The 268057-nt window shown below is 38.2% G+C and overlaps 9 protein-coding genes across 25 annotated transcripts in view; 6 read left to right on the top strand and 3 right to left on the bottom strand.

Annotated features, from left to right (window-relative positions):
• Positions 1–12301: 12301 nt before the first annotated feature.
• cox4i2 (cytochrome c oxidase subunit 4I2) lies at positions 12302–22389 on the bottom strand. Of its 2 annotated transcripts, XM_028453489.1 has the most exons (6): positions 22371–22389; positions 22131–22267; positions 18493–18607; positions 12818–12982; positions 12597–12728; positions 12302–12509 (listed from the first exon to the last, which is right to left on the bottom strand). In XM_028453489.1, the coding sequence occupies exons 3-6, from the start codon at positions 18605–18607 to the stop codon at positions 12376–12378; spliced, it is 546 nt and encodes a 181-aa protein (XP_028309290.1). In that variant the 5' UTR covers positions 22131–22267; positions 22371–22389; the 3' UTR covers positions 12302–12375. The 2 variants fall into 2 exon arrangements, with proteins under 2 accessions (XP_028309290.1, XP_028309291.1); XM_028453490.1 differs by lacking the exon at positions 22371–22389 and having other exon boundaries at positions 18517–18607.
• Positions 22390–39684: 17295 nt separating this feature from the next.
• Positions 39685–55628, top strand: LOC114467135 (protein FAM110A). Of its 3 annotated transcripts, none has more exons than XM_028453211.1 (3): positions 39685–39815; positions 51622–51980; positions 53268–55628. In XM_028453211.1, exon 3 carries the CDS (start codon positions 53269–53271, stop codon positions 54601–54603), a length of 1335 nt encoding a protein of 444 aa, XP_028309012.1. In that variant the 5' UTR covers positions 39685–39815; positions 51622–51980; position 53268; the 3' UTR covers positions 54604–55628. The 3 variants fall into 3 exon arrangements, with proteins under 3 accessions (XP_028309012.1, XP_028309010.1, XP_028309011.1); XM_028453209.1 differs by lacking the exon at positions 39685–39815 and adding an exon at positions 47491–47613; XM_028453210.1 differs by lacking the exon at positions 39685–39815 and adding an exon at positions 48075–48119.
• Positions 55629–60478: 4850 nt separating this feature from the next.
• On the top strand, positions 60479–74298 carry nsfl1c (NSFL1 (p97) cofactor (p47)). Its single transcript, XM_028453905.1, has 9 exons — positions 60479–60663; positions 61883–61983; positions 62049–62126; positions 65202–65367; positions 65436–65531; positions 68120–68229; positions 68303–68440; positions 72013–72180; positions 73872–74298. Exons 1-9 carry the CDS (start codon positions 60562–60564, stop codon positions 74032–74034), a joined length of 1122 nt encoding a protein of 373 aa, XP_028309706.1. The 5' UTR covers positions 60479–60561; the 3' UTR covers positions 74035–74298.
• Positions 74299–78642: 4344 nt separating this feature from the next.
• On the top strand, positions 78643–96012 carry sdcbp2 (syndecan binding protein (syntenin) 2). Its single transcript, XM_028453385.1, has 9 exons — positions 78643–78798; positions 83389–83440; positions 84012–84120; positions 87222–87331; positions 88266–88430; positions 88824–88999; positions 90476–90647; positions 92802–92893; positions 94770–96012. The coding sequence occupies exons 2-9, from the start codon at positions 83390–83392 to the stop codon at positions 94822–94824; spliced, it is 930 nt and encodes a 309-aa protein (XP_028309186.1). The 5' UTR covers positions 78643–78798; position 83389; the 3' UTR covers positions 94825–96012.
• Positions 96013–102217: 6205 nt separating this feature from the next.
• On the bottom strand, positions 102218–125495 carry snphb (syntaphilin b). 5 transcript variants are annotated; one of them, XM_028453287.1, is made up of 7 exons: positions 125391–125490; positions 119955–120077; positions 119413–119595; positions 110987–111169; positions 110623–110739; positions 105019–105168; positions 102218–104958 (listed from the first exon to the last, which is right to left on the bottom strand). In XM_028453287.1, exons 2-7 carry the CDS (start codon positions 120002–120004, stop codon positions 103044–103046), a joined length of 2598 nt encoding a protein of 865 aa, XP_028309088.1. In that variant the 5' UTR covers positions 120005–120077; positions 125391–125490; the 3' UTR covers positions 102218–103043. The 5 variants fall into 5 exon arrangements, with proteins under 5 accessions (XP_028309088.1, XP_028309089.1, XP_028309090.1 ...); XM_028453288.1 differs by having other exon boundaries at positions 125365–125479; XM_028453289.1 differs by lacking the exon at positions 119413–119595.
• A 2492-nt stretch (positions 125496–127987) lies between these two features.
• On the top strand, positions 127988–134730 carry pex10 (peroxisomal biogenesis factor 10). Its single transcript, XM_028453082.1, has 6 exons — positions 127988–128282; positions 129467–129547; positions 129624–129994; positions 133019–133179; positions 133303–133438; positions 134457–134730. The coding sequence occupies exons 1-6, from the start codon at positions 128168–128170 to the stop codon at positions 134523–134525; spliced, it is 933 nt and encodes a 310-aa protein (XP_028308883.1). The 5' UTR covers positions 127988–128167; the 3' UTR covers positions 134526–134730.
• Positions 134731–141450: 6720 nt separating this feature from the next.
• plch2a (phospholipase C, eta 2a) lies at positions 141451–209228 on the top strand. 9 transcript variants are annotated; one of them, XM_028452439.1, is made up of 24 exons: positions 154698–154872; positions 159348–159494; positions 166298–166541; positions 168295–168424; positions 170352–170522; positions 170822–170915; positions 171924–172127; positions 172815–172935; positions 173064–173235; positions 174389–174496; positions 175686–175841; positions 177074–177172; positions 185452–185549; positions 186020–186108; positions 188545–188727; positions 192118–192225; positions 194256–194380; positions 195537–195621; positions 196144–196290; positions 197493–197572; positions 202675–203059; positions 204184–204195; positions 205882–205911; positions 207818–207953. In XM_028452439.1, exons 1-23 carry the CDS (start codon positions 154728–154730, stop codon positions 205890–205892), a joined length of 3114 nt encoding a protein of 1037 aa, XP_028308240.1. In that variant the 5' UTR covers positions 154698–154727; the 3' UTR covers positions 205893–205911; positions 207818–207953. The 9 variants fall into 9 exon arrangements, 6 of the variants coding, with proteins under 6 accessions (XP_028308240.1, XP_028308239.1, XP_028308242.1 ...); XM_028452438.1 differs by having other exon boundaries at positions 202675–203065; XR_003674464.1 differs by lacking the exon at positions 154698–154872 and adding an exon at positions 141451–141796 and having other exon boundaries at positions 202675–204195.
• A 3486-nt stretch (positions 209229–212714) lies between these two features.
• On the top strand, positions 212715–237841 carry LOC114466740 (probable glutamate receptor). 2 transcript variants are annotated; one of them, XM_028452442.1, is made up of 10 exons: positions 212715–212831; positions 212930–213005; positions 219815–219846; positions 220512–220691; positions 222374–222600; positions 233071–233168; positions 235041–235255; positions 235615–235834; positions 236885–237135; positions 237214–237841. In XM_028452442.1, the coding sequence occupies exons 2-10, from the start codon at positions 212942–212944 to the stop codon at positions 237310–237312; spliced, it is 1386 nt and encodes a 461-aa protein (XP_028308243.1). In that variant the 5' UTR covers positions 212715–212831; positions 212930–212941; the 3' UTR covers positions 237313–237841. The 2 variants fall into 2 exon arrangements, with proteins under 2 accessions (XP_028308243.1, XP_028308244.1); XM_028452443.1 differs by lacking the exon at positions 212715–212831 and having other exon boundaries at positions 212908–213005.
• A 22942-nt stretch (positions 237842–260783) lies between these two features.
• Positions 260784–268057, bottom strand: part of skia (v-ski avian sarcoma viral oncogene homolog a) — a 94006-nt gene continuing 86732 nt past the window's right edge. Inside the window, exons 6-7 of the mRNA XM_028453519.1 lie at positions 266549–266779; positions 260784–265914 (exon numbers count right to left, since the gene is read on the bottom strand). Coding sequence (XP_028309320.1) covers positions 265729–265914; positions 266549–266779 — 417 coding nt within the window. The 3' untranslated portion in view covers positions 260784–265728. The remainder of the gene's footprint in view (positions 265915–266548; positions 266780–268057) is intronic.

Genomic DNA, 268057 nt, shown 5'->3' with positions numbered 1-268057 from the left:
GAATAAGAAAACTCAACACTTTATGGTGAGTGGAATCTGGATATGACAGAGAATGACGATGCAAGTCACTATTACATTTAATAATTATAATTTATTTAGATGTGTTGGTGATTTGATAAATAGTTTCTCAATGTTCATCACTTTAATGTGACCTCAGGAAGATTTTAATGCTTTGCTAATCATGGAGGAAGTTAATTTTCATTTAATTTAATTGTTCTGCAAACATCTGGGCAGCCTGAACACTGGGCTTCACTTCAACATCAGAACTATGATATATTTGGTGAATAAAGCTGGGACAACATCTGGTGCTACACGGTATCTAGTGTTCATTTTTTAGACTAAACATTTTCCTAATAGTTTTTGTGGACTACTTGTTTTTATGTGACACTAGACTAAGACAAATTTTTAAAAAAAGATAAAAACCCAGAACTAGCTAGGCTTTCTTTTTGAAAAGTCCAATCAAAGCTAATTGTGTGGAAGGCAGAAGAAGCCTTAATACCATTCCATATCAGGTTAATACATAATAATTGAAGCTTTAGTTCACTTCATTTAGTTGACTAAAACTAGACTATAACTGAAATTGTCCTGATGACTACATTGCCTCAATATGGATTTTAGTCAAATAACTACAACTAAAACTAAATTAAAAATTGCTGTCAAAATAACATATCTTGATAATGAAATGACACAATTTGTAACGCTGTGGGTAAATGTGGTATTATGAGCTTATTGTCATATTGTATCATGCTGTGAACTCAGTTTATCGTCCAAACACTAATATTTAGTGAATATCCCGTGTATTATTTAAAGATCAATCAATACTTACAATGCGGGCCGTAGGGAAATATTCCAATGTGTATTTAAATGCCATCAAAGTGTCAGTTGTTGTTAAAATTCTATTTTCACAAAATTTATTTAAAAATTAATTTAAAAAAAATCCCTTTAGTAGTATGGTTTAATAAGTTGGACAAAAACACAAAATATTGCTCCTTGTTTGGATCATCACTGTAAAGGGCTTCTTACACAACAATGCGTTTCCATTAAAATTATTGAAAGTGCTGCAGTATGAGTAGCAGGATAAGCAAAGCCAGTGGTTCCCAATCACTGGGCCACAGATTGGTACCGGTCTGTAGATCGTTTAGTACATGGTGCAGCAAAGAAAAATGAAATGTAAGTAATTTGTGCATGTTCTGGTCCTATATTTTGAAAAATTGTCAAGAACCTTATTCACTTGGCTGCACTTAGACAGACTGTGTAGGGCAGCAAGTGGGAATAAAAGTGACAATTAATGACAGACCTTCATGAAAAATGTCATCAGGAACAATCTCCCTTAAAGGAAGTTCAGAGAGAGATTTGATGGTGAATGAGTCATGGGATGAGGAACTGAAAGGGAAAAAAGTGAAGGTAGGAGATGTTCCAATTTCTGGATGAATTAATGTTCTGCTTTTCTCTTCTTAGTCTATACATTATATACATTCATTTATGTGTAAATGGATGCTTGTTGTACAGGTTTTTAATCACAGCAGGGCCACAGAAATGTGTTTGTCTGATCCGAGGGCCACTTTTACAACATGTCAGTTTTTAGAATAATGACCAATCTGCAGCAGCAAGGCAAATTTATTAGTATAGCGCCTTTCATACACAAGGCAACTCAATGTGCTTTACATGATCAAAAAGTGCAACAGAAAACATTCAACAGCTTAAAATCAATAAGAACATTAAAATCAGCAGTAAAAAAAAAAAACATTTAAAATCATCAACAAACACATTACATCAACAACATGACCAAAATATTCCCTAAAGAGTACCTTTAACTTTGATTTAAAAATGTTCACATTAGATGCTGACTTCAGCTCTGCTGGTAGTTTGTTCCACATCTTTGCAGCATAACAACTAAACACAGCATCACCATGTTTACTGTGAGCTCTGGGCTCTACTATCTGACCTGTGTCCATAGATCTGAAAGACCTGCTGGGTTCATACCTGACTAACATCTCACTGATGTATTCTGGACCAAACCCATTCACGGATTTATACACCAGCAGCAGAACTTTAAAGTCTATTCTGAGGCTGACTGGGAGCCAGTGTAAAGACTTTAAAACTGGAGTAATGTGTTCTGACCTCTTTGTTCTGGTTAAGACCCGAGCTGCAGCGTTCTGAACCATCTGTAGCTATTTGATGCTCTTTTGGGGGATTCCTGTCAGAAGACCATTACAATAGTCCAGTCTGCTGGAGATAAAAGCATGGACCAGTTTCTCCTGATTTTTCTGAGTCATTAAACCTTTCACTCTGGAGATGTTCTTTAGGTGGTAGAAGCTGTTTTTGTGATTGATTTGATCTGACTGCTGAATGTAAGATCTGAGTCAATCAGAACACCAAGGTTTTTGATTTGGTCTTTATCTTTTAAAGATCGAGACTTAAGATACTCACTGACAGTAGTTTTTTTTCCTTGTTACCAAAGACAGTCACCTCCATCTTGTCATGATTTAGTTGAAGGAAGTTTTCACTCGTCCAGAAAGTTTATTTTGCTAAGCAGTCACACACACCTCATTGGGACTATAGTCATCTGGGTTCAGTGATAGATATACTGTAGTTGTCATCTGGTTGGCTCTGATAATCAACCATACAGTGCTGTGAAATTTGTCCTAAAGGAAGCATATAAAGGCTAAACAGAAGGGGTTCAAGAACAGAGCCCTGAGGAACACCACAGGTCATTGGTAATCTGTCAGATTCAAAGTTTCCAATGCTTACAAAATAACTTCACTCCAGACACTCACATAATGCAAATATGACGATGGGTGGCAATAATCAGCATAAGCAAATAGCAAAAGAAATAACATAAATCAGAAAATAAACCTCTTCAATGCATGCTGACAGCAATGTAAATAAGGAGAGCATAGCTAGCTTAACCAGTATGCATGAGTTAGCAAGGAACACAAATATCCTCCAGGATGCATTAACATGAGTTATAATATGAATCAGCCACTACTTACATTTCTCATGTACGCACATCTTCCGTGGAACAGGAGAGAACACACACACACAGCTCTGCAGCTGATCAACATGCAACACACTCAAGCATGCAGCAGGAAGAACTCTGCTAAAATACGTTCCTCATAAAGGGCGAGTAACAACATAACTGAAAGTAAAACTATACACTTATATAAAAGGGCTTTCCAACACAACTGCCCCCAAAAGTCTACTTTAGACCTTTTAAACAGAAACAGGAAAGCTTACCTCCGTATCTGGGAGATTTGGGAGTAGCACCAGCCCAGACACAGGGCGGAGGTATGTTCTGTCCTTCACCTGCACAGCCGCAGTGCAGATATGTTTGTCAGCTCCAGGATACATCTGTGTGACCTTCCCAACTGGCCAAAGTGCTTGTGGAAGCTGTGGGTCGACGATGAGGACTACCTGACCGACCAAAAGTTCTTCGCCATCCTTTCTCTACTTCTGTCTCTCTTGTAGACCTGGCAAGTAGTGGCGGATGAAGGTGGACCAAAAGTGATCTGCCAGCACCTGACTATGTTTTCAGCGACGTGTATCGAGGAGGTCAGTAGAGTCATAAACAGCTTGTGGTAGAGATGAGTCCCGGCATCCCATTAGGAGTAAATTTGGAGTAATGGGATCTGGATCTGCCACGTCTGAGCAGAGGTAACCCAGTGGTTTTGCGTTCATGATGCCTTCGACTTTCGATGACGACTGTCTGATCTTTACGAATGAACTTGAGGGTAGTCTTAACGGACTTATCTTCTCTCTCTCAAGTACCTCCAAAATGAGGTGCTGCTGGTGGGTTAAAGAGGACGGTAATCCTTTGCTTAGCCAACAGCTCCTTCAGTTGTGGGGCCATCTCAGCAAAGGCATCCTGCAATTCTCAATCTCTGCAGATGAAGTTGGTGCTACTGTCACAAAGGAGCTCGAATGGTGAGCCACGGCCAATAGGTTTAGCTCGCCACAGCTGACATTCTCTGCAAGAGTATTGATTCTTGCGGATCGCTTCCCTTCCTCTCAGAACCCAGAACTTATGTAGTAAATCCGCCAGTACTTGCTCTGGTCCAGGGTGTAGAAGAGTACAGTCATAGTCTTGAATGCGCAGTTTTGTAAGGGAGTGGTGCGGATCCAGGACGATTGGATGAATCACATCAATTTCCAGGTTTTCAGCTCTGCAAAGTCGACTGCCCACCCTGAGAAGACCTGTAACTTCACCATACTCCAGAGACAGAGAACCTAAGCGACTGTCAAATGGAAGTAGTTGGTTGGACTGGAGAGCCTTGATCTCATAAGGAAATTAGTTTAGCTAAACCTGGCTCAGTGCTGCCTCACCGGCAAGGTAGTCAGATGCTTCACAAGGGTGGTTTGCAGGTTGGCTGCCCTGTGAAGGATCCTAGGTTTGGCTTCTATGCGCTTTTTCCATGAAGAAAAATCTTCGACCGCAGGGAGCTGGGTACCAGGGAGGATAAACACTGCCAACCATAATGGATTTTTTTAGCTCACTGTCATTCAACTCAGGATCAGCAGAAGGTATGGTGGGTAAATGGTCCTCCGGCAATTGGAGAAATTCTGGACCTTGATGCCATCGATGCGGATTTGCCAGCTCATGCAGGATTAAACCTTGAGTGATGTCATCTGCCGGGTCGGTGGCAGAGCTTACATATCTCAGGGTCAGTCAGGTTCTGGATCTCTGCGACTTGTGTGCCCACAAAGACCTTGAACCTGCAGGACTCGGACTTGATCCAGTAAAGTACTGTGTTGGAGTCGGACCATAGGACGATCCGTTGGATGGGTACAGTGAGCTCAGTTTGGAGAACATCTACAAGCTGAGCACCTGTTAGAGCAGCACTCAACTCAAGGCGAGGCATTGACAACTGCTTCTTGGGGGCTACTCGAGACCTGGCAAGTCCAAAGGAGACGCGAACTTGTTGCTGGTCACCCAAGGTCCGCATGTAGGCAACAGAGCCATATGCTTGCTCTGACGCATCACGAAAGATGTGGAGCTCCCTGGTTACTGTGAAGTTGTCCATATGAATGGACACTTTTAAAAACCTGTTGAAGACTTCACTTTTCAGAAAATCTTTTAGTTAACTGGATTTTAAAAATGTTTTATCCTTTAATGTTGCTGCTCTTAAGATGTTCTTGCACCCATGTTTTATTATTCTATTATGATGTTGCATTTGTATGTTTACCACAACTCTGTAGAGCACTTTGTGATTTTATCTGCCAAAAACACTTTATAAATAAATTACTTACTAAAAAATTACTTACATACTCACTGCCACTGGAGGGCGTAGATGGCACAGCAGGGGACTACATGTCATCCCAGATAGAAGAACCTGCCACCCATAAGTACTAGGCTCCTGCTCTTTCTCCATATTCCTCCAAATGAAGCGTAACACTGGTTTGTCAGTGGGCAACAGGTGGATCTGGTGGAGCATGCTCTTTATATCTCCACTCATTGCCACGACATGTTGGTGGAACCTGATGAGGACACCAAGCAGAGTAGGTCCAAGTGCAGGCCCAGGGAGAAGAAGTTTGTTTAAGGACCGACCTTGGTGCTGAAAGGAACAGTTGAAGACAATCCTGTCTTTACCATTATGGTTCACCATATGGTGGGGAATGTACCACGACTCAGCAGTCTGATCGGCTTCTTCTGGAGGTACCTTTGCCCATACCTGTCAAGTTTTGGATTTGAAAATAAGGGAAATTTTCTGGCGCCCATTACGAGCCGTCTCACCCGCCCAACCAAACCCCTTTATTAACATTGAAATGCTGTGAACATTCATACTAGGGCTGGGTGATATTGACCAAACTCATGTCTCAATATATTTTCTCAAAATGGTGATATACGGTATAAATCTGGATAATTTTAACAAATAAAGTCTGACCAGAAAAACAATTCTGGGTTAAATTTTTGGTTGCAAAATGCCACACAGGGACATTTATTAACAAACAGCTGATCAATATGTGCCACTCAGAAATAACTGAGCTTTACATGTTGTTCTGAGAAGTAAAAGCAGTGACTCCTAAAACTAGTATTTTTATACATAATAAGCTATAATAAATGTATATATATGAAATATTATAGTTTTCTATATCCACCAGTCAAATCGTGAAATGGATTAAAGATGGAAACCAGTGCTTCAAGAAAACTCGATACATCTTGAATCTCGATATATCACTCAGCCTTAATTCCTAAATTATAAAACAGCCTAAATAAAAACATAGATGTGTATATGAAGCACATGTGTTTATTTAATATACTTACAGTTTATATACAAGTCAACACGTTAATTTCACATTGTTTGTCTTTAAGTTAGACATTAACATTTTATTTTCATTACATATTTTCTTATAATTTTTCATGCTCACTCATGTGGTTCTCTGGTATTCACTAATGACTTATTAGACACATTTATTACAGACTTTACATCATTTAACACTTTTTAAAGCAGTTTATATTTGTGGAGCTTGTGATTGGCTGATTTTTCATGGTGACTTACATCGTTCCTTCTGCTGTGGTAAACGTTAAAATCTCAGTTATTAATGTAACAGAACGTGTAACTGTGTCCCATCCTGCTGCTCTTTAGGAACGCAAACTCTGTGTCACATTTCACTACATATTTACACCAGTTCTTTGGTTTTTTTCGCCAGAACGTCTTCATTTATCATCTCTTTTCTGAGTTGTTTCCGGGTTTGTTAAGGCTGTCGTTACTAATCTCGCGAGAGCTGCCACTCAGGCTATTTCAGGTGGCAGTTCTCACAAGGGTAGTGGCGGTGTTCAGTTTAGTAAGGCATCTTTTAATTATTACTACATTAAAATACGGGATATTTACGGGAAAATACTTATACGGGAAGATGGTGGGAAAGAGGGGTAAAATACGGGAGTTTCAAAACAGGATACTTGACAGGTATGCCTTTGCCAAGTAACCAGTTTTCTCCAGTTTCCATATCTCGTTGCAGTAAACTTCTGCTCTTCTCAGGTCCTTGTCAAGTCTTTGCTCTATGATACGAAGACAAGGTAGCACAGCTTCTTTTGTCATGTGAAGAAGTGTAGCATTAGCTCGCCTAAGCAAGGAGATTGCATATTGCTTTACTTCATCCACCTCGATTCTGCTGGTGGATGATTGGAGCATGGGTTTCTGATCCTGCTTGGAGCGGGTGACTGCTTTCTCGCTACTGTAGGGAATGTGTCATCTTGCCAGAGGCACTCATCATTCATGAAGAGCTAGGTAGCAGGAAATACTGTGGAGATGCAGAAACATTAACACCAATAGCACCACCTGGTGGACCTGCACAGACTGGCTGAATGGGGACTAAGAGGTGTGGCATATCTGAACTTATCAGGAGCAGTGGGTGAATGCAGTCAATTGGCTTTAGGGGCATGTACCTTTGCTGTAGTGCAGCCACTGGGTAGGAGTGTTCGGCAAGGTTCAGACCTTCAGCAGTGAAGGCCTGGTAGATCTGGTACTTCTGGGAAGGTATACACATTGGAAAAAGGTCAAAGGAGACAGAACTGCCCTGGAGGTTTTTGACATTCTGATGGATTCTCTCTAAGCAGTGTCTCTGGTCATCCACAGAGGTTTAGTTCCCGCACTGCTTGTAGAAGATGATACTTCTTCTGAGTCGTCGTCTAGGACAGCATAGGTCTCTAAAGCTAGGTCACCATTCCTTAGGATAACTTTGACAACTTTTAACATAACGTGTTGTGATCGGTTGTGTCGATTGAGGTAGATCCTTGCTCTTGGTGTGGTTAACATGTTGACGTTGGTTTGGGTCTGCTGGATGGAGTCATGCAGAATGGTGAGGTGCCAATCTTTGCACGTTTTGCAGGGTCACTTCAAATTGCAGTCTTGTGCAGCAAGATTACAATCACACTTGAAGCACTGGTTTCCATCTTTAATCCATTTCACGATTTGACTGATGGTAGCTTCTTGAAATTCTCACAGTTACTATGGCTTGGACTTGAAGCTGGCTTTCGAACGCGCAGTTTCTGATACAATAGGGGGCTTTCCAGCATTAAAAAAGATAGCCGTGGTCTTCTCCTTATAGTGGGGGTTCTTAATGACGGGCTTTGGTGCCTGGTGCTGGTAGAGTGCTGCAGCTCAACTGGAGTGACTTAAAGTTCAGAAAAGGTCCATCAACATCAGCGGTCATACCCATAGTCCCAGGGGGCTATGACTAGGTTTAACGTATTTCTAGACACTTTCTTTAATTTAATATTAATAGTAATGTCATTATTCAAGATAAATATTGCAAGATTTATTTTTTTAATTTTATGTTTTAAATTTAATATAAGGAACATTTGCCTTTGGTTTCTTTATAACAAGTCAATATTTTTATTTATTTATTTTGTTTATGTACGTAGTTATATAACAGTGACTTCTGTTTTTATGGATATTTGAATGTAGATTGGCTCTATATTAAGTTTTTAGATGAAATAAAATGTATAAAACACATTTAATGGAACAAAATCTTTAAATCTGATAAATAAAAAACAATTACCCAAACCTTGATCACGTGTGTTCCTTTGTGGAAGACAATAATTATTTATGTGTTTATTACTGTCCTGTAAACTATTCTAGTCCTCATATGACCTGCAACTTTCGTTGTAACCACTAGAGGGAACCATTATAAACTTTATATCCTGAGATCGAAGCCTAATGAACAAAGTTTTAGTTTAGCTTTTTTGTGTGAATTCCTCTCTCTTTTAAGCTATAACAACAACTCGACTCAGAACATATAATAATTATGTACGGATTTACTGAGAAATATTAGCCACACTTTAATAAATTAATAATTATATGATACGTATTATATTAAAAACCAAATCATATTAAATTAAATATATAATTTCTTTGAGAGGTGCAACCTAGGGAACATTAATGTTAGAATTGCTTGTTTTCCCTCCTAAAATCTACAGCCTACTTTAGATCGAACTGGTTTATTATTGGCCCCTGAACTGACATGAGTCGGAGACCCTTTATTTATAGAATAGTAACAAATGTAATGGTTGTAATGTCAGGTAATAGCATACTTATTTTTTTTGAATTGGATGTATCAACGGCAATAAAAAATAAATAAATCGTTTTTTAATGTGTGATAGGGGTTACATGGAAATCTTTTTAACTTCTGTGCAGTAGTCATTAGGGATTATCAAGTGTGTAGCAGTGTTAATTTTGTGGACTAAAATTTTTGCCAGTCTTTGTTGACTACATTTTTAAAAGTGACATTAATTAGACTATGACTTTTTTTTTTTTTAATATATGTTGATAAATACTCTATCAAAATACATGTTAAGGTTTCATTTATTCAGACAAGAACATTTACTTACTTACTTAATTTACTGACATTTACTTTGAAATTTACTTTAATTTCCTGACATGTTTTGACTGCCAACTGTCAGTCTTCCTCAGAGGCAGCTGCTGAATGCTTTTGACAAAAAGTTGTCTGAATAATTGAACACCTTAACATATTGTTCAAAAAAGAAGCCAAAATAAACTTTCTGGAATCATATCAAAATATATTACTATTTTTTGTCGACTAATAAAAACAAAACTTTAATTTCGTCACATGGGATGAAAACCAATCAGAACTCATGTCCTTTACTTACCTGTCACCACAGGAATTAAAGAAGCTGCACTAACTCCATAAGGCCCTGACCTTTTCTGGTTGTTCCTACAAATAGAGGTATTGCAGTTTGGACTCAGCACACATCAGACAGATGTCGCTCTAAGTTGAACACAACTGGCTGTTTGGAGAAAAGGGATCCTGGACCTGATATCATCAAGTAGGAATGGGTGGTGCTGATTGGTTATTGTTCGGCCCAAAGTCCCAGCACAAAATAAGCAGGTCCAAGAACGTTAATAACTCATAATGTTGATTATTAATCCAAGTTAAAATGGAAAGAACTGATGTTGACGGGTAGAACCAAACTCAAGGGTTAGGGTTAAGGTTAGGGTTAGTCTTGTGCCAGTAAGAACCAGCTTGTTTATCTGGGCAGTTAAATCCAAGAAGGCAGGGGTACGAGAGAAGCTGGATGTGGTGGAAGTATGTGAATTTTGGAGTGAAGCAGTTGGGTCCTAAGATGTTGTTCTTTTGTTCTGAGATGGTACATGTTTTCCTTTGTCTTTATCAGGACTGATAGCAGTGTGACTGAAGTAAAATAAGTTGGATGTGAAGTTTCACTCCTGCCTTGTTTAGACAGTCCATTTGCTCTTAAAAGATGGAGACGTTACAAAAAAATCAGAAAATTTTCTATAAAGTTTTGTGAAAGGGCAGCACAAACTGAAGACAAAAAAATATTCAGAGTAAATCTTTGAGAATTAGATAACTTTCACATTGTTGCTAAACATCTTTTGAGCATCTTTAACAGAAACGTCTCCCACTATCAGTGTGTGAGGTCATTGCTTTGGCTTACCATGTAGCTTTTGGTTTCCTGAAGCACTTTTAGTCCTTACAGTTCTAGAACATTGTGTGTTGCCCTCATTAAAGCAGGATCCTAGGTCATTCAGCAGTGGGGCAAATTGATTGTCCAGTTCTACATGAAACTGGGTTTGTGATTTGGTGATACTTCTGCTTTTAACAGATGTCCACTTTTGTGTTTGGGCAGACAAGGGAGTTGATGTCGAGGCTGTGGTTTGGGACGGGAGTGCAGGCCAGTCCGTCTCATTACTGATATCAGGGTGCTTTGCTTGGCCCGTTAGCCTTTGAAGCGGATATGACTTTTCCAGGGAGGACTCGCACCTGTTGGCTTATCAACAGTAACAGGATCTTCCTTAGATCTGATAGCTTTGTCTGCATCGGCTGGTAGCGAGTTAGCTTTATCCTCTCCGCTGTTTTGAAACAGCAGTGCTTAAATGAGGTTCGTTTAATACTTAATTTTCACTCCACAAATCCACACACTCAGATCAGTGTACACATGGTCAGACCTGACGTGAGATCTGATTGTAGCGTACAATCACGTCAGAATTGATAAATACCGAAGCTTGCGTGAGTATGGTTGAACACAAGTCGTACGCTCAGATCTGAACGTACGAACAGTTGATAATTGAGGGCCTTTGAGCGTTACTTTAGGGGCAGCACAAAATTGGACCGAGAGTTGCCATGTCTGAACTTGACCCTCATTCATTGCAGGAGTCATATCAGTGCTGTGAGGTCTAACCTTGAAATCAAACCTCCAACCTCTCATGTAGAAAACGACCCCAACCTCTACCACCTGATCAACAGTCGCTCAGGACTCCACTTCATTCAACACTTCAACTATGGCCCATTTTGAGGAGGAAACCATGATAGTATTTCACTCTCCGGCTGTAACGCTGCACGACTAAACTCTATCACACTGAGAACATCGTTAAATGTTCATTATCTGAGTCATCTTTGTCTTTGTTTCTGGAAGTGTCATATTTTCTTTGATCCTGTCATCATGGATCAATACTGTCCCCTAGAGGCCAAATACTGCAGGAGGACTAGAACATGTGGAGCTTGAAAGCCATTCTCTTTTGACTAAAAGTCAACAAGACTATTTCAGTTATTGTCTAGTTTTAGTCAAATAAATGACATTGAGATTTTATTCGACTAAATCTATTCCAAATATAGTCGACTAAAATCTAAAGCATTAACGTTTATGCCTTTAAAAAAAAAAAGACTCAATTAGCATTGATCAACCATATGGGATGGTATTAATGTGTTTAAATACAGACACATTTAATGTGATGAGTGATCGTGATCAGCTTACCATTGGATCACTTACCGGCTTGTCCTGCCTTCCATGCAACTAAAGTAATTTTGATATATTGTAAAAAGAAGAAACTTAGTTCTAATTGATTTTTAGTTTTCCTTCACATGTATTTATTTAATTAGTCATAGTCTAGTTATTGTCACTTATAGTCAATGGAATCTATGATGAAAAGTATTAATCGCAATGAAATGCACAATCTGTGTCTGAACCAGATGAAACTCAGTGAAGTAAATGAGGAACCAAACTAACATAACTGAGTCAAATTTCATAAAGATCATTCAATTACGAACCAAGGTATGGATGTTGCCAATAATGACAGATTTTCGATTTTTTTAAACTGATCCGGATATTGATCCGGATTCCTTCCAAAATTTGCTGTAGTCTTCAATGGCCTCAGGTCTATCTTTGGTTAAGATTTTGTCAAAATCTGTTTAATACTTGATGACATTAACCTGCTAACAAATAAACACAGGTGAAAAAGTCACTGCTGTTATGTAACATTTTTCAGTGAGACTCAAAGATGTGTTTAGTGTCAAACAGTGTGTGTCCACACAGTGAAGGCAGTGCTTTCACACACAGCTTTATGACTTTATTAGGAGACAGATGTTTACAGATGTATTAGTGAGCCAATAGGATCTTCATTACTTCCACTGGCCCTTCTCATAGTCCCACTTGCTAGAGATCCCCTCCACTGGGCTGATCCTCATGTCCAGCATCCTCTGAAGCTGTTTTTCCTGCCACTCAGGGTCAAAGGTGTGAGGCCGCTGTGGGTAGACTGAGAAAACACAGAAGACACGCGTTGATAGGACACACAGGCTGGCTGCTGTCAGCCCTCAGAGGGAAGAACAGATGCTTCACCGACCGTGGATCCTCTGCCACCACACCAACAGGCCAGTGAACCCCAGGAAGATGAAGATGCCCCCCATCACTGTCTTCCACTCATCTGAGCGCTGCTTCATTTCTGGGAAGGTCTGGAGGAAGGACATGCGATACACTGCAGGAACAGGGAGGAGCTTTAACCTGTTTGACTCAAACATGGACTGGAGTCTAGCGTGTAAGAGAGAGGTCAGATTAGAGACTTACAGGCAATTTTCTCCTCTTTGCTGAGCTGAGCCCACGGTCCTTTCTCCTTCTGTTTCAGGCTCTTCTCAGAGTCAGTCAGGATGTCCTTGTAGCGCCTGTCTGGGAGTGGGGTGTCCACTCGGTCCCAGTACATTGGCTGGGACATGTCCACTGTCTGTGACACCTCTGAGGGTGGAAACCAGCAGACAACATCGAGACAACTTTATAGTGTGTCTAAATGTAGTGAAACACATTGTCTATCATATATCGTATACATTAGAGGTGGGACAATATGATGAACGATAATGGGCTTGCAATACTATACAATACTATACGGTATTTTTGGAAAAGAAATCTGACCAAAAAGATTCCATATGTTTCATTTATTCAGAAAACTTTTTTTCTGGAAGTTTACTTTGAGCTCCTGAGATGTTTCGGCTGCTGAACTGCAGTCTTCCTCAAAGGTGTCTGCTCTCCGAGTGGAGTTTGAGGAAAACTGCTGTTCAGCAGCCGAAACATGTCAGGAAATCACTCTCCAACACCTGGGACTGTCTTCTCCAGAGACCATCGGGCGACAGTAACAAAACAAAACAAAATGTTGAGTCAGCTAAAACTTCATCTTTTTCTTTGTTCATCACAAAGGAAGACTGCAGTTCAGCATGTCAGGAGATCTAAGTAAACTTTGTGAAAAAAGTTGTCAGAATAAATGAAACCTTAACATATTATTTAAAAACAAGAAAAAATGAACTTGCTAGAATTAAAAAGGAAAAATAACTATGCTTTTATTTTACTTGAAAAAATAACTAAACCCTAGTTTAGGCTGGAAACTAAAAAAAATTCTTGATTATGGGCGTGGCCCCTGGAGCAGTAAAATAGCCCAGTCACTCTAACAGCAGCCCCCATCAGTCAGTCGACAGCCGCTAGTTTTTATAGAAGGGGCGGGGCCAACAGTGACGTCACATACTACCATTCTCAGCCAATAGCAAAATTTGACAGTAATAGTAAGGATTCAACCCAAGGAGGGTACTCACTCACATTTTTACAACAAATTACGGCAAAATAAAAAAACTTTGAATAAATGTCATGAGTTGGACGAGGATCGATCAACAACACTACTTCATACCCAAATAGATTTGTTTTTTCAACAAAAAAAGTATTATGTTTTATGCTTTAGATACTAAAATCAAACCATAGCCATCACCTTTAGTGTATATGGGCAAAATTTTCCTTAGGGGCAGATTTGGAAAAAAAAAAATGTCTGGGCCCGATACTTGTTAACATTTGTTTTCAGGAAAAAATGTACCAACTGTAATACCAAGTGTGTATTGCTTAATAAAGCAGAAAAATCCTCGTTTTCTTGTTCCGCTAGTTTTTTTAAAAAATTTTTTAATGCAGGTTCGATTGAAGATTTTCAGCATGTTTCTTTTTCCTTTCCACTCTGTTATCATCAACCGTATCCATGGAAACTCCAAAGGCAATGAAGGACATTAGGTATTAGAACAGGAATCACCGAGTTGTACCTCAGTGTGTGATGGTTGTGCGGCTGCCTGTGACCAATTGTCATGTTGTCTATTCCACTTCGTTACCACAAAAAGGTAACGGAGTGGAAAGACCTTCATCATTCAACCCCATGTTAAACACAAATTAGGAAGAATTCAGCACTGCTGTTATGCTGCTCATACAGCACAGCTAACATAGAACATTAAGTGAGCTACTGCAACCTTTAAATTCCATGATTTTCAACATTCCAAATGTGCCCCTAATGAAAATTGTGGGTATAAAAATAAGACATAGAGTCATTGATGAAAGCATTGACTCCTCTGGATTTTATCCAGAAAATAAACCATTTCTCCAAGAAATTGTTGCAATTCCTAATGTTTTTGGTTTAAATGTGTTTATTTCCTTTATGTGCATTGAAAAAAGCAGAAGAAAAAAGACACATTTTACATATTACTATTTTATTGTTGGCACCCTTTTAAAACTCTGGATAAATCATTTTATTTCAAGCATGTGATGCTTGTTTAAACTCACCTGAATTTTAGAAATCACACCTGAAGCCTTTTTTACTGTGTATAAAAGTTGACGTGTGTGTGTGTGCGAAATTAATCTTAAGGTTCTCCAGAGATCTCTGTCTACTGTGTACAATGTAGCAATACTTTCGTCTATAACCGTATCATCTTTACAATTATGTTTTCATTTGTAAAGCAAAGGGCAGGATTTAGGTGGAGTAATTAGTGAAGCTGGGACGATACGTCGTCACTATAGTTAATAAAACATCGATGGTATGAGTGGTATTGTGACGAGGGGGGTGAAGTTCCATCTCTGCTACGTCTGTCCCAAGTGAGCGCGTCTCTTCAATTGTAGGAGACATAGTGTCCAAAGGTCTCAATAGCTGCTATAAAATGTTAACACGCAAATAAAAAAAAGAACATGTTCATGTCTATAATCTGACCTGGGTAGACTGATATAGTTTGATGTTTAAATAACAAAAAAACACGTTGTACAAAGTTAATGCACAAAGAGGAATATTTTTTAAAGAAAGTCATGATGTAATGATTTGGTTTTAATTTTAGACTGGGATGAATAGTCAGTTTTTGTTGGGTTCTATTAGCAGAGTGGAACTTTTTGCACTTTAAATACGACAATTATTGAATTAGTTAAAGTCAAATAAAAGCATGGTTATTTTTCCAACTGCATTTTATTTATTTATTTTTTCTTGGTTTTTCTCCCCTCTCTAAAATGTACAGTGGGTAGGGAAAGTATTCAGACCCCTTTAAAATTTTCACTCTTTTTTTCATTGCAGTCATTTGCTAAAATATTTTTTTTAAAAAAACCCTTCATTTTATTTCTCATTAATGTACACTCAGCACCCCATCTTGACAGAAAAAACAGAAATGTAGAAATATTTGCAAATGTATTAAAAAAGAAAAACTGAAATATCACATGGTCATAAGTGTTCAGACCCTTTGCTGTGACACTCATATCATCTCCTGTGCAATACAATTCCAACAGTGAAACATGGTGGTGGCAGCATCATGCTATGGGGGTGTTTTTCAGCTGCAGGGACAGGACGACTGGATACAATTGAAGGAAAGATGAATAAGGCCAAGTACAGAGATATCCTGGAAGAAAACCTCTTCCAGAGTGCTCAGGACCTCAGACTGGGCCGAAGGTTCACCTTCCAACAAGACAATGACCCTAAGCACACAGCTAAAACAACAAAGGAGTGACTTCAGAACAACTCTGTGACCATTCTTGACTGGTGCAACCAGAGCCCTGACCTAAACCCAATTGAGCATCTCTGGAAAGACCTGAAAATGGCTGTCCACCAACGTTCACCATCCAACCTGACAGAACTGGAGAAGATCTGCAAGGAAGAATGGCAGAGGCTCTGTGTATCATTCGTTCATTCATTTTTCATTATGTAACAAAAACACGAAAAATGAAAAAAAACACTCATTATTTCATGTTTGTTTCCAAAACCAAAATGAAAAAATGGAAAACGCCTTGTTTTTCAAATTCAAGCTCTTTTGCTTCGGTACAGAAAACAAAAAATGGAAAACAAACAACCTTATTCGTTTTCTCCATTACCGATTGGCCAAAGTACGTGACCCGGAAGTGAAGCGTTACCCGTGTCAATTACTTGTCCGATAACACAAGCTGTGTCATGGCTGGACTGGAGGGATGTACGGAACACATTCTGAGATATCTTTAGCTCTGCAACACTTATGAGTCTCTAAATCCTCTGAAATGTCTGTGAGGAGGTTCTGTGCCCAACACCAGCTAAAGTGAAAAGGACACGTTTCAGATGCACAGTTGGAAGCAGCATCTTATCATCAATAATTATGGCTCGTCCACTCTATTGATTTTTACAACCTAACAGTGTTTGTAATTTTATTCCAGCAATCGTTAGTGTTTTAATAGTGTTCATATTATATAACACAAATTCAGACAAGAGGAGGTGTCCAGGGTTTTCCGCTGATGTCACTTTCGGCCGATCCGAGCACTTTTAAAAACCGGTGAGAGCAGCTCAGCAGCAGAATGGAAGCAAGGTAGTCCCCTCACCTCCACCCCTGGTGAATGAAATGGACTCTACCTGGGATTGATGCACATATCTGAGCACTTTTGTAAAACCGATTGAAGAAGCAGTATTAAAGAGACAAACCACCTCTGCTTCCACACTCCTCTCCCAAGCTTTCAACTTTCAATTGTTATGTATTTACTTTATTGTTGTTGGTTTCTTTTTCTGACTTGTGTAGTTGTTTTAACAACTGTAAAGTGTTTTTGAAAAGCGCTTATAAATAAATAGTATTATTATTAATATTGAAGGGACAAGCGATATTTCCGAGTGTGAAAAGGACAGTATGAGTTCTGACTTTGAAAAGATAAATTTACGAGGTCCACCATTCACTAACCAGGTCCTTGATTATTTTTATTAGGCTATTATTTTAATTCAATTTACAAATTTGAAGGAAGTGCACAAGATGGACAGGTGGATAAGAGAACTGGAATAACGCCATCAGCTGAAACAGTTTGAAAAGTCAAGAAAAAATCTAAATATTTTGCTTGTGTGCAGCGTTAGCTTTGACAGCTAACTCGGTCTTTCTGCCTCAGAGACCGATACTACGTTTATGCAAAAAATCTTTCAAGGAATCAACGCTACAACGGGAAAAATAATCTAAATCTCCGTCAGACTCACTTCCTACACCGTCAGTCATGGCGAGTTTATCCCTCTTGACCTTTGACCTAATGTGGAAGAACTAAACCAGTGCGAGTTAGCCGTTAGCCATTAGCGTCGGATGAGAGTACACTTCCGGGTCACGTACTTTGGCCAATCGGTAATGGAGAAAACGAATAAAGGTGTTAGTTTTCCGTTTTTTGTATTCTGTACTGAAGCAAAAGAGCTTGAATTTGAAAAACAAGGCGTTTTTCATTTTTGTTTTGGAATCAAATATCAAATAATGAGTGTTTTTTTTGTTTTTTCATGTTTTTGTTACATAATGAAAAATGAATGAACGAATGATACACGGATTGCAGAGGATCCCCGAATCCAGGTGTGAAAAAGTTGTTGCATCATTCCCAAGAAGACTCATGGCTGTACTAGCTGGTGTTTCTACTCAATAGTGAGCAAAGGGTCTGAATACTTATGACCATGTGATATTTCAGTTTTTCTTTTTTAATAAATTTGCAAAAAATTCTACATTTCTGGTTTTTTCTGTCAAGATGGGGTGCTGAGTGTACATTAATGAGAAATAAAATGAACTTTTTTATTTTAGCAAATGGCTGCAATGAAACAAAGAGTGAAAAATTTAAAGGGGTCTGAATACTTTCCGTACCCACTGTAATACAGATTTTATATGAATTATGTCATTAACCCTTAGACTAGAATAATGTTAGGTAACAGTTTGTAATTGTCACCTCTTCTGCCTCACTGCACAGCTTGAGTTTGTTTCCCAGGCAGGAAACCTTCCCTGGTCCTTTCTGTGTGCAGTTTGCATGTTCTCCCTATTATGACATGGGTTTTTCTCTGTGCAATCCAAGCTTCCTCCCACAATCCAAAAACCAGTATGTTAGGTTTAATGGAGTTTCTGGAGTTGCGTGTGCAGAAATAAGTAGTTACAGAACATGGATGGAAATAAGATTTCATGTGGAAACATGGATACAGTTGCTAATGATTCTTTGAACTGCTCCTCCACCTGAGTGTGACAGAGAGACGTTACCATGGCTGGCCATCCGTACTGGGCTGCTCAGAGCTGCACTGGCACGCCTGACCACGAGGCCTCCCAGACGCACTGAAGGCAAACGCAGCATCTGAGACAAAGCAAGTGATCAGATGATGATCAGATGTAACACAATGTGTTCTCCTCCTCACATGTGCAACAGTTCTTCTTTCCTAAGGAGATAAACCTCATCCTTAAGCAGGACAAAAGCGCTTAACCATGTCTGTCAGTAGATAAAGAGCCTCAGAGGAGCCACAGATCAGAGCTACAGTTCATTACCTGTGAAAACACACTCCTCAGCACTTTCTGACCTTTTCCCTGCTCTCTCTCTCTCTGTGTGTGTTAAACATGTTATTCATCTAAGCTTTTAATTGGCCATTGATTCGTTTTTTATAGCTGAGATTCCAGCTCTGAGCCACTCCACCCCATTAAAGGCTTCAGACACTTCCCGGTCCTGATGAACATGTCTGACCTCCTCCTCACTGTCTGCTACCTGCACACAGTCTGCAGTTATAGCAGTCACACACATCTATCACATTATGAGTCAAATACACACATTTATAGTCAATAATTTATTTATTTACGTTGGAAACACTGAAATGTTACAGAATGAAAAACACAAATACTGAGGAAATCTGCAGCAGGTCTGACTTCCATATTTATACTAAATATGGCTTTTTATTCATAACATTTACTTCAGTGATGGGCAACACAGCGGGGTCACAAAAATGTGATCGTCTGATTCTAGCATCATATGATTAACATTCATGTCAGCGTTCAAAATAATGACCAATCTGAGCATTAACACAGAAACAACAGATGTTTTGGGGATTTTTAGGTTCATTTTGAGAAGGTTTTTGTTGTATATTAATGTTTTATTTTGTATGTTTTTCTTTTATTTTGTGGGAGTTTTTAGTTGTTATTTTATGTGTATTTTTTCCTCCACAAAGGAAGTTATGCTTTTGCCAGTATTTATTTATTTATCTGTTTATCTTTAAGGAGTCTGAATTGTAAACTTATGGGTGGAATTTGTTGAAATGTTCAGTAAATCTCCAAAACTAGCTTGTAAAGTTATGGTGGCACAGTGCATTATGTCACCACTCTTGAAAGCAAAGGGTTATGAGATCACAATCTGCTTTAGTCTTCTTTTATGACATATTTTTTGGACGTCAACATGACTCTGGCGACAATATTACATTAAAAATCAATATAAATGATATAAATGATGCCCGTCACGTCACTGAAGCGATAAAGTGATGAAGCGACCAAAAAGCGTGACTAATCACGGGTGATTAAAGCCACTATAGTCACTGAAATGGCGTTCAGTGTGAACGCACCTTTAGAACAGGCTCATATTCCTCAAACGCCGGCTTATTTCACCCATCAGGGTGAATAAATCACTCACTTCCGGGTAGTTACCATGGTAGTTCGCGTAACCTTCGATCCATTGATGATAGCTTTTTATCGCGCATGTGCACGACCCAAGGTTTACATACTCAGGGTTGATTGACCCACTTCATACCAGCTGTAATGGAATCCGATACCCAGAGTTTCCCATCGCGGGGTATGTTGACCCAGAGTTTATGAATAGACTCAAGAGTTTGTTAACCCTCCTTTATGGAATACCCCTCTGTACTGCGACACTGGCAAACGTCTTACCAGGCCAAATCACCGTTGTAACTTAGGCTGAACACCTAACCTGGTGGGGACTAGGTAATAAAGTGGAGAAGATCTGAGTGAGTACAAAGTTCCCGCCTCATGACCAATCAGTTCTCTTGGAAAATTACTTGCCCATTTTTCAAAGATTCTGGTTGGTGCAGATCCTACAGCTGCGTTTAGGAAAGAAAGATTATTTACTGATGACATCCTTCAGGAAAGGTATAGATTTACATCTGATGGAATAATTTACAGTCAGCTGTAGACGAATGAATGAAACAGGCAGATCATTCATTCTTTCATTCATACATACACATGGCTATAGTGACACTAACGGCATCAGCAGGAACGTTCTACAGTGAAACAATACGCTCTCATCCCAGAGTGCGTGTGGGATAAATTGAGGAGAACTACGTGAATAGAAGCACTACTATTACTATTACTGTGATGTAATAAAGTGAAACTGGCTGATCAGAGCGCTGTCTGTTTATCATCTCATGGATTAATATTGTATAATCTCACGCTTTTACGCATTAACCTGTATCCGGAGTTTTCTGCCTGTGTTTCGTTCTTCCTGCTTTTTCTGCATCAACAGTGTTGTTTTTGGTCTGAATCATGAATTTAAATTCTTAAATTTTTTCTCAATTGTGACGCAAATTGCTCTACACAATTTCTCCATGATTGTGATTGGTCTGAGGCTGCAATCTCCATCCCTGTCACAGCAGTGCGCTCGTAGGCTGTCTGAAATCAACTTGTTTAAGTGAACGAGTTCATATTACGGTTCGTAGGACAGCTGTTCTCTGGTTGAAGAATGTTTGTTAACAGAGATAAATTCAGGATATACTCATCCAGCTTCGTAGTACGGGCCCTTAGTGCATTTTTTTCCTTGTCATTTTGTGTTTTTGGAGTCATTTTGTTGCTTTTGTTTTGTGCTTTTGGAACCCCTTTTGCTTGTGGCCTCTGGGGTGACAGTTGCCCATGTCTGAATTACTTTGATAGTAGTTCAGTTTGGTATACATTTAACCATTTGTGCTCTGGTGTCTCTGTGAAAACATGCTCAGCTGACATGTAATTGAATCTAAAGACGAAGTAATTCAGGTGTTCCAAATGTCTGTGTTAAATGTTGCTTAAATGTTCCTACAAGGTCAAAACTTGACAAAATGTTGACAGAGTCAACACAACATCAGTTTTTTTCTTGAGGTTTATGCTTCTTTTATTTGAGTGGTTTTGCACAGACGTTACAGCAAATACTGTTCTATACTACCTGTTGTAGTTAAAAAAGCAGGACTTGTAACATCAAAGTTTTATGTTTAAACCTACTGTAAGATCAAAGTCCTGTACTTCCTATTGCTCCTCAGACATTACACCGTGTCTGCCCTTCCTTAGGTAATGGTGAAGGGCATTTATCTCTAGAATCTGTAGAAATGTAACAGTCTTCTTTTTCTAGCTTTCTAAATTATTCAAAAAAAGCAATTTTTTTTCCTAGATCCTGCTTTCTGATAACCTTGATAGTTTTAAACGTGTGATCAGTTATTAATACTCTATAGACAAACCAGAAATATACACATACACGTGTAAAAATGGCAGAAGTTGGCAAACAGTCAATTTTGGAATCCGGTCTGACCTTGTGAGCAGGGCAGAGATAAGCTACACCCATAAAAGGATCTGATCATGTCTGACTGCAGAGTACGTGTAGAACTGCCAGATCTCCTGGATCTGAATCTGTTCTTCTTGTTGATCTTCATTTGTTTTGCACGTCGGGTTTGACACAAAGATCACACCTTGCATATAAATGCCTGTAGTTCTGACGCACTTACTGCAGATTGACACGATTCCAGATATCTATCCTGTATGTCGGGCCTGCTCCTTAGCTTTGTTATGTTAATTGTTGGCAGAATGCTCCCTATATATCTTGCCCTGCTGTCTGTTGTTTTCATGGAGCAAAGACAGATACTCACTGTAGCTTAGTGGATCGGAGACGCAGCAAGAAATGGACCGTTCCTCAGAGAAAAGGACAGATCTGGACTTCTTTCCTGCTATGGGCTCAGTTGTTGTGGCTCTGAACAGGAACCAAGTGGTGGGCGGGTGAGACAGCCTGGGTAGAAGGGAGGGAGGGTGAGGGAGGGAGCTGAGAGGAGACTAACCTAACTAGTACAGGTAAACATGGGAGGGAAGCGTGTATTAGGGCTAAACACTACCTGGACCTGGACCAGGTTTAGCTTTAAAACACGTCTTTCTTCATCCATTCTTCTGTTTTCATTCAGCACTCCCTCAGATGAGGTTTCTGCTGCTGAGGTTAAATGAGGACATCCTGCCTCACAGCAACAGGAGGCGGGACATGTTTGAGCAGTGTGTGCATGCGCATGTGCAGCAGGGGAAGAGACGCAGTGAGAGTGAGAGAGAAGAGAGTGGCTCAAACGTTCTGCTCTACGCCTGTAGGTTGGCACCGGGCCCTGATGGCTGCTGCTGGGTGGAGCAAAGTAGGGCAAAGGATCAACTCAGAGCAGTTTAGAGACAGAGTAGCGACAAAGGAAGTTTGAAATGCTTGACCGTCACGTGATTCATGTAGACTCAATTTGTTCCCAGAAGAGGGGTGTTTAAAAATTCATACTAGTTTATTTTCACCCATTTGAGTAATCCCATGGTAATTAAGGGCCTATGTAATCTTAATTATTTAATGTCATTTTTGACTTTCAGATAGGACAGATCAAAGCCCTTGAAAGAGCTCTGGTCAGGTGACTATCAATGATCGTCAACTGACAGCACAACGGGTCAGGGGAAGATTAGCATCAGCAGCATGATGCTGTTGCGTTGTCCAGATAATCCATTGCAAATACATTGAATTAAATCTTTCTGTTTACAATTTGTATGCAACCCTGCCCTTCATCATGAATACATAATATTTACAAATTCAGAATAACTTACAGAAAAATATCTTTGGCTTCCATGTGCAGAAACCTGAAAAAAGAGGTAATTAAAAAACAAACCACATCCAGACAGGACACATTGAAAACATATTTATTATGTTTATACATAGCTAATCATAGATTTTTACTATGCACTTATGTACCAAGATTAATTCATTAAATACATGTCTAACAAAGTCAGAAACATTAATAACTTGTCACGCAGTTTGTCTGTGTTTTTCATACATGGTGTCCTTGCATGTAGTCTCCATCATGGTTTGCTGTGCTGCGTGGGGATGCTCCAATCGCTCTAAAAAGGAGTGAAAATGTATGGCTTCCCAACCGAACCACAAAGGAGAAAGAAATGGTTAGCCAAAGCCAGCAGGAGCAATCTCAAATAAATCAGGATTATAACAATTAAAAAAATCTGTGAGGTAATCATATTCAAACACTTCATTTGCACGTTTTATGTCCTAAAACTACATTTAATTCATTAATCTAATTTACTACAGCTAAATAAATCATGTTTAAATTAATTTCTCTAATTCCTCATTGTTCCAAATGGCATTAATAAAATTGAACCTTTATCCAGTAATGTTAACATATCCTAGACTCAACTGTTATCTGCTAATGATCCCTTAATCTACTAGTTTAGCGTGGGATAAATCACTAACATGCTTTAATGCACACGTTAATGGGTTTAGATACGTTGATAGTAATAACAATAATATCCAATATGATTATTTGAACGTCTTACTGTTCAAAAGTGCATCACAAACTGTCTAATCCGCTCTAGCTTCGTTGCGCTGCAATAGTCAACTGCTCACTTCTGGGAATGATTGTGTGGCTCCACAAAAAAAACGAACCATTGGAGTGAACGGAGTTGCTGCAACTCTCTCTCTAAACAGCTCTGGGTCAACCATGAGACACGGAGCAGGAGGGCACCTCAGGTCACGCTTGTTGACGGAAACTTTACACTGCCTTAACACTTTCAAACTACAAAGCTGTGCTTTTAAAAGGTAGCTGCAGTGGAAACAAACTCAACATAAAATTGGTTTTTGGGCACACATGAGACCATTCAATTTTAGTGAAGGTAGGTTCAAGATCAAAGTCATGAAAAAAAAATCAAAAATTCTCTGTAGCATAGGATAAAATTTCTAAAAGTCATACCTCCGTCAGATCTTCATCAATTCGTTCACAATTTTGCAGGATGATGTAAGGCTATGACATGCAACATCTGACCAAACAGGATTCGGATCAGATCCAGATTGTTGACTCAGCAATTTTGACAAATTTTTGTCAGTGATGGAAACAGCTAAGAACAAAATTAAGCATTTTCGAAAGCCTGCGCCGCACGAGCGCTTTCATTTGTCTGTTTGTTGGCAGGATTGGTTCAAAAGCACTTAACAAATTTTGACCATATTTTAACTAAAGATAGACCTTACACCATGGAAGCTTCCAATAAATTTTGGATGGGATCAAGATCATATACTGATTCTAGATCAGTTTAAAAAATTGAAAAATCACAATCTCATTGGTGAAATTTAAAAAAATGAATATCTCAGTTTGTAAGTGACCAATCTTTATGAAACTTGACAGTTATGTTGGATTGGTTCTTTATTTCACCAAGTTTCATCTGGAGATCTGAATTGCACATTTCATTGCACTTTTTCTAAAAATGGAGGTGACCTTTATTCTTATTTAATTGGGATATTAATTTCTTCCAAACCTTTAAAGTGTGAATGATCTTGGTACAATGATCAGGATCACTGATCCAGATAAATGAGATTTGGATCCTGGAGGAGGTGTTTGCTCTCTGAGTGCTCTTGTTTCTGTGTATTATTTTGTCATTAACACGAGAAACAACAGAGGGTTTTTGTGTTGTTCTCATTTAGTGTATTTTTTAAACCTCTTTTTGTGTGTTTTTGTAATCTTTTTTTTTTTTTTTAATTTTGCAGTCTGTATTTTTTTTTCTTGTAATTTTGTGTTTTTTGTTTTAATGTACTTTCCTATTCAATTCAACTTTATTTATATAGCGCACATTACAAAAACAGTCATCTCGTAGCACTCAACATTTGTTTAATGTTGTGCGTTTTGTTCTATTTTGTGTCATTTTAGTGTCTGTATTTTTTTGGTCACTGTTTTTTTTTTAATTTATTTTGGAGTCTTTTTAAAAAAATATTTTTTCTGTAATTTTTTGTATAATTTTAATCTATCTTATGTTTTTTCTATTATTATTATTATTATTATTTTAGTAATGTTGTGTGTTTGTTCTGCCTTGTGTGTTTTTCGGGTCATTTTGTGCTGACGTTGGGAGCTGCACGTAGCTGTGATCATGGCTGTGAGTGTTGTAATACTACTGATATCCACTTGGTGGCAGCACGGAACAAAAGTTACAAGACGCCACAGCAAAAAACTCCCACAAATGAATGAATTATTGTCCATTTGTGGTGCTAGCTTTTAGATGCACTGTTTTTGATAAGCTGGGCCTTTATGTTGGTAATCTTGGTCAGTAAATAGTAAATAGCTGACCTTTTCTAGGGTACAGCCTGCCTTGCTCACTGGGTCCAGGGCACTGCTGCCCGGCAAAGGATACTTGAGATTTGAAAATGTATCATATGTTTGTTTTGTTTTTTGAATCTGCCAAAGCATCGCATGTTGGAATGAAGATTGGATTTGTTTCTATCTGTCAAAGGTGGACAAAGTCCTCCCCTTCATTACTTCAGTGAAAGGAAAGCACAGATACTCCTTGTCAAAAACTACATAATACAACTACAAGTAGCTCAGTCAAAATATTACGTATGTGAAAGTACTAAAGCATTTGGATTTAAAAAAAAAACACAAAAATACTTAAGTAATGTAGGTAATTAAAAATCTAAGTATAAGTGCAACTAGAATATTTACATTTCCTGAAGAAAATGAGGATTCAGGTGCTGGCCCATGTCGCACTGCATTAGCTTAGCATTAGCATTAACATTAGTATTAGCTAGCATTAGCATTAACATTAGTATTTGCTTGCATTAACATTAACATTAGCATTAGCCTAATGTTAACATTAGCCTAGCATTAACGCTAACCGAGCATGGGCATCAGCCTAGGAACATCATTAATGTAGCATTAGCATTAGCCAAACAATAAAAACTAGAATTAAATTAACCAAACAATAACATTAAACTAACATTAGCGCTAACCTAGCATTAGCAAAGGAGAAGGGTCTAGCTGCAGCCACGGCTGTTACAAACCACACTCCTTACAAACTTCTTCTTCTTCTTCTTCTTCTTCTTCTTCTTCTTCTTCTATTGGATTTCCGGCAGGCTGTACATTGTAGAATGTAATGCTGCCCTCCACAGTCATTCTTTTTCTTAGTTGAGGTTTTAAGGCAGTTGGCAAACTACGATTTAGTGCAGGGGTGGCCAATCCTGGTCCTCAAGAGCCCCTTTTCACCATGTTTTAGATGTTTTCCCTGTGTTGGAAGTGGGAAACATCTAAAACATGCTGGATAGTGGCTCTTGAGTAGTGCATTACTGTCACCCACTGGAGGACCAACTACCGCTTCCACTCCACTGTTCTTTGCAATATTTACCTTCCTTTTTCCCTAACCCTAATCTCAACTGCTACCGCCTCCACTTTCTGGCTATACTTACCTTTCTTTTTCGCTAACCCTAACCGTTACTTTGGTTGTGTGTTCTGTATTCTGTTTTCATTTTTATCCATTTAATCTATTTTATTTAAAATTTTTACCTTTGGCGGCCACCATTCCACATGTGGCCGTGGTTTGTAGGGGGCGTCACGTGTAATTAGTTGTAACTAGTACACGGCTGCAGTTGGGTACTATTGAAAGCATTAGCCTAATATTAGCATTAACCTAGCATTAGCCTAGCATCAGCATAAACCTAGGATTAGCACTAACCTTGCATTAGCATTCGCCTAGCATTAGTATCAACCTAGCATTAGCTAAGCATTAGCAATAAAGTTGAAACAGGTTGAAATGTGTAGAATGTATAAGCCTTTTCACACTATGGAACTGCGCATGCGTGACCTGGGGGGTCATTGGGCGAGAGTGATTTAAACGTAAACAAGCTCGTTCACTCTATTGATATTTCCAACCTAAAAGCGTTTGTAATTTTGTTCCAGAGATCTTTAATGTTTTAATAGTGTTTATATTATTAATATTACACATATTCTGACTCGAGGGAGGGTCAGGGCTTTCCGCTGAAGCCACTTTTGGCCAATTCAAGCACTTTTAAAAACTGATGAAAGCAGCTCAGCAGTATAGTATCAAAGCTCGGGCAGTCCCCTCGCTTCCTCACAGATTACACCTCGTGTACGAAAATACCGACTACCTACTCTCAAGCTTTTAACTTGTGATTAAGGGTGTGACGAGATCTCGTGCCACAAGATCTCGAGCTTAAACTCGACGAGATTTCTCATTGCGCTACAAATCTGTCTCGCGAGATTTTTGATTTTTTTTTGTGAGCTATCCAAACTTCTATTTGTGACCTGTGGGGGCAGTAAACCACTTTTGCTTCATCGAGCCTGCCAGAACCTAAAGCAGGAGAAGGAAAAGAAGAAGAGGAGGCGTAAATTTTAGTTCTAGTTTCAATTTGTGGAAGAAGTTTTTTAACAGTTAAAAAAAAAACATGGTTGTGTAGTTGCAGCATGTTGTTAATGACATACTTGGTCAGGCTGTTTGCACTATTTGCACTCTGTATTGACAGAGTAGTAGTAGTAGTTTGATTTGGTTTTGCACATAATATTGTTTGCACTTGAAAAAAAGAAATTTTTTTAGTTTTATTTTATTTTAACTAAATTTTATTTTTAGTTTCAATTTGTGGGAGAAGAAGTTTTTAAAAAAAGCTCGTGCTTACATCATGAAAATCACTTATAAATAAAATCATCATTATTGATGAGACAAGCAAGATTTCTGAGTGTGAAAAGGACAGTATGAGTTCTTACTTTGAAAAGGTAAATTTACGAGGTCCACCATTCACTAACCAGGTCCATCATTTTTTTTTATTTATACAATAGTGCACTAATTAAGAAAACACTGATGCACAATGTGTTACATGTTTATAGTACTGTAGTACAACGTAATAAGACTGTAATGGGTCATAAACTACCATAACATTACGGTTTGTTTAATAAAACCAACCAAATCACCATTAGTTACATGATGAACAAATAGTTGTTCAGTAGAACATTATTCAAATAAAGGTAAGGCCATTTATTTTTATAATTGTTGGTTTTACGAACCCGTCGATGTTGATTTTGTAAACATTGAAATAAAAATAAAATAATTTTAATTTCAATGAAATAAATTTTTTTATTTATATAGCACAGAATTTTTTAATTCTGTGCTAAAAAATTTGAAGAAAAAAAATGTTTTACCTGTTAAAAGATCGTGTGATATTAATTTTCAACATCTTTAATGTTAACTTGTGATTCTTCGACACCGATCCACGTGAGTACATTTTTGTCAAGATTGTCAATACCATGGCAGGCCTGATGAGAAGAAGACAGTGCCTTTGACATATTAATGACGTCACAACGATTGTATTCTCGTCTTCCTCAGGAGAGGTAAAATTTTAAATTTTATAATTTTTCAAATGAAATTGATTGTCTGAAATAATAATAAAAAAATTTCTTCAACTCTGTGATGCTTAAATCTAGATCTGTATACAATGATTGAGAAGAATTTAAGCTAAAATGTTCTAAATTGCAGATTCTCATCAGAAATCTCAGTGTAAAACTCAATCTGTTTATGTACCATCTTTGTACATAAACAGATTCTCCTTGTTTATCCATCTCATCCTCTGTTGGACATCTTGCATCGCTTGTCATATCGTGTAATGTGCCTTTTGGGGGTTTGAACATCTTTTCAATTTCTATATTTGTTCTGTTTCCATGGCAACAATTTTGACTTTGTCTTTTTGAAGGGTAGGGATTGTTTCCTGTGCAATGGTGCGTTATGGAAATATTGTTTTGTGATTTTGAGAATTTGGGGAAGGGGGAGACATCTGTTTTTACGAGTAAATACACTTTCTTGTTTGAATAAATTCAAGTTGAATGTATGTCAGTGTTTGTTCTGTTTGTTAAATGAGAAGGGAACGTGCTTGTAAGTTCATGTGTAAGACTTTTTTTATTTTTTAAATACCTGCCGAACCTGCACAAGGAGCAAAAACAATTAAAAAAAAATCACAAACACTAATTTTATTTTATTTCGACCACCGACATGGGATTTTCATCTTAAAATTTTGTAAACCAACTAAAATAAAAAAAAAAAATGGCCTAAGAAGTCTGAGTTTAATAACTCATCTCCAATCATCAATACAACTGTTTTATTTAACAAAAAACACATTTTGGTTACTTACGGTACTTATATTAACATTTGAGCTTCACTGGGTAAATTTAACAAAAACTAAAGAGCTGATGATGTTAAGTTCAGTGCCTGCTTTGTTTAGCTAACCAGATGTCATGTCGCTTACAATAAATTGAAGTTTTTTATGATAAGAATCAGTTTTTGTTTTAAAATTCTCAAATACAAATCCCATCAGGATTCCTCTCTACCTTGTTTGTTCTTGCATTGACGAGCAGGACTTCCTAAATGAATGCTATAACTGAATACTTTACTTACTTAATTAGTGTCCACACACACTGTGGTTAAAACGGATTGGTGTGTGCGAACACGTGACATCACGTGTTTAATTGTAGACAGCAGCTGCTTCAGCTCAGCTGGACACGCGTCTCTGATTCATTTATGGAAATCCAGTTAGACCATGACAGGTGAAAGACTCCTCCTTCGTTTTGTCCTCCTCTGTACGCACATTCATCTTTCTCTCCTGTGGGGCATCACCCCAACCTGACCCCAAGCCACCCTCACCAGTCTTATTGGAATGGGAGATGTTTCTCTGTTCTCAAGGGAGAACTGGGTCTATCTGTCACTTCTTTGTTCGCCACTACCCAATCATCCCTGTTTTACTCGCACAAAGCAGCAGAAATGAGGGAAGACAGAGATTCAGCTTTGAGTCAATCTGCCAACAAGAATCATTTCTTAAAGTGACAGCTTGACAAAAGACTGTGTGAGGCTGCCGTTATCACGCAGTGATGCTACGGCCTTCTGCTGCTGATGGAGAGTGACACCCAAACACGCTAAGCCTCTATTTCATCCAAAAGTTAGTTCTCATTCTCTCCTGATGTCAGTGTGACCCTAAAAACTCTGTCAACAGGACATTTCTGCTGTTTCAAGCATTGAAAGTTGTTGACAAATTAATGGTGGATGTGGATTTTGTGGCTTTCCACAAAAACACCCGAAATTAGCCGAAATGTAATGTCTTGCAGAGTGACGACATATCAAGGAGAAAACAATAACATAACGTGAACAGAAGTGTCAAGTGAATCACTGTTTTCCTAATTTGGCAAAAAAAAAAAAAAAAAAAAAACCTAAGAAATCTTATTAACAATTAAGTAAAAACTATTTTTAAAGAAACTTTTAAATTTTAACGTAATTGTTTTAAATATCTTTCTTGTCTGATTTGTTTTTGAAGGTATGTTAGTTGTGACATTGTGTCATTTTCCATATTTTTTCCAGTAATTTTGATATTTTTGTCTTTGTTTTATGTGTTTTTTAAATTTCATTATTCTATTTTGGTTGTCATGTCCTTGTGGAATCATTTTGTGTCATTTTGCTGTATTTGTTGTCGTTTTGTGTATTTCTATTTATTTATTTAGTTTTTTTGTTATTTTATGTTTTTGGAATCTGTATTTTGATTGTTGTCATTTTGTGTATTTTTCTGTGGTTTTGTGTATTTAATTCCGCGTGTGTGTGTGTGTGTGTGTGTTTTTGAAGTGATTGTATTTTTCTATTATCTTTTTGTGAGTTGTTGGAGTCATTTAGTGTTTTATTGTTGTAATTGTGTATGTCTGAAGTCATTTTATAATTTTGTTGTTGTTGTTGTTGTTTAATGTATCTTTTTATTATCGTTATTATTAATTTCACATGTCATTTTGTATTTTGGGAGTCATTTTGTGGGTTTTTGTGTGTTGTTTTTTTGTCAGTTTGTGTTTTTTGTTGTCATTTTGTATGTTTGGGGTAATTCTATGCATTTTTCTATCATTTTGTGTGTGTTTTTGTTTTGTGTGTTTCTGGAGTCATTTTGAACTCTTATTGTGATGATCATTGTGTCTCTTCGTGGCGTTGTGTGCAGACCTTACAGTTGTACTTGAGTCCATCTGTCTCTGTCCAGCCTCAGCATATCTTGACTTATCGGAGTTGTCCTTGTCAAACATGTCTGAACCTTGGCAGAACGTGACATTGTGTGTGTGTGTGTGTGTGTTTGTGTGTCAAATTTGGCAAAGGGATTTTTGCAGTTGTGCGCGAGGCATTGTTGATAACTGGGTCACCCTCCTATTGCTACAGTACCAACAGAGCTTCTCTTTTCTTCCTGAAGCTTCTTTCCCAAACCGCTCAGATCTCAGTCTGCTCTGTGTTTCTAACGTTACTTTAAATGGAGAACACTAAAGAATGACCTGGAAGAAACAGGAAGTCTGAAGATGATGATTATGTACGAGCTACGTGTGCAAACCAGACACTCTAACAAACGTTAATGTTTTATTCATGAACATGTTTGATGGTCTTTTAGGAGAGATGAGCTAAATCCTCACTGAAACAACCTTACTCAGATGTATGAAACATCATCTGTCTAGTACTATTGGAACATCCATCCATCCATCCATACATACATCCATCCATACATCCATCATCCTACTAATGTGTGAGCAAATTCTAGGCAGCAAAATAAGTAATTTCAAGATGAATGGGCCCTAGTTTGCACGTCATGTATCAATAATATGTAAAGTTTGTGAGGCACCAACAATATCCAAGCAATAAATTACAGATATCAATCAGCCCCAACAGGATCTTCTTTTTTTGTGGCCAATTTTTATTCAATTTGGAGAAATATTGTGGAATAATTTGAGAAAAATTGCTGGATGTTTGTGAATTTTTTTTTTTTAGATTTCTTTTACCAATTTGAATTTTAAAATGACTGCCGTCCATTTGAAATGTCATAGAATTTGTTGGCTACGATATCTGCAATTGGATTAACAGGTCATTTAAACTTCATCCATGTTTTCTGTCATTTTGACTTTCTCTAGGGGCCAAATTGGATGCTTTAAAGCAGTAATTCTCAACTGGTGGGTCGGGACCCAAAGGTGGGTCGTGGACCTGGACTGGGTGGGTCGCAGACAGCTGGTCAAAACCAAATTAATACTTAATGTTTATTGTGTTGGGCTTGTCTTTGATCTTGAAATAAACTTTTCTTTTGACAGGTATGCTGTGAAATGCATGTTGCACAATATAACATATAGATTTATAATTAAAAAATGATTATATATGTGTGTTTTCAACAGCTATTTTTGAAAAACAAACTTTGGTTGGTTGAATTCTGAACAAAAGTGGATTTAAGACCGATTTAATGACCGTGGCAAAGTATGGGCCCCAGGGTGAGACCAGTTGAGAACCACTGCTTTAAAGGGTCGGATTTGGCTCCTGGGCCTTGAGTTTGACATATGTGCTCTAAAGAGTCGGACAATACAGAATATCACAGAAGAACAACAGAAAATTCAGGATAGTAACACTATCACAACAGTCAACACTCAACAAGTTGTGACAGAGAACAATACATTTTTTAAATTTGCATTTTTGTTGTCTTTTGTTTAGTATTTTTATGTAAATTGTTGTGTTTTTGTGGTTAATTTGTGCATCTACTCTGGGGGCTTCACAAAATTAGATTGGGGCCACATGACTGTTGTAGCCTATAGGTTTCAGGATAGAATAAATTACTTACTCTATCTTAGAAACAGGCAAAAAAGGGATAAAGGTGTGCATGCATGGATCCTTACAGACTGTCACTAGCACTTGCTAAATGATCCACGACACGGTAAACCCTCAGAAGCACATCTGTGTCAGCTTTTAAATTAACATTAAGAATTAAAAAGCTTGCTTTGATTCAGAAGTGATAGCATAATTACTGTGGCAACACCTAAATACTTAGATTCAGCAAACAGAATGAGACAAAGTTAGCTAAAACCGCAAGTTTAGAAATGATCAAACCGCAAAAATTCACATGAAACATTATGATGAATATCAATGGACGTATAGATAATGTTTCTAATTGCCTACACTTTCTGAAAACCAGGATCTAATCATGTTGCGTCTAACCCACTTATGGGCAACTTGTGGTTGCCCTCATTCTCACCCAAAATGATTAAAAATCCACAAAATGACTGAAAATTTCACAAAACAACAGCAGAAACAAGCAAATCCACTCCAAAAACACACTACAAATATATGGTAAAATGGTAAATGGACTTGATTTATATAGTGCTTTACAATATCAGCTCAATCACCCATTCACACACCAATGGGACTAAACTGCCATGCAAGGTGCTAGTCAACCACTGGAAGCAACTTAGGGTTCAGTCATGTCTTGCCCAAGGACACTATGTTGCATAGACAGGCATAGACTGGGATTGAACCCCCAACCTTTTGATCAGAAGACAACCCCTCTACCACCTGAGCCAAACTACACAAAATGACTCAAAAAATAACAACTCAATTAAAGATAAATTTACAAAAACACACAAAGCAAAACTCTTTGTTCTGTATTGATGCTCAGATTGGTCGTTGAGCGCTCGGAAACAATGAATCAGGGAGGCCTTGTCGCTTTACACATATACAGTGAGACATTATCCTTTCTTTCCACCTTAAATCTTTTTTACAGTATTCATCAAAATCCATCCAATCATTTTAAGACCCACTTTGTCCTATTTCATGGTCACGGGGGTCTGGCAAATGATGGAAACTGTTAAAAGGACTACAAAACCAGTAGCTCAGCAGCAGTGGTGTTAAGTAACAAAACAAATAACTGTACAAATGTTCTACTTTAACATCACAATTCTTCATGTATATATTTTTATTGTTTTTCATAAACCACAACTTGAGTGGTGTGAATACATGCTTTTTTGCCTGAAGAAAATAGTGTATTTTGCCTTATTGTACTCTTCAGTGTTCAAGATTGCTTAAAATCAAAAGATTCTGGAGGTGAGGATCACCTTTTTAATGCTTTTGGTGTTTGCATGTCTGTTTCAAAGAAAGACAAAATGTAATAATTTGAATTTCATGAGTTGTCAAGATAAAGAATAAACCCTGTTCTTTGCTAAACCTCGTGTCATGCTTGAGCTACAGGTACATCTGAAGGGAGCTACAGTTGGGCCCATAAATATTTGGACAGAGACTTTTTTTTTCCTAATTTTGGTTCTGTACAGTACTGAAATGAATTTATACGAAACCATTCAGATGCAGTTGAAGTGCAGACTTTCTGCTTTAAATCATGGAGTTGAACAAAACGATTGCATAACAATCTGAGGAACGAAAGCCATTTTTAAGAACATATGCTTTTTTTTCAGGGACTCAAAAGTAACTGGACAAACTAAATAACTGAAGACAAAACATTTTTTTGCTAATGACTGTCTGAAGTCTTGAACTCATGGACATCACCAGACACTGGGTTTCCTCCATTTTAATGCTCTCATTTTTAACAGGCAAAATGCATGCTCATTTGGGTTGAGATCAGGTGACTGACTTGGTCATTCTAGAACATTCCTGGGTTGCTTTGGCTGTATGTTTTGGGTCATTGTCCATTTGTTTTATGAAATGCCGCCCAATCAATTTGGCTGTATTTGAGCCAACAGTTTATCCCTGAACACCTCAGAATTCATTCATTGTTTCTGTCCTGTGTTCCTAGAGGGGGTCATAACAACATCATCAATAAACACCAGTGACCCAGTGCCACTAGCAGCCATGCAGGCCCAACCATCACACTGCCTCCACCATGTTTTACAGATGTTGTGGTATGCTGTACCACACCTTCTCCATACTTTTTTTCTTGCCATCATTCTGGTAGAGGTTGATCTTTGTTTCATCTGTCCAAATAATGTTGTTTCAGAACTGTGCTGGCTTAGATGTTTTTTTTTTTTTTTTTTTTTAAGAAAAGTCCAATCGAGCCTTTCTATTCTTGAAGCTTATGAGTGGCTTGCACCGTGCAGTGAACCCTGGGTATTAACTCTCATGCAGTCTCTCTTTACGGTAGGGTTAGACAATTAAAAGCCTGCCTCCTGTAGAGGCTTTTTAACTTGGTTGGCTGTTGTGAAGGGAGTTCTCTTTACCATGGAAATGATTCAGCGATCATCCACCACTGTTGTCTTCCGTGGACGAAGTCACCAGTGCTTTCTTTCTTTCTCAGGATGTATCAAATGTAGATTTTGCCTCTCCAAAAATTGTAGCAATTTAACGGATGTTTTGTTTTTGTTTCCGTAGCTTGGCTTGATTCACCTGCATGGAGAGCTCCTTTGACCGCATGTTGTTTTCAGAGCAAAATCTTCCAAATGCAAGCAACACACCTCGAATCAATTCCAGGCCTTTTATAGGTTTCCTTGGAAATGACATAACAAATTAATTGCCCACACCTACCCATGCAATGGCTTTTGAGTCAACTGTCCAATTACTTTTAGTGTCTTTTAAAACAGGGTAGCACATGTTAAGGAGCTGAAACTCCTAAACCCTTCATTTAATCTGAATATGGATACCCTCAAATGAAAGCTGAGAGTCTACACTTTATGTCCATGTCCATTATATAACTATAATTGGAATTTGTTTCATCAAACAAGTAAAAAGAAAATATTTGTGTCAGTTTACAAATATATATGGACCTAACTGTACATACGTCATTGTGTAATCAGACATTAATAATCTAATATTATAAATTATTTAATTCATATTTAATTCATTCATTTATATGATTTTATTATTATACTGCATTTTCAAAACCACATACAGTACATTCTAATAAAACTACATCTTTGAAATTTACAAAAAAAAAAACAAAAACTCTGAACATCAAGGGTCCTTATTGGCTCTCACGTGCCCATTTGGCCCATGCGGCAATCCGTCTATTGATTCGTCTGGTGAATCTGATTCTTACTCAATGAAGTTGCTTCATACACTCTCCCTGTACATCAGATTTTTTTTCATTATTCATACATTCCATAATTAATGCTTTGTGAAGTGCCTCTGCATGTGTACAGCTTTGGGTCTACAGGGGCTTCAGTGGAATATTCTGCATCATGTGGCCTAGATTATGTGAGGAGCAAACAGTTGAGGGAGGGGAGGGGGCTGAGCTCAGAGGAGGGTGAGCATTGGTTGATTATTTTAATGATGTCTTAAAAGAACATTTGACCTGAAAGTAGTGCAGTTTTCTCACTGTTTTTGTCTTGACCTGTGCCTGCCTGACAATTTTCCTAAAGGCAATGAAAACCTACCTGTTTTCCCACCAGATCTGATTTTGTGGCCAGTTTTGTTTCCATAAAGCCATCTTCATGGCATTATAAAGAATTGGACTACTTCTGGGATCACTCGTTCAACATCTTTAACATCTCATAGAAAGCAACCAGGCCTAAATTATGCACATTTCCAGACTAGCTTGGCAGGTTTCCTATTAAACTCCATAGATCTCTCCTTACCTCAGGTTACCCAACCCAAAGGAAGTCCACCACCGATCCTGGGACATTTTCCTGGTAGAATTATTTTTTATGGTTTCCCCCTTCTGTTTCATTTGGATCAATCAGTATGTTTAGTTATGAACCCTTTGAGTGGTAGAGCATTAGCCTGGGTGGGGCAGTTTTTTCTCATGTAATAGCCAGATTTGAACACATAGAAGGCAGTCACTCTTACAGTTTTGCAACAAAATATGCCAAACTGAAATCCTTTGACTATAATGTCAAGAGGTGGACAAGAACCAATTAAGAGCACTACTTTATACCAAACACACATGTTTTCAGCAGGAAGAAAAATGTCTTTGGGCTTTAGTTACACTTAAAATCATGTAAAATGAACCCACAGACACCAAGGTCACAAGACTGTTTAAAATAAATTTTACTAACTAAAATACATACATAATCAAATTAAAGTAATCAAATTAAAAAATAAGTAAAATTCTAATTCTCCTTTAGGTCTAATGTTTAGCTCTGGGAACATATTCACACTTTTTTTGCAGATTACAACACAACATCAAAAGCAGAGGAAAAAACCAAGTGCAGGTTTAACAGGAAACAGTTTGTGTACATACAGATGTTGGATGGGATTTTGTTCATATGATCAAATCTTCAACCTTTCTGGTAAGTTCAGGTGACGATGGAACCTCTGTTCTGAGGAAGATTTGTTAAGCATTAATGAGTGTGACAGAGTTCATACTTAGAAATAAAACTTAGACGCTATCATCTGCTGTTTCTTTGACTTGATTATGTTTAATTAAAACTACATCCTGCAGATTTTTAATCATTTTGATTCTGCTACCCTTGACATGCTCTCACTGTATATATAATAATAATGTATACTTTATTCATCATTGTAGTTACATTTTTTTGATGCATTTTTCCCGAGGGGTAGCGGTGGGCTGCCAATTACAGGCACCCGAGGAGCAGTTGGATTGGGGTTAAGGGACTTGCTCAACATCCCACATGGCCTGGGTGAGATTCAAACCGGTGACTTTCCGATTACAAGCTCACTTCCTTAACTACTAGGCCACCACTCCCTAGCTAAAACTGTGGTTTACTATGACTGTCAGGAAACAGAGAGCATTTTCTTCTGGGAAAACAAAGGAAATGAAGGCTGAGCTGAGTACTTGACAATATTACTGGATGAATAAAGCTTTGCTGTTGTATCTTCTTGGCTTTCCTGCCTCCACTGGAACTAGCCGATGATGTTCTGTCTCCAGGGGCCTCTGAATGTGAATGATTTCCTTCCCTCTGAAGTCCCGTAGGTCAGCCGGTGGTCAGAGTCTAAACTCTTGTCTGCTTCCTACCGCTTGACTGGAAGTTGAAGAATAAACACTTATCCAGAACAAACACTCGCACAATGGGACTGCGGCATTATTGACTCGCTCCTACTGCGTGTCCTTCCATTTTGAAGGCTTTGTTGAAGACAGACAAAGTCAGAGAGTCAGACACCAAGGAATGTACCTGAAGTGTAGTTTACTCGTAAAAGGTACTTTTTTTAATCTCTTCAATACTGTCTAGGAAAAGACATGAACTTTGGATGAAAGGTGAAAATGTTTGACCAAACCAATCCAGAATCTAATTGAAGATATTCACACAATTTTGCATTGCATTATTTTAAGCGCAGAAAACAACCACATAACAAATTCATATTTAACTGTAGCAGTTATAATGATCTTTTCCACAAAATGACATTTTTCCTTCAAAATTTGGATTCAGTATGTATTTTTCTCAACAAACCGTGCTGATCATTACAGAGTGAAAGAAACTGAGATCTAACGGCAAACTCCTTTGTATAGTCTCAAATTAAAGAGGACTTGATTAACTTAATTTTCAGAGGTATCTAAAGCCATGTAGGTGCTCACGTTAACATCAGCTACTTATAGTTATATCAAAGTGTGAAACAAAACACAGAGTTCACGATACACAGTTTTATAGTACCATGACTTTGATGCAATGCAAACGTTTTAAAAAGGAAAAAAGACGAATTATTATTGTTTTTAAATGTATTTGATTCTGAACTCTGTATGAGGTTTTCAAGTTTTATACTGAATTTAAAGAAAGAAAGTAAACAACAAAATATAAAGGACTACTGCTAGAATGACGGAAAGTAGAACCCCACAGCTAATATAGGCTCGTCATCATCAGGACATCACATCCTTAAAAAAATAATAAAAATCATAATCCACACATTGCACATACTGAAGATGGGGATTTTTTTTTTTATCACAGCAGGGCCACAAAACTGTAATTGTCTGATCTCAGAGTCACATTATCAACATTCATGTCAATATTTAGAATAATGACCAATCTGAGCATTAATACAGGAAAATACAAAGGGTTTGCATCTATTTATGTTGTGTTTTTTTGTGTGCAGTTTTTGTTGACTCATTTTCTGTTTTTCGACTCAGTTTTGTGTATTTGCAATGTTATTTTGAGTAATATTCTCGCGTTTTGTGTATTTTTCCAGCTCTTTGTGTATTTTTTGGCTTTTTTGTGTATTTTTTTGGCTTTTTTTGTGTATTTTTTTGGCTTTTTTGTGAATTTTTATGTATTTATGAGAATATTTTGTGTATTGGATTGTGTATTGCACAAACAATAAGGATGAAAATATGTATGTGTCGACAATTGAGAGACTTATGAACACTTTCATCGTGTAAACACATAATTTCTCTGTAAACCGTTGAGTGCTGGAGGAGTGAGCGACTCTGCCCTAAGATGGCCGCCGCCAAGGCACGTAGGCTGTAATCGGCAGCAGCAGCCAACGGAGCCAACTCGCTCATCTTTAAAAACTCCAGAACTGCCCGGGCTGACCAATGAGGAGGGGGCTCCCCGACCGTACCAAAGTGAGGTTCAGGGGAGGGCGAGCATTCAGTCTCCAACATGTAATTTTGGCATTTTAAAAACTACCTAACCTACAGCAGAATATTCACCCGAGTTTAAAGGTAATAGATAAGTGCTATTAAGTTCGTGGTGTGTTTGTTTATGATAATTTAGTGTTATTGTGCGGTTTAAATGGTATGGCCCGCGCGAACATTGAAAGTAGTTAGAGTGTTTGAGATTGGAACGCCTTTACTAATGCTAGCTAGCTAGCTTCATACATACTTCACTCCGCGTGTTTTAAAGGTACGTTCACTTTCTCTTGTTATGATGTGATGCATGGCTCTAAACAACATTTGTTACTTAGGAACAACTGGACTCCATTCAACTCTGACTGAAATATCAGTAATGTTGACTAATGTCCAACAAATCAATAAACTAATTAAACTGCAATGCTGCTTTTTTAAAGGGAATTACTGTATCATAATTAGGTTTTAGACGATATTAGAGATGAAGAAACAGCTGTAATCTATTGTGTGTTGGTCAGCTAATCAAAAAGGTTTGCTAAATATATGGTAGACATTTAAAAGCAGGAAGCAAAGAAGGAAATTTACCTTGGAACACTGGCAGTCATTTCTTTGTTGTTGTCACATAATAATGAAAATAATGATATTTACTATTATTATTATTATTTCTTTTATTGGGTTCCAGGCAGCAAAAGCTCCCCAGATCCTTGATACATTGTTATCCTGCACGTGCTTCTTTCTTTATCATTCTTCTTCTGAAATCCTATTTCCAATGCACCAGAAATCACCAAATAGTGCATAAATAGTGCATAAAGGTTGAGTCCCATTCCTGATTGACTCAGCTCAAAAACAGGCCTATCATCCTAAAGGTGGCATAAGCCTCTAATGTTCAACATTTTGAAAATGTACAACAAATCAACCATATGTGCTGCAAATTTGCAACTTTAACCAAAATCTAGCCCCGTTACTATAAAAACTTTTGTACACTTAAACCCATTGCAAATTAAGAAATCCATCACTCTGTAGTTTTTTCTTCAAATACTGTAAAACGGTCCGTCCGTATGGATAGCCACGTCTGAAATACAGAATTCACTTTCTGAAACCGAAATGCTAGCATTGTTTTTTTTTTTTTTTTTTTTAATTATGTGTATGATGTATGATTACTTTTTAAACAAAATCAAGCTAAAATTGCAATATGACACTGAAAATACCCTCACAGGGTTATTTTGGGAAAATATCATGCATTTACACGCAATTTGTTTTTGTCAACAAGTACTCAGAAAGACAGAAATTATTGCGCATAATCTGACATATGTAGTGATATGATGGACTTAAGCTTCTAAAATAGAATTATCGCTATGACACGGACAAACCCCTCACCGACATGTCTTGGGAAAATATCACACATTCCCACCATTTGTTTTGGGTGGTCTAATCTGAAGCTTTAGCAAGTGGAGCAAATGGCTGGACGTCAAATCTCATATGATCTCTCTGACTCTGTGTTTTCCTGCTATGCATGAACTAAAGGTGTCCCTATTCAATATAAGCTAAAAAAAGAGTATTATTTTTTGTTATTATTATTTTTATTTATTTATTTTTATTTTTCAGGATTTTCTAAAATATATATTTTATTTACTTCATTGATTTGTAAAATATTCTTCTATTTAGGGTTTAAATGTATGTAATCCATTGGTTGATAATAAATGAGTCACTTATTCTCATCATTACTGTTGCTGACTATTGTTCTCTAACATTCAACACTAAAAAAAAGGTAGTAAAAGTTTGAAGGATCTGTGCTGATATTGGCATTGCCTCAAGACTGCAGTATCGTTAGCTATAAGGTAAAAAGGCATCAGGACTAGAGGTAGGACTCAATTAAAAAAGAAAATGTCACTAATTAGAGACTTTGTAATGAATTAATATTGATTTATCTCAGTTAATATGACTGAGTCAATGAAAACAATAAATGGTCTTAAACAACAAATTGTGTTCAATATTTTCATCACTGAGTGCTAGCATAATGTGCAATATGAATAAAGAATATTATGATTGCATTGTTCACAATGAATGTCTGCCCACGAAGCATGGCAACGACTTTTCCTCGGGTTGTGGGTGTTTTGTCTGGGTGTCAGTATTATTGGCATACTGGGAACTCGTGAAATAAAAAAACAGAGTTGTTGTTTTTTTTTTTTAGTGCGTTATTTTTCTGTAACTAATTAATCAATCGAAAATTAATGCAATAAAGTCCCAACACTAATCAGGACACCTTTAGTATAAATATGAATTAAAGACAGCTGTTCACTCCATTAACTCTATATACTGTATTAAGCATGTTTTGAATGCTATAAACATTGGATTAGGGAAAGCTGATGAAAGGAAAAATTTAAGCTGACAGAGATGAGTAACCTGAAACTGAATTGGGGAAATATGTTAAATGAATATTGGAGGCTCTGATAATGTAGTATAAACCTTGAAGTGTTCCGTCCTTTCAGAATAAAGGAAACATCAATGCTTTAAAGGTATTAGTTGGTGATGTGTGGAAAGATTTGACTGCGGCAACTGCGAGCGTCCCAGGAGATTTGTGTTTAGCGTTATTGAAGCAGGAGATGTGATGTACTTTCAAGATGTTGGCTGTTGATACTTCATTCTTAGTGCAGTCTGTGTTTTTAATCATGAGCTCACTGTGCAGCTAACAATAGATTAATGCCTTGCCACTTCCACGTTTGAACTGGCAGCTCAAATACAGAGAGAGAGAGTCTCATTTCAATTCAAGTTGATTCAGTCTGATGTTTTGTTATAATTCCAACATCGGCAGCATCTGCATGGTATGCTGTGCCTCTCTTTGTATTATATTTAGACTAGACGTTACTTTACCAGCTACTTATTTTAGGGATGTGGAGCACATTGTGTACAATAGAGATTTAATGACATTTACATTAAATCACTCAGGCTGGAAAGTTCAAGTGTTATTTTGCACAGTGTGTGAAAGACAGTTTGTGTTATTTTGCACAGTGTGTATTCTTTATCTTATATTGAATTTATAAAATGCTTGTGTGTGCACGTGCATGTGCAAATGCATGGAAACATTTTTGTGCAACATCTACGTCCAGTTATTGAAATTTGTTTTAAACCTGATGATTGTGAGCTGTACAAGGGAATCCATTCCATCAGGTTGTTGGTAGATTTCCTAAAACAACTGCCACCCATGAGTATTTATCCTGTAACATCCAGACGCTTTATGAACTGCTTATACAGCAGAAAACTGCAATTAGCTGCAAAATATCCTGTTTTTCTTCGGATACTACAAACCCTTTATCATGAAGAAACACCGTTGTCTCAAGTTGTGGCTTGAGCTAAATGGTGCCTGTCCAACTGTACAGCCTGTAATAATATCACAGTTGGACTACACAGCAGAATGGTATTTCCCTTTGCCTTGTAGGTTTTCAAAGGCCCAGATTCAGGACGGTGTGTATTGAGTCGTGTTATTAGAGACTTGGAGGTTTCCATGGATTCTCTCAGAAATAGGAGTTATTCACCGTCTCACTGCTCCACACTCATTCAGCAGAGGCCACAGTGTTGCTCTGATCATGTGATGGTCCGATCTGTTCAGAACAGCTGAATTAGGTTTACAATTGGTGTAAGATCTGAGGGGACGTCGTCCTCAAGTGCTGTCAGTTAAATGAGATGAAGCGAGTGATTGAGTCCCTGACATGATTTACCTTCACTCTGTTCTTACTTTCTGTTTTTCATCCCTGAGATTCATATCCACGCTGTACGATCTGAGTTATAGTGAAGCAAAAACAAGCAGTTCTGTAACAGACAGAGTTCTCCCGTCACTGGGAACCCGACTGATACAGGAATTATGGGGCCAATAGCGAAATTTGGGATTTTTAAAAAGGTGATTGACAGCAAATATACACACAATGACTCTATAAAGATAGTGGGGGAGTACAAATACTCACAGAATAAGAGAAAATTATACAAAAATACACCAAATGAATACAAACAACAAAAACCTTTGTTCATTCCTTTATTTATGATCAGATTGGTCATTATTCTAAATGCTGACATTAATATTGATAATCACACAGTCACATTTTTTGGCCCCCACTGTGATAACTAGGGGTGAGTATTGGCAAGGACGTATCGCGATACTTGGATCACAATACGATATTATCGTGATATTCTACACAGTTATTATCGCAATTAAACGTAGAGATGAAAAATCAAGTTGCTGTATATGTTCATCAGAAGATATTGATCATTCAGAGGACAAATTAAGTCAAAACTATTTGCTTCAAAACATCCTATTTATTTTTTATTATTAGTGTTTTTGCACATTTTCACAAAAAAAAAAAAAGGAAATGCAGTGTCACTGTGTAGAAGTCTCAAAGTAACCATGACAACATAATGACAGCATTGAAACAACTGTAAGTGAGAACATTAAGGATAAATCACCCTGAGTTACTGATAATGCACAAAAATAAGAAATATATATATGGGTGAAATTTCCATTAGGGGTAACATTTGGGATAAATATGTCCGGGCCTGATACTTTTTTAGCATTTTGTTTTACCCTCTGAAATATCAATTGTGTATTGCTTAATATGCTTTACACGATCAGGATTTTTGGGCCGATCACCAATCAGTGAGTTTAAAAAAAAAAAATCATCATATGAATTCAGGTTGTTTTATTTAGGTACCGAGTCTCGACCAAATTCCTTTGCTACTACCTGATACAGTGTAGATTCACGGAAAATCAAACGGTACCATGTTTCAGGACCTAAACGCAGCCTTGTGACTGTGAGTGAGTGAGTGAGTGGAATAATTGAAGAATTTCCATGCAGGACCTGAACAAAACATTTGTTGTCAGAGTGTGGGTGTGTGGCCCTTTAACTGGCCGCTCGACCAGTGTGCGGAGTGAGGGAGCGTGTGTGACCAGAGCAGATCGATTATAAGCTGTATGCAGTTTTTGAGTGATTGGCAAAATAAACGTTTCAGCCTTTGAATTAAACCGGAGTCCCGTGTCATACTCAATGACTGCTGTGAAGCAGGGGAGGGAGTTAACCCCAAAGCTGAGGATAGCTTTCCCACATATTCATAAATGAAGTTGCTTAAATAGGCAAAATCTAACTGAAAACAATGAACTAGTGACTTCTCCCAGTGTTGTCATTTTGTAATCATTACTGTTGATTTAAAAGTGGCAGCTCAGAAAGCAGAGCCAAAGAATCTCTATGCAGCTAAAAAGCTAATCCATCAGTTACATATTAGATATTGACCCATGTCAATTAATCAGTGATAGCTAAAATGCGCCCAGTTAATGAGTCGAGGTTCAGCACTCACACAAACTATCAGCTGTTCTCCATCTATTCGTCCTGAGACTGGGACTACACCGTGGGAAAGCAGCTTTTTTTTTTAACTACAAACTCAAACCAGTGTTAGTTTTAACAAAGCCTGCAGCATCAAGTGCCAAAACAAAAACCCTTGCAACAGTAGACGCTTGTTACTTCCATTGTTTTCTTTAGTCCTTACTGAGTATATAACAGATTGGCAGCAGGCTTTAGTAACTTCCAGACTAATCTTGTTCTGCTTCTGAGTAGGGCTGGGCGATATGGACCAAAACTCATATTTCAATATTTTTTCTCAAAATGGTAATATACAATATAAATCTTGATCATTTTAATTCAAATTGTCTGAGCAGAAAGACAATTCTGTTTAATTTGCTGATGCAAAATGTCACACATGCTTATTTATTAACAAACAGCTGCACAATATGTGGTACTTTTGGCTTTTTCTCCTTTAAGGGACAGCACGTGTGAGTGAGTTCTGTAGTGTGGCTTGTTTAGGGGAAGGTCTGGGTTAAGAAGCACTCAGAAATCCATCTAACTGTGCTTTTCATGTTTTTCTGAGAAGTAGCAAAAGCAGCCACTCCTAAAACCAGTATTTTTATACAAAATGAGCTATAATATATATATATATATACTGTATATATATATTGATATAGGCGATATTGATATTTTCTATATCTCCAAAATAGAAAACTCGATATATCTTGAATCTCTATATACTGTATCTCCCAGCACTACTTCTGAGACACACAGTCTCTGGGCTGACTTGTGTTTCGTTGTTGAGTTCGTCCCCTTTTTGTGAGTTTTTTCAGTGAAAGAATGAGGTAAGCGTGACTTCTAGTTACACGTGTGTCTGTGTCTGTCTGTCTGTCGGAAGTTAGCAACTCACGCTCAGCGCTCACATGCAGATTCCTGGCATGCACAAAGCTCTTGGTGGGAGTTGACGTGTTTCTGTTTGTGTAACGTCTCTGTTTTCCGTGCCCTCTTTTCCTGAGCTCCATGAAGAGGAATCTGTGTGTGTGCGTATGTGTGTGTGTGGGCGATTCATGCACTGCTGACACACTCTCACCCATTCCTCGTAACTGGGTCACCGGCTGGGGGCCGGAGCACCAAGTGTAAATAAATGGTGACTACACAAAGCCAAATATCTGCTTTGAGGAATTAGACTTCAGTGTTTTCTCTGAGTATTGCTGTGCACACACACACACACACACACACACACACACACACACACAAACTGTCAGTTTACATGATTAGTTTGCTTGCTTGTGTATGTTTTCAGGGTCTGTTTTTATCCATACACGTGCTTTACCCCCTCCCCGATGGAAAATTGCAGTCTCTGACTGTTTGCCTTCATGTCATCAGTCCCTCCTTTTTATTTACTAAGAAGGCCGAGCTGTGCGACTGCACGTGAGAGAGATCCACTGACTGCCCTTTGCTCAGCGCCTCTTGCTGTTTCTCCAAACTCATTATTGAGAAACAAGCCTTGGGTTCACCATTATTTGCCCTGCCCCCCACCCGTCCTCGTTGTACCCACTGACCTACAAAGCGGGAGATCTTTTACAATGTCTGTTGTGTTGCACATCCCTGCAGCAGTGTAGGGATCACTTTACTGACTAAGAGGTCAAGTGAGATGTGTTGGTCTTTTCGTAGGCTCAACAACAGATTAAAAATACCCTTAAACAGTGGTTAAATAAAAAAAATGTGAGGGTCACCCTCAGGGGTTTAACTCCAATGTCCAGACGCTTCTCCTTCATACATGATCTGATGACTGTCAGTAGCAAAGAACCTAAGAACTCAATATCATTACATTCATGTGTACTGCACATACAGATACCTGGGAATTAATATCGGTGTCAATTTTTCAATGTTTACTGTTACGAATGGTTGAAAGTAATATTTGTTCTAGTAAATCAATCATGTATTAGTTAATTTGTAAATCTGTTAGTTAATAACTAAAATATTTTAATTAAATGTGATGTTATTTGCTACATTTTTGGAAATGTGCTAAATTTTACAAACATACTGTGAAAATGTACTGAATTAGATATTCTAAAAAATGTAACTTTGATTTTAACATGAAGAAGAAATGGCAAACATTCACACAAAAACTAATCAAACCATGTCACTAGAAAAATTATTAATGCAAATTGAAATTGTAAGAATTGCTGTGCATCAGCTGGAATGAGATGATTCTTTATTTCCTTATTGGCCACTATCAGAAATAGGGCTGATTAACCATCCCTACTCAGTTATTTGAAAGTGTGCATGTTTCACACACACAAATGAAGAAAATTACCGTTTACATGCCCAAAAACAAGGATTTTCAAATGGCCTGGAATGTAAATATGTTTTTGGGAATAAATTAAAATCTGTCCTTTTCTAGAAGTGTTTCTATTTCAAAGCACTGGGCGTTCTGTTATTCTGCTCAATGTTATTATCATATTCCTGCTGACTGTTGAGGTGGAATAAGAAAGTGTCAGGAAGATCACATCTTTGAGGAAAAGTTCCCACTTCCTGATGCTCCAGCTCCCATCCTGCTTCACCACAGAGTGGGCGGAGCCTTTCTTACCCCAGCTGCAGTAAAACATTTGAGCACGAGCAGCCGTCACAGATGTTGGCTTGAGTTCTACACAGTGTGAGACAGCTGAGCAGATGCAGAGCTGCCACCTGCTTTTCTGTAGGAAACCAAACACCACAAACTGACTGAAAGCAGGATTGTTCTGTCATGTAAGTAACTCTCTTTGTCCTCCAGCTCACAGTGAGCGCTGTTGGGAAGCAGTTTTCTCTGAGTTAAGGTTGTGTATGTGTGGACAGGAGAATGCTGCTTGTCTCCAGCACATTATACCTGCCAACTTGTTTCTTGGTCAGTCTGTAAACAATCAAATTCTCAGGCCTCTGATGCATCATTGCAGGGCAACCAAGTTCTTTGTTTTGATTAATTAATTTATTTTTCTAAAGTAAGAGCCACTTCTAAATGTTCGTCCTCAGGACTTGAACATTTGGCAGCGTCATTCTCAAACTATTTTCATGTTCTCCTCTGTAGTAGAAATGGCTGAGGACTCATTTCCACTAGGGATATAATTGTCTTGGTGGTGATACTTCAACTAAATATAGTTGAAATGTAAGACAAATTATAGGGGATGTCCAACCTGACTGTTGGCCAGGGTAATAAGTCGCTCACAGCACATCTGTGTTTCAGACTAACAGAACAGGAGTGCAAGTGTCGAGTTTGAGTGAGTTTTTACCTTTTCTATTCTATGTTACAATCTGACAGTAAATGTGTCCAGTCACGACAACTTGACCAAAAATCATCATATGTTTTAAAGATTTGATTCTGTCATAAATGTCTAATAAATGAAATACACACTCCTCTTTGTCCCTCTAATCCACCTTTTCGTTTCGTGTAATGTGTGGGTGGGGCTTACAGTATTTAGTTTTTCCCACTGTCCGGATCAATGTCTACTGGGACCAAGGCCACAGCGATACGACGAGACGACTAACGTGACACACACACACACTTTAGTGTTCAGGGGCCTCGTTTATAAAAGTTTCTGTAGAATCCATACTAAAAGTTTCTTTATTTTTTTCTACATATTTTGTCAATTAGTCTCTTGCTGAAAAATATGCACTAATGTAATAGATTGTAAGTTTTTTAACTTTCTTCCATTACTTCTGGGACTTTTTTTCCTTTGGTCCAACAGTAAACACTACAGTGGAAGTTACCTAAATGACCATACTTTCAGAAGAATGAAAACCTGTGGTTTGTAGCTGGCAGCGACAGCAGTAAAGACACTGCTGGTTATTCTTTGACAAACCCTGATCTCGAGTGATGTAATAAGAAATGTCTGAAGTATAAAAGATTTTGTTATGTACCGGTGGCAGTTTGAAGAGGGATAACTCTGTTTATTCTCTAGTGTTGGTGCTGGGTGTGTGACGTTACCAAAGGAGGTGTGTTTGTTTACAGTGTGTGTTGTAACAGAGTGGTCAAGTTGGTAGTGAGAGTACACTAACCATGTACAAAAGATCCAAATGCAGGGAAGTGTTGAAGCATGAAACCTTTTCTGAACTTAAGTGATGTTTTTCCCTTTATATAATCCCAAACAGCAACATTTTGTTCATGTCTATATTTTCTTTTTCTGAACAAAGGGAAGGTTTGAATGTCCTCTGGAGCTTCATTTCTGTAGTTCAAACATGTTGATTTCAGCAGATCTATTTTAAGCCTTGGTTTGATCCGTTGGGATGAAAGTGAATGTGTCTCTTACACTATGTTCGTGTGCAGGTATAAGAAAAAGAAGAACATTCACACATCTTATTAGGATGAAGGTAGCAAGAAAAAGGCTCAACAAAGAGGTGTGGTCTCTTGTCTGGCCTTGTTTGTCAAAACAAATAAATATGTAATAAGCACATCCTTGCTTTCTGGTAGAGTATTGTTGTTGAATAAAATAAGCAGCAAAATAAAATTAGTTAGTTTAAAAAAAAAAAAATGTATATATATTTATATTTACTTACTCTGGATTTACTTACCCAGAGTAAGTCCAGAGTAAAAGTAAAAAAAAAAAATTGCAGTTGGATAAATAACCATGCTTTTTATTGTCCTTTTTCACCTTTCCGTAATATCGTATCGTTTTCTTGAGCCCATTATTGTCTATCGTATCGTTCCACCCTTATTAAAGTTTGGAGTTCAGCTGTCTTTAGAGTTACACAAGCTATTTTTTTTTCACTCAGAAAAAGCTTCATGAATAATTTGAAAGAATGTTTAATGGTTAAAGATAAACAGCCGGTTGACCTAATCTTTTAAAAACAGGTTCTTATGAGGAAAGGGCACAAAATGAGATTTGTGGAGGCAGATAGAGCAAAAGGAATAATGATGATCCAAAGTAGGGCTGGGCGATATGGCCTTTTATAAATACCGCGATATTTTTAGGCCATGTCACGATACACGATATATATCTCGATATTTTGCATTACCCTTGAATTAACACTTTGATGCACAAAATCACACCAGTATGATGATTCTATATGTCTACATTAAAACATTCTTGATCATACTGCATTAATATATGCCAATTTTAAACTTTCATGCAAAAAAGGGGATATCACAACTAAGTCAAAGTTGACATAACTGTATTTATTAAACAGTGAGTGGCTCAAACATAAAATTGTCAACAGAAAGTGCACGTTCTGTGCAAAATTGTCACAGAGACATTTCAAAACAAGACATTAGTGCAGGATGCAACTCACATGGCATTTCAAAACACAAAATTAAAGTGCACTTTTTGTACATAATGCCACTACAATATTTTAAAACAAATAGTGCCCTTTTGTGCATGTTGTCATTAAGATGACATTTCAAAACAACACTAAATTTAAGTGCACCTTTTGTGCATAATGCCACTAAGATATTTAAAAAAATCAAAAAAAAAAAAAAAAAAGTCCGCGAGTTTAACGGTATGGTCATTTTCAACACCGCACAGACTACAAGCTGCGATATATCGAGTATATTCGATATATCGCCCAGCTCAATCCAAAGATTTCCTGAACACCTCTTTTACTACTTCATCAGTGTCAGCATGACAGTAAGGGATTTAGTCAAACCTTGATATTTCCATCCACCTCTAAATTCTCCTCTTGGTGGAATAAAAACACTATTTAAAACAGAAAAATATAACTTAAGTTCAGAAAATTTCACTATTTCTGGTGTTTTCATCTATTATTTTTATACATATAATTTTTTTGTTATACATGTTTTTTTGTTGTGTATTTTATTGCAATTTTGTATGTTTTTTTATAGAGTATTTTATGTGTTTTCTATATTACTGTATATATTTGTCTGTGTTTTGGGAGTAATTTATTTTTGTTTCTTTTTGTCATTTAGTTTTTATTCGGGGGTACACAAAATTAGACTTAGGGCTGCATGCTTCCCCTGGGCCGTCAGTTTCCCAAGAACCAATTCCCATATAATCCAGTTTTGGAGACGCAGAGATGCTTTGTGGTCTCTGGGTCTGAAATCTGAAGGTTCGAGAAAATGCAATGTTTTTCAAAAAATGGTTCTTCTTGTGTCAGATTTGGGGATCGGTCGAGGAGATCCCTGATTGGTGTTAAATCCAGCAACAATTGGACCTCTGTTGGTTTGAACTGGCTCCACTCCCACTGTTTATAGTTTCTGATAGACTTCAGCTCATCCATGGTTCAATGATTTTCAAATGAATCATAACTTTTCACAAAACTGCCTTTATTTTCATCTGATGAAGTTTTAATTGATTGACAGACATAAAAGTTTTTCTCTTTAACAACCCGCCCGTCTGTGTAAAACTGGCTTTTATTTGTTTCGTGATCTTTGCCCCCCTCCTTCCTTTCCCCTTTTCAAAGGATTTTGGTTTGAATAAAGCCCTGCCTCAGTGTTTTGTTGTGCCCTGATGGGGGAGGGGTCCAATTGGTCAGATTCCCCTTTTTGTTCAGCCAATGTAAGACTTAGTCCCGCCCCAAATGCACAGCTGATTCATTCAGTCTGGCCTATGATTGGCCAGCCGGGAGGAGCCAGACGTGGGTTTACAGCCTGTCACGTCTGCTCTGCTTGAGTTTTTAGAGAAGGTCCTCTGTCGTCTGTCAGCTGGAGAAGTGTGTGTGTGTTTGTGAGAGAGCGTATGGGATGCTTTGTGTCCGTCTGATGGAGATCAGGCCAGCAGAAGAACACTCTCACTTGGACTTTCATCAGTTTTTCTGCCTTTTTTTCAGGATCTCATGGACCTCCGACTGATCTCCTTCCTGCCTGTTTTTGTCACTTGGTCACATCTGGGCCAACCAGGACTGTAAAGAGGATCATAAAGGCTTGTTGTGTCGGCAGTGTCACTGCCTGTGTCTGAATGAGCAGCTTCCATTAGCTGAGGCTGGCTGGTGACCCCAATCTGCACCCTGACCAACAGGGGGGTGGGGGGGTCACCACTCAACCAGTAGAAGTCCTCTGGCCTTGGCCTGATGTGGAATCTGACCTCAACAGATCCTGTCCCACACGAAGTGTGCCACTGGGACCTGGACTGTGAATAAGGAGGAATAAAAGACCGGAGAGAGATCAGAGAAGAAGGGAGCAGAAGTATGTAAGTATGAAGAAGAAGAGGGTGGGGGCGGGGGGTTGTTGGGGGATGACGGAGTGTGTGGGAGCTCTGAAAAGATGATTGTTAACGACTGCAGCTTCCATGTTTCTTTTCTGCTGGTTTTTCCTGCCGCTTCTCTTCTCCATATCATTAAGGGGGCGTGTCCTCTTTCTGTACTGTACACCTCCTCCACTATTTGGGGTCAGTGACTTGTGTAACATTATGACTAAATATTTTCTGTGTTGCTACAGCAATATTGACAAAGAGGATATGAATGAAACTCTGTGGGGCAATTAAAGAACCAAACCGACATAACTGAGTCTATTTTCATTAAGATTGGGTAATTACAAATCGAGAAATTAATTTTTGAAATTTCGCCAATGATGAGAGGGATTCTTTAAATTTTTTTAAACTGATACAGATTGAGAATCAGTATATTGATCGGGATCTTCTTCAAAAATGTATTGGAATCTTCAATGGCCTAAGGCACGTGTCAAACTCAAGGTCCGGGAGCCAATTCCAGCCCTTTAGAGCATCTGATTTGGCCCTCAGGAGAAAGTATATAAAAAAAAAATATGACTTGAAGAATCAATGTGTAAATTACAACTAATTTAATTGATATTGCAGTCCCATCAAATACACAGATTTAATGAAAGGTAACAATAAGTTTTCCTAAATTCTTCAATTTTCCAACTTAGATTAAAAAATCAATCACAAAATCAAGTATATTTAGATGAAGTTCCTCCTGCAGGGACTGAAATCCGTCACTTATTGTTTGGATATCGTCGGTGCCTTACATACTTTACTTAGAAGAATAAAGTAGGGCATATTATTGTTGAAATTTCTTGTTTTCCCACCTATAAACTGCGGCCCACTCGAGATCAAACTGTTCCGTATTTGGCTCCTGACCTAAAAGGAGTTTGACAACCCTGGCCTTATGTCTATCTTTGGTTAAAATATTGGCAAAATCCGGTAATTACTTTGGGCGTAATCCTGCAAACAGACAAATAAATTAATAAACACTGGTAAAAATATGACCTCTGTGTAAGTAATGATTATCCCAAATGTTGTCGCTGCAAAAAAAAACTTTACTGACAAGAACATGGCAAAAATATAGTCAAAATTTAGGAAAGATGTGTATGCAATAATTGTAAAATAAAAAATTCAAATTGTTTGGACTTGGAAGCCCCTGATGAAAAATCCTGGCCAGCGTTTGTTCCTCCTTTGATTCCTCTGACAACTTTGTGACTTATGGGAAACCTCTGTTTTTTTTTCTGTCCGCTCTCTCAGCATGCCTGTTGAGACCCTGCGGCCGTCAGATGGTCGTCAGGCCGGAGTGCCATTCACCTCGGCCATGCCCTTCAGGATTCTGAACAAGGGGCCGGACTACTTCCGCCGTCAGGCAGAACCGGGGACCCGGAAATTAAGTGCAGTTGAACGCTTGGAGGCTGACAAGTCAAAGTATGTGAAGAGTCAGCAAGTGGCTCTGACCCGTCAGGCCCCCATCAAACCTCCGATCATTCGAAAGCCCCTCCTTCCTCCAGGATTATTGCACCAGTATCAGATCAGCACTCCTCCTCGGAAAACTTCTCAGTGCCCTCCTGAGAAGGAGAGTCGAGGGAGAAGACCTGTGTTCGACTTGGATATTCTGAACAACTTGATTAATGATGTATGTGACGGACCGCTGCCCCACTCCGAGTTCTCTTCCTCCACGTCTCCTTCCTCTTCATCTCCGTCTTCAGGAGCAAAGAGCATCAGCAGCAGCCTCGGCGCCGAGTCGGAGAAGATAAACCGGCTCCTTAATAACCTCAAACCTCAGAATCTGACCACCACAAACTCCTGCTCCCCCTCCTCCTGCTTGTCCTCTCCTTTCAGTTCCAACTTACGGACCCCGTCCACAGCAGAACCTTTCCATCGTATGGCTCCCGTCCCGGTTCGGGCCCCCTGCTTTGGGGCGCCGGCACCCTACAGCAATCCCAACACGGTTACGGTACGGAGGGTGGATGTTCGGCCTCAAGCTGATTTAAGGAACCCACAGAAAGTCAACGTGCAGCGCCAGCAGAGGCCCAGACAGACTGCCCAGGGTCAGGCCCCACCCCCTCCTCTGGCCCCAAAACCCAAAAACCTGCCCCCCCCTCCAGCTTACCTGCAAACCAGTTCTATGATGGCCCAAGCCATTCCCCCAGCCTCCCCCGCCTTCACGCGCTTATCCAACGCTAGCTCCAAGGGCTCTGCTCGCAAACACCCATCACTGCACCGTTCTAAATCTGACCTGAGTGACCGATACTCCCGTGCCACCGCCGACTTGGAGCGTTTCTTCAACTACTGCGGGCTGGACCCTGAGGAGGTGGACGGACTGGGCGGAGTGGAACGCTTTACCAGGGCGAACTCGGACATAGTTTCCCTCTCCAAGATGCGCAGCGTCAGCACGGTCAGCTCCGGCTGTGGAGACGAGGCCGGACAGATGAGAGAGGACAGCGCCGAAGACGACAGGGACGGGCCCTCGAGGGTCACCGAGCGAATCCCTTATGGCATCTCTGTCATCGAGAGAAACGCCCGCGTCATCAAGTGGCTTTATGGCATCCGACAGGCGAGGGATGCCGGCGGTGCCATCTCCAACGTCTGACCAGCTGTGAGAGGACGGCGTGAGTCCGGCCTCACCGCCTCACACCTCCTGCAGTGGTTTCCTGTAAAGACGTCTCTGTGTTTTTGATATTACACATCACTTTTTTCTATAACTTGTGACTTTATTTTCTACACAAATGATACATCTTCCTTTTCTCTCATGTGATTATCTATTGCAATATCAGTGTACGAAAGCAATAATAAGTGTAAATGATGGAGAGGATGAAGACTTTTAATCAGTGAGGTACAGTTTTTTTGCGTGTGTGTTGATGTAGTCACTTTGTTTACTTATCAGAGTCAGGAGAACCATCAATGATACTGTGAAAGCCTCTTCCTCATCATGTGTGCATTTAAATAGGAACTGGAACACTGACGTTCTACAGATTTGTTTGCACGAAGCTTTGTTTTTGTCCCACTCCCACATCTCCAATGGACACGCACACACAGACACACACACAAACCAGCGAATGGTTGAGCAACTGTTGTGTAATGATATTATCTTTGCTGAGATAAAAACAAAAACCAAAGGACAGAAATCTTAATCGTTAAACTCAAAGATGAGGAGTTTTTATGTAGTTTCACTTTCAGGAAGTTGGCCTGCACACACAAACCACTAATAATAAATCACTTGATGCATTTTCTGAAATGTTTTTACACCAATGTGTACAGATTTACCCCCCACTTGCCCCCTCCCTTGTCTCTGACATCTAAGTCATACAATCCAGATGTAGGATTATATGGAGGCCTGCCATTGGACGTGCACTAAGTGTGTGCACTGTAGGTTGTTCTAATCTAAACAAAGGATGGATGTTGTGTATTTATTTGGCCTGTTTGTCACATTGAGGGGAGGGAATCGTATGTAGCCCCTCCCTCTTCCTCTGCACTTCGCTCCCCCGTATGCTGGTTTTTAACTTTCAGGATGAGCACAGAGGTTATTTTTTTACAGGCTGTTGAATTCTGCCCAAAGAGTCCCCTGATGAACCATTTCAAATGCTTTACCATGGTGTAATAAAACCTGTTCAAATATCTCCCTCAGCAGTGTCCTACTGGTCTATGGTTGGAGTTGGTGTAGAGACTTTCATTTTCTGCTTCAAAAGTTTTACCCATTTTTGTTTTATTTCCATTCCATCCATCGTCTTTCCCTGTTTTGATGACTTTTCTGGCACTTAAATTTCTCGAAATCATGCTAAAGCTTCAAACCAGCATTAATAACCAGCTACTCTTATTGATTTATATTTGTATGCTTTAGGTGACTCTAAAGAAGCTAAGATGTCACAAAAATGCCTGTAAGCTACAGTTGCTCTGCACTCAGCCACTTGTTTTACAGGAAAAATATATACATTCAATGAACATGTAAGTGAAGGTTTAGTCCATCTCATATAGTTAATTTTATTTCATTTTTGCTGAAATTGAAATTCCATGCAACAGTGATTATGAAGTGTAAGTATTTGACATAATTATTAATTCATTTGCTACACTTGCTAGACATTCATTCATGTCTGGGGAAAATGGCGATTAAATGCATATTGACCCAAATGTGATGTTTCCGAATCATACTGGGGCCTAATTTTAAATACTGTAAATATTTTTTTTTTTTTTAAAAAAAAACAGTTCAGATTGCTTTTTCCATTATAGAATAGGTGTTTTTTTTTGTCTCAAATAGGTCCAAAGGAAGGTGGGAAAAGATTGATTCCAACAAGGACTTGTCACGTCTAGAGTTACATGTTCTCCCCAGGCTTCTATGCTTTTTTTAATTACAAACATGTCAGCATTAGATTGACAAATTTGAGCAGAAACATCTTGCTTTGTGTCTTTGGATTCATTGTATGTCTTTTTGTTGTTTTATATATTATTTCTCATTTTGTCTTTTTTTGTTGTTTTATGTGTTTGGATTAATTTTGAGTGTTTTTGGAGTAGATCTGATCATTTTAGTTTTCTTGAGTATTTTTAAGTCATTTTGTGTACTTTCCACACAAAATTAGTCTGAGGGACATGGGGCCGCCAGTTGCCCATGTCTGATTTAACCTATTAACTATCTAAATATAGATTAGATCTGATTGGCTCAATTTACACTAACTTGTTCTTACCTCAGTGTTTGTTGCTTATTGAACGAAAGGTATAATGATTGCTGAAAAATAAAGCATGGCTGAAATTATTAAATGAACACGCAAACAAGATACATCAGAACTAGATCTATGATCTTGTTACATCATAGAATAATTTCCTGACCTGACCTGCTTCACACTTGAATTACACTTTCCCTACTGCTTTTAAAGCTCTTTACCATGATTTAATTCTATACGTTATACAGCATAGTACATAAGTCAATATGTTCATATTTTGCTTTTTACAGTAAAAATATAAGTTTCATCAGAAAAGCACAATAAACTGAGCCCACAATTGGTAGTTAACTATCAATTCTTAAAGTGTTATTTAGAAAATTATGCTGTTTTAATATTTAACATACAGGCAGTAGAACACAAACATATGCTGAACTATGTAGGAGTAAAATAAATCATTCAAAAAAAAAAAAAAAAACTGAAATATTGAGTGCTGTATTCACACCACTGGGTCTGATCAGAGGTAGCACGCTCCCGATTCATATGTAAACCATTTTCATTAATTACATGCATAATGCCAGGTAGGAATGATTCTAATTTTTAAGTGACTTATTTTGTTAATATTTTCAAACATTTCAAAAACCAGAATTTACAATCGGATCATTTCTGTTCCGACACATTCCGCTTATCCAGGCCTGGGTTGAAGAGCAAAAATCCTCAGCAGAGAAGCCCAGACAGTCTCCCAGCCACTTTCACCAAGCCAGCCCAGTGGCTATGGCGGTGTGGTCAATGTCATACTAACGTACTACTCATACTAAGTTTGATGTCAAAAGTAGTACATATGTAGTGTGTTCACATTAAATAGTATGAAAAGAGTGAGTATGTGAGAAATACCCAGATTTATACTATATAGGGACATTTTTAAGTGTGCATGGTGGGCACACTAGTCATACTCAACCACCCCATGATGCATTGTGAGCGATCACATCCCCTTTTCAAAACAAACACTATTCCTGTCTTCCATGAGTTTTTACCATTTTTTTAAATAGGGCTCTTGTTTTGAAGTTTACAGGAAGTTTAGTCCGTAGCATAATAGTGGGAAATATGGAATGAAATGTGTTTCTGCAAATTTTATTTATCAAATGACCACATGTTTATATTCTACTTTGTCACTTTCTCGCATAAAATGCTTTCAGAACTTTCAAAGGTGGAGAATCAAACAGAATCAGAATTACTTTATTAATCCCAGGGGGAAATTGATTTTGTTACAGCCATTTAAGAAAAATTAAATCACAAATAAAAAAATAAAAATGTTTAACAAAGATGAAAGAGAGAATAAACGTTAAAGAAGTGTATGGTTAGGTAAAATACTGTTAAAAAATAGGGATCAGATACACACACATTACAGTAGTAAAAAAATGAAGTAGGATAGATAATAATAATTACACAAATATGATACAGATATTTACAGAAACTATATAAATATACAAATTTGATACAGATATTTACAACAATCAAGCTGTGAGGTTACAGTGATGTATTAACGGAGATATTTAGCCTTTTTTGGTTCTAAATACATCTTGGGAAACTTGGAAGTTCCTAATATATATATATATATATATATATATTTGCAACAACACATCATCAGTAGGGTAAAACTAACCTGTCTCACGACAGTCTATTCAATGAGTGTGTGTCCTTGGTATCCTACAGAGCCTAAATACCTCACCCGGGAGGCATCTTAATCATTTTATTTAGTTTTAATACGTATACAGCTTTATTTCTTTGACTTTTTTGTTCAATTCAAGACACTTTGAATGTAAAATAAATAAATACTTGATAGACTGTGTGCATCTGGAATAAAAAAAAAAAACTGTGTTATTTGCATTTCAAAACATGCAAACTTGTTTCCCAAGCACAGATGTCTGAATAAAAGACACATATTGACACAAACCATATTATATGCACCAAAAAACACAGACATACACATAGACTTAATGGCCACCTCCTGAGGTTCTCCATTAAAAATGAATGTTATGTTGTTCTGAGCTCTTGGCTGTATCCTCTGAATATTTAACAAATTGTCTGCCTTTTTTCCTGCTTCCATTGGCTCAGTCCTCCGGGCTCTGGGTATATAGGACAGGAAGCCACTCTCTGCTCCAATCATCTGATAACAGGAGGAAACCATGCATACATTTTGTGTATTTTTGGGTAATTTTGAAAAATTGAAGGTTGGGGATTGACTTAAAATCTGATTTTGGAAAACCTAGCCAAGCATAGAATTGCATTACATTTTTATTCTACAATAGTGTCCAAACGTGATCATATTTCAGAAGATATGACCCAGAAATTAAAAGACATTGTTTTTAACCCATCTAACCAAAATGATTGCATTTTCGTGCATGAGATGAATGTGTTCTGTTGTAAACGTTCAGTCACAGTTTCACAGACAAGTACTACTGCACTCTAGTGTTCAAACTGTGAACTACACACAATACAAAAATCATTGTGAACTAGAGATGTGTAACTGTTATCACTGCTGGTCCAGGAATTATTATTTTTTATTGTGTTTTGTGTATTTATCTTGGCAATGTTTGCATTTTGTCTGTATTTTACTATTTTTGTCGTTGTTTTGTGTGCTTTGTCATCAATTTGTGTATTTTGTTTTTTATTTTATATATTTTCCTGTAATTGTGTGTACTTTTGTTGATGTTTTGTGTATTTACTTTAAGAGCTGCACTAAATTAGACTGACGGCCGCCAATTTGAGTACATTGATTAAATCTTATTAAAATTGCATACATCCTCGTAAAAAATGTTTGATATCTTCCATGGATCAGATCAAATAACAAGGAAAATGCAGACAAAAAAGATGAAGAATAAAACGATAATATAAGTTTTTTTTTTAATTTTCTTAATTCTAAATTGGATTTGAAGATTTAAAAACCTGTATATGTATTTATTTACTCAATATTCAATATTTATGTACCTTTTTATACACACTAACACACACAGTATTAAATATATTTTACCACACTAGTAAAATAACACTCTTGTTCTTTTTACAGACTATATGCCATAGAGTATATATGCCATAGACTGTAAAAAGAATAGAGGGGACCAGAGTCGTTTAGAGAGAGAGTTGCGACAACGGAAGTCCAAAACGCTTGACCGTCACGTGATTCATTGTTCCCCGGAAGTTAGTGGCGGGTAATTCAAATCCATTGATTCTGAGTGACATAACTGGGATTATCGGTAATTTGTCATCAATAACTGCATTGATTTATAATATCTATATAGTACATCGTCATATGTCTGTGCATATACAATATATGTTTATGTAGTTCCATAAAAAAATGTCCTAACGTAAACTTGTTTTAAAGATTAGTGTGAACAGCTACCTTACCTGCTTTTTTGACGTAGTTAAGGCCAACATTAAGGCTGTGTGTTGCTAACTTTATCCAGTAACGTTAACATATCCTATCTTCATCTGTTATCTGCTTGTGATCTCTTAATCTATAATATATAGGGATAATCCACTAACATGCTTTAATAATGCACACGTTAATGGGTTTAGATACGTTGATAATAATAATAATAATAATAATAATAATAATAATAATAATAATAATAATATCCAAAATGATTATTTAAACGTCGTACCGTTCAAAAGTGCATCATTTCCGGGAACGATTGAGGCTCCATGAGCCGCCATTGCTGTAAAAAAAACGAACCAATGGAGTGAACGGAGTTGTCGCAACTCTCTCTCTCTGGTTGAGTGGGAACAGCTACAGTGCACGCCCACTGGTATGTTATAGAGCAGCCTTCAGGTCGGAACCATGTTTATCGTTCTTGTTTCCGTTTGTTAAGCCGGACCGCTGGTAAACGGAGCAAACCAAGATGGCGAGCCAGGATGAGTCTGTGAGGGAGTTCGTTGCAGTGACTGATGTGGAAGACGAACGGGCTCGTTTTTTCCTGGAGTCCGCTGGCTGGAACCTGCAGGTGCTGTTCTCCTTGGTGTTGGTCCGGGGCTGAGGTGTGACACGGAGCGGACACTCCGAGCCCGGAACGAGCAGCTGCTGCGGCTAATGCTAACCTGGTGCCGGGTATTTGTGCAAGTCACTGTTTGACAATGGCCCGGCTTCTGTGGCACAGCTGAGCCTGCCGGACTAGCTTCTTTAGTCCGGTTCCTGTGACACTGTTCGGAACCTGGTTTAAATTTTAAAACTCTCGGTAAAATCCCTTAACAACATTAAAGCTAGCAGTGTTTCCAGTGTGGTGGTTCTCCAGCCAAATTATGACTGACTTCTATTGTTGTTAAATACAATTTGTGGAGGTCAACGAGTTTAAAACTCTTCTCGGATATTTTTCTTTACAAAAAAAAAAAAAAAAAAACAAATCCGTACTGAAAGTAGAAAACAATATTTCGGTTCGTTTTTCACGGTTCTACAATAACAGCGTTATTTATTTAGTGTTAATGATTTGATACATTGCAGATAAATAGCTTTGACTCGTTAGGATTTATTTCTACGATTCACAAACTGTTTATTTCGAAGTAATACAAATGGAAAACAAAACAAACCATTGAAACAAAAATAGGTTGAATTCATATTCGAAAAGCAGCGAGACGATGTATAACTTATGAACTCCCACATCTGATCTAATGAATTATAATAGTAGTCTTCCTTGTAACACACTAAATGTGCATGCCAGATACTTATTTATAAATACAACTTATTTATTAGTTTTTGTTGTTTTGTTTACAAAGTAATTATGTTTGTTTCACAAATAAGAAATGTACCTGTCAAACAAATACAGCATGGTTTACAGAGTAACATGCATTCAATTACGAAAATAGTACAAAAAGAAATTCTCCAACAATGAAAAACTGTCATGTGACTTTTGGCATTAATTTTCCTGCTTGTAGATTCACGCAAAAATGCTAGTACATTTTATAATACATTTCCTGTTTTGTACCTGAAATATTATGTGTAAAACATTCTCTGTTTCTTGGTACGTTTCCTTTTTGCAAAACGAAATGCATTCTGTGATGTTTGTGAGTGTTTTGTATTTGCTAACAATCCTGAGTTTGTTTGTAAATCGTTGGGCGTGAGTAAAACGTGTTTCGTGTGTCTGTGAAGATTTGGCATGATTTTACCTCCATAGTCCACAGTCTCTCTCATCTTGTTTCTCAGCTTTGAATTCTCTAATTTCTCCTCAGCTTGCACTGGCCAGCTTTTTTGAGGATGGAGCTGATGACGACATTGTGACACTCCCCACACCTGAGGGAGGTTCCTCTGTGTCTCGCTCAGCAGGGCCCAGGTATGCCTTTGATCACGTAACATTACAGCAGGAAATGTAATCATTGTGGGTTGTTCTATCTGCAGCAGTCAGCCCAGAGTGACGTCCTTTAGAGATCTGATGAACGAGGCCGACGATGAAAGTGATGAAGAGGAAGGCCAGAGGTAAATCAGACTTTCTGTTTTAACTTTGTTTAGCTTTCATTCTGTTGTATCATTGGCCACGGTTACATGATGTTTTTTTAATTCAGAATTAGTTTCTCCGAATTAAATCATTTAGAATGAAAGTCTTCTGCTTCGTGTTTACATGGAAATAGTAATTCCTGAATTGAAGTTTACATGGAAAACCGGTTTATTCGGCTTTAATCAATTTCGCTTTAGATCTGGGGGTTGGGAAGGCTCTGATTGGACAGGGGGCGAACGTGATGTATCACGTCTATCAGGAAAAACACACAACAATCCTTTTATTGTTGGCTATAACACAGAAGACCACACGAGAACTGTTTTCACTTTTATTTTGATTGTAGTTTTAAGCAGCAGCTGCACAATAACACACAGTTTCAGTTTGGACCGCAGAGTGGAACGGTTATAGGAATCACGGGTAAATGAAGTCCAGTAAAACTCCAGAAAACAATAACCAGGAATAAATATTTGCTCCCTGGTAGAGATAGTAGTTCTAACAACTGGTACAATGATAAACTTGGTGATATTACAGCCTGTGAATTTTGCGTCGACATAGATGACGTTGACGCAAAATATGCGCGCAGATGCGTCGTCTGACCAAAACAAAGGTGGCGGCGCAGGGAAATAACTAACGCGAGTGGCTCCTCCGAGTTTTAAAAGCGCAAGGCAATGAAGACACGCAGTCGTTTGTTGAAAGTAGCTGTTCCCCGTAACCCTCGTCCTTTATCCCGGGTGTGACCGGACGATAGCACGTTGACGGGACAAGCAACAAACAACGGCCGTGACATCAGCAGCAGCAGCAACAACAACACTACACACACTGTGAGCTGCAGGCTCCCGCTGCCTTTTTAATTTTTTTATTGAATGCTACTTCTGACTCTGAATGCATTATTTTGTACTTTTGTATTCTTACTTGAACTTTTTTTTGGAATTTTGAGTTGAAGAGCAATAAACATATATTGCAATGTTAAGGAATTCATGTTTTTTTTTTTTCATTTTAGATATATAAATCAACATGTATAAATTACTTTTAGTCAATTAATGGGGAGATAATCGAATAGTCTAATCAAACTGGAAAAATGAGTCGTTAAATTAATCGATGCATTGAAAGAATAGTCATTAGATTAATCGTTTAAAAAAAACAATCGTTTATCCCAGCCCTACTGTGAATGCAGTACGGGGCCGCATTTACTCTGCCTCCGGGTTTCTAGTGCAGCCGTCTGGTAAAGCCTGTCCCATTTACCGCATTTACCGTGGTTCATGTATGTTTAATAAGGCTGTGTGAAAGTCTATATATTTATGCTTTAGTCCATCCACTCTTTTCATCATATCCTTGTTAAACAGTCTCGGCTGGAGTCCGGATAGCCATCCTGGATTATGTTGTCATTGTGGTAAATCGTGCATGCGCAGAACAACCGAAATTAACTTAAAGGGGAATTAAGTGTTTACAAGGGAGAAGAATTATCTAATTCAGAATAAATCATCCACCTAATTCAGATTTAAGTTTAATTCGGAATTAAATTAGCATTAGGAATTAAGTGTTTACAAGGTCAATTTAAAGAGGAATTAACTTTTATTCTGCTTTAAGGGAATTAAAGCTCCCATGTAAACTTGGCCACCAGGAAACCATGAGTGGTTGGAACCTGTTGACTCTACCTATGCATGGTATTAAAAGAAAGCCCATTCATAACACATTGATGAGCCTAGCACCTACAGTTAAATTGAGGACCACATTGCCCATCTTTGTATGTTCGTAGACTTTCTCACTGGTTGACTTTTGTTTAGTAATCTATTCTTGGACTTCTACCTACACATTTGTGTTTACACATGTAGAAAGATCATCAGTATGGCCTGCACTCTCAAGACACCATACAGATGCAGGTCCAGAGAGTCAGAACTGAATTGGGTAAAAGGGCCTTCAAATTTTCTGCCCTGACAAGCTGGAATGATGAACAAAAGGACTTAAAATTGACATATCTTTATACAAAAAAGAGAAATAAGCTCAATGGGATCTTGTGACTTAGTTATCCAAATGTATACCTCACTCTTGCTCTCCTCCAGTGTGTGACCACATTTTATTTGTGTGTGTTTGCTGTAACCGTCCTGTTTTTTGGTGCTGCCGTCCAGGTCACTCTTGTTAAAAAAAAAAAAAAGCTTTAAAATCTCAATGAGTTTTTTTACCTGGTTCAATAAAGGATATTTATTGATTTACATTGTGATGATGAGAGCATCTTAAAATAGCAGCTGTTGTTCAGCGTTTCTGATCCACAATGGCGGTGAACAAGCACTAACGGACTCATGGAAGAACAAAGCATAAAGGTGTGAGTGTAGTTCAGTCTGCTGGAGATCATACATTTTAACATTTTGATCTCCACTGTATATACTCTCATTGAAATGAAAGTATGGTGTATTGCATTGTGGGACGTGGAGTTCTGTAGACAGATGCATTGAAGTGTTTTTACTTCATTCTTACTGGAATTTCTTGTGTTTCTTTTCCAAACAAGGAGGTAGGTGATTGGTTTGACACCATTTTTGTTCTAGTTTGTTCCCATTTTTTCCCTTGATATCACCTCAGTTTGTGTAGCATCCAATTTGAAATGGATTTGGAACTTTTTGTATAAACCCCAAATAAACAATTGCGATTGGTTTTGCCTAAACTTTCAGTGAAAACATTAGATATGTGTTGGGAAGTCACTTTGGCAGAGTTTTTTTGCGGAAAATACAATAAATGACCGTAAGAATTAAGTGCTCAAGTCTAGTTTACATCTACCTAACAGGCCAAACCTCTGTGTTTTTTAACTGTGGTCATATATCTGAGTCATCTGATCCTGCACAGGCTAACCCTCTCTGTGTGTGACTGCTGTGGCTAGCACAGGCTAACCCTCTCTGTGTGTGACTGCTGTGGCTAGCACAGGCTAACCCTCTCTGTGTGTGACTGCTGTGGCTAGCACAGGCTAACCCTCTCTGTGTGTGACTGCTGTGGCTAGTACAGGCTAACCCTCTCTGTGTGTGACTGCTGTGGCTAGCACAGGCTAATCCTCTTTGTGGTTCTGTCAGGTTCTTTGCAGGCGGCTCAGAGCGAAGCGGGCAGCAGATCGTTGGGCCTCCAAAGAAGAAGAGCTCCAATGAGGTGGTGGAGGATCTGTTTAAAGGGGCCAAGGAACATGGAGCTGTGCCTTTGGACCGGAGCGGGAGAGGTCCTGGAGAGCCCAGCAGAGCTCAGGTGCAGTGGAGGCTGACCTCAGTCTTCTTCCTCTTGTTCCCCCCTTCATTGTCGTGTTGTCATTCCAGGCCTTCATCGGCGGAGGTTACAGACTAGGAGCCGCCCCTGAGGAGCAATCCACCTATGTGGCCGGAGCGAGGCGAGTCTCCAACAGCCTGCAGGATGTGAGTTTTAGTTGTTTCTCTCTGATTCACTGTCTCCTTTGTCCCAAGATGAGTCAAATCTGAAACGGGTCAGTGCCGGCAATCAAAAACATCTTCAATATTAACAACCAAAACACCGACCAAATGTCTGAACCCTGCTTTATTCAAACAGAACACATTAAGATAACTGGATCCCTTGTCATCATCTAAAGAGACATCTTAGAGACTGTTTAGACCAGGAGAGACTTTAATCAATTCGGATTAGCTTTGCTTGGCAGCGCTGCTGCACGAGGAATCCAGGAATTTACACCTCCATTGGTCTGCTGTTTATCATTTAAAAGTGCTTTGCTGGAACTACAGAATCAGGCCTGAGAGGAGGCAGTGTGAGGCTAACAGCAGACAGATTTTCATAATCTTTGTGGTGCTGAGAGAGCAGCAGGGTCAGGCCTGCAGGTCATACCTGCTTCTTCTCAGAAGCTTGGAGGAGCGAAGCCGTGATGCAGGACAAGGCAAACATTCGCAGAAGCTTCTTATACCTTGACGTGAAGCATTTCATCAGATTTGATATCAGCTTTAGAAACCTTAATTAGGGGGCCAAGCCCGCGGGGCCAGGGAACCGCATATGTAAGCATACGCGGTTCCTAGGACCAGCGGTGCTAGGAACCCTATTGTAATCGTAAGTATTATTATTATTGTTACCTTTTATAGTTCTGTTGGTAAAAGTGGTGCTGCAGAATAAACCGTGCAAGGTAGGGTGATGCCCTTTGGTGGTTGGGTCCAAAGCCCCCAGGGGACCTTGGAAGCAAAAATTCACATATGTCCGCCAACAGGTGGCGCTATAACAAAGGTCAACACGTTTTGGTCAATACCTCTCACACCGTTTGTTGCAAATTTAAAACCTTCATATCCCCAGATTCCTTGAATAGCACTGAATCACCTGGGCTAGGCCACGCCCATTTCCGCCATAACTTTTCTTGGAGCAAAATCGCAAAATTTTGAAAACATACTTTTTCGGACTCCTCCTTGGGGTTTGGTCCAATCAGCGTGAAACTTGGCACGTAGAGTCTTCAGTTGGACGTAATCTCCAGTTAACCCTATGAGTTTGTTTGAGTAAATTATGCGCAAATTATTAACGAGTAAAGTTTTCTAGCTAGCAATAAAAATGCGAACTGGCACATATCTTGGTCAAAATAAATGCTAACAACACCAAATCTGAGATCCTTAGTTGGCACGTGACTGTGAGGGTATGCGCCAAATTTGAATGATGTAGACCACTAGGGGGCGCTACAAGTAATGAATATTTATATCTCTTAAATGGCAAGACCAATTTTTACCAAATTTGGAGGGTATGATCTTGGGTCCCTCCTGAGGCGATATCTCAAAGATATTCACAATTGGTCAAAGTGGGCGTGGCTAATGACAATAACACATAAATAAACAAACATTTATTTCTGCTGAATTATTATGTTGAGGGCAGTGAAATTTACAGGGTAGATATAAAAGACCACACAAACCACCCATACCAAAAATTGCGCCACTAGGTGGCACTATAATTGCAAAAACATTTTGGCATCTAACTTTCACAATTTAATTCACATCTTCAAAAAATTCATATCCACATGTTCCCTACATAAAGTCGCATCTTCTGACAGGCCACGCCCACTCCCACAGCACATTGCTCTTTGTAAGTCACGACATATCAAAAACCTACTTCTTCAAATTCCTCCTTGGGGTTTTGTCTAATCGGCATGAAACTTGGCAAGTAGAGTCTTCAGTTGGACTTGATCTAAAGCTGATAACATAATTTTGTTGGCTCAAAATATGCGCGAATAATTACTTAGTAAATTTTTCTAGCTAGCCATAAAAATGCATAACTGTTGCATATCTCGGTCAAAATAAATGCTAACAACACCAAATCTGAGATCATTGGTTGGCATGTGACTGTAAGGGTGTAAGCAAAATTTTACTAATTTACGCCACTAGGGGGCACTGCAAATATGGGAAATGTATATCTCATAAATGGCAAGACCGATTTTTACCAAATTTTGTGGGTATGACCTTGGGTCGTTCCTGGGACCGTATTTCAAAGTGAATCGCGATTGGGTAAAGTGGGCGTGTCTTATTACTACATAACATAAATAAACAAACCTTTATTTCAGCTGAAGTATTATGTTGAGGGATGTGAAATTTACAGCGTAACCATAGAAGAGCACACAGATCACCCATACCAAAAAGTGCACCACTAGGTGGCGCTAAAATGGGTGCAAACGCATTTTGGCCTGAAATTTTCACACTTTAAATCACATCTTCCAAAACTTCATATCCACCTGTTCACAGCAAATGGCACGTTGGCCTGTGTCCTGATGCTCGCCACGAGCCCGTCATCCTTCGTGACGTACTTCCACGGGCTCCACGAAACCTGGGGGCCGAGTCGCGCGGGAAGGCTTGGCCCCCTTTCATAACTGCTTGCAGTTCTAGTTATTTTATATAATTACATATTTTATTGGCCTCACACAGAATGTCTTGCTAGAGAATCAAGTTTTATTTTTTATGCTGCAAATGCAGCATAGTTTGGTTTACAGTGCAAAAGACTATCGTGTGTGTGTTAGGTCCATGTGGTTCTCAAGCTGTGGCGGACGGGCTTCAGTCTGGGTGATGGAGAACTCAGAAACTATAATGACCCTGGAAATGCAAACTTCCTGGAGGCGATCAGACGGGGGTGAGAGGAGCAACTCGTATTTTGTATCTCGTTCAATCACAGGACTTCAACCATGTGTCTGTTGTCATTTCAGAGAGATTCCTCTGGAGCTACGGCAACAGTCCAAAGGGGGGCAGGTCAACCTCGACATGGAAGACCACAGGGATGAAGACTTCTCCAAACCCAAGCTGGCCTTTAAAGCTTTTGAAGGTGAAGGACAAAAACTGGGAAGGTGAGTTTAAACAAGAAGCAATGGTCCTTTTGTTGTGACGTCAGAAACAACTACATTGGTTAATTCCACTCTGGATGTCACTGACGAGGGTTGGGCACTATATACCTGGGTTGGGGTCTATTACAATTGTAATGGTTGAATTGATTATTCATTACAATTATGACCTAATTGTAATTGAAATAATTTGTTGCTGTTGTAATCATAATTACCAAATATTAATATCAATCAATCAATCAATCTTTTATTTGTATAGCGCCAAATCATAACCAATGGTATCTCAAGACACTTTACAGTAGAGCAGTCTTAAGGACGGACTCATCATTTTATGGATACACACATATGCATATATACGTATATGCACATACATACTGTATGTATCCCACACCCAACATGAATTCATCATGGCGGCAAGGAAAACCTTCTGTTAAGCAGCAGGAACCTTGTGTGGATCCCATTCCTATGATGAACAGCCATCCACGTTATGCTGTGTTGGGTGTGTGCAGAGGAAAGGGTGGAGACAGAGTTGTTGAGACTCTGTAACTCCACACTAAGGATCCCACGGACCTGCAAGACAAAAGCCAGAAGGAGTACAGGAGCAAACACACAAGGGAAGAAGCAGACATAGAGGGAGTGTTTGAGAGAGGAATGGGACCCTCTCCGGTCCCTCTCTAACCTAAATGACCTCTCTCTTAACGCCCTCTCCAACCTCTCTCCAACCGAGCATGGCAGACCCCCCCACCGGCAGTCTATGCCTATTGCATCTTAACTATGAGCTATGAGCTGGTACCTAACTAAAAGCTTTACCAAAGAGGAATGTTTTGAGCCTAACCTTAAAGGTAGAGAGGGTGTCTGCTCCCCGAACCGTGGTTGGTAGATGTTCCAGAGAAGTGGGGCCTGATAACTGAAAGCTCTTCCTCCTATACTACTTTTAGAGACAAATGGAACAATGAGTAGTCCAGCATTTTGAGAGCGTAGTGTTCTGGGGGGGATTGTATGGCACTACAAGCTCCTTGAGATAGACTGGTGCCTGTCCATTTAGGGCTTTATAAGTGAGAAGAAGAATCTTGAATTCTATTCTATATTTTATGGGAAGCCAATGCAGAGAGGCTAATACAGGAGTAATGTGATCTCTTCTCCTAGTTTTAGTCAGTACACGTGCTGCAGCATTTTGAACCAGCTGAAGTGTCTTAAGCGACTTGCTCGGGCAGCCTGCTAAAAGAGAATTACAATAATCCAGTCTAGAGGTAACAAAAGCATGGACCAGCTTTTTGGCGTCGCCCTGAGACAGGATAGATCTGATTTTAGCAATGTTACGGAGATGAAAGAAGGCAGTTCTTGAAGTTTGTTTTATGTGAGAGTTGAAGGATAAATCCTGATCAAATAGAACCCCAAGGTTTCCAACAGTTGTGCTTCGTGCCAGAGTAATGCCATCTAGGGCAGTTAGGCTAGCATAGGTTTCTCTAAGGTATATTGTAGTTAACAATTATTAAAATAGGTTTCAGATAAAGTTTACCTGTCAGTTTTCTTGGGGATCATTTTACTATTAAAAAAAAATAAATCAAGTGGTATTCTGACAGAAAAAAAGGCTCAGAAACCACACCAAAAATGTAAATACCAATATTTTAATCAATTAGGAAGCCTAACACGGTAACAAAGAGATGAGAAACAAATTCGATAGATATTTTTTAAGACATGGGTCTTAAGAAGTATTAAAAGTTGGGGTGGTGTTTAGCTCAGTGGGTTGAGCGCCCGCCCCATGAACGGAGGCTGTAGTTCCTCACCTGCAGCCGGTCCAGGTTTGATTCCCGGCCTGGGACCCTTTGCTGCATGTCATTCCCTGCTCTCTCTGATCCCTTTCCTGTCAAGCAACTGTCATATAAAGGCCACTAGAGCCCAAAAAATCCTTTAAAAAAAAAAAAAAAAAAAAAAAGAAGTATTAAAAGTTGATAAATCAATTGTGGGAAAATTAAGGCCCCTAAAAAGTATTAGGAAAGTCTTAATCGCGAGTTCATGTGGTATTAAATTTTATTGGTGTTCAAGCTTTGACTCGGTTGCGTACTCGGAGCAAGATCGCCTTGGGGCCTCGTGTATACGGGTGCGGCTTCACGTAACAGCGAATGTCCGGCGCGAAAACAGACACACATAAAAATAAAATGGGAAAGTGCACGTTCTCTGACTCCTGGTTCAAGATGCCTGAATTCAGGTGAGAATAACAACCTGGAAACCTGTTGCACACTTTGTAAGAAAAAGATAAGTGTAGCATCGATGGGCATAAATGCAGTTAAAGTCGAAGAGCTGAAGAAAAGGATCAAAATCCTACATGAAGTGTGCAACACACTTCAAATTGATGTAGACCATCTTGCTGAGCAGGCAGAAGGAAAATCTGAGTCATTAATGGCCCAACTTCTCACCAAGTCCAACACCATATGCCGAAGGCACAAAGAAAAGCTCAAAGAGCTGATGGACACAGAGGCTACATTCACTTCACACTGCAAGCCTTAATGCTTGCAAACTGCAACTGTAAAGCTGTGTTGCTAACAACATCTTAAAGTGGCGATGGGGTCTTACATTTTTTTGAAAGGTTTTTTGAAAAGTCTTAAAAAGGTATTGAAATTAACCTCGGGACTCCTGCATATACCTTGATTTTGTCTTCAAAAACGTGAGGACGGCAGTTTAATCCACCATTGCTGTGTGTCGCTCTGCACCTCCTATTGTGTCCCACGTAACTTTACATTCAAGTTGAAAATAATATGACACGGAAGTGTATGATTCACCCCATAATCATGTTGAGCCAGCTGTTAAATTGACCGTTTAGTGTCTTTAAATAGGTTTATATTGTTTTATTTTCCAGGCTACCTTTGAGCAGCTGTAAATTGTAGGATGTTGCAACTGTCAGAAGTGGGTCACCAGTTATTGAAGAAATAATGCTCCGTTCAGTTGAAAAAAAAAATTATTTTATCGCCTCATCGCCAATACATATATATAATTTTTTTATGTATGTTAGGTTTCATCACTTTTTACACATAAAAACACATAGAATTAAAGAAGCTTGAGATACGTAGCTTCCTGTTTACAACAGCCACGGTGAGTCCACTTTGCACCAACAAGTTGCAAACACAATCACATATTAACACTTTAAACAGATGTACAACGTAAATAAAAGCTACCCGGCATCGACAAGGGCAGCTTAGCACCCTGGTCCTCTTTGACCACGTCTGCCGTTGCTGCAGCAGCAACTTTAACTAACACGGGTACTTCTGCATTCAGAATGCTGCGACCGGAAATATCATTGCACCCTTACTCCAAACACAGAAATGATGCGTGCATATAGCCCATTGTAATTGAACATGGATAATTGAAGATGTAATTGTAATTGAAAAATGTAATTGACCCAACCCTGGTAGACATGCATGTATACAACACCCTACAGCTCAATGTTTGTAGAAGCACTATAGGCACCCCCCCCCTTTCCTTTCACATGCGCAGCAGCAGCAGCACCCTCTGCTGTGCAGAACCAGCTGTTCCTGATTGGTTTGACCTCTCACTAATCCATCCTCTATCCTTCCTATCAGTGCCACTCCAGAGTTGACTACTGCTCCTGCCACTAATCAGGACCAGGCTGCAAACGAGGCCCAAGCCAGCTCTTCGGTGAGCGTCGACCCCTCCCAGCCCGTCACCAACATCCAGATCCGACTGGCTGATGGAGGCAGGCTGGTGCAAAAGTTCAACCACAGCCACAGGTGAGCGAGTGACACGTGAAGCTACAGAACACATCAGGAGCTCTGTACCAACGTGGAGTAGGCCTTCAGAAACACTGTACCAATGTTCTAGGGCCTTTGATTTTCTGTTTCAAATTTTCCCTTATTTCCCACCATTTTTGTTTTGTTTCCATTTCATCATCTTTCCTCGTTTAGATGACTTCACTGGTTATTAAACTTTTTCTAATCATACCAAATGTGCTAAAAGTTAACTACTGTTATTCATTTTACATTTATATGCTTCAGATGATTAATGGAGGCTGGTAGAGTTCCTCTGAACTCACTCAAGAGCTTTAACTAAGTGGTCCCCAAACTTTTCACACTCCTGCACCCCTTCAGACATTTAACCTGAAGCCATGTACCCTCTACTCATGCACACTTACAAAACATTATCATGTAATGTCAGATACAAAGAAAATTGTCTATGAATTTTACCTCTCCTGATGAAGAATAATTTAGAATAAAAAATAAAATAAAATCTGTAAGGACACAATAAAACATCTTATTTAGAATTATCACTTGACTGATTTAACTAGCCTACTGGCATTTTCTGTGAGAAATAAAAAAAAAATTCATCACCCTGAAACTGTGAAATGAGAAGTGTGAGGTTGAGAGGATGCACAGAACTCTGTAATGTTTGGCTGAGTTTGAGAGTCTTGAGTCTTAAAACTTTATCCACACAAAGTCTCGTTCTGTATTCTGTTTTTATGTTTGTCAAAGCAAAAAAAAAAATCCACTTTCACAGAAGTTTGTGGTGGCAAAGGGCATCAAAGTCTTGACAGCACGTTTGGCTAGCACAAAGCAATGTAGCTCTTGTCATATTTGCACTTTTTTGATGTTTTTCTGTCACCACTAGAGAGAAGTCTTACAGAGGCCAGTGGTTAATTTGTGGCAATGCATGGAGGATCCAGACTTTCTGGTCTATTTATATTCTAGTTTCCAATTTTTTATTTTTTATTCACATTTCCCCTATGACATTTTGCTTAGACCTAGCGGTACCCATACCCGACTTTGGGAACCAAGGCTTTAAAATATGTGTGCAACACTTTTGACCCTCAAACACTCATATTATGGGAAAAATCCCACATGAATGTGTGACATGGTCTCAAAACATTATTCGTGAAACCTTTAACAACTGCCAACCAGAGAATCACCCTCACGTTTTGGCCGAAATCCTGCTCAGTCGTTTGATTGGAGGTGTTTTTGCTGTGACGTGTCACCAGGGAAACTCATCACCAGCTCAGCTAATACACCATCAGCTAAACCGGTCTTTGTACTAGAGCCTTTTGCCTCTGCATTCATCACTTGACATTCCGTTATCAGCATTTTGAATGGGATTATGTCTGTTTTGAACATTTGTCACACTTTCTAACTATTCAATCACATGTTTTCGGGTGTAAATGTGTGATATTGTGCCCAAAAATGCATGCGAGGCGTTTTCTTGTCAAATTGGAGCCAGATTTTAAATAGAGGGACAAGTCGTGTTTTCAGAATCTGTTTTTTTTACTGCTTTCTGAGATCACAGAAAATTGGTGGCCCTACTGTTGGACTCTAGAGGATAAAATAAATAATCTTGTCACAGACACAAGGCCAAATAACTCCAGTATGATAGAATCCTTCCCTGCTTCCACCCTGTCGCACAATTTAATGCTCCTTCTATGTGTCGTCCTCAGGGTGTCCGACCTGCGGCAGTACGTGGTGGCCGCCCGCCCCGCCATGGCTGCCAGAGAGTTTATTCTCATGACTACGTTCCCCAACAAGGAGCTGATGGACGAGAGCCTGACGTTGGAGCAGGCCAACCTCCTCAACGCCGTCATTGTGCAACGGTTAAAGTGACCAACGCCACCGTTCAGAGCCCGCCCTCCCCTCTCTTTCTCTCTCTCTCTCTCTCTCTCACTCACTCTCTCTTCTTTGGTCATGGGCGTGCGACAGCAGCACAGTCGATCTGCGTTTCAAAGAAGAGGAGAACATGGACATGATGTATGGACTCGTAATTCAGATGATTTTTTTTCACCCTCGGCCTGGTGTTTTTGCTTCCTTAAAGCAGAAGCTCTGATCAAGATTTCTCCAGAAAAATATTACACAATGTATTTTTTTTAATTTCCTTTCTGCAGCTTGGTTGATTGTGTGTAGGGGCAGGGCCTCGGCTCTTCACTCCTTCTGCTTTGCGTCTCAGCTGCACACACACACACGTAGAACGATGGAGACCGTCCATGTATGAGGACTAGTCTTCATCGCTCCACAGTTTGTGTCATCTTAAAGATGTAGTAATGATTTCTCCTGACCAGGTTCTACATGTAGCCTTACTCTGAGTTCACCCTGTTCTTTATTCACACCCCTTGGTTACAGCCTAGGTTGTAGTTTTTGAACAGTGTGTGAGCCTTACACATCCTAATGATCAGACTAAGGACTAAGCAGCCAGATTGTTAACACTGGTTTTTAGAGTTGGGCGTGGATCTCCTGCATTTCGAACACCTTCTATGCATCCTGGGGCAGCACACAAAAGTGTTTGAACTGTTGTTCAATAAACTGGTTTTATGGTTGATGTATGAATGCAGTCTAGTGTCCTCATTTAGACAGGCCAGCTCTGTTGGCTGTTGTTTTCTGAGCAGAGTCAGGTTTGTATGAAATCCATAATAATCACATTGACTCAATAGGAGGAACTAAATTGTTTTTTGTTTCCAGTAAAAATGTCTTCCTCTGTCTGCTGACATGAGCAAAGTGCTACTGGTGTGAGGCAGGTGAGTGCACACTCCTGTGTTGAGTGTTCGTCTAAGGACTGTAGAGCAGAGCCCTCAGAGCTAATTTTGTGCATCCCCATAAAATGACGATAAAAATGTTAAAAAAAAACATGTAAATTACTCCATATACACAAAAAAGAGATACACATAAAATGGCAATAATTCTTATAAATTGCAATTTTACAAGATCCAAGCATTCTGTGTCACAACTATGAGGAAAAAATCTAATCATTTGGAAATGGTTATATTCATTAAATAATTATACTTTAAAATTACCATTACCTCGTTTGCAAAGACAGAAAATGCAGAAATTGTAACTAGTTTCTTTCCCACTCAAGTCTCACAGATGTTTGTATGATTTAGCGCAAAAAATCTTTGAAATTAGGAAGTGATCTACTTGGATTAGATATCGACAACTTGCGACCCACTGCCTAATTTTGTGTGCCCCTCAAGGTAAATGCAAAGAAATACAATAAAAACTCCTAAAAGACATGACAACAAAAATACACAAAATGATTGACAAATATTCAAAACGACAACAAAAAATACTCGTATGACAACAAAAAATACACAAGACGACTGACAAAATAATGGAAAAAAACCTCCACCAAACAAAAAATAAAGAAAAACAATAAAACTTTTTAAAATTACTCAAAAATCACAAAATGAGTCTAAAAACCAACCCGTTGTTCTTTCCTGTGTTAAAACTCAAATTAGTGATTATTCTAAATACTGACATGACGTTTAGTGGTCCCTGCTGTTATAAAAGTGTCCCATCTCTTGGATTGTCCAGTTCTGTCATTCTACTGTGTGCCACATGGTGGTACAATGAGTGTCCAGTAGTGCAGCAAACAGGCTGGATCTCACTCCCAGTAACCACAAGTCTGTGCTGGGCAAACTCTAGTCACACATGAAGTCACGTGTATGTTAATCACTTCAGCTTCACATTCTGTACCTTTAATAGATGCTGACATGTGTTGCACTGCACCTGTTAGTTTATTTTTGAATTTTTGTATATATCTTCTTTTCCTTCCTAATATCGTATATAAAAAAACACCCAGACCCAGGGTCAAAATTGTATATAAGATGTCTATCACCACTGCCCTACGAGTGCACAACTCTCCAAATGGGATTTGGAAACTATTCATTTTAGTGACCTTTTTAATCAAAATTCTTTCATTTATTTTTCCCAATAGCTTCCATTAAAAAAAGTTAAAACTAAAACCAGAGAGTAATTTTTGAACAACATCTCCATGCTATCAAGATGCAATTTGTGTGTTTTTTTTATTTATTTAAATTTTGTCTTTTAAGGCTCAGTCTGATCATTCTACCATGTACAACATTGGTCTTTTTATTTATTTTGTTCTCCTTAAACCCATCAGCTAGAACTATACAAACATTTATGTTGGCAATAATTGATCTTTCAATTAAAACATGTTTTATATGTTAGTAGTAGTGCATGGCTATGATGAAAAGATCTAAAAGCACCAATGTGTTTAACACATTTTGCAGGACTTTGATTCAAAATATGGACTTTTTGTTCACAGGAAGTGGGACAAAACATAGAATATGTGTACTGAGTAAACACAGAAAAACCTCCCCAATAACACAATCCTCAGTAATTACACGTCTAACAAACTTTCTTTTTCTCACAAAGTTATTAACATCATTAAAAGCCTTATATCAGATACATTGGTCAATACAGTCTTTGAGCATGTTATGGATAGAAAGAGAGAATTGCTTCAAATGTTGAAGAAGTGGAAAACAATATGTAGAGTTCACCTGATGTTTGATTTTATTATAGTTTTGTAGTATAATTGTGTACGTATTATTCATCAGCTTTGGAATCAGTGTTGAGTTCAGTGAAGAAGGTATTAGCTACACTGCAGCCAAGGATTGGCATGCTACCACTCTTTAGTGTAAGTTTGTGCAATTATGACATATTTGAAATAAAAAACAACTGTTCTTCACAGTTTTGTTCATCTTCTTGCATTAATACAGATCAGAATACTTCTAAGACCTTTAAGCATGTTTAATCTCTGGGCTGCACACAGACTTTTTGTATCGCTGCTACACAAAGCACTGATTGTGGGTCAGTTGAGTAATGTTGGCAAACACTTTCACATCATAATTCCAGCCAGGGGCAAAAAGACCTGATATTACAAAATAAGCTTTTCATATTCACGTAGGACTCATTGTTTGAGCTGCAGGATCCTCTCTATACAGATCTGACATGGACAACGGGTGGCCCTGGGACCACATGTAGCCTTCTGTCTTATTTTGCCCGGCCCCCAAAGTGAAAACAAAATGACTGTGAATGTGAATTAGTTGTTTTGATTTTATTGTATATTTAATTTCCATCACAGTGGGGCCACAAAAATGTGATTGTATCTGATCTGAAGGTCACTTTATATCAACATTCATGTCAACAATTAGAATGAGGACCAATGTGAACATAGTCCCCCCCCCCCATTCCATGTGCACTTGTTTTTGTTTTGTGTTTTTGATTCATTTTGTAATTTCTTTTCTTGTCATTTTGTGTATTTTTGGAGACATTGTGCATATTTTTGGTGTCATTTTGTTTATTTTTCTGTCGTATGTGCTCATTGTAGTGAAGATGTTCTTGTTTTATTTATTAGTTATTTAGTTATTTTGTGTATTTCTGTTGTCATTTTTTAGTCGTCCCCTAAGTTTTGCAAGTAAACTTGTGCTGTTTTGTGTTTTTTGTAGTCTTTTTTGGTTTATATCTATATTAAGTTAAAAGAAATTACATAATTGTATATATTTTATATATATACCCTTATCAGAAGTGAAAGTAATGGATTACAAGTACTCAAGGTACTGTAATTGAGTTGCTTTTATGGGTACTAAATCTGTAATTCTACTTGTACTTCAGGACATTTTAAAAGAAATAAAGTAATTTGTTACATTTGTACACCCAACCTGAGTAAATTATATATATTTTTTTGTTTTAAAATTATCAACTGACATTGTGAAACTACAAAAAATTAAAAGACCAGACAACAATCAAATGCATTACACAACAGCCGACCAACCAGATTAATCATAATGCACGGCGAAATGACAGCATTGAATGCCCGGTATTTTCTGTTTTAGAGTTAATTCATTGTAGCTATATATATATATATATATATATATATATATATATATATATATATATATATATATATATATATATATATATATATACACATTAATTGGTGTTATTTCATTAAAAAAAAAAAAAAAAAAACATTTGTACATTTTGACAAACCTTTTATTTTATACAGATGCCTTTGTGGAAAATAAATTAAGTTCCAATTGTGCGAGATTTGGTCTCTTGACATGAGATGTAACTAGTGAAAGTAACTAGTAACTTTTACTTTTAGTACTATTTAATTGAGTTACTTTTTACTTGTACTTGAGTATTTTATGTATGACTTACTTGTATTTGTACTTGAGTACAATTTCAATCAAGTAACAGTACTTTTACTTGAGGAGGATATATCAGTACTCTTTACACCTCTGATCCCTATTTATCCTCATCCTTATATGTAGTATATATATATATATATATATATATATATATATATATATATATATATATATAAAGTTAAAAATAATAATAATTATTATTATATAAATCTTTTGCATCAGTTTCGTTTCCTTCCACTGGGGGCGTTTCTTACCTCGCCAACAATGATTGACGTGTTTGTTCCGACCAGGAAGCAAACACTGACGTCACTTCGGAGAAATCCCCTTCGGGTTGTTCCGACACACAGACAAAGCTCACGGACCGCAGAGACAACCGGACCTCATTTTCCCACAGTGTGACTTGAGAAGCACCGACACCTCTAAGGTGAGACTGACCGTCTGTACCGCGTCCATAAAACCTATTATCTTCCTGCTGTATCCGTTTCCACCGAGCAGGCTAGCGGGTTAGCTTCGTGCGGCTAACTCCGTGTTTACGAAACAAAGACAGAACAAGTGCTTGGCTCCTGAAGTTCCCACACTTTGCTACATTGTAAAGCAGTCTTTGTGTTTTAATAAGAATAATAAGAATAATAATTTTCGTTTGTCTGAATGGGACACACCTATGAGCTCAAACCAACTAACAGTAGCTTAATATTTAATGAGCGTGCATTAGTAATGATAGTAATGATTAGTCTCTTAGTTAGCGGTTAACTGTAGTCAGTGTGTTTTCAGTTATTAGTGTTGCTTTATCGGGGGTTTGGCTTTCCTTTGTTTTTACAGCGCTAATAATAAAGCACCTTCCGGAGTCTGAGGGAGGAATAACGGTGTGTAATGGAGAAGCTGCGTGTTGTGACGTACTTTGACAGAAACCAGAAGTGGTGTTCACTTCTCTTTCATTCCCATTTGTATCTGAGCTCTGGAAGAAGCTCTGCCAACTGGAAACACTGGGATTGAACCAATTTGTTCAGGTCCTTTCAAACGAGCTGTTGTCCCTTCTTTCCCACCGTATCCCAACAACAGCAGGAATGTCAGAGCCGTCCACAAACACCACAGCACCCACTAGAGGATTAGGTCCTTTTATCCTTTTCACATGTTTAACTAAAATAACATCTTGATTTTCTGTTTGGACCACTTTTCAAATCATACAATCCTCTCTTCAGTGTTTCTGAACCAAACCGACATGAGTCAAATTTCATAAAGATCGGTCATTACAAACCACGTTATTATTATGAATTAGCCAGTAATGAGAGATTTTTCAATTTTTGAATCTGATCCAAATCAGTTTATTTATCCCGATCCCTTCCAAAATTTAATGGATTTTTCCAGGGTGTAAGGTCTATCTTTGGTTAAACTTTTGTCAAAGTCTGTCAGTATTTTTGATGTAATCCCGCTCAGACACAAAAAAAAAAAAAAATGCCAGTGAAAATATTTACCTCCATGGCATATAACTACGTCCTCTATAACTGTGTCCTCTATAACTGTGTCCTCTATAACTACGTCCTCTATAGCTACGTCCTCTATAGCTACATCCTCTGTAGCTACGTCCTCTGTAGCTACGTCCTCCGTAGCTACGTCCTCTATAGCTACGTCCTCTATAGCTACGTCCTCCATAGCTACGTCCTCTATAGCTACGTCCTCTATAGCTACAGCCTCTATCACTTAATCCTCTGTAACTTTGTCCTCACTTGTGTGCACTTGTGGACTTGTGAAATGTCATCTGCTCAAGTCTTGTTCCAGTTCAAAGTTTGCTGTAAATCCCCACATAAGAACTTGCTCCGCCCGTTTCACCGAGCATGCATCAGAGGAGACTTGTGCGTACTCCGCTAGCTTTATTTCCCAGTATGCACTTCGAACACGCGCACGATTCCTTTATCATTATTACCATTTTGTAAATTTGTTCTTTCCTTTTCTTCTTCACTTCTTATTTTTCAAATATTATCATTAAATTAATACATGTATTTATCTACTTGTATTTATCTGCTTCATCCTTCTACCATTGTGCGTGTGTTTAATTCAGAAGTGTTTACAAGGTCAGTTTAAAGAGGATTTAACTTTTATTCTGAATTAAAGAGGAACTAAAAAGCTACATAAGATGTACTTACTACAGACACTGCACTAGTTTAATAAAAAATGATCATCTTCTTATTTTACTGTCTACTAACAAACTTTTGACTAATCGTGAAACACGTAACATTTGTAAAATATAACAATTGCCATATTTCAAAAAGCCACCTCTGTTTTTAAAAATATATCTTACTATATTATACCATATACAATATACCACAACCCATCCAACAAATCTGCAACACTTAAAAACACTTGCACAATGTTTCAGTGAAAATGGACATTTAAAGATGGTAATTGTATGAAAACTTTATCACGTGTAGCAGTATTTAACTCTAATAAGTACTACATCTGTCATATGTATTTATTTATATTTATGAGTTTTGATCCTGGAATGTAAATCAGATTTTAGATGGAGTTCATTGGTGACTAGAGTTCCTGAGGACCCTTCACATGATTCATGCGGGCTACCTGGTGCCCGCAGGCACCGTGTTGGTGACCCCGGCTCTATAACTTCATCCTTTATAACCACAGATTCTATTCTTTAATCCTCTATAATTATGTCGTCTATAGCTACGGCCTCTATAATAATACTGTGTCATTTTTATTCGTAGAGCTTAATTGTTATCAGTTTGCTGGTTACACAAACATTGTAAGTTGTAAAAGATAAAAACAGTACATTTTAATTCATAAAACCTACTACTAGAAATGAAGGTGCAACTTAGAACATTTTGGAATGTGTTTCTAACTGGTTGGATTTGTTTAACTTCTCTGGGTTTGATACTTAATTTTCATTAAGTGAAGTTTTTTGTTGAAGTTTACCATTGTCAGTATCTCTTGTAATGAGCTGATATTTATATTGTCTTAATCTATTCGTAATTCCAAGTGCAGTTGTTTAAACTGAGCTGCAGGCGAGTTTATGTCAGTTCAGCGGCCACCCTCAAAGCCCACAATTTCCCAGACTCCTCCTTTTTAAAGCGAGCAAACAAACAGCTGAAAAGCAAACAGTAGAAGGTATTAAATTGGCCTAAGATGATGGAATAGAGTTGTTGTTGTTGTTGTTGTAGTAGGTGCAGGAGTGAGATGCTGCACTGATGTAATAACAGTGAGTGAGTGAGTGGGCTGTTTCTACTCACTGGTGTGAAAATGTGGGTGTGACCACATGTCCTGCATGGAAAAATAAAACATCACCATGAAATCCTATTGAGAAGGTTGTGTTACTTTTAGCAACCATGTTTTAGGTGCTGGTTGTTAGATTTCAGTAAATTCACTACATGCTGTTGTACATGGTCTGGAAGTAAAGTACAGTCATGTTTTGTGAAAATTACGCCCATCTGTGACTGTGGAGAATTATGTCTCTAATCTCAATTTAACACTTTTGAACCAAACATGACTTTACATGTGATGGAAAACATGACAAACCTGTTATTGGAAACTAGGATATATTTATGGTAGCTTTTTACAAGCTTTCTGTGCTCTGGCACTTTACCTGTCCCCAACTAACCCACAGAAGGTTAATATAAAATAACACAGAATAATCTATTTTATATCAGCATTAATATAGCAAAGCTTTTATTTTGAAGTTTTCTTTTATGCTTATGAACTCATGTTAAGCTTATTGTCCATTGATTAATCTTCATATTTACTCTTAACTAGGGTTACAAGAAAGGAAAACTTCCAGTAAGTTTCTACGGGAACAGAACTTATTTTTGGGAATTAACCGGAAATTTGAAATAATTTAAAAAAGAAAAGAAAACTACATCATATCCAAACATAAATATGAACATATATTTAAAATAAGACGATTAAAAAAACATAACATTTCAACAAGGGTTGCAAAATTCTGGGAATTTTAGAAATTCTAAACTTTCCATTGGAATTAATGGGAAATGTTCAAAGTAAAGACTGGCTGGCATGTTAAATATGGTTGGAGAAAAATACATTTTTAGCATAATTTAAAATATTAGAAATATTTATTTTAAAGTTATTCCCAATTTCTGGTTAATTTCTATGAATATTTCTCAGTAAAAGTTTATATTTTTCAATATTCCCAAAGTTCCCTAACTTAAATTCTGCTGTAAATTTACTGGACATTTTTTGCACCTTTGCAAATCTCCTCCTAGCAGTCCAATTTTGTCAAAACAATGCAATTGCTTGTCCTGCTTTTATAAAGAGATTAAATTAATATTGAGCGTAAATGAGGTCAGTTTATTGGTCCGGCCCTCGACAATATCTTTTTTTGATGTGGCCTTTTTGGAAAACAATAATAGCCCCACCTTCCCTTAATGTATTAGACTGCATTGTAATAACATTAGCATTTTAAAGTTTAAATTATTAATGGATAAGCTTTCAGAGCATTTGTTGGACTTCTTGTTTTAGCTTTTAATTGGAACAACCTCTCACAGACATTATAGGGATCTGTGTAACTGCCCTGGTTCTGCTGCTCTGTTTGCGTAATGTCAGTCATGTGTCTGTCTCTTATCACCCATGACTTTTCATGACTTTGTTGGTTGATATTACGTGATGTTTGCTACTAACCACACCAGCAGCCCTTTCAAAAGCTTCAGTTTATTTAATCTTTCTTTCCACAGATTTCCCTTTTACATTGTTTTCCATTAAGTTTGATTGACTACAACAGGAAAGCTGTTATACACATTTTTGTGCTTTGAAGTAGAAAATCCTTCCTTTAAAAATTTTTTTTTTTTTACATTGTTCTACTTTCTGCTGCTGCATCTGCACCAAGACATTTTCATCAGATATTTTCAGCCCTGGAATTTGAGAGGATCTGGAAAATTGGGCGTTAGCTCAACAACACCTCATATTGGTTCTTGTGTTCCTCAAACCGTTTCCATGCCGGCATGTTTTTCTTGACTTTTTTCTCCTCTAACAGCAGTTTGTCTCTCTTCGGCAGCATGTCCCTGTATCCATCCCTCGAGGACCTCAAGGTCGACAAGGTGATGAAGGTAAGGTTGAAGCTGTGCTCATCTCCACAGTAGCTCTGTAGCATTAAAACGATGCTTTGTGGATTGTAGCCTGGACATTTGTCATCAATGTAGTTGTATTCGTTTAGTGATGAATTCAGCTGTTTGGTAATGGGGTGTCCCGATCCGATATCGGATATCGGTCTGATATCAGCCTGAAAACAATTCAATTTTCCAATTTTTTTTCCGCCCCAATTCATTTTTTATTTATTGTATTCAATTGTAGAATACTGTCGATATTAAAGGTGAAAATTCATGTAACCAATTTGTTAATAATAAATAGGTCAGTTTTTCTCATCCCTACTGTTGCTGACTATTGTTTTCTGTTTGAGTAACATCACTTGATCAAGCCTTTTCTAACATTCCACACTACAAAATAAGTAATTATTATGTATTTCTTAAAGAAAAAAGTAATAAAAGTATGTATGATTCATGCTGATCGGTGTCTGCTGGTACGCAAGGCTGTAATATTGGTATCATATCGGAAATGAAAAATTTGTTTTGAGACATCCCTGGTTTGGTATTCATCATTTAAATGTTGTTCTTTTTTTAGGCTCAGGCCCAGTTTGCACAGAGTACAAGCCCAATGCCAGCCATTACAGAGGGAACTTACCAGCTTCAATCTTCTGCTGGTGACGCTGCAGCTGGACCACCAGCATCAGGTATATGAGTGTGGACGACATCCACTTCCACTCTTTATGTTTCTCATTCACTTTCTCTTTTTCTGGGCTGGATGCAGAATGGTGCAGGCTTTTGTTTTTTTACCCCTGTGTGCTCTGATTTGGAAGTCACCATGGAGACGCAGCATGTCATTCAGAATGTCATTTGTATCTTTCAGTAGATACATAAGGCTAGGGGGACACACATGCATAATGGTAGGAGGAACTCTGTCAATCTGATTGGCCAAAGAAAGCAGACACATGGTGAATGTTTGATTATAACGTTATGCTGACCTGCATTGAAAAAGTAAAGTTCTTTCAAAGTCAATACAGTTTTCTCTTGCAAGTGTTGGTGGAATCGTGTGATTTGGAGCTTGTTTTAGAGACAAAGTATGACAATATAAAAATGTACAAGAGAATTACAAAGAAGGCTGCTAACTGTAGTTTATTAGCATTCTGTTACCCCAGAAATAATATTACACATAAAGTGTAGGGCCTCCAATTTTCCATGATTGCAGAAAACGGAAGGAAAAAAAACAGCGGAATTTACGTTTGGAAATGAAAAAATCAACCTGACACGGAACATGTAATCCGACCCGTTTTCTCTCTACTTCTCTCTTTATTTAAATCATTCCCCAACATGACATAGAAATGCCTAATTTTCATTTTTCTGGACAATATCACACATTTCCACAGTATTTTTCACTGGAAAACTGCTGATCGAATGTCTCCAAAGTTTGCTACTTGTTATGGTTCGAATAGTGATCATGTTACCCTGACTGAAAAAAAAGTTGGTTTTTAATGCGTTTTGATGAACAAGCAGTTCAGAATTTTATGACTGCATTCAAACCTCTGGTACAAAGACAGGTTTAGCTTAATGGCGTATTAGCTGAACTGGTGATCAGTTTACCTGGTGACACGTCACAGCAGAAGCATCTACAATCGCATGGCTGTGCTTGTTTTCTGCAAAATGTGAGGGTGATTCTTTAGTTGGCTTTATTTAAAGGTTTCACAAATAATGTTTTGGGATCATATAGCACATTTACAGGGGATTTCTCCTGTTAAACAGGAGGCTGAAGGTTAGCAATGTGGCTAATGTCCCTCTTGCAACATAATCTCCTGTGATTTAAGCATAACATCCTGATTTTATAAATGAGGAGAAGCATATATAATAAAATAAATAAAATTAATAACTGTAGTACTCTATTTAACATGTTTGGTGCGGTTACAGGAAGTTTAATAGCCAGTAAAGTCATCGAAACAGGAAAATGACATGAAATGGAAAAGTGTAACGTGACACGAACATGTCGCAAAAATGGGTGAACCCTGAAACGGAATTTAAGAAATTTTGTAACATAAACTCGGAGGCCCGAGGGGTGATGTGTACCAGCCAGGTATTATGTGCCATTGTCTTTATCTTAATTCTGTGTGTGGGTTTGTGTGATGTTGTTGTGGTTACTTGTAGATTGTTTGCGTTGGGCATTTTTGTTATTGTATGTAAGGTTTTAATGACGTAAAACACTTTGAATGATATTGTATATATGAAAAGTGCTCTATAAATAAAGTTTGTTTGATTGATTGATTTTGGTGATCAAGGACACGTTGGTTGTGGTATAAATTTAGATGTTTGGTAGCTTTGACCAGGCCCCTGAGGGGTACAACATGTGGTTAAATGTAACTAAAGATGGAACTTTATTAATGATAAGAGAATAATCCTGGATTGCAGTCACCAGCATAACTCTGTGGGTTGTTGGCTAATGGCTATGTGAGCACACTGTTGCTCTAGGTTTCATTTCAGCTTTTCCCCATGAAGAAGTTCCTCTTCTTATAACCTTTGTGTGTAGAACTCTGACTCACAACCAGAATCATCTGATCATTCAGGCTTTGCAGTTACTCAATCCTATTAATTAATAACTCTGTTAAAGGTCTCGAATGACAAGTTTGATGTTGTCAGATCGATTTCAGAGGTTGGTATTTTGATATGTATTTTTTATTCAATGTCAACATTGGTCTGTTTGTAGAGGGTGGACAGTTTTTACCACTGATTGAGGGTGACATGTATGCCATACTGTAGGTGGAAGAAGTGACAGGCAAAGCTGGAGAGTCACCTTTACATTTGGACTCTTTATTATTGAGATACAGTTAAAAAAAGGCATGTGATCAGGATATTAGCCATGTAAGATCAAATGATCCTGCTCACGTCTCAGTTTCCTTGTGTTTTTATTTATTTATTTATTTATTTATTTGTTCCTTTCATGAGAATGCAAATAGTTTCACCATTTACATAATATAATGTAAGAGTGCAAATGAAACATTTTTTTGATTAGAATGAGAAGAATAACATTTTTATCTATCTGCCCCTTAATTTAATACATAATTGATGACCCACCAACCTCAGTCCACACAAATTTTACTATTCTGTAATAACTTGAAAATAACAAATCAAAAATTACAAATCACCCCACAAGTCAATTTTCTAAAGCATATTGGCAGATTTTTTTTTTGCCGCATATATATTTTTAAATTGATAAATATTTGTACAAACCTTCAAATCATTCTGTTGAGAATTCCACAAGTAGTACGAGCTACTTGGTGCTTAAAATCATCATTCTCAGATGCACTCAAATAATCTTTGAACACACTCTGGCAGTGTTCTGCTTTTGGCTAAACTAATGTTTGCAGTTCAATTATATCATTACATTTTAAAACCCCTGATTTAATAAAAAAAATATTTTTTTTACGATTTATTAAACCAACTTTATAAATAATTCTGATCATTCGTTTTGTAACAAAATCAATGGTAAAATATTGCTAGTGTACGTGTTACTCCACACTTATAGAACTATATAACATTCTCAATTTTTTATTTTTTTTGTAAGTAACTACTTAACCAATTCAAAACAATTCCTCTTACTCCATATGAACGCAATTTAGTCATCAAAATAGTTTGATCTATCGTATCAAATGTTTTCTTTAAATCCATGAATACTGCAATAGAACATTTATTTTTGTCTGTCGATGTTGAGTGCACGAAAACCATTTTGACTGTCATTTAATTGTTTGATATTTTCTATAAAGTTATCTTTTTTTTTCCACTTTTTCAGCGCATGCAGCCTTGTATCCAAACCTGGAGGAGTTGGGGGATTACATGGGTTTAGCCCTCAACAGTGACGAAGTCCAGAAGAACCTGGCCCTGGTGCCTGTAGCCGACATGGTGAGGCCCCCAAATCAAATCCCCCAAAATTTGTAATTCATGAAATGGGAAGGAATATGAAGCACAACAAAAACCCACAAAAAAGACAGGACAATACACAAAATCTCAATGAAAGTACACAAAGTAACAACAGAAACACACATATATTCCATAAAACAAAAACAAAATGACTCGTAAACACACAAATGACAACAGATGCACAAAACAACCACTAAAACAGACTAAATTATTAATAGTGGTAAATAAACTAATAAAACACAAAAAGCATTGTACATGTGTACAAAAAAACTCCAAAGACACTCAAAGTGACAAGAAAGTTACACAAACTAACAAAAAGACCCAAAACAATAACAAAAATATGAACAAATTGACAACAGAAAAATGCACAAAATTACAAACACAAAAAGACAGGAAAATACGCAAAATCTCAACAGAAGTAGACAAAGTATCAACAGAAATACACAGATTCCACAAAACAAAAACAAAATGACTCGTAAAACACACAAAACAATAACTGAAAAAGACAAAATGACTAATAGTGGTAAATCTTAATTTAATAAAGCTCACAAAACAACACGTATACAAAAATACGCCAAAGACACTCAAAGTGCCAACAAAGGTACACAAACTGACAAAATTACCCATAAACAACAAAAATTATAATGGGAAATGACTCCAAAAGAACCCACAAATCGACAACAAAAAATGCACAAATCGACAACAAAAAATGCACAAAGTGACAAAATGACAACAAAGATTCCTGAAATGACATAAGAATACACAAACAACCAAAATTCTGAAATTAACAGAAAAATACACAGAATGAAAACAAAAACACAGAATAATAACCTTTTGTGTGAATACTTTTATTTTTTTCAAACATTTTTTTGGGGTCATGATCACTTTAACTCTTTATGTTCTTCATCCTCCTCAGCAAGTGGCCTTCCCCGCTGGTTCAGGCGTTGGTGGGATGGTGAGGCCAGTGACGGGGACAGACATCGGCATCAGGAGGGCGGAGATCCGCCCGGGGCTGAGGGAGGTCATCCTCTGCAAGGACCAGGATGGGAAAGTAGGACTGAGGCTGAGGTGCATCGACAATGTGAGCCTTCACTCACTCACTCTCTCACTCTCTCACTCACTCTCTCTCTCACTCTCTCACTCATGGATTACTCAGCACAGAAAACAAAAAATTGAAAGTTCAGAGAACTTCATCTGTATATTCTGCTGCTGTTTGAGCTGTTCACCTTTATTGTCTGCACAGCAAATAAAAGCACATTCCATGAAGTTCGTCATAAACCTCTTTATGATGCAACACAATGACCCTGCTACACAAACTTTTGCAAACATTAACTCATGACGCTCTAATCTTCAATCGTCTAAGCTTGTTATTTTCCATCTACACTCGGCCTCTGTTTGTTGTTGTTGTTTAATCGATTATTTCTGCAACGCCATCACTCCCATGCTCCTTTCTTTTTTTCCTGCTCATTCTCAGGGAGTGTTTGTGCAGCTGGTGCAGGCTAACTCCCCCGCTGCACTCGGTGGGCTGCGCTTTGGTGACCAAGTGCTGCAAATCAACGGGCTGAACTGTGCAGGCTTGAGTAACGACAAGGCCCACAAAGCTCTGAAGGCTGCGTCCGAGACTCGCATTGAGCTGGTGATCAGGGACAGGTAAAGCTTGATATGGAACATATTTTAACTGCATGTGTCTACAACTATACATAGAACTGTAACACAGTTCCCCAGTTTAGTCTTAAATTCCAAATGAAAATCTTTACCACACGCATGTCGGGAAGTGGCAGAAATGTTCAAGTGTTAAGACGTAGCTGACCATTTTCAAGGATTATACCACAAACGTTCCTGCAATGTTCTGTGCAAATATAATGCCTATGCTTTCATTTTACTAATCACTGCACTCGTAGCCACGTGCGCGCCAATCACTGGAGAGCCCACCTCCGCGCCCCACCCATCATAAAACATACAGTGATGATGTCATCAGTCCTACCTCCGCAGTGATGATATCATCCCTATGTTCCAATGTTCTAATCCAATCACTGGAGAGCCCACACCCACACCCCACCTATTTTGGAACATTGGAATATTAGAACTTCGGAACATTGGTCCTACCTCTACAGTGATGATGTCATCAGTCCTACCTCCACAGTAGGATCAGTGTTCTAATGCAGTCACTGGAGAGCCCACCCCTACGCTCCACCCGTTTGGAACATTGGAATATTATATTATATTGTTTGTATTGAAGAAACACAAGGCTTGAGGCTACAAATGAGTACATTTTTGTATTAGACCCCCTATTGAGTCATTTTGCCATTTACATGTGCAATTCCCCCAAAATATCAAATTTTTCACCAGTCCTAATATGCGTTCAAATTTTCATGAGTTTTTGAACGTGTTTAGACCCTATAATTGTATTTAATTATCAATTATGCGATTGCAATTATAATTGACTCCAATCCTGACACGGACTCACTGACACGATGCTGTGTCTGTTTCTCTCGTATTTACACCAGTAGACACATGACAATGACATTTCCAGCCATTGAACCCAGTCTCATTGTCACACACTGTTTTAGCTCCAGCTGTGAAACGTTTTGATGTTTCCTATACAACACACACGCGTCAAACTCAAGGCCAGGGGACCAAATCCGACCCTTTACGCTATCCTTTTCGGCCCTGAAGGAGAAAGTCAAAATATTAGAGAAAACATCATTAATTGTGTAAATTACCGAATAATTCAGCAGTAGATATCTCGGTCCCACTAAAATGAAATGTCACTATTTGGCTATGGTTATATCACATTTTTGCTGTCACGAATTGTCAAAATAACTCTCAATTTCCCTAAAATCCTTTAATTTCCCAACAAAAATCCCAAAAATTCAGAAGCTCTGAAATAAAGATGATGCAGGAACTGGTATATGTCGTTTATTTATTGGATATTGTCTGTGCTTGTCTCAGTGAAAATGACTTTTGACACCGCTGCCTCCCAATGTAATTACTTCCCACAATAGCAGGTCTGTCACACTCTGCTGTCTGCTCTGGTTTTTGCAGCGTCTTCACTCAGAGTTTACGCAGCCCTTTAATTTACATGCCACCTTATTTTGATGGTGTTGGCTGTGTGTTTGCTTTCAGGCCATTTCAGCGCACTGTCACCATGCACAAAGACAGCTCAGGCCACGTGGGCTTCATCTACAAGTCTGGGAAGATCACCTCCCTGGTTAAGGATGGCTCTGCAGCCCGCAACGGCCTGCTGACCGACCATTACATCTGTGAAATTAACGGACAGAACACAATCGGACTCAAGGTCAGTGCTCATGTTTCTTTCAGTGACATAGTGCACTGAAATAAAGCGATGGTAGATTGTTGTTAATCTCTCTGTGTGAGAAGTCTGCTTGCTTTGGAGCTCTCATATGGACGGCTGCTCGTGTAATCACAGAAAAGAGTAAAACATAAGGATGTGAGTAAGTGCATCTCCCCCCTGGTCCACGTGTTTGTTCCAGTAGGCTCCTGTAGTTTCTAGCTGTGTCAGCACTTTAAAGCTGCTGAACACAAACGTTTTTATCAGATAACGACATAATGTAGGTCTCATAAATCAAAGATTGTTTGTTTGAAAAATTGTGAAAACGGTTGAAATTGCTGCTCGAACGTTCATTTTGATTTCCACTATAAACACTCTTTTATTGACATTGTCGGAAATGTTTTGTGCATTGCATTGTGGGATGTGTAGTCCTGTAGACGATACGCAGAATGGTTTTATTCACAAGGATTTCTTGTGTTTCTTCTCCAGACAAGGAGGACAGTGGCTGTGTTGTAAATGTCACTAATGTACTACGCATTACAAACTCAATGAGTATATACTATATACTAAAAGTATGATTAGGATAAGGACCGTTTCTACTACGTATACTTCCAAGTTTCCAAAGATGCATTTCAAACCTACGACAACAGGAACCTGAAGCACACTGAGGCTATATGTATCCGTTGATTCTCCACTTTTGAAAGTTCTGAAAACATTTTAAGTGAGAAAATGACCAAGTAGAATATTAACATGTTGTCAACTTCTTAAATTCTATAGATCCTGCTCTGTTTGTGTGAATGTGAGCAACAGACTGCTGCACAATTTCCTTTGGGATCAATTAAGTATTTATCTATCTTTTATCTATCTTTCATTTGATCCATAAAACTCTCCTACACACATTTCATTCCCACTCCCATCATTAGCTACTAAACTAAATTTCCAGTTAACTTCAAAACAAGAGCTCTATTTACAAAAGTGTTATAAAACTAAAGGAAGACAAGAAGAGATGCTTTTGTTTTGAAACGTGGTTGTTTGGATTTTAGCTTGAAGCCATTTTACATTCCGTTTGCAATGCATCATGGGTGAGTAGTGTGCCCACCGTGCATATTTAAAAAAATGTCCCCATATATGCACTCCATACTCAATTTAAGGTCACACTTGGTACGAGTAGTACGTTAGTATGACATTTACAACACAGCCAGTGATTGGCTAACACCATTTTTGTTCTAGTTGGTTCCCAGTATTCCATGTGATATCACCTCACTCCACCAGACACCAAACACATTACATTTTGGCTGGATTTTGATCTTTCCTTGGAAACCCCAAAATAAACATTCATCTTTGTTTTGCCTCAACTTTCAGTGAAAATACCAGAAATGTGCTGGGAAGTCATTTTTGCATTGTTTTTGATTCAAACAGAAGAAACCAGAGTGAAGTAAAAACACTTTCATGCATCTGTCAACGGGACTCCATATCCCACAATGCACCAAAGTTTTCCAACAATACTAATAAACTGTGTGTTAACAGTGAAGATTAAAAAAAACTATCAAGCAGCTATTTCAATCTTTTACATTTTTTTCTACTTATTGATCTGTAAGTCCTACACTGTATCTTTATCTGATTAAAATGATCATCTCCTGCAGCTTTCACTTTGTTAATCTGATTTTTTCACAGAGCCATGATCTCTAACAGAAGCTTTTGGTTCTTCACTGTGTGAAAATACAGGTTGATGAGGAGAGAGAATATGTGATAGAATTTTTATACCTTCACTGGTTTCATAGAATTAGTGGAATGGTGACTGAACAGTTTTATATTCTATGATATCCCATGATTCTAAATCCTGTTAATAAACACTTTTCTGATGTTTTTTAATCGCTATTTATAGATTTGATTTATTTGTCATCTTGAATAATTTACTTAAAGCAGTCTTATTTCCAAATCCTTCACTCCAGCAGACCTGAAACGAGCACAAAAAACTTTGGAAAATGGACACAACCCTCTGATTGGCTAGCTCTGATTAAAAGCTCAAGTCATGAGAATCAAGCTTTTGCTTTTTACTGTTAAGTCCAGTCTTTGCTAACATAATCAATCAGAGGATCAGAAGTGGCAGCAGTTTATTCACTCAGGTGTGTGTGTGTGTTTGTGTGTGTGTTAATCTAGGATTCTCAGATTAAGGACATTCTCAGCACCGCTCCAACAACCATGACCATCACCATCATGCCCAAGTTCATCTATGAGCACATGATTAAGAGGTAGGTTTCTACACATGCATACACGCACAAAGTTTTAACACATGATTACATTAAACATGGGCATAAAAGATATTAAAAACTATAGAATTTACAAAATAATTTAAAAACGAGAGCAATCAGAGAACAAACCTCCACCAAGATCCAGATCTGCTTTTTTCCAGATATTGTCAGTTATCTGGATCAATGATCCTGATCATGGTACCATGATCATTAACACTTTAAAGGCTTGGAATCATAGGTAACCATACAGTAGGTTACAATGTATGAGCGACCCGATTTTTTTGGGGGAAAAAATTTTGATGAAATGTGTAATCTGGATCAGATTCAGATGAGTCTTGGTGAGGGGATTAAGGATCCAACCTGGCATAACTGAGTCAAATTTCATTAAAGGTGCAGTTCGCAACTCTCAGATCTCTCTCTCCTCCTCCCCCCGCTGCTCTCTTGCCCTGCCTCCAAACTTTCCAAAGTCCCTCCCTCAGAGGAGCTAACAAGCTAACGTTAGTCAGACAGTAACATCACAGTAATATAACATGCTCTGTTAAAAGCATATTACTGCAGTGCTTCTCTCTTTAAATGTGCACACACCTCAGCAGTAGCAGCAACAACACAGTGACACTTACAGCAGCCACACGGAGGCTACTGTATGTGTCACAAACAACCCATGCACTACAGAGTTCTAGTGTAACAATTACAAATCAAACATAATGTAAATCAAGCAGCAGTAATTACCTTCTAAGCAGAAAAGTTACAAATTCCATCTTCTACTCCTCCACACCATACACTGTAAAAAAAGACGGTGCTCTACCTCCGGGAAAGGGGCGGGGCCTGTGAGCAACAGCTGTCAGACAGTCTATTAAACACAATCCTAGCTCTGATTGGTTCTTTTTGCTTGGTCGCTGTTCATTCTGGCTATCTGCCAAAGGCTGCAGCAGAAGCAGGAGGGACTCAATGAGCCTTTTTTACACACAAACTACTAGTTTGATGTAAAGCTGTCCTTACATAGTGACAGCTTTAGTAAAAGTCACTTTTATAAAAGTTGCAGACTGCACCTTTAAGATCACTCAATTATGAACCAAAATATACATTTTTAAAATTTTTTGCCAAATATGAGATATTTTGATTTTCAAACTGACCCTGAATCACTATACTGATCTGGATCCCCTCTAAAGTTTAATGGAATCTTCCCTGGCCTAAAGTTCTATCTTGGTTAGATTTTTTTATATGTACACGCCCAAGTTTTTGCTGAACTGCCACTAGGGTGAAATTCAAAAAATGCCTTGATTATGGGTGTTGCTCCTAGGGTAGTTAAGACACACCCAGTAACAGCAGCCCCGCCCCCACAGCGCTGCACAGTTCTGCATGGAGCTGTCAATCAATGCTCACTGAGGGCTGTGAGAGGAGGAAACTAGTCCCTCCTTCCATTGTTTATAGGATGGGCGGAGCCAACAGACAATAGCAAAATTCACTTGCAGTAGCTGGCGTTCAACCCATAGAGGGCAGTCTGTGACATTTTACAACTAAAAACGCTAAATTGAAATACTTGGACTAAAGTGTGAGAGTGGGAGTGGGATCAGTAAATGACATTACTTCATACCTAATCATATATGTAGTCAGCAGAAAAAAGTGGTTTTAGTGTGTACTTACGCTTTTAATGTATTCCTGCTGACCCCCCCCCACACACACACACACACACACACACACACACACACAAATACACAAATAAATTAAAGAAAAACTGCAATGAAAATAGGAGCTCTTTGGACGAGGTAATAAAACCATTGAACTAATGGAACCTGGATATAATGGGAACTTTGGCTGAGCAATCTTTTTCCATTAGTGTGTGTATGATATACTGTGTGTGTTTGCTCCTTACCAGGATGTCTACTGGGCTCCTGCGATCAGCCATGGATCACTCCGTCCCCGAGGTGTGAGGGTTATTATTGTAAACTCTCTCTCTTTCTCTCTCTTTCCTCCAGTATCATCATCATCATCACTTATAACAAACTCTAAATATGCCTTTTTTAAAGAACTATTTTTCAGTGTATTCTTTCCCTTTTCTATGTGCTCCGTTTGTCCTTAGTACTCTCTCTGTTAACCCTATATACGGGTTTTAAAGCCATGCATACAATTATGAGTTCAGAGCTTCCCCTTCAGTGATGGGAGGGCTCACCTTTGCAGGTGTGACCCCCCCCCCTCCCAGCAGATGGCCACTGTACTGTAAAGTGAGTGCTGTGCTGTTATAGGACCAGTGAAACCAGTGGCGGTGTTGGTATCCTCATCTTGTCCATGAGAGGGCGCCAGTATGATTGCAGCTAAATTACTGTAAATGATCATGTAGAACATCTGACACACATTCCAACAAAACAAAGAGTAACTGAACTGCAGAGCAGGAGTGTGTGCGTGTGTGTTAGGGAGACCCACTAAGTGCACTTTCCATTACCTAGGACAAGGTTTTTCCTGAAATACATTTCCACAAATAAAGTATGTTTTCTTTTTGTCTCATCGGGTCAGTGACCAACACAAGTTTTGCAAGACGAGTAAAATAATATATCTTTGAACAAACTTGTGCAGCAGGAATGTGTTAAACATCCAGTTGTCCACTTGTGACATTGATGCACATTTTCACTGAAAGAAGAGATAAGTTGGCACTAGTGAACATGAGTGTTCCCATGCAGTTAGCGCTGTTAGCGTATACAGTCCACAGAAACATTAAAACCCTTCTTTCTGCTTTATAACAGCTTTGTTGAACGATATTGTTAGTTCGCGTCTTGCTGATCTGCTGACGTCACTGAGTCATGTTCATTGTGTGTGCTCCTGGTATTGTCAAAGGAAACTCTTGAAAAATAAATGTACTTGGATTTGAAGCTGTAATTCAAGCTGTTTTCCATTCTAAAACATGCTGTTCCCTCTGCTGAGTGCAGTGAATGTGAGCAGAGCTCACACTTGGTAAAAAAAAAAAGAAGCTCCTTTTAATGCTGTTCATATGTGGATGCATGTGATTCTTTTTTCACATATGCAATCTGTTTCTGTGGAAATGTTTCAAAATGCTAGAATTATGTCAAAGTTTATACACGAATGTAACAAGGAAATTATGGTAAAACCAATAAAATGTTTCATTTCACTAAAGAGCTGTGGGGTTGTTTTTTTCCAAAAAAAGTACTAAACGACACATCACATCTTTGCTTTGGTTTACTGCCCTCAAAGTAAATGCACAAAACGACTCCAAAAACACACAAAATAACTGAAAAACACAAAGTTAAAACAAAACAACAGAAAGGCACAAAGATGTTACAAAATAACAAAAACATGAAATGGCTCTGAAAAAACAAAGAAAGATGACAAAAATACAAGAAAACAAAACATTAAACAGCAACAAAATGACAACAGAATAATACACACCTAAAAATACACAAAAAACATAAATAAAACAATAAAATTAAACACAACAGAAATACACAAAATGACAACCAAACAAATATATAACTATATATATATATATATATATATATATAAGAATACAACACAAAATGATTCTAAAATTACAGAAAACGACAACATACAGAAAAAAACACAAAATGGCAGGAAAATGTACAAAGCGAAAACATAAATACATAGTTATTCAAAAATATGTATAAAAACTGTCTTTGTTTTTTCTTGCATTATTGTGCAGATTAATCATTATTCTAAATACCTACGTTAATGTAACATGACAACTTTCTGTCTTCTAACGTTTCATTTTGCTTATTCCTTCTTGACCCTTATAAACAATGGGAAATTCAATGAATAAAACATACACTTTATCATAAATAATAAATTGAATCAGCAGCTCAACGTCCCTTAACATTCCTCATACAGTTTTGTGTAATTTACCATTTAAATAATTGATTATTAGAAATGTATGCATTGATTATTTCTCCCACTTCAAATGAATAATGTACATTGAGGAGAAACAACTGTACCTTTAAAATAAGGACAAACACACATGATGATGTTACAATAAGTTTGATTCATGCGGTTTATTGGTCTGACGTTACACAGGAGCCCATGGTGATGATATTGACTGCACTCACGACTATTGCCATTAAAATTGTCCTCAGACGACTATGGATGTCCGTTAGGCCTCTAAATGTCTTCAGTGGTGGTGATGTGTGACTGGACTGGTCTACATGGGGACTTTAAAGCATGAAGTGACAACACAGAATTAGATTTTCACTAAACAAAAAGAGCAAACACTGAAAGCATCGACTTCTTCTGTAGGAAATAATCCTTCTTGTTTTTCATGACAACATTCCAGACAGTATGCATCAAGTCTTTCCCAAAATTTTGCATTATCATAGTCCTGCTATACTGCTCTGTGAAGAATGCTGGGTTCAGTTCATCCAAACAGTGTTTTAGGACAAAACAAAAAAACAACAAATTGTGACAAGAATAAAAGTATCATGAATTCAGGTAACAGCAACAAAAGAAGCATCACATAAAAAATGACAGACTGTAAACAACATAAAGTGCTTTTTTATTCAGTCATTGGCTTCAATCAGTTTATTTGTTGATTACAAAATTATTCTTTTATTGTTTTCTAGATGTTTCTGTTGTGCAGTTGACTTTAAGGTCTTATTGTGATTGATTTACATTACTGTGCTCTAATAGTTCACACTATACTGACACGTGTTGTTTCATAGACATATGGTCATTACATGTTGGCAGCTTTATATCTTTATCCTCTTTGTCCCTAGCCTTTGACTCTCCACTATAAGCCTTCCTGACTGTTCAGCTCCTTTCATTCTCTCTCCAATTTAGATTAATCTATACTTTCAGTATCTGTCGGATCAAAATAAATTAAATATCTCTTTAAACTGATCACATATAAATGTTGATGCTGTAAAGTGTCCTTCAACGGAGTTAAAATCATGCCAAAACCTCCCAAACACAAGCTTGTAGTTTACAAATACAAAACATCATTCACAAACTAATGTTTTTGTTTAGCAAATAAGAAACATACCTATCAAACAAATGCAGCCTGTTTGATACAAACAAAAATGTCAGTTTTTCGTTGTTGTCTGTACTTACCTTGTGTATCTGTTAAACACGCTGTATTTGTTTGATAGATATGTTTCTTTTGCATAGACATAACACATTTGTTTGTGAATTATTATTTTTATTATTTTGTATTTGCAAACCACTGAGTTTGTTTTTGAATCTTTGGACATGTATAAAACATGTTTGTGTGACGTGTTGAAAGTATTTTGATCTGACAGATACAAAGTAATGCTTTTTGATTTGCAGATAAGAAACAAACCCATTAAACAAATACAGCATGTTTTACACATAAAAAGAAACATGTCTTCAAGTACAAAACATGTTTTTCTTCAAGCACAAAAGAGGACACTGTCATTTGTAGATCTGCAGGGAGGAAAATAAATGCCAAAAAACGTGAGTTTTACTTGAGAGGTTTTTTTTTTTTTTTGAACTTGAAGGATTTTTTTTGTATCTGTAAAACATTCTGTATTTGTTTGATAGGTATGTTTCTTATTTGCAAAACAAAACACATTGGTTTGTGAATGTTTTTTTTTTGTGTCTCCAAACCACTGAGTTTGTTTGGGAATCGTTAGGCGTGCGTCAAAGATGTGTGTTTATGTGGGGTTTTGGCGTGATTTTAACTCATGTTACAGCATCAACATTTACATGTGATCAGCTTGAAGACATATTTAATGAATTTTGATCTGACATATACAAACTAATGCTTTTGGTTTTTGCAGCTAAGAAACAAAACCATCAAACAAATACAGCATGTTTTACACACACAGACACATTTCTTCAATTAAAAATAAGTCCTTCAGTAGTACTTCAAGTACAAAGTGTGTGTGTGAATCTGCAAGGTGGAAAATTACCGCCAAAAGTCACGTGACGTAGTGTTTTTTTTTTTTTTTTTTTACTTTTTCACGTGACTGGTTTTGTATGTTTGTGAGGCATGATTTTAACTCTGTGTTTCTCTCTCTCTCTCCAATCTGTGCTCCCTCTCTTCCTCACTCTTTCCTTTTCTCTCTCTGGGGGTCCTAGTGTTAGAGTTGATGGTTCCCAGTGTAACCGACTTGTGATCCTCTGATGTTCTGGTTGCTTCCTCTGAGTCTTTCTCTCCTGCAGGTTTTTCATTCCATCCGGTCCAATATACAGTAATAAAAGCACAGCACAGCCACTTTCATACTTTACATTTGGCTTTAAAGGAAAACATTTGAATGAACTTTTTACAATTTGATGATCATTCCTGGTATTCCAGAGGAGGCGAGTTCCCACATTCAAACAGCTGCATCCTTACAGGAATACAGAATATGGCTTCTCCTCGTCCACCATCCGACACACAATCAATGGAAACACAATCAGCGTACACTAATACACAGTCCATCTGTGGTGTAATGATTATTATTATTAGTGTCCAAAATCAATATGTAGAGTCTCTGAAACAGGGGGACGCTAACGGTTAGCAGAAGCAGACACATACAAACAGCACAGGCGAGCACACCTCACTGTGACCTTTTCTCACACATTACACTTAGTGTGAAGGAAGCTGCTTATTTCATTGTTCAGTAAGGCGACAGTTCTGGTGAATGAGTGTTACACACGTTACAACTATTATACTTATTCAAACCCAAAAATAGTGCTAATGCTTTATTCATCTCTCTGACAAAAGCCAGGATTCAGCCAAAAGATAAAAGTACTAAAATAGGCAAACAACATTATGTCTGCATTTAGGAAATGCTCTTAATGCTAATCTAGGAAAGCTAATCCGTGTAGCTTTAGCATCATGACTCACATTCACAAAGTGTTTTTCCTCCACAAATTGCATAAAAAAAAGAAAAGGAGGAGTTTTGTGGAAAACCCAAGGTGCATTAAAATGAAAATGAGCTGATTTTAAGAGATCTGATGACAAATTTCACCATGGAATAGGGTTACCAACTGTCCATTACCGAGAAAACTGCAGGTTAAAACGTACCAGCGTTAGTATGTACAGTATGTTTAACTCACTAATTATATTAGGAATCTCACATGACTAATGCTTACATTTTATTCCATACATTTGTCCTCTTATCCTGTCTGTTATGTGTCGGCACCCTGGCCACGATCAGGAGCTTTATATAGCTTCCCTTCACACAAAATATACAATTTAGTATAATCATCTATATGTATAAAAATAAAGATAAGGATTTAACATAAATATATATAGAATTATCCTATACACAGTATGCATTTTTTATTGCAGTTGTTCTCAAACTTGGTCCTCGAACTGCATCTTGGGGGTCTTTAAATAAAAAAAATAAATTAAAAAAAAAAAAAAAAAAATATATATATATAAATATATATATATATATATTTTTTTTTTAAACAAATATTCTTGTCCTATCAAGTGTCTACATTTGGGGGACCAGTGCATACTTTACATGTAGTAAATTGATACTGGGAAGTGTGATTTCTGTCTCAATGGATATACGTTAGGATGGACAATATATTGGTAAATATTTCACGATGCATTATTTAGTATCATTTGCCCTTCAACCACATTTTATGTTATAAAACAAACAAGTACAGCTACTCTTTAAGTGTATTTCTACTACAAAGATATTAAATGTTGTAGTTGAAACATTAAATGGCATTTAGGACTAGCTGTAGACTTTGTCTTATGTTTCTGTGAAAATGAAAAACAGGCTGTAAAAAAGAATATATATATATATATATATATATATATATATATATATATATATATATATATATATATATATATATATAGAGAGAGAGAGAGAGAGATAGATTATTTTATTTTTCATGTATGGATTTTTAAAAATCCATACATGGGAGGTAGAATTTACAGTATTACTGTCAATATTTGCCTTATTGGATTAAATGAATGCTAGAATGATGTATGTTACAGCTAATATAAAAAGTTAGATTGCATATACTGCACTTTTTGAATAATTTATTTGTGATTTGAGAGAAAAAAAAGTACTTTTTGTTTTTATTTTTTGTGTTAACTGCCAATATATCCTTGACAATCACTGTATTATAAGAAGGTATATTTAAGAAAATTCAGGATGTCCTATATTAATATTTTGGATTGTTGGCAACCCTACCAAGGAATCAGTTTGTTAAAGTCAGAAAAACAGGCTGAAAACAAAGATAAGATCAGGTTGACCAGCTAAGGCAAGTACTTCTTTAGGATTAAGACTGTCCAAAACATAAATACAATAATTCTCATTCATATTCATTTTAATATTGTATTAAGGTCAACACATATCAAATGTTAATATTTAATATTGTTAAATCCACAGTGTTATGCTTAATATAAGAATGGGGCAGAAGGAACCAAAGATATAATCTACTCTACCATGTTGGAAAGTTACACAAGTCTTTTCTGTCCAGCTTTCTTTTCTTTGCCTGTGTGAGTGGTGAGTGTGAAGGCATGGAGAAAGGCGGGGCAAAAGGGGGCTGATTATCTAATTGGTTCTTTCCATTGGGACCGAATGGCAGGGATTGGTCAGAGTTTTTACGGGATTTCAGATGCTAAAGAGCCCTTTTTCTGAACACATAATGTGTCGACTACTCTCAGAATGGGGGAACATTTCACCCAGAATAACAAGAAGTGTTTGTGAACAGGATTGCGGACTATTAACTTTGAGGTTACGATCTATAATATAACATCCAGAGACAATCAATGACACTGAGGGAGAACACAGTGACTCACATTATTTGACTTTATCTCATGGACACTCGGACAATGCGCTTGCTCAGCTGTTTGCACTGGATCTTTAAACGAGTGTTCTTCTTTTGCAAAGGTTCGGCTGCACCTGAGTAATTCAAATCAAAGGAGAGATCATTCAGTTTCTATTGCATTTAGCTAGCAGGGCAACCGATCAGTATTTGGTCTAACATGTTGCTGTTTTATTCAAGATCTAAGATCATTAACATTTGTTTAAGTTAGGAGTAGAATTCTTCCTAATGTGAGTCTGCTCAGCCATGATCATGTTTAGTAATAAAGAACTAAACAAAGCTCTTATCTTTATCAAATAACTGAATTCATTTTCAACTGAATGATTTACGTAGTAGAACAGCGGGGCCACAAAAATGTGATCGTCTGATTCCAGCGCCACGTCATCAATATTCAGTATTTAGAATAATGACCAATCTGAGCATTAACACAGGAAAGAACAACATTATTTTTGTGTTTTTGGAGTCATTTTGTATATTTTCTTTGTATTTTTCTGATATTTTTCTAGTCTGTTTGGCTATTAGTTATTTTTTGTGTGTTTTGCGGTAATTTCTTACGTTTTTGGCGTCATTTTGTGTGTTTTCGTAGTCGTTTTATTTTGTTTTCTGATATTTTTGTAGTCCTTTATGGGTAAATGTTATCTTTTTTTGTGTTTTCCTGCATTTAGTAAGTTTTTTGGAGTAATGTTTTGGTAATTCTTGCATGTTTTTGTAACTGATTTGTGGGTTTTGGGAATACATTTGTGTATTTCTGCTGGTGTTCTGTATTTTGGGGATTTTGTAAGTTTATGTTGGGGGCCGTACATAATCAAACCAAAGCCTGGAAGTGGACCCCCAGACAGCCAGTTGCTCACAATCTTGAGCTTTTTGTCTATATCTCCATACTTTCCATAAATCAGAATGAGTAAGTGTATGTTTTAGTTATGACAGCATCTGCACCTTAGAAAGGCCTCCATGGTTTCTGGGAACCCTGGTGTGTTTCTATCTCTTCAACTGGGAGATTCCTGTAGATGAATGAGTTCATCTGTAGCTTGATCTACTATGGTTGTCTTTGCATCTTTTTCTATAATCTACACATTCCAAACTGATGTATTGAGAGAATAGTTTCCCTGCACAATATTTACCACCAGTGTTTAACATCCAGGTATAAGCCATTCACTTCACGCAGATTGCCCCGACGTGTTGCGTTACAAACGCTGCAGAAGCAACAGCAGGGAGTATTTGTTGAGCGATGGTGAACAGATCAAGGTGCATTGCTCTAAATGCACGTTTCCTCTCCCATTGCTTTCAGCATTCATGCATTGTGAGGCCTGGCGTCCTCCAACAAGACAAACCACAGAGAAGGAGGCTGCAGGAGAGGATGGAAGTTCAGGCTTTAAGCAGATCCTATGGTTGGTTATATCTGTGATCCGCCCAGATTTCCCCCGCCGGCGGGGTAATGCCTCAGGCCGCCTCCCCTGCGCAGCGAGTGCAGTGCTACGGTGCAGCAGCCTCTCAGCAGGGACCCGATGTGATACATGGGCTGGCCGTCACGGACCGGACCTCGGCACAGCCAAGCCACTGTTGGTACCACAGGGATGGCCACTGCTAACAGATCCACCAGAAAGTGACGACTCCAGTAGCTCTTCTCAACAGGTCCAGCTCCTGATGGATCCGCTGTGGCCCCCTCTTCATTGGCTTCATCTTTATCCTGGTCCTCATGCACAATGTCTGATATTTCTTCACTGGATGCAGATCTCCTTGGTTGGGATGTGTGAGGATGTTCTAATGCTGGAGATGAACTCAGGCAGTGTGGTTTTGGCTTCTGTGTTTCTTCGTGGGTTGATTGGATTGCCATGTTAAGTTCTTTCTGTCTTTCCATCACATTTTGGTTATGAAGGGACGATTCACTCAGCCAACGTTCCTCACAATGTTCCACAGGCAATGGCGAGGTTTGCGTTTCTGTTACTTCTCTAAAGTCACTTTGATTTTCTTCCTTCCAAACATCCTCATCATCATTATCTTTGCTCCTCCCACATTCTGCTGCCGCTGCTGTTGGGTGCTCGGGTGTTTGCTCTGTATCCTTTGCACACAGAGCTTCTTCTTCTCTTTTCATTGACTCCTGTTTCTCCTCGGACTCTCCATCATCCTTCTGCACGCTTGGAGGACTCTCCATGGAACAGGCCACAGTAGCCGATCGTGGTAAAGATGGGAGCAGCAGTGTTTTGGAGACTGGGATTGGTTCTGTAGCAGTACTCATAACTGTTGCAGTGGTCAGTGAAGTTGTGGTGCTGATGGAGTCAAGCTCCTCCTCGCCCTCATCGGACATCCAGGTTGAAGTGGGGCTGCAGGCCTGTGAGCGGAACGTGCGTTGCTCTGCGACTGTATCCAAGTCGGATGGGAATCCTCCCGTGGCAGGGATGGGGCAGCTCTCAGTCTGGATGCCCATCTCCTTCAGAGAATGCAGGTACAGGTGGTGGTGGGAGAGGCATGGGTGGCTCATGCAGCTCACAGCACCCAGACCACAGCGGATGGGTGTGAAGCGCTCGTCTGTGCATAGCTTCTCATAGGTGGATGAATGTGGCATAGTGTGAGGCATGGAGTGAGAGAAAGAGTGAGGGAAAGAGCGAGGTAAGGTATGAGAGTAGGAGTGAGGAAGAGAGCTGGGTAAAGTCTGAGAGAATCTCTGCGAGTAAGAGTTCAGTAAAGACGTGGTTTCCTCGGAGAGGAAGGCAGCCTCGAGCAGCAGGTCGGCCCGGCTGGGGACACCCCCCTCCCCACAGCACACAAAGCCACTGTCCTGAGTGCCATCCGCAGACAGACAAGGAAAGTCTGTCTCGTTGCCGATCTTGTCTGCTAATGCCTGATCGCTCAGCTTGGTGTAGGTGGAACTTCGAGCCAGAGAATGAGCAGGTGAACCATCACATGAGCAGGACCCTCTCCCCCCTACAGCTGTCTTCGGGATTCCTCCAGGACTTTCTCCTGAAACGGAAGCTGGTGCTGATCCCCCCACACGATGTCGACCGCCTGCTACTTTTCCACCTTCCTTGGTGAGTCCAGCCTCTGCCAACTCCATGCTGAGCAGAAGGTTCTCCAGCTTGTGGTTTTGGCAGTTGATGTCCTGGAAGTACTTTTGAACTCCTACGTCTCCACTGAGAGCCCCTGCATCGCTGAGGCTCGCTCGCACAGTGTCCACAGCCTCTTTTAGCTGCTGGATCTCCTGACGGGCTTCTTTCAGGGCCAGCTGAGCCTCGACACGGTGGCATTCTTCTTCAACCCAGTCCTCCTGCATCTTGTAAAGCTTGCCCCTCAACTCATCGATTTCAGTGTCCCTATGTGGAGGAAACGGAAGTTGAGTTTGTGTTTGATTCTTATTAACTTTAGTATCTCACCTGTTCTGCAGTGTGGTGATGGTTTCTTTCAGTCTGGCCCGCAGATGTCTAATGCACACCTCCTTCTGTTGCAGGGGTGTGAGGTACTGCTCTGGGGGAGGTGGCCGAATCCCATGGTTGTCTGTACATGAAGTGTACTTTTGGTGACGTCTAAGGCACACATGAATAGAAAACAGGAGAATCCTCACTTCACACACATTTTAAGCATTATTGTCTTTGAGGTGGAAGATATGATATTAGAAATATTTAATTTGCTGTGTGCTTCTTAACAGAATGAATATATTAGAATATCATAAGAAATGACATGTCTTCAGCTTGTAATAATAGCAGTAAATCATCTTATCCTAATGTCCAACCTGTGCCCAGCAAGCTTTGTGTCATCGAATTTGAAATTTCTGGACTGCAGAAATAATGAAATCAATGAACCCTTATGCAAAATAATTATCTTGTTTCTTCAAGAATAAAACATGCACATGTGAGAGAGAAAAAAGAAAAAGAGGGAGAAAAGAAAAAGAAGAAAAAAGAAGATGAAGACAAAATGAAAAAGGAAAAAAACAAAAGAACAAAGGGAAAAAAACAGAAATTAAGAAAAGTGAGAAAAAGATGGAAAATAAGAAAAAGTAGAAAAAACAAGAGGAAAAAAGAAAGCAAAAAGAAGTAAAGTGGTTAAAATATAGAAAACGGATGAAAAGGTGAGACTAAAGAAAAAAGAAAGGAAAAATGATTTTGATAATTCAATCACAAAACATGTGAATGAAGCATGCATTGCCAAGTAATACCAACAGTATGTCATTATTTTCTGTTTGAGTGTATGATCATCTTTCTCTGTTGTGCTTCTGTTCTTTATTATTTGAAATTGTAAAGTGTCAGGTTCTATTTAGTTTTAGTTTGTTTATTCTGTTTTGTGTTCATTTTAATTCATGCTTCATGTTTTAAGTCATGCCTTAGTGTTCCCAGATCTTTCTGCTTGTGTTTAGTGTGTTTGACTTGGCTGTTTTGCATGTTTCGCACTCAGTAGTGGCCCATTCCCAATCAAGCCTCCCTCATTATTTAGCTGAGTGTTTGGCCTGTACTATGAAGCTAGATAAGTGAAGCCTGGATTTATCTCCGTTAGCAGGCTACACCTAACCAAACATTCTCCATCAGAGAAGCGTGATATGAACTCGCTAAGTTAAGCTAGTTGATTTCAACCTGGCTATGTGTGCGCTCTTATGACAGGGGTGGAGATTGCAGCGTCAGAGCAATCACAATAATGGAGAAACTGTAGACCAATTTATGTCACAATTGAGGAATAATTCTTTAAAAATATGATGATAAATGCAGTGATGTGCCGTGACACCTAGGGTTGGGTTGGCACGTTGCAAATCGAGACCACCAATGACAATTTCATATGTTTCTGCTGGCAAGTGTTAATCAAACAAAATCAACATCGTAAAACACCATTAAAGAAACAAACAATTATTTAATATAGCCACCATACTCTCCCAACAAGATATATCTCATGACCAGTGTTTGGAATAACGGCGTTTAAAATAACGGCGTTATGTAACTGCGTTTGTTTTTCAGTAACTGGGTAATCTAACTAATTACTTTTACGCCGTTACAACGACGTTATCGTTACTGAACGTTAAATGCGGTGCGTTACATGCATCGATTGAATAAACTGTTATCCGAAAGTATCCCCGGCTAATGACTCAGCTGTTGTGAGGAGGCGGGTGAAAAACAAGGTGAGTGATTATGATTGGCTTAGGCGATGTGCCAGCACATGCGACACACACACACACACACACACACACACACACACACACACACACACACACACACACACACGCACACACACACACACACACACACACACACACACACACACACACACAGCAGATTGGATGAAGCAGCAGAGATGGTGAGTGTGGAGCAGTCTGTTGAAAAATTGTCATTTTTAAGGCGATACAAACACTACTTTAAATTAATTGTGGTCAAATGCAAGAACGTGTATGTGAAGTGTTCATTATATCCAGGAGTGAAGACTTTGTCGACATCCGTTGTAAGCAACTCAAATTTAATGAAGCACCTCATGACACACGCATCTAAAAAATGTGAATTCTTTGACATAGAGCAACCTTTTTTTTTTTAAATAGTAACGCAAATAGTTACTTTCCTTGGTAATGAGTTACTTTTATTATAGAGTAATTCAGTTACTAACGCAGTTACTTTTTTGAAGTAGTGAGTAGCTATAACTAATTACTATAACTAATTACTTTTTTAAAGTAACATTCCCAACACTTCTCATGACACGGCAGCACATCCGTTTTTTGTGTTGGAAACACAGAAACACAGAGAAAATGACAACAACAACAACTCGGAACAGCCTCAGTGAGGCACATCCACAAAGCCAATCCTACCTTTTGTACCATTCATTGTGGAAAATATGAACAATGTAGTGTTATCCCACCCACTTGCTAAAGAAAGTAGCAGCGGCCAGGCTGTATCAATTCACTAATGCACTCTGAACATACGTATAGCATTTAGCATAGCATGGTTACAACCAACGTTATGCTCTGGGGCCAGAGGCAGAGCAGCAATGTGCTTTTGGGAGAGGGTGTGGCCTCCTCCTGTCTCCACAGCGGAGTGAGACTGTGCAGCGTGTCTCTGCCGTACCAGAAAATAGCAATGTTTTGTCATTTAGGCTATGAAAAGCACAAAATGCTGTCACTTTCAAACTTATAGGTACTGTAGGCTATCGGAAATTGAAAAATAAATAATTTATAACTACAATATAATTAAAACAGATAATCAAAATATCAATTCACCCTTGGGTAGGCACTGCCTACCTTGCCTACCCTGACTGCACGTCACTGATGGTGACATGCTCAAAGTAGAACTTGCCTCACTTTCTAGAATCTGAAACTCAAGAAACTCCCTTGTTTGAGCCTGAACAAACTCAGAATTTGAACATAGCCCATTCTCTGGAATACCCCTCAGGATATAACTTGTTCTCAAACAATAAAAAACAATAGTAAAGAAAAGCTTTCCTGTATATGTTAATTTGGCTCTATGAATGTTTCCATTTATAAACCTTTGTATGAACAGAAAGCATTAAAGGATTGGGTTATGGCCTTTACAAGCAGTGTTTTATGCATGTGCAGCACTTTCTAAGGTTCCTGTTGACCAATCCTTTCACCTTGTTGCATGTAGTGAGCAAAGATGCAGGTCATTCATGACCGGACTCCCAATCTTAGGTTGCCTTCACACATATAGTAACGTGGTCTCGGTGCGGTTCAAGTGTTGAATCTGAAACACTGTTGCATTTTAATTTGGTCCGGTCCGCTTTCACACATTCTATTTGCCAAACGTACCAAACTTTCTGAAAAACGTCACGCAGGCAAAACAGTCGGTCACCTATTGGACAGAATACTTCAGCCTCCATAAACCATCATAAAAAGGAAATCCTCAACCCCCCAGAAACATAATTAATAATGATTAAAAATGACCCATTAACACAATGAGTGTGGAATTGTTTGTGATGTGTATATCTGTGCGTTGCTGCAGAACGAAGGAGCACTGGGTGTGTGTTCATGTGTGCCTGCTTGTTGCCATGACGACAGTTTGTGTGACTGCTTTGTGCCGCTGTCCTGTCACTGACAGTTATGTCCTATATTTTGTCCTTCTTTCTATGTTTTCCAAATGCAATCTTAAAACAAATCCTGCAGAAACATCATTAATAATAATTCAAAATAACCTATAATCACAAGATCCCACAAACTGCGCTAATGCTCTACATAAACACAGCTGATGCTGCTCCGTCTCCCACCTGTCAGCGCTCAGAGGCGTCATGTTGCCGGTAAAATGTGAATGTATGAGCAGGGCAAACATAGAGCAGTCAGGTGTGCGGTCCTAGTTGACCATGTGAACAATATGAGGAACAGTGGCATAAATGAATGATGTGGGAGTAATACGGAAGAGAGTGAGTAAATGTTTTTGATGTTTTTTTTTTGTTGACAAAGTGGGTCTGAAAATGAATAGATGGATGGATGGATGGATGGATGGATAGATGGATGGATGGATAGATGGATGGTTGTTTGTGTGTTTACTGCCTGCTGGAGTGCTGGGTTGTGAGTGTGTGTGTGTGTGCCTGTTGCCATGACAACAGTTTGTGTGATTGCTTTGTGCCACCGCTACCCAGTGACTGATGGAGTTGCTCCATTACAATTGCGGTTTAACGTAAACTCCTATATTTGATCCTGGTTTGCTTTCTCACATGATTAAAGACCGCACCATGCTTCGCTTGAGGCGGACCAGTGTTGGGCGGTAACGCCTTACTTGTAAGGCGTTACCGCCCCAATGTTACTTTTTGCAGTAACTAGTACTGTAACGCAATATTTTTCTAAAGAAATAACGCTGTCACCGTAACAATATGGTGTGTCTGTCCGTTTCTTTGCTAGCAGCAGTGTACTTCTTGTTTACAGTGGGGCTACATATTTTTGCGGGATGCCGTGCCAAACATGGTAAAACAGGAGAAGAAGAAGCATTGTCAGCGTGTCTCTGTTTACATCACGTGCGCTAACCATGGCAAGTCATTGCGAGAGCAGGACAAGCTCCTCAGAGTGGAAATACACGTATTATTTTTGTCTCCAAAAGATGCATTCGTGAAGCTAAGCTAACACTGCGGCTGGATTTTAACGGACTGTGACTGTTATCCAGGAACAGGTTAGCCAAACTATTGCACGGTATGTTGTTGTAAATATGCAGCCTGTCGCTACTGCTGAGTCACTGCTAATAGCAGCTCAGTAGCCTGATATGTTTAGCATTGTGTAGCTGAGAAAAATGCTGTGTTAGTTACTTAATTAGTTTTTCCACATTTATTTTCTTAAGCATTTTCAACAGCAGAATGTGCACCTGTAATATGCACAGCTTACTTTTCATTACTGAGCTAAGGCTGAAAAATTACTGTTTCAATTTTGGAGCAGCTGTTTTGTGCTTTATATGCACATCATTTATGGTTGTTTTATAGCAGTTGATCAACAGTGGATTATTATATTATTACAGCACTAATATGAAGCTGTATGGACACAAATGACCCAAAATAAATAATACACTCTTTAATTCTAAGTAACTCAAAAGTTACTTTTTCCAGTAATGCATTACTTTTTGGTGTAAGTGATCAAAATAGTAACTGAGTTACTTTGTGGATGAAGTAACTAGTAACGGTAACTAGTTACTTTTTTTCAGTAACTAGCACAACAATGTAGAGGACCAGACTTTGCTTGTTTGCTCCGCACCAGAGTTCAAGTGAGCTTTCACATATCACAAAAAGACTGGACTATACAAGGAAAGGATACATGGTGTGGATCAAAGTGGTTTGTGTGAAAGCACCCTTAGAAGTGATCAGGTTGACAGAAATATGAATTTGGCTTCTAGTATGAAAAATAAATTGATGTTTTTCAGTACATTTACTAACTTTCTGTGTTTTCTATTAATAGTGTGTGGATAAACACTTGTTTATTATCTTTTAGGCTTGAAAACCCGTAATATTGTCTCGAAAATACTAAAAGCTGCAGATGTTAGGTGACAGAAACAGGAGACCTACAGTTTTAGCTTTCTCACCCTTTGGTTGGGCTACAGTCGCTGCCTTTACAAGAGCCTGAGTTGCTGTTGTTGCTGCTGCTACTGCGTGGGGCATTGCTTTGTGGATCTCTGCTTGTGGGCGGGGCTAGTGTCCGCCTGGTGCAGAGAAAATGACAAACAAGGGAAAAAGCAAATTGCAGTGAAGTAAATGAGCTGCTGATCAATACGAGTGAATGCAGTACAATATAAAGCCCTGAAGTATCTGAAAGATGTACAATTTAAAACTCTTGAGATGTTTTACTTTAAAGTTGATTAATATTCCTCTGACAAAATGTAAAGATGTAGTAACATCCTGATATTGTGACCATGGGTTTGAACTCGCAGCTTCACAGGATCAACAAACCGGAATCGAGGCGTTGAGGGAGAGTTGGTGGAGCGGCTTTGGCGGTCCGGAGACTTAGTGGGGGTAGAGAATGCTTTGTTGGGTGACTTGGTGGATGCATAACCTTTAGTGGAACGCATCGAGACCATGTAGCCTGCTTCCATGGGAACGTAGTCGAGCTCAATGAACCTGCAGTAGTCAAATCTGAGCAGAAAGAAGACAACAAGAAGTTAGAACCAACTGTGCAATGTGCATGTTCTCAGTGTGTGTTAGTGAAACACTGGCGTTGTGCAGTGTTTGTGATGATTGTTGTGAATGAGCGGCAGGCAAGCCACAAGCTTTCTAACAGGAAGTGTCAGCTATCAGAGCACTTAGCAAGCTGAGGCCATGAGACTTTAGAGCAGACATGGCAACACCCGGCCCTCCGTCGAATTGTGTGTGCGTCCCTCAAAGCAAACAAAACAAAATGACTTGAAAAAGAACTTGTACAATTACAGAAATATACACAAAAGTACAACAACAAAAACACAGGAACATACTGTATACAAACTGACAACAATATTACACAAAATGTAAGTATAAACACACAAAATTAACCCAGAAAACAGAAAAGACAAGAAAAACACAAAATAACAGAGACATTTACAAAATGACAAGAAAAACCCAAAATGATGATGATGATAAAAAAACAAAACAAGACAAAAAAAAAACCAAAAAACTTAAGGTTATCCAAAAGTTGCACAGGAGGACTATAGAAATAGAAACATTTACAAAATGACAATAAAAATACACAAAATGATAACAAAAAAAATCCATAAAACAACAATATTACATAAAACAATAACATAAATACAGAAAATTTACCCACCAAAAAACAGACAAGACAACTAAAAATAGACAAAATACATTTACAAAATGACAAAAAAATACAGAGAACACACAAAATGACAGAAAAATTAACAAATACAACAGATTTACCAAATTACAATAAATGACTCAAATCACACACATAATTACAAAACAATACACAAAACAAAAACAACTTAAAAAAAAATATGATAACAGAAATAAACAAATTTAACCAAAAGTTCCACAGAATGACTAAAAATAATAATTAAAAAAACAAAACCAAAACAGTAAAATTCACAAAATGACAAAATACCAAAAATTGAGAAACACACAAAAGGACAACAATAATAACACCATAATATATAGAATTATGACAGAAAGTGAATCAAAAGTTACATAAGACAACTAAAAATGCACAAAAAGAACAAAAGATTTTACAAAATGACAACCAAAATACAAAACAATTACACGACTACAAAAATAACAGAAAAGTCAATAAGACTACAACACTGACACACAAAAATGACTCCATGAACAAACAAAATAAAAAAGACACAAACTCATTGTTTCCTGTATTAATGCTCAGATTGGTCATCGCTCCCATTGTGATAGAAGTCTGCTTTAAAGACAACTCATGACTCGTGTTATTTAGAAAGGACCGACATGTCTAAGCTTTGATTACGTCTCTCAAAAGTTCAAGCTGATTGCAAAGACCCAGTTCAAAGGTAAGAGCCACAGTTTGATGAGCATTTAGTTTGGTCAGTTTGTAGCCTGGAAACCATGGCTGATAAACCCTGGTTATTAATAACAGGAACAAGCCAATATGAAGCAGCCAACATGAAGAAGGGGACAGTGCACCAAAGTTAGTGAAGGTGGGTGAACTCATTCTATTTCATACTCTTCACAGATGACTCAGAAAGCAGCCAGACGATAGAGTTTGAGCTTTGGCAGCTCATCCTTCATGTGGTGGATGGAGCCAGTGTCAGGAACGTGAGCACTGAGGGCGGGACTGGTGTCAGAGACTTTAATCGAGAGGAAAAATGTCTAAATTGCAATGCATGCCTCAGGGTTGTACACACAGCATAGGTCACTGTCATTCTAGGGAATGCCAGGGTGTGGTTGTGGTGAATTAGTGATCATGTGTGATCGCAGTATGCTTCCACAGCGCTGCTACAGTACACTTGATTCATTTACAGAGACATGATACCAGAATCAAAGGCAGTCTGGACGCACCGCATCACATACAGAGATGACACACACTGTCTTTCTTTCCAACAAACTTTCAGTTTAAAGCTGCTGGAGATTCTAATTTTATATCAGCTAAAAACAAAGTGTAGGCCTCATAGATCAATACATTCAAGATCATTTGCTCAAAGAAAAAGATCTAAAAGCTTGAAATTGTCGCTTGTTTGTTTTGATCTCCACTGTAAACACTGTGTTGGAAATATACTAACGTACTAGTCACACTAACGTACTAGTCATACTAATGTACTACTCATACTAACGTACTAGTCACACTAACGTACTAGTCATACTAATGTACTACTCATACTAACGTACTAGTCACACTAACGTACTAGTCATACTAATGTACTACTCATACTAACGTAATAGTCCTACTAAAATACTACTCATACTAACGTACTAGTCATACTAAAATACTACTCATACTAACATACTAGTCATACTAACGTACTACTCATACTAACGTACTATTCATACTAACGTACTAGTCATACTAATGTACTACTCATACTAACGTAATAGTCATACTAACGTACTAGTCATACTAATGTACTACTCATACTAACGTACTAGTCATACTAAAATACTACTCATACTAACGTACTAGTCATACTAACGTACTACTCATACTAACGTACTATTCATACTAACGTACTAGTCATACTAATGTACTACTCATACTAACGTAATAGTCATACTAACGTACTAGTCATACTAATGTACTACTCATACTAACGTAATAGTCATACTAACGTACTACTCATACTAACGTAATAGTCCTACTAAAATACTACTCATACTAACGTACTACTCATACTAACGTACTAGTCATACTAATGTACTACTCATACTAACGTACTAGTCATACTAATGTACTACTCATACTAACATACTACTCATACTAACGTACTAGTCATACTAATGTACTACTCATACGAACGTACTAGTCATACTAATGTACTACTCATACTAACGTAATAGTCCTACTAAAATACTACTCATACTAACGTACTACTCCATACTAACCGTAACTATCATACTAATGTACTACTCATACTAACGTACTAGTCATACTAATGTACTACTCATACTAACGTAATAGTCATCCTAAAATACTACTCATATTAACGTACTACTCATACTAACGTACTACTCATACTAACGTACTAGTCATACTAATGTACTACTCATACTTACGTACTAGTCATACTAACGTACCACTCATACTAACGTACCACTCATACAAACGTACTAGTCATACTAACATACTACTCATACTAACATACTACTCAAACTAACCTTCTACTCATACATACGTACTAGTCATACTAACGTACCACTCATACTAACGTCCTACTCATACTAAAATACTACTCATACTAACGTACTACTCATACTAACGTACTACACATACTAACGTACCACTCATACTAACATACTACTCATACTAACGTACTACTCAAACTAACGTTCTACTCATACATACGGACTAGTCATACTAACGTACCACTCATACTAACGTACCACTCATACTAACGTACTAGTCATACTAACATACTACTCATACTAACATACTACTCATACTAACGTCCTACTCATACTAAAATACTACTCATACTAACGTACTACTCATACTAACGTACTACACATACTAACGTACCACTCATACTAACATACCACTCATACTAACGTACTACTCATTCTAACGTACCACTCATACTAACATACTACTCATACTAACATACTACTCATACTAACGTACTACTCATACTAACGTTCTACTCATACAAACGTACTAGTCATACAAACGTACCACTGTTATGACTGAGGTCGTATATGTGAGTGTGTCTGTCTATGCTGCGTGTGTGTGTGCTTTGGTGGGTGTGTCTTGTCAGCCTATCATCCGGGATTCATTCCACCTGCGGAGGAAGGGATTGAGGGACCTTCCTGATTGGTCAAACCTCCACAAGCAGACCAGTCAAAAAGGAGGAGACAACGCTACGCGACGGCGGCGGGGCAGAGAGAGGCGCATCGTGTCACTCTTCACTGGTCTCAACCATCGGAGCAGACAGCAGTCAGGAGTGTGGGACGAGTTGTGAGAGACTTTTGAGCGGCCGTATTTTTGTGTTTATTTTGGCCCACAGCTCCCTCCTTTAGTTGATTCTCTTTATTGTGTTGTTGTAAATTGTAAATAAATAATTGTAAACTTATGTTTTGTCGATGTGTCTGCTTGAGACCAGGGAAAGGTGGCACACCTTCATCTTACGGTCCAGTTCTCCGAAGCTGGGGCCGTAACAACCACTCATACTAACGTTCTACTCATACTAACATACTACTCATGCTAACGTACTACTCATACTAACGTTCTACTCATACTAACATACTACTCATGCTAACGTACTACTCATACTAACGTTCTAGTCATACTAACGTACTACTCATACAAACGTACTACTCATACTAACGTTCTACTCATACTAAAATACTACTCATACTAACGTACTACTCATACTAATGTTCTAGTCATACTAACGTACTACTCATACAAACGTACCACTCATACTAACGTACTACTCATCCAAACGTACTACTCATACTAACGTTCTACTCATACTAAAATACTACTCATACTAACGTACCACTCATACTAACGTACCACTCATACAAACGTACTAGTCATACTAACGTTCTACTCATACTAAAATACTACTCATACTAACGTACTACTCATACTAACGTTCTAGTCATACTAACATACTACTCATACTAACGTACTACTCATACAAACGTACCACTCATATTAACGTACTACTCATACTAATGTATTACTCATACTAACGTACTACTCATACTAACGTTCTAGTCATACAAACGTACCACTCATACGAACATACTACTCATACTAATGTACTAGTCATACTAAAATACTACTCATACTAACGTACTACTCATACTAACGTACTAGTCATACTAACATACTACTCATACTAACGTACTAGTCATACTAATGTACTAGTCATACTAACATACTAATACTAACGTACTAGTCATACTGACGTACTAGTCATTCAAACATACTACTCATACTAACGTACTAGTCATACTAACATACTAATACTAAAGTACTAGTCAAACTAACGTACTAGTCATACTAACATACTAATACTAACGTACTACTCATACTAACGTACTAGTCATACTAACATACTACTCATACTAACGTACTACTCATACTAACGTACTAGTCATACTAACATACCACTCATACTAACGTACTACTCATACTAATGTATTACTCATACAAACGTACTACTCATACTAACGTACCACTCACACTAACATACTACTCATACAAACGTACCACTCATATTAACGTACTACTCATACCAACGTACTACTCATACTAACGTACTACTCATACTAACGTACTACTCATACTAACGTACCACTCATATTAACGTACTACTCATACCAACGTACTACTCATACTAACGTACTACTCATACTAACGTACTAGTCATACTAACATACTACTCATACTAACGTACTAGTCATACTAACGTACTACTCATACTAACATACTAATACTAATGTACTAGTCATACTAACGTACTAGTCATACTAACATACTACTCATACTAACGTACTACTCATACTAACGTACTAGTCATACAAACGTACCACTCATACTAACGTACTACTCATACTAATGTACTACTCATACTAACGTACTACTCATACTAACGTACTACTCATACTAACGTACCACTCATACTAACGTACTACTCATACTAATGTACTAGTCACACTAAAATACTACTCATACTGACGTACTACTCATACTAACGTACTAGTCATACTAACATACTACTCATACTAACGTACTAGTCATACTAACGTACTACTCATACTAACGTACTAGTCATACTAACATACTAATACTAACGTACTAGTCATACTAACATACCACTCATACTAACGTACTACTCATACTAACGTACTAGTCATACTAACATACTACTCATACTAACGTACTAGTCATACTGACGTACTAGTCATACTAACATACTACTCATACTAACGTACTAGTCATACAAACGTACCACTCATACTAACGTACTACTCATACTAATGTACTACTCATACTAACGTACTACTCATACTAACGTACTACTCATACTAACGTACCACTCATACTAACGTACTACTCATACTAATGTACTAGTCATACTAAAATACTACTCATACTAACGTACTACTCATACTAACGTACTAGTCATACTAACATACTACTCATACTAACGTACTAGTCATACTAACATACCACTCATACTAACGTACTAGTCATACTAACATACTAATACTAACGTACTAGTCATACTAAGTTTGATGTCAAAATGAGCATGATAGTGCGTTCACATTAGGTAGTATGAAAAGATTGAGTATGTGAGAAATACTGGATGTATACTACACGGGGGCCTTTTTAAAATTTGCATAGTGGACACACTAGTCATACTCAACCACCCCATGATGCATTGCAAGCGGAATGTAAAATTGTCCTGGAACCGGTATCTCGGTCTGAGTTTACCTCCGTACTGAGATTCTCTTACAATCTCCGTAGGTAACTGCTACGTACTGAGATGTACCCGTGCTGGATTAGCCATGCACAGAGATTGTTGCACTGATTTGATTGTCATGATCAGATTTATGAATACAACACCTTATTATTGTTAAATTACATTAGGTTAACTGTTATTTATTGCAATGTATATTATAATGTTTTTTTGAAGAATAAACTATTCCTATTTGTATTGAGATTGTTGCATGAGACACTATTATTTACTCAAGTTGTTGACTGAGAGTCATTCAGATTGCCATACTAAGCTTTCCATGGGAAATTAGTGAAAGGAAGAATACATTCTTAAAAAGTATATTCCAAAGTGCTTTATTTTGATCCTAACAGAATACATGTATTCATAAAAAACTGGATAAAATAAATTATAAACATTTTTTTTATACAAACACGTTGCTTTGAAATTTAATTTTCAATCTCAGCACGGCGGAAGTAGCAAAACTCACAGCGCAACTAGCAAAAATTCATTTTCCGCTAGTGTGCATGCTCATAATCGATCTCAGTATGAGGTAAACACAGACCATGACACCGGTTTCAAGCTAATCAAACATCTTCTTTTCAAAACAAAAGCTCCTCTTCCTATCTTCCATTAGTTTTTTTTTTAATATGGCTCTTGTTTTGAAGTTAATCAGAAGTTTTGTCAGTAGAATTGTGGCGGGTCTCTGAAAATTTCTGGAATGAAATGTGTATAAGTGAGTTTTATGGATCAAATGACCACATGTTGATATTCTACTTGGTCACTTTCTGACTTAAAATGCTTTTAAAGGTGGAAAATCAACGTAGATATTTGACCTCAGTGTGCTTCAAGTTTTTATCTTTGTAGGTAAGTAAACTTCAACTGTCTTCCCTGACTGGCAAAGACATACAAAAATCACTGTGAATGAATAAAAATAAAAATAATGAAGTTAAAATAAAATTAAAAAAATTAAAAAAATAACTTCTATGTTATGGAGCAATGCAATTAAAAAAGTAGGAACAATAAGTTAAAACTGGCAAATAATGGGCATGACAAATTGTGAATGTGGTTAAATTGACAAAAGATAGGCATGTAATATGGTGAAAAGAGGTTAAGTGACAATAATGTCCAACATATGCAACAAAAGTGGTGGAAAGGGGTTTATAAGTGCTGACAACGTCTTGAAAGTGATTTGATGGAGAAGTGGCAGAAATGGGAGTAATGTTGCAAAAATGCATTAAAAAGACCAAAAATAACTTAAAATGGGCTCAAATTGTTTAAAAGATATAGTTAGCTATAGTTTATTGAATGCATCTGGCTAACCCCTCCCAGGTCTCACGACCCCAAATGGTGTCCTGACCCCAAGTTTGAGAACTTCTGGTCTATGGGACTCCACATCAATGTACAAAACTTTTACAACAATGTCAAAAAGAGTGTTTACAGTGGAGAGAAAAACAACTTTTGACCAGGAAACTCAACCCGTTAGATCTTTTTTTCAAGCAAATGATCTTTTATTGATCTATTAGGCCTACACTATGTCTTTACCTGATAAAAAAAGTTTCATCTGCAGCTTTAAATCTCAGTTTAGTGCATGATTTCCAGGTTAGACTGACTGGCATTTTGAATCAGTAGGAAATCATCTAAGTGAACAGGAAGTGTGTGTCGTCAACGCTCATTTACACCTTTAGTTTTAGTGGCTACAGTGCATGCCTGAGCTACAACTATGCGCATGCCATTTGAGAGCCAAACTGAAGCTTGTCTCACGCTGGAGGCGCGGGCACAGGAATGGAAACCGGTGCTGTGGCCACCGATGCAGCTTTCCCCGATCCCGTCACCGCTTTGGGCGAGGGCGAGGGTGAGGGTGAGGGTGAGGGCGAGGGTGAGGGTGAGGGCGCCAGAAGCTGCTGCAAGCGGCGTTTTGGCTTCAGCGCCTTCAAAGGGTTGAATCTGAGGAGAAGAGACGTGACAGAAAAACACCACAGGCACACACAGATCTATCTTTGGTCACACACACGCTGACAAAACCAAATTCTATTAATAAGAGGGGAGGGACCATTCCCCATGATCAAAGAAGAGTTTGAGATGATGCTCTGATGCTGATCAGCATTAAATGGATTGTCAAAGTGACACAACCTCTCAAACCTTCATCCATCCACTGTTTTAAAAACAACCAATCCGAACACTTCATTAGACCTTTGTTTCTGCGCCACATGAGAACACACACCTGATCATCCTGCACATTGCACAGTGCAGAAAGCTACACTTTAAAAACAAAGATGGGCTTTGGGTGAACATCAGTCACCTACCGGCATGAGCCCGACGGCGCCCTCTGATTGGCTGGAGCAGAGGTGGACATGGAGCTGGACAGTCTCTGGCTTCTCTCATTAATGCTCTCCGTGTGCTTCAGCTCAACATGAGGCGTCTGCAGCCTGGAGCCAAACACACAAACAGGGTGTCAGTGCACACCCTGATAGGAAGGCCTGGTTCACTGGTTACCAGTATAGCTGATTGTCCCCTCAACCCAACCCTCCTCTTCTATGAGCTGTCAGTTTGTAAAACAATAATATAAATAAGACGAGAGATGGGCAACTTTTATCACAGCAGAGCCACAAAAATGTGATAGTATCTAATCTGAGGGCAATATTAGCAACGTTAATGTCAACATTTAGAATAATGACTAATAATGAATAATAATCAGACCTTTAAAACAGGAAACAACAAAGGGTTTGTGTGTTTTTAGTATATTTTTCTCTCATTTTTATACGGTTTTGTTATTATGTGTGTTTTTGAGATGTGCTGTCATTCTATGTATTTATATTAATATTTTGCATATTTGTGAGTAATTTTTTTGTTTTTGTTTTGTGTTTTTGTCAAATATGAATATGTCAGATTTTAGCCATAGGCTAATTTCCATCTGTTGTCCCTAGACAGGCTGATGTAATAAAATGTCACACTTAATAAAACAAGGTGAGACACAAAACAATATACAGAAGGATTACATACAGGACAAGGATGATAGGGATCATAAAATACAGTAACTTTACATTTCAATGGAACACTGGGATCATGAATAACTACACTCCAAATGGAATGGAAAGGATGCTGTGGGAAAAGCAGTTCACTTCCACATACTCAGAGTTAGTCAGTTAAAAGAGTGAATACAGATCCAAAAATAAATTAAATTAGAAAAATTTGAGATCAATCATACTTACATGAAGGGAATTCATTGTATATATTTATGAAATATGGATTTAAGTTATTATAAATTTACCTTATTGAGTTTCATTATCTTCTAAAAAATAAAATGACTTATTTAAAGTGCTGCTGTGCATTGCAATAGCCCTAAGTTTGATGTCATTCTGTGTGTTTTTCTGTCGTTTTGTATTTTTTTCTGTAATTTTTATGCATTTTTGTTTTGGTTTTATAGGATTATATCATATATCAACATTTTGAGAAAAAATGTTTTGGTTCATATTGCCCAGCCCTATTAGAGAGTCCAAACATCCTCCTCAGTAGGAAACCTGTGTCATCTCAGAAGAGCTCTAACATGTACACATCTATGATTAGCAGTGTTCTTTCACTGCTCAATAATGATCACAAATATTTTGTGTAAGACTAAAAGAAACAAAAACTTAGCGTACTGACAGACATTGAAATGATATAACATTTATCCTTCAATGTTTTGATACATCTGTAGGACAGAACTGATATCCAATTGGGTTTGGAATGGGAGGGCTGTGTGTGGCATGAGTCATTTGGTATCCTGGGCTTCAAGGTAAGTGACAGTGGCCCACATACTGTGTGTGTGTGTGTGTGTAATGCAGAGGTTTTAACTGTCAGACCTCCTCAGTGTTTGTAGTATAAAAAGTCATTGTTTGCTGAACATGCTGAGTGCAGCTCCTTCGCTTCTTTTTTTGTTATTTGATGTCTGTCGTGATCAAATCCAACCTTTTATTTACTGAATCATCAAATAACATTGAGTTCCACTGTCACTTCTCACATCATAACCAAAGTGTTTCTGTAGAAATATGAGCGATGAGCGACTGTGTTAAATTAATCATCAGTTTAATTTTAAAAGGATTTTTTTGTGTGTGAGTTCATGTGTTTATGTGAATTAAATGCGAGGAATATGTTGCTTTGGAATCAAAATACCAAATATAACATTATTAATGGCATATCAAATATTTGTACATACTCTGAGAAATTATTCCTTTAGAAAACAAAAACATTTAGACAGACCTGAACCTCAGTGTTTAGGTCTTGTGTTTAGTGTCAGTGACACTCTCTCATCTAAGGGCCCATTGATGACTACATATCCTAGAGTGTTTTAACCATTCTAGGATTACAATCTAGGTCCCCTTCATTTGTCAAATTCTAGAGAAGATCTTGCAAATTCTAGACTAGAGTGTTTGTTTCGGCCCGACTCACAGTGTTTCCAATCAAATTCACAACTCTGACTGAGAGCTGCTGTGTGAATAAAGTTATAAAACACACCATCAAACATTAAAAACAGCTCAGTTGCAGATGAAAAGCAGTGGATCAGAGCAGCTGTGTGGACGTCTGAAGAATAAAAAGGGCAAATATATAACGCTAAGTTTTGTCTTTGCGCTGAATTTAGGTACAACATGGTGCTACATACTGAGAAATAATAATAATGCATCAATTTTATATAGTGCTTTCTCATAGACACTCAAAGTCGCTTTACAGAATTAAGGCATTATTCTTTCACACCATACTTAGTGGTGGTAAGCTACTATCGTAGCCCCAGCTGCCCTGGCGCAGACTGACAGAGGCTGCCATCAGCCCCTCCGACCACCACAAACACTCACTCACTCACTACATTCATACTAGGCAATGTGGATGAAGTGCCTTGCCCAAGGACACAATGACAGATACCACTGGGGTGACTGCCACCCCACTGTGGCACCTGGAATTCTCAGTGTTCTCCCTTCCAACTACTAACCAGACCCAGACCTGCTTAGCTTCTGAGATCTAACAGGACTGGGCAATGACAGGCTGGTATGGCCACAAAGTAGGAGTGAGTGATTGAGTCACTGACATGCTTTACCTTCACGTTGTTGTTATTTCTGCTTTTTACTGTGAATCATATCCGCACTGCAGCTCTAGAACTCTAGAACACTTTGGAGGGGATTAAAAAGTGCAATGTGGACACAAACCGAGTCAAAGGTGATAGAAGTATCAGCAGTTCTCTGCCCATTCAACCTGAGTCTTTGGCTGTGTTGTAAATGGCACAGTATACGTACTATACTCTACAAACTTAAAGGAGCATAGGGCAGGATCAAGACATCAGATTCCATAGTGATACAACGGCCATTAGGGTAACTGCAGCCATCAGCCAAGCTGGTGCAGGAGTGCACGTGAACTCTTTAGCAGTGCAGCTAATACTGTGACTAGAGGATGGATTCCTGACCGATGTCCGATGGGACATGACAGGTTGGGTCGAGTTTGGACTGACAGTGTTCTTTCTATTCCTGCAGCAGCAGCAGTAGCAGTGAGCAAAGCTTCAGTGCTGCAGGATCATCAAGCAGAGGAGGACAGTCTTGAAGCCACAATCCTTTTTCTGCACAAGAACATGGATTATCCTTCATTGATACATGGGATATGTAACTAGATCCACTGGGTCTCTTGCACGCACTGTGCCCCTGTTTGTGTTTGATGTCTGCTTGTTACCCTGTGTGCTGATCTGATGTTGACATTAACAGCTGTTTGTTAATAAAAGCAATTTTACCACTAAAACAAATGTAAATATGTCATTTGTATGAGGAAAAAATAACGTTTTAACTGTCGGGTTTGGGTCGGGCTCGGACATAAATATTTGAATGCCTGTGGGGTTCTCTCTAACTGTGATATGGTCATTTATTTACTCGCCGCACATGCCTCCGCATGCCTCTGCGTGCTTCCGCGGAACCAAACAGTAGTTTGGTCCACAGCACTTTCAGTCTCCAAGTTGTCTTCTTTATTTCCAGCAGAGTGGACGCCACTTCAAGTCGTGGAGAACGTGCATCAGCGTAATTTGACGTCACGTCTGCAGGAAATTTGTGCCCGGAATTGCAGAACAAAATGCATCACACAGCCTGTTCAAGGCAATATGAAGATATGTGTCTGGGCTCATTCTTTTTGGTTTTGAATGCTTCATCACCCATTAGCATTAAAAGACTTAAAATGAATATTTATTTTTTCACAAATCCTGCTCTACACTCCTTTACTGTTTACGATATACTAGAAGTATAATTAGTATGATAAGCATTCCTGCTGAAATTTCCTTCCAAATTTCCCAAAATCCATTTGGAACCTGCAACGACAAAAACCTGAAGCACATTGAGGCTAAATATCTCTGTTGATTCTCCACCTTTGAAAGTTCTGAAAGCATTTAAAGTGAGGAAGTGACCAAGTAGAAAATCACCATGTGGTCATGTGAACCATAAAACCTGCATATTCACATTTCATTCACATATTGAGGAGCTATTCGGAGACCCGCCAATAGCTAGTGACAAAACTTCCTGTTAACTTCAAGAGCTCTATTTACAAAAGCATTAACAAACTAATGGAGGTAAAGAAGAGATGCTTTTGTTTTGAAAAGGGGAAGTTTGATTTTTAGCTTGAAGCCTGTCTCAGGACAATTTTACATTCTGCTCGTAATGCATCATGGGGCGATTGAGAATGACTAGTGTGTCCACCGTGCATACTTAAAAAATGTCCCCATATAGTACACATCCTGGTATTTCTCATGTACTTAATCTTTTCATACTATTTAATGTGAACGCACTACATGCTAATTTGGTCAAACTTAGTATGAGTAGAACGTTAGTATGACATTACCAACACAGCCATTGACTCTCCATGTGTGAATGCAGCCGTAGAGGGTGGGTCGTGACCTCCAAGGTCCAAACTGACATAACGACTACAAAAAACATTGATTCTCAACCAACAATACCTGGACAGTAACATATGACAGGTGTGCAGTTCTCAAGTTTTGGAATTTTACATCCAAACTTGCTGTCAAAATTCACACCATCACTTGTGTGTAAAGCTGCAGCATCATGGTCACATGACCACCTGCTGAGCATTCATTTGTTGGTCAGAGGACAGATTTTTTCCTCCATGCTATGAAGACAATGCCAAATCACTATGGAGACAGACCATTTGTGTGAACCAGGTGCAGAGGGAGGGACATGCCATTGGCTGTCATGCTTGGGGTGGAAAGATGGAGAGGATGGAGAGGATACCCAATGCTGCAGAGGACAACAGAGGACAGAGACAGAGCAGTGCATGGGACACACCAGCAGCAGCTCTGTGGTTCAACTAGTTACACAAAGATATTTAACTGCTCTACGATTCTTAAAAGAAATCCCCAAAAAACAAGTGAAAAGTTAAAGAGCAGAGCTGAAACGTGCACAGAGTGATGATAATCTCACATGCACGCAGTGAGTGAAGGATGAAGGAGTGCATGGCTTCTCTGCAAGGTCAACACGACCTGTCAGCAACATGGAGGAGGCAACTGCTCCGCTCTGCGTCACTGCAGTAGTGAGGACACGCACAGGAACAACATCTCCACGCACACGCACACATGCACCCACCCACCGTGCGCTTAGGGACGCACTCAGCTGCTCTGCTGTAGCATCATCCGCTGCATCCAACACAAAGGCCCAGAACCACGGACAGCACCTACAGACAACACGCACTGACAATACGCACGGACAGGTCGCACCGCTAGGACGCACCAGCTGGCCCCTGTTCCGGAGCGCAGGGAGTCGTTCACGGTCCCATCCTCTCCATCCGCTGACGGGGGCTCGCCTGCCTCGGTGACCTGGAGAAGGACGCGCACACGCACCGAGCATCTGCGTCACGTACGTGGAGCTCTTAAAGTGGAACACAGAGCGGAAAAGGTGTTTGGAAGAAGGAGGAAATAAACAGTGACAAAAATGTTCTTAAGGAATGAAATCATCAACGGTCTCATTTATGAAAACGATCTAATTAGAACATGTCTTCTTTATTGCTGCACAGACACATGATAGAAGGTCATTTCAAAGTTTAAAACATGTGGCCCTCTGCCTGATTCTGTGCGACCCCCGAAGTAAACAGAGAAAAAAAAAACATATAAATCTAAAGAAAAATACACAAAATGACAACATTTATACACAGAAATAACCTAAAAATATATATAAAACATCAACAACAAAAAACATTTAAAAAAGAACCACAAAAATGCAGTTTTGTGGTTCCTTTGCAGTCTGTTTTGACGTATTTTTATGTCTTTTGTTGCCATTATGTGTCATTGACTTTCATTTAATATTTTTGAAGTCATTTTGTGCATGATTCTGTAGTGTTTTTGGAGTTATCATTTGTATTTTGTTGTCATTTTGTGTATTTTTGTTGTCATATCATATTATTTTCTCTCATTCTATGTATTTTTGTTGTCATTTTGTATAATTATCTCTTATTTAACGTGTATTTGAAGTGTTGTGTGCATTTTTTGGTTCCATGATGGTATGTGATGAACTGGGCTGATATTCCCTCTGTTCTCAGGATGGAGATGCTGCTTGGTCTACACTTGGAAGGCTGTTGCGTTACATGCTCATATAGTGTTCGTGTATCTGTGAAATGTAATCTTTCAAAGTGCCACTGTGACTTCTGTGACTTGTATGTGTCTGTGTTGTGAATCATAATAATGCACTTGGTTTTGTCGGTGGAACAATAGCGCCATCTCCATGAAATGCACTGGTAAAACAGGTCAAGGTAACTGATGTATTAGAGTATCATCAGGGGAGTTGGATTTTACAGCACCTTTAGGTTTAATAGTGCAATGTTTATTTACCAATCATCTCACTCACTCTGATTTCCATCAATTTCACTGCAAAACTTCTGTTTTAAATTGTTTTTTTGTTTTGTTTTTTTTTATATGTAAAACTGTTCATTACCTCCTTTTAAATCTCTATTTTTAATGTTTTATGTTATTTGTTTTTAACCCTGCTTGAGGCTGCTTTGTAATTCTATGTTTTATATTGTCATCTTTTTAACTCTGCTTGTAAGGTGTCCTTGGGTGTTTTGAAAGGCGCCCATAAATAAAATGTATTATTATTGTTATTATTATGAAGGGAAATGCTGTGTTGTGATTATATTCCAGAGTGAAATACATTTCTAATATTTTCAAAACATCATGTACAATGACTTTCAGATTTTTGTCTTTCATTGACAAAAAAATTAAAGCAAGCAAGATTCTTGTACCTGTTTCAGGCATTACCAATACCAATAGAAAAAAATCAAATTTTGATAAATGGAATGAAATTATGTCAAATGGAATAATAGAAGGCAGAGAATAAAATTTAAAACGTTACTACAGCAGAAAAAAGGAGGAGGATTAGGTATTGCTAATTTGCAAAACTACTTTTATGCTACACAAATTCTTGAAAATCAAGCAATGGATGAAAAGGAAAACAGAGGTCAAATGGATTCAATTAGAACAAGAAGTGGTTAAATTATCAATAGGGACATTACCGTTTATAAGTAAAAAAGCTGTGGAAAGACTGGGTGGACAGAATGTATGTATTTTAAACACTATTAAAAACTGGAAGCAGGTTTGTCAAATACTAAAGATAACTAGAACTGCAAGCAGTTATGAAAGGGGGCCAAGCCTTCCCGCTCGACTCGGCCCCCAGGTTTCATGCAGCCCGTGGAAGTACGTCACGAAGGATGACGGGTTAGGGGCGAGACTCAGGACACAGGCCAACATGCCATTTACTGTGAACAGGTGGATATGAAGTTTACATACATGTACGATTAATAATAAACAAGGCGGATATTCCACTTTTTAATGTTTTGTGTGTTGCAGCCATGAAGCAGGTGACATGAACATGGACACAACAAATCTCACCCAAAATAAATCTTTGGTTTAGAATGGTAGAGCAAACTTTAGATGATGAAAAAAAAACATTAACAATTAGAGATAACTTATTAAACATGAATAAAAATTACTCAGAAAATAGACTAAATACACTTTACAATTAGATAATTTCATCAAATTATGTGTGACAAAAAGGCACTTATACTTTTCATTTATCCCCTATTTAGTTATTTATTTTTGTTCTGTTGTTTGTCTGTTTTGTGTTATATATACAAAAAAAAATGCAGTGGACTTTTGATGACAGCTGTCTGTGAAATCGACATTTTGCTTGTTAATTAATGCAATAATATTTATTTTTATTCATCGTGTCGCGCTTTGAATAGTCAAACCTGCTGCTCGTGCTCCCATACGGTATGTGGTGTGAGTGCGTGCTGTGTTGTTGTCGACCGCCAATAAATACCAAAGAAGAAGAAGTAGCAGGAGCAGGCGGTGTCGGAAAAAAAGAAGTAGAAGAAGAAAAATTAGCTGCAGCAAGCTACCTGCTAATTTCGATCAGTTTTGATTACATACTTGACCTTATCTCTCGTTGCAATTGCCTGCTACGTACGATCTTTCTAAACTCAGTGTGCGGACCCACACACGGCCATTTGGTGCTGTATGATGTCCCTCCCAGCAGCACATCAGTCTCAGCTGCTTCGGGCAAGTCAAAAGGACGAATACTACCAAAGAATCTTACGAAACAACGCAAACGACGTCTTCCAAACTATCGCAGGTAAGTGTAAAAATCTACTGCGTTACACGTGACTAAACTGGGACACATTTTTACAGCAGAGGTGGACGAAGTCCTCACCTTTATTACTCAAACTACTAAGTAGCTCAGTTAAAATATCACTTAAGTGAAAGTACTGAAGTATGGGTCTGATCGGGATGTAAACAGGAAGTGAGGTTTTCATGTAGTTATTGGCATAGTTCGGTGAAAACAAAAACACACGTGCTTCTGTCATCTGTCAGTCAGTGAGTTGCTCAAAGGTTCAGGACTTTAATGTTGACATTTGGTGATCGTAAATTAGTAAACAAATATCAATATTCTGAAGGTTTGTTTTCACCGAGCTGTCACCGACATGACCCGGTAGTGACGTCACATCGACCAGCTTCATCTGCATAAACAAAACTCAAGTATTGCAAGTAATTAAAAATCTCCAGCATAATTATCATCATCATTGCAAATAAAACACTGATGCACAATCTGCTAAATGTTTATCGTACTGTTGTACAACTGAATATCACAGTGGTATTTAATAAACTACCATAATATTTAGATTTGTGTTTAATAAAACAACATCAAACCAATCAAATGATCATTATTTACATAATGAACAAAGGTACAAATAAAGGTCAGAAGTCTGAGTTTAATAATCAAGCTGAATCCATCAATACAAGTGTTTTATTTTTTATTTGACAAAAAATAAATCTAACCAACAACTGTATTATTAACAAAAACATGTTTCTATTACTTGTCACAGATACTGGTACTGGTACAAAATACTCATACTCGTTAAAGTTCACAGATATCAATTGCATCCAATGGCTTTGAAATGACAGGCCACCATTCAAAGCTCCCCCTTGGCCACAAGGGGGAGCTGTTTTTACAGAAAATGTTTTGAAATGTCAGTTTGTCATTTTTTAAAATGTATTTTTAATCTAATATACAAACACTTGTTGTATCTGTCTTCCAATTCATAGCATTTTGCTGAATAGTTTTTTGTTTGTGGTATAAGTATCGGTAAGTACACATGCCCAATTATCGGTATTGTATCGTTTTGGTAAAAAGTGGTATCAATGCATTCCTAATAAAAATCAAGCCTTTTAACTGCAGCAGAATGTGAGGATGATGAAAGTGTTTTCCCTGTCATTGCAGAAGTTATTGATCAGCCTTTCCTCCTCCTGTCACTTTAGGATCCAAACGATGGCTTGACTGGAGGAGAGAGTTGGAGGTGCTGTCAGATCTTACATATTACATCTTAACAACACTTTCAGGTAGTTGCTATCCAAATCATTGTGGTTTTTATCGGATTATGCACTCGTTCTACAGAGGGTATTTTCTCCTTCTCAGGTTATCAAACACTGGGTGAGGAGTATGTCAGTATAGTGCAGGTGGATGCCACAAAGCGTCGGATCCCCAGCTGGCCCAGACGTGGCCTCCTCGTCATCTTCCATTCTGTCTTACCGTACTTTTTGAATAAGGTGCTGATGTGCCTGAAGAATGAGTTGGAGAGCGCGGGTTGTCATCGGCGCGCAGTGTTTGGGACGTGGAGCCTGGACTGGACCAAGTGGATGTGCGACGAGTCGAGGAGACGAGTGTGTGTGTCGTTAGTGTGTGTCCTCCAGGAGGGAGTGGCCTTCCTGCGACATCTGCACATGGCTTTGTTTTTTATCAGCGGCTCCCACCGTCGCCTCTCAGAAAGAACCACCGGCATCAGCTACGTAAGTGATTCGTTACATTTCCTTTAGAGACAGAATTAGAGCTTCTGGTTTTCTGCTATAACAGCATATGTTTACACATTTGTTTCATTTTCGTTTTATCGTCTTTCCGTAATGTCATTACAGGCCATGAAACTTCCTGAAATCTTGCCAAACTTACTTAATTCGGTTAATGGAGTAAATTATTTGTTCTTAATGTCATGTTTATACGCACCAAAACAAACACTCACTGAGATCACGTGACATTTTGCCAGAGAAGTGACATTCAGCCATTTGCTACACTTGCTAAAGCTAACATTAGACCACAAGGAAAATTATCAAAGTAATGTGTGATAATGATTTTGCCTAAAAGAATAAATAAAAATTTATATTTCACCAATATTGCATTTCAGTTTCATTAAGTGAATTCAGTCATATTTGTTTATTTTCCACGATCACAGAAAATGGCAAGCTCTACAGCAGGGGTCTTAAACTCAATTTACCCTGGGACAGAGTCCGGGTGAGGCTGGGCCACATCTAGAGTTAGGTATCGGTTAGGTTACCGATTAATACTTGGTAAATAAACCAGTACTTAAAAACTCTAAAATGTGGAATAAATGTAAATTGTAAATGTGTGGGTGTGTTGGAAATCTGAAAATATGCTGAATGATCAAACAAATGGTGCTGAGCTCACCTGCACACACATTTCCATTTTTAAATCACCGCCCACTGAGAACGTTATAGAAAAAGTATAGTATTTATTTGGTGGTCACAGTAGTGGCATCACTTTTAAATGAAAAGCAAGTTTCTTACAGCTGTCATCACTCCTGTAATCGGTGTGAAATGTGGCAGAGATGAGGAGAAAGAGTCTGATCTGAAGCTGCAGAGGAAAGTCTCAGCTCTGTCAGAGTGTGTCTGCTACAGGTGGAGGACGGGGAACACAAACCCACACCTCGTGATAATTTAACAGTAGAAACTGCTCATGTCAGTGAGGTGCCTGTCCTCAACAGACTTTGTACGAGCGTGGGCACATTACAGCGCACTGCGTCAGTCTGGACCCCCACTGTGCGTCAGGATGAATGAATCCTGTTATGTCACCATGTAAAATGTTTGTCTGATTGTAGCACCGTAAAATAGCACTACTCTTATCATTAATAAGCTTTCATTCACTTTAATTCACTGTTGCTCTTCACGGTCAACATGGATTTATATTCATTATATTTGTTTAAGATCAGAAGCTGTTCCTCCATTCATTATAAAGACACGCAGTCTGCCAGTCCTCTCCATTGATTGGTCAGACGCTGCAATCTCCACATCTTTCATGTGCACGCGCACGTAGCGAGGTTGTAGTCACTTGGTTTAAATTACCGTGTTGTGATCATAGGTGATCGATGGTCCTGTCTGACAGGGAACGTTTGGTTAGTTGAAGCCAGCTAACAGAGATTAATCCAATCTAGATTTGTAACACAGACCCTTTATGTGTAAATTTCTCACAAAGAGCTAATGTGCCATAGCGCAGTGAGAATTAAAATCCCAAATAAAAAACAATTTAAACGGAGTTGCAAGACTTGAAAAATAATCTGTTGTGCGTGCATTTAACAATCTTTGATAGAGATTTATTATAGGCAATTATAAAAATGTTTGCATTTTTCAGGTACATTTTGCTCCAACTGAAATAAACTCAGTAAAATTGACATTTTAGAAAACATTGTAATTGAATTCAAATCAAATTAGGACTTCATAACAATTTCTGATTATTCCATGCTCAAGTAATGTTTTACAACCTTGTTTAAGTTTGTAATTAACAATGGTATATCAGTGCAGGGGTTTTCAACCTTGGGATCAGGACCCCATTGTGAGTCTCGGACACTGGGAGGTGATCGTCAGATGCCTTCAAGAAACAAAGAATATTCTGTGAACAATTTAAGCCCTTTTTTGCTCATTTTGATCTGATTAAAACAAGAATTTACATCTTTAAGATGACTGTAGTACTGTATATACTATGGCAAAAATAATAATAAACTTCCTGGATGACAGTGGATATTATTCAGATAAATAATTAAATGTGGTTACCTGCACTGAAAAGGTTGAGAATCACTGTTCTACAGGAGTTCCAATCCCACAATGCAAAACGCAAAACTTTTCTGCAGTTTAAGTCAAATGACATTTGTCAGCAAACCCATTGTTTATGATGGATTCATTGATAATCTTACGAGTGGTGATTTCAACCTTTGTGAGTAAATTCTCCCGTTTTTCAAGAGAAATACCTTTGACTCATTGATCTATGAGACCTACACTGTGTCTTTATCTGTGTTACAAGAGGTGACAGGAATCACAGCTGGTAACTTTCAAAGAGCTGAGATTGTTGATGTGTCTGAGATTTAACAGGAGAGAATCTTGTGTTTGGTTAATATTTATTGAATATACTGTTTAAACTCTAACAATCTATGGTGGTGTGGAATAGTCTTAGGTCTAACTTTCTACATAAATAATGAAAAAGGAGAACTGTGCTTGAGGTGGAAGGAGACAAACAACTTTTCAGTTGTCATAGCACATACAGTTCATTTTCAGAAGTCTCTGAGTCTTGGTTATTTCCATCCTCCTTGCCTATGTTCTAACAATTTGGTGTTGGAAAGTGGCGCAAATAATCAAACTTCTTGGATAACAGTAGATATTATTTAGACAAATAAATAAATGTGATTTTCACAGATTCATACTACATGGTCCACATCATTTTGCTGATTTTATGGATGGGCCATAAAAAGCTCTCCCCTTTATTCCCCCTTATAGATGGCCCTGTCTCCACATGACTGTTCTTCAATGTTCATGTCTGTGTTCAACCACCTTCAGGTACAGTGGGGGTCCCCAGTCTCTGGCATTTATATTTTAGGGGACGGGGGCTGAAAGGGTTGAGAACGATTGCATTAGCGCAATGTAAGGAAAGAATGAAGTTTCACCTTGTATTCTAAAAATTCTCAGATTTGTTTGAAAGAGAAATGTGGACCTAAGTAAAGTCCAAAGTGTTTAATAACATTTCTCTGTTTTAAGTTGCGTGTGTCTGGACACGATGAGGACAGAACCGTCAGAACAAGCTACGTGCTGCAAGGGACCGTGATCCTCCTCCAGCTGCTCGTCACTGTGTATCTGCAGCAGAAAACTTTGAGGAAGCGATGGAAAGAAGGAGAGGGATGGAAGCTCAACAGGAGCAGGTATAGAACAATACAACTTTTATACAGCTTTTCTGTCCTTAGGCTAGTGCTTTAAGCAGCATTTTTAGAATAAAGCAAAATATTTTCAAGCAAAGAATTGTGTTTTTTTTTTTTCACCCACAGTCCTCAACACAAGTTAAACACACTTTCTGGAGCTGCTCGTTGCATTCTCTGTTTGGAAGAAAGAAGACACTCGACAGCGACTCCTTGTGGCCACCTTTTCTGCTGGGAATGCATCAGCGAGTGGTGCAACTCCAAGGTGAGGCAAAGCAACTCACAGTTGGTCGTAATATCGTTTTTTTGTTGATGTTTTGTACATTTTATAATTGTTGTCATTTTGTGTATTTTTGCTGTAAATGTGTATGTTTTTTGTGTTTGTTGATCTGGTTTGGGAGTTATTCACTTAGGGGTCTGTTCTCCCATCTGGACTTAAGCGCCTTTTTGCACGCCTGCAGTTACGCGCTTCTCTGTAACTTTGATTTGATTAGATCATTGATCAGATTATTGCAGTGTGACTGAGGATCGGCCGCATTCTGTCCGAGTCACAGTTAAAAATTTCTCTCCGTCCTCGTCGTCATCATCATCATCTCTATAAAGCGTGACCCACTTAGAAGCGTCCTGCTTTAATACAGAGGGATGTTTGCAGTGAAACAGAACTATTGGCTTCCATAATACACAGTTTTAAAGATAAATTGTTTAAAGCGACCTGAGCTGAGCCTCGTTAAAATATGTGTGGGAACAGTTTCTGGTCAATCCTCATCTGCATATGAAGGCTTGTTTCACTCTGTAGTGGATCGAACTGTGACTTTACGTTGGACATGAAAATAGTTGAATCACTGTGACCAACATGGACAGAAGTCTGCTTCTTTTATTTAATCGCACAGCAGTAGCTGAGTGATCAAAGCGGCTGCTGCGTGATGCACGAGTCCGTGTGGCTTCAAATGTAACTAAGTCAATATTTCTAGTGCAGTATAATATTTCACTTTATCGGGGCGCTGCATTTATTCCAGGGTTAGAAGCACGTAAGAGGAAAAGGCCAGATTTGAATGGGAATGCCCACATTTCAGGGTCGCTCCACCCACAGTGCGTAACTGGGATGAAGGCACGCAGCGACTAGCTTAAGTACAGGGGGAGAAAAACAGCGCCACTGCACGGCTTTTTGAACTTACGCACATGGGAGAATAGAGCCCTTAACCTTTAAAGAGACTTTTCATATAAAATGATATGAAAAGAAACTGAATTGCTACTCCTTGTGTGTTTGTGTGTCATTGCTACAGGCGGAGTGTCCACTATGTCGGGAGAAATTTCAACCCCAGAAACTGGTATACCTCAGGAACTACAGGTAGAATGGGATGCATCACAAGTAAAGCATAAATCATCATGTGCGTGATTCCTGTTGGTCCAGCATCGCTGATCGTTGTAGGAAGGATGAGCTGTACATTCTGCAGCTGAATAACAAATCACTTTTTACTTTTAATGGACTGCATCTGTCAGAACTTTTCCACCAGCACTGTGAATGTTCAATAAAGACTCTTTTATATTTATATTTTATATTTGACTGGGATTTACCAAAGCTAAGAATATATTGGCACCTGTACCCTGCAAGTCATCTGCAGAATAAACAAAATACACAAAATAACTCCTAAAATTAATGTGTATCAAATATGAGATTGTGTGAACTTTGTATGAGTTATCGCATTTTTCTATTAAGGCGTGCGCCATCTGAGAACACAAAGCATGATGGGTAATTTTCACATTGATTCTTGTTTAGGGCTGGAGAGTCATCATGTGTATCAAATAGGAGGCTGTTTGAACGTTGTATATGAGAGTTACAGCAGTTTTTCTAATATGGCATGCAAAATGGCACCACTCGTAAAAACCCAGTATGAAAGGAAACCAGTTACAAATCACTGTGAATTTGATGCAAATCCATTGAAAAAGAGCCAAGATACAGCATTTAGAATGTGATGGCAAAGTATTTTTCGGTGACATTATAGGCCCCTCCCACTGATCACAAAATGTTTTTTCTCCATCAGCGACCTGCTCCCATCTTATAAGATTCATCCAACACTATTTTGAAGTCAACACAACATATCGTCTTTCTGTTAGAGCTGTTAGCGTCAGACATGATGGGTAGTTTTAACATTGATTCTGGACAAATATGAGCTTTGTATATTAGAGTTATATGTATTTTTCTAATATGGCGTGCCATAGTTGCTAACATTGAACATGATCATAAATGGCGCCAGTCAAAAATGCAAGGCATGATGGGAAATGTTTCAAGGCAGTCATGAATAGGTTTGGGCAAATGTCATTTGTGTGAAATTTGAGGCTGATTGAACGTTGTGTGTCAGAGTTATGGGTTTTTGAAATTGTGGCGTGCTTCAGATATTAGCATTGCAACTTTTTGGCAGCACCACGACCAAACCGTTACAGATAAATTATTTTGCTGATTTTTAATCTTCAGTGGATTCTAAGTGTTCTGGCCGAGTTTGAAGCTAATCGGATGAAGCTTCTCAGACTAGTTCGCGCAAATGCGTTTAGCCCTGTTTGACCTTTGACTCAAGACGGCTGACTTCCTGTTTGGTTTTGGGCATGGCCATAATCTAACTTTTTGTTCACATTGAGGTCAAAAATACATGTGGCAAATTTCGTCTGAATCGGGCAAACCTGCCGATTGTGCGGTTCCATCGTATTTATGTCGTCTATAATGCGCGACGTGCGCACATTTTAAAAAAAAAAAATATCTAAATGTTCAAAAGGCCTGAGGTGAGTGCAAATTTTGGCGAGACTTTGGACATTCTAAGGGCAAAACCACAAATACCCAAGAAAAGCAAGAACAATATAGAAAGAAAAGAAAAGAAAAATATACAAAGGGATAGCAAAAATACACACTTTCAAAAACACATTGAATATGAGTTAATTTTTCTGAATGACAATGAAAATGCATAGAATAAGAGAAAATAATAAGACAACAAAATTACAAGAAAATACATAAAATAACTCCAAAAGCACTAGAGAAAAATACATAAAACAACTTCAAAAACACAATAAATGAGATAATTACACAAAATAACAACAAAAATATATAGACTGAAAGAAAATGACATATAGAAACATACACAAAATGACTTTAAAAACACATTAAATTAGAGTCAAAAATACACAATGACAACAAAATCCACAAAATGACAACAAACAGAAAAATAACTACAAAACAACAAAAAGCCACAAAATATCTCAAAAAACACATAAAATGAGACAAAAATTGACAGTAAAATAAGTTGGAATAAATAAATCCAAAAACACATTGAATAAGAGGAAATTATATAGAATGACATGAAAATTACAGAATAAGAGTAAATAATGACACAAAATAACTCCAAAAAACACTAGAGAAAAATACACAAAACGGCCACAAAAATGCGTATGACTTCAAAAACATTACATGAAAGAAATTGGTACAAAATGACAATAAAAACACAATTTTATCTTCTAAATGTTCATTATTAATGTTAACATGAATGTTGATATTATGTTACTTGTATCACATGATGACATTTTTGCTCTGATAAAAGTTGTCCACCTCTGCACTAGACAATAACATGAATATTATTTTATCAGTCTTTTTTGGAGAGAGACTGATGAGGAAACCAATCCTACCAAAGTGGAAGTCTGCACACACTGTGATGTTTGAGTGCACTGATGGAATAATAAAATGCACTGAGGGCAGAAAAGAAAAAGGCAGTGGGGGGCAGGCTGGTGACTTCTTGAAATAGACAATTCCCACTTGTTTAACTGGCTGTCTGGAAATCTGGGTCATGGCACCAGTGTGTGTGTGTGTGAGCGTGACTACACAGGCCTTTGCTAGCCGGCTTGAATGCTTGAATTCTGTGGTTTTCACTGTTTTTCGGCCGCTTGCTCGTTTTTCACAGTCGCGGGGGAGTCCACTGTTTGTGTGCACTGCAGTCAAATGGCTGAACATACACAGACAACAGCATTCATCTCAGCAACACTATAGTGGCCCTCAGTTTAATTCTGTGCGACTCACACACCAAACACACTAAATGACTCCAAAAACTAACAAAGTGAGAGAAAAATAAACCAAATTACACCAAAAACACACAAAAAGACAAAATACATAAATTAGCTCCACAAATATAAACAATGATAACAAAAGAAGGATCTACACAGAATGATTCAAAAGACATAAAAGACAACAAAATGTCCCCAAAAATACACAAAGATACACTAAATCAAACCAAAAACACAGACATATCCTTTGTTGTTTCTTGTGTTGATTGGTCAATATTTTAAATGTTGACGTTAATGTTGATATTGTGGCCCTCAGATCAGTTACAGTCATGTTTGTGGCCACGGTTGTGATAAAAGTTGGCCATCTCTGTTATAAAAAGATTTTTTTATGTCAGCCGTCAAATTCAATCAATTTTGTAGAATAATAATGATATTATTGTTTTTATTTGACTATCAGAATTATTAAATGATAAACAGGTCTATAATTAACTTAGAGGTCCCTTAAACTATAGCAACTCTGTTCAGTCGCCCATGACGTCTTAAACTCCCCTTTTTGGACAGATGGCGCTGTTGTGCTACTGACCCAGTAGTGCCTGGTTTCCCATCAAAGAGTAGAATTATTAAACATAAATTATACAAAATGACAACAGAAATACACAAAATGGAAATGACTCCAAAAAACACATTAAATAAGAGAAAACTATACAAAATGACAAAAAATACGTAAAATTATCTAGTTAAAAGTACAATTAGAATTATTTGTTCTCAAATCAATGTTTTACATTTGTCAAACTTAAAATGAAAGCAAGTCAACTTAAATTATTGAGTTTTGAGTAAAATACTGTTTCTTTTTTAACCTGATACTTTCTTCTTTTCTTTTCTTTTGCCCCCTTAATGCTGCAGCACAGAGGAGCAGTTGAGGTAAAGGGCCTTGCTCAAGGGTCCATGGTGGGATAAATTATAGAAAAATAAGGCCACATTATTATTATTATTATTATAATTATTATTATTATTATGTAAATTCACCGCAGTTAGCAAGAATGCTAAATTTCATCCTTTGTCCCCAACAGAAAAACATTAAAACGATTAACAGTACGATATTACAAAAAACATAGATGTCTATAGATGTGGATGGTGTTCATTTTCTTCTACTCATTGCCTAAATTAGCATTTGACAGCCTTCATTAGGGAATTGTCACCATCTCAGCATCTGTAGGGGACTTTCTAACACCAAACTGTTAGAACGTAGGCAGGATGAAAATAACCAAGACTCAGAGACTTCTGAACTGTATGTGCTATCACAACTGAAAATAACTTTGTTCGTCTTCTTTCCACCTCAAGCACAGTTCTCCTTTTTCATTATTTATGTAGAAAGCAAGACCTAAGAATATTCCACACCACCACAGATTGTTAGAGTCTAAACAGTATATGCAATAAATAAATATTGCAAGATTCTCTCCTGTTAAATCTCAGACACATGAACAATCTCAGCTCTTTGAAAGTTACCAGCTGTGATTCCTGTCACCTCTTGTAACACAGATAAAGACACAGTGTAGGTCTCATAGATCAATGAGTCAAAGGTATTTCTCTTGAAAAATGAGAGAATTTACTCACAAAGGTTGAAATCACCACTCATGAGATTATTAATGAATCCATCATAAACAATGGGTTTGCTGACAAATGTCATTTGACTTAAACTTTGGAAAAATGTTGCGCTTTGCATTGTGGGATTGGAACTCCTGCAGAGCAGTGGTTCTCAACCTTTTCAGCCTGTGACCCCCAAAATAAAGGTGCCAGAGACCGGGGACCCCCACTGTACCTGAAGGTGGGTGAACACTGACATGAACATTGAAGAACAGTCATACGGAGACAAGGCCATCTATAAGGGGTCCATCCCCAAGTCAGTAAAATGATGGTCCATTGTTCTATGAATCTGTGAAAACCACATTCATTTATTTATCTGGATAATATTCACTGTTATCCAGGAAGTTTATTATTATTTGTGCCATCGTATATAGTCATCATAAAGATGTAAATCATTGCTTTAATCAAAAATAAAATGGGTTAAAAGTGGCCAAAAATGATGGGAAAGGTTGTGAAATGGGATTTTAAGAACCACAGAAATTGGTTAAAAGTTGCAAAATTATAGTGGCCAAAAACTGACAAAAAATTGGGAAAAAGAGTTCAAAGTGTCAATATTGGCTTAAAAGTTGCAGAAATTTAGGGAGCGGGGTTGGGGTGATGTAATTTTAAAAGTAGGAACAATTAGTTTTAACTGGCAAATAAATGACATGACAAATTGTGAATATGGTTAAATTGGCAAAAAAATAAGCATGAAATATGGTGAAAAGAGGATAAAAGTTACAATAATGGGTCAACATATATGACATTAGGTGGGAAAAATGTTGGAAAGGGTTTATAAGTGCCAAAAATGTCTTGAAAGTGGAAAAAATGTGTAGAAATACCATTGAAATTTGATGGAGAAGTGGCAGAAATGGCAGTAATGCAGCAAAAATCATTAAAAAGAGCAAAAATAAGGCAAAAAAATTTATGAAAATATGTTAAAATATGGCAAGTTTGGCGTAGTTGCAGAAAAAAGGTAAAAATAAACAAAAAATGGCTTTAAATTGTTAAAAAATATTTTAGTTTCTTGAAGGCATCTGGGGACCCCTCTCAGTGTCTCACGAACCCAAATGGGGTCCTATCTCCAAGGTTGAGAATCCCTGCTATAAAATAATGCAAAGATGGCACCAGAGTTTAATGGCATATCAACTGGCTAAATCTGTGCTCACACAGAGGAAGTAGAATCTATTCTTTTTTGTGGTTTTGCCGCAACTTATAGGACGTTATCACTCTAAATTTGCAATAGCAGGTTAGACTGTGATGTTTGACGCTCTGACACATTCAATTTGCACGTTTTGCAAAGTCACAGGAATGGCTGCAGCCCTTAGCAGCTGACTAAAGCTGCGTTCACACCGAAAGAGACTTTAGCAACTCTGGAAACTAGATTACAATCATAATCAATGTAAATGACTCGACATCAAGCGACGTAATTCACACAATTCAAACGACTCAATCACAAGATCTGAGTCGCTGGGTCACTCAAAGTTGAAAACTTTGAATTTCTCAAGCAACTTAGAGTGACACTGTGTCACTACATTCAATCGGCAAAACGTTTCTCCCTACATCCCCAGTCGCGATGTCTCTGGAGAAACATGGAGGAAAGAGTCATCATAGCGATGTGTGGCTACCTCGTCTTGTACGGCACATGAACTTCTTTTACCTGGGCCACAATAAAATCGAAGCATGGGTGAAAATGAGCCAAGATGAAGGACTTTCTATGTTTCTGGATTTTGTACAGTCAGCCATGTTTTATGTGAACTTGAAAATTGAGCTGGAAACATGCTTTGAAATTGGCGCGGTAGATGAAGATATGAAGCAAGCAAAAGGTGCAACTACGTTGTTCAAACGATTCATCACAGGCGATTTAAGTAACTATAGTCACTGATGTCACGTTCAGTTTGAACGCACCTCGGATGCAACAAAGGAAAGGAGGATCACTTTCACACTCCCTGTGAACAAAGGAAAATATTTAGGAATTTGTATCCAATAAGATTTTCCAAAAATAGACATGATTTAGCTACTTTACATTTGCAAGGATATATTACTTTTGCTTTTCTGAGCAGATTTTCCTCATTTTTTGTCATTTGTCAGCAGGAGAGCGTTAAATCTTTAGACCTAGAGAGCACGAGAGCATGAAGTCCTCAAAAATCCCCTTTTGCTGTAATTGGTTCTTTGTTACACACTCTATCCACCATCTTGGTTTACTGCCTAAAAAACTCCTCTCTGTCTATTTGATTGATTTGAATGGATAAAAAACATAATTAATAAACATGTTACACACTCCTGCTTTTTTATTTTTTTTTTAAGATTAGCCATCTTGTCTTCTTGCTGCATTTTATCTATTCTTTCTCTTCCCTCACAGCTGATATCTGCTCTCTACCTGTGCTCATCCTCGCTCATACAGTCCTTTCTCTCCTTTCCCTGTCTCACTTTATTTCCTTCCTCACCCCCCCCCCCCCCCCCCCAAGGTGATCGGCATTGAATCAAACACTTCTGTTTCACGTGCTGAAGCTGTGAGTGGTTGATTCTGCTGAGCGCATTCCCATGGCTCACTAAGCAACACCCCTACAATATCCACCCCAACCCCCATCCTCTGCTCAGTACAGTAGAAGCTGATGCAGAAGTGTGAGAGACCACACTATTGTCTGCACCCTCCCATATTACCACACACAGATCCAGGGGATGAGCTTTCCTAAAGAGACAGAGCCAGATGAAAAGGACTGAAACAAGTACACGGTAGAATGGGAAAAGAAAACGGTTGACAGACTTTAGATGTGAGTATTTTGTTAAAGCCCAAAAATGACGAGATACTAAGTAAGACATGCCGTGAGATGCAGTGGAGATGTTAGAGTGAGACCAACTACACCACCCTTTTCTGGCAACACATGGAGTTCTGACTCTAATGGAAATACATCCATGGAGGATTTCAGCAGCATTCGCAGTCTGAGCCCAGAGCAAGGTAGGGAAAAACAAGCATTTGGAAATTCATACTTTTCCTATTTTTAGCTTTGCAGAAGTAGGTCAACAAGAGACAAATGGTTTCTTGTGCTTTGTTAGAAATAAGAGGAGGGTTGTCAGAGAACATGCTACTTGCGGATAGCTTACCTGCTCATTCTTCCCACATCTCCTGATGACAGATTCCAACTCTGAGTTTGTTTTACATTGATTATTTTGTTTCCATTTACTCTACGATCACTATCTTGGCTTGGTTTACCCTGCACATGCTGTCAAGTCTTTATAAAAGGCTAATAGAGACCTGTGTGGATAGGAATTTGGGTCTGGTTTTTAAAAGCCCATGTTTGCCATCTTTCTAAGTTTGCATGTCAGCATCAGAGAAAAAAACTATAGGCTATTCTTTTTTTTTTTTTTTAAATCTCTTTAAAGGTGTGCAGCCATCATCTCCTCCACTATTGTATCAAGCACTCCCTTAAGCCTCAGTAACCATAGAGCACATGATTAAGGTTGTATTGTCTGAACTCCAGGGAGTAGAACAGCTGCTCCCCTGAGCTGAAAAAGCAAGGCACCATAATCCACATTCATATGATGAGCCAACATGAGCCGACGGCCCTTTTTTGTGTTTGTAGGAGTCATAAAATCGATTCAGGCAGTTCATGTAGTAATTCTCAGCAGTGTAATGCTTTTTAAGTGCCCAGCTTTGTATAATCACACAGAAAGTTTCCTTAAATCATCTGAAGCTCTAATTAAATCTGATAGAGGCTCCCCCTCTGGGCCACAGCCTAGCACAAGACCAATGGACTGCACTCGTCCAGAACAAAACATGAAATTAAAGTAGATAAAACTGCCATCCTCCTGAACAAGCGAAGACGTTTTCTGGCTTCTGTTTTTCGTGTTGCTCATTTGTGCATTTGACTTTATATTCAGGGTTTAATCTATTTAACAAAATTGATTTTGAAATAATCTGCCAACGTCAACATTTCCTGATACACGCATGTTTGATGGTTGATCTCCAAGACCAAGCCGTTTCAAAAGCAGCTCGCAAATGGAAAAAGAGTGTACACCACTGATGTACCAAATCTTTACAATCTGTATCTGTCTACATTTCTTTAATGCCAAGAATGGGTTGCTGTGTAGTGATCAGATAGGTGAGGAGTGAGAGGGGAATCCAAACAGGTACAGGTTATGAGATACCAGGATGAACTAAAGAGCAATAAATAGAAATTATAGCTCCTGCGGAGCAATAGTGGGGGCCAGGCAGTTTTAGGCAAAAATAAAAATAGGCTTGAAATTACAATCTTGTAACGAATGTGTTTTTATGTCATTGAGCTAATTCGCATATGGAAATGTCACATGTGGCTTTAGTTATTAACTAACCCAGTTACCTGTGTGCAAGACAGCTAGCTAGCGTTTAAAGGCAGATTTCAAACAGCTTTAAAAAATGCAGTTATTAAGACAAAAATCCCAAAAAACAGGAATTGCATCTAGACATCATGGATATCGTGATAATTTGTTTTTAACAATTATTTATTGGCTTTATAAGTGTAAAAAAATTGATGTTTAAAAATGCAATTTTTGCTTTGGTGCCAATTGTTAGCATGAGAGTAATTTTCAAAAATCAGTTATTGAAATAAAGTTCTGATATTTTCCAAACATCATCTACAATGACTCTTGTTTTAAATGACCGCTAAAACTGTTTTTAGCAAGAATTTGCAAGTATACATTTTACGTCAGTGTTTACAGTCAGATTTCGATGCACCGTTGGCTCAATTTGGGATAAATCTGTGTGGATTGTTTTTGTTGGGCAGTCGTAAGCTGAGCTAGCAAGTTTTTGGTATAGTGAGAAACTTCATAATTCTACCAATGTTTCTTCAGCGTTGGGGCTACATTTTGGTGAAATCTGTAGCAGATATGGTTGATTTGTTGTGAATTTTCATAATGTTTAAGACTGTTGTATAGCGCCACCGTTAAGACAACTGACTTGTTTTTGCAGCTGAGGAAATCTGGCATGTGATCTTTGTGCAAAATTTGGGGATTCTTTGTGAATGGAAAGTATGATTTCCTTGGACAAAAAAGAAGAACATGGAGGACAACAATAGGCTTAAAGAACTGGATATAAAAAGACTGTCTGACTGACTACTAAACATAAGATGGATAATCAGGAAATACTGTATATGTGTGAAGAGAATTGACAACTCACTTCCTGTAGACAGGACTTAAGTACACAAGAGAGCTGATTATAGAGAAATGGCAGCTGGAGTTGGAGTAGAGGGCTGGAAACGCAGTGACTTCAGACAGTGACATGGTCTGAGCTTTGTGGTTCATTTCCAGTTGGTGTAATTTCAGTTTTATTGATTTCAATAGGATGTTGGTTTAAATTGAGATTTTACTTTTTTTTGTTAGGTTTTAGAATTTTCTATGTATATGTACTAGGTTATGTGTTTTGTCTTTGTCAGTGGGGAATGGGTTCCTTTCTGTTTCTTCACACCTCTGTCTGTCACAGGGTGATGCTTTGGTGCAAGACCCAAATGCAGAGTAGGAAGGAAGCAGCAGGCAGGTAGCGCTCATAAAACCAGTCCGTATTTGTTACAAAAACACAAAATAACAAGGGAAAAAAATGATGAAAACTCAAAGACACAAAAGTTAACTCATCTAGAAACTTTCAGATTTTTTTTCCCAATTGGGCAAATTTTACATAAGGTAATTTAAAATGTGCCACGTTTGATGGAAAATCCGGACATTTTCAGGAATTTATCAAAAATGAAATAGTGACAAATTGCAACTGTTTTAGTTCAAAAAGGGGCAGGTAATTTTGAATAAGAGATGATTTAGTTTTTTTAAGGCACAGATGACAACCCAGTCAAAAAAGCACAGCAGTGAAATTAGTTTGATGTTAAAATATTCAATTGATAATAATCTTATGTAACAATGCTGAACTATGGCCAATGTTGTGCAAATTGTGCAATGTAAAATTGTAATCTATGTTGAATTGCCTTTGAAATGATATATCACACGACCAGTGTTTGGAATAACGCCTATTAAAATAACATCGTTCGGTAGCGGCGTTTATTTTTTTAGTAACGGGGTAATCTAACTAAGTACTTTTTATGTCGTTACAACGCCGTTATCGTTACTGAACGTTAAATGCGGTGCGTTTCATGCATTGATTGAATGAACCGTTATCCGAAAGCATCCCTGGCTTCATACGCAGCTGTAGTGAGGAGGTTGGTTAAAAACAAGGTGAGCGATTATGATTGGCTAAGGCGGCATCATGTTTCAAGGTAGCCAATCAGAACCAGTGTTTTTACACATGTGCCAGCAACACACGGCACACACACAACCACTACAGATTTGATGAAACAGCAGAGGTGGCGAGCGTGGAGGAGTCCGATAAAAAGTTGTCATTTTTGAGGTGGCGATACAAACACTACTTTAAATTAATTGTGGTCAAAGGCAAGAACGTGTATGTGAAGTGTACATTATATCCAGGAGTGAAGACTTTGTCGACATCCGTTGTAAGCAACTCAAATTTAATGAAGCACCTCATGACACACGCATCTAAAAAAAATCAGAATTATTTGACATAGAGCAACTTTTTTTTTTTAAAAACAGTAACGCAAATAGTTACTTTCCTTGGTAATGAGTTACTTTTATTATCTAGTAATTCAGTTACTAACTCAGTTACTTTTTGGAACAAGTACTGAGTAACTATAACTAATTACTTTTTTAAAGTAACATTCCCAACACTGCACACTATGTTCCGATAAATTTAGAAATTACTGGAAAAGGGGTGGACCCCCACCCTTTCAAAAAGGTCTCCTAGAGGCTGTTGACATCCGCTCATAAAATATTAATGTGAAATTACTGCCCGATTTAACAAACATTAATGGAGGAATAGTCATTTAAAAAATGGGGTCCCCGGCGGCCCCCTGGCGCCCTCGTGGCACATTAGGAGTAATGGGCCCCATTTATATATTGGTATGTGTCAATGATTTGGTACCACCAACTGTCGCAATATTTGACTCACAAATAAATGAGAAAACTTTTTTGGAAATCACTAAAAAAGGGGCCCTAATTAAATTTGCGAGGCATAATCCTAATCTTCGTTGAATTACCTTTAAAACAATATGTAACACGACTGTTCCCATAAATTTGGAAATTACCGTGCATCTTATCATATTCATTCGTAGTGTATTCATACAAACTGCATTGTGATCTAAGGAGAACTAACGGAGGAGTAGTCATTTGAAAAATGGGGCACCCGGGGGCCCCCGGGGGCCCCCTGGCACCCCCGTGACACATACAGGGTAATGGGCATCATTTACATATTGGTATGTGCCAATGATTCTTAAAAGAGCAGCATAAATCCCACAAGACACAAAACATTTTGCTGTGCACAATCAAAGCAGCTTTAATAAAACCTACAGCATCAGCTCTCATAACACTTGTTGAATTTGGGTTTTTAAATAGAATGTGGATGGATAAAAGAACACAATGAATTATTAATCGCAGGGACTGTAAGTGCTGAGACTTGCTGCGCTTCCCAATGCGCCCTCAATCCATTTAGCGAGTTTCCCCCTAATGAATATGCATAGTAGGCGGATCTCCCAGGGGGAGCAAAAATATGGGAGGAGGAAATGCAAATAAATTTATGAAGGGGGAGCAATGCGTTTCATGAAATCTGCAACTGTTTGCGGTGACAGTTTTAGTACCACAAATAGTACACAAATAGTACAACAGCAGACGCAAACACATGCAGAGATCATCGCTGCAGTAAATGTGGACAGAAAACACAGCGGAGATGAAAAAAAAGCTCCTGTTGTTTGTGTGTACGTGTGTGTGTGTGAGAGAGAGAAAAAAAAAGCTGGACGTGCATCTATCTCTCCACCGCGGATCACTGTCTCACACACACGTATGCGATCAGCCGCGTGCACTCACATCTGTCACTCACATTCACATCTGTCACTCACATTTACATCCATGCACATTTTTCCACTGCGGGATGAATAAAGAATATCTATCTATCTATCTATCTATCTATCTATCTATCTATCTATCTATCTATCTATCTATCTATCTATCTATCTATCTATCTATCTATCTATCTATCTATCTATCTATCTATCTGCTGTAATTCATCCATTTTTTTTATTTGTTTCCTCTACTAACACCTCCAATTCTGCTACTTCACATTTTTATTTTAGCTTCTGCGCACTCATGTTCACCCTCCATGTTCAACACAACATGTACAAAACGCTCATTTAAATAAGGGCGGTCTGCACCAGTTCTGCACGTGCACTAATCATTGCTGCGATCTTAGTGAATTCCGCACAGCAGGTGAGGAAACTTCATCACTAAAGGATTTAGGAATGCTACTGGTTTACCACCCTTTATTTGAGATCTTAGTGAATCCGACCCGTCTGTGTTTCTAGACTGGTCGGGTTGGGTGGGTTCCCGACATCGCCACCGACTCACCGACCCCGGCACCAACTGCACTGAAAAAAAGGAAAAAACAACAGAAAATCCCCCCTACGTTGCTGAAAACTGAACGTAGGGGGTGCCATTGCTTCATAGGGAAGAAAAATTACAACTTCTGGGGCCCCTAAGCTCAACAGGGCTCGCAAGAAGCCCCTTAGTATTTGCAATGAACCAAAATAAATAAGTTATTTTCTTTTTAGAAGATAATGAAACTTAATAAAATGTAATTTTATAATAACTTAACTCATATTTCTAAATGTATACAATCAATTACATTTATGTAATTATGATTAATCTTAAATTGTAGGTTTCTTGGATCTGTACACAATCCTTTAACTGACCAACTCTGAGAATGTGGAAGTGAACTGCTTTTCTTTCCCTGTCCTCGGTCCTCTGTCCTCCCCGGTCTTTTTCTTTCCCCTGTCCCCTGTCTTTCCATGTCCTTTCCTTCACCCTGCCCTCTATTCTGTCCATTACCTTTATCGTGTAGTTGTTGTGATTCCAGTGTTCCATTTAAATGTGAAGTAAGTTATTTTTTGTGATCCCTTTGTGCTTTGTCTTATTGTTACGTGTGAATCTTATCACATCAACCTGTCTAGGGAAATTAGCCTACGGCTATAATCTGACATATTTACATATGTTACAGTACATGTTCATTTTATGTTCATTATATGTTCAGTTCATTGATATGTACTGTCCCTATTTGAATAAATTAATAAATAAATCAAGTAGTTTAAATATGCCAATAAAAATTCCACTGAGAAATGCACAAAACACAAAAATGACAAGACAAAGCTGACCAGGGGGAGGTTTAACCAAATGTGAAAATAAAGACATCACAACCAGGATAATGCTTTTAATTCTAGTTTCACTAAGCCAGACCTGTTCTGTTTCAAAAAGGCAACTTTGGACTTAAAAGATTAACCAGATGTCATTATTCAGGTTAAGTGCATTTGAAACTTTCTTGAAAGAACTGCACAGTAGGTCGTACAGCACTGTAATCTCACACAAATATTTTTAGCTCCTTGGACAGTTCCCACCAGCTGTAAAATTACTTCAGTTTTTCTTTGATTGTGAAATAAAGAAGTTGCGTATTCCAGTTTTCATCTGGCTCCCGTTTTTATTCTGTTGTTTCTCATCTCCTAATAATCTTCCCTGCATATTTAATGTGTGGTTGAGCACACAGACATTTATTTAATTCATTGAATTCAAAATAAACTAGAGCTTTTTACCCTCATAATGAAACTATTTCATAGCCCTGACAGTTCAGGTAATTATTTTTTTAACCAATTAAATAATATAAACCATATCAAGTATTGAAGGTTTTATTTGTATATTTAACATATAAGAGACTGCTACCGTGATAAAGTGTTGGTGTTGGTGACAGATAGATTGCTCTCTCTGTGATATAAAATGTTTTTAGTCTATGCTCTGCTTTGGAACTGTTGATTATATTAACATGTGTCCCATTTTCTTTCACTCATTTCACTTCACCTGCACCCATTTCCCATTTCTCTATCCCTCCTCTATAGTGGTGTTAGCGTACCTTTCGATGTCTGTAGCCCCACCCCTTTTCCCTTGGATAGAGACCGAAAGAAATCAGCTCCCAATCAGGAGCCGCCTCTCGTCGTTCACTTTTATCAATCCCCCAATTTTAGGAGAGATATTGTGTTTAAATATTTGGTCTAGTCGCACCACTTACTGTATGAGCCGCCTCTTTATGTAGAACCTACGATTTTCTGTGATCAAATGGAAAAAGCAATATGACTTGTTTCTTTTCTCTCTTTCTTTCACCCTTTATTTAAAAATCAGCCACAACATGACATGGAAATGAAACAATATCACACTTTTTTTTCCACAGGAAAAACTGCTGATTGAATGTATAGAAGTGTGACAAATAGACAAATCTATTCAAAGTGGTTCAGATTAGTATGACTGCATTCAAATGCCAAAAAGCTCTGGCACAAAGACAAGTTTGGCTGTTGGTGTATTAGCTGAACTGGTGACGAGTTTACCTGGTGACACATCACGGCAGAAGCATTGCTCCTCCATTCACATGGCTCCACGGGATTTCGTGCAAAAAGGGATGGTGATTCTCCGGTTGGCGATAATTAACATTATTCAAAACATGCCACACGTTTCCATGGTATTTTTCCTGTTAAACGAGTTGCTGGGGATCTAGCAGTGTGCTAAATGTTACTATTGTGACATAATCTTGCATGATTTCAGTGTAACCATTCTGATTTTGTAATCTTCTGAAGCGTAGATAAAGTAGTTTACTCTATTAAACCTATTCAGCATTATTGCTATGATTTCCGAAAGTTTAATGGCCAGTCTTATCATGGAAAGATGGAAAAGTGTAATATCACGCAAAAATGGGTAAATCCTGAAACAGAATTGTGGAAATTCAAGTTGGAAAACTAGAGGACCAATTTATGGTCTTCATCAGGTGGGAGGTAAGGACTACAGGTCTGTGGTGTTTGGGCTTTTTTATGTCCAATGATCGGTGTCTCAGGTTCTCTCTTTTTTTTACCATGTAGCTTTTTGTTTTCCTTAAGCTCTCTCAGTTCTTGCTTGTGTGTTCCTCTCATTAGAGCAGAACTCTCCCACAATCCCTGATGGGTGCATCTTCTTCCTTTTATGGACCTCCAATTATGCGTTTCTGCAGAAAAGTGAGTTGAAGTCGAAGCTCTTTGTTGGTAAGGCAGGGAACACCAGCTGCTACTGATATCTGCATGCTTTAGTCTCCCTGTAAGCCTCTCCACCAGATGAGATGTTCTCCCCGGTACAGATCCAAGCGTGTACCAGGCAGGTCTCACACCCTTCGGCTTCTCGTCATGAACACAATCCTCCTCTGCTCAGATCGCTTTATCTGAGCCGGTTGATACAGAGCTCGCTTCATTTTCTTCACTGCTTCCAAACAGCGCCACAGTTTCATAAAATCCACAATGTCTATTTACCTCCTTTGCTTCTATTATTTGTATTTTCATCTCCAGTTCAGTAATCCTCTGGTCAAGGTTCTAGTGTAATTCCATCTCAATTGGAACAGGAGGCGTTCTTCTAGTACTCAGGTCACAGCTTGTTCAAAAGTCCAGGTTGAAGATCCTTCAGGAAATAGCCAGAATTAAGCGAGGAGACACTCAATCCATCCTCAAAAGTCAGCCAATCTGGGTCACAGCACCAAATTTGTAAGTTTTTTTCTCTACCGTCTTCCCAGATATTTAATTGATCAGCTCCGAGGAAAGATGACAAGAGTATTACTATTTCAGTGTATTTTATTCTAAGTTAGTCACAAGTTGAATTTAGCAGTAGGCCTGCTTCCACACACACATATTTTAGGAAACCATTCCAGAGTCTGCCGTTTATAGGAAGAGTGAGAGTTTCTGTGTGTTCTCCATTTGTCTTAACTCCCTTGGCTTTGCGGCCGACAATCTCCTCATCGCCTGAAGAGGAGCCAGAGCAGAGCGATTCCCCCACTCTGTACGGGTTTTCTACCCACATTGTTCTTAAAACCCACCTCCATCTACTCCCTGTTTCTGCCTGAGTCCCTGCTACAGCAAAGATTGTGACAACTTGTATTCCCCATGTTTCATTAACAGCTTTAGCCCATAAGTCCTTTTTCCACTTAGGCATTTCACGGAACATTATCGGTGAACGTTTGTTTCTGTCTGTGGTTTCTCTGCATTTCCTCAAACTCCCTGGTGTGTGTGTAAGGGATTGAGCAATTAGGTCATCACACACTCTCCACAGATGTTACCCAGCTTTTCAATCCTCACTATTTAAAGAGTGGCTCATTACGTGCTTGATGGTCTGTTTTTTTTTTTCCTTTCTTTTTGCTGTTTTACCATATGTGCCTTTTCCTTGTTTGTGTTTGTGTGGTGGGATGAGAGGCACAGGATCCAGGCACATTTAACTCATTTGCTAAATACCCAATTTTATAATGACAACAGTAACCTTAGACAGACAACAGATACATTACAATCATTTGCATCACATTTGTTAAAGGTAAAAAGCTAACAAGCTCCTAAAACCACACTCACCATTAACACCATTCACACAAACATCACTCAAAAGAATTAACAAAAATAATAACCATGGGAACAAAATTAAAAGAAGACAAAAATACCCCTAATTACAATCTTTCATTGGTATTTGGGAACAGAAGCTTTACCTGACATGTCCATTAAATGATAAGGTACAGTTATTCCTGCTGTAATCCTATCCCTCCCTGTTTAGTCATCTGAGTGACGTGTCCATGTCCATGCTCTGAAAGACGATTTACAGCGGAGTGATGACTGATGAGCATATGGAAGTATATCTGTACCATAATTAATAGAAATGCTTTTACTTTTTGAGAATATAGCTGCATTTTTTAACTCATAAATAAAATGAATAATAAATAATACAAACTGCATTTTCATTTTCTTCTTCAAGGTTCTTCAAGGAAATTACATTAAAATTTTAATTTTCAAAAGATGGCCCAGCAAATACGGACCAAAATTTGATTAGAAATGGAAATTATAAAAATGAAAATGCATTAGCAGAAATGCTAATGCATTGAAGGTTGTAGCTGCCTTTTCTGACTCATAAATCAAATTATTAATAAATAATCACAACTACAGTACATTTTCATTTTCTTCTTTAACACTGCTCATTTTATGACACAACTAAAGAAAGCAAAGAGGTCATTGCATTTTTGTTTTCATGAAAACATGCCAATAGTGCTGTTCAAACTGTTTTAACAGTTCTGGAACTATCAGTGACTTTTAAATATTACAAGGCTATATTTTTGCAAGAATTTAGTGGAACAATTTTTCCAAGATTTGAGAGTTTAGAATGTTGTGCTTTGAATTAGTTGCAGACTCTTTGTTTTTTCTTCTTCTGTCAAATGTAAAATATTTTAAAGAAAACTAAAATTAAAGAGAGAAAATGTTCTTTAACTGTTCACACTTGTCATGGTTTGTAAAATTATTTTTTATCGTCTTGGTCTTGACTCCCAAATGATTTGGTCTTGTGTTGATGCATTTTGGCCTCAGGCAAGTCTTGGTCTCTGATAGTGTGGTCTAGAGGACAATACAATCACAGACTTTGTCAATCTAGTGGATGGAGTTAAATTATTCCTGCTTCTACGTCCGTCTAAATGTGGGTCCCCCTCTAGAATCCAACACTCATCCTTCCTGACACCACTGTTCTCTGATGTTTCATTTGAGCAGTATTTATTTTGATAATCTTCTGTTTTACTTGTTAAAATGGGAAACACTTATTTACACTCTGGGATAACAGATGTCATTATGTCGCTGTATAAGCGGATATTTCTAAGATTTCATATGAAAATGTGAAAGGTACTTTTCTGACGATAAAAAGTGAGTGTGTGATGTGTGCATGTGATGCAAAAATCATTTCCAGGCCTGAGTCTGTGCAGCAGTAGACACATCCACTGCCCCTGCTGAGTGAAGCAGCAGGCATCGGTTTCCTTGGTGTCACAGCTAGCATCACATGGTTTGGTTACCACACACCAGGGTGTTGCTCTATAATCCAGCAGGGCTGCATCAACTGAATGAATTGAAGGAATCGACCCAATATTTATTTATTTATTTTTTATCATGGCCTGATTTTATCTGCAATCAAACACATTTTTACATTAGGCTGAAGCCCTCATTCTCCATCCAGTGTCTGTCTCTGGTCTAATGATGGCGTCATCATGCATCTCTACAGAAAGACAAAAACAAGCTGCCCTTTACAATCAGCTGTGGCGGACCAGGAAAGAAATATGCAGGACGGAGGCTCTCCAGAACCCGACTTGTGCACTTCTTCCTAAATGCTCTTCTATCTATCTGAGTCTGAGCATAAAGACTGTAATAAAGCCTTTTTGTTTGATCTGCATTGTGCTCTGGAACAGTTTTGGAGTTATCTTTGGAATCTTTTTGCAGCCGTAGAATTTACCAACATTTTGTATATTTTTGTTTGCGTATTTATATTGTCATTTTGTGCATTTTTATTTTGGATTTGACTTTTTCTTGTCTTTTTGTTGGAGTATGTTTGTTTGGAGTAAATTTAGTTTTTGGTCATTTTTTTTCTATTTTGTCAGCGTTTTGTGTGTATTTAGAGCAATTTTGTGTATTTTTCTTTCATTGAATGTGTTTTTTGTATAATCATTTGTTATTTTTGTGTATATTTGTCGTCTTGTAGGTTTTTGGTTGTACTTTTCTGTAGTTATATGTACTTTTTTTTGTTCAGTTTGTACATTTATTTTGGGGGCTGCACAGTATTTGACCAATGTCTCCATGTGGAGAAGTGGTGGCAAAGCGAACTGTCCAAGGTGCTGAAAATGTTTACGAACGATTGACTAGTAAAGATCTCATTGTGTAAATGATGTGACCGAGGTGACTAAATAAGATAGCAATAGATATCGTATTAATTGTGATATTTAGCAACAGCATTACGAAATATTCTAATTATTTGAATTTAATTAAACCAAGCAAACAAGAATCGTTACTGCAACAGAACAATCCTCAAACCTGTGATTTATTTGGCTGTGCTGCGCCGCCACCATGTGGACTAAACTTATAATATAGTCTACACTTTCATTTTGATTTCATTTAACATTTTATTCAACCAAGAAGATCAATTTTAGATTTAAAATCTATTTTACAAGTAAGTCCTGCATGTGCCAAAATTCCTACAAAACAATAATACTACACAAATAAAATAAATTGCTAACATTAGTCAGACTTAATGACACTCCAAGGCACAAAATGATTCTTTTCACCAAACACTGAAAAAAAAAAAAAAAAAAAAAAAAAAATGACAAAAGAATGCACGACAGGACAACAGAAAAAAACACAGAAATTACTAAAATTAAACAACATTAACAAAAAAAAAAAAAAAAAAAAACTGAAGACAATACATAAAAGAACAGGAAAATATACAGAATGGTTATTATTCTAAATGCCGACATGGATGTTCATAAAGTTACCCTCAGTTCCTGCTGAGATTAAAGTTTCCATGTCGATCTACATATAACTATTATGTTTAACTGTTAACTAACAAAATATTAGGATCTACTTAATCATTTTATATTTAAATGATCAGTTCAATACATTTCTATAGATCTGAAGATTTAATTATTTTAATTCCATGCAGGCTACCCTAGCATCAAACAAATACATTTCTCTTTTCCATAATCTGAGTTTTCAGACTTACTTTTAAACCTACTGGTTTAATTTATCTAATTCTATCCATTTAGCAGGAAGAGTTTACCCTTGCATCCCGTTTGAAACAGTTAAAAAAATATTTAAAAATGTGTTTTATGAATTTTCTCTTTAGATTTTTTTTAAACGTAAAAAGACGGAAGCTCTGATTTCAGACTTTTTTTATACACCTGAAGGCAACGCAGTGTGTGCAGGTGCGTTTGTGTCCTAAATGACTCGCGCTCAGTGTCCGACTGTTCCGTTCAGATGCCACAACTTTTAGGTATTTACGACCCGGTGCCTCTTTTATATCTGAAGGAGCAATCGGTGAAAATCCACATTCATGCTACTTTGTCCAAAGCGCAGAAGCTGCTTTGCAGAAATGGAGTCAAAGCTCCGGCTCGCGGTCACGGTGAGTGCAGCTCTCTGCTAACCACAGGAGGCTCTGTGTTCAAACCCCGCTAAGAACTCTCAACTAGAACGTTTATGAGCCCTGGTCACCTTGCTTTACCACCTCTGCTCCTCTGAGATACAGAGAAGAACAAAGTTTTAAACACAATTATTCTAACTGGAAGAGAACTATCAACTAAAGGCCCGGGGGCCCAATCCGGTCCTTTAGTGCCAAAATTTCCTCATAATTTTTTGATTAGGTTTTATGTGTTTTTGGAATCATTTTGTGTTTTGTTAACTTTTTGTGTGCTTTTGGAGTCATTTTGTGTGTATTTGTTGTGTATTTGTTGCTATTTTGTTGGTTTGTGTTGTCACTTTTTGTTGTTGTTTTGGTGGGTTTTTCAAAAATGATTTTTTGTAATTTTTGTTGTGATTTCTTGTATTGTTTAAGTAATTGTTTTGTGCCATTGTTTTACTGGTTTTAGGTAATTTTGTGTCTTTTTGTTGTTTCTTTTGTTTTGTTGTAATGTTTGTGTTTTCATTTTGTGTGATTTTTGTGTTTTTTGCTGTTCTTTTTGGAGTCATTTTGTGTGTTGTTGCTACCTTGTTCATTTTTAAAGTAATTTTTAATTTGGTTTTGTTTATGTTGTTGTTTTGTATATATGTTTTGTGGGTTTCTGTTGTTTTTTTTGTTGTTGTTTTTGTGTGTTCTGTTAGTTTGTGAGCTTTAAGTGATAATTTTTTGTAGCCCATTTGGGGGTTGCATAAATATAGACGTATGTATATGTATGTGTTATGGTAAGACTAATGATCATGCTATCCTGTGACCAAAAATTAATGCAGAGCTTCATCTGAAGTGTTTTTAATGGGTTGTGATGAACAGGCAGTTCAGATTGTTATTACTGAATTCAATTTTAAAAAGGCTCTCGTATGAAGACAGGTTTAGCTATTGGTGTATAAACCTAAAGCTGCAGTATGTAAGTTTTTTTTTTTTTTTTGTTTTTTTTTTGGCGTCATTTGTTCAAAAATCAATAATCATTTTTGAGCATATTGTAATACAAAGTGTTCTGAGTGGACAGTGAATATCTGCTTTCTCTTGCTCCCGTTAATGAGCTTTATAAATCCAGGAGCGTGACGCTGGACTTCAGCCAGTCAGAGATCTTAAAACCAACAGAGCCATTTATGAGCTGTTTTGAGCGATACTATTAGCTGCTCGAGCTGCTTGTCAAAAGTCTTTGTGCATTCACGATTTGAGAGAAAGGAAAGTCCAATGGCAGATGTACCAGCTAAAGTCTCTGATGCGGCTTTTGCACAGCGGTTACATGGCAAAGCAATAGGAAAAAGGCAGACCAAGGTGGAGAAGCAACAGAATAAAGGGCGACCGTGGCTCAGGTGGTAGAAGGTCATTTTCTGATCGAGAGGTTGAGGGTTCGATCCCAGTACCTGACTATGTGTTGAAGTGTCCTTGGGCAAGACACTGAACCCTAAGTTGCTCCCAGTGGTCGACTAGCGCCTTGCATGGCAGTCCTGTCCCACTGGTGTGTGAATGTGAGAGTGATTGGGTGAATGAGCTGATATGTAAAGCGCTTTGAGACTGCTTCAGTGTGGTGATAAAGCGCTATATAAAATCAAGTCCATTTACCATTTACCACAAATGTGTTCAGGAGGAACGGACTCCGCGGAGGTTCCTCTGACTCTGTATGTGCGGCAGACTGCGCTTGATCCGCTTTCAGTCCGTGTGCAGTCTGCCCCACATATCAAGTCATAGAGAGAGTGAAAGGATAAATAGCTTGAAAAACTAAGAGAACCATTATCCAAGGTGGAAAGAACAGAAGCAATTAATCTGCAGTCTTGATGTGGAGTGTCTGTCTGCTCTGATCAGCTGGGCACGCTGCAGCTGTTTGTGTGTGTGTGGAGCAGCTCTAAGCCTCTTACTGTACTCACACCAGCGAGTGATACGTGCTTTCATGTCTCTAAAACATCAGAAAACTCTCCCTACATTTGTCACTTGTCTCCATGAAAAAACAGTTGCAAACAATTCCATAGTGTGCGCGTTCACGCAAGCGTTCACAAGAAGACCGGTAAGTGTCATTGAGGAGGGGAGGGGGGAGAGTGGAGCATCTCACATACTGCGGCTTTAACTGATCGTCAATTTACCTGATAACACGTCACGAGAGAAGCCTCTCATATTACATGCTGTGAGGGGTTTTGTACACTGATTCTGTGGTTGGTGTTATTGAAAGGTTTCACAAATAACATTTTTGGATCATACCCCGCATTCCCCTGGGTTTAGTCCTGTTAAACGGGATGCTGAGGGGCTAGCAGTGTGGCTAATCTGATGATGATGTTGCGATTATTATTGTAACAATTCAGCATCATGGCCAGTTTCCTGAATCAATTTTATTTCAATTGATAAGGTTTTGAACTGATTAATCGCGATTCGATTTTGATTCAGTATTGCTCTTTCAAATTTATTTGGATATTAATAAGATGGTTCCAAACTTCTGACTTAAATTGGGGCAGCTTACCCAGCGGAGCTTCGTCTGCCATGTTTGCACTGAATTGAATGCACTCTCACTTAGTACTTGACTTTGCTAACACCAGACTATAGCGCAAGACTACAGGGATTAGAGTTCAGAAAAAATGATTTCAGCACCTGTGAATCGGTTTTGGAAAATTTAATTAAATCAATTCAAGATCGATTAAATCAATGTTTTTTACTTAGCTCTATTTAGCGTGTAATAGCGAGTAAAGTCACCTAAATAGGGAAATATGAGGAAATGGAAAGGAAACGGTAAAGTTTAACATGACATGGAAACAACGTGTGCCCTGAAACAGATTCAGGAAATTTGGAAACTGAAAATCTGCATCTCTATTAAAGCTCTGGTGGCAACAGCTACTGCATGTGATGCTTCACTTAATATAAAGCATTAAAATGTAAGATTTGCTTGTGTTATTATTGGGATCAGCCATTACTGAGCAAGTATCATACATCCCACACACACACACACACACATTCAGTAAATCTCCTAGAACAGGATTACTCCAGGGAATTAGGACTTCCGCCCACACAACACATGACTTCCCACTGTGTTTGGTGTTTGGTTCATCCTTTCTATTGCTGCAGGCACTTTATGACACGGGATAAAGTTTGTGCAGATTGGATAAAAATTCTATCTCCACCAACTTTTCTTCTTCTCTGGCCTGTTGATTAAGGAGATCTTATGTGTGGATAGCCTGAATGGACATTTGGAACCTTCTGAACCTTGTTTCATGGCACCAGTCATCATTTTGTTGTCTGTTCAGGGTCATTCGATGTTTTGGTAACATTTATAAGACCCTTTTTTTACTACAAGGATGCTGTATTCCGCTGCAGCTATAGCCCCCAGCACCAAGCCTGGATTTCTGGCTAAAAGGGCAATGTGTTCAGAGAAGGACATGGATAAGGAGAAAAAACTGATCGCTGCAAGTAGCCCAGTGCACCAGCAGTTTCTTCCATCCCATGTTGTGGAGGAGTTTTTCTGGATAGGGAGCAGTATCATAGCTTTTTCCAAGTGGAGACTGGGCTATACGGGTAGGTTATGTTTCAGTAGAGTTATTGTGTCTTGCACCTTTCTGAAGGTCTAAAAGATATCTTTAATCTGCAAGGTATACTATTTAAATGAGAATGGTTTTGATATTCTATGGTGTTGCATTGCACACATGGGTCACTCCAGAATATAGTTGGCCAGTCTTTTCCATAAAGTATGTTTGGGAATGGGTCACACTCCCAATGGGTCCCACTCTACAGTTGAGATTTAAGAACCTGGTGTCAACTAAGGATAGCAGGGTTTTAATGGGGTGGTAAATTGGCTAAAAAGGAAACTCAATTACAAATGTATCCTTGATGAGACCTTTATGACCACATGCTTAGTTAATAACCACTTCATTGGCTGCCAATTTGATTTTTGTCGACAATGACTTTCTTCCGATAATACAAAATTATTACATAAAGTGAGACAACCCCTGATCAGTCCATATAGTTTTTTATTGGAAAAAAATAAACTTGTTTGTGAATGAGCAGTAAAATTAGGTGTGCAAAAACAGGCGGGTGCCAGGGCAACATATGGCCAACTTTAGACAATCCACTTTGGCTTAACCTACTGTCCTGACATATCGTAGCCAAGCTATGCTCACTGCCCCACATTTAGGTCCTACGGTTTTCCATGGTCGCAAAAAACAGAGTTCATTGGGGTTTTTTTTTTTCAAGAAAATGAAGCATCAATTGTAACATGATGTCATACTTTAGGAAAATAACATGCATTTACAAGCAATTTTTGTAATATGAGGCGACAGACTTCACCTTCTGAAATGTTAAGAAATCTGTCCATACCTGTGTTACATTAGGGTTCATTGAATTATTTGTGAATGGCGGTTATTTCGGGAGGTATTTTTCTTTTTTGACAGCATTTCTCACTACTCTGTTTCTCTTTCTTTTCCTGAATGTTTTGCCTCCAGTGGAGAAATGCATGAGCTCGATGCAGCTGGGAACCCAAATAGTGAAGCTTCGTGGTAGTTCCAAGGGTCTGGTTCGCTTCTTCTACTTGGATGAACACAAATCCTGCATTCGCTGGAGGCCCTCACGCAAAAATGAGAAGGCTAAAAGTGAGTACCTTCTTTTCAAAGTTATTTTCAACTGGGAAGTGCAGAGTTCTGAGTGGCCTGGAAAGCAGCAATCCGTGTTTCTGAGTCAGCTCGCTTCCCTATTTTCTCCACGTCACGTGTCACAGGGTCATGAGTTAGGAGTTGTTGGCTTTTCTCACGCACACAAGGAGTTTTTCTCTGAAATATTCAACAGGTTTGATATTCAGCCCCGACCCGTTTCTGATCTGATAATTTTATAAAACATAAAATAATCTGCCGTTTGCCATTCTTGGTTGGAAAGAGGAAAATTTAAAGAAAAATAGCCTGATTATCTTTGTGTGTACTCTGCTTTAGTGTCATTCCTTTGGGGAGGAAAGGTAAATAATCAGACTGACTACGAATATGTAGCATGATTAACATGCTTTTTTTCCTACAGTTTTGTGTTTTTTTCTAGACAACATTTTCAACAAGTCATTGTCTTTTGTTTTTCCCCTTTAAAATAACCAAAATAACTTCTACTGGTAAAACCATCTTAGGGGATTCTCACAACTTGGGGTTGCGGTAAACACAATGCTGTGCTGCCAGTTTCCCTACTCTCCAATTCATTAAGGCAATGCAAGGCAAATGTATTTGTATTACGCATTTCATACACAAGGCAACTCAATGTGCTTTACAAGACCAAAAAGTGCAACAGAAAACATCCAACAGCTTAAAATCAATAGGAACATTTAAAATCATCAGTAAAATCAATTAAAATCATCAACAAACACATTACATCAACAGCAACATGACCAAAAATCTCTGTCATACGCAGTAGTGAAAAAAAGTGCCTTTAACTTTGATTTAAAAATGTTCGCATTAGATGCTGAGTTCAGCTCTGTTGGCAGTTTGTTCCACATCTGCAGCATAGCAACTAAATGCAGCATCACCATGTTTATTGTGAACTCTGGGCTCCACTATCTGACCTGTGTCCATAGATCTGAAAGACCTGCTGGGTTCATACCTGACTAACATCTCACTGATGTATTCTGGACCAAACCCATTCACGGATTTATACACCAGCAGCAGAACTTTAAAGTCTATTCTGAGGCTGACTGGGAGCCAGTGTAAAGACTTTAAAACTGGAGTAATGTGTTCTGACCTCTTTGTTCTGTTAACACCCGAGCTCCAGCGTTCTGAACCAGCTGAAGCTGTTTGATGTTCTTTTGGGAGATTCCTGTCAGAAGACCATTACAATAGTCCAGTCTGCTGGATATAAAAGCATGGACCAGTTTCTCCTGATTTTTCTGAGCCATTAAACCTTTCACTCTGGAGATGTTCTTTAGGTGGTAGAAGCTGTTTTTGTGATTGATTTGATCTGACTGCTGAATGTCAGATCTGAGTCAATCAGAACACCAAGGTTTTTGACTTGGTCTTTAGCTTGTAAAGATCGAGACTCAAGATACTTGCTGACAGCAGTTCTCTTTTCCTTGTTACCAAAGACAGTCACCTCTTGTCATGATTTAGTTGAAGGAAGTTTTCACTCATCCAGCAGTTTACTTTTTCTAAGCAGTCACACACACCTTATTGGCACTCTAGTCATCTGGATTCAGTGATAGATATATTTGTGTGTCATCTGTGTATCTCTGATAATCAACCTTACAGTTCTGTAAAATGTGTCCTAAAGGAAGCATATAATGGCTAAACAGAAGGGGTCCAAGAACAGAGCCCTGAGGAATCCCACAGGTCATTGGTAATCTGTCAGATTCAAAGTTTCTAATGCTTACAAAATAACTTCGCTCCTCCAAGTAGGACTTAAACCATTGCATTACTTTTCCATTTAGTCCAACCCATGTTTGCAATCTGTGCAACAAAATTGTATGATCTACAGTGTCAAATGCAGCACTTAGATCCAATAGAAAGAGATCAGATACTTTTCCTGAATCAGTGTTCAACCTCGTGTCATTGATCACTTTGATAAGAGCAGTTTCTGTGCTGTGATGAGAACAAAAGCCTGACTGAAATTTATCAAATATATTAAGAGCCCTATTCTCCGGTCTGGACTTGAGCACTTTTTTTTGTGCCTGCAGTTATGTGCCTACCTCCTGCACGTGTTCTCGGGGCCAGGTTCCTGACACGCCCACCACGCGTAAATCGACCAAAAGCGCATAGGTGGTCTGAAGCCAGGGAGATGGACTGGGCCATGCCATCATTTTTTGGGGCTGTCTGGAAATCAGCCACCGTTTTCCCAGGAAAAGAAGTTGATGGCACGGATAAAATATAATGAAATGTAACAGATTTTGTCCCGTCTAGAACTGGTAAATGTGAATTGAACCCTGTGACAGTGTCAGTTTGGATAGATTCTTTCTGAAAGTTTCTTCTGCAATAATGAGTCTGTGGCTTAATTTGCAACAAAGTCCAAACTTCTAGTACAATATAATGTTTTGCACTTATTCCAGGTTCAGAAACGCGCAAGAGGAAAAGCACATAAGTCACCCGGAGAACGTTTGTAAGGCCAGATTTGAATGGGAACGCCCACATTTCAGGGCAGCTCTACCCAGAGTGCGTTACTCGGATCAAGGTGCGCGGTGACTGACTTAAGTACAGGGAGAGAATAGTGCGCAGCCAAAAACACTGCTGCTGTGCGGCTTTTCTGACTTACGCGCGCGGGAGAGTATAGCCCTGAGACTACATTCACACTGCAAGCCTTAATGCTCAATTTCGATATTTTGCTCATTTCAGGTTTTTTGTTTGTCCGCTCATTTTACCATATAAAATGTGACCTGTATCAGACTCCAGTGTGAACGGTTTGCGGCTTCAAACTGACATGAATTGATATGAACCTTCAAGCTTTGACCAGAACCCGACAGAGCAAAACCGAAATCTACAGGTCTGACAGACATTAGGTATTTATATCCGTACCTGACCCAAAACCGACAGTTAAAACCTTTTTTTTTCTCATACAAATGACATATTTACGCTTGTTTTAGTGGTAAGCTTGCATTTATTAACAGACAGCTGTTAATGTCAACATCAGATCAGTGCACGGGGTAACAAGCGCACGTCAAACACAGGCGCAGTGCGCGCAAGATACAGTGGATCTATTTACATAATCCACATATCAAATTATAAGGATAATCCATGTTCTTGTGCAGAAAAATTATTGATTCAACAGTGGATGCTTCAAGTTTGACCCAATTCTGTCCCTGTCCCTCTCTGCTCCAGGTGAGCAGAAGACAATTTGCAGCCTGCTGCGTAGAACTCACAGCCTCAGCTGTTGCTATACAGTGATGTCAACGTATCAAATGCACATTAAATCCTCCTTGACCCTTTACACTGGAGTCACATTGAAAAAGATCCGATCTGTACTGAATCAGGACCACATATGAAAGTGGTCTAAATCTGATTTGAAAAAAAACAGATATTGGTCAGATTTGAGTGTTCACATTACTTTTAAAAAATCAGATCTGGTCACTTGGGTCATATTTGCCTGCAGTGTGAACGTTAATGTGTCAAACAAACCTGTTTCCTAATTTTAGCTTCTTTTTCAATCAGCTCATTGTCTTCAGGTTGCTGCTCTAAACTTGCTCTAAAACATTGACACACTTCAGTAACTTTTCTAAATGTATTTACATTTACTATGCTTCCGTTGCTGGTTAAGGAATTTGTTATGTATAGAGAGAATAATAATAATAATACATTCTATTTGAAGACCAGCGCCTTTCAGGTCACCCAAGGTACCTTTACGGTGCATAATAAAACCACAACATTGCATAGTATAAAACCACAGTAAAAATTTAAGCTAAAACTGTATCAAAACAACAGTAAAAGTTGAGCTAAAAACACAGAGACGGGGGAGTGGTGGTTAGGTGGAAAATGCAGTTGTGAATAAGTGGCTTTTGAGTCTGCCTTTGAATTGTAAGACAGAGTTCATGTTCCAGAGCCGGGGAGCAGAGCGGCTGAAAGCTCTGCTCCCCATGGTGATAAGGTGGGTTGGGGGAGTGGACAGATGAATGGAGGAAGAGGATCTGAGGGAGTGAGATGGAGTGTGGACGTGGATGAGATTAGTCAGGTATGATGGGGCAGTGGGGTAAATGACCTTAAAAGTTAACAGAAGGATCTTGAAGCGGCTGCGAGACTGAATAGGGAGCTGGTGGAGAACAGGAGTGATGTGGGAGATAGAGGGGGTTTTGGTGATGATGCGGGCAGCTGAGTTCTGGACTAACTGGAGTTTATGAAGGGATTTGCTGGGGAGACCAAAGAGAAGGGAATTGCAGTAGTCAAGCCGGGAAGTGACGAGACTGTGGACAAGGATAGCAGCAGTGTGAGGGGTGAGGGAGGGGCGGAGGCGATTAATGTTACGGAGGTGGAAATATGCAGCCAGGTGATACTATTGATGTGGGATATGTAGGATAGTGCTGTCGAGGATGACAAAGAGCAAAGAGAGAGATAAATAAAATAGAGCACAGAAATTATATGCTTTCGAATTTCATTTTCTTATTATAGTCTTATTCTAATAAATGTTTTATAAATCCATGTTTTTACTATCAGAGGGCCACAGAACAATGACCGCTCTGAGCATCTTAATAGGGGAAAGAACAAAGGGTTCTGTGTTTTTGTTGTTGTTTGGTATGTTTATGTTGTATATTTTTATTGTTTTGTGCATTTTGTTTTTTTTGTAATTTATTGCGTTTTTGGAGTCATTTTCCCATATTTTTGTTGTATTGTTTTTGTTGTTATTTTGTGTGTTTTTGGAGTCACTTTTCTGTTTTTCTCTGTTCATCATTTTGTGTAATGTTCTATAGATTGGTGTGTTAATGGAGTAATTTTTCAGTTTTTTTATGCTGTTTTGGGTTTTTGGAGTCTTTTATTATGTACGGTGGTTTTTAAGTCATTTTGTGTATTTAATTGTCATTTTGTGTGTTTTTAGAGTAATTGTTCTGTGTTTTTGTTGTTTAATACATATGTATTTGGGTATTAAGTAGTGCTGTTGATTAATCCTAATCCAACTTTTAACATTTTAGTAAAAGTATGTTAATCTTGCGTATTTAGTTGTAAAATAGCTGTTACAAATGAATTTTGCTAATTACTGAGACAGATTATTTGGACCATTGTGCATCACTAACTTTCACTGTTGGCCCCGCCCCTCCTATAGAAGCTGGAAGGAGTGAGGAGAGTTTCCTCCAATCACAGCCCTCAGTGAGCATTGATTGACAGCTCCAATGCGGAATTGCTTTCTGCAGCGGTGATGGTTTTGAGTCTGTGCTTCTATAAAGAGCAGATTCTGCACTAATCAGAGGGTTCGTCAAGCTGTGCGTGTGTGTGTATACAGACACATTGTGTGCATATTCCAATCTTTTTCTGCGTGTGCATGGACGTGCTTGTGCTATTTGTCTTTGTGTGTGCGCTACTATATACACTATATCACCCAGAGACTGTTTTCCCCTGAGTGCTGCCTTGGCTCTACAGACATTGACGGCCGGGGGAGTTGTCGCTTGAAGTCGCTTAAAAAGTTCACATTTTTCAACTTTGAGTGACTAGGTCGTGCTTGACTAGTCACTCAAATCCTGCACGTCACGTCGCTTGAGGGGGGATAACTTGAGGTTGCGTCATTGATATTGATTGATGTTTTACATAACCTGTTCATAACTTTCCATGTACCCGAGTGCCCGAGTTCCTGATATATATATATATATATATACCCATAATAAGATGCACAGACTACAACACAAAAGACGGGTGAAGTCGTTCCTGTGCTTCCTGGGCATTAATTTTAGTTTAAAAATAACCTGATGGAAAACAAAAGCCCATTTATGTGCACATTGTGCAAAAGAGAGATTGTCAATGACCGGAGCCCTTCCACCGCCTTCTTGCGGAGCTTTTTCATCTCAATGCTAAATATGTAGCAGCTAGCACGGACAATGGTCCTACTCCAAATGAACTGACAAATGAACAAAGTCAGTGGATAAATGATTGTAGTGGACAGTCGACCACTCTCAGTGGTAGAGGATGTCGGGCTAGAAGCCGTGCTACAGATAGCATCATCTGATCCAACTTATGAGCTATGTAGAAAGATTATTTCAAATTCATCAGTTTCATCAGTTGGTCTGTTTATTTCATGCCACAGATATTCTGACTATTTGGCACTGTTTCCATTTCTCTGGAATGTTCTGAAATAAGTGTTTTTTATTGTAATGCACAAAAACACATTTCTTTTGGAAAGTTTACAAAAAATCTGGCAAAGCATGACCATATCTTGCTTAAATTTAAGTTTGTGCTTTGTAAACAATGCAATCATAATATTCTTTATTCATATTTGCACATTGTGTTAGGACTCAGTGATCTTAATAATAAACAGAATTTTGTTGTTTACGCTCATTTATTGTTTTCATTGCTTCAGTCATATACCAAAACCCATTAAAATATGAAAAATTTTGCTTCTCGTGTCAAATATTGTCAGGTGATTAATATAGATTAATCGAGATTAATTCATTACAAAGTTTCTAATTAATTTTATCGAATCTCACCTCTAGTTTTTACACGTTTCTATATTTTTGTGTGTTTTTGGAGTCAGTCGCCAGGTCATTTTTCAGGGCTTTTAAATAGTACTTGCTGTGCCTTAAATGCTCTTATATCAATTGGTTTGCTGGAGGTTTACCCCCCCCCAGTGTTGTCTATTTTTTCTCATGTTCATGTGTGTTTTATCTTCCCCACACTGTCATGAAAATCCTAAATTTTGATGCAGTTAACATAAAATGACTGTTTTTTATGCACTACATAAAACGAGTGATTGATGGCACATACTGTAGCTCAGTAAGTAACTCATCCTTTTTTTTCTCCAACAGTCTCCATCGACTCCATCCGTGAGGTTGGTGAGGGGAAGCAGTCTGAAGTTTTTCAGCGCTATTCAGAGAACAGCTTCGATCCAAACTGCTGCTTTACTTTGTATTATGGGGAACACATGAGGTCCCTGGATCTAGTCTCTGGCACAGGAGAAGAGGCTCGAATCTGGATCACAGGCCTCAGGTACCTGATGGCTGGCATTAGTGATGAAGACAGCTTGGCCAAGAGGCAGCGCACTCGGGACCAATATCCTTTACTCTTGCACTCATTTCTGATAGTTTTCTTATAAAGTGATTTACGAGTACCTTAAAGCTGCTGGAGACTATCATTTTATTACCAGTTAAAGACACAGTGTGCCTCATACAGAAGATCAATAAATCAAAGATTGTTTGCTTGAGAAATAGGTATAAAAGGTTGAAATTGCCACTCAGAAGTTTGTTTTGATCTCCACTGTTAACATTCTTTTATTGACATTGTTGGATAAGTTTGGCGCAATGCTTTGTGGGATGTGGAGTCTCATAGACAGATGCATTGAAGTGTTTTTACTTAATTCTTACTGGGATTTTTTGTGTTTCTTCTCCAGACAAGGAGGGCAGTGATTCGCTTGTCTCCATGTTTTTTGTAGTTTGTTCCCAGTATTCCCAGTGATATCACCTCGCTCTGGGAGACATTCGGTTTGAGCCGGATTCTAAACTTTTCTTGTAAACGCCAAAATAAACTTCCACTATTGTTTTTCCACAACTTTCAGTCACTTTGGCAGAATTTCTCTCGGCAAACACAAGAAATCACAGTAAGAATGAAGTAAAAACACTTCATTGTTCTCAACCTTGGAGTCAGGAACCCATTTGGGGTCATGAGACACTAGAAGGGGGTTGCCAGGTAAGAATAAGAATAAACTTGCCATATTTCAACATATTTTTTATCACTTTTTCTTGCCATATTTGTGCTCTTTTTAATTTATTTTTGCTACATTACTCCCATTTTTGCCACTTGACCAAATGTCAATGCCTTTTCTGCAATTTTTCGGCACTTACAAACACTTTCCACCACGTTTTCCACTAGTGACGCATATGCTGACCCATTATTGTCACTTTTAGCATATTTCATGCTTATTTTTGCCTCTTTAACCACATGATGGATGTCAGCTTCACTAACATCCTCCTCTCACCTACCTCCTCTACAGAGTCCAGAGGACAGTCCAGGACAGAACCAATTGAATTGTTCTAATATTGACACTTTGAACACTTTTTACTGCTTTTTTCTGTCTGTTTTTGACCACTCTAATTTGCAACTTTTAACCAATTTCAGTGGTTTTTAAAATCCCATTTCACCACCTTTTCCACCATTTTTAGTCACTTTAAACCCATTTTATTTCTGATCAAAACAAACAACAACTTAATACCATGGTGCAAATAATAATAATAATTAAGTTCCTGGATAACAGTGGATATTATTCATATAAATGAATAAATGTGGTTAGATTCATAGAACAATGGACCATAATTTTGCTGACTTTATGGATGGGCCTCTGGCACCTTTTCATTTTGGGGTTAGCGGGCTGAAAAGGTAGAGAACTCTGGTCTACAGGACTCCACATCCCACAATACAATGTGTGAAACTTTTACAACAATGTCAATAAAACTGTTTACAGTGGAGATTAAAACCAACTTCCAAGTGGCAATTTTAACCTTTCACACCATTTTTTGAGCAAATGATCTTCATTTCAGCTCTCTGAAGCAGGTCTACATGATGTCTTTATCTGATTTAAAAAAATATATCTTCTTTAGCTGCTTTAATAAAAAATTGCATGATAGTGGCTTATGATTGGCCCAGCTGATGATGAAATGACAGGGATTTTTTAAAGCACATTCCAATTTCGATATCTGCTGAAATTGCGCAGTGAAAGCATTTAAAAAAAAAAATTTAATCATTAATTGTTTAATGTTCAAAGAAATGTTGCTGCTTGAATATTTTGCTGACTTTCCTGAACTCGTACCACGTGGCTGAAGCAGACTTTCACCGAGGCTGATAAGAACGGCGATGGTAGTTTAAGCATAAGCGAGGTTATGCAACTTCTCCACAAACTCAACGTTAATCTACCCCGTCAGAAAGTCAAACAGATGTTCAAGGTAAGTCGACGTCAGTATTAAGAGCTGCATCAGACGTGGGCAACTGGTGGTTCTCGGTTTAATTTTGTGCAGCCCCCAAAGTGAACACACAAATGTACTCAAAAAACCACACAAAATGACAAAAATTGGAAGAAAAGGGCAACAAAAATAAACAAACCTGATGAATTCAGTCATTCATTCATGGGCAAGAACACACTCTGCACTGCTATACACCAAGTTGTGACGGCCCTGTAACATAATTATTGGTTATACAAATAATGTCCACCTTATGATACATGTCCCTTTCTCAGGGTTCACCGAGTCATCGGAGCGAAACAAAAAATACATTTTATATATTGACATATATGTATCAAAATGATCATATATATATATATTGCTTTTGTTTAAAATCACCTGGTTTTATTACAATTTAAAAAATGTAAATAATCAATCTTTATGTAATATTCAACTCAATTTTCATAATTAATCAATATTTGATTTCTTTTCACCACTCATCGAGCCAGGAATATCACTCCACTTTGGCCTGTATTTTTCTTGTTTAATTTAAAGGGACAATGCTTATTGTTGATGTTAATGAATGGGGCAATATGTAAATGTGCCAGATTACTATAACAATTTACAATGACTTTAAAGCACATTCTCTACATGATTGTAGTACCTTTGGCAATAAAAAATGAAGTCAAAAAATGTATTGGTGAGAAAAAAGGAAAAGTAATTTCTCGGTCTTTTCAGGTCAAAAGAGAATGTATTTCTATTTGCTTCCTGGCTTTGTACAAATGACTTCTTTGACTGCTGCGATGGTTGGCAAAGGGCAAAGCCACTGACTGGCTCTCAGTGGAGGGATTAGCTTGCTGCCCTGTTAACAGTGTTGGTTTAGCCTTCTTCCTGCAGAGCAGCTTGACAGCTTGTCGTCACTAAATCCAGCAGCCTCATGGTCACCCATATGGTGCTGCTAAAAAAAACAGATGGGCCAGGTTTCAAAAACACAATTAACCTGCTCCACACACTTTGGGGTGTATATGTGGATATCATCCAACCTTAGTGTACTTGCAATCTCATAACTTATTCATCAATTTGTGTGGCTAGTTCTGGTAAAGAAATAAAGCTAGTTTTTTCATCTTTATTCAGTTTTATCCTTAGATAAATCAAATGCCAGCTACTCATCACACGGCACTGATTATTTTACATCTTTACACTTTAATGGAAACCTTGGACATTTCCACATTAACTCCCCTAAATTCAGGAGAAGAGAAAAAACTCATTTTTAAATAGAATGACACGTTTAACATGAATACTTTTATCATAGCGAGTGCCACAAATATGTGATTATCTGATCCAAGGAGGGCCACATTTAAAATAATGAGCATTAATAGTGTTTGTGTTTTTCTGTCATTTTTATATATTCTTTTGTCATTTTGAGTGATTTTGTGTAATTTTACTGTTTTTTAACATGTATTTTTCTCTCATTTTGGAGTTTCTGGAGTCATTTTGTGTCACTTTACTGTTATTTGTGAGTTTTTGCTGCTTTTTATGTATTTTTCTGTTATTTTATGTGTTTTCTGAGTTATTTTGTGCATTTATTTTGGTGGCCGCACAAAAATAGACCGAGGGCTGACAGTTGCCCATGTCTGATTTAGCAGAACCAGGCTCACCGGTGTTGACTATCTGCCTTGACTGGTTAGTAATAATAGTGAAAAGCAAGGAGGGAACAGAGCATGATAAAGATCTGACAGAAAATGATGTGAAAGAATGGATTTTGAAAAAGTCAACACAAAGTATTTAAACCCGCAATCAACCAATGAAAGCTGTTTGAGGTATGAATAAGATATATTAATAAATGTTTGTCTTTATTTATTTTTGTTGTAGCAGCTGTAATGACCTGCATCCAGATTATGAGATGTTAAGAAACAACTCGTTGTGTGTGCAGGAAGCAGACACAGATGACTACCAGGGAAGGTTGGGCTTTGAGGAGTTTTGCTCCTTCTACAAGATGATGTCAACCCGCAGGGATCTGTACCTGCTCATGCTCGCCTACAGCAACCACAAAGATCATTTGGACAAAAGCAACCTAGCCCGCTTCTTAGAGGCTGAACAAAAGGTACATCATGCTAAATATACTATAAAGAAGGAGGCTACAATGCCAAGTTTGAATCCAAGTAATGGGAAGTTTATACGTTTAAATAGTTGTTTTTTTTCTTTCTTTTTCTTTTTTAGTAAAGTTTGCTGATTTAGAACAGAAATATTCTTATGCACTTGTCTCGTATCAGTCAGTGGTTCACTGTTATTGCAGAAGGAAGACTGAGGAGCAGCGAGGATAACAATGTGTATCACAAGAATATAACACCATAACACACCATTATACAACTTTTTACATACGTTTTTTTTAAACCTTTGTAGATGATCAAAGTGACCAACGACCATTGCCTGGAGATCATCAAGAAATTTGAGCCTTGTTCTGGGAATCAAAAATTAGAAGTCCTGGGAATTGATGGTAAGCAAGTTTTCATATTTTGATAAAGGAAATTGAAATGAAATATTTTTGACAAAACTCCATTAATTATATCTGTATATATATATATATATATATATATATATATACAGTATATCATATTTATCCTTCATTCTCTATCTATCCTTTATTTATCCCTCATGCTTTATATTTATCATTATTATTATTGTTGCTGGCTTGTTTCTTTGTTTTTTGTTTAGTGCACCGACTACCAAGTCAAATTCCTTGTACTTTCCTAAAAACTGTACTTGGCCAATAAAACATTTCTGATTTTTGATTTCTGATTAATATGAACAATATTGTTTTAGAAGTTTTGAGGATGTTTTTGACTTCAAGAGTGAATCTTTATTTAAAAAGAGGATGATGGATCACTATTGAAAATACTGTGAATATAGAACAATCCCATTTAAGCAAAACTAATTGCACACAAATTAATTTTCAAGTTTAGAATATTTAGGGCCATTACCATTAGGTTTAAGTTGTGGGTGGTTTTGTGCATGTACAAAAAGGGTTTTCAAGAAAGTTCCATGGGACATAAATGTAGAGGCTTGTTAGAGCCTGAAATTTAACGAGACCTGAATATTTATTTAAAGAAATTTAATAAAACTAGAAACTGGTCAATAATGTAACAAACTTTTTGCCTTTTATGTATATATATATATATGAAGGTAAGAAACACACACATTTATGCATACACATTTGTGTATAATGCAACTCTTTACATTAAATTAATAAATCCTTTAATCTATAAATCATTGACTCACTCTGATGTAATAAAATTATTACACTATTAGCAGAAAAATGTTTTACTTGCCCCATAATACCAGTTTTAAAATTACATTTTGGGCTCAGCACTTTTGTTACATTATTGACCATTTATTCCATTTCGGGTTCTATTAAAAACTTTTTGCATTTCAGGCGTTGTTACATAGCGGGTTCTAACAAGGCTGAAGAAGTCTCATTGTCTTTTTCTTGACTTTTTCCCTCTAGGTTTTACAAATTATATGCGCAGCCCAGCAGGTGACATCTTCAACCCTGATCATTATAATGTGAACCAAGACATGAACCAACCGCTGTGCTGCTACTTCATCGCCTCGTCCCATAACACCTACCTAATGGGTGACCAGCTGATGTCCCAGTCCAGGGTGGACATGTATGCCTGGGTGCTGCAGGCCGGATGCCGCTGTGTGGAAGGTCAGAGACCAGGGCTTTATTTTCAGGTTATTTGTTTTTTATGCCAACAATACGAGTTTCTGAACAATTTCTGCGTCAGTCAATGGCGATAAAATATTTAAGTGCAATTAACTAAACCAAAAAAATCTATGTTTATGTATGATTCTTTTGAAATGCGAAAAAATATAAAACTATAGACCCCTATACAAATGGAAACGATCGCCGACTGCGCCTAGCCAGTAGGCTTCGACTTTGTGTTTTTGAGACCGTCAATCAAAGTGAATGCAGAACTGTGCTTTTGTGACACGTGGCCTTGCGCGTCACAACAGCAAACAGATAAATATGATTTTGGTGCTTACCTATATCAATGCAACCTTGTTATGTTCCGCGATGCGCGCGCAGAAAAGTAAAGGCGTGGCTTCTGGTAGATTGCAGAGGCAGGGGGAGGAACTGGAGCTATTGAGGGCGGGACATCGAGACGTCCTCTCATAAACTCCGGATATCAGCTTTATGTCAATTGCTTGAAATTAATATTGAAAGTGAAATCTTGTTCTTAGAAAATGGCTTAAATATGAAATATTTAGCTGTAGTTTGAATATGGGAAAGCAGTTTTTACATTGAGCGTTTAAGGCAAATTACTTAATTATTACATTACTGGTTACTTTAATGATGGCTGGTCTGCAACTTCTTTCTTTCTGTGGTCCTCAGTGGACTGTTGGGATGGTCAGGATGGTGAGCCTATTGTCCACCATGGCTATACTCTAACCTCCAAGATCCTGTTCAAAGACGTAATTGAGACCATCAACAAGTATGCCTTCATCAAGAATGAGTACGTTTACAACTGTTAACACTTATTCCTAACAATTTACAGGCTCACAAATTCCTTCCATTATTGACATTTTTTGGGAATTTGTGTGTGTGTGTGCGCGTGTGTGTGTGTGTGCCTCAACCGTTTAGCTATCCAGTCATCCTGTCGATTGAAAATCACTGCAGTGTTCCGCAGCAAAAAAAGATGGCTCAATATCTGGTGGATATCCTTGGAGAAAAGCTGGATGTGTCCAGTGTCACATCTGATAAATCTGGACACCTACCATCTCCAGAGAAGCTCAAGGGCAAAATCTTGGTGAAGGTAATCCATGACTGAAAGTTATTAATCTGATATTACCGGATATGGTAAACATGTCAATAAAAAAAAAAAAAAAAAAATTTAATTTGTACTTGTAGTGCATTTTAATTGCAAGCTCTATCAAAGAGTTACTAACCTGACAAAGCTTCTGCTATTATACTGTATATAATCTTTGGATAAAGGTTGCAATTAGAAACACAAGTTTCAGGTTATTATGTTTGTATCTGAGAATTCTCAGTTATTTTCTCAGAGTTGTAAGCAATAAGTTTTTCAAAATAAAACTTCTGAAACATTTATGAAAACAATATCACTGAAGGAGTGTAAACCTCCGCCAAGCTCCAAATCTCCTCTTTTCCAGATATTGTCCGTTGTCTGGATCAGTAATCCTGATCCTGGTACCATCCTCATTCACATTTTAAAGGCTTGGAAGAAATCCCCAGTAGGTCCAATTGTATGGGAACTTACATTTTGTTTAGAAAATGTCATGATGAAATGCACATTCCCAATTTGATCCAGGGGAAATCCTGTGCAGTAGGTGGGGAACCAACCCACCATAACTGAGTCAAATTTTATAAAGATCGGTCAATTACGAGCCAAGATTTGAATTTTGGAAATTTTGCTCATGAGAGATAGATTTATGATTTTAAAAACTGATCCAGAATCAGTATATTGATTAGGAACCCCTCTAATAGTAAATGGAATCTTACATAAGCTATGGTCTATATGTGGTTAAAATGATGTCAAAATCTGACATAATCCATCTAACAGACAAACACATAAATAAACTGGTGAAAATATTAAAAAGTGCTTTACTTTTCTTCTATAAACTTTATAATTTCTTTGTGGCCCAGTACCAATCGGCTGACTGGTAGTTGGGGACTAATGTACTTTGATAATGCTTTGATGATATTTATGCTAAATGTTTGGGCTCAGTTTAGTTTCAATGCACTGATAAAGAAAATGATACATTGATACAAATCAACCATAAAGCAGATGTGCTCCTGGAGTTATGTGACAATAAGGTTGCAACATTTCTGGTAAATTTCCACCGGAACTTAATGTTGGGAATTTTGGGAATATTATGTACATTATAAACACCATAAACATTTTGCTCTTTCTGCCTAATGTCTTTCTAATGTCACACTTTGTCCAACAGGGTAAAAAACTTCCTCCAAACATTGATGAGAATGCAGAGGAGGGCGAGGTGTCTGACGAGGACAGCGCGGATGAGATGGAGGACGACTGCAAGCTGATAAACGGAGATGTGAATACATTCATTAACACACATTCATTTTGTTTACTAAAACATTTCCATCATAGTTTTCATCAGCTACATTTTTTTAGGTGACAATAACTATGATAACTATGACGAATATAAATAAATATGTCAACAAAACTACATCAAAACATATTGATATTTTGTTAGATAATAAAAATGAGGGACATGGGACAAAATCCAATCATGTGATCGACAGAAAAAGTTGAAAACCACTGGTTTGGCAACACGAGCTCACAGCGAAACGTGTCACTGTCACGAAAATGATTCACCATGATTTCTGTGTTCTTTTTGTGCTGCGCATCACGTCTTTCAAACTCAACTTGTTTCCATTGAAAGTTATTTTATGCAATTGAATTTTATTAGAATACTTCTTGGTTTATAATTACAATGATAAATCCCATAGCTCACCAATATTTTGTAACCTGCAGCACAAAAAAATAAATATTGATTCCTGCAGCACAGAAAATTGGAGGAAATTGTGTTGCCAAGCACAGAAAAATAATTTAAGTCTTTTTCATGTCAGTGTGATGTGTGTCACCACTGCCGTGTCACCCATTAGTTGAGCAACATGTGGCGTGTTAGTGGCCTGGCTGAAAACCACAGAGCTACGATGGCTTTTTTGACACATTCTTTTAAAATACATAGAAAGACTTCCATGTTAATTAACAACAAAACTACATAAACGTTTACTTGGAGGACGGTTATTCTCCAAAGTAATGGGAAATCTTATGTTGTTTTTTCTTTTTCTTTTTTTCCTTCAAAAGTATTTACGTCACAATGTAAAGCTGCTAAACTGATTAAACTAACTTATTTATTTTTATTAGATAAAATTATAGTGCAGGCCCCATAGATCAATGAATCGAACTGTATTTAATCTAAAAGGAACTTGGAAAAAGGTCGAAATTGCTGCTTGAAAGTTTGTTTTCACCTCCGTTTGTTGACTTTTTCAAGCATTGCGGGATTTGGAGTCGTGGTGCTTTGACTTGATTCTGATATCAGGAGTAATACCAGCAACAAACTAGAACAAAAAAAAGAGAAACACTTCAATGCATCAGTATACTGGCCTCTACACCCACAATGCACATTGAGGAAAATGTAATATTTTTAAAAAGCTTTTGCATAATGAAAAGTCATCCACATTATTAATTATTAGTGTGTGTGTTTCATACTGTAGTCTTCAACAAACAGAAAGCATGTGGAGAACATCGCTAAAAAAAAGTTGGACAACCTGATAAAAGAGTCCAAGATCCGAGACCAAGAGGACCCAGACTGTCTGACCATCGCAGCCCTCCCAGCTACCAGGAACTCCTCCGACAAACACAGCACCAAGGTAGTGTCTGTCACCACCAATCTGTCATATATCCAATATTTAATTATATTTCTGACTTCATAGGTATGAAACACATTTTAACGTACAGGAACATGCTTTGTTTGTCCAGCTCTTCCAGGGCTTGGTTGTGGGAAAGCTTTGCAATAAAAGGTTTTGTTGTTTTGTTTCACTTGGCATACTAAGATACAATAGCAGGTCCACAATTATAAGGGCTATTAGGTCATATTTTACAGAAAGCTTGTGATGTGATCATTTTAAAATTTTATGTTTAGGAAAAATCACATTCAGAAAAAATGAGATCGGTAACACGCGGATTGTTCTGACCCATCAAAGCTAACAACACAGTCATTCAGGAGATTTCACTCTGGGCTAACAAGTTAAACCATCTGCGGTATATAATGTTAGCATCTCTAACATTATACATCTAACAATTCATTCCTATAAAGCGATGCTACCAGAAAGGGACAACCTTTATCACAGTGGGAGCCACAAAAATGTGATTGTGTCTGATTGTATCTCTATCAGGTCACATTATTAATATTTATGCCAGTGTTTAGAAAAATGACCAATCTGTGCATTGATACTGTACAGGTAAGAACAAAGGATGTGTGTTTTCAGGTTGTTGTTTTGTGTAATTTATTGTTAATTTTTATTTATTTTTTGTCATTATAGGAGTTATTTTGTATTTATTTGTCTCTCGTTTTTTGTATTTTTGTTGTGTTTTGTGTGCTTTTAAGACTTTTTATTGACATTTGGTGTAAATTTGTTGTGTCACGAGTCATTTCTATTTATTTCTATAGTCCATTTGTGTACTTCTCTGTTATGTTTTTTGGAGTTATTTTGTGTATTTTTGTATGCTTTGGGTGTCATTTTGTGTATTTTTGTTGTTGTTTTGTGTCTTTGTGTATTCTGACTTTTTGTATATTTTTCAGGATTCTGACTTTCGTGTATTTTTTTTGTTTTTATGTGTTTTGGGGTCGTTTTGTGCGTTTACTTTGCCCACGTCTAACTTTGAACTTGTGTCCACACAAAGAAAAGTTGTAAGTTTATGTTACTTTCTCATGTGTTGGTATTACTTTATCTATGGTAATTAAATGTGAAATGCTGCTCCCTGAAACATTAAAAAGTCCAATTCTTTTAATGTATCTTTGCAGTCGGCCCTAAAATTCTTTATATAAACATCCCTGATATTCTTTCTTCAGTATGAAATTCTGTCTGTTTGTTTGTTTCAGGGTCAAAGTGATGACAGTACAGACACAGCAGATGAGATTTGTCCAAGCAGCACCAAGTATGCAGGACGTTTATTTATGAGGAGCATCTCCAAACGCAAGGTTGGTCTCATCTTTATCGACTTTTCTTGCACATTTCCTCTGATGTCTTTGACAGTGAAATCTGTGTTTTAACTTTTAAAAAAAGTCAGTCATCCCTTTAAAGGAGCATATAGCAGGATTTGAGAAAAAATAAACATTCATTTTAAAAAATTTTTTAATGCTACTGGGTGATGAAGCACTCTAAACCAAAGAGATTGAGTCCACACATTTCTACATGTTGCCTTTAAGGGAATATATCATGCTAAATCCACTTTAGCCCTTAAATGCATTTTGATGTATATTTAGATTGTTTAGAAGTACAGAAAAGTTCAAATTAATCTCTTCAGGTGCTCCGTTGATATCTTTATGTAATGTTTTGGTCATATTTTTCAATCTGTTTCGATTTTTCAATTCTCTATTACGTTTTTTGAACAATAACGTCACAATATTTGCAGCGGAACTGCCAAATTAGTACATCGACTCCAGGCCCAACATTTCGAGCAATCCGCCATTTTAATTTCTCGCTGCGATTTTGTAGTCCAAGCTCAAGGATGCCGAAGTTACGAGAGGATAAGTCAAAATGTTTGGTTGTTGGATGTAGTAACCCACACGCTTCATTACGTCTCCCAGCATCAGAACCTTTTCAAAGTGCCTGGTTGAGTTTTATTTTTATGGAAATGTACCCACATCTGTGGGTAAGGTCATTTTTGTGTGCGCGAAGCACTTCAAGGATGACTGCTTCTGCAACCTCCGCCAGTATAAAGAAGGATTTGCCGAAAGACTTTGTCTGATTGAGGGTTCAATTCCTTCTATCTTTGGAGCCGACGAACAGAGCACTTTGGTAAGCTGTAAATAACGCTAAAAAGCGTGATAAGACATACCTGTCATTGTTTTGTTAGCATTAGCAGTTGCACCGTCTTCAGACTTCATATGTTAGCGCTGTGTGCTCGTTTTAGTTCCTTGATGATATGGCCTACGTGATTTAATTTAAGTCTAAAGTTTTCATTAGTCATTATATTTTGCCGTTTTTGTCTCCGAAAAGACTGTACTAAAATGCATTTTGTGACGTTAGCTTGGCGCTAGTGTTAGCTCGGTGCTTGTGTTAGCTCACTTGTTCGGGTTCTGCAGGTTCATCATCTTCATTTTCATCTCGCTCCGCCGGGTCCGACTCTGGCTCGAACATGTAAAGCTGGATGGACAAGTCTTCTGTTGTTGACATTTTGTAAATAACCTCTGAATAAAAAGTTTCTGAGCCGCTAGATAATCGTATCTTTTCTATCAAACTACAAAAATGGCCGAACAGGGTGGAGTTGAACCGAGTATCACCTCTGTAACCTGGAGAGGGGGCGGGGTATGAAGTGTCTCATTTGCATTTAAAGAGACCGCACCAAAACGAGTTGCTCTCAGAAGCACATCAGAAAAGGGGTAGAAAAGTGGCCTGTGGAGCTATAATAATGAGGAATTCAGACCCAAGCATTGCAGTTCCGCTTTATATAGACCACAACTGTATGATTTATATGTAAAAAGGAAGGATTTAAAACCATGATATGTCCCCTTTAAAAAGATTGCGATACATTTTGTACTGCTGTTATGGTTATGAACATAGAAGACGAGCACAGTGTACTAAACTACTGTTTGGTTCCACAGTCACATGAATGGCAAGTAAATAAATAACCGCGTCACAGTTGGAGGGTGGATCGAGCCACATTTTTTTGTACGAGTGCGACCCAACAGTGAAAACCTAATTTTTTTTCTCAAAGAAATTTCATATTTACGTTTGTTTTAGTGGTAAGCACCGATTTTATTAACAAACAACTGCAAATGTCAATATGAGAAAAGAGAAAATAAAACAGGGTTGCAGTGCACGTAAGAGACCAATCGGATCTATTTATATAATCCATGTATCAAAGATGAGGATAATCCATGTTATTGTGCATAAAAAGGAACATTTCAACGGTGTATTCCTTTAAAATTGTCCTCTGCTCCATTCTCCCTGCCCAGCGGATCAAAGCTGCTGCTTCAGCAGCAAGAAATGAAGAATGCTGCTGCAAACAACACTATTTGTCCTAACCCGAACACAAGTTCTAAATATCTGTCTGAACCCGACCCGTACAGCGCCGTCGGGCCCAGTCAGGGTTTGGTCGCGTATCCATCCCCTTTCCACAATATCAGCTGTGCTCTGGTCATAAACAAACAGCTGATGCTTGCCCCCCCTGATGGCTGCAGTTACACTGACCACCGTGGTGTCACTATGGAGTCTGATTTCTAGATCCTGCCCTATGCTCCTTTAATTATACCTGAACCAAAAAACTTCCTTTACAAATTTACAGTTTGTTACTAAATATGTGTTTGTTGGTAAGAATTACTGGGATCTTCCTGAGCAATTCACGTTTTTTTGTTGCCTGTTGAATTACTTTCCTTCCTATGTGTGATGTATCACTCCAGTAGGTCCAGAACCTCCCCCACCCTCCAAAATTCCAACAAAATGGATTAAAAATGTTATTCTTCTTCAAAACATAGAAAAATGACATAAAATGTGCAATCACGTATGAGTGTAAGGAAAACATATTTTTCTATCCTCCCTTATATTTTGATGGGTAATTTATGTCGTGAATTATTTAGTTAAAGGTTTAAATTTATATTATAAGCAATGTTTGTTAAAGGTAACTTTAGTAATGTGAAAATATCTGAGTTTATTGATTTATAGAAACTAGTGCAGTGCCCGTAGGAAGTATGTAATGTTATAGAAAAGTGGGAGGTTAAGTAGCTTTTTCATTTATGGCCAAATGAGGTTGTGTTTGAAGGTGAGACGTCAGGGACATTTAGGTTTGTTGTGAAATGTATAGAGTTATAACTAGTGTTTTCTTTTTTTAAAAACTTTGTTTTTATTTGCAATTCATAACATACAAACAACTTATAAATGTAAGAAAACAAATTAAAAAAAAATAGTAAAAAAAAATATATAATACATATAAAAAAGGTAAACAATTTCATAGGCATTTCCTGGGTGTATTCTCGTGATGTAGTTAATTGTTGATGGCATAGTTTCTTTGTAAACGGTCCACTTCTGCCAGTTCTTTTCATGGGTATGTACTTTAAGCTTTAGTTGGTAAGTCAACTTTACCATCATGTAGATGTGCTGGATGATCTCATTCCACATTGTACCAGTTTCTGGTTATAGCTTTTTTGCTTGCCATCAATAAAATTTTAATCAGATACCTATCATTTATTTGTACACCATGTTCATTTTTTTCCAGTTACATTACAACACAGTTATTTGGAATAGCATAGCCCATTATGTCGTTTATGGTGGTGTTCACCATCTTCCAGAAAGGTTTTAGCTTAGCACAGTTCCAAAAAATATGTGTATGGTTACTGTCTTGATCATCCCACTGTCTCCAGCATGGCTGAGGGATTTTCAACTGTCTGCTCTTGATCTGTGGAGTTATGAAGAATCTAGTAAGATTTGTCCACCCAAACTCTCTCCACATCTGTGAGCAAGTGGTAGTGCTTTGGTTAATACACATTTCATATCATTCATCATCTGAGATCACTCTAACTCTGATTCCCATTTGTTTTTATTGTAGAGTGACAAGTTTGTTCTGTTCTCCCCTCATTCTTTGTAGAAAGCTGAAATGACCCAAAATTTACCCTGTTGATAAGAGTCTACAATAATTTTGATTATACAGTCCAGTTTTAAGATACATTTTGACCTCTTTCGTACGATTGTCTCGGATTTGTAAATAAATGTAAGAAATTTCTATTTTGTAGTCCAAATTTTTCTTTTAAGTCTTGAAAGCTCATGCACTTCCATCTTTGAGGATGGTAAAGACAGCTGTGATACCTTTCTGTGTCCATCTTTTAAACCTTAAGTTTTGTACACCTGGTAAAAATTTAGGATCATATGCAACCCAATTTAGTATCTTTCTCTCTGTTTGTAAATTATATTTCTTAATTACCTCCTCCTAAATGTTCAATGGGAAATGTGTTATCTGGTCTAATCCCTGTTTTATAGTTTCTGTTTGTTCTTTGCTACCTAATAGAGCTGGCTTTTGTATGTCCATAACTTTAATTTCTACATCTTTTCATCTTGCTTTGTACTCTGATGAGCACCATCAAGTTAAGGGTCTCAGTTGTGCTGCATAAAAGTATTCCTGGTAAAGACATTCCTCCCTTACTCTTTGGAAGCTGAAGAGTTGTGTACCTTATTCTGGGCTTTTTACCATTCCAAACAAACCTTGATATGGTTTTGTCCCAGGAATTGAATATGACTTGCGGTAATGGTATCGGTAAAGAATGAAACAGGTTTAACAGTCTTGGGACAAGATTAATTTTAACTACCTTGATTCTAGAGCTAAAATCTAAGGAGAAGGTTGACCACCTCTGTATATCTTTTTGAATGCTTTGCTTGATGACATTATAGTTGGCCTCATATAGTTTATAAACAACAGCCTCGTCTAGTGCCTCTTTCCAATGTTATCTGATTTGACAGTTGTCCATTCACTTTAATCCTGGCAGTTGGTTCCTGATATATGCTGTTAATAAGTTGTATTGATAATTTGTTTAAAACTAATTTTTCGAGTACTAGCTATAGAAAGGTCCATCTAACGCTATCAAAAGCCTTTTCTGCATCAAGTCTAATTAATGTAGCTTCAGTCCCCTCCTTTTGAATATGGTCCACCATATGAAGTGTTCAACTATTGTGTTTTCATATATTTTGGCTTTTAGCAAGGACACTGTAGGGAGTTGAACCCCATTCCACTAATGTGAAAGTACCACTACCGGTGCCTTTGGCTTTTTTAGCCATTTGGAAAAAGCAAAAACAGTAATGCAACAGCATTATATTCGAAAGTGTTTTGAAGGCAACAGATTTCTGTTTTGAGGATAATGGGTAAAGGGTATGTATGGTCGAATATTTTAATATGTATGAATTTGCTATCCATCACGGTTATGCTGTTGCATTTGTGTTAAACACAAACACAAAGTATGTTTAAACAAACATGTTAAGTTTTAAGTAATTTGTTTTACGACAGAAATTGGTTAGGTAGATAGAGAATGATGGCTGTTGTAGCACAGTGAGAAATTGTTCAGTAATGGTGAGGGTTAGTGTTAGATGAAATGTCATATTCATGCATGTAACAAAATGAGAGTAATTAAATCATTATGCATGTCACATCATGCAAGAGCATACACACACACACTTTCACAGACACACACACACACAGTTTTACATTGAGTAGTACCTAATTCTAGTGATGTCGGTCACGAACGAACCAGCTGTTTTGCTCTCTTATTTTTTTCTTCAAGCCACATTTGATTGGTCAATATGTGTGTTTCGTCTCTGTCTGCACTGAGCAGAGGGGGGAGGGGCTATGGTGTTACATTAGTTTAAAAAGCCACATGCGTAAAAACAACCTCGCGCATAAAACCCTTAGCGAGCGGGCATGCGCTCGCGATCCCTCTGAGGTGAATTCTCGCGCGCGTTTCCATGTGCCGTCACCATCTGCACGCTCTCGGTAACCCCATGCATGCTTGACATCACTTCCTACTTGCTTGAATGTGAATTCAGTGGCTACTCTAGTGTGCAGAAAAATCAGTTTACCCCCCAGGATCAACCCCTCAAAACTGAGGCACTTGGTTTTTCTCAAAGCCAATCTTCACTGAAGAAGAAAACTCCGGGCGTCCGTCGACTCAGGAGGTGGGGCGTGGGGGTGGGCTCTCCACTGATTGGCTCTGGTGCACACGTGACTGTGGTGGCTCTGGTGGACAATTTTTATGAAATAATTTATTAACGGAATCATTGCATGCCAAACAAATTCGACGTCGCACACCCTTGAACCAAGCAGCAGCCATGTTGAAACTCTGAGGTCAGTCAGATACTGATCCGCAGAGATATTTGAGGAGCACACACACAGACAGAGATTTCTTGCTTTTATAGGGGGATTACCGTATTTTTCGGACTATAAGGCGCACTTAAAATCCTTTAATTTTCTCAAAAATCGACAGTGCGCCTTATAATCAGGTGCGCCTTATGTATGAAATTAATATGTCAAAATGTTTTAGTACAACTTTGATAAACTATGAAGCTGCACTGCTTGATGGATTTTTGGCGCTTTAGGGCTACCGTAGTCAGGTGCCTCGCGGAGTGATATGTACCAGTACTGTGCTTCAACATACTGAACTGAAAAAGTGAGTGTATTGTTCTGTATTTTATGTGTTAAACCTGTACAATGTTGAGCGTTATTGTTCATGAGTTGAATAAAGTTTGACTTATCTGACTATTTTGTTTTGCTTAACGCGTCTTAATAATAATAATAATAATAATAATAATAATAACAAACCTTTGCGCCTTATAGTCTGGTGTGCCTTATGTATGAAAATAGGCCCAGTCAGACCCATTCATTGATGGTGCGCCTTATAATCCGGTGCGCCTTATAGTCCGAAAAATACAGTAAGTAATAATTGGTTAAAATCATATGCTAAGAGGAAAGGTGTCTTAGCTTTTATTTTGGAAAGGCTCCCAGAAATCTTATTGTTGTTTATGGGTCTTATGCCCCAAAGCAGGACGAACCAATCTTCTCTTTCTGTTAGCTTTAGGTACAAGCTGTTCCACTAAAGAGCAGACAGTGAGAGAAATGGACAAACTTGGTTAGAGTTTTTAGAATAAGGAGAGTTTCAGATACACAGGGGTGTGACATGGTAGAAAATGAACAGAGCGTTCCCCAAGGAAGAGTGACATCATTTGAATTTGAACTAGCATGCTCCCACTCTGTTTTCTTTGGAAATAGTTGAATCACTGAAAGTGATTTCACGGTTCTTGCTAGATTTGATTGTTTATTATACAGTAGGCAACCCTGCTCCCTGCCTGACTCTTTATTATTGTTGTGTCACAGAGCACAACAATAATAAATACTAAAAGAGAAAAGGAGAGATCTAAAAATCTCTCTGCCACTAGATCATTTCTGCATTTTAAAATGTTTTGTTTATAACAAACCTATTATAATTGTGCAGCTCTAATCAAGACTACATGAAAGTATGAGATTCAGTTTGGCTCCTCTCAAAGTAAATGTACAAAATTACTCAAAAAACACAACATTTTCTAAAAACACAACAAACAATAAAAATAAACACAAAGAATGACAACAAAACATAAAGAATCACAACTAAACAAAATAAAAATATACACAAATATACAGACAAAATTGAACTAAAACTTTTCCCTAAAACACAAAATGACAATGGATATTCACAAAATGACAGGAAAATACACAAAGGAAAAACATAATTATTCCAAAAACACACCAGACAACAAAATAACATAAAGAACAACAATATTTTACAAAAATGTTGAACAGAAATATAAAAAATTATTCCAAAAACACAACAGACAACCAAAATACACAATAATAGCAGATAAATATATACAGGACAGCAAAAAAATACACAAAAACAGCAAATAAATATTCAAAACAACTTACACAAGGGTTTCAAGGGTACACAAAAATGACTCCAAAGACACATTATGGCAACAGAAATACACAAAATTATCCCAAAAACACACCAGACTAAAATAAATACAGAGAATCATGACAACTTACAAAATTACACAAAATGGCAACAAGAATGCACCAAATTATTCCAAAAACACAAAATGACAACAAAAATACAGAAAAATAACAGATAAATATATACAGAACAACAAGAAATACAGAACAAGAAATACAGAAAAATATACAAAACAACACAGAAACAGAAATACACTAAATTACCCCAAAAACACACCAGACTAAAAAAATACTGAACATTATAAAGAACAGCAACATACAAAAAAAGATGTACAAAATGATTGACATTAAAAATGACAGTTTAGGGCTGACCTGTAGAAGCATATCCCTTATTGTTGCAAGTTGTAAAGCAAAAGTGTGTCTCTAATGGAAACGTAATTTTACATCTCTTTAAATGATCTATTTTACTTTGTTTTTTAGTTTCTGCTTCTGAATACAAGAAAGCTGCTGTCAGTGATTCTTCAAGTGTTGATGGTAATGCAGTTGCTTTGAATGCAAGTTATCCAATTTAATGCCTAAATGAATTAGCCTGAGTTGCATAAAACATTCTTTTGAGATTGATGAGTTTAAAACTAGAATCTAATTGCATTAGATGGTGCGACCCTTTTTATGATCTTATGTTAGCAGCATTTAAGCAGCATATCGATGGTTTTTGGGCTTCAATCCGGCGTGGTTTAGCTTTCAGCTCTGCAGTAAGCCTATTAATATGCACTTTTTCACTGACTTTCTGTGCAGAAAAAGGCCGCCAAGCTAAAGAAGAATTCCAGCTTTGAGGACACGGAGGCAGAACCAGAGAGCACTAGTGCTTCTCGTGCTGCGCTGCATCACAACAAGTAGGCCACAGCTTTTTTATATTGATCACATGCAACACAGGGACTGGTATTTCAACCTGCATTGTAGATTTAAATGTTTTGACCTGGAGCTGCAAATATAACTTAGTCATGTCTTCACATTTTAGCCTCTTGTTTGTTACATGCTGATTCTGTCCTTTAACGCACACTGCTTTTGGTTTTTGTTTTCTTGAAAATGTGTCTTGTTGAAACGTACAGTATTTAAAATAGGCTCATACAATTAGTTATTTGAAAAAAGAATTGAGAAATATTTCCACACAATCCCTGATGTTAATCACAGCAGGTGAATTTAAGATGATTTATTGGTTACCTATAGATTTGATAGTCTGGTGTTATTATGTTTGTGCCTGTAAAGGTAATTCTCTCATGACATTTAGCATCATTCCCTTGCTGCCACTGTCCTCAGCACACATCAGTGTGTACCTGGTGTTTCACCTTCTTTGATCAAACAGAAAGAAGAAAACCATGAAGCTTTCCAGAGCTCTGTCTGATCTGGTCAAATACACGCGCTCCGTGGGTCTCTCTGATATCGAGGCACAAGGTGAGCTGCTGTCTAAACTCTACTCAGGCAAAAATATTAAAGCTGATGGAGATGATTCTTTTTTTTTTTTATCAGATAAAGACATTGTGTATGGATCAATAAATCAAAGATCATTCACTCACAAACAAATGTTAAGGGTTGAAATTGCCGCTCAAAGGTTTGTTTTAATCTCCACTGTAAATACTCTCTTACATTGTTGGACACGTTTAATGTATTGCATTGTGGGATGTGGAGTCCTGTAGACGGATGCATAGAAGTGTTTTTCCTTCATTCTTAGTGATTATCTTTGATTATCTTATTTAGGATTTATTGATCAATAAGGCCTACACTTAAGCGCAGATTGTCTAAATGTTTAAGGCTATAAAAACGTGTGCAAATGTCACTACACGCACTGATAAACAGTCCACACCCCAGACAATCAGAATTGTGTCTGTCAAGCGCGCGACAAAGCACACCCAGTCCATTGACCTCTGATAACTATGTAACTTGTGGCACTAAATATCGGGAGGAGGAAATGCTAACACATTAATGCAACATGTGCAATCAACTTAATCTTTGCACGCATACATTTAGCTTTTCCCAAAGGCAGGTGGTAACTCATAGCTTTACACACAGATTAAGCTATATTGGGAGAAAACACAGTGAGAACGAAAAGAACAGATGTTTAACGCTCGAGATAGAATTTTTGGTCTGATAAAATTATTGATAAAACATTTTTAAAAATAAAACAATAGTTTATATTAACACCAAAATGCTCAATTAAATAGGGCGGTCCAAACTGCTTCTTCACGTGCACCAATTTGTGCTGCAAATTCACTGCAGCAGGTAAGGAAATGACACCTCCAAAGCATTTAGGCACACAAATGATTTACGCCCTTTATATAAAACCTAGTAAATATCTTTATCTGATTTAAAAAAAAAAAAAAAAAAAAAAAAAAAAAACTCAGCTCAGACCCTGTTTACTTGATGTTTTGCTTCTGTTCTTGTTTCCAAAAAAAAATCCACATTCACACGGTAATGTTTTAAAAATGATCTCTGTTTACATGAGAGTGCGGGAAACTTAACAAATTACATGCCAGGCCAATAGAAAGCGGTATGCTTTTGTAATTAACCAAAATAAGCACGATTATAAGCAGAGACACTTCCTCTGAACACAAGTAAGAGTAGAGCTTCAATCAGACCTACAAAGTTACTGCCGAACCGGCCCGAGGCCGACAGAAACCTGAATGGAGCTGGTCTCTCTTTAAACCCAAAGCCCATTTACTGCCCAACACCTTTCACATCCGTGCACACACATGTAGAATGATCCGTGGCAAGTTTTTTTGATAACTCAGTTTATTTATATAACTATAAACTATAAACATGACAAGTAGCTTCATGTGATGCTACACGCTATGTAGAGGTTTACTGCTGCTGTAAATCATGTGCTAGCACTGTTGTAACACACACAGCTCAGAGTGCTGTTCTCTGTGACACACACAGCTCCACAATGAGTCAAGAACAAGTGGTTTATACATTTTTTAACATCATGTATTCATGTACCAGAGAACAGTAGTCCATTCACCTCCTCCGCACCCATTTGTGCATCTTTCTTACGCTAATCCAAACAAATCACCAGACCATTTATTTACTGTGCAGCATCCAAGCCGAGCCCAATCAGAGTCCGTGTTAAAAAGATATAAATGAAGCCCAACCTCGAAGTAGGATTGCAGCACTGTGATTGTCGTCAGAACCTGGTGCAGGCGTAAAATATGTTTCCGCTGATTAAAGTGATGGTGAAGTGAATCAACACTTTGTTGGTGAAGTTCCGTTACATTCCAAAGACGAAGACAGAAGCATTTTCAAAAACTTCCACTCTGGAGCCTGTTTTTAAAGCATCAATAGGCCGTTGCTGTGTAAATGAACAGACAAAACACAAAAAAACTTTTGCATTTTTACAAGAAAATGTTCTTGTGTAAACAGGGCCTAATTTAATTGGTGTTTTCTCACCTTAACATTGTGTACGTAGAGAATCCCTTACGTCGACTCTCACATATTAACAAAGACACACATGCAAAATGCCAACATTACGTGCCTTCCCTTTGGATCACACATACACACACACACACACACACACACACACACACACACACACACACACACACACACACACACACACACACACACACACACACACACGCACCCACACGCACACACGCACACACTCTCTGTATAAATATATGAAGAAATGTTTTACAGTAATTTGTCTATTCAGGTCTTTTTTTGTCAATACTTCACAGGTTGTCTTTTCCAGTTGTATTTACAATTTGGTTCTTGAGGCACACTATTGACTCTGAAACAGTTGAATTTGTTACACACTCAGTTTAAGCACCTGAAAACCAAACACAATACACCATTAATTGAATTTTCTAAGTCCCTGTTTTGTGTCGGTGACAGCGAACTGCAGCTGGCAAGTGTCGTCGCTGAGTGAGACTAAAGCCCACCAGCTCATGCAACACAAAGTAACGTCCTTCATCCAGTTCAACCAGAAGCAGCTTTCCCGCATCTATCCTTCATCCTATCGAGTGGACTCTTCCAACTTTAACCCTCAGCCCTTCTGGAATACAGGCTGCCAGCTTGGTAAGAGTACGACCTTAGCTCACCTTCACAAAGAGCGATACCTGTTACCTGATCCTCACAAAAGCCAGTGATGCTCATTATATTTCTAGCAAAATAAACTGTAAAGAAGAGATGGACAGCTTTTATCACAGCGGGGACACAGAAATGTGATTGCATCTGATCGAGGGTCACATTATCAACATTCATGTCAGCATTTAGAATGATGACCAATCTGAGTACTAAAGGGGAAAACAACAAAGGGTTTGTGTATGTTTTCTGTCATTTTGTGTATTTCTGTTGTGATTTTGTATATTTTTCTAACAATTTGTTTCTTTTTTTGTCATGTTGTATACCTTTCTGTCATTTCGCGGTCTTTTTGTTGGCATTTGTAGTTTTCTATCATTTTAAGTATTTATGCTGTATTTTATTTGTTTTGTTTTTGTCATCTTGTGTTTTTTTGTCATTTTTTGTTATGTGTATTTTTTTTGAGTAATTTTGTGTGATATTTCTGTTGTTTTGTTGGTTTTTGAAGTCAATTTGTGTGTTTTTGTATTCATTTAGTCATTTTTAGATTCATTTTGGGCCTATACTGCGGAGTTAGAATACCTCTTATCACGCTAACTTCCGGGATTTAATCAGTGTGTGCTGTACTACGAAGCTGGCTTCGTAGTACAGCACACAGAAGCATATTGATTTAGCTTCTTATGAAGCTAAATCAATATGGTAATTTAGGCTGAATGACTAACCTTGTTGGGACCAGGTTTTGGTCTGGATAAGATCTGAGCAAATACTAAAGCCCCGCCTCCTGACCAATCAGATCTCTTAGAAAACGACCTGTCCAATAAAAGGAGGATCATTGTGAACAAGTTACTGTGTGGATCTAATGTGATACTGACAAGAGAGAATATTTAGACATCGATGCAATCCTTTCATTTACTGATGACATCCTGTAGGAAATATAGAGATTTTTATCTGATGGACTGAGAAAGTAGAATAAGTAAAAATAATTCAGCTGATAAAACCTGCGTTTATCGGGTGCTTTTAGACCAATAAATTATTTCATTCATTCATTCATTCATTCATTCATTCATGGACACGTTTTATTTCCGAGTCTGAATATGTGCTCAGTTTTCAGATAGAGTCCGAAATGGGCCCGTTGTAGGTACCGGAAGGTCGGTGTTTTCCCCCTTGAACACCTAAAATTTTATTTTGAAAATAATCTGGATATTTTATTCTGTGTCTGTGTACTACTTCCTGTCCCGCACTGGTTTATTTTTGTTAACTTTCTGCAGCACAGCTCCAGCATCCAGCAGAGATAGAAGTGCTGCGTATTTGCAGCAGCATGACTCAGCAGTGACAGTGCTGTGCTGGAGCCGATTCGCATGCCGTGGAATTTGACACATTGAAACTGGAAACCTGCTGTTATGCAGCAATTACGGTGCTGTTAGGCATCCAGTGGAAATCCAGGGTGACAGAGAATATTATCGTCCGTACATTCCACGGTCAGGACCCCTTAGCGGCCGAACACAACGGTGTGAAAAACAATAGCTGCCCATTTAGATGCCTGAACAAAACCACCGGAACACAAATGAAACATAGGAAATGTATAATAATCGCAAAAAAAAAAAAACATAATTACATTATGGCTGATTAATGTTTCTGTCGATCCAGTCCTTGTATTTTTTAGCGTAACAGGCACAATAAATTGACCAATAGGATCAAATGATACGGCCAGTTTAATATGCTAGTTACAGATATTGGTTTCTTTATTTTTGAAAGTCGGACCAAAGCATTTCATGTAATTCAAATATAGTTAGCCTGAATAAAATGCATGAAAGTGGAAGTAAAATCTGATTTTTTTTTTTTACACTTCATTGGGTAGATCTTATCACTAAGGTGGAGGTCAGGGATCTTGGGCTTGAAAAGAACTAGAGTGTCTGTTTATTCTTCATTTAGTCACTATTTTATGCATTAACACTCATCAATTCCTGCATTAATTATTTGCTGCTTTTACTGCAGCAACAGTGTTGTTTTTGGTCTGAATTATTGATTTTAATTCTTCATATTTAAAGAATTAATTTTCAATCGTGACATAAATTGCTCTACAGTTCTTTCGTGAATATGATTGGTCTGACGCTCCTCCTTTGTCATACGAGCATGCACGTAGCCAGGCTGAAATCAACTCGCTTAGCAAGTTGTAATCTAGATTTGTAGGATAGCTTCTGTCTGACTGAGAATATTTGGTTAGGTGAAGCCCAGAGATAAATCCAGGATATAAATATCTAGCTTCATAGTATAGGCCTTTTGTATATTGTTCTGTCATTGTGTCATGTTTGCTGTGTAATGTATAGTGTATCACAGCATTGTGGCTTACTCTATAAATATTTTTTACATGTGTACTATTGATTAGATCAATCAGCTGTGAAAGCTATCTGTCAAGCAAAACAGGCAAATAATAACACCAGGGTTCAACTCGTAGGGTGGATCACTTGGGCAACAGGCAGCCCGGGGGCCACATGTGGCCCTTAGACTGATTTTGTTCAGCAAATTTACCTCTAGAAACATACAAAATATACACTAATTAACCTCTAGAAACATACAAAATTGCAAAAAAAAAAAACCGAAAGAATAAAAGAACACAAAATGACAAAAACACACATAACAGAAAATATACATAATGACGACTAAAATACAGAAAAATTTCTCCAAAACCACAAAATGACAACAAAAATATGCAAAATGATAATGTATAGAAGACCAGAAAAATACACAAAACAATGATAAAAACATTAGAAAATTAGAGAAATTGTTTCCTGTGTTAATGATCAGATTACCGGTATTCATTATTCTAATGCAAACATGAATGTTGATAATGTGACCCTCAGATTCTATACAATCATATTTTGGTGGCTCTCTCTGTGATGAATGTTGCCAATTGCTGGTGTAAATATGTGTTGTGGCAATATGAATAGAACAAATAGGCAACTCTGTTCCAGCAAATTAGTTGTGCAAAACAATGACAAAGGTTCTGTATTTGTACTATCTGTGACAAAAATATATGGACAATATATGTGTGTATTTATTTACTCATGACTGTTCATCTCAAGTTGACACTCCACGTAGTGTTGTCTTTTCATGACAAATATACATGTTTATTTAAAATAAATGGATTATATTTAGAAAATAATCTAATTATTTAGAGAGTAGTGATTATTCTCGATTAATCTAAATTAATATTACAATATTTGACACAAGAAGCACCGTTTTTCCAATTTAAATGGATTTTGGTATATGACTGAATCAACGAGAGGTAAAGACTAACAGTGTAAGTCCTGCTGTTAGTTCTAAATAACTCAATAGAGATACTGACTTACTTTACATTTACCATGAAAATCATTGCTCTGTTTTCAGTTGCACTTAACTACCAGTCCGAAGGCCGGGTTTTGCAACTCAACAGAGCCAAATTTTACAGTAATGGCAACTGTGGCTACATTCTGAAACCTGCCTGCATGAGTGAAGGTAAGAATGAGTCAAACACGCGTTCTATTCTAATCCGTGTATCATTGTTCATTAATTTTTCATTATGTAACAAAAACATGAAAAGCGAAAAAAACACTCATTATTTGATATTTGTTTCCAAAACCAAAATGAAAAAACGCCTTGTTTTTCAAATTTAAGCTCTTTTGCTTCGGTACAGAAAACGAAAAACGGAAAACAAACACCATTATATGTTTTCTCCATTACCGATTGGCCAAAGTACGTGACCTGGGAGTGAAGCATTACCCGTGTCAGTTACCTGTCCGATAACACAAGCTGTGTCATGGCTGGACTGGAGGGATGTACGGAACACATTCCGAGATATCTTTAGCTCTGCAACACTTATGAGTCTCTAAATCCTCTGAAATGTCTGTGAGGAGGTTCTGTGCCCAACACCAGCTAAAGTGAAAAGGACACGTTTCAGATGCACAGTTGGAAGCAGCATCTTATCATCAATAAGCCTTTTCACACTCTGGAACTGTTCATGCGCGACCTGGGTGGGTCATAGGTCGAGAGGGATATACTGTAAATGTAAACAAGCTTGTCCACTCTGTGGATATTTCAAACTGAACAGCATTTTTAATGTTATTCCAGAGATCCAGGGTTTTCCGCCGATGTCACTTTCGGCCGATCCGAGCACTTTTAAAAACCGATGAGAGCAGCTCAGCAGCAGAATGGAAGCAAGGTAGTCCCCTCACCTCCACCCCTGGTGAATGAAATGGACTCTACCTGGGATTGATGCACATATCTGAGCACTTTTGTAAAACCGATTAGAGAAGCAGTATTAAAGAGACAAACCACCTCTGCTTCCACACTCCTCTCCCAAGCTTTCAACTTTCAATTGTTATGTATTTACTTTATTGTTGTTGGTTTCTTTTTCTGACTTGTGTAGTTGTTTTAACAACTGTAAAGTGTTTTTGAAAAGCGCTTATAAATAAAATGTATTATTATTAATATTGAAGGGACAAGCGATATTTCCGAGTGTGAAAAGGACAGTATGAGTTCTGACTTTGAAAAGATAAATTTACGAGGTCCACCATTCACTAACCAGGTCCTTGATTATTTTTATTAGGCTATTATTTTAATTCAATTTACAAATTTGAAGGAAGTGCACAAGATGGACAGGTGGATAAGAGAACTGGAATAACACCATCAGCTGAAACAGTTTGAAAAGTCGGGGAAAAATCTAAATTTTTAGCTTGTGTGCAGCGTTAGCTTTGACAGCTAACTCGGTCTTTCTGCCTCAGAGACCGATACTACGTTTATGCAAAAAATCTTTCAAGGAATCAACGCTACAACGGGAAAAATAATCTAAATCTCTGTCAGACTCACTTCCTACACCGTCAGTCATGGCGAGTTTATCCCTCTTGACCTTTGACCTAATGTGGAAGAACTGAACCAGTGCGAGAGTGTGAAAAGGCTTATTCTGCCGCACTGCTGTTAGCATAGCCGTTAGCGTCACATGAGAGTACACTTCGTGCTTTGGCCAATCGGTAATGGAGAAAACGAATAAAGGTTTTCGTTTTTCATTTTCTGTACCAAAGCAAAAGAGCTTGAAATTGAAAATCAAGGTGTTTTCCGTTTTTTCATTTTGGTTTTGGAACAAATGTCAAACAATGATTGTTTTTTTAGTTTTTCATGTTTTTGTTACATAGTGAAAAATGAATGATACACGGATTTGTGTACCCTTCGTTCTTTGGTTATTTCGTTTCAAAACCAAATTGAAAAATTAAAAAAACAGGTTGTTTTTTTGGGTTTATTAATTTAAAACTGACTTTTATTCTTCTGCATTTGATAAAAAATTATATTGTATCATATTGTCCACCTCACACTGATGGTTGTGTGTCGATGTTTTGTTAAAGAGTTATTGACGCTGGAAGTCTGAATCTGTGAGTATCTGCTAACTTTATGGTGTTCGGTTTTAAAACGGAATAACCAAAGAACGTAGGGTACACAGATTTATATTGCTGACTACTGACCACTGCTTCATTTGCCCTTAAAACCATTTACAGGTGCTTTTAATCCTAATGCGGACGACCCACTGCCTGGTCGAGTCAAGAAACAGATGGTTTTGAAGATCATTAGTGGACAACAGTTGCCCAAACCAAAGGATTCAATGCTAGGAGACCGAGGAGAGGTAAGAAGTGCCTCACTTTAAACTTTTTGAAGCAGTCATGCTCAAATAGGACTCAAATTTCAAATCGTGTTGCGTGTTTGCTATTCCAGGAATAAAAAAGAAAATATGTTGTATAATGTGATGTTTTTGTTCATTTTCCCTGACTTGTGTTCCTACAACCTTCCGTGATTTTTTTTTTCTTTACAAAATCATATGGAAATTGCTACCTGATAGAGAATATACCATCACATGCACATTTTAGGACATCACACATTTACACAGAATTTGTCTTCAGAAAGGGGTGTTCAGAGAGATGGAAATGTCAATTCACAGGCAAAAATCTTGCGTAATGTGATAAAATATGATGGAGTTCACTTTCTGAAATGAAAATAGCTTTCCGACACAGACTAAAACCCCTTACCAACACATATTGGGACCACATCACGTCGTCTAATGCAGTGTGTTCCAAAGAAGGGTACATACACGATGGCATTATAGGGGGTATTTTTTGAGAGACAGAGTGTGGAAAATTAACAAATGAAAGCATTAAAAATATCAAGATTTAGTTAAAAATGATAATCATAATAATGGTGATGTAAATTATCTTGATTAGAACACTAACTGATAATACAAGGGTCAGTCTTGAAATTAAATCTATTTTCGAGACCCCATATGCGGTTTTTTTCCACTTATTTACAAAATAGATGTTTTTTCATAATATTCTGAGCGAAATGTTGTAGTCGGACAATGGGGGCTACTTGGATTCAGAAATGAGAAAGGGGTACTTGAGTCAAAAAAGTTTGAGAACCACTGGTATAATGTGTAGCAACTTGGACTTCACTCAAAATCTGCACAAGCACAGCAGCGAAATATGAAATGAATGACAATAGCGAACTCAATTAGCCATGTTAGCCATGATTTAGTGAAATTTAAAAGCCATTAATGACCTGATCTGATTAGCTAAAGCCAATAAAACAGAAACAAAACAGCAAAGGAACTACGGTTGGTTTTTCTGTGTGCTCTGCCTTTTTCCTTGTAAGTGGAGGAGATGTTTGTGCTTCAAAGAATTGAATGCAGGTCGGACTGTACAATGTAGTACTTTTCACCCCCCCCCCCAAAAAAAAAAGAAAAAATATTCTGCAAGTCAATTTCTAATTACCTCCATTGTCTTTGTCAGATCATTGATCCCTTTGTGGAGGTGGAGGTGATTGGCCTTCCAGTGGACTGCTGCAAGATGCAGACCAGGGTAGTCGATGATAATGGTAAGTGGAAGCTATTTTCTTTTTTCATTACTGTCTTAATGGGAAATATTACATTGTTTGGAAACTCAATCTGCCAATGACCAGATTTGACTGGTTTTAGTTGTTTTCCTTATTTTGCTACTTGTTCCAGTGTTTAGTCTTTTTAAATTGAAAAGACTAACGGCTAGCAGCAGGCATGTTTGTGCTTCCGTTTCACCTTATTATCCAGGCTACTTTGTGACAAAACACACGTTTTACAGTTGGGGGCTGCCGTCACAAATTTTTTTCCAGGGCGATACACAACAGATCAACAGCTGTGCACCCCCATTAATATTCCAATCATGAAGGAGCTGTATCCACAGATTAAAGCTCTCCTAAAAACACAAACCATGAATAATTGAGTGTTGTTCCAACTGTTTGTTTTTCTCCTGCTTGTTTTTATGTTAAATAGCGTGTTATGGTTGTTCTGATGCTACCTTCTTGTTTCCTCTTGTGTAACTACTCTCTCCACCAAACTCCTCTCTTCCTTTGGATCTAATCTAGGGTTCAACCCAATGTGGGAGGAGACGATGGTGTTTACAGTCCACATGCCTGAGTTAGCCTTGGTGCGTTTTCTCGTGTGGGATCATGACCCCATAGGCCAGGACTTCATCGGCCAACGCACCATTGCCTTTAATAGCATGATGCCAGGTACGACTGGAGCTATACAGATACGTTTGGAAGATGTGCGTGTAAGGAGAACATCCCAAACACCACTGAAAAGGTTTAGAGAATGGTAAATGGTAAATGGACTTGATTTTATACAGCGCTTTATCACCACACTGAAGCAGTCTCAAAGCGCTTTACATATCAGCTCATTCACCCAATCACTCTCACATTCACACACCAATGGGACAGGACTGCCATGCAAGGCGCTAGTCGACCACTGGGAGCAACTTAGGGTTCAGTGTCTTGCCCAAGGACACTTCGACACATAGTCAGGTACTGGGATCGAACCCCCAACCTCTCGATCAGAAGACGACCCTCTACCACTGGAGCCACGGTCGCACATTTTATTAGAGGAGGTTTTACTTGTTTCAAGCATTAAAGCCATAATGTGTATTCCCGTGCCTGGGAGTTACACCGGATTTCCACTGGATGCGTAACGTCTCCGTGCACCGCTTTCCGTCAATCGTCACCAACTCCTGTGATGCGTAAACTGTTGCGGCTCCACCAGACAGGAGATTTCCCTAATCGCACGACATAACAAGTTGTAGTCTCTCAAAAGAGGAAGTCCACTTGGTCCTGCCCTGTAGATCTTCTGCTTTTGTGGAGATTATTGTGATTTAACTATGGATAAGATAAATATTTATATGTGAAATATGATCCACTAGCGCCTGAAGAAAGCTGGAGATGGGCACTAGCAGACTCCCGCCACCCTGAAAAGCGGGTCGGAAAATGGATGGAAATCAATCCGCCTTGAACACGAAGCATTTTATTTTGAAAATAAACTGGATGTTTTTTCTGTCTGTGCACTACTTCCTGTCCCAAACAAGCTTATCTTTACCGATTCTTCTTCATTCTTGACGTACAGGAGTGAGAAAATTCCCAGTGTTTAGAGTTCCATCTTTTGCTGAGAAATGAAAAATGAAATAAATTTTGAACAAGAAAAGCTCATTCTTACCAAGAACGAGCTAAAAGAACTCCTCTTATTCTCCACTTGAACAGTGCGGCCATCGTGATTAAGTTCATTTCAGTTAAGTACATTTGTAGCTAAATGTATCACACAATGAAACTTTTTAATATCAATCTATCATTATTAAACGAGTAGTTTGAGAGTACTGTACACCTTACATTGTTGTCACCACTATTTGCACGGCTGTGTTGGACTCACTAATGATGTTTGAATGCAGGTTATCGCCACGTGTACTTGGAGGGCATGGAGGAGGCGTCCATCTTTGTTCATGTGGCTGTGAATGACGTCAGTGGTAAGGTAGGGACCAGATCTAATGATGGCTAAACCTGCTGCTGTCAAAGGACACCAAACAATGGTCGTACATGCCTCTAACGCTCCAAAGGTTTAGTTATTAAGTTTTTATTTTTACATTCTAATAGACAACCAGTACAAATCTAAAATGTTTTCTTTGAAAACATTATGAATCAAACAAATATAAGGGACTTTTTTTAGTGAATCAGAACGTTTTAGAGGTTAATTTTAATGTTATCAGGTAATGGCCGTCATTTATCAACCTTGCGTGAAAACGGGTGCAAATGGGAGTGCACATGTTTTCGTACGACAGGACTAATGTGTTATTTATGAAACATTTGTATCTGACCAATCCCAGCATACAAATGATTGGGTGTTGATAAATCCGGCGGCTGAATTCGATCATCGTTAACATGATATGCCCTCAAATATTCCTGCTTCGGAGAACCCACGCACGGAGGTCAAAAAAACGCTGGCAAAAAAAGAAACTTTTCCGCGATGAAAATCGGTATCTTCACAGCTGAGCTGGAGCAAAACAAAGACTTGCCTTTTGGATGTGTGAAAACTAGGCTTAAATGAGCTCTGAGGAAGAGGATCAGCGACTGAGCAGGTGACATCTGCCCCCCTGTGTGCGCCGTAAACAACCTCAAAGCAGCGATCCCGGAGAGACGCATGGAAATATGTTTATTTTGTCCGTACGCTGGAGGCAATAAATAACACAAAGCCTTAAAAGCCAATAGCTAATTTCTCCTATAATCAATCACATTACTGATTAAATACTGCAGCACAATTGCAGAAGTTTAAGATCCACTTTACATTTAATAGCATGAATGAGGTCCTGTTTACTCCCAGTGAAGGCTTTGCCGAACACGGTTCCTGCTCTTTGATTTTAATAATCCGTTTTGATAAGTTCTGAAAGTGTATCTGCTTATGCTTAAATGACAGCTGAGGTTTGTTTATTACTTTATTTTCAGATTCAGATTTTGCTGCTGCACCACAAATCCACACACTCGGATTTGCGTACACAAGGTCAGACCCGACGTGAAATCTGATCATAGTGTACGCTCACATCATTGATAAATAGCGAAGCTCACGTGAATATGGTGGCACACGTGTCGTACGCTCAGATCTGAACGTACGAACGGTTGATAAATGAGGGCCATTGTGTACATTTTTTTGGGGGGAATATGATCGTTTGATAATGTGTGAAAAAATTTAACGTAGTTTAATAATGCATAGTTTTGTTTTGTTTTTTGTTCTTTTAAACAAAAAAAACAAAACTTCTAACATTGTTTTTGGAGAACACTGTGAATGTTTTTTCTAAAGTTGTTTTAAATTTAACTTTTACACGACATTTATTCTTTTATTCTTTGAGATATCGTTCGATTATGTTAACAAAAAACCCCAAAAAACTACCATGTGAACATTTAAACATTATGCTTTTTCTAGAATGGGATTCTTTAAATGTCAATGCATAACTTTGTGTCCAGACATGCTTTAAATGTCAGCCGTGTCTTTGTCCTTTGTTTAAAATGTCTCCACACAGTATTGATGTACCTGTCGTTTGGATGACTTTCCTAATCTTGCCATTGCCGTTTTTATTTTGCCGTCCTGTTCTTTTTTTATTTATTTTTCTACTCTGTTCTGTGTGTGTGATTTCAGTGGGTCCTGCTTTGCCAAACATTCTATTTAAAGCCAGGAGTTGATTAGATGCTTTGAAGTTGCCACTCAATATTCAGGTGTAGTGAGACCCAGTTTATTGCATGAGCCCATCTTCCCATACTGTGCACATATCACCCGTCCCAAAGCAACAAGGCATGAGAGTGAACTCATGAGAAACATGAGTTATTAAAGCTTTACCCCGTTTGGAGCGTCAAAGACTCCAAAGAGAATGCAACATTGTTTCTGTGTCCGTTCGCTGTTTGGAGGAGAATCAAAGTCACACGTGTCACTAAAATGGGTTTCAGCATGCTGCGCTGCAGGGAATGAGATTTATCAATCCAAGTTCTCACTGTTCGCTATTCTTATTTGATTTGATCTTGTGATTTTTGATATCTGATACTGATATACAGTGGGGCCAAAAAGTATTTATTCAGCCACCCACTTAAAAAGATGAGAGGCCTGTAATTTACATCATAGATATACCTCAACTATGAGAGACAAATGAGAAGAAAAAAAATCCAGAAAATCACATTGTAGGATTTTTAATGAATTAATTGGTAAATCCCTCGGTAAAATAAGTATTTGGTCACCTACAAACAGGCAAGATTTCTGGCTCTCACAGACCTGTAACTTCTTCTTTAAGAGGCTCCTCTGTCCTCCACTCATTACCTGTATTAATGTTTGAACTCCTTATCAGTATAAAAGACACCTGTCCACAACCTCAGACAGTCACACTCCAAACTCCCCTATGACCAAGACCAAAGAGCTGTCAAAGGACACCAGAAAAATTGTAGACCTGCACCAGGCTGGGAAGACTGAATCTGCAATAGGTAAGCAGCTTGGTGTGAAGAAATCAACTGTGGGAGCAATTATTAGAAAATGAAAGACATACAAGACCACTGATAATCTCCCTCGATCTGGGGCTTCACGCAAGATCTCACCCTGTGGGGTCAAAATAATCAGATAAGAACCACATGGGGGGACCTAGTGAATGACCTGCAGAGAGCTGGGACCAAACTAACCATCAGTAACACACTACGCCGCCAAGGGCTCAAATCCTGCAGTGCCAGATGTGTCCACCTGCTTAAGCCAGTACATGTCTGGGCCCATCTGAAGTTTGCTAGAGAGCATTTGGATGATCCAGAAGAGGATTGGGCGAATGTCATATGGTCAAATTAAATCAAAATAGAACTTTTTGGTAAAAACTCAACTTGTGTTTGGAGGAGAAAGAACACCATACCAACTGTAAAGGATGGGGGTGGTAACATCAAGCTTTGGGGCTGTTTTTCTGCAAAGGGACCAGGACGACTGATCAGTGTAAAGGAAAGAATGAATGGGGCCATGTATTGTGAGATTTTGAGTGAAAACCTCCTTCCATCAGCAAGGGCATTGAAGATGAATTGTGGCTGGTTCTTTCACAGTTCTCACAGTTTTCCCATGTTTACATGACATGATGGCAACCACTTTATTTGCAAATTGTTGAAATAACTCAATTTATCCAAAAAAAATTTCACATAATTTCTCCAGATTAAGTAAAAATTGGTCAGAAAATAAACTAAGTTTAAGTGAACATAAGTAATTAATAGCTGAATTTGTTGACTGAGCTCATCTACTGTTCAATTTCCACTATAAACTTTAAATACTGGAAACATGTTTTGTCCTAAAGCTTAGCTGTGTTTAGATTACGATATGTTACTGGACTAATGCTAGATATCTTAGTTTTCATACGTCTACATTTATCAGATTCTCACAGTCACTGTTCTGTGTTCTCCCATTATCACTCTGTCCTCAGCTTTATGGATTTGTAACAATGGAATGCAGAAATGCTTGAAAAACACTTGAGGTCTGATTCACTTAGAGTCCAAATAAAGAGCCTTTAATTTGTTGCATGCAAATAGATTGCACGTGCTGTGGGTTCGCCTGTTGCACGAGATTCACCAAGATTGCTGATACAGATTGTAACAGGGAGGCGCGGTCGGAGGAGGCATGTGAGCGATTAAAGATTAAACAAATAACAATAAAATAAATTAAATGTGACAAATGTTTTATCTCCACCAAGGAGCTCATATTTTCACCAGCATGTATTTATTAGTTTAACAGGATTACGACATATTTTGACAACATTTTGTTCAAAGATGAGCCTTAGGCCATGGAAGATTCCTTTAAATTATTGATCCAGATCCATATAATGGTTCTGGATCAGTTTAAGAAAATTGAAAAATCTCGTTCTCCTATTATTGGCAAAATTTAAAAAGTGTATATCTCGGTTTGTAATGGACCAATCTTATATATCTTTTCTCAGTTATATTGGGTTGGTTCCTCAGTTACCATGCAGAGTTTCATTCAGATCAGATCTGTATTGCGCATTTCATCGTAATTTTTCTTTAATAATCGTCATCAAAAAAAAATCCTTGTATTATTGAATTGAATTTAAATCCTTGATTTTATTATTTTATCATCACATGGACTCAAACACTTATTTAGAAGTCAATAAAATTTTATTTTCCTGTCACTAAATTCCAAAATGGTATTTAGCGATTTAAAGCAACAATCCACTTTCAGTCTTATCGAAACTAAACTTTAGGCAACGACTAAAAACAACACATATTAGGCTGCAGAATAGTTGTAGCACAACATCTTAAGCCTGCAGGACAGCAGCCTTTGAGGAACTCTGAAACCCTTTTTGCAGAGCTTACCTGATGAGCATTTAACAGCCACCGTAGTGCACCATGCAGACTTAGGAGTTTCCCTTTAAACAAGAGGGGATTGATATGTTAAGGTTTCATTCCTTGTCCTGGACACTGAGTTGCAGTCTTCTTCAGAGGCATCTGCTGATCGCTTTGATGTGTCCGGGAGGAGGGAGCATTTTTCACTCTCCTACACCTGGGACTGTCTTCTACAGAAAACAACTGGCGGTGGACACATCAAAGCGATCAGCAGACATCTCTGAGGACGACTGCATTTCAGCAGTCAAAACATGTCAGGAGATCAAAGTAAACCTTCTGGAAAAAAAGTTGTCTGAATAAATGAAACCTTAACATATTACAAAAAAAAAAAAAAAAAAAAATGACAGAAGGAACTTGCTGGAATCATCAGGGTATGATTGGTTCCCTTTAAACAGGAGGTGATTGCATGCACTTTGACAAACAAACATTTTTTACACATACATGATAAAAATGTCCTAACTTTGAATCTGAGAGACATTCAAAGCTCGTAAGCATTGATTGTAGCTAATGATGATGATCATCATCATCTTCATTATATTTCTTATTAACATTACTTGTAGTTACTAAGAATCATTGCTTCTTAGGCATGTTAACAGATTTCCTGTCATTGCCTTACTGCAGTATTGCAGTATGAGCTGATTCCACCTACATTCTCATCTGTAACTTTATTTTCTATGTTTCCCGATCATCGTTCACTGATGATTTTGTGTGTCTCTCCAGGTCCATGCATCCAGTGGCATCAAAGGATTATTTCACAGAAACCCAAAGCAGTCTTCCTTGGACAGCCATGCTGCTGTTCATCACAGCCGTAAGCACCCGTTTGGTGCCCACTTACTGCGCCGCACTGCCAGCGCCCCCACCAAAGCCCCCACCAAAGCTCTGGCTAAAACCAACAAGGGCTTCCCAGAAAGTGTTACCGTCACCAAAGATTACAGCTCAGAGGGTGCGAGCGAGGGCCGACGCCCTGAGGATCTTAACAAGCCTCCTGCTGCAGCCTTCCACCACTTTCCCCCTCCACAGCATCACAACGGGGCTTCGGGGGTGGCTTTTAAAATCCAAGCTGCGTGGGACCATCCTGACAACAATGGGGCATTGCAATCTGAAGGTAAAGGTAAGCGCTCCTTTTTCACTCATCACCGACCAATGAGTGAGCCTCTGAAGCGTGCCAGTCGGCTCCGCTCCCAAGACCCAGTGGAGCTAAAGCCAGGGGTGTTTGCCCGTGTGGCGTTTAACAGCTCGGGGATAGTGGGGGTGTCTTCAAATTGCATCACATGTATGATTGGTTTGAACGACAGCCCAGAAGCTGAGAGAAAGGTGAAAGGCCAGGACGAGAACAAACACACCAACAAGTGTGAAGTAGATGACAGACAGGAGGACACAAACAACATGCAGAGCCAAGGTCAGATTGAAGGTTCTGCCAAGCCCCAGCCCCAAGCGGTACAGGCATTCTCACAAGAGCAGCTTTCCAAACCCAAGTCCTACATGGAGGCCCAGTTTGAGATCTCCCCCCAGGCCCTGTTCAGATCAGTCACATTTTCCACATCCAAAGCCAGGCAAACACTGGCCGCTCAACATATCCGGCCTCAGCCTGCTGCTTCCCACCGATTTGGGGCCAGGTCCTGCAGCGTCCCACGCAGACGCTCCGCCAATGCTGTCACTCCAGCGCCAAGCCCCGCCCCTGATTGCAGGACCAACCTTTGCTGGCAGCAGCTCCCGCCGTTCAACTACGGAAGCGCCAGTGGGCCTTTGCTCATGCTGTCCACAAACGGTGAGGGGAAGGAAGGCATGTTGCTCAGTGACAGCAGCAGCAGCGGGAGCTTCTGCAGTCTGAGCAGCTCAGAGTCGCCTCCAATGCTGCCCCCACGTTCTGTCCTCAACAGCCGCAAGAGGGCCGTGGGCACCCTGCAGCGTGAGATGAATGCACTGTTTGCCCAGAAAATGGAAGAATTGCGTCATAAGTCCCCTATGTTCTTTGCTGGTAAGATTTCACTGACCTTGTAGTGAAGTCAACCCAGCAGATAGCTTGTGTTGCGTAGGTAGACGCTTCTAATCTTTTACAATACCTGGTGTTTGTTAGCCGTCAAACTAAACACCCCACCCCATCCCCTATTTATCTCTTTTGAATTCATTTGTATTCACCTAAATCCTTATATTTCAATTCAATTTAAGTTTCTTTTGTTTTGTTTTTTGTTTTTGTTTTTTGCACATGTGCCCGATTCAACTCCCCAGATGAGAAAAGTGGTAAGTTTTTCTATTTCTTTTATTTTTTTTAACCTAAACTTAAATCATGATAAAAACAGTTGCAGTTCTTCACACAAAAAAAGCACTAAATGTATTCGATTAAAAAGCCCAACATGCACAGATCATCATTGGAGAATATTCAAAAAACACCAACTACTAAATTGTGAAGTGTCTTGATTTACAAAATCCTTCATGGATTAATGGATTAGCTCCACACCCCCTGAAAGATTAAGGAAAGAGGAATAATAGAACATTATGAGCAGGCTCCTGCTGCCTTTTAGAAAATCTATATTTTGGCAATTTCCATTTTCTAATAGAGTCAAACATGGAATAGAAAAAAAAAAATGTTTTTTTTTTTTTTTTGAAGGAAAAACACCCAAAATAAAAGAAAATGTTGACCATGATACATTTCTTCTTAATTCATATGTTTTCAATAATGATTGTATTTCTGATGCAATGGTTGTATTTTTTGAAAAACTAATAAACGATAAATTATTATAGAACACATAGTCAAGCTACAATGACTCATTTTAAATCCAAAGAAAGAGTTTTATTTATACTATAAATTAAAACAGATCAGATTTTTTTCCTTGCATTCCCATATGCAATTATGGGCCAATGAAAATCTGCCACAAAAGTATTTTTTCCGACTGTCATCCAAGAACCAATGCATATATCCGACTAATCATTAGTGATTTGAACAGTCTATGTTCATAGCTCAAAGCTGATGAAAGCAAAATTGTTTACTGAAGGCCCAAACAACCCTGAAAAACATTTTTCTATTTTTGAGGAGGTGGCATGTCCACCAGATAAGATGCATAGCAGATCTGTTTGTATATTCTGAGAGTGTAGGTGGAGTTTTATTACTATACCAAATTTCAGTTGCCTATGTGATGTAGAGATATTGAAAGCCGATAATGGAAAAAAAATAAGCATGAGAATCGACCCATATCAAATTGGCCATATCTCAAAAAGTTTTCATCTGATCAAACTCAATATTTACAGTGTGCTTATTGAATAATCACGGAACACTTGCTAAAAAATACAGAATTTTTTTTAGACCAAAGTGCGTGGGATGTCCTGAAAATGAGGTGACATGACATGGAATGACCCTGTAGTGATGTGGATTGGTAATAATTATAAAGAACAACAAACCTATTGACGCATACTTGAGATGTTTTCACAGCAGAAGTGGCTCAAAGCTGCTGGGATGAGAACTAACATGTTTTAGAACAGATAAAGAAGTAATGTAGGCCTCATCGATCAATAAATCCAAGGTTCTGTACTTCGTTTAAGAAACGACAAATTTTAGGGTGAAAGATTGTTTTTGACTTTAACACAAACACTGGATTTGTTGAAAATAGTCGTGTGACTCGATGTGTCGACGACTCGTATCAACTCGTAAAGAAATCATCTGAAACAGAATTCTCGTTTGAGAAATTTTTGGGTGATGAATACTTCTGATTGCAACTGCAGACATCCAATATAGCAAAATGCTGTGTGGTCCCTTTTGCAGCAGCTTTATCTTCTTTTTCCATATTGTTAGATATTATTGTATGACCTTAACATGTTTGTCCTGATGCTATCTTTGCCTCACAGGCTGTTTCTTTGCTTCCTTTCTGTTTTGGTTCTGCTTCCTGCCTAATTTACTGTCCTCTCTTTGTCCTTATTGCACGCTGCTTCTAGTGCTGAATTAAAGGGGATGACCTGAGCCAGGTAAAGATCGGTCTCTCCTGTCCTGTCCGCCTGCCTGTGTTATAAATCTGTGGCAGTTTAGCAGTGTTTTCTGAAAGTATTCCACCTGTTTTTACCAGCTCAAGTACCTTTACTGTAAATCTGTACAGAATAAAGTTCTGGAAAGGGAAATACTGTGTGTAATGGCTCACTAAAAGCACCTTAGTGCATTTGAAATTAATTATTAAAAATCTGTTTTTACACCCATAGACTATTTCATATCTGTGCAATGAAAAACTATCTCCTTGACAACTGTATCAACTTATAAATAAACTGGTCTCACCATTAAAAAAGTGACCTATTCACACTTGTCAGTGTAGTAGATCTATGGACACAGGTCAGATAGTGGAGCCCAGAGTTCACAGCAAACATAGTGAAGCTGCTTGTAGTTCTTAAATCCAAGGTGAAAGCTTTTCTTTTCTCTAATGCTTTTGACTGAGAGGGAGATTGTGAAGCATTTTATTGTTGATTTAATGTCTTTAAAGTTTATTTAAAGGGTACCTGTAGTGAAAATGTATATAACAAAAAATGTGTTTAATGTATTGGCAACAAAGAAATATGTGCTCCTTTTAAAAAAAAAAAAATAAAAAATAAATAAAAGAACGATTTTATACCTTGGGGCATAAACTATAGAGCCGCCATTATGTCAGGATATGACGCACGTTTGTTGATTTCCGTTAGCTGTTGCTAGGCCACAGTGTTCCATTGATCTACAGTTTCTGAACAATGTGTAAAACCATTGGTTTCAATAAGAAAAGAGAAAACCCTAGCAGAAACATTTCTTTTGTGTCTTTAAGCCAAATAACGACACTAAGTCAGAATCATCCAGACGTTGGCTCCATAATATTGGTACGGGATACACACTTAAAACGTTTGTGTTCTGCAAGCCGAGCTGCTATGAGAGGGATCTACGAGCTGAGCTAATGGACATGAAGCCAAAGCGACGTCTGAAACCAGACACGGTCTCTCAACACAGAAAGTCCTTCAGTGCAGCTTGTAAACAGACTTGTTCAGAGCACTATTACGTTTCTGCTTACAGGGGGTACTACGGGCAGCGGCCATGTCAATAACTGCATTCCCACCAGATTGTTTCCTCTTATTTCCTTGTGGTTAAATGAGAAACTTTGTCAAGAGAACTTGACAAGGTTACAGTTCATTCAGACCAGAACCTCCTACCATAAGAACAGTTTCTTCCCCTCTGCTTTTGGACTTATGAACACTATGTAACCATGTGACTCGCTGCTTCAAACCCCCGACATTTTTACATTCTTTACAAACTTGACACTTTATAACTGCTATAATCTGGGTCACTTTATAAATCATGTCCTTAATAACCTGCACTGACGACATGTTGATTGTATATATTATATCATATTTATTTAGTATATATATTATAAAGAACGTATTGTTGCATGGATTTTTTTTATTTTGTTTAATTTTTATTTAATCTATTCTATTGTTTGCTATTGCACCTTTTTTAAGCACCTGTAAGCCAAAGCAAATTCCTAGTTGTGAATTCTGTTAATCAACAATGGCAATAAAACATTCTGATTTTGTAAACAGACGTCATGCCTCTACCTCCCACAATGCACCATTTATTTAAAGCTACAGGCCTTGCCAATTAACAAACTCGCGTCATATCCTGACCAAAATGGCAGCTGTTGTTTATGTCCAAGGTAAAAAATTGTTTTAAAAAGTCCTTTTATTGATTTTTTATAAAAAGGTGCAAATATTTTGTTTATTGGTAATACAATGAACACAATTTTGTTAAATACATTTTCACTACAATTAGGTACCCTTTAATGTTTTCATGTAGAGGCCATTGAACCGCCCTGTGTATGAAGGGCTTTGCCTTGTATAATTTAACAATTTGGTTCTTTATTCACAGACTCCTTCCTGATGCAAACACCGTCTTTCCTTCATTCCTTTCCTCTGCTGGACTCTGATGACACCACAAGCTTCATCTTCTCACCCCTTGGTCCTCCTTCAACAGAGAACTGGTTCTTCTCCTCCACACTCCTGCCTTCCCTATCCACAGCAATAAACCTCGACATACAGACGCTGAGTCTGAACCAATCCTACGACACCGTGATTCCTCCCAAGACAATCTGGAGCCTGGTTTACTGCCGGCAGCCCGTCTAACTTCACTCAGCAGTTTAATCAAAGATGCAAGCCCAAGTCTGCAGCCGTTGTATCCAAACCCCTGAGGACGAGGACGCTCTCTGTAGTGTTTGTGTATTTTATTTTTTTTATCAAAGTAATGAAGCGGCAGCCACAGCTTTATGGTGTAAGTGAGGAGTCCCCTGAAAGGAAGGCCAGGGAGCCAAAGAAAAGGTGGGATCGGTTGGGAAAAAGAACCAGACCTGCAGGCATGAAGCCAGGGTGCATTGTGAGTCCTGCCTCTTCCATTCCTCCTCTGAAACTAGTAGCAGGCTTGTTCTATAGTCCAGCCTTGAAACTGTGTCTTTTTTGCGATCATTCACAATAACAGTGAAGACGTTCCAAAATACAAATATGTATCTGCACTTGAGGACCATATTAGGACAAAGCAGTTCTTTTATATGGAGCAAGTATAAAGTGTTTTTGTTTTCACCATGTGATGATTCTTATTGAAATGTGTTATTTACATAAGCTGTGGCCCATTTTACATTCAAGTCCAGTCAGACTTTTTAAAGGAAGATTTAGCAATAGTAGAATGCAGGATTTTGAACATTTTTATTTAACTGTGCTCGACCATAGGAAATCGTTGCTAATCTGCATCTGCAACGTATAGTGTCATGACTTTAATAAAGATAGAGGAATGAAATTTGACCTACAGAAGGTTTTTTTTTTTATCTACAGTTTATGTGGTGTTGATTTTTTAACTGTAGCAGCATGTGACATTTCTGAGCTATTTACAACAAAATAGGAAGAGTTTGACTTCTCTTTGACTGCATGTCTTCTATGCACTGTAAGGCTTGTACTGAGGTTTTCTTTTTTTAATAACAAAAACTTTTCATATGAAGATTTAATATCGTGCTATAGATTGTTTACTAGCTCCATGCCTGGAACCCTGTCCCAGCTTTTCCCTCTACTCCTCATCCTGCCTGTCCAGTTCTGTGTGCAATATTTGACAGGCAATATTCCATTTATTGATGTCCAACGATGACACAAATAAATCTCCAATGAAAAGTCATGCATTTTTCAACATATTTATTTTCTTCAGGCTTTACATTTGTTACTTCATAGGGCAGACATGCAGGGCAACTGGTGGGTCGGGGACCACATGCAGCCCTTAGTCTATTGGCAGCAAAAATACACACACAAAAAAAAAAACACAAAATGACTCCAGAAGTACAGAACAAAAATGCATAAAACACACAAGATATCTCCAGAAATACACAAAATGACAATACAGAAAATGGCAACAAAATACACAAAATGACTCCAGAAGTACACAACTAAAACACACAAAATGGCAACAAAAATGCAAAAAACACACATGACTCCAAAAATACACAAATTAAAAAAATATATACAAAATCACCCCAAAAAAACAATTATAGAAATATGAAGACAACATAAATGCACAAAATGACAACAAAAAAACACTAAGTGACCCCAAAAAATTATAATAAAAAAAAATAAAATAACAGACAATATAAACCACACAGACTCAAAGGGGTAAACTACAAATCAAGATTATCTCTTATCGCGCTAACTTCCGGGATTTAATCAGTGTGTGCGGGACTACAAAGCTTGCTAGAGCTTAATCACTATGGCAATTAATGCTGAACGGCTAAACTGGTCACGACCAGGTTTTGCTCTGGCTTGGATGTTTGCAAGTCCTAAAGCCCCGCCTCCTGACCAATCAGTTCTCTTAGAAAACTACCTTCCCATTGATAAATGATCCTGGTTGGTGCAGATCCTGACAGCTGCCTTTAGGAAATAAGATTATTAATGGACAAATGCAATCTTTTTGTTTACCGATGACATCCTTTAGGAAAGATATAGATTTATATCTAATGAACTGATCTATAGTCAGCTGATGAAGCCTGTGTCTCGATTGTATGCGCAGGTGAAGTCATTTATTCACTTATATACTGACTGCCTCAGCAGGGACATACTACAGTTAAACAATGTGCTCTCATCTCAGTGTGTGTAATAAATAGGTGTGAAACACGTGTGTGCTGTAATAAAGTTTAACTGCAGAGTGCTGTCCGTTTATCATCCAATGGATTAATTTAATAAATGATCTCACGCTTTTACGCATTCACAGCGCAGCTTCCTGCCTGAGTTCTCTCATTCCTGCCTTTCTGTAACAACAGGATTGGTCTGAATTATGGATTTTAATTATTCATCATTTTAAACTTCAGCAACCTGGTCAGGACCAAGTTAGGAAGTGGATCTGATCTGAGCGAGTATAAAAGCTCCTCCTCCTGCTGTGAGCTGCACTAAATCACTGTTGCTCTTCACTGTCATCATGGAATTATATTCATTATATTTGTTTAAGATCATAAGCTGTTCTTCCATTCATTTTAAAGACACTCAGTCTTCCAGTTCTCTCCATTGATTGGTCAGACGCTGCAATCTCCACCCCTTTCATGTGCACGCGCACGTAGCGAGGTTTTAATCACTTGGTTTAAATTAGCGTGTTTTGGTCATAGGTGGTCGACGGTCGTAGGACAGCTCCTGTCTGACAAGGAATGTTTGGTTAGTTGAAGCCAGCTAACAGAGATGAATCCAATCTAGATTTGTAACATAGGCTCAGAAAACAAGAAAATACACAAAATAACAACAAAAACAAAGAAAACAATTTAAAAAATACTCAAAATGACTCCATAAAACATAAATGATTCTATAGAGAAGCATATAAAAAACAGAAAATACACAGCATGACTCTAAAAGGGCAGCCCAGGGCAGCTGTGGCTACAATTGTAGCTTACTACCGCTATGTGTGGAGTGAAAGAATAATACCTTAATTCTGTAAACCGCTTTCATTGTCTATGATAAAGCGCTAAATAACATCCAATGCATTATTGTTATCATTATTTGTATTAAAAAATTAACACACAAACTTTTATTTGTTTTTTCCTGTATCTATTAATGCTCAGATTGGTCATGATCTTAATGCTGACATGAATATGAGGAATGATAATGATGAATGAAAACGTGGCCCACAGATACTGACCTAACCATTAACAGCCCATAACCTTTCAACTCCTCCACTTAAGAATAAAAGATCAAATGAAGTACAGGACCCCCCATTGTGAAGAAACGATCCAGAACAAAGACTTGAATTAGAACAATAGACGGGAAGCAAAAACAATCATTAAGGGAGAAAAAAAACAACTCCAGAGACGCTTTTTTGCCTTTCAAAAATATGTTTTTTGGTCCTTTTGGTCATTAGCTTTTACACTAAATTTCAGCCACTGTAAAACCACCTGGGACCAAGCATTGTGGGGGACTTTTTTCCAAAATAAATAAAAGGGAAAAAACAACTTACTGTAAATTATTTTAGAAATATTATTCATAATCTAGTTATTGTCACTGAAGAAAATTTAGTCGACAAAAACTATGACGACATTTTTTAGTTGTCAAAATTTACTCTATTATGCACAAAACTCTCCTGACTTCAATATTCATGTCAGCATTAGAGTAATGACTAATCTGAGCATTAACACCGAATTGTGAATTTCTGTAGTTGTTTTCTAAGTGTGTGTGTTTCTGGAGCCATGTTGTGTTGTCCTTTTCTGTATAATGTATGTTTTTTTGTTATTATTTTGTGTCATTTTTGTGTATTTCATTAATTTTCGTAGTAGTTTTGCGTTGATGGAGTTTTTCTTTTAGTTTTTCCTAAATCATTTTGTGCATTTTTGTGTGTGTTTTCTGTTTAATGTATGGGTTTTATTTTATGTTTTTTGACATAATTTTGGTCGTTTGGTAAATCAACACAGAGCTCAGTTTCCAATATCTATAACTGTATGCAGTACACCTTAAGAAACGTACAGTATATACTGTACAGTCGTTTACTCGTGGATGTGTTGAAAATAGGAGACAGTATACAGTATTTACAGTATTTGTCTGGTTCGGCTAAGACTGAACTGGGTGTAATGTGGCCCCTGAACCTAAATAAGTTTGACAACCCTGCCCTAAATGACAGGCCAAGGGTGATGAGCAATTTAGACAAAGTCCTGCAGTGATTTTAAAGTTGGAAAAAACTCTTTGTGTTTTTTCCTCTTTGTGAAGTGTGTTATTCTCCAAACTAACTGCCACCTCTGGTGAGCTGTCAGCTGCCTCCAGGCTTTCCTTTCAACTCTGTTAGGCTCAGTCTGTGCTTCAGCCGGCACAAAGGACAAAAGACAACTTCATTAGGGCGCCCAGGAAACCGTAGAGCTCCCCTAAAACTGTATTCATCAAGACAATTTGGCTTGTCACGGCCTCTCAACTGAAAGCCCAGCCCTGGGAGAATGTTTTCATCTGGCAGAATGAATCTTGTCCTCCATTCAAGTTGGAATCACCGAAAAGGTTTGTTCAGATAAAACAACTGACTCCACTCGGCGTGTTTTTACACCATTTGTCTGCCTCGATGCTCGCTCTGTTTGCACATTTGTTGAGGTGGAAAACATGAAAAGTGTATGAATTTTGCATCTTTTATACAACTCTGTACCACAGTTGAACTTTCAGAGTTTTCCCCAACATGTGTAGTGCATGAGCTTCACTGTGGAAGCTGAAGAATTATACACTGATGCCAGCAGTGTCTGTTATTCACATTAAGTTCATTTCTCCTCCCACTTTTGCTCCTCATATAAACCCACACGTTGATGTTTGGGTGCAGCTCACAGTCCTTCCCTCCATCAGTGCTGAGCTCATTTTGTTAAAGTTGGTCTCTAAGGTTTTTAATCAATCATTGAGAAGACCAGGTAAGAAAATCATACCTTTGTATCATCTGCGTCTAAGTGACCAAAATGTGACAAAATCATCTCATAGATGCAGGTTGTTTTAAACTTGTCGTTTTCAGGATTGTTCCACCATGAAGGTCTGCCTGGCTTTGTGCTTCTCTGCAGTAGCTTTGACTGCATTCATCACCACAGCAGGTAAGACTGACACCAGAAGTAAAGTTTAACATGTGATGCAATTATTACCAGAAATAATCCAAATGGAATTAAAAAATATTTCTATTGTTGAAAACGTTATTTAAGTTTATTCTTTTGAGATTCAAATATGATTCAACCAAACAACGTTAGTTTTTTTTTACATTTTTAAATTCACCCTTAGATATTGAGCCTTATTTTATATATTTATTTTATATTCTCTATATTTACACGAGGTACAATACGAATTGATGAACAATTAATTAAATATGTGTAGTTTTCATTTTCCAGTCCCTTGGAAGACATACAAATATTCAAACCATGATTCATGAAAATGCTGATAGGGCTTGTTATTGCACATGCCCAAAGTACTATTATGCATTACACAATGACCTAACTCATATTTATGCAAAATGGTTACAGTTTTGCTCTTTTAGCAACCATTTCCTCACATCTTTAGTGAATGATGATAGCTTTACAGGAGAAGTTTGTTCTTGTTTTCAAGTCCACACCTTACAAAACTTCAGTAAATGAAAACAACCTTCTCAAAGCAACTGAAGAACAATCTTCATGGTCCCCAGGTGTAATGGCATAGAGCGGGAACGAGTGGATGATCTTAGTGTTTAGGTTCAACTGGTGACCATTATAACTGGTGATTACTGTGATGTGCAATAGGCTTGGTTTCATAGCTTCCATCTGTGGAGTGCATGACTGATAGTTCTCCTGGGGCCGGATTAACTACACGTTGGTTCCTCAATTACCAAAACCGACTTTCGTACCGACCTGATCTAGATTGCGCAGTTTGAATTTATGAAAAAATGGAGGCGTCCACACAATATGACCTACTGTATGGCTATTAATGGGGTTATAGATTTCTTCCAAGCAATTAAAGTGTGAATGATCATGTTACCATGATAAGGATCATTGATCCAGATAACTAATGAAGAGGAGATTTGGTGCATGGCGGAGGTTTGCGCTCTCTGCTCTTGTTACTTTGGTTTTTACCTTCGCCAAGGAGGTAATGTGCTAATGTGGATATTTAATAGCAGGATATCTCAAAAAGTTCCAAACGGGTTTCAATTACATTTGGTGAGCTCATGAACAATATCAAAAGAAAGAACGTGTTCGATCTTGGTGATTATCCAGAAGTTACTGTAGATACAGTATCTATTGAGAGAGGATATTTCAATAACCACAGCACTTACGTTCCTGCATTTGAGTTGTTTTTATGGGTACTTTTTTGAGTATGTTTCTAAATCACTCATTTTACTTTTACTTAAGTACGTTTTTAAAGAAGTAAAGTAAATTGTTACATTTCTACACCCTACCGGTACTGAGTAATTCATTGTTTTTTTTTTGTTTTAAAATGATCAACCAACATTGTGAAAATACAAAAAAATTAGATGACCAGACAACAATCAAATGCAACACATCATGGCCGACTAACCAAATTAAACGTAATGCACGCGTTTTTTAGTTCATAAATGTAGGTATTTTTAAAGCCTGATATATAAAAAAAGATTTTGAATTGAATTCATGGGTTTTATTTTATTTAAACAAGAATTGTACATTTTGACAAACCTTTTATTTTATACAGATGCCTTTGTGAAAAATAAATTAGGTTCTAAATTTGCAAGATTTCATCTCTTCCTTTTTAAGTTTATACATGAGATGTTTACTGTATGTAAGGGAACCGTGGCAAGATTTATTACCAAAACTAAATGTGGGGGTGAAAGTAACTAATAACTTTTACTTTGAGTTCTCTTTAATTGAGCTACTTTTTATTTGTACTTTAGTATTTTATGTATGACTTACTTGTACTGTTGTACTTGAGTACAATTTCAATCAATAATAAAGGCTATTTATGAATAGAAATAGAATTAGAAAAAATATATCTAAAAAGTATAAAGAATAAAGAATATAGATACAGTATATATATGATGACATTTTTCTGGCAGTACCAGGCAGCATAGTATAGCGCAGCATATCTTAACTGGTGGGTCGGGACCCAAATGTGGGTCGCAGACCTTTACTGGGTGGGTCGTGACAGTTGGTCAAAAATTAACCATTACTTAATGTCTCTCATGTTGGACTTGTCTTTTATTTTGAAAGCAACTTTTCTTTTGACAGGCTTGCTGTAAAACGCATGTTGCAAGGAAAAACATATAGATTTATGTTTTTAAAAAATTAATATGTATGTATGTTTCCAACAGCTATTTTGAATTTATTGGTTGAATTCTAAAAAACAAAGAAAACTGGGTCGGGATATAATGACCGTGGAAAAATGTGTTGAGAAAACCAGTTGAAAACCCTTGATATAGAGTTCCTCCCTATTTCCTGCTTCATCATCATTTATTAGAATTGCCATTAAAGTTGTGTTGTCTGGACATTTAAGTAGACATAATTTCCCATGTTAAATAGTAGTAGAACACAGTCTTTTGACCAAGTCTGAAATACTGATGCTACAAACAGGCTTTTCCAGCTTCTCCAAGCTTGTCCAGCTTGTTTATCACTTTGTATGACCTGTTAAAATGTTTTGCTGAAGTCAAGAATCCTTTGGGTTTTTCACCGTGGCTAGAAGATAAATGTAAGGTCAATGACACTGTGTGATCAGTTGAACCACAGTCTGTCATGAAGGGAGTTGATGTAACACCAACCTGTCAAAACATTTCATAAGCACTGGAGTGAGAGCGTCAGACTGGTGATGGCTGAGGTTCTCTCTACACAAATTCTATTTTTAGTTTTGAAGCAGCTTCGGATTGTGGTTGACGACAGGGATGGTTGAGGATGTCTGACTGCTGCCTTTAATACAGGAACACCTTCAGCTCCTGCTGACAAAGTCAAACTGTGTTTATACAAGTTTTATTTTCCATTGTTTGAGGAACCTGGCATAACGTGAGATAAACATTGGATGCCTGAACCTTGTCACTTCTCCGCTGACTCGGATAGCAATCTAACATGTCTCTAGCTTCCACCATTTGTCATTTTCTCACAAGAAACATCAGAGCAGTCTTACTTTTGGCAGCCCTTTACATTTTGCCTTAAGACCTAAATTGCTAAATGTTTTCAGTCAAACTTTAGTCATTTACTGTATATCCTTAAATATTTTAGTCTACTTTCAGTGGACAAAGTAAATGCTTTGTACTCATAGTTTTAATCAACTTTCAGTCAAGTTTGATGGCTCATCTAAAAGTTATTAATCCTGCATGTTTGCATGAACAGAAGCTGACTGCTGTGTACAGTCAGTCCCTGATAAGATGGCGTTCATTTTCAGACCATTCCAAACAACAGCTGAACATGTCCCATCCCCCCTTTTATGTCTTTGGTGCACGCCCCCTCATATTTCTCACTGGAAACACAGTTACTGAAAAACATTTTCATGCCTGTCAAGTATCCCGTTTTGTCCAGGAAACTCCCATATTTTACCCCTTTTTCCCGCCATCTTCCCTTATTAGTATTTTCCCGTAAATATCCCGTATTTTAATGTAACAATAATTAAAAGATGCCTCACTAAACTGAACGCTGTTACTAGCCTCACGAAAACTGCCACCTGAAATGGCCTGAGTGAGATTAGTGCCGACAGCGGCAAAAAGTGGTAAAGGATGTAGTCTGCAACAAATGTGTCTAATAAGTCATTAGTGAATACCAGAGAACCACATGAGTGAGCATGAGAAATTACAAGAAAATATGTAATGAAAATAAAATGGACAAGCAACATGAAAATAACTTGTTTGTATGTTTTCATTTAGGTTATAGTATAATTTAACGATATAGAAAATTAATTTATCTATCTATTAATTGCATATAATCTATATATATATATATATGTATATATGATATAGCCTAATTTGTATCAAAATATTAGTTTTAGGAGTTGTTGCTTTTACTTCTCAGAACAACATGTAAAGCTCAGTTAGATGGATTTCTGAGTGTGTACTAACCTCGACCTTCCCCATAACAAGCTACCCTACAGTACTCACTCACACGTGCTGTCCCTTACAGGTGAAAAAGTAAAAAGTGGCACATATTGTGCAGCTGTTTGTTAATAAATGAGCCTGTGTGGCATTTTGCATCAGCAAATTTAACTCTTTCTTTCTGGTCAGACTTTATTTGAAAAAAAATGATCTAGATTTATATCATATTTCACTAATTTGAGAAAATATATTGAGATATGAGTTTTGGTCCATATCGCCCAGCCCAAGTAGGAATGTTCACAGCATTTTAATGTTAATAAAGGTCGACCTACCAGACTCTAATCACATAATTGTATTTAGTAAGTGGTTGACAAGTGTGTATTTTAGATTTCTTGTTCACTTGTCTTAAAATGTAAGGGATACTGGAGCTTGGTTGGAGTGGTGTGACGGCTTGTAGTGGGCGCCAGAAAATTTCCCTTATTTTCAAATCCAAAACTTGACAGGTATGATTCTGCTGCTTTGGCATTTGTTGAGCATGAGGAAGCATGGGGACAGCTTTTTTACTGCCACGCTCTTAAGGCAACGCTCTTGGGTTGACAACACAAGCAACGCAATGCACCAGACGTCTAGGACAGGTTGTCAAAGGAGGATGTCTGCTCACGATGATAGCAAGTTCTGTACCTGCAGTGGAAAAATGGACAGCAACAGGTTTCAAGAAACTTGAGCTTGTTGTGATTTTGGTGGGAAAAGTAGCTTAAAAAGAGTGCGTGAAATAACTTGGTTTTTTTTTTGTTGTTTTGTTTTTTTTAACCTTAAAACAGTTGCTCTCGATCATAGCATCATAATTTAATAGAATGTTTGGCTAGCATGTTGTTATTGTACCTTACATTGGGTATACTTAGGGACAGATTCACTAAGATCTGAAATAAAGGGTGGTAAACAAGGTGCGTTCCTAATTCCTTTGTTTCCTCACCTGTTGCAAGCAATTCACTAAGGTTGCAGCAACGATTAGTGCACGTGCAGAAGTGGCTGAGACCACCCTACTTAAATTTAAATTGCATTTTGTGCTTGTTATTTTGACCATGGAGGGTGAAGGAGAGCTGAGTGCGCGGCGAGGGCGCAGATGTGCACACCGTACCCAGCGGCCACAAACGCATCTTCCACAAAAGAAAAAACAACCCACTTTTTACGTTTTATTTTATTAACGTTTAATTTAAACGTCAATAAAAAAGTAAAAACATTTAATTTCAATGCAAATACTTTACTTTTTTTATGCAGAAGAAAGAAAAAAAAAAATGCAAATATTTTACATCACCTAGATGCAGGTTGTTTTTCGTTCAGGCTGAGTTATGTGCAATGTTTCATTTACTTACGGTTAATACAAGTTCATGCACATTTGTTGTCGTTGTTGTTGCTTTTTCGAAAGGCACAGTATCTGATTTTTTTTTTAAAATCTGTCCTTTTATTTTTATCCTTTATACTATGTATATATTTTAAAATCTTAAAATCTGTTTTTTCAATTTTTATGTAAGTCCAGCACAAGTTGAAAAATTTACAATTAAAGATGATTTTGACTTTGATATTTCTGATTATTTTTTTCTCTTTGATTAATGCATTTTCTGTGTTAAATGCAAAAGTGATACCTTTTGAAACGGGCTCATGAAAAACTGTTTTGTACTAGATCGATCGTGTTTGCTGTTCCGTTTCATTTTGTTGCTCCATATACGGCACCTGCTGATCGTCCTCCTCCACTTCCATGACATCATGCTCCAACCCGTGGCATTTAGCGATAATGTGCAGCATGCAGCAGACCACAATGATCTGAGCTACTTTTTTGGGGCTGTAGAGCAGTGCTCCACCAGTACGGTCCAAACAATGGAACCTGCTTTTCAGCATTCCAAAGGTGCGCTCCACAGTGTTTTTGCTGCTGCTTCATCCAATAGCTCCAAAATGGCATGGGTTGATCCACGATACTTAAAATTGTGAATTAATTGATCCCAAAATGATTAACTCGAGGTCTGAAAATGCAATCCTTCGGTCGTCTTTCCTCTCGCCTGTGCCGTCTCCTCACAAATATCACTGTGCCATCACTGCGCAAAAAGCTTTGACAGTTACCACCTGGTTGTGGTGTTTGCTAAATTTATAGGGAAAAACAGCGGGTGCAATCAAGTCCAGGTTTGATGAATTGCAATGCGCCTACTGCATTCATTTATTTGCATTTCCTCCTCCCATTTTTTTGTGCCCCTTATGAGATCCACCTACTTTATATATTCATCAAATGGAAACACGCTCTAAGGATTTTGGGCGCATTGTGACGCGCAGAAGATGCGCAGTCCTGATTCCCTGGGGTTTGACCCTCTTATTAGCACGTAGAGTGACGTTTGCACATGTTTTAATACCCCTAAACCTTTAGTGAATCTGCCCCTTAGTGTCTATTTCTATAAGCTGAAACACTAGTAACAACAGTGAAACCAAGAAAATCTTCATAATACAATGGGCACTAAATGTATATTCTGATAAACAATTTTTCAGTTTACCAAGATGTGTTTAAATGCATCACACAAATGATTTAGATTGGAACCTAATCCTAAAGGTTTGTCTGAATGTCCTGTTGATCCGTTAGCATCTGTCTCTAAGCAACAAGCAACAAGACTCTTGTTGTTCTCCGAAAGCTCTTTAGCTTTTTAACGGATGTGGCTGAGCAAAACACTTGAGGTGGAATTCAGTCAACACTTTGCTTCATTAAGCTTTCTGACCATGTTCTGCACAGAGGCTTCGGAACAGAACACCACAATACTAACAAGGCTGAGAACTGGCTGGAAAAACAATCTCTTTTTTCATTATGTTTACTTGTTTTTTAACAAAGTCTAATAATGTGATTTTTATGTTTTTCCATAGATGCCAAGGAGTTATTAGTCACCACAATAAAGGTACGCCTTTTGAATAACTAGGATTTTGTACAAAAAAAGGGATATTTTCTCCTAACTCAGAATTTACATTTCATCAAAAGAATTATTGCTTTATATCCATTATTTGAACCCATTAGGCCAGACATGGGCAACTGGTGGACCGGCGACCACATGTGGCCCTCGGCCTAATGTGTGGCCCCAATATGAAGCCCCAAAAATTGTGATTCAAAAAGTGGGAATGAATATAAAAGCAACATAATACAGAAAATAACTTCAAAATTACACAGAATAACTGGAAAATAACAAAAAAATAGATATAAGATACACAAAATTAAGACAAACAAAACAACAAAAGACACATAGCAACAACTTTAAAGCACAGAATGGTTACAGAAAGTCAAAAGACACACAAAATGTCAACAAACACATTATACAAATTATACAAATTGTATTTCGGTGTTTGGGATCTGTGCAGCACACCTCCCAAAGGCAAGACACAGGATATTCAGAATATTCCAGAATTGGAACTGTTTCGATTCCTCCAGAAATATCAGTCTATTTAAACTGGTAACGTTACATAATGCCTTTGTTTAGTAGAAGACTATTGAGTGGATAGTTTTTAATCTAATGAGAAATGTGAATTTTTGAAGTGATGTATTTTAAAAATCCATTTTTCCTTTTCTCAGGAAGAGCCGTATGTGATGAGCAGGGGCTCTGAACTGGAGGGTTACTGTGTCGACCTGATCGAACAACTCTCCAAAAAGTTGGGCTTTCAGTACAAACTGCACTTAGTCAAAGACAGCAGGTACGGAGCCATCGACTCCAAGGGGAACTGGAACGGGATGATTGGAGAAATTGTGAGAGGGGTAAGTCCGTGATGGCAAAATGCAAAAAAAGTCAAATGTGAAAATACTATTTTGTTTAATTTGATTTTGTTTATCCATCTCCATGAAGATGAAATCAACTACACATCACACATTGTGTGAAGAAAGTTCACACAAGATTTTCCAATACAATGCATTTCACCCAAATTTCTTCATGTTGTAGTTAAGGAGCGATTCATCCCTACACTCATCAAATTGTGTCAAACTCAAGGTTCGGGGGCCAAAACTGGCCATTTAGGGAATCCACAGTAAAAATGATATAACAAAAATAAATCATTATGTAAATGACTAACTAATTCAGTTGTAAATATATCAGTCCCTTCAAAAGTGTTGTGAGGTCTCATAGTTTTCCCACACTTCAACCACATGATGGCACTCATTTTAAATCTGAAATTGTTGAAAGAACTTTACTTTTCTGCAACTTTCCTCAAATTATTCCAGAAAAATTCCCAAATTTAAAGAGTAACTAAACCCCAAAAATTTTTTCTGCTTAAAACGAATGTATTTTGGCATTAATAAGTGTTTTAGTTAAGTCAATTTGTTGTAAAAATGTAAGAGTTACTGCACTCTTTGGGATAAAACCTGGCTATTACAGTCCAATTTTGCGATTGGCTGAGAATGGAGGTTTGTGACGTTTTTGGTCACTGTTGGCCCCGCCCCTCCTATAAAAGATCACTGTTGACTCTGCAATCAGTGGTGGGTAGGTTGGATTTAGTGAATTGTGAATAGAGAGGTATAGTGGGTATTGAGTAGCTAATTTGCATAGCATAGATTGTTTTTTGGAGATTTTATAGCATAAACTGAAATTAGTCACAAAATTAGTGAAATTTAAACTTCTGCTCCTGCAGGGACTGATTATGTCACTTGTTGCTTAGATGATGTTGGTGCCTCACATACTTCATATATTGTTTATACAAAAATGTTGAAATGTCTATAATCTGCGGCCCTTTATCTACATCTGTATGGGAACGGTTTTAATGTTTTTTTTATTTTTATTTTATCATATATATGTTTATTTTTATTTATTTTTTGAAGAATTAAAAAAAAAATAGAAAAAGAAGACTTACTGTTTTCCCTCATTAGTTTTGATTAAATCTCTTTTTGTTGCAGTTGTTTACTGCAGTGATTTCTGTTGTTCAAGAGCCAAATATGGAGCTCACGTAGGCAGCAAAAATGAGTAATTTCAACATTAATGCGCCCAAGTTTGCTCTTCATAAAATGATATAGAAGTTGGTTAAACATAGACAATATCCAAGAAATGTGTGACAGATATCAGATCTTCACTTAAATTTTATTTTAATTTGCGACAGATTTAATTTAATTTAGGGAAATGTTGGGTTTAAATTTGAGGTAAATTGCAGGATTTTAGAATTATTTTTTAATTATTTAAACACTTAAATGTCTGCCATAAAATATCAGCTTGAGAGAGAAAACTGTGAGCCCTGCAAAACATTGTGGAGTTGCATTGAATTTGTGTATTTGGAGGGACTGAGTGAATGAGATGGTCATTTTCACAGTGATTCATGCTTTCTCATGTGGGCAACACTGGATGCTCATATGGGGCGGATTCTCAAGTTTCACATTTGGATGCCCATTTTGACATTTCATTTAGTGTTTTTTTTATCTTGTTGCATATTTACTTACAATATTTCTCCTCCAATCAGGAGGCAGACCTGGCCGTGGCACCGCTGACACTCACAGCTCGCAGAGAGCAGTTTGTGGACATGACGGCTCCTTTCATGCAAACAGGACTGAGCTTCATCCTGCACAAAGACATCGTCTCCGATGGAGACAGCGCTTTCAGTCTGTTGTCACCCTTCTCCACAGACACGTGGGTCGGTGTCCTCATTGCTTTCCTGATGACGGTTCTCTGCATATTCCTGGTGAGCAGGTGAGTCCAGTGTCTAAGATGAAAAAGAAACCAGTGACAGAAAAGTTCCTAAACTTATTAAAGGTATCCACTATTCTTTGTTTTATACGTAAACATCATATTTGGGCTTTCAATCAGCGACAGTCTTCTTGTTAAAACAAGACAAGTCTGAGAACGGCAAGAGCCAACTTGTCCCATGGCATCAGGGATGCCAAATAAAGGTACACAAAAAAGACAACCGGCCACTTCAAAGACATCAGAGACACACAGTGTGTGTGGCAGGGCATCAAGACCAGAATAGACTACAAACCTTTGCCACAGACCTGTGACAGTGACGTCACTCTGCTCAACAACCTTACAGCTTCTTTACATGGTTTGAAACCAAAAACAACATGCCGCCGCAAAAGAACCACACCTCTCCCCACAATCAAGCTTTGTGCCTGTCTGCAGCCAGCGTGAAGAAAACACTCTCCACCATCAACAGACCACATTCCTGGTCGTGTGCTAAAGGACTGCGCGGAAGAGCTCAAAGATGTCTTTACTTACATCTTCAACACCTCTCTCGAACAGGCTGTTGTTCCTGGGGGGTTCCAAGACCACCATCATCATACCCGTGCCAAAGAAGTCCTCTCCATCCTTCTTCAATGACTATCGCCCTGTCGCATTAACCCCATCCTCGTGAGATGCTTTGAAAGGCGAGTCATGTCACACATTAAATCCATCCTTCCCACAAACCTATACCAGTTCCAGTTTGCATACCGAGCCAACCGATCCACTGAGGATTTAATCTTTTCTGCTCTCCACCTGCCTTTCACCCACCTAGACACCAAGAACTCTTTTTTTTTTTTTTATATCAATTTTTTTTTTAATTTAATTTCAAACAACAACAAAATTACACACCAACATAAACATACACAAGTCCAGGGCAACAAGAACACTACATGATGAAACACACAATCTGCACTCAAACAAAAACTAAACTTAAAGAAGGGATGACTTAAGTTCTTTAATTGCACTGTCCCACATATTGGTGGTGCCCACCTTAGCACCATGCATCCGCTCCGTGGAGAGCTCCAGGTAAGCAATGTCAATAAATGTCATGACCCATTGTCGACGAGACAGCAAGTGAGGGGGCTTCCACCTTGTGGAGACCATCTTTTTGGCAGCCGTAGGTCCCACCAAAAGGACTCATTCAGAAGAAGGACCAGGGGAGAGCAGGGAACCAGGCACGATAAGAGGAGAGACAGATTACCAGCCACCATCTCCCAAAACCGAGCAACCCTTGGGCACTCCCAAACCATGTGGAAGTAGGTCCCCACAACCCCATCATGGCACAAAGTGCAGGTCGGATCCAGCTTACACTTCATGGAAAATAGTCTACGTGGTGTTAAGTACGTCCTATGTAAAAAGTTCAGATGTATCTGTTGGTGATCTGGATTTTTCGAAGAACAGAGTACAGTGTCCCACACAGTGTGCCAGTCAAAGTCTACAGGAAAGTTTGAAATATCTGTCCTCCATCTCAGCTCTAAGAGCAATTATACATAAGTCTGTCCCAAAAAGTGAGAGTACATTTTAGAAATGACACCTTTTAATCCACATGTACCATCTACAAACGTTAACAAGGGATGTGGCTGTAAAGGGGACTGCCAAGGTACTCCGTACGTTTTCATGGCGGTTCTTAATTGTAAATAAAAGAAAAAAGATGATTGCTGTAAATTAAACTGGATGCAGAGGTCCTCAAATGGATGAAGGCCCCTGCCACTAAACATATCTCCAAGGGAACGTATTTCTTTTTCATACCAATGTTTACATTGAGTTTGCCTAACAGGACATTTGTTCATAAGAATGTCAAAGTTATTAAAAATAACGGAGTAAGGATTCTATTTAACTGTGTGACCACATGTTTTTTCAGCAGAACGCCAGACTGCAATGCAATGCGATAGAATCGGACCAAAACGGACACGGCATTTACTACGTGGAGTGTTTGCAAATAGTACCTCAGTCAAACCCAATAGACGCGCTATTGCTTCATCTAACGATCGCCAGGCCACATCAACCGAACTATCAAACCATGCAAACATAGGACGCAGTACAAAAGTCCAGTGATATAATTTAAAATTTGGAAGTGACAGTCCGCCTGCAGTTCTGTTACGTTGCACTGTGGACACTTTAAGGTTTGGGCTTTTTCCCTTCCAGAAAAATTTAGTGACGGAACTGTGAAGCCTGTCCCAATAACGTGCTGAAGGTGGAAGTGGAATCACAAAACTGAGAAAATTTATGCGGGGTAGCAAGTTCATCTTAACTATTGAAACATGAGAATGAAGAGAATTTGGTAGTGAAGACCACCTCTCAAGGTCAGCCATAATTTTAGAGAAAGCACCTTCATAATTAGTTTTAACGATAGATTGCAAAGATGAAGAGATTTCAATTCCCAGATATTTAAACTGTTTCACAATCGGAATTCCAGCGTGGAGAGTAGATTTCCTCATAGTCTCATTCAGTGGTAAGAAAGCAGACTTATCCCAATTAATCTTGTAACCAGATATGTCACTGAAGTTATTAAATATTGATTACAAATTAGGGATTGACTGAACATCCCCTACATACAAAAGAACATCGTCTGCGTATAAGGAAATGTGATGTTTTGTGCCATTCATTTCAATTGGAGTTCAATTGGGCTCCAGAGAGAGCGCAAACAAAAGAGGGCTAAGAGGACATTTCTTGCCAGTGAGTACCATTGCTGATGGATTATTATAAAGGACCTGGACCATTTTTATGAAATTTGTACCAATGCCAAAAGATTTTAATAAAGACCACAGGTACTGCCACTCCAGCCTATCAAAAGCCTTCATGGCATCGAGTGAAAAAACCCCTCCCGGTAATTTAGTTGTTGAGGTGCTGTCAATTATATGCAGTAACCTCCTCATATTGTCAGCAGCAGACCTTGACTTTATAAAACCCGTTTGGTCGTAATTTACTAATTTTGTCATAAAAGGCTGGAGTCTGCGGGCTAATAATTTAGCAAAGATTTTCAGATCAGCGTTCAACAAAGAGAGGGGCCTATAACTGGAGCATTCCTGTGGGTCCTTATTTTTTTTTAGTAATAATGAAATTATTGCAACATTAACGTCTCTCAAAAAGGATCCAGTCTCTAGGGATGCCTGAATCATGTCAAACAAAAAAGCCAAGATGATCCCAAAAAGCAGCATAAAATTCAGGTGGGATCTCATCAGCAGGAGCTTTACCGCTACACATTTCCTGAACCGCTTCTTTAAGTTCAATCCGCGTAATGGGACAATTAAGTTTAATCAAATTGTCTTCCGATAGTTTGGGTAAATGAGCAGCATCTAAAAAGTTTTGGCAGTCATGTTCGGTGTGTGCCAACTCTGAACTATATAATTTGGAATAAAAATAAGAAAAAACACTTGTTGGTTCAACCAAAACTTGTCCATTGGTATCTTTAACAGAGGAGATATCAGAGAATTGCTCATCAGCCTTAAGCCTAAGAGCAAGTAAATGGCTTGGTCTAGCCCCATTAAAATAATAGCATTGTCTTGTTTAATGTATTAAAAATTCTGCACGACGTTTAAGAATATTGTAAATTTCCTTCACCAAATCGTACTGAATCGAGAGTTTTTCATCGAAACATAGTTGCAGTAAATTATCAAACACTTTCAGTTTGCTTTGCAGTATATGCAGTCTAAAGTCCTGGATTTTTTAACATGTGAAGCATATCGAATAGTATTGCTGCGAAATAAAACATATAGTTTCCTCCCACAATATTCTGGCATCATCGACAGAGCCCTTATTAATGATCACAAATTCATTCAACTCTGAAATGAATTGAAATTTAAAATTGTCATTATCTAGTAAAGTGGTATTGAAGCGCCAGCGAGGAGCACGTGGAGGGAAAAATGTCAATGAGGCATCCACAATCACCACTTTGTGGTCAGAAAGGGTAACAATATTATGAAAAACTGAAATGTCCTGAAAGCAACCCCCGGAAACAAACAAATAATCAATTCTAGAAAATGATTTATGTCTGGCCGATCTGTGTGTATAATCTCGACTACCAGGATTCATCATACGCCATAAATGAATTACTCCGGTCTCATTACCCCAGCGGTTGAGTGCTTCTGTAGCACATGTTTGATTATAATTTTGAGAGGAATTGGATCTGTCAAGCGCAGGATTCATCACAGCATTAAAATCCGCACCCACAATTAGTTTAAAACTGGAGAGATCAAGTATTGTTTTTGTAATTTGATCATGAAACTCTTTCTCTACAATATTAGGGGCATACAAAGATATCAAAGCCAAATTTGTCCTCTCTATGTTCAATTTAAAAACCACAATCCTGTCTTTATCATCGGACCAACTATCCAATTGCCTAAACTACAAATTACGGCGGGCAAGAATTGCAACACCCTTGGATTCATTGGGTGCAGAGGAGAAAGCAACAACCTTAAAAAACTTATTGGCAAAACGGTTTATATCACGTTTCACTAAATGAGTTTCTTGTAGCAGTGCGATTTGGATCTTTTGACTTCAGAGATAACTTAAAATGGCAGACCTCTTTATTGGGCTACTCAATCCGCCTACATTAAGGGACAAAATTCTTAACTGAGTGGTACTAGTCATCTACACAGTAAAAAAACAATTCGTACAGATTACACCATAGTAGAAAACATATGCCCTGGACCTGAGCAACAAACACACATAAAAACAAAGAAAAATTAACTACACAATAATACAAACATAAAATCAGGAGAAGACCTGAAAAAACCAGACCTAACACTCCTATAATAACTAACCAAAAAAGAACTTCTGTTTCTCCTAAATGCACCAATTCCCCAAAAGCGAAGGCACACAATAATGGTCAATGAATAAAAAGATACTTTTTGGTGAAAAAAAAACAAAAATATAGACCAAAAATAAATTCTACCAGGACCACCTGAATATGCATCAGGTAAACTAGCAATTGGCCCAGAGTAACAATCTGGCACTACACGCTTAAAACTGAAAAAATACAGTTAAATTAAAAAAATGTAAATGAATAAAGTAGTAGTAAACGTTGTCTAGAGCAAAAATATGTATATATATATATATAATATATACACATATATAACAGCTCTTAATAAAAAAGCTTAATTGTTTAAATGTAAAAAGCTTTTAGTAAAAAATGTCAAAATATAAATTTCAATTTTCTTATGTGTAACCATATCAACAAAATATCAACACATTGTACAAAGATAACAAATCCAAACAATAGCTTCGTTAAACATATGTATCACCTGTAAAAGGACTAACACAATATTTGTATCAAGTGTTCACATCATAGAGTAATATATTATGATACACATGTAAAGTCACGATTATGAAAAGCTCGGCACGCAATTAGTGTATGTAGCACCAAAAACCACACTCCAATAGAGGGCCAACCTGGAAAACATAGCAGTACAGCCAAACATGTACGTGTTAAAGGGGACATATCATGGTTTTAAATCCTTCCTTTTTACATATAAATCATACAGTTGTGGTCTATATAAAGCGGAACTGCACTGCTTGGGTCTGAATTCCTCATTATTATAGCTCCACAGGCCCCTTTTCTGATATCCTTCTAAGAGCAACTTGTTTTGGTGCGGTCTCTTTAAATGCAAATGAGACACTTATACCCCACCTCCTCTCCAGGTTCAACTCCACCCTGCTCGGCCATTTTTGTAGTTTGATAGAAGAGATATGGCTATGTAGCGGCGCATAAACTTTTTATTCAGAGGTTATTTACAAAATGTCAACAACAGAAGACTTGTCCATCCAGCTTTACATGTTTGAGCCAGAGTCGGACCCGGCGGAGCGAGATGAAAATGAAGATGATGAACCTGCAGAACCCTAACAAGTGAGCTAACACAAGCTAACGTCACGAAATGCATTTTAATACAGTCTTTTCGGAGACAAAAACAGCGAAATGAAATGACTAATGAAAACTTTAGACTTAAATTAAATCACTTAGGCCATATCATCAAGGATCTAAAATGAGCACACAGCACTAACATATGAAGACGGTGCAACTGCTAATGCTAACAAAACAATGACAGGTACGTCTTTTCATCACACTTTATAACGTTATTTACAGCTTACCGAAGTGCTCTGTTTGTCGTCTCCAAAAATAGAAGGAATTGAACCCTCAATCAGACAAAGTCTTTCGGCAAATCCTTCTTTATACTGGCGGAGGTTGCTGAAGCAGTCATCCTTGAAGTGCTGCGTGCGTAAAAAAATGACCTTACCCACAGATGTGGGTACATTTCTGTGAAAAATAAAACTCAACCAGGCACTTTGAAAAGGTTCTGATGCTGGGAGACGTTGTAATGAAGCGTGTGGGTTACTACATCCAACAACCGAACATTTTGATTTCTCCTCTCGTAACTTCTGCATCCTGGAGCTTGGACTACAAAATAAAAGCGAGAAATAAAAATGGCGGATTGCTCGAAGTGTTGGGCCTGGAGTCGATGTCCTTATTTGGCAGTTCTGCTGACGTTATTGTTCAAAAAACGTAATAGAGAATCGAAAAATCGAAACAGATTGAAAAATATGACCAAAACAGAATATAAAGATATCAACGGAGCACCTGAAGAGATTAATTTGAACTTTTCTGTGCTTCTAAACAATCTAAATATACATCAAAATGCATTTAAGGGCTAAAAAAGTGGATTTAGCATGATATGTCCCCTTTAAATGAGCTATTCAGCCTCTGATCGTTCATCCTGTCGACGACGCGAGACAAAGTCAGTTGCTTCTTTCACGGAAGAGAGATGGTTCCTCGAGCCGTCCTCAAGCACAACAAATAGCTTAGCAGGGTACCTCAGAGCAGGCTTGAATCTCAACTCGTAAAGCTTCTTCATGACATCTCTGTATCGGGTGCGTTGCTCCAAAACCTCGGGAATGTAATCCTCAAAGATGTGGATGACAGTGTCCTTGTATTTTAGCTTGCCCCGTAGTTTTCGTGATGCCCGCACAACCAGCTCCCGGATTTCAAAGTGGTGAAAGCATACCACGACAGGCCGTGGCCTACCAAGGGGCCCCGGCTTAGCGACTAGTGTGCGATGGACCCTATCCAACCTCGGTAGCGACGACAAGGAATCAGCACCAAGCATCTCAAAAAGTAGTTGGGAAAAGCAGACTGTTGGCTTGAAGCCTTCAACATCTTCCGGCAGCCCGACGATTCTGATATTGTTACGACAACTCCTGCCTTCAAGATCCATTACCTTAGCCTTTAGTTTAGCATTGTCTGAGACCAGGGCCGAGGGCATGGCCTGAATCTCCGTTACATCAGTGGTGGTAGCATCTGAAAACCGCTTTCGGCCGGCAATGCGTGTCGTATGGTCATCAACAGTGGCCTGGACAGCGTTCAAATTGGCCTCGTATCTCGTAAATGTGTCCTTAATCTCCGCCAACAACTCTGCTTTCATCTCCGCTAGCTTATCAGTTAGCACCGCGGTGAACGAAATGAACCCAATATAGTTCAGAATCAGAAGTGACCACACAAAAGCGGCGTTAATGAGTGGAAGACCAAGTAGAAATCATAAAGTCCAGGGAACGTGAGCAACCACCTCTACTCCATTACTCCATCTTCTGCCTTACATTAACACCAAGAACTCTTATGTCAGAATTCTGTTCATAGACTTTAGCTCAGCTGTTGATGCCATCACACCACAACTGCTAATTGGGAAACTGGAGCAACTGGGGCTCAACTCACCCATCTGTAATTGGTTGCTAAACTTCCTCAGTGAGAGACCACAGGCAGTACGGGTCGGCAACAACATCTCGAGTTCCATCACACTAAGCACAGGGGACCCCCAAGGATGTGTGCTCAGCCCCCTGCTCTTCACCCTGTTGACTGCACACCAACCTTTTTCACCAATCACATTGTAAAGCTTGCGGACGATACAACTATTGTGGGTCTCATTTCTAACAACAATGAGACAGACTACAGAAAGGAAGTCAGCCATCTAACCACGTGGTGCAGAAACAGAATCTCCTTCTAAACATGGACAAGAGCAAGGAGATTGTTGTTGACTTCCGGAGAGGCCACACACAACACCCACTGCTCAATCATCAACGGCTCCGCTGTGGAGAGAGTGAGCAGCACTAAATTTCTGGGGGTGCACATCAATGAGGACCTCCCCTGTTCAAAAAACACTGCAGCACTGGTAAAGAAAGGACAGCAGTGACTCTACTTTCTCTGCAAGCTGAAGAAGGTGAGAGCCCCCCCACCCATCATGTGCACCTTCTACAGGGGCACCAGTGAGAGTGTCCTAACCAGCTGCATCACTATGTGGTGCAGGAAACTGCACCACCCACAACCGCAAGACCCTGCAACGCATAGTGAGCACAGCAGGGAAAATCGTTGGCATCTCACTCCCCTCCCTTATGGACATCTACAACACCCGCCTCACCCGTAAAGCATCCAGCATTGTGTGTGACCCCACCCACCCATCACACGGAATCTTCAGCCTCCTGCCTTCTAGGACTGAACCAGCTCCACCAGACTAATGAACAGTTTCATCCCCAGACCATCAGAAAGCTGACACAGGAACATAGTGATACAGTACAGATTGTGATCCTTTTGTGTAGGGCAGTGCTTAAAGGCTTATGCACTTACTCTATTCTGCACTTAAGGGGGACCACGAAACTGTCACATAAATTAATCTATTTTTTTGTGGTTGCCAACACAATTTTCACTTTTCTTTTCCTTGACAATAACAGACTATGACAATATTTTTCTAAATGCAAACGAAAACTATATCAAAATATATTGTTTTTTTTTTACTAATTAAAAACTAAATCACAGTGTTCACATGGGATTAAAGTTGCAGTATGTAAGTTTTTTTTTTTTTTTTGCTTCATTTGTTCATAAATCCATTCTAACATTTAATAATATTGTATTTCAAAGTGTTCTGAGAGGACTCTGCAGACCTCTGCACCGTCTCTTGGCTCTGTATTTAAGCTTTAGAAATCCAGGTGCGTGATGCTCCTTTTCAGCTAATCAGAGATCTTTTTACAAACAGAGAACTCCATGAGCTGTTTTGGGATGTTACTATTGGCTGCTTGACTAAAGTTGATACATGTGTACATTCTCTGTCGTAAAGTACAAGGGTGGACATTCCACGTGTAAACCTTAGTCAAGCATATCCAAGGTGGAGAGAATAGACACAATTAATGTGCAATCTGGATGTGGAGTGGTGTGGGTCTGCTCTGACCTGCAGCTGGGGTAGCTGCAGTCACCTGTGAGCGCTTTTGGACGGGGGAGGAGCTCACGTCAACAGCTGCTGCTAAGGGCAGTAACTAGACTAGAGAGAGTTATGAGCTTTCATGTCAGAGTCTCTAAAACATCAGAAAATTTTCCAATAACAAGATAAAGTCCCTACATTTGTCACTAGTCTCTACTGAGAAAAAGTTAATTTGTGCACGTTTTTGAAGATGCCGGTGAAGAAAAAACTGGGAGGGGAGGGGGAAGCGTGGTTGATTCCATACAGATATAAAGCTTTTTATTTTAGTCAACTGTATCTGTAACGGATTTAGTTGACTAAAATCTTAAAGTCATTTGGTTGAATAAGGGTGCATTCACACCGACGGAACCGAGAGTAGTAAAAACGCTCTAGAATTTGTTTGCTCGCATAGTCCACCTCGTTTGGGTTGGTGTGAACACACAAACAAAGTCTAAAGCGGATCAAACAGGCAAATTCTAGAGCAATTGTTTTTGTCGCTCTGAGAGTATTTCCAACCAAATCCTAAAGTGATTAGGAGCCCCGTAAACACAACCGATCTCAAAGCAGATCAAACACAGGAAGTATCGGCGTTGAGCTGTCAGGAGAGCCGACAACGGTGCAAAACAGGACTTTAAAACCACCAAAAGCACGCCAACTTGTTGCTGCTCCATTGTTGAATGTTGTGAAAGAACAAACGGAGAAGGAAGAAGTTTCTGCGCATTCTTAAGCGCTTACTTTGACCCAGAGACAAGAGCGTCTTCTTCACAGTTCTGTTTTTCTGCAGAGAGAAGTCTCTACTCCAGTAACGTCCCCCTCCAGTGGTTAGCTTATGTAACTGCACCAGAGGCTGTTTAGAGCAGAGCAGATCAGAAGTCCATGACTAAAACTAGGCTATAACTGAAATCTTCTTGATGACTAAATTTTGACTAAAACTAAATTGCATTTTAGTCAAAAGACCATGACTAAAACAAATCAAGATGTGCATTCAAAATTAACACAGACTCTGTTTAAAAATTGTCCAAAGTTTACATTTAAGAATGTGGAAGATTCCATTGACAGGAAGTAGAAAGTATGTTGTCTCACAGAGGTGACAGGGTCACACCAAAGGTCTGGAAACCTCCCCAGAAAGTTAAAGTTGGTCAAATATAATGTGAGAAGCTTTAAAACTTGCCTAATGTGGCTTTTCCCCCAGTTTTTATGCTCAAATAAATATGTGTGTGTGCAGAATAAGTCCTTCGGAGTGGGCTGAGCCTGGAAAAGATGAACAGCATTTCACGTTGCTGCATAGTATCTGGTACATCACAGGTGCTTTCACCCTGCAAGGTAAATGTGATTTAAACAAAGTAAAGTGATGTGATGTTTTGATAGAAGCCATCTTTGTATAACAGGAAGAGCCATCTCTGAACAGAGGATGGTTAAACACTAACCTACCACAGTAAACTGATAGGTCCCATCAGTCCTAAGGAGCCACGTACACAACAGTTTCATCAACGCTAACAAACTCCACATTTACACACTCCTAACTAGTATTTTAGTGTATTTGTTTTCTTTGTGTGTATCTGCCATATAGTGTTTTTGTTGTCTTTTTGTGTGTTTTGCATCCTTAATTGTATGTATATTTTGTCATTTTGTTTTATTTTGTCATGATTAATGTGGTTTTGGTGTCATGTTGTGTGTCTGACAAAATTTTGAATAGTTCCCTTGTTTGTTTTCTTCGTCATTTTGTGCTTTTTTGTTATTTTCTCATGTCTGAACTCTAGAGTCATTAAGTGTATTTTTCTGCTGCTTTTTGCTTTTTGTTGTGGTTTTGGGAATCATGTTGTTTATTTCTGTAGTCATTTTGTATGTGTAGAGTCCTCGGTGTGTGCTGTACTATGACACTGGCTATCATCTCACCTGGATTTTTACTTTTCATATTTTTAAAGAATTATTAAATCTTAATTGTGGCGTAAGTTGCTCTACACATTATTCTGTTTGTAATTGGTCTGATGCAGCAATCTCCACCCCTGTCACAGGAGCGCACAAGTATTCTGTCTGAAATGACCTCGGTTAAAGGTGATATCCTGAGATTCTGAGAAACGTCTCGATGTCCCGCCCCTAACAGCCTCACTTTCTCCCACTGCCTCTCCCAATCTACCAGAAGCCATGCCTTTACTTTTCTACACGCACGTCACGGAACATAATAAAGTTGCATTGGGTCGTATTGATATACTGTAGGTCTATGGGTCTGGTATGAGCCAAAATCATATTTACCTGTTTGCTGTTGTGATGTGTGGCCTTGTTTCTGTGCACAGTTTCACATTCACTTTGATTGACAGTCTCAAAAACAGGAAGTCGAAGCCTATTGACTGGGCGCAGTCGGCGATTGTTTCCATTTCTATAGGGGTCTATAGGAGGGACTTATATACATTAATGTTTATGAATGACCACCAGCAGTAGACCATAGTAAAAGACTAGTTAGATATTTTTTTGCATTTCAAAAGAATCATACATAAACACAGATTTCTCAGAAACTCCGGATATCAGCTTTAAGTGAACATATTTATATCTTGCTTAGTAGGACAGGAGCGCTCTGACAGAGAAGGTTTGGTTAGGTAAAGCCCGCTTACTACACTTATCCAGCTTCATAATACAGGCCCTTTGTGTCTGACATAATTTTGAGTATTTTTGTTGTCTTTTTGTGTGTTTTTGGCAATAATTTGTGCTCCGTTTTTATGTCTGGTGTCATTTTGTTCTTTTTCTGCCGCTTTTAGATTTCTGGGGTTTTTTGTTTTGTTTTTTTTTTTTTAAATCATGTTTGTGTATTCTTGTTGTATTTTGTGTGTGTGTGTGTGTGTGTGTGTGTGTGTGCGTGTGTGTGTGTGTGTGTGTATTTATGTCTGGAGTTTATTTTTGTGCATCTGCAGTTTTGTGTGTTTTTGTTCTGGTTTGGTTTGTTTTATTGGTCATTTTGTTTTGTTTGGTGTCATTTCGTGTTTTTTTCATCTGTTTTTGGAGTTATTTTGTGTATTTTGTGGTGGGCAGCTGGGCCCAGGGTCAGTCCAATACGATTTAACAAAATAATTCCTTCTTGCCTGACTTCATTGTTGGATTATAAATACTTGTTGCAACAGTAACAGGGTTTGATCAATCTGAACTCCAATAGTTACAATGATCTCTGTGATAGCATTGTTGTTGTTGTGGATGTGTTTCCAGGCGCGGGGCCCCATCCCAGAGCTCTGTCAGGGCGAGTGATCAGCGCCATCTGGTGGATCTCTGCTCTGCTGCTACTTGCCTCATACTTTGGGAACCTTCACACCACGCAGCACTCCAACTCACATGGTTTCATCACCAGCTTTGAAGACCTTGCAAAGCAGGATGTTATTGATTATGGAACAATTGATGGGGGATCCACCATGTCTTTCTTTAAGGTAATTCAATTCATCCAATCTTTGTCCCAAAACTTCTGTGACTAGTAAATAAAATTACATTTAGGCTTTCCTTTACATTATTTAGTATGAGCAATTTTGTAGGTTTTTGCGTCATTTTGTGTGTTTTTGGAGTAATTTTGTGCATGTACTTATGGGACAGCAGATAATTAGGTATTATATAGGTACACTTCTTCCAACGCCTTTTAGTTCCTACATTTACAATAAATGTCATTTGTTTTCATTTTTCCGCTTCTTTTCCTTTTCCTGCTTTTTGTCTGCTGTTTTTCCTTATATATTTATTTTGTCTTAACAAGTCCAAAATAAAACTGTTTTGTTTTTGTTGTATCATCATTTTCTAGACTTCTACAAACCCTGTTCACCAACGAATGTACCAGCACATGGAGCGTATGAAAAGCTTTGTGCCAAACTTGGAGGAGGGGGTTCGACGCACTCGGGAAGGAAACTTTGCCTTTATTGGTGAAGCAGTGTCCCTGGACCTGATTGTGGCTCGCAACTGTGACCTGACCCGATCCCAGGACATCATTTCCATGAAAGCCTACACCATTGCTGCACCTCAAGGTAATTATCATGTGAGTTGCTTGGTTTTACATTTTCTGGGAAAACTTTACTTTTTACATACATTGACAGTGAGAAAACCCCAGTTGTGCATGCCTCCTTGTTTTCTGTATGTTTGAGAAGTAAATGATACAATATCAAACTGCATAAATCAATAGATTTTTACAGTGCATACAGGCTGAATTTTTCAATGGGTGAAAAATTCCTAAGGAGTCATCCCAGAAACTAGTTCCACTGTTATGGGGCATCAATTTGTCCAAAATCTCTTGGTATGCTAAAGCATTTAAGTTTCTTCCAATGGAAATAAAACTTAAAATTAGGAAATTATGATTCTGAAGACATTTTTTTTTTTTTTAATGATGTTTTTTTCCTTTTCTAACCAATTAATTTTGATTACCCAAATTACTCATGATTGGTGCCTTATTCTTGCAGGTTGTAACTCATTTGTTCAAATGTACAAAAAATGAACAACAACTTGTGAAGAACACGATTAGAATTATGGAACATTTTTAGTTTAAATGACTAAACAAATATGATCACATGGTATGATTACAATGGACTAAAACAAAACTTAATTAAAAGCCCAAAGTGTGACCTGGACTTACTAGTCTTCTGTCACTGACTAAGAATGAAATGAAATTAAAAGTTCTTGTCAAAATTAACATTGCTGTAAAGACCCACCACGCTTTAAAATGATGTCATATCCAGAACTTAACCTGATAATCCTGCTGGATTTCCTATGATTGCGCTAACATCTGGGATTCTTAACTTCGGGGTAAATCACCGTGGTAACGTATACTGAATGACTAACCTGGTCAGGACCAGGTTAAGTTCTGGATATGTTCTGCTCCAGTATAAAGCCCCGCCTCCTGACCAATCAGTTCTCTTGAAAAATGGCCATGCCAAGAATGTACACGTTGCTGAGCAATCTGATCTGACAGATGACAGGAGAGAAATAATTAATAGATGCAATCCTTTCATTTACCCAATGACATCAGGAAAGTAATGCCAGACGTCACCTTTCCACCTTTTTATGTTGTAATATTTCTCCAGGCTCCCAAATGGTGAAGAATTTAACTATCGCCATCCTCCAGCTCAGTGAGTCAGGTGAGCTCACATATCTGCGAGACAAATGGTGGGCCAGCAGCTGTATAGGGAGCGATGAGGCCCACTCCTCCAAAGCCCTGCAGCCTCAGGATCTAAGGAGCATCTTTCTCCTCCTGGGCTTGGGCCTCTGTGTTGGGATGCTCTTGTCTCTGCTGGAGCTCTTGTCTCGAGCCCGTGAAAGTGCAAAAGACAGCAAAGTAAGTTTGAATATCAAGACATCATGTGATCCAATACTAGCTCATTTATTCCTTCCTTATTTGTCTTCCTCTTTACAGAAGTCCTGCTGCTCAGAGTTAACATCGGAGCTGAACCAGAGGTTCAGCAGTAATGGGTCGAGTGCTGAGGCAAACACATCCGACCAAAACAAAGTCTGAAACAATTGTACACATTTGAATGATTGATGGATGAGTGACCAGCTTTCTGCTTTTGTACTAATAGACTAAAAGTAACTAATGTTGTTAGAAGTGTCCATACAATAACCCAATAACCATGCCTAGCTAGATGCGTTAACTAGTACAGCTACAAAATAAACTCTCGTTATATTTGTCTATCATTTCTTTAAGTCTTCAGATATTTGTGCATATGGATTTCAGTCGTTTGATTAGAAAGATTCAGATTCTGTGAGGCTTTAAAGAGCAGACATGTTGTTGTGCTGATTTTATTCAATTTCAGTTGAAATTCAAGTAAAATGTCACATTATCCACTCATGGTTGGAAGATGTGTGGAGTACATGATCTAAATTTTGGTTAACTAGTGTGCGAGGTATACTTTACTAGTGAAGCAAAAAGTGTTACTAGTCAGTCTTTTAATTGTAAGTCAACATCATTGCATGCATTTTGTTGCCTAGACTCAAAGTATTGATGCTGATATATGTAGAATCAAATAAAAGTCATGTTTTTATGACTGTGCTGTGTAGCTTGTTATTGCATGTCCCTAACCCAAGAAAATTTTGGAATACCATCAAAACAATGGAAGGGAAAAAATGTGCCATTTTGAGGCCTTTTGAGACATGACCGCAAGATGCTGACGAGGCTTAGAAATAATGAACTTTTTGAGAGCTGCACTTACCGTCTGCAATCAGTGAGGGTAGGGGGGCTCCTTTCGAACCCCATTTCCTGATTTAGAGGTGTTCAATAGGGATCCATATTGGGGCCTACACTGTTCAAACTCTATATAAAAACCATTGCTCTTGTAGCAGGTGATTCTCATGTCCATCTTTATGCTGATGATACCATCATCTATACCTCTAGCTCCTCTTTGTCTACTGCATGGTCTTGGTTGAAGGCCTGTTTTATTAGTGTCCAATGGGCTTTTACTATTCTCCGCTTGGTTTTTAGCAAAAAATCCATCACAGCCTGAGTGTCCCTTCAAAATATCCTGCCCAGAGGGTGTGAGATAGATTATGTTAACACCTACTGTATAACTAGGCATTTGACTTGGCTTGACAACACTCTTTTTTTTTCTCTTTTTTTTCTCTTGTCTGCACATGCTGTCAAAGGTCAACACGACAAGAAGTGCAATCATTATGAGACAGCAATGCATGTTTTGTTATTGCAATAAAATAAATTGATTTATTTTATTGCTTAATTGTGACCATCACCAGCCCTCCCTAAGGAAGGGTAAGAAATCTTGTATTATAGGGAGGATATAAAAAGGGAGAGCAGTGTTACACCTAAGTGGAGAGGGAGGGGAAAGGGAGCAGGGAGGAGAGACTCAAGGTAGGAAATAGAAAGGGTGGGGAAGAATAGATTGTTTTACAGTGAGGGTGAGATGTGAAGTTGTAGAATATATTGTGCTTATTATATTGTAATCAAGCCAGTATAGTGACAAGTGTGAAGCTTAGCTATAATGGTGGTGGCTGTGAACAGGGGGAATGAGTGAGTGGTAGTACCTAAAGCAGGTATTTGGGATTAACGTGTTTAAAGTTAAGCCAAGTATGAGTTTTATCCCACATCCCAAGGCGTGCCAGTGCATCGTATACCAGTATATGTGCAAAAAACCGCTACCGCAAACCCAGGAACTGCCCCGGACCCGCAGATGCAGCCAGGCCAGCAGAAAGAGTGGGGGCCAGGGAGCCCCAGGCCACCCCCCCACGGCCGAGCAACCCCCCAGACGCCCCCAAGATCCCAGGCTGAGATGTAGCCACCGCCCCTCACACACACATCCGAGGAAGCCCCAAGCAGCCAAGCAGCCGAGCACCCAGCGCATCCCGCCACCGACCTCAACCCCCAACCCCAAGGCCCCCCGCCAGCATCCCGCCCCCCCACCCACCCACGCCCAAGCACCCAACCCCCGATGGGAGGGCCCAGAGAGCCCCCCGCCCGAGACCCCAGCAGCAGAGCCAAGGCCCATGCCCAGCAGACGGCCAGAGCTGCGCCGAATGGGCAGCCAGCGGGCACTCGCCGGCGGGCCCAGAGCCAGCAGGGATCAGACCCCAGGCCAGAAGGACCCGGATAACACACTCTCTTTTGACACTCACAAAGATCAAATCTTGTGGCATGACGTACTTTGGAATCTCGATTATACAACCAACCTTACCACCTGAGGGGGTAAACCAACGAGTGATGATCACTTGTGTGTGAACCTTGATCATACACAAGTTTGTATGCACCAAAGGCTATGATTTGGGTTGCACAGGAACTTAAAGAACTTCCCCCTGAACTTCCCAAAAGTAGGGAGGTGATTCTGGGTAAGCGTCTGTGGGTGCCTGCAGTTTGTTGAGCTAACAGAACTCTGTATAATTGTGTGCCATGTCTCCAACCCTTACCTGTCAGCAGCTACAGATATATCTGTTATCATTGAGAACTCCAACTTTAGAACTGTTTACTAGCTCGGTTTTTTAACATGAACTTAGGTTGATAGTGGACATTTGACAGATATTCAGCTAAAAATTATCAATTTTAGATCAGGGTATTCAAATATTTTTTAAGCTCTGTGGTGGTTGGTTTGGCAGTGGGATTAGACACTTCAAAAATATTTAAAACACTTTGGTCTAAAATATGTTGGTTTTCATAGCAGATAACATCTGCTCTTACTTTGAAGGAACAATTGGACACTATTGGTCACAGGCTGCATAAAAAAATGCTACAAGTTCATCATTTTGTTAACCAATAACTGTCAAACCTTTCTTTTCAAATTTATTTTAACTGCTGCACTTTCCAATGATTAAAATCATCAATACTCTGTTTTTCTCTAGTGTTGGTCATTATTCAAAATTGTCAAGACATTTGACCCAATCCCACAATGCAGTGTGCGGCTGATATGTTGGATTGGTCTGTTGGTAATGGTCATGGGAATATTTATAATACCAGTCATGGCAACTTCCTGAATTTGTTGCTGATGAATAATGCTATAACAAGATTATTATAAAATGTCTTGAATGGCTTATAGCCTTTTGTAATACCTTCAATAAATATATTTGAAACAAAGATTATTTTAAAAATGTCAAAACTGCCAATTTACACTAAACATATAAAAGTAAACTCCATCTTAAACTAGCTGACAATCAGAATTGATTTGATTAATTCTGCTCCCTGCTGAGCAGCAGCTGTGACGTCGGTAATTAGAAGTTCAATAAAAGCAAACCGTGCGTGCACACGTTTCCTTTTCCAGAAAAGTTAATGAGACCACAGTGAAGTTGTGGGAAGAGGCAGGTTTGGACGCATCTAATCGTGCGTGGCACATGCTTTGACAAAAGCCATGCTAATTGGATTGTGTAGCAGCACAGTTACTGTATAGATTAAAGCAGCTCAAGGGAGTAAACAAAGACAGTGAGACGGGCAGTATTGTGTTTATTTTGTGACATTTGACAAAATATATCATGATCAATAAAGTACTGTATTTTGCATTTGTAGTTTAAAAGAATGAACAAAAAACATTTCTATAGTTGAAAGAGAAGTTCAAAATTAAGACCTGATTAAAGTAACAGCTCATTTACTACAATGGTGAAGTTTGGATCTCGTTATGTAAGTTATGTACTTCATTAATAGAAATATTTAGGTGCCGGCAGCCAAAGCTGCCAGGAACGTATAGTATCTACTGACACATCAACCATCTTAGTGGTTGGATTGGGCTGTGTTGCACTTTGTTCCTCTGCTCTGTCTGAACTAGAAACATTTACATCAGGACTGATTGGTTTTGACATTTCCTTTGGTAGCCAACAGTGTTTAGGTAAAAACACATTTGCAGTTTTATTAAAATCAACAGACAGTTCAGAAGTGGCGGAAGGTTTTTTTAAAGGGTTGGTCCACATGGCGGCACCAAACACCATCTGCTGTTTGAACAGTGTAGGTTTGGGCAATGGAGCCCACTTAACTTACTCTGGTTGTTTCTGGCTAACACTGAATCTCCCGGTGCAAAAACTCAATCTTTTGCATGAATGTCTCTCTGCTTGATTTATTTCCTTTGGTGAAAGATGTCTTTTACCAGTGGAGGTTAGAGAAGGTCCAAGCTGGTACATAGTTCTCTGTTAGTTTTTGGTGAAGAGTGCCTTGTGGTGCTTTAAGAGCATTTTTGAGGGCCTGCACAAACCTCTCTGCTAAAGTGAGGTTGCAGAGTGGTATGGAGCTGACTTGATGTGCTGAAATCCATTGGCCTGCAAAAAGTCAGACATTTCTTTTGACACGATTTGGGGGCAGTTATCGGAGATGTAGGGGATTTCATGATGCAACCTCTGGCCACTTGCTATGAGCATCGACAGTGATCAGAAACATTCGGTCTTCAAATGGTCCTGCAAAGTCTACGTGTACTCAGTACCAAGGGCCCTGTGGAAAATCCCATGGATGAAGTGGAGCTGCAAGTGGGTTGTTACGAATCTTTTGGCAAGATGAACATATTTTGGCCGCATTTTCTATTTGATTGTCTAAGCCTGGCCATCAAAAGTAGCTCCTAGCCATTTCCTTAATTCTCACTATTCCACTGTGACCTGAATGTAACTGCTCTAACTTCTTAGCATGCAGTGACTGAGGAATGATGACACGCCCTCCCCATAGCAGGCAACCTGAGTTGACAGAAAGCTTCCACCTCCTGTTCAGACAAGGTTTGAGGGCAGATCTGTCACTTTCTGACTGTAATTTGATCATAATATCCATAATTAACGACAGTTCAGGGTCATTTCAAGTAGCCCTTTTCACCTCACCTATGCAGCCAAAACTGGTGCCTTTTCCACATTTTTGAAGAAGAAAATGTCCACAATGTTCGGCTCATGTCTGGTGACAGGGAGTGGTAATCTCGAAAGTCCATCAGCATTGCAATGAGAGTCAGATTTGTGATACTTTATGTCATATAAGTGAGCTGACAACAACAAAGCCTGTTTCTGTAGATGTGAAGCTGCAAGCTACGTCATCCCAGGATTGTTGTCAGAGGTCTGTGATCTGTTAAAAGTGTAAACTTTATTTCGTACAAATAATGATTAAACGTTCTCACTCCAACGATGATGCTTAATGCCTCTCATTCCAACAGAGCATAGTTTGACTCTGCCTTGTTTATTGTTCTATATCCAAACGCAATTGGTTTTTCCTTCTTGTTTGGAAACACATGGGAGAAGATAGCACACACTCCATAGGGTTATGTGTTGCAGACCAGCTGGATTTGAAGTGAAGGGTTAAAGTGTGTGAGGACCCAATGCATCTTTTGCTCTCTGAAACGCTTCTTTACAATCCCCAGTCTATTCCACTTCTTATCATGACATAACAGTTCATATAGTGGCTTAAGTAGCAATGTAGGTTTGGTATGAATCCTCCATAATAGTTCAGAAGACCTAGAAATGATCTCAGTTGAGTCACATCTTCAGGTGGGGGAGTGTCCACAATAGCTGTTATCTGTGTGCTGTGTGCAGGCTTTTAGCATCTATTACATTACATGTCCTAGGAACTCCACAGATGGTCTCAGAAACTCACATTTCTCCTTGCAAACTCTGAGGCCATCTTCTTTGCAGTGTGGCGTTCAGGTTTCGAAGATGTTCTTCTTCATTTGCTCCTGTGTACTTTGTCACAAATTGCATTAGCCACTGTCCTGGCCTTCTTAAAGACATGTTTGCTCTCCTGTCTAACATGCAGCTTCACTGTGATTTATTTTAAGCTGTCTAACTCCTCACAGAAAACCTCCTCATTTTTGTCAATCAATCAATCAATCAATCTTTTATTTGTATAGCGCCAAATCATAACCAATGGTATCGCAAGACACTTTACAGTAGAGCAGTCTTAAGGACGGACTCTTCATTTTATGGATACACACCAGTGGCGGCTGCTGGTCTTTCATGCAGGGGAAGCTCATTTTCTGCCTACTTCAGAAAATGTATCTGTTTATTTAAATGTGAATTCTAGTAGAATTCACATTTTGTTGTCAACAACTATTTGTAGATTATCACACATGCACGCACGTAGCTGCTGCGCGCTGGAGTGTGAGTGTTTGGTCAAAAGTCTCACAACACAAGCAGTAACAGTCTCCAAAAACACCAAAAACAGACACTAGGTTTGTCAGAAGTTAATTCGCTATGAGAGGATCAGCAAAGTCTCCGTGTCAACACAGAGCAACGGACTGAAATATTTGAAAAACCCGCCTGTGTGCTTACAACGTCATACTCTCTGATTGGCTCATTTCGCTGTCAATCAAAATTGAATTAGCCTGAGACAGATCATCCAATCATCATCCATTATTCCAGCGTCCGGAACAGACAGATCCAGCCCACTGCTCCATAGACCTCCTGTTCTGTCATATATTTAGTCAATGAAATGTACACACAACACTACATATTTGACCACTGATTTTAGGGGAAGCTGAGGTTCCCTTGTAGTCTTAAAGCATCCGCCACTGATACACACATATGCATATATATGTATATACACATACATATGTATCCCACACCCAACATGAATTCATCATGGCGGCAAGGAAAACCTTCTGTTAAGCAGCAGGAACCTTGTGTGGATCCCATTCCTATGATGAACAGCCATCCACGTTATGCTGTGTTGGGTGTGTGCAGAGGAAAGGGTGGAGACAGAGTTGTTGAGACTCTGTAACTCCACACTAAGGATCCCACGGACCTGCAAGACAAAAGCCAGAAGGAGTACAGGAGCAAACACACAAGGGAAGAAGCAGACATAGAGGGAGTGTTAGAGAGAGGAATGGGACCCTCTCCGGTCCCTCTCTAACCTAAATGACCTCTCTCTTAACGCCCTCTACGACCTCTCTCCAACCGAGCATGCCAGACCCCCCCGGCAGTCTGTGCCTATTGCATCTTAACTATGAGCTATGAGCTGGTTCCTAACTAAAAGCTTTACCAAAGAGGAATGTTTTGAGCCTAACCTTAAAGGTAGAGAGGGTGTCTGCCCCCCAAACCGTGGTTGGTAGATGGTTCCAGAGAAGTGGGGCCTGATAACTGAAAGCTCTTCCTCCTATACTACTTCTAGAGACAAATGGAACAACGAGTAGTCCAGCATTTTGAGAGCGTAGTGTTCTGGGGGGGATTGTATGGCACTACAAGCTCCTTGAGATAGACTGGTGCCTGTCCATTTAGGGCTTTATAAGTGAGAAGAAGAATCTTGAATTCTATTCTATATTTTATGGGAAGCCAATGCAGAGAGGCTAATACAGGAGTAATGTGATCTCTTCTCCTAGTTTTAGTCAGTACACGTGCTGCAGCATTTTGAACCAGCTGAGGTGTCTTAAGCGACTTGCTTGGGCAGCCTGCTAAAAGAGAATTACAATAATCCAGTCTAGAGGTAACAAAAGCATGGACTAGCTTTTCGGCGTCGCTCTGAGACAGGATAGATCTGATTTTAGCAATGTTACGGAGATGAAAGAAGGCAGTTCTTGAAGTTTGTTTTATGTGAGCGTTGAAGGATAAATCCTGATCAAATAGAACCCCAAGGTTTCTAACAGTTGTGCTTTGTGCCAGAGTAATGCCATCTAGGGCAGTTAGGCTAGCATAGGTTTCTCTAAGGTGTCGTGGGCCCAGTACAATGACCTCAGTCTTGTCTGAGTTAAGAAGAAGAAAATGTTGGTCCATCCAGGCCCTAATGTCCTTTAGACAGGCCTCAAGTTTAGATAGCTGATTTGTCTCACCTGGCTTCATTGATACATACAGTTGGGTATCATCAGCATAGCAGTGAAAGTTAACAGAGTATTTTCTCATAACATTACCAAGGGGGAGCATATAGATACAGAAGAGGATTGGACCTAGCACAGAGCCCTGAGGAACTCCGTAGCTTACTTTAGTGTACACAGAAGACCTATTATTCACGTGTACAAACTGGTACATATCAGATAGGTAGGACTTAAACCAGTTTAGGGCAGTCCCTGTGATTCCAAGTAATTTCTCTAATCTCTCTAGTAGAATATAGTGATCTATAGTGTCAAAAGCTGCACTAAGATCTAATAAAACCAGCACTGAGAGTCGTCCTTCATCTGAAGCCCAGAGTAGATCATTATTTACTTTAACTAAAGCAGTCTCTGTGCTGTGTTGAGCTCTAAAGCCTGACTGGAAGTCCTCGAACAGGCTGTAGGCTTGTGTAGGACAGATTGTAGTTGTGAAGAACTATTGCCATACTTCTTGCCAGTCGAGACGCAGTGTTTTCAACCACGCCCATGATGGAAGCACAGTTTCCCTTGGTGACGTATACAGTAAGTTTGGCAATTTGGTTGTTGCATTGGACAGTAATGTCAGTCATTCCTTTCATGTCCACCTTGTGTCCCATGTATGCCTTGAACACAGTGTCAGATAGCCGTAAGGGAAGGTGTCTCATGCACTGCTTATACGTTTTATATGACAAGTGATGCTTTTTACTGGATGGCCCTCCATTTTGGGTTTGGCCCAGTAACAATCTGCACCTTCATGTGCTAATTAACTCAGTGACACAAAGCATCGCCTCTTGTGCCAGAAATTGTGAGTTCAAGCCTCATCTGATGAAAAATATTAGAAAGCCATCTTTTTCCCATTATTCCCCCACTCTCCTTGTTGCTCAGAATTGCCTTATTTTGCCTAAAATTGCCTGGCCCTTACCATTGCTGCACAGCAGCTATTAGTTTCCTATTGATATGTCCTTGTTGCTACAATGCTCATGTAAAGTTTGCTTTTCACCAGTAAATAAACCCTACTGGATTAACAATAAAATTCTAAGAGGAATAGTTTTGAAGATGTAAATATCAGCTGTTGGAAAGTTAACATTTTTGTGAATGTGTAATTCACAGGTGACCGAAAAAAATAACATTTCTTTGTTTTGCGGTGCAAAGAGGTTGTGCAGCTCTGATCTCAGAGCTTTCGTCTTCAAAGGAAGTGTGATCCAATAATACAAGAGTTTGGATCAACAGACCGTGATGACAGATGCAGTGAAATGTGTTTTTAACAGATCTTTTTTTTTAGACTTACAGGAGAGCTGCGTTGTCCCTGAGTAGGAAATGTGTGTTCACAGGGTTGTGAACTGACCACAATGATCCGAGCTGTCTCCAAGGACTGGTGGAGGAGGGATGTGGGAGTTTTGGGGGCAGCTGCTGGCTCAGAGGAAAACAACATGATGATCAGTGAGGATATCTCCAAAGATTTAGCTAATGCTGAAACTGACTGGGCTGAGGTCAGTTAGCAAGTGATCGGACTTTTAAGATAACAAGCTGTGGTATGACAGATGGGAAAAAATAGATTTAACTACATCATTAAAGCTGTTGGAGACTATCTTTTTTTTTTACTTAGACTTAGTATGTGTTTCATAGATCAAGAAACCAAAGATCATTTGCTTTTAAAAATAAAAATGATGAAAATGGTGTAAATTGCCACTTGAAAATCACTTTTGATCTCCACTTTATACATTGTGGGATAAATTTGGTGCATTGCATTGTGGGATGTGGGGTCCTGTAGACGGATGCATAAAAGTGTTTTTACTTTATTATTACTGTGATTTCGTGTTTGCTTCAAAAAAATCTGCAAAAAATGACTTCCCAACACATTTCTGCTGTTTTCACTGAAACTTGCAGCACAAAAATGGAGGAAGTTTATTTTGGGATTTAAATGGAAAGATTTGTATCCGGCTGAATAGTCTGGCAGATGAACTGTATGAATTGTATGAACGCTCACAACAATAATACACTTTTTAAACTCACACATCTGATTTGTTGTGCTAATTTGCTGATTCGATAGAGAAAGTAATTTTGGGCAAATCAAGATTAAAGTTGAAATGTTAAACATTAAAGTAAAGATGTCAAGATTGAAGTTGAAACATAATGTTGAGATTAAAGTCGAAATTTCGAGAATTAACTTAAAATACAATATTGTGATAAAAGTTCAAGGTTTGCTCATAAAGTCAATAATACAACAGTTAGTTCCGACCAAGTGATTTATTCAGTGCTGGGACTTCTTACGGAGCATATCACTCCGCTGTACAGCTGATCTAAATACCGTTAATTACCATTACATCTTAGGCTACACACCACAGTACACTGTCACTACATTCACACTAGGTCTTATGGACAATTCAGATTTGTTTTTAAACTCTGACTTTTTTTTTGTGTATAGTCGCTTATACTAGATATTAAATGCGTCTTCAATCAGTTTGGAGTATGAACGGAATGTGACCCTGATGTGACGTGCATGAGCTTCATGCACGTCACTTCAGGGTCACATTACCTAAGGTGACACATGACCCGGCAGGCGCGTACGGTGTTTATGGAAGTTATTTTATTTCATTCATTTTTTTTTTTTAGTTGAAAGTACTTCAATGTGCAAAAACTCTTGATGGGAAATTCACAATGAGTATCCACACCCTCCAATGTGCAAAGCAAGGCCATCAACATGTAAGACATGACACACATCTACAATTATACAAACCCAAGCATACACAACCAATTAACAATGTTTTTTTTTTGGTTTAAAACACTAAATACTAAATACTAAATATACACAACCACAATTTCACATCGCATCACTTGAAATCTATCGACTACTCCCCACCCATTCCATATCCTATCTTGTATTCCTCTTCCCTGTTAACTTCCCCACCCCTCTCCAACCCCTCACCTTGGTGTAACACTGCCCTCTCTTTTTTTACATCCTCCCTTTAATAAAGTATTTCTTACCCTTCCCTAGGGAGGGCTGGTGATGGTCACAATTATGCAATGAAATAAATAAATTTATTTAATTGCAATAACAAAATATGCATTGCTGTTAAAAGATTGCACTTCTTGTAGTGTTAACCTTCGACAGAATGTGCAGACAAGAGAAAATAAAAAAAAAAAAAAAAAAAAAAAAAAAAAACTAAATACTTCACACAAACTGTTAGTGTATTCATCAGGTGTAGGTGTGACAACAAGACAAAAAGAGATTTTGCCTCGCCCTTAAGTGCAGCAACAGATGTTATGGAAGTAAATATGGAGGAGTCGCATTAATACATTTTCTTTCTACAGAAGTCAGCGCTTCATAACTTTAAGGAGACAGAAATAGAAGAGAGCCAGGTTTATCGCTCTAGTTGTTTGCAGTGTGTGATGGCTGCAACATTTTTACAATGGAGTGTTTGGATGCGGAGTCGGAGTCAACAGTGGTGGGATAGAGGTGTCAGAGGCTTCAATGATGCGGAGTTCATTAAAACCAGAATTGTGTTGTTCAGGCTGTTTTTAACAGATCAGATATGGGTCGCATGTGCCTGCAGTGTAAACGCAGCCTGTGTGCTCTTTGTTTGTCCAACTATTTCTGTTGGCGGTGCCAAATGATTAAATAAACAAACAAATCATAACTTCTTGTCACTTATTACTGTTAACTAATAAAATTAGCTATTGTATAAAAGCAATATCACATTTCACGCTGTTGTGTGAAATATCAGCACTGGTGTGATTATCTACGGCACTCGGCCTCGTGCCTATGGCCGAACCACACCAGTGCTGGTATTCCATCACATCGTGTGATATTGCTTAAATCTACGGACAGTGACCAAGGCCAATTCACCTTATGATGACAACAAACCGTAGATAGTTTTTAGTTTTTTTTTTTAACAAACAGCAGTTCTACAAAATGCTGTGTATCAATAAGTGCATTAAACTATACTACTGTATGTAGCTAGGAAGGAAAAATAAATCAAAGTTTGGAAGAGGTCGCCGTATTCAGTCCCGTCTGTGGTGCTTGAGAAGCTCTGTGGAAACACATTAGGGCCACTTTTAGATTCGACTTTCATCAAAATATTGTATTTTGAGATATATTTTCGAAATTTCAACTTCAATCTTGTCATTATTATTCAACTTTATTCTCAAAATTTCAAATCTGCTTCCATAGATCTGTCTTTAACCTAATGAAGCTTGTTCCACACATGGAGCCACAACACTTTTCCTGGGCAGCTGCTAACAGAAGGAGCAAATGGAAATCAAACAAAACAGAATACATCTTTTAAAAATAGAAAGAGGTTATTACATATTTAAGGTGTAAGTTTTAATGGTGCCTCATGAGAAAAACTTTGCCCACAGGTGTCCATCCATTATTGACAACACCCTCTTTTTCTCTTTACTTCAATAAGTAATGCATTTACATAATTGAATTAGCTGACATTCTTAGCAGAATACTGATCCCAATTCCAACAGAAAGTGTTATTTCTAAACTAACAATGACTTTAAAAAACTACTCTCTTTGTCATTTGTAATAATGGACATTCCCAACAACATCTGAAGAGTGAAGTTCCATGCTGGTGAAAACCAGAATCATTGATAGAACATCAGTGTGACCAACAGGTGGCGCTAAAGCAACACATTTACAGACAACAGACAACTCTCACTGGAAGGTTTGAATAGAAGAACACTTTCATTCACATTTTTGTGTATTGGGACCATGTTTCCTATATTTACTCTTTACTCTGTCTTTTTTTCTCCTCGGCTGCTATAAAAAGTACATTTAATATTAAGTATATTTAACTTCATCTGTTCTTTTACAAATGACACTGGGTTTGCCCAAAATCATTTATTTTTCAGCCCACTATACCCTATAATTTTTCAGTCATAAATGTGGCTGTAGTTTAGTTTGCACATCGTTGTTACAGTATTAGTTATCTGATACTTCTAATATGTGCCGGTACATACATTGGTAAATTGGTGGCACTGGTGGCACATGTGGCCCTCATTCTAATTATGTACGGCCCTCAAAAAGTCTCCAAAAACACACAAACTTTCAAGAAAAGTCCACAAAATAACAAAAAGTACAAAAATTAACTCAGAAAACACACATTACAACAACAAAAACTCACAAATGGACAACAAAAAGTACACAAAATGATTAAGAAAAGACACAACCTTTCAAAAAACACAAAATGACTTCAATAAACTCAGAAGAAGAGAAACACAGAAAATTACCAAAAAAAAAATCAACCGAAGGAGAGAAAAAAAGATGAAACAACTACGAAAACACACGGAATTACAATAATACACTAAGGGCCTAATAACAACAATAACTAATAAAGGAAGAGAAATATGAAAAGAAATACATTTTGGAAATATACAAAATTTTAACAATAATAAATTAAATGGCTCCAAAAACACACAGATCAACAAGAGGAATACATAAAATAATGACAAAAATCCACAAAAGGACAGAAAAAAACACACAACATAACCCAGAAAAACACAGAATGATCAGCAGAAACACACAAAATTTGAACAAAAGTGCACAAAATGACAACAAAGATGCATGAACTGACAACAAAAATCAACAATATTCCAGAAAATTACGCAATAACTCAGAAAACACACATAATGAAGTAAAACATAAAATAAGAGAAAAATACACAAATCAACTCCAAACATACACAAAACCAAAATAAAAATACACAAAATGACAACTTAAAAACACAAACATTGACAAAAATATACAGAATGACTCAAAACATACACAAAGCCTTTGTTGTTTCTTGTGTTAACACTGATTAGTCAATGTTCTACTGCTGACATAAATGTTGCTAATGTGACCCTCAGATCAGAGACAATCACAGTTTTGTGGCCCCGTTGGGATAAAAGTTGCACATTTTTGTGCTGGACCAAAAAATGTTGGGCCTTCTTTTAGTTCCAGCACTAATTTTAATATTAATAACTATTTAAATGACTGAATATTTTCTCTGTGGGCATTTGTAATTTGTACAATCAAAGGTCCGTTAGCAATAGTGTGAGAAAGAGAAGAACCAGCCTGTCAATTATTAACCTGCACTGAAAAGGTAACTGAGCTTCTGAATTATCAACAAACGTAGGGCCTCCAATGAATCCTTTATCACTGATCATGAGCAGAATACAACATTTTCCTCCTGAAACAGAAATTGCAATATTGTTTTTGTTTATTTTAATTATTTTCAAACTAAATTAACGTAAATTGCAATATGACACTCAATATAGCCTCAAATGCATGTTTTGGAACAATTCGGTAAACGGGTAAAAGGAGACGCAAATGTCAATTATTGTGCAAAATAATATGACGGACTTTACCTTCTGAAATGGAAATAGGACTAACGCCTCACCGACATGTTTGTAACAAATGTAACACATTTCAACCATTATTTTTTTGCGATAAAAAGTGGTTTAATCTTTTGCTTGAGCGAGCGTAGCCAATGGAAATTTTGCGTGATCTCAATGTGTGTTTGTTTCATCACATTTCTGCTCTGTTTAAATATGAAATTATTGACAATCAGCTGCAAAGGTTGTGTGATTTTTAGGAAGTTTAAGAGCGAGTAATGAGATCTGATTAGTGGAAAGCTGAGGAAACAGAAACAAAACAGAAATGGGGAGAACACAAGGTTCATGCGCTCCGCCTTTGTGTGATGCATCAGCATACAAAACTGTTAGCAGATGAGTCAAAACAAGCCACAACAGTCATCACTTTCAAAGAACAGGAAGAAGAAAGCGTGGCTGTGAAGAGTTCCCAGAGGAGCTGATTATTCTCATTTCATCCTATAAGACAATGGTTTGGGGTTGTGCAGGGACCAGAGTGGAGGTGGTGGTGAGATGCTGCTGTGAACAGCAGGCTAATTAATAACACACTGACCTGTGGGGATACACTACCTAAATGCCACTTGAGTCCCTGTGAGGCTGCACACTTAGCACCAGTGGAGCAGAGCGTAATGAGAGGATGTGATTGAGCTAAACAAAGTGCATGTTCTTTTAACCAGATGCATGGTCCAGGGTAGAGAAGGGTGCGGTAGTGAAACCTGTGTAACCAAAATGGTCAACCACCACAGGCCTCTGTGTGATTCAGTTGGGTGTAACTACATGCAGCTTTCCTACAACGACGACGTGTTGTTTTACTAAGAATCATTTTTATTCATCAGAAATTACGCTAAGCTGTGTTGTTATTACACTTATTCCAACAACTTTATTTACCTGAGATCTTGTGCTTCAGGGCGTGTCAGTTCTACTCTTTAAACTTACAGCTTTTTGCATGAAGGAAGAAATAAGAAATCTGCACTAAGAAAAACCTGGTCCTAGGTACACTAAAGACTATAGGATATACAGTATATACCCTCCACTCAACAAACTCCATTCAGATTCAGTGGTGGGCTACTTTTATCACAGCGAGGGACATGAAACGTGATGGTTTCTGATCTGAGGGTACCATCAACATTTACAATAATGAGCAATCAGAGCATTAACACAGGAAACAACAACAAGTTTGTGTGTTTTGGATTATTGTGTGTGCTTTTTGTCATTCTGAGCATCTATTTGTCCTATTGTGTATTTTAGTCATAGTTTTGAGTGTTTTTGAAGTCATTTTGTGTGGTTTTCTTTTTTGGTGTAGTTCTCTGTCATTTAATTCTGGTATTTTTTTGCTTGTTTTGTAAATGTTTCTGTCATTTTCTATTGGTGAAATCCAGTTTTTTGATGATGTCAGGATACATAATAGACAGAAGACTCTCCATGTGGTTATTGATCCAAGACGAGGAAGCCGACTCGTATGGATCTGCACCACCAATAAACCTTATTTTTTTCCAACTATTGTGCCCTTTCCTGCGGGCCAAGTCCTTCACTGTATGCCTAGGCATCTATAATGCATTTTGAGGAGCTTTTCTGTGATTTATCTATTGCAGAGTGCACCTTGTGAGCCTCCAACTTGTAGTGTCAACATCTGCTTACCACCAACATGGCCGTGCATCCGGGTTACTGCCCAGAAAGCGACGTCGGTGAAAACCCTCTATTGTAAGTTAAACAAATGGAATTTTTTTTTTTTTTTTCTGAGATAAAGTATTCATAAGACCCTAAAGCGATTTCAAATAAGATGAGCACACTTAAACTGGCCATGAAAAAATTGTTTGAGGTTCAGTTTGTTTCTGCTAGTTTTTCAAAAGAAAAAACTTAAGAATTGATTAATTTAAATGCAGTTAATACTGTTTAACCCCTCAAAATGTTAGCCGAACTGTAACCGCTGAGACATCCAGTGTGTGAAGGGCAAAGATTACCACTCGTAGCTAACATTGAGTGAATACGCCTAACACTTAACAGTGTCTGTGCTCAGGCCCTGGACCTGTAAATCCAACAATGAACACTTACCTTGCATAAACATTAGCATAAAATACTACTGCTGCCAAAAAAAAACTTAACAAACTGCTACTTTTACTTTATGGGAAAGAAAATTATTCAGGAAACATGAAACAAACTAAACTGATAAATTATTGTCACGAACCTCAGTTTTAAATATATTCATACATACAAGAGCTGTGTGTGTGTGTGTGTGTGTGTGTGTTACTGATGGTAGTACAGTATCTAAAAGTTGGCAGCTCTCCAGGTGGATGAAGGCAGAACGATGCATTGGCGAGCTAAAATATTGATTGAGGAAGACGAAGACACCCTTGGGCAATGCGCTGCATTTGAATGATGCCTGCAATCATGTGAAAAAGTTCATATGCTACATCTGTGCTGTGGCGTTGGTAGAGCCGTAACATGGTTGGTCGAATACTATTATTTTACATTCTCCCATGTGTATGCACTTATGAGACAAGTCAAATTCATGCACATATATTTCTCAGTGAGCCTTCCATGGACTCACTCACAGCGCTTTTCTATAGAGTTTGCATTATTAAAAATGATAACAACACATAACTTCAGCATCAGAGCAGAACTTAAAGAAATCATGTTTTAAAGTCTGAGTAAAAACCACCTTTCAATAGTTTGTTCAATTAAGATGTTTAAGATATTTACATTGAATTTTGTATCTCTGACATTAGACATTAAAAAATTACATCATTACATAGCTGTTTGCAGACACCATGTATATACATATACTGTATATATATATATATATATATGTATGACTGGTAGTGTATATATACTGTGTATATATATATATATATATACTGTATTTTCAGCTGTATCACACGAATACATTGTTAAAAAATCATAGATTGTGATTTCTGGATTTTTCTTTTTAGGTTATCTCTCATACAGTGGACATGCACCTTCCATGAAAATTCCAGACCCCTCCATGATTTCTAAGTGGGAGAACTTGCAAAATAGCAGGGTGTTCAAATACTTATTATCTTCACTGTATAGTCATACATATATAGTCCAATATTTCTATGCCTGTCCAGCAATATATCAAGGTCCAGAGAGTCAAAAGCTATCGCAAAGTCAACAAATAGAGCTTCTCAATATTCTTTGTTATTCAGTGTAGCAGAGATACAACTATGGTTAGATCTAAACCCAAACTGGACCTGGTAAAGCACATCTCATCATGGCCAATGAGCTGTTTGTTGATTAGCTTATCAAATATTTTTGAAAGGTATGGCAAATTAGAAATGAGTCTGTAGCAATTCAAATCAGAGTTGTTCCAGTCCTTTTGGAAACACACCAGTTTGAAGAGAAAGATTAAACAAGCAGATGATCGGTGCTACAATGACCTGAGCAGCTGAGCAGAAAATAAGGAAACATAAAGGAAGTAATAGTCTAGTGTACTTTGTTCGTCGACTAGCTAAAATTGTACCATTTTCAATGGAACAGGGACGGTTTTAAAAGGCTCCATCACAGGGAAAAAGTTTAATGTTGTAATGAATTTATTTTTTTAGGTACTGATTATGACTGTTTCATTGTGTTTTCTATATTATTGATCAATATTTACGCAGATAACAGAGATGTGATATCGTCCAACACTTACAGTAACAATATCCAACAAACTAATCTTAGGTCACATTCTGAAAAGCAGCAAAAAACCTGATGATTATATCTATATCTATGATTACATTGTTATGCTATTCTTGTCTTTTCTGAAGGCCTCAGAGTCCCTCCATGTTGTTGTATCTCCCCAGAGGAAGCACAAAGCAAGTGGTCGGCTCTTCCTGTCCCACTCGGCCTACTTCTTGTTTCCCCACCCTTCCCCCATCCCTCTGTTTTGTTTTCCACTCAGCGTCTTCCGCCTACGCTGGCAGTGTGCTGTCTCTTCCTACACGCACATTCCTGCTGTCTCTGCATGTGAAGCATGCATGTACACATCCACTGTACATGGAAGGAGCTCCGCTGTTCAGCGTGCACACGTGGCAGCAGCCGCGCTGTGCAGCTAACTGCTGATTGGTATGTTACAGCAGCACAGCCTCATCATCTCCTCACCCTCTCTACCTGCTGTTGGGATGTGGAGTCCCGTAGACTGATGCACAGAAGTGTTTTTACTTTGATTTCTTGTCTTTTTTCATCAGACAAGTAGGACAGTAATTGGCTTGAATCCATTTTTGTTCCCATTATTCCCTGTGACATTACCTCACTCTTGTCAGACATTTAGTTTCAGCCGGATTTGGATCTTTTCGTGTAAGCCCCAAAATACAAATCCGCCTTTGATTTGTCACATGAAAACACAAAAAAATGTGTTGGGAAGTCACTGTCAAAGTTTTTACGGAAAACACAAGACATCAGAATGAAGTGAAAACACTTCCATTCATACGTCTACAGCCTAGGTTCCCAAAGTGGAGTATGCAAATTGTCACAGGGGGTACATGGATAAAAAATTAAAAACAGCGTCACAACATTGGAAACTAGAATATAAATAGATCAACAGTTAGGAGCCTCCATGCCTTTGCCTTTTTAAGACTGTCCTCTCGTGGTGAGCTAACTCATTACATGGCCAGTTGCCCTGCTCTCACAGACTTACGTATAATCTAATTGATTGATTTACACCCGTGAGTGACTGGTGCCCATTTCACAGTGCACGGCGAACCGTTGAAAAGCCGCAGCGATCACAGATTTTTTTGTGTCAGAGACTTTGGCACAACACCGCTAGCCCCTGGGACACAGGACATGCTATAGAAGCTAAAAGTTTGGTAACCACTGGTCGACAGGACTCCACAGATCAAAACAAACTTCCACCAATATTATCAGTGGACCGATAATATCGTCAATCTCTGATTTTTGTTTTGGGTGTTTTTGTTTTCATTTTCAGTTTTTTTTGGAGCCATTGTGTATATTTGTTGTCATTTTTGTTATTAGAGTTATTTGTGTGTGGTTTTTAGAGTTATTTTGTTTTGGGTTTTTTTTTGTATAATCTAATTTTGTTTATTTTTACTGTCTGGTTTTGGAAAAGTAATTTATTTGGCATTACTTTACATCTTCATTTTATGCATTTTGCTTTTTGGAGTCATGTTGTGTGTTTTTGTTGAGGGCTGCACAAAGTGAGATGTGGGTCCCTGGATGCCAGTTGCATACAGTATGTCTGCTTTACACCAGCTGTGCTTGAAATAATGCAAGAGGAGCTCCTGTTTTGCTTTGGTGGGCACATTTTATTGAAATATGAACAAGTGTGTGAATATTGGCTGGGTTGGTGTGTGAATGCAGTGCTTTGGTTGGATGGATGGATGGATGGATAGATGGATGGATGGATAGATGGATTGATATAGGAAGACATGTTAAATAGGTCAATGTTGTTTTTTTGTGTAAAATCAATCTTTTGTTTGGTTCTTGGCTGTTAGCTTAGCTTCATTAGCTCTGTCTGTGTCATAGCTTGCAGGGCTGACTGTGATGGCAGCTGAAGTGATGTGTGCAGCAGCAGGATTGGCAGGCAGCACCACAGATGCTGATCATATTTGTCAAGCTGAGATGGTAAAGAGCAGCAGCCACTCATTTATATTAAACTTGCCCAGAGGCCAGTGACCTGCATCATATTTTTATGGAGAGGCAATTGGAAGTGTGTGTAAACACTGGTGAGAAATGTCCATTAAGTTAGCAGGAAACATCTATTCAGAAGTAAAAAAAAAAAAAGAGGAAAGGTCAACCTTGTTGCATTTATGGCTTTTTCACCAGTAGGAGGAATAATGTAGTAAAGAACACTTTCAACACAAGCTGCACACTGGGTTTTCTTCCAGAATACAAATAAGATGGAATATTTCTGTGTATTGATATAAAGCAGCTGCTCTTCCTTCCCAAATGTTCAAGCAGAAAGAAGTTCTGCTGAGCCTCAGTAACTACACACAAGGCATTCAGTGAGTTTGTGTTGGTCTTATTGTGTAATCATTTATTAGTGTCTTTTTTTTTTTTTGGTCAATAATAATTTAGTTTTAATATCTAAACTAGATGTGGGCAAAATACACAAAATGAGAGAAAAGTATTCAAAATGACAAAACTCCAAAAACTGACAAAACATCTACAATTACACAGGAATTGAAAATGAAACCAAAAACAAATGTACACAAAAAAGGACTTCAAAAGTGCAAAATGACCACACAGGAAGGTAAGAGCATTCCTTTAGCTCTAACAGCTTTGTGTTGATCTTAAAGGATGGAGATCAACAGCAGCATGTAGGATATAGTGGTGGTAGGTTGTTAATGAGCTGCTGTTTAACTGGGACAAAGCAGGCGTGGGTGCTCGGCCCACTCTGCTGCTGCTGCTGCTGCTGCTGCTGCTCACAGTCACCGTGCTTTTCCTGACAATAGATTCTACTTGTCTTTCGTTCGTGTCTATTATTCATTCATCATTGTTGGTGGACATGGAAGTGTCCTTGAGGAATTTAAAGTTCTCGTTACCTTTTTTTTCTCTCTCTTTTTGTCTGCACATGCTGTCAAAGGTCAACACTACAAGAAGTGCAATCTTTTTTAGTTAGTTTTTTTGTTATTGCAATTGAATAAATTACATTATTTTATTGCATAATTGTGACCATCACCAGCCCTCCCTAAGGAAGGGTAAGAAACAATTTATTAAAGGGAGAATATAAATAGAGAGGGCAGTGTTACACCTAGGTGAGGGGGTGGGGGGGAGGTGGAGGGGGAAGTGAGCAGGGAGGAGCGATTCAAGGTAGAGAAATGGAAGGGTGGGGAGGAGTTGATTACTGTAAAGTGAGAGTGAGATGTGAAGTTGTAGGCGTGAGGCTCAACTATAATGGTGGTGACTGTGGGCAGAGGGAAGGAGTGAGTGGTAATACCTGAAACAGATATTTGGGATCAACGTGTATAAAGTTAAGCCCACGACAAGTTTTATCCCACAGTCCAAGGCATGCCAGTGCATCGTAGACTGATTTATGTGCAAGATACTGCTACTGTAAACCCAAGCGCTGCCCCCGACTCGAGGACGCAGCCAGAATAGCAGAAAGAGCGGGGGCCAGGGTATGCAGGAGCGCGGCCCGCACCAAACACCCCGGAAGACCCCCGCCAGAACCGGCCAAGCCCGTGCCCCCCCCTCACAGAGGCCTCCCCCGGCCACACACGCGCCGACACGAGACACCCCCCAACCAACAGACTAACCACCCCCGACGCAGATCCGCCAGGGCAAGAATCACAGGCCGCGCCCCCACACACCCACCCAGCACAACTCCAGGGGGGGCCCCCGCACGGGCAAGGCCCCACCCCACCTCCGTCACGCGCCGCACACCGGCCCACGTGGTCCCCCAAGTGAGCCAAAGGGGTCAAAGCTAGCGATATCCATGGCGAAGGTGCACTCAAGGGAACAAAGCCGAGGCGCCCAGACAGGCAGGCGGAGCGACCCACGGCACCCAGCGACCCAGGATGTAGGCGCCGCCCCCGAGCAGTAGCCACCCCCACCCCAGACCCCCCCGGCCAGGAGCCACAAACCCCATCACCCCAGGCCCCCCGATGGGCCCACCCCCAGGCTAACCTACCTGACGCAGCCTCGCCCGCCCCCCAGGCGAAAGCCACAGCCCCCCCACCAGTACCCCGGGCCGACAGGTGCCCCCCAACGCCCAACCCAGCAGGAGAGCAGGCGCCAGAGTAAAGGAAAAGGAGGAGGGGAGAACGGGACAGGGGGACAGAGAGCAAAGTTCTCGTTACCTTAAAAAAAAAAAGAATTGTATGTTTTAACACAATCTTATTAAACAACAAAAACACATGTTGATATTCGTCAATAGAAGTGTCCAATGATGCTCAGTTTGTCCTGGCTTAAGGCCACCAGGACCATCATTTTGTTAGGCCACAGAATTTGCCACAACACCCGCTTTTGGCTACGTTCACACAGCAGGTGTTAGTGCACAATTCTGAGTTTTTTTGTGTGTGCTTAGTCATTTACACATTAAATGTCTTTTTTTTTATCAGTTTAGAGGAACGTGACCCTGAAGTGACATGAACAAAACAGGTCCTGAGGTAATACATGACCACGCTGTGTTTACAGAACAATGGAGGCTTCTCATCTCTCTTTGTGTGTGTCACTGATTATATGTTTAATATAATAAATATTTATTAATCCCGCTGTCCATTTTCCACTCCATCCTCCGCCATGGCCGTTTACCTGAAAAACAATCTGATTTGTGCTCTTCAAACTGTCTTAATAGATCTGATACATGTCACATATGAGCAAAAAGGAAAAAAAAGAAAAGAAAAATCAGATTAGCTCGTACTTTACTGCAGTCTCAATGTAACATATGAGAATATACAGTAACTACTGCCATGGATAGGTGTGGTGACGACATCTGTGCCTGACATAATGATGGCTCCGTTTCAATAAGGAAACCATTAAACAGTATCGAAGCATGTTTGTGAGTAGTTGGAGCGATGATAATAATGATGATGTAGGGCTGAGCAAAACATTTATTTAATCGATTTATTGAATTTGTAGATAGAAACAATTTTCATTTTTGCAAATTCGAGTTTAAAAATTTTTTTTTTTATATATATATATATAATATATAAGTATATATAATATATATACTTTTGTTTAAACCTGGGTTGAAGCTTGAAATAGTTGAATGACAGAGCCTCATTTACTTTTTAGTTTTTAACTCTTGAGTGTTTAGCATCAACATGAAAATGGTATCAAAGAGACTTTAATAAAGATGTCAAAAGCAACTTGTGTATTTCAGCAGATTTCTGCTTTCAGGCCTGAAGGAATTCTGTCAGTGGTTTAGCAGTTTTTAGCAGTGATGAGTAGTGGAATGGAAGTAATGTGAAATGACTGTCTATCGCCCTAAGTCCAGCACGTGTTAGCACTATTCACTAGAGCTACGATACGCTTCTGTCCTGATTCAATTTTTTCACAATAATTGGGTCCTGATTCCATATATATTACAATTCTGATTTATTGCGATTCCATTGTAATGATTATTGTGTTTTCAATTTCCTTATCCTGAAACAAAAGTTGAATCAAAAACTTCTAGAAACAATTTATGAGTTCCAAAAGTCCAGTTCCAGTCAGACTCGCTGACATTTATTTACACTACACTTAAACTGTCAACTTAAAAGAAACTTTTTTGACTTGAAACGAATACCATCATTTATTCATACTGATGATTAAAAATGTTTGTCTGCAGAAATCAAGAATTCCACAGAAGTTCCTCTTGAGTTAGTCTGTTAAAGATAAATATGTTTTATTACATCATGAAAAATATAATACAAAAAGAATATTAAAAAATATATTTTTAAACAAACTGCCCAATAATTATGTAAAAAAAGAAAAAATCATTTTGAAAAGAGGAATAAAACAGTTCACGGAATCTGGACAAACAACTTTATTTATGGTAATGCATCTATACACTGTACATTCAGTCACTGCAGTATATAAGCTTAGCTCTTTTCAAACATTGCTGTATAAAGTTCGTACATTACAATGTAGTCCATAAGAGAAGGAGATGACATCAATGGAGGAACGTAGAGCCAAAAAAAACAAAAACAAAACAAAAAAAACAGTGGAGATAGATGTATAAGCCAAGCTCTTTTTATACTGTATATAGATTAATACATAGAAATGCTTACCTTTGACATAAAAATATTTCTAGAACTGTATATAGAATTAGCAGCAGCACAGGGCTAAACAAGATACATGTGGGGAAATAATGTTAGGTGAGGCTCAAAATATACTGAAATGGCTGAAAAAGAAAGTAAAACAAAAATAGAAACAGAACTATACGAATGTACATATTTTGTATGACTATTCTCTTACGCACTGCATTAACTGTTGTTCAAACATTAAAAACATTTCCAGAAACCAAACGACAGCTACTGTAGCAGGACCCAAATCTCTTTTTGAACAAAAGGAAACATAATGTACATATGTTACAGAATATTTAAAAAAAAAAAAGAAACATATCTACATTTGTAAATTTGCATTCAAATTCTCACACTGGCTTTTATTTGTGAATTAGCATGGACTGTTATTGCTGCTGTTCAGCCCATTATTTAGCAAAAATTATTCATTTAGAAAACTGATTTTTTCATTTCATCTAGAAGATGCCAAATGCTGTTATCGTCACTATCTCTTATAAAAAAAAACTGGAGTGACAACAACTGTACGATGGACTTTTAGAGTGTAAAAAAATCACAACCAAATGTATCCACGTTAGGTTTTTGAAAAGTCTCTGCTGTAGAAAAATGAGCTAATGACCCACTGCATTAACTTTAAGACATCAACCTTAAAGGACACAGGGAATGATCATCTTTATTTACAGTCAAAAGTATAAATTTAACAAAGCCAGTGGCATCTATAAAAATGTCCTGAACATGCATATCTTTATTTTAAATGCAGGAAAACGAGCCTCAAGCATTTTTTGTTCAATTGTTCGTCGCAATTAAAAAAAAAAGAGAAAAAAAAGCAACAACTGTGTAAACTGATTAGTTACTGTAGGAAAAGATGGACAATATGACTCCTCCCTTAGTACGGTGGTTTCCGTTAGCAACATGACTTTGTAACACTAACAGCTCCTAAAAAAATGCTCAAAGCTCTCCAAAGTGATGTGGCTCACGACTACCTGGATGTAAAACGTTTGCAGAAAGTTTGTGGGAAGCACAACATGTAGGTGAGAACTAGGATTCCTTTTGTGAGAACTGACACCGAGGTAGAGTTTCACTTTGTGTAAAAAGTAGTGATGCAAGTATTATTGGCACATTATTGGTGTTGGTCGATATCGGCTTTAAAATGAACTATCGGCCATCCCTGCTGAAATAATAAAGCAATAAAATAACAGGCTTTGCTTCAATGACGCCATCACAGACACCTCATTGCACGTGGAGAGGGTAGGGTTAGGGCGGGGCTAAGCGGCGCCGTCTTGTGTGGAGGCACTCAGCAATCTCAAAGTAGAAGTATTCACTGAATCTACCCAGTCTTTGTCTTCTTTAGCTCTGACACAATGCTTATATCTAGCAAAAAATATTATTTATGTCAAATATCAAATAGGTAAGTAGTAGTGAGTGTTTTAAGTAGGACAGGCTGCAAGTGTCTTCACTGTTTGACAAAAATACTACAATAGTCATGAATAAATATGACAGAAGGTAGATGATCTCTGCAATTAGATGTGGGGGAAAACACGGATATCAGTTCTTGGCCAAATGAGTTGTGAAATATCCGCAATTTAATATCAGCCAAAAATCCAATATCATGCATCCCTAGAAAAAAATGGATCCGCAATTTACTGTCAATGAGTTTGGAGTCAGGCAGAGTGTTGCACGCTACTTGGTAAACACATTTCGAGTGAGAAACACTAATCTGAACTAAAGCACTGCACAAGAAGCCTCCGAACAGATCCTTCTTCCCCGTAATGTAAACCGTGTTTTCAGGAATGATCGGAACAAGTCGTTAGGAAGCCACATCAGAGCGGCTGAAACATTAAATGGTACCAGTAGAGAATCTTAACTACAAGCTCTATCAAAGATCACATATAATAAATAGTTTGTCAGGTTATTTTCTTTAAAAATCATTTGTGAGCAACAGGGAGATGATTAAACATGCCCGTTCATGAGACAAGGTTTTTGAGCGTCACAGTCGTAAGAGGTGTAGTGACACAATCTGTGACCCGAAAAAATGGTCGATCCGGTGGCATAAGGTGGTGACGTGTGGCGAACGTGTCTCACAAATAGACATGTTTGATTCTGTCATATACTTTAAAATGAAAGTTGCCCTAATCATATATTGATATTGGTTATCGGCCCGATGCCAGAAAAAAATATTAGTATCGGATTCTATAGGCCAGCATCCAAAATCTGTAATATAATATACATTGTTTTACTTGATTCATTGAGGTTCTTCTTTAGGGTTTTCTGATTTAGTTTTCTTCAATTGTAGAGTATTCTTTTGTTTAACCTTAAACTACGCGACAAAATTAGTCATAAAGTTATGAATGATTCGTACCAATATTGTTATTGTATCAACAAAAAAAAAAATCAGATCTGGAATCCCCTAAAAAAATAACCTAATTAAACCTATACTATTATTTCTGATCTTTTGACAGGACTTGCAATCAAAATTCACTACAGGTACCCTTTAGATAAGCTAGATACTGTCATGGGCCCTGTGAGGAGGAGCTGAACGTCAGTGAGTTCCAGACTGAACTGAGGGAGTGAATACACATGGTCCATCTTAGCACGGGTCAGTAAAGGTTTGGCAAAATGAGCCGAGATTAAGCCTTTGAGATCAGACAAAGAATAAAAGAGAAGACTGTTTTTGGTCATTGCAACTATTGCAATTATATTCCAAGTCCACTTTTTTTCTTTCCATTAGTGACCCAGAAACAGTCTATTATTTGGAGGAACACTGATAAGAAAAGTTGATTTTCATCATCAGTGAATTTTTGCTAAAAAAAAAAAACCTTTCGGCACTTGGGTTGTCCAGCATTACAGAGATTTCTTGCTTCTTTATTCAATAAAATGTTTTTTGTAATTGTATTTTCTCAACTGAATATACAACTTTTTACTTTTAAAACCTTTTTTTAAACGAGACATTTGGTTTGCATTGCATGACACAATAAAACCCCAGAACAGCATCAATGCCCGATAACCAACAACAAGTATGGCAAAGTTTTTACATTTCATGCATGAGAAACAAATGCCAATAGATATGTTTTCTATTGGGAAAGAGTCAACATAAAATATGAGCCGTGAAACACTTTTTCATAGAAACACCAAAAGGAAAACGGAGCATTACCAAAATGCACATTCTGATTGCGTCGTAGTCACTGTGCGCTAGCAGCAACGTCTTTGCCTGCTTGGTTAAAGTTTCCTTTTTGTTCTTGTAGGAACAAAATCCCAATGAGAGTATGAAGTTAAAACCAGGTGCGAGAGTGAAATAAAAAAAAATCACAACCAAACAAACTTCCAACCATTTCCAACAATCCCAGGCTGTACCGGCTTTTTTTTTTTTTTTTTTTTTTTAATCGTTTTTAGATATTTACAACACACTGCTTGGAGAAAACGCTGTATTTCTGATGCATATGTTCATAAAACTGCTCACTGCTTTTATACGCCGGCAGCCGATGACTGTGTTTATAAAACGAAGCTGGAAAATAATGGCAGGGATACAATGTATCATAACATTCAACTGTTATGACAAAGTGCGATTCAATATTGTAAGGTAGAAAAAAAACAGATTTGTTATATACAAAACTTAAATTATTAAAATGAACATTTTGTGGATATTATCACGAGCACCAAGTCGAAGTCTGTGTGAGAAACAAAACTGTGCTAAAGGAAAGGCCACACGGAGATGTGGAGATGAGTTTTTTACTTTGAAAGAGGAAAATTCAATTGTTTACGCAGAAGACCAATTCTGTTTTTGATAAAAAATAAAAATACTTTCAATGAGTCATGAGATAAAGCATTGGTATCTGAGCGGCGGCGGTCTTAAGTAGTGTTGTGCAAAAAATGTCCAACATCAACCATCCTTTTGGATTTTCAAAGCCAATGTGCCTAGAACTGAACGCGGGTTCACCAGGAATCCTTTTGAATCATCTGAACCCATGAAGAACAGAAATGAAAAACCATTAAAAGGTTGGATGCCTTCCTGTGAAAAACCAGCCGGACTTCAGTGGCACAGCATCCATTCACACGTATGCTTTAAAAAATGTTAGGAATGTTTGATATTCTCCATGTAACAAAAACGCATTTCCTTTTCTTTACTCTTTACGTTATACTCTGTAGTCTCTTCAATAATTGCTCCAAATGTCTGAATCCGTCTGCGTCGTCATCCTGGAAGGACGGGGTAGAGGTGCATTCTGGGACCTGAGCTACACACGGGGGCTCGTCCAACCTTCTCACACCAATCCATGCCATCTAAACAATCACCTTTCAGCAGTTCTCACTGTCCAAAAGCCTCACCTTGTATTTCCACGAATGGAAATTTCACTTAGTGCAGCATTTGACCTCATGCTGTAATTGCGTATTTAGTCTGTGCTTGATTAAAAAAAACAACAACATTTGTTAGCCTGATGAAGCTCCTCTGTTTGGAAACAGTTGAGCAGGTTTGTCCTGGCTGTGGACGGTACAGCGCGTTACCTTTCTTCTCTTTGGTCTGAGAGGAAGGAGCCATGTTTGTGGTCTGTGACACAGTGATGGGCGACAGGTCTGACCGAGGCCTTCCTGTGGGTTCTAGGGTCTGAAATGGGCTGGGTTTTGGGGTTTCTAGGTAGGATCGAGATGCTGGAAGAGAGTCCGGGTGTTCCAGCAGGCTGCTCAGTTCTTAGTGATATTGTCTTTTGGTGTCCCATCTTTGCTGCTGGCTTTAGGCCAGAGTTGCTGTTGGAGTTCCTTAACCACTCTCTCCAGGTGCTCCCTGGCCTCCCGCTCCTGCAGCAAATCTGCTCGAAGTTGTTCTCGGTCAGCCTCAGCATGCTGCAGCTTCATCTGGAGGTCTTCAATCTGGAACACAATCAGAGAAGTCAAACTAAACTTTAAACCTTTAAACCTATCAGGAACTAAATAAAAACTGCAATAATTATTATGGTTTTATATTAAACTACTAAAACAAAAACACCAGCAGCAGCTCCAGCAATCTTTAAAACAATTATGGAAATTGTTGGTGAAGGTCACAACTAAGAAATATAATAAATGTATTATTTTATTTTTGCAAGGAAAAACTGAGAATAACCAAGAACAACATAGCTGTCGCAAAAAGGTCAACACTACAGGTAGTGTATAGCCATCCTCCCAAAGACTCATTAATTAAGATGACCTCTAAAGTCAAAGTCAAAGTCATCTTTATGGTCAATTTTTCAACACTGTGCTGGACCAAATCGAAAAAACATTTATATCTGAGCCACGATGTAAACTAACAGTAGAAAGATTTTAAAATATATACAAAATATAAAAGATAAAAATAAAAGGAGAGATTTTCAAAACTGTTTAGATAGTGTACAAAAATGTTACTTTCTTTACCTTTCAAACTACGACCTACCGTACGTTTAATCAGTTGCTTTTTAGTGTTTTAGTTACAAAGACATGTAGAGCAGATGGAAGTAAAGATGTTCAGGTTTTCAAAGGCGCTTCGACTGACCTGTGCAGAGTATTTAGCGCGGAGACGTCCAGCTTCACAGCCTTTGTCGCACACTCTGAGCTGTCGCGCCTGCTCCAGTTCTCGCTTCAAACGGATTCGAGACTCGTTAGCCTCCTTCATCTTCTTTTCACTCTCTGCTCGCAGACGCTCGATTTCCTTCCTCAGGTTGCGCTTGGCCTCGGTTGCCTCTCGTAGCTTCTCCTTTTTGGCGACTCGCAGAAACTCTAACTCCTGCAAAGACCAAGCATCAGTGGAGGTGAGTCACTCCCATATAACACAATAACCATCTATGACCTGTCCTGTGTTGTGTTAGACATGTGTTAATCAATCCTTCTTTATTTTCATACATAAAATGCAGCTCAAAGTGCTTTTACAAGGTTAAAAACACCCACACCTGTCCACTGCACACAGACACACTGATTAAAATAAAACCAATAGCACATGTTTATTTGCAGATAACACAACTGCTCATTTTGCATCAGACAATGTAATCTGCTCAGCTACACAAAAAGGACAAAATACACACAAGATGACTACAAATAAATAAAAAAAAAAAAAATACATACATAGTACGAGAAAAACACAGAAATGACTAAACAAATACAGAAATATAGAAAAACGACAGAAAAACACAAACTTTTTGTTGGTTCCTTATTATTGCTGAAATTAGTCATTATTCTAAATGCTGACATAAATCTTGATCATTTCGACTTTGTTTGATTCCTTGATCTATGAGGCCTACACTATGATTTCATTTAATAAAATAATAAACTATCGGGAGTAGCAGCTTTGAATAACTGTATCATATCCAAACATTGGTATTAGCATCCATGCAAAATAATGCAATTTGGAAAAAAACATTTCAACAAGGGATGCAAAATCCCAGGAATTTTCAAAGTTGGGAACTTTTAATGGGAATTGATGGGAATAAAAAATTTTTTTACATTATTAAATGTTGGCCCTTAACAGGGATGTAGTTGGGAAATACTATTTTAGCATCATCTAAAATATCAGCATCAGTTTTTTTTTTAATACTTCTAATTTCTGGTTAATTCCAATAAATAATTCCTACAAAAAGTTTATATTTTTAAAGATTCCCAAAATTCCACAGTCTAAGGTCCTGAGAAAATGTACAGGTAATGTTCCTCCCCTTTGCAACCCTACACTTTATACGTCCCAAAAATGTCATATTTAATCCATATTAGAGCCTGCTGAGTGTACAGTTAAACAGCTACAGTAGTCAGTGACTCTTTCCTTAGTGCTGTGCTTAGCGTTGGAACCCAGACAAACATGTCCGTCATTGAGCTTTGTTTCTACCAAACAGAGTAAAGAAACAATGCTGATTGCATCCTTACAGAGGCGTTACATAAGAACCCTTTGATGACTGGTATCGTGACAAAGCCACACAATGGAGCAAGCACAGAAAGGATTACTAAAAAGTAAGTTCATTGTTGATTCAGCCACTGGAGGAAGGGCATCGTCTCACTGCAGCTTTGTCTAAATCTGGAT

The sequence above is a fragment of the Gouania willdenowi genome, chromosome 7, assembly GCF_900634775.1.
Source record: "Gouania willdenowi chromosome 7, fGouWil2.1, whole genome shotgun sequence".
In the NCBI taxonomy this organism is placed as follows: Eukaryota; Metazoa; Chordata; class Actinopteri; order Blenniiformes; family Gobiesocidae; genus Gouania; species Gouania willdenowi.
The sequence above is the reverse complement of the archived record's forward strand: the minus strand, read 5'-3'. Positions and strand labels throughout refer to the sequence as shown.

Coding starts and splice junctions, on each gene's coding strand:
- nsfl1c (XM_028453905.1), top strand. CDS start 60,562: ATGGCGAGCCAGGATGAGTCTGTGAGGGAGTTCGTTGCAGTGACTGAT. Junction 60,664..61,882: donor CCGCTGGCTGGAACCTGCAG/GTGCTGTTCTCC, acceptor ATTTCTCCTCAG/CTTGCACTGGCCAGCTTTTT. Junction 61,984..62,048: donor TCTCGCTCAGCAGGGCCCAG/GTATGCCTTTGA, acceptor TTCTATCTGCAG/CAGTCAGCCCAGAGTGACGT.
- pex10 (XM_028453082.1), top strand. CDS start 128,168: ATGATGTCCCTCCCAGCAGCACATCAGTCTCAGCTGCTTCGGGCAAGT. Junction 128,283..129,466: donor CGTCTTCCAAACTATCGCAG/GTAAGTGTAAAA, acceptor CTGTCACTTTAG/GATCCAAACGATGGCTTGAC. Junction 129,548..129,623: donor CATCTTAACAACACTTTCAG/GTAGTTGCTATC, acceptor TCTCCTTCTCAG/GTTATCAAACACTGGGTGAG.
- LOC114467135 (XM_028453211.1), top strand. CDS start 53,269: ATGCCTGTTGAGACCCTGCGGCCGTCAGATGGTCGTCAGGCCGGAGTG.
- snphb (XM_028453287.1), bottom strand. CDS start 120,004: ATGTCCACCTCTGCTCCAGCCAATCAGAGGGCGCCGTCGGGCTCATGC. Junction 111,170..119,412: donor CCTGTGCCCGCGCCTCCAGC/GTGAGACAAGCT, acceptor CTTTCTGCTCAG/ATTTGACTACTGCAGGTTCA. Junction 104,959..105,018: donor ATCACCACACTGCAGAACAG/GTGAGATACTAA, acceptor TCCTCCACATAG/GGACACTGAAATCGATGAGT.
- LOC114466740 (XM_028452442.1), top strand. CDS start 212,942: ATGAAGGTCTGCCTGGCTTTGTGCTTCTCTGCAGTAGCTTTGACTGCA. Junction 219,847..220,511: donor TATTAGTCACCACAATAAAG/GTACGCCTTTTG, acceptor TCCTTTTCTCAG/GAAGAGCCGTATGTGATGAG. Junction 235,256..235,614: donor CCACCATGTCTTTCTTTAAG/GTAATTCAATTC, acceptor ATCATTTTCTAG/ACTTCTACAAACCCTGTTCA.
- sdcbp2 (XM_028453385.1), top strand. CDS start 83,390: ATGTCCCTGTATCCATCCCTCGAGGACCTCAAGGTCGACAAGGTGATG. Junction 89,000..90,475: donor GAGCTGGTGATCAGGGACAG/GTAAAGCTTGAT, acceptor GTTTGCTTTCAG/GCCATTTCAGCGCACTGTCA. Junction 92,894..94,769: donor TATGAGCACATGATTAAGAG/GTAGGTTTCTAC, acceptor GCTCCTTACCAG/GATGTCTACTGGGCTCCTGC.
- cox4i2 (XM_028453489.1), bottom strand. CDS start 18,607: ATGCTGCGTTTGCCTTCAGTGCGTCTGGGAGGCCTCGTGGTCAGGCGT. Junction 12,729..12,817: donor CAAAGAGGAGAAAATTGCCT/GTAAGTCTCTAA, acceptor CTGTTCCTGCAG/TGTATCGCATGTCCTTCCTC. Junction 12,510..12,596: donor GTGGTGGCAGAGGATCCACG/GTCGGTGAAGCA, acceptor GTGTTTTCTCAG/TCTACCCACAGCGGCCTCAC.
- plch2a (XM_028452436.1), top strand. CDS start 154,728: ATGCCACAACTTTTAGGTATTTACGACCCGGTGCCTCTTTTATATCTG. Junction 168,425..170,351: donor AAGTCAAACAGATGTTCAAG/GTAAGTCGACGT, acceptor TTGTGTGTGCAG/GAAGCAGACACAGATGACTA. Junction 197,573..202,674: donor TGAATGACGTCAGTGGTAAG/GTAGGGACCAGA, acceptor GTGTCTCTCCAG/GTCCATGCATCCAGTGGCAT.